At 37.8% G+C, this 265,914-nt stretch overlaps 1 protein-coding gene across 1 annotated transcript; it reads left to right on the top strand.

The window, feature by feature from the left end:
• Positions 1-49,168: 49,168 nt before the first annotated feature.
• LOC100596705 (coiled-coil domain-containing protein 7) lies at positions 49,169-253,942 on the top strand. Its single transcript, XM_030798646.1, has 18 exons — positions 49,169-49,203; positions 60,341-60,439; positions 92,339-92,446; positions 113,248-113,358; positions 116,335-116,445; positions 157,389-157,496; positions 183,657-183,740; positions 193,319-193,402; positions 204,102-204,188; positions 215,402-215,485; positions 215,906-215,989; positions 217,362-217,445; positions 218,126-218,248; positions 221,304-221,429; positions 225,015-225,104; positions 237,645-237,702; positions 247,106-247,339; positions 253,773-253,942. Exons 2-17 carry the CDS (start codon positions 60,355-60,357, stop codon positions 247,224-247,226), a joined length of 1,548 nt encoding a protein of 515 aa, XP_030654506.1. The 5' UTR covers positions 49,169-49,203; positions 60,341-60,354; the 3' UTR covers positions 247,227-247,339; positions 253,773-253,942.
• The last annotated feature ends 11,972 nt before the right edge of the window (positions 253,943-265,914 follow it).

Here is a 265,914-nt window from a genome sequence, read left to right as displayed (position 1 = left end):
AATGATTAATGGCCAGAAGTTTTAAAAATGTTCATTTTAAATGTTTGTAGTGAATGTTTATATTTATAAGTTTTAAATACTAACTAAACATATACTAAAAGCTGTATGTTTTAAATACAATGTCCAAGACAAAATTAGACATTGGTCCACTTGTTGCTTTGCAAACTTATTATGGTTGGTTTCTTATTATTGACTTCTTTATATTTTAAATATGTATAGTCAGTATTATAAACATTTGAGAATGCATAAGAAAAAGTATTAATAATTATCTTCAACAGTAATGGGAACTTATGTATCATGTAGAAATAGGAAGGAATAAAGCAAAAGCATGGTGCTTTTTTTTTTTTTTTTAGATGGAGTCTCGCTCTTAATTGCCCAGGCTGGAGGGCAGTGGCATGATCTCGGTTCACTGCAACCTCCGCCTCCCGGGTTCAAGTGATTCTCCTGCCTCAGCCTCCCCAATAGCTGGGATTACAGGCGCCCGCCACCATGCCTGGCTAATTTTTATATTTTTAGTAGAGACGGGGTTTCGCCATGTTGGCCAGGCTGGTCTCAAACTCCTGTCCTCAAGTGATCCACCCACCTCGGACTCCCAAAGTGCCGGGATTACAGGCGTGAGCCACTATGCCCAGCTGGTGCTCTTATATTCATACTCAGATTATGGTAGAGCATGGAATACTACTATAGTTTTCCATGCAATCATGGTGACATATAGCCTTTGAGAATCCTGCAGAGCCAGTAGTTTATCACCCTGAAGAACATGAGGTGGTTAACTTTTGATATAAGTTGTTTTAATATTGAACATTTAGTTGCTGCTGATAAATGTGATAGGCTCTTTGTACATTGGTAAATCTCAGAAAATAGAAACATTGGCTTACAAAAAGCATTTTAAAGAGAGTTTCTGGTCTCTATGAAGACATGGTAAGGCAGTCTCAATTACTTTCCATGGGTGTTTGGAAAAATCTTAAAGAGGGGTTATGATAATGTTACCTAGTGAGTTACTACCCCTGCCAGCCCTCATTCTACTTTTCTGATAAGTCACATTTTAGAATTTTAATGGGAAGTGATAGAATGGAAGAAGGGTTCAATGGAGAACAACAGAATGAGGATGATAGGGAATATAGGACATCAAGATTAAAAAAAATCATAGAATGAATATATCAAATAATTCCTCTTAAATGCCTTTTTCCCCCTAGAAATGTTGATTGATGTAATAACTTCAGGAGGAAGATTATTTTAATTCATTTCAATTCAGTTTAGCTCTAATGAGGAAACACTAACTGAGCATCCATGCTGTGCAAGGCACTGTGCTGGGTATTATGGGATATAAAGGGCTTCGAATATATGGTCATTGCTCTCAATGCATTAACAGTCTAGTAGGGCCGACTAGACATGTACAAAAATAAGTGAAGTATAATGCAAATGTTGCATTCTATAAAACATTACCAAGAAGCTACATCAAAGAAGAGGAAAAGCTATTTCTGACTGGATTAAGAATTACATACCATTTAATATAAGAAAGATGGTTGGGTTGGATTTTAACAGGGAAATGTGAGGAAAGGGTGTGCCAAGTAGACAGAACTTTGCTTTGAGGCAAAGACGAAGATGTTTAGAATCTATACAGTGTGCTCAGGAAGAGGCCAAAAATTCATTTTGTTTGGATCCTAGACTAAGGACAATAATGGGAAATATGAGATGAAATAGGTTGTTTCAGCTTGATAGGTTTTATAGAATTGCACTTAATAGCTTTAGGTTAATTATTATATATTATATAATAATATAATATAATATATTACATATTATATTATATTGCTAAATATAATAAAAATTCAAACTATTAAGCACATGGCACAATATTATTCATCAACCTTCATTTTGGGTTACTTCTTAGATCCTAATAGAGTTTCTGAAATACTTTGGAAAAGTCTCCCAAACCTTCAGAGAGTGGATGGGAGCGAAGTAAGGAGACCCCACCTGAGCAGATACATGGTATTGCTTACAATAAAGTACATTTTTGCTCTTTACAACATTTATCAGTTTATTTTGGCTTAGGGAATGAGTTAGCGGTAAATAGTTAATCAAACAATAGATTTTAATAATTTATTGTTTCACATCATGTGCGTTGTTAGCTTTTCTTAAATGTTTTGCAGCATTGAAATTCACACTTTTTAGAAATGAAAATGTGAACTAATTCATGGTGTTTTATTTTTAAGAGTTAGACAGTCAACCTATTTGTTTCTAAATACTTTCATTAGGACTTTCATTATTACTTGGGTTTGCTAGAAAACACAAAACTAGAGAAGCGTGTTGGAACATGTCCATTTTTTTCTCCATAGATTAGATGATTAGCTGTTAAATTTACTCATTCATTTATTCACCCAACTCATTCAACAGATACTTTTGTCACCTTCATATGTCCAATTGTCTTTTGGGTATTGTGTTTTACTGAAAAGTCAAACAGATAGGATGCCTTCTCTTGTGGTACTTACATTATAACAGGAGAGACAAAAAATAAACAAGTAAAAATAAATGAACAAGATAATTTTAGAGACTAATACATGAAGATAATGAAACTACATATCTGACAGTCACAGGGAAGGATAATTTAGATTGGGTGGTCAAGGAAGGCATTAACAATGAAGAAAAGGCATTATCTAATTGTGAAATAAAAGCTGTTAAAATATTTTGTTTCTTTTCCATTTTTATCAAAATAGATTTCTACAAATGAAAATTTATAACTAAAAGATCTAGACTAGAGGAGCTTTTAATATCCTCAGTTAACTGTTATACAAGGGGCATAGTACTAGTGACCCAAATAGTAGGCATAAGGTAGATTTTATAGAGGAAACCTTGCAATTCAGGAAGCAATAGAGGATACAATATCCCCTGAGCTGTCATTATTCCACAGAGAAATAGACTTAGATTAAGCAAAGCTGGATTCACCATAGAGGATGCTCCTGAGAGGAACCCCCTTCTCACATATCACTTCACAAAATTATAGGGGAATTGGGAGGGCATAGAGAGCACCTAATCAACCATGTATCACTGAGAGCTTCCTTACTGGGGCAATGGCCTTGTTGGAAAAAGGGAGAAGGGAGTACGTACTTTGTATACCAATGTAGCTGGTATCAGTGAGTCAAGCACTCCTGGTGAGCCAGCTCTGTGAAACCACAAAAAGAGGGAAGAAAGAGAATCACTGGGACCATCCGTAATAAAGATTTGTCTCACTGCTGTCTACCCTTTGATCTTGGAGACTCATTATTATAGATCTGTCCATTAGCCCTGGCTGACACCTGGTCCTGAGCATACCAATTTCCTTAGTATTGTCTGGGAGAAGAATATTAGTAAGGTCACCAGCTGGGTTAGATGAGGATGTAGAACCAACATCCTAATAAGTTCACATTATGAACTCTTTTTCCTGGCCAAGCACAGATACCTTTGTTTAGGAATGTCTGTTCCATATCTGCCATAGGAAAGAGAAAGTAGTTCATCATCTCCCTTGAACATCCACCGCCAACCATTTCCCAGGGTCAGATATGTTCACATCTGACAAACAGATCTGTTTTTCTCCATGGAGATGAGCCAGATTGTCCTTTGTCTGGAATGATAGTTCAGTGGGGACCCCAGAGTTACCATTTTGCCATCATAGGTCACCTGCAGGTTTCAAAGAGGATGTCTGCAGCACCATCTGATGCTTTTAAATGAGCAATATGTTGTATGTTCCCATGCACTGAGGTCAAAGCAAAGGGGGTAAAAAAAAAAAAAAAAAAAAAAGGAAGAGGAGTATGCTATTCCTCTTGAAATGATATTTTTCTCTACTCCCTAACTTCTAGGTGCTTTGGAGTTTAACCATGGTAAGAGGGGCCCTTGCTTTGTATGGTAGCCTATAGCTTGTAAACAGTTAGGGAAAAGTGGACTGACAAGCCTTGTGGAGGTTGTTTTCAAAGAGGCTGCCTTAAATGGCAAGTAGAATAAGCTTGATGGACAACAGTGGCCTGTGTGTCTTTTTTTTTTTTTTTTTTTTTTGAAATAGGATATCACTTTGTCCCCTAGGCTGGAGTGCAGTGGCACCATCATGGCTTACTTCATCTTCACCTCCCACACTGAAGCCATCCTCCCACCTTAGCCGTCTGATTGGTGGGGACCACAGACATGCACCACCATGCCCAGAAAATTGTTTTATTTTTTATAGAGACGCAGTCTCCCTATGTTGCCCAGCCTGGTCTAGAACTCCTGGACTCAGAGACTTTTTGCACCTCAGCTTCCTAAAGACTTCTATGTCTTTTGAATAAATTCCTTATTGGCCATTGTGTTCCTTCGTAGCGGGATGGATTTGAACAGGGACCCAAGACTATACTGGAGATGATGGTCACACATTCTTACTTGGCTTTTTCATGTCACATGTTTTCCTTTAGATTCAGTTCTTTCTCATGGACATATACACATAGAATATAAGAATTGAGCTTGTGACTAAGTTGTTGTAACTATTTCCTTGGGCAAAGGTTACCTCAGAAAAGCATGTGTAAAGAGTTCTGTTGGCCAGGCGTGGTGGCTCACACCTGTAATCCCAGCACTTTGGGGAGGCTGAGGCAGGCAGATCACGAGGTCAGGAGTTCAAGACCAGCCTGGCCAATATGGTGAAACCCCATCTCTACTAAAAATACAAAAATTAGCTGGGCATGGTCACGTGCGCCTGTAGTCCCAGCTACTTAGGAGGCTGAGGCAGAGGAATCACTTGAACCTGGGAGGCAGAGGTTACAGTGAGCTGAGATCATGCCACTGGGTGACAGAGTGACACTCCATCTCAAAAAAATTAAAATAAAATAAAATAAAATAAAGAGTTCTGTCCTAGGGAACCCAATAGCCTGACAGTGTAACTAGGCTCATTACTAATGGCTCATTAGTCTTTATAATATTTCAATTCAGTCAATCTGAGGAGATTGTGCTCTATGGCCATGAAGAATGCCTGAAGTTTACCCAGTTTTGAAGAATGTCCAATACCATGGGATCTCAACAACTCACCATCATTATGGTGAAGGAATGTATCACTCCATAAGATTTTTTGACCTTTGAGAGAGGCTTTTCTATTAGTGAATCATGCTTTCTTGTCAGGTGGCAAATCTTTCAGGCAAGTGCCTTAGTCAATGGCTTGTTTAAAACAGCAGAGGGATCTCTGTACCTGTGAGTGTAAGGCCATATTTTATGAATTTGTCTAAGGTCTAGTTGATTGGATGTGCTATATCCCCCTTTTAATAGAATTTTCCTGGGCGTGTACCACCTTATCAGATTTTGGATTAGAGAAGACCCATAATGGGATAGGAATGTCAGGTTGAAGAGTGATAAAAGTCTGCCCCATTAGGGCTCAGTAATAGGCTAGCAGTCACTGGCATGTGCCACTCAGCAGGAGAAGAAAATTATTTCGTCCAAAGATGTAGGAAATGACAAATAACTTGAAGTATTTTTGCCAAAAGCTTCCGTCAGAAAATGGTTTCTTACAGGTATGTGTAATCCCATGAGTTTGAAATATATGGCAAAATCTAAAGTAAGAACTTGTTTTTATGATGCCTAGACCTCTTCCAAGGCATGTTAATATGTGGGCTTCTATTTGAAATTGGTTGCATTGATATAGTGCTTTGAAGAATCACCAGGTGTAGAATGTGATGTCACCACTACCTAACAAGGAAAATCATTTGTGGTTGGGACTGGAGGCCCGATAAATTTTCCTTTACACCAGCAGTTTCCAGCCTTTTTAGCACCAGGGACCAGTTTCGTGGAAGACTCCACAGACCAGGATGGAGGGGGTGGTTTCAGGATGATTCAAGCACATTACCTTTATTGTACACTTTATTATTATTATTATTTCATTATAATATATAATGAAATAATTATACAACTCACCTTAATGTAGAGTCAGTGGGAGCCCTGAGCTTGTTTTCCTGCAACTAGATGGTCCCATCTGGGGGTGATGGGAGACAGTGACAGATCATCAGATATTAGGTTCTCAGAAGGAGCACGCAACCTAGATCCCTCACATGTGAGGTTAACAATAGGATTTGTGCTCCTGTGAGAATCTAATGCGGCTGCTGATCTGACAGGAGGTGGAGCTCAGGTGGTAATGCAAGCGATGGGAGAGTGGCTGTAAATACAGAGGAAGCTTTGCTTGCTCACTCGCCGCTCACCTCCTGTTGTGTTGCCCAGTTTCTAACAGGCCATGGACTGGTACAAGTTTGTGGTCCGGGGGTTGGGGATGCTTGCTTTACGTGATGTAGAATGTATCTTTTTGATGCTGTCCAGATGATGACTGCCTTCTCCAAATTTATCTGAATAACAGGGCCCTGGATCATTTAAAGTTATCTTTAATCAGGTATGCCTAGACAACATGTAATGTTTCTTCGGTGTTGATCACAGTCATCAGTGTGATATAATATCTGGAGATTGCTAGTAATGCACATTTTACTAGGTTTTGTCCCACATTGAAAATGTATAACAGGAATTAAAACATTCTCAAGAAGGATTATTAAAGGTATATATACTAATCTTGGCATATCTTGCCAAATCCTCATCTACGTATGTGTGTCAGTAGTGGCAGCAATTTATTCTATAGCTTGTGTAATGACAGAGACTGGAGTAAATAGAGCTGTTTCTTTCTTTGTTTAAGTTTCAGTAGTCCACTATGGAGTGTCTAGTACTAGTTTTTTTTTTTTTCCTAACCAAACAGACTAGCATTGCATAGTGCATCCATTACATTTTGTTTGAAAAATATCTTATTTTTATGCTTCCTGTATGAAATATTATGGGCTGATCTTGCCAGTTCAGAGAGGTTTTCACCATGTGCTTGGCCAGCCATTATGGAGGTTATCAATAGATAATTATCCAACTAATATGGCTGTGTACCTGTTCTAGGTTTAATAATTCAGAATGTCCTTATCAATTACATAATCTGAGAAAGAAACAGCAAACAGTATTAATATAGAGTACAAAAATAGTAGCCTTGTGTGTTAGGGTTCCCCAAGACTACTCCCCTCACTAGGACAGCTCACAGCACTCATCATATAGTCATTACAATGACCATGATTTATTACATAAAAAGGATGCAAAGCAAAATGAGCAAAGGGAAAATGTGCATGGTAAAAATCCAAAAGAAACATCCTACTTAATCTGAGATTATGGTGTCCCATAATTCCATAGCTACCTGATCTCTATAGCCATTCTCACTGAGAACAAGCAATTTGTTCTTTCTTGAGTTTTTAAGACTATATAAGACATGGACACTGAGATATTGGCCATTTCATCTTAGTAATTTGTCTGGTATAAGGCTTCCAATGGGGTTATTTCCCACTTCAGTGGTAGCCCAAACTCTCTGTTTTTCAAAAGCTATGACATACACGAGTCACATACCACTAGCTACACATAACAAGGTTTATTGAGAAAAACTTACAAGCAGAATAGCGAGCAGAGCACATTGCAATATTGCAGATATCAATGAAGGACCTTGAGAGTCTCTGCCAAGCTACCAAGTGGGGAAGGGAGATATTAACTGAGGCCATTCAGAAACATGTTTGTCATTCTCATTAACTGATAACTTTTTTTTCTAGTATGAGAATAGTTTTTCTTTTATCCTATGTAATTTCCCCATAGTTTGAATTCCATTTCTGATTATTTCAGTAATAGCATTGCTGGTGGAGCTAGATGTAGCTAGGCAACATTGTCAGCATAAGAATTATTTACACATTTACAAACCATTTCTAAGCAGTCCATCAACCTAATTTTCTTTAAGTTAATAATTTCAAGTATTTTAACCTTTTATCTTTTCGAGGCTCTTAGTCATCTTGGATTTTGACTGAATCTTTAAAATTTTTTGACTTTCTTTTCAGTTGAGCCTAAAACTAGTCACTATGAATATTTTGATCAACATTAATTGTACTTTTTAAAAACTATCAAAATATTTATAACTTTTGACTTTTATAACACCTATATTGAAATTTTTCTATAAAATTGATTTTTATTTATTTTTTATTTTATTTTATTATTATTATACTTTAAGTTTTAGGGTACATGTGCATAACGTGCAGGTTTGTTGCATATGTATACCTGTGCCATGTTGGTGTGCTGCACCCATTAACTTGTCATTTAGCATTAGGCATATCTCCTAATGCTATCCCTCCCCCCTCCCCCAACCCCACAACAGTCCCAGGTGTGTGATGTTCCCCTTCCTGTGTCCATGTGTTCTCATTGTTCAATTCCCACCTATGAGTGAGAACATGTGGTGTTTGTTTTTTTGTCCTTGTGATAGTTTGCTGAGAATGATGGTTTCCAAATTCATCCATGTCCCTACAAAGGACATGAACTCATCGTTTTTTATGGCTGCATGGTATTCCATAGTGTATATGTGCCACATTTTCTTAATCCACTCTATTGTTGTTGGACATTTGGGTTGGTTCCAAGTCTTTGCTATTGTGAATAGTGCCGCAATAAACATACGTGTGCATGTGCCTTTATAGCAGCATGATTTATAATGCTTTGGGTATATACCCAGTAATGGGATGGCTGGGTCAAATGGTATTTCTAGTTGTAGATCCCTGAGGAATCGCCACACTGACGTCCACAATGGTTGAACTAGTTTACAGTCCCACCAAGAGTGTAAAAATGTTCCTATTTCTCCACATCCTCTCCAGCACCTGTTGTTTCCTGACTTTTTAATGATGGCCATTCTAACTGGTGTGAGATGGTATCTCATTGTGGTTTTGATTTGCATTTCTCTGATGGCCAGTGATGATGGGCATTTTTTCATGTGTTTTTTGGCTGCATAAATGTCTTCTTTTGAGAAGTGTCTGTTCCTATCCTTCGCCCACTTTTTGATGGGGTTGTTGGTTTTTGTCTTGTAAATTTGTTTGAGTTCATTGTAGATTCTGGATATTAGCCCTTTGTCAGATGAGTAGGTTGCAAAAATTTTCTCCCATTCTGTAGGTTGCCTGTTCACTCTGATGGTGGTTTCTTTTGCTGTGCAGAAGCTCTTTAGTTTAACTAGATCCCATTTGTCAATTTTGGCTTTTGTTGCCACTGCTTTTGGTGTTTTAGACATGAAGTCCTTGCCCATGCCTATGTCCTGAATGGTATTACCTAGGTTTTCTTCTAGGGTTTTTATGGTTTTAGGTCTAACATGTAAGTCTTTAATACATCTTGAATTAATTTTTGTTTAAGGTGTAAGGAAGGGATCCAGTTTCAGCTTTCTACATATGGCTAGCCAGTTTTCCCTGCACCATTTATTAAATAGGGAATCCTTTCCCCATTGCTTGTTTTTGTCAGGTTTGTCAAAGATCAGATAGTTGTAGATATGTGGCATTATTTCTGAGGGCTCTGTTCTGTTCCATTGTTCTATATCTCTGTTTTGGTACCAATACCATGCTGTTTTGTTTACTGTAGTCTTGTAGTATAGTTTGAAGTCAGGTAGCGTGATGCCTCCAGCTTTGTTCTTTTAGCTTAGGATTGACTCGGCAATGTGGGCTCTTTTTTGGTTCCATATGAACTTTAAAGTAGTTTTTTCCAATTCTGTGAAGAAAGTCATTGGTAGCTTGATGGGGATGGCATTGAATCTATAAATTACCTGGGGCAGTATGGCCATTTTCACGATATTGATTCTTCCTACCCATGAACATGGAATGTTCTTCCATTTGTTTGTATCCTCTTTTATTTCATTGAGCAGTGGGTCGTAGTTCTCCTTGAAGAGATCCTTGACATCCCTTGTAAGTTGGATTCCTAGGTATTTTATTCTCTTTGTAGCAATTGTGAATGGGAATTCACTCATGATTTGGCTCTCTGTTTGTTTGTTATTGGTGTATAAGAAAGCTTGTGATTTTTGTACATTGATTTTGTATCCTGAGACTTTGCTGAAGTTGCTTATCAGCTTAAGGAAATTTTGGGCTGAGTTGATGGGGTTTTCTAGATATACAATCATGTCATCTGCAAACAGGGACAATTTGACTTCCTCTTTTCCTAATTGAATGCCCTTTATTTCCTTCTCCTGCCTGATTGCCCTGGCCAGAACTTCCAACACTATGTTGAATAGGAGTGGTGAGAGAGGGCATCCCTGTCTTGTGCCCGTTTTCAGAGGGAATGCTTCCAGTTTTTTTCCATTCAGTATGATATTGGCTGTGGGTTTGTCATAGATAGCTCTTATTATTTTGAGATACATCCCATCGATACCTATTTTATTGAGAGTTTTTATCATGAAGCATGGTTGAATTTTGTCAAAGGACTTTTCTGCATCTATTGAAATAATCATGTGCTTTTTGTCTTTGGTTCTGTTTATATGCTGGATTATGTTTATTGATTTTCGTATGTCGAACCAGCCTTGCATCCCAGGGATGAAGACCACTTGATCATGGTGGATAACATTTTTGATGTGTTGCTGGATTTGGTTTGCTAGTATTTTATTGAGGATTTTTGCATCAATGTTCATCAAGGATATTGGTCTAAAATTCTCTTTTTTTGTTGTGTCTCTACCAGGCTTTGGTATTAGGATGATGCTGGCCTCATAAAATGATTTAGGGAGGATTCCCTCTTTTTCTATTCATTGGAATAGTTTCAGAAGGAATGGTACCAGCTCCTCCTTGTACCTCTGGTAGAATTCAATTGTGAATCCATCTGGTCCTGGACTTTTTTTGGTTGGTAAGCTATTAATTATTGCCTGAATTTCAGAGCCTGTTATTGGTCTATTCAGAGATTCAACTTCTTCCTGGTTTACTCTTGGGAGGGTGTATGTGTCGAGGAATTTATCCATTTCTTCTAGATTTTCTAGTTTATTTGCATAGAGGTGTTCATAGTATTCTCTGATGGTAGTCTGTATTTCTGTGGATTCAGTGGTGATATCCCCTTTGTCATTTTTTATTGCATCTATTTCATTCTTCTCTCTTTTCTTTATTAGTCTTGCTAGCGGTCTATCAATTTTGTTGATCTTTTCAAAAACCAGCTCCTGGATTCATTGATTTTTTGAAGGTTTTTTTGTGTCTCTATTTCCTTCAGTTCTGCTCTGATCTTAGTTATTTCTTGCCTTCTGCTAGCTTTTGAATGTGTTTGCTCTTGCTTCTCTAGTTCTTTTAATTGTGATTTTAGAGTGTCAGTTTTAGATCTTTCTTGCTTTCTCTTGTGGGCATTTAGTGCTATAAATTTCCCTCTACACACTGCTTTGAATGTGTCCCAGAGATTCGGGTATGTTGTGTCTTTGTTCTTGTTGGTTTCAAAGAACATCTTTATTTCTGCCTTCATTTCGTTATATACCTAGTAGTCATTCAGGAGCAGGTTGTTCAGTTTCCATGTAGTTGAGCGGTTTTGCATGAGTGTCTTAATCCTGAGTTCCAGTTTGATTGCACTGTGGTCTGGGAGACAGTTTGTTATAATTTCTGTTCTTTTACATTTGCTGAGGAGTGCTCTACTTCCAACTATGTGGTCAGTTTTGGAGTAGGTGTGGTGTGGTGCTGAAAAGAATGCATATTCTGTTGATTTGGGGTGGAGATTTCTGTTGATGTTTATTTGGTCTGCTTGGTGCAGAGCTGAGTTCAATTCCTGGATATCCTTGTTAACTTTCTGTCTCGTTGATCCATCTAATGTTGACAGTGGGGTGTTAAAGTCTCCCATTATTATTGTGTGGGAGTCTAAGTCTCTTTGTAGGTCACCAAGGACTTGCTTTATGAATCTGGGTGCTCCTGTATTGGGTGCATATGTATTTAGGATAGTTAATTCTTCTTGTTGAATTGATCCCTTTACCATTATGTAATGGCCTTCTTTGTCTCTTTTGATCCTTGTTGGTTTAAAGTCTGTTTTATCCGAGACTAGGATTGCAACCCTTGCCTTTTTTTGTTTTCCATTTGCTTGGTAGATCTTCCTCCATCCCTTTATTTTGAGCCTATGTGTGTCTCTGCCTGTGAGATGGGTTTCATGAATACAGCACACTGATGGGTCTTGACTCTTTATCCAATTTGCCAGTCTGTGCCTTTTAATTGGAGCATTTAGCCCGTTTACATTTAAAGTTAGTATTGTTATGTGTGAATTTGATCCTGTCACTGTGATGTTAGCTGATTATTTTGCTCGTTAGTTGATGCAGTTTCTTCCTAGCCTTGATGGTCTTTACAATTTAGCATGTTTTTGCAGTGGCTGGTACTGGTTGTTCCTTTCCATGTTTAGTGCTTCCTTCAGGAGCTCTTTTAGGGCAGGCCTGGTGGTGACAAAATCTCTCAGCATTTGCTTGTCTGTAAAGGATTTTATTTCTTCTTCACTTATGAAGCTTAGTTTTGCTGGATATGAAATTCTGGGTTGAAAATTCTTTTCTTTAAGAATGTTGAATATTGGCCCCCACTCTCTTCTGGCTTGTAGAGTTTCTGCCAAGGGATCCACTGTTAGTCTGGTGGACTTCCCTTTGTGAGTAACCCGACCTTTCTCTCTGGCTTCCCTTAACATTTTTGCCTTCATTTCAATTTTGTGAATCTGACAATTATGTGTCTCGGAGTTGCTGTTCTTGAGGAGTATCTTTGTGGCATTCTCTGTATTTCCTGAATTTGAATGTTGGTTTGCCTTGCTGGATTGGGTAAGTTCTCCTGGATAATATCCTGCAGAGTGTTTTCCAACTTGGTTCCATTCTCCCCATCACTTTCAGGTACACCAATCAGATGTAAATTTGGTCTTTCCACATAGTCCCATATTTCTTGGAGGCTTTGTTCATTTCTTTTTATTCTTTCTTCTCTAAACTTCTCTTCTCACCTCATTTCTTTCATTTTGTCTTCCATCGCTGATACCCTTTCTTCCAGTTGATCACATCAGTTACTCAGGCTTGTGCATTCATCATGTAGTTCTCGTGCTTTGGTTTTCAGCTCCATCAGGTCCTTTAAGGACTTCTGTGCATTGGCTATTCTAGTTATCCATTTGTCTAATTTTTTTTCAAAGTTTTTAACTTCTTTGCAATGGGTTCGAACTTCCTCCTTTAGCTCGGAGTAGTTTGATCATCTGAAGGCCTTCTTCTCTCAACTCGTCAAAGTCATTCTCTGTCCAGCTTTGTTCCATTGCTGGTGAGGAGCTGTGTTCCTTTGGAGGAGATGCGGTGCTCTGATTTTTAGTTTCCAGTTTTTCTGCTCTGTTTTTTCCCCATCTTTGTGGTTTTATCTACCTTTGGTCTTTGATGATGGTGACTTACAGATGGGTTTTTGGTGTAGATGTCCTTTCTGTTTGTTAGTTTTCCTTCTAACAGACAGGACCCTCAGCTGCAGGTCTGTTGGAGTTTACTGGAGGTCCACTCCAGACCTTGTTTGCCTGGGTATCAGCAGCGGTGGATGCAGAACAGCGGATATTGGTGAACCGCAAATGCTGCTGCCTGATCGTTCCTCTGGAAGTTTTGTCTCAGAGGAGTACCCGGCCTTGTGAGGTGTCAGTCTGCCCCTACTGGGGGGTGCCTCCCAGTTAGGCTGTTCAGGGGTCAGGAACCCACTTGAGGAGGCAGTCTGCCAGTTCTCCAATCTCAAGCTGTGTGCTGGGAGAACCACTACTCTCTTCAAAGCTGTCAGAGAGGGACATTTAAGTCTGCAGAGGTTATTGCTGTCTTTTGTTTGTCTGTGCCCTACCCCCAGAGGTGGAGCCTACAGAGGCAGGCAGGCTTCCTTGAGCTGCGGTGGGCTCCACCAGGTTTGAGCTTCCCAGCCGCTTTGTTTACCTATTCAAGCCTGGGGAATGGCGTGCTCCCCTACCCCAGCCTCGCTGCCACCTTGCAGTTTGATCTCAGACTGCTGTGCTAGCAATGAGCGAGGCTCCGTGGGCATAGGACCCACCGAGCCAGGTGTGGGATATAATATCCTGGTGTGCTGTTCGTGAAGCCGGTTGGAAAAGCACAGTATTAGGGTGGGAGTGACCCAATTTTCCAGGTGCCATCTGTCACCCCTTTCTTTGACTAGGAAAGGGAATTCCCTGACCCCTTGCGCTTCCCGGGTGAGGCGATGCCTCGCCCTGTTTCAGCTCATGCACGGTGGGCTGCACCCACTGTCCTGCCCCCACTTTCTGACACTCCCCAGTCAGATGAACCTGGTACCTCAGTTGGAAATGTAGAAATCACCCATCTTCTGCATTGCTCACGCTGGGAGCTGTAAACTGGAGCTGTTCCTATTCGGCCATCTTGGCTCCACCCCACTAAAATTCATTTTTAGATTCATCTTAGTTTGTACTGTATTACACATTTTGGGTCCTAGATATTTTTGTTTTTCTTCTATATAGGAATACATTCCACATCTTGTATTATTGCAGATAAGAATATCAATATTTTATTAGTATTTTATTGGTAGTTTGTCTCATATTTGCATTGATAATTAAAAATCCAGTGTAACATCAATACCTGTGAGAGTTTTTTTCCCTAAGGGGCGAGGGTATGGGTTGGGGGTTGTGTTGACATTTTAGAAAATAGATGGAATTAAGGAAATTTCCAGAAAAAGAAAGTATTGGAAAGAAAAAAAAATAGGGCAGTTTGAAAAAGAAGGTATTAGAAAGAAAAAAAAAAATAAAGAGGTCAGTTTTGGCAGTTATCATTCAGTGACATTTTCCATTTTGCCTGATTTAAGAATTATGAAGTATCCTTGATTATATGCATAACAGATAGTGCTCTTGTACATCTATTTGCTTAGTAAGAAAAGGATGCAATGCTCAGATCTTCAGAGTTAACAAATGCTTTTGCAAGCGGGAAGAGATACACTCTTTATACCACTTCAGTGATGTTGAAGACTGTCACGTAGAGTGCTGTCAATATGCTTATATAAAAGCTGCTAAAATACATGCTCATAATTAGACTATTATATGGTAGTATTTAGACATGGAGTGATTATTAGAGAGTCTTAATCTAAAGCAGACAGTGAATAACACAAATTTAGTAAGATTTATAAACTATATTTTGGTTGTTTTTGGCAATTCACCAAATAATTGGGAGGGTGAAAATAACTTGCTTTATTATTATTTTCTTTGTGGCTATAGGCTGCCTTCTATAGTCATCATTGCTGTTGTCCTCCTCCTCCTCCTTCAACTCGTCCTCTTCCTTCTCCTCTTTCTCCTCTTTCTCTTCCTCCTCCTTCTCCTTCTCCTTCACCATCTAATCAGTAGGGCTTTGAAAGTATTTCCACATCTCTTTGACTGACACAAGCTTGAATACAGCATTGCTTGCACACCTTCCTAGTAGTTTTTATTCCTGACCCCCTCAGCGGAAGTATCATGGTTGTTATGCTGTGGTTCCTTATGGTTGCAAGAGACAATAGAAGTGGGGAATGCCTGAATGTGGGAATATGGTTATAAATGAACAGTATATTAGCACTTAAGGCATTGTTCTTTGTATTGCCACATATTTTCTCTATTGTTATAAGAAAATTGCCTGTGTAGAATCAAGTGATTAATGATGTCCCCTAATAACCATTTCAGAATCTTTAAAAACATTTTGCTTTCTATTTTTAGCTATGTGATAATATTAGTTTTGGGGTGGTGGTTTGTGAATAACTGTAACAAATAGTCTCCAGATGAGTGTTAGACTTTATTTTAGAACTAATCATCTTAAATTCAAATACCTAATAGAACTAATAAATCAGGTTGGAGAATGAGATGCCATCCTTAATTTAGGATAGGAAGCCAACTATTCTCTTTACTTTTAATATGGTAGTTTGCTTTATAATGCCACTACAAAAGTCTGTCATAAATTCTATGTTTTTTTAAACTGTCAGCACTATATATATATATATATATATATGCTTTTTTTTTCAGAGCTGTCCTCTCCACCCCACTCCCCTTTTTTATAACCCAAACTTTGCAGTTTAAAATTCATTCTAAACTAACAAACGTAGGATAGGTGGCAGTAGGTACACTGAAAAATTTTGCTTCTGTGAGACCAAACTTCAAATTATTTTAAACACTTTGCAACAAACCTTAGGCAAATTATGTCAACTAGGATAATAGCTGTTCAAAACAAAATGCATCAAATTCTGTTGCATTTCATAGGACTAGGAAAGCTTTGTTAAATTTTTATATAGTTTGATCAGTTAAATTATCATCTAAACTAGAATGTTGGGACAACAAGCAAACACGGGGATTGTGCATCCAAACTGTGACACCTGGTTACCCTAGTTCTAGAATCTGGAAAGCTGATCCTTTGGCAACTGGTGGAGAATAAATATCCCTTATCTTAAAGAAAACTAACTCAGAGCTTGGGAAGTTGACTTTGGTGAAAGATGGTGATCTTTTAATGTCAAAGCGACTGTGGAGATATTTTAATTTTCATTCTGAAATAAAATTGTGGAAAAATAATTTTGGAATAAATGTGACTAAAGGGTAAATCTCCAAACCATCCTATGTTCTACTTTGGCTGAGTAAATTTTTCTTGTTCTGTGGCTTATGACCTTGAATAATGATTATATTGGAGTATTTCAAATGATTTCCTTCATATTATGTATCCCTTTAAATCACAGGACATATGTTACTATCTCAACTTGTTACCTAGCATCAATTTCATATTGGAATTACCATAAATTAATGAGTAATTATAATTACTTAATATCCTTATATGTTATTAAAATGATTCTTCAGTTGCAAATAAAATGGTCTTCACATAATCTAATACCAGATGTTTTATAATTCTAAAGCTCAGAGAAGAAACGATCTAGCCCTGCTATTTCAGATCTTTCACAGATCCTTAAGTCTCAAGATGAATCAGCATTTTTAGAGAGTTCAAATGAAGTTTCAGTTGCTGAAAACCAATCCTATAAATCTCCATCAGAGACCCATGATAAATCACTTACAACACTATCATCCAGCAAAGAAGTTCAAGATTCACTGTCTGTTGGAACATTGGCTCAAAAAAACGAAACAGTGATATCACCATTCATTTTACCCCCTGTTCTTACAGAAAGTAAAAAGGTATGATATATATAGAAACTTGAAAGCTGTTTATTTCATTTTGCTCCTTCAATAAATAAATGCTAACCCATTTAAATGGGTTAAAAATTCAATATTTTCTTATTTCAAGAGAATTAAAGTTTGCCTTTTAACACAACCCACTTTATATTTAGAATGCTGAAAGTAATATTTGGGAATCTAAGTAATATTCTTAACATAAAAATTGTTTCATATTGATTAAAAAGTTGTGGGTTACATTTTAGTTTTAATGGTAATGTAAAAGATATGTCATTCTGAGATAAGGGAAATTTTCATAGTTTTCAGCTTCATCTACAAAAAAATATTTTTATACAATAAGATGATTGTAAAAGCAAACTAATTTTGAAATAATTTTATATAGGTCTCTAAACAAGACCTAGACAATTTTTAGAATTGCTTTTGTTAAAAAGCATTTAATTAGGAAATTCTGCGGGCAAAAATTCTGGGGAAAAGAGAAAAGATAAAAGGGCTGTACATATTTGTCATGTATCCATAATATATTTTTATCATACAATTTATTAAAGTATTCCTGTAATAATAATTTTATAAGCCATTTGAGTTCTTCTAAAGATTAAAACAGACTAAAATATAAATCTAAACAAGAATCTTAATAATTATTAACACTATTTGCTTAGAACTATTTGCGAGGGAAAAATCACGATATTGCTTGGGCACCCTCCTTGCTATTCAGTGTTCCCAATTGCCTCTCAGGTCCATTAATTGTTCTGACTTTTTAATTTGATACATTCAGGAAATAATGAAAAATAAAATGTTTCTGCAATGACATTGTAGATGAGAGCAAAAAGCTAGCTCTTTTTCTTAAAGCAGGTAATTAAATATCAGTCTTGATATATATATGTATATAATTTCTAATTACTTATTACAACTTTTGTTATTAAGGCTGATGTTTCAGAAGAACAATTACAAAAGATGACTGAAGAACAAACTTACCAAGCAGCAGAAAAATCTCAAGGTAAAAAGATTCTGTTTTGGAAGATGAAAATGTGATTGAATGATTATGTGTTCCCATGATATAATTATAAATAAATGAGGGGAAAACATTATTAAATATACAAACAACTTGTTAGGGAGTCACTGGATAGCATACAAATATAACAACAATTATATAAAAATTATCTTGTTGGGCCAGGCGTGGTGGCTCACGCCTGTAATCCCAGCACTTTGGGAGGCCGGGACGGGTGGATCACGAGGTCAGGAGTTCGAGCCTAGCCTAACCAACATGATGAAACCCTGTCTCTATTAAAAATACAAAAATTAGCTGGGTGTGGTGGTGCGTGCTTGTAATCCCAGCTACTCAGGAGGCGGAGGCAGGAGAATCGCTTGAACCCGGGAGGTGGAGGTTGCAGTGAGCCGAGATCACGCCACTGCACTCCAGCCTGGGCGACAGAGTGACACTTCATCTAAAAAAAAAAAAAAAAAAAAAAAAAAATTGGTGAGTTGTCATTATATTACTTAGAGAGTCTATTTTAACTAAGATCTGTGTAAAGGGGAAGCAGTAGCTTTATCTCAAGCAAATAATAGTATGTGGTGTTATGAATTCTTAATATGACACCCAAAATTAATCTGAGCATAGCAGAAAAAAAGATGATTTCTGTATACGTAATATTTTTGCTAGGTTATTTAGGTGTTTGATATATGGTTAAAAGCAAAGATAATTTTTTTCTTCCTTTCCAACATATATAATGTTAGTATTCAATCAATATTTTATTGCATTGACCTAAACTTAATTTTTTTTTTTTTTTTTTGAGACAGAGTCTAACTCTGTCACCCAGGCTGGAGTGTAGTGGCATCATCTCGGCTCACTGCAAGCTCCGCCTCCCGGGTTCATGCCATTCTCCTGCCTCAGCCTCCCGAGTAGCTGGGACTACAGGCGCATGCCGCCACACCCAGCTAATTTTTTATATTTTTAGTAGAGACGGGGTTTCACCATGGTAGGCAGGATGGTCTCGATCTCCTGACCTTATGATCCGCCCGCCTTGGCCTCCCAAAATGCTGGGATTATAGGCGTGAGCCACCGCGCCCGGCCAAATTTTTTTATTATTATTATATTTTAAGTTCTGGGATACATGTGCAGAATGTGCAGGTTTGTTACATAGGTATACATGTGCCATGGAGGTTTGCTGCACCCATCAACCCATCATCTACATTAGGTATTTCTCCTAATGCTACCCCTCCCCTAGGCTCCCACCTCCTGACAGGCCCCAGTGTGTGATGTTCCCCTCCCTGTGTCCACGTGTTCTCATTGTTCAACTCCCACTTATGAGTGAGAACATGTGGTGTTTGGTTTTCTGTTCTTGTGTTAGTTTGCAGAGAATGATGGTTTCCAGCTTCATCCACGTCCCTGCAAAGGACATGAACTCATCCTTTTTATGGCTGCATAGTATTCCACGGTGTATATGTGCCATATTTTCTTTATCCAGTCTATCATTGATGGGCATTTGGGTTGGTACCAAGCCTTCGCTATTGTGAACAGTGCCACAGTAAACATACGTGTGCATGTGTCTTTATAGTAAAGTGATTTAGAATCCTTTCGGTATATACACAGTAATGGGATTGCTGGGTCAAATGGTATTTCTAATTCTAGATCCTAGAGGAATTGCCACACTGTCTTCCAAAATGGTTGAACTAATTTACACTCCCACCAACAGTGTAAAAGCATTCCTATTTCTCCACATCCTCTACAGCATCTGCCGCTTCCTGACTTTTTAATGATCACCATTCTAATTGACGTGAGATGATATCTCATTGTGGTTTTGATTTGCATTTCTCTAATGACTAGTGATGATGAGCTTTTTTCATGTTTGTTGGCCGCACAAATGTCTTCTTTTGAAAAGTGTCTATTCATGTCCTTCACCCACTTTTTGATGGGGTTGTTTGTTTTTTTCTTGTAAATTTGTTTAAGTTCCTTGTAGGTTCTGGATATTAGCCCTTTGTCAGATGGATACTTTGCAAGATTGTTCTCCCATTCTTTAGGTTGCCTGTTCACTCTGATGATAGTTTCTTTTGCTGTGCAGAAACTCTTTAGTTTAATTAGATCTTATTTGTCAATTTTGGCTTTTGTTGCCATTGCTTTTGGTGTTTAAGTCATAAAGACTTTGGCCATGCCTATGTCCTGAGTGATATTGCCTAGGTTTTCTTATAGGGATTTTATGGTTTTAGGTCTTATGTTTAAGTCTTTAATCCATCTCGAGTTAATTTTTGTATAAGGTGTAAGGAAGGGATCCAGCTGCAGCTTTCTGCACATGGCTAGCCACATTTTCCAACACCATTTATTAAATAGGGAATCCTTTCCCTGTTGCTTGTTTTTGTCAGGTTTGTCAAAGATCAGATGGTTGTAGATGTGTAGTGTTATTTCTGAGGCCTCTGTTCTGTTCCATTGGTCTATATATCTGTTTTGGTACCAGTACCACGCTGTTTTGGCTACTGTAGCCTTGTAGTATAGTTTGAAGTCAGATAGTGTGATGCCTCCAGCTTCATTGTTTTTGCTTAGGATTGGCATTGACCTAAACTTTTAAGACAAAATTAAATGGCTGTAGTGGAGGATACAGGAGCAACACTCTTCTATTGTGTTTTGAAGTGGAAATGCCTCTGTTTGACCTGTGATGATCCATTGTCTGAGCTAAATATTTATTATTATCTAAAGACGTTTTCTTTTATCCCAGCAGTCAAGTTGAACTGAATTAATCTAGTTAAAATTTTCAAAATATGAAGTATGTGTAACATAAAATGTATCATTTTAACCATCTTTATGCAATTCAGTGGCATTAATTATGTTCACAATGTTGTGCGACCATTGCTAACATCTATTTCCACAACTTTTCATCACTCCAAAAGGAAACTCATTAAGCAATAACTCTCATTCCCCACGTTTTCCTCCATTTTGGGTTGCTGTAACACAATACCACAGACTGGCTAATATAAAGAAAAATCTATTTTTTACAGTTCTGAAGGCTGGGGAGTCCAAGGTCAAGGGACCTGCCTCTGGCTATAGCCTTCTTGCTGCATCATCCCATGGCAGAAGGTGGAAGGGTGAGACAGCATGAGAGAGCAACAGAGAGAGGAAGGGGGACAAACTCAGGAACCTACTTTGTGATAACTAACTCCCTCCTACAATAATGGCATTAATCTATTCATGAGGATGAAGCCCTCATGACCTGATTATGTCTTAAAGAGCCTAACTCTCAACATTGTTGCACCAGGGATTAAGTTTCTAGTATATGAACTTTAGGAGGCACGTTTAAATCAAAGCACACACTGATTTGTATTCTGTAACTGCTGAATTTATATGTTAACTCTAATGTTTTTATGGGGAACCTTTGAAATTATATATATATATATGAATCATCTGTGAATAAAGATAGTTTTACTTCTTCCTTTCCAATTTGTATGCCCTTTGTTTCTTTTTATTTTCTAATTTCTCTGGCTGAATCTTTTAGTACAATGTTGAATAACAGTGATGAAAGCAGACATCCTCATTTTTTCCTTAAGAGGAAAATTTTCAGTCTTTCACAATTGGATATTGTTATGGTTTGAATGTATACCCTAAAAGTTCATGTGCTGGAAACTTGGTCCCCATTGTAGCAGTGTTGACAGGTGGGACATTTGGGAGTTGATTGGGTCATGGAGGCCTTGCCACATGAATAAATTAATCCATTCATAGATTAATGGGTTATCAAGAGAATGGGTCTTCTATAAAAGTCGGTTTGTCTGTCTCTTGTGAGCTTCTTCGCCATGTGATGCCCAGAACAGCCTCAGCACTCTGCAGAGAGAGTTCCTACCAGCAAGGAGGCACTCCTCCGATGTGGCTCCTCAACTTTGAAATCTCCAGCCTTCAGAACTGTAAGCAATAAATGTCTTTTCTTTACAAATTACCCAGTCTCAGGTATTCAGTTATAGCAATAGAAAATGGACTAAGGCAGGTATATTAGGTGTGGGTTTTTATAAATGTGCTTTATCATGTTGTGGAAGTTTTCTTCTATTCATAGTTTTGTGAGAGTGTTTTTTAAACCATGAAATGGTAACAGATTTTGTCACATGCATTTTTTTGCATCAGTTGAGATGAGATGATCATGTGGCTTTTTCCATTGTTCTATTAATGTGGTGTATTATACTGAGTGATTTTCCTAGTTTGAACCACACTTTCATTCCTGGGATAAATCCTACTTGGTCTTGGTGTATGATTCTTTTAATATGCCATTAGTCTATTTTTCTAGTATTTTTTGAGAAGTTTTGCATCTGTATCATAAGGATATTGCTCTGTATGTTTTTAAAAATAATGTCTTTTTCTGGTTCTAGTATCATGGTAATGTTGGTCTTATTCTGTAAGTTTTCCCTATTCTTTTATTTTTTGGAAGAGTGTGAGGAGGATTGGTGTTAAATCTTCTTTAAATGTTTCATGGAATTCATCAGTGAGGCCATCTGGTCCTAGACATTTCTTTATTGAAAGGTTTATGATTACCGGTTCAATTTTCTTACTAGTTATAGGTCTATTCAGATTTTCTTTTTTAAATTTTTAGTTTATAATTTTTTTCTGGGTACATAGTTGGTGTATATATTTATAGGGAATATCAGATATTTTGATACTGGCATATAATGTGTAATAATCACAGTAGGGTGAATGGGGTATCCGTCAACTCAAGCATCTATCCTTTGTGTTACAAATAATCCAATTATACTTTCTTAGTTATTTTAAAATGTATAAATAAATAATTATTGACTATAGTCACCCTATTGTGCTATCAAATACTAGACCTTATTCATTCTTTCTGTTTTTGTGTACTTATCCTCATTTCCCCCACTATGCTTACCAGCCTCTGGTTAACCATCCTTCTACTCTCAGTGTCCATCCATGAGTTCAATTGTTTTAATTTTTAGCTCCCACAAATAAGTGAAAACATGCAGTTTGTCTTTCTGTGCCTGGCTTATTTCACTTAACATAATGTCCTCCAGTTCCATCTATGTTGTGCACATAAACAGGATCTCATTCTTTTTATGGCTGAATAGTCCTCCATTGTGTATATGTACCACATTTTCTTTATTCATTCATCTGTTGCTGGACACTTAGGCTGCTTCCAAATCTTGGCTATTTCATTATTTTGAATGTTCTAAGACTTGTTTTGTGGCCTAACAAATGGTCTATGCTTGAGAATAATGCATGTGCTGAGGAGAAAAATGTGTATTCTGGTGCCACTGAAAGAAATGTTCTGTAAATATCTATTTGGTTTATAGTATAGATTAAGTACGAGGTTTCTTTGTTGATTTTCTGTCTGGAGGATCTGTCTAATGCTGAAAGTGGGGTGTTGAAGTCTCCAACTGTTATTGTATTTGGGTCTATGTCTTTCTTTAGCTTTAATAATATTTGCTTTATAAACTGTGGTGCTCCAGTTTTGGGTGCATATATATTCACAATTGTTATATTATCTTGTTAAATTTACCCCTTTATCATTACATAATGCTCCTCTTTGTCTCTTCTTATAGTTTTTATCTTGAAATGTATTGTGTCTGATATAAGTGTTGCTACTCCTGCTGATTTTTTTGGTTTCCATTTGCATGAAATATGCTTTTTTTCATCCCTATGCTTTCAGTCTATGCATATCCTTATAGGTGAAGTGTGTTTATTGTACTCAACCAATCATTGGATATTGATTTTTTGCAAATCTATTCAGCTACTCTGTATCTTTTGATTGGACAGTTTAGTCTATTTACATTCAGTGTTGTTATTGATTCTAAGGACTTACTCTTGCCATTTTGTTATTGCTTTTCCGGTTGTTTTGTGGTCTTCTCTTCCTTCTTTCTTCCCTTTTTGTCTTCCTTTTAGTGAAGGTGATTGTCTCTGGTGGCATGTAGTCATTGTTTTTTATTTTTTGTGTGTCCATTGTATATATTTTTAGATTTGAGGTTACCATGAGGCTTGCAAATCATATAACCCATTATTTTAAACTGATGATAACTTAACACTGATTGCACAAATAACAACAACAGCAAAAACAATCAAAAAGGAAACTAGCAAAAACTCTACACTTTAACTTCATTCCCCTGCTTTTTAACTTTTTGATTTTTCTCTTTATGTCTTATTGTTAACTATGTCTTGAAAAGTTGTTGTAGTTCTATTTATTTTTAATTGGTTCATTATTTAGTCTTTCTACGTAAGAGTATTTTACACATCACAATTATAGTGTTATACTATTCTGTGTATTTCTCTCTGCTACTACCTGTGAGTTTTATACCTTCAAATGATTTCTTATTGTTCATGAATGTCCTTTTCTTTCAGATTGAAGAACTCTCTTTAGCATTTCTTATAGGACAGGTCTGGTGTTGATAAAATCCCTCAGCTTTTGTTTGTCTGGGAAGGTCTTTATTTTTCCTTTATGCTTAAAGCATATTTTGCCAGATATAATATTCTAGGGTGAAAGTCTTTTTCCTTCAGCTCTTTAAATATGTCATACTACTCTCTCCAGGCCTGTAAGATTTTCACTGAAAAGTCTGCTGCCAGATGTATTTGAGCTCCATTGTATGTTACTTGTTTTTTTCCCTCTTGCTGCTTTTAGGATTCTTTCTTTATCCTTGATCTTTGGGAGTTTGATTATTAAATGCCTTGAGGTAGTTTTCTTTGGGTTAAATCTGCTACTATAACATTCTCGTTCTTGAATATTGATCTCTTTCTCTAGGTTTGGGAAGTTCTCTGTTATTATCTCCTTGAATACACTTTTTACCCCTATCTCCCTCTTTCTACCTCCTCTTTGAGGCCAATAACTCTTAAATTTGCCATTTTGATGCCAATAATCCTTCAATTTGCCCTTTTTGGCCTTTGCAGCTAATAACACTTAAATTTTCCCTAATTTATAGATCTTGTAGGCATGCTTCATTGTTTTTTATTCTTTTTTCTCCTCTGTGTATTTTCAAATAGCCAATCTTGAAACTCTCTAATTTTTCTTCTGCCTGATCAGTTCTGCTATTAAGGACTCTGATGCATTATTCAGCATGTTCATTGCATTTTTCAGTTCTAGAATTAGGGAAAAATTTAATTCTAGAATTAGGAAAAATTAAGTGTTATTAGCTGCAAAGGCCAAAAAGGGCAAATTTAAGGATTATTGGCATCAAAATGGCAAATTTAAGAGTTTTTGTTAGTTTCCTTTTTGCTTGTTTTTTTGTTTGTGCAATCAGTGTTATCATCAGTTTAAAATAATGGGTTATATGATTTGCAAGCCTCACGGTAACCTCAAATCTAAAAATATATTAATGGATACACAAAAAATAAAAGCGAGTAATTACTACATGCCACCAGAGAATATCACCTTCACTAAAAGGCAGAGGAGTCTCACCAGCACCACCACAGACCCATGGGGAGCACTGCCAGGGTGTTACCTGTGTTTATTTAAGGACCAAGGGCTCTTCAGTTAGCTTTTGGTGAATGCTGCCAGGCCTTGGATTCACTCTTCAGGACAGCGGGCTCCCATCTGTCCCAGGGTAGGTCCAGAAATGCCATCTAAGAGCAAAGGTCTGGAATTGGAGACCTGAAGAAAGCACTTGGTGCTCTTTCTCACTGTGAGCGACATGGTACCTAAGCTGTTTTTTGGTTCTTATGAAGGTCTTTTTGTGTGTAGTTAGTTGTTAAATTTGGTGTTCATATGGAGAGGACTATTTGTGGAAGTGTCTATTTAGCCATCTTGCTCCACTTCCTCTATAGTTCAGATTTTCTATTTCTTCATGATTCAGTCTTAGTAGGTTGGTGTTTCTATGAATTTATTCATATCACCTCGGTAATCCAATTTTTGTTCTACAGTTGTGCATTGTATTTTCTTATAATCCTTTTTAGTTTATAAAATTATAATGTTTCTTTTTCATTTCTGATTTTAGTTGAGTCTTCTTTCTTTTATTCAATCTAGCTAAATGTCTCAATTTTGTCAGCCTTTTCAAAAAGCCAATTCTTGATTTCATGGATTTTACCTATTGTTTTTCTGTTTACTTCATTTATCTCTGATCTTACCTTTATTAATTTTTCTGCTAGCTTTGGGTTTAGGTTGTCCTTCTTTTTCTAGTTTTTTTTTTAAGGCATAAAGTTAGGTTGTTTATTTGAGATTTTCTTTTTGTGTGTCTACAGCTCTAAATTTCATTTTTTGTACAACTTTCACTGCATCTTGTAAGTTTTAGGTAAATTTTTATTTTTGTTTTCATTTGTTACAAGATTTTTTTTTTTTATTTTACTTTAAGTTCTAGGGTACATGTGCACCATGTGCTGGTTTGTTACATATGTATACATGTGCCATATTGGTGTGCTGCACCCGTTAACTCGTCATTTACATTAGGTATATCTCCTAATGCTATCCCTCCCCACTCCCCCGACCCCAGCCCCCAGCAGGCCCCAGTGTGTGATGTTCCCCACCCTGTGCCCATGTGTTCTCATTGTTCAATTCCCACCTATGAGTGAGAACATGTGGTGTTTGGTTTTCTGTCCTTGCAATAGTTTGCTCAGAATGATGGTTTTCAGCTTTATCCATGTCCCTGTAAAGGACATGAATTCATCCTTTTTTATGGCTGCATAGTATTCCATGGTGTACATGTGCCACATTTTGTTAATCCAGTCTGTCATTGATGGACATTTGGGTTGGTTCCAAGTCTTTGCTATTGTGAATAGTGCCGCATTAAACATACGTGTGCATGTGTCTTTATAGCAGCATGATTTATAATCCTTTGGGTATATGCCTAATAATGGGGCGGCTGGATCAAATGGTATTTCTAGTTCTAGATCCTTGAGGAATCACCACACTGTCTTTCACCATGGTTGAACTAGTTTACACTCCCACCAACAGTGTAAAAGCATTCCTATGTCTGTACATCCTCTCCAGCACCTGTTGTTTCCTGACTTTTTAATGATCACCATTCTAACTGGTGTGAGATGGTATCTCATTGTGGTTTTGATTTGCATTTCTCTGATGGCCAGTGATGATGAGCATTTTTTCATGCATCTGTTGGCTACATAAATGTCTTCTTTTGAGAAGTGTCTGTTCATATCCTTTGCCCACTTTTTGATGGGGTTGTTTGATTTTTTTTTTTGTAAATTTGTTTACATTCTTTGTAGATTCTGGATATTAGCCCTTTGTCAGATGGGTAGATTGTAAAAATTTTCTCTCATTGTGTAGGTTGCCTGTTCACTCTGATGGTAGTTTCTTTTGCTGTGCAGAAGCTCTTTAGTTTAATTAGATCCCATTTGTCAATTTTGGCTTTTGTTGCCATTGCTTTTGGTGTTTTAGACATGAAGTCCTTGCCCATGCCTATGTCCTGAATGGTATTGCCTGGGTTTTCTTCTAGGGTTTTTATGGTTTCAGGTCTAACATTTAAGTCTTTAATCCATCTTGAGTTAATTTTTGTATAAGGTGTAAGGAAGGGGTCCAGTTTCAGTTTTCTGCCTATGGCTAGCCAGTTTTCCCAACACCATGTATTAAATAGGGAATCCTTTCCCCATTGCTTGTTTTTGTCAGGTTTGTCAAAGATTGGATGGTTTACATATGTGGCATTATTTCTGAGGCTTGTGTTCTGTTCCATTGATCTATATATCTGTTTTGGCACCAGTCCATGCTGTTTTGGTTACTGTAGTCTTGTAGTATAGTTTGAAGTCAGGTAGCATGATGCCTCCAGCTTTGTTCTTTTGACTTAGGATTGTCTTGGCAATGCGGGCTCTTTTTTGGTTCCATATGAACTTTAAAGTAGTTTTTTCCAATTCTGTGAAGAAAGTCATTGGTAGCTTGAAGGGGATGGCATTGAATCTATAAATTACCTTGGGCAGTATGGCCATTTTCACAATATTGATTCTTCCTATCTATGAGCATGGAATGTTCTTCCATTTATTTGTGTCCTCTTTTATTTCGCTGAGCAGTGGTTTGTAGTTCTCTTTGAAGAGGTCTTTCACATGCCCTGTAAGTTGTATTCCTAGGTATTCTATTCTCTTTGAAGCAATTGTGAATGGGAGTTCACTCATGATTTGGCTCTCTGTTTGTCTGTTATTGGTATATAGGAATGCTTGTGATTTTTGCACATTGATTTTGTATTCTGAGACTTTGCTGAAGTTGCTCATCAGCTTAAGGAGATTTTGGGCTGAGAAGATGTGGTTTTCTAAATATACAATCATGTCATCTGCAAACAGGGACAATTTGACTTCCTCTTTTCCTAATTGAATACCCTTTATTTCTTTCTCTTGTCTGATTGCCCTGGCCAGAACTTCCAAAACTAAGTTGAATAGGAGTGGTGAGAGAGGGTATTGCTGTCTTGTGCCAGTTTTCAAAGGGAACGCTTCCAGTTTTTGCCCATTCAGTACGATATTGGCTGTGAGTTTGTCATAGATAGCTCTTATTATTTTGAGATATGTCCCATCAATACCTAGTTTATTGAGAGTTTTTAGCATGAAGCGCTGTTGAATTTTTTCAAAGGCCTTTTCTGCATCGATTGAGATAATCATGTGGTTTTTGTCTTTGGTTCTGTTTATATGATGGATTATGTTTATTGATTTGTGTATGTTGAACCAGCCTTGCATCCCAGGGATGAAGCCACCTTGATCGTGGTGGATAAGCTTTTTGATGTGCTGCTGAATTTGGTTTGCCAGTATTTTATTGATGATTTTTGCATCAATGTTCATCAGGGATAATGGTCTAAAATTCTCATTTTTTGTTGTGTCCCTGCCAGGCTTTGGTATCAGGATGATGTTGGCCTCATAAAATGAATTAGGGAGGATTCCCTCTTTTTCTATTGATTGGAATAGTTTCAGAAGGAATGGAACCAGCTCCTCTTTTTACCTCTGGTAGAATTCGGCTGTGAATTCATCTGGTCCTGGACTTTTTTTGGTTGGTAAGCTATTAATTATTGCGTCAAATTCAGAGCCTGTTATTGGTCTATTCAGGGATTCAGCTTCTTCTGGGTTTAGTCTTGGGAGGGTGTATGTGTCGAGGAATTTATCCATTTCTTCTAGATTTTCTTTTTTTTAATTTTTTTAGTTTTTTTTTTTATTATTGTACTTTAAGTTTTAGGGTACAGGTGCACAATGTGCTGGTTTGTTACATATGTATACATGTGCCATGTTGGTGTGCTGCACCCATTAACTCATCATTTAGCATTAGGTGTATCTCCCAATGCTATCCCTCTCCTCTACCCCCACCCCACAACAGTCCCCGGAGTGTGATGTTTCCCTTCCTGTGTCCATGTGTTCTCATTGTTCAATTCCCACCTATGAGGGAGAACATGCAGTGTTTGGTTTTTTGTCCTTGCGATAGTTTACTGAGAATGATGATTTCCAGTTTCATCCATGTCCCTACAAAGGACATGAACTCATCCTTTTTTATGGCTGCATAGTATTCCATGGTATATATGTGCCACATTTTCTTAATCCAGTCTTATCATTGTTGGACATTTGGGTTGGTTCCAAGTCTTTGCTATTGTGAATAATGCTGCAATAAACATACGTGTGCATGTGTCTTTATAGCAGCATGATTTACAGTCCTTTGGGTATATACTCAGTAATGAGATGGCTGGGTCAAATGGTATTTCTAGTTCTAGATCCCTGAGGAATTGCCACACTGACTTCCACAATGGTTGAACTAGTTTACAGTCCCACCAACAGTGTAAAAGTGTTCCTATTTCTCCACATCCTCTCCAGCACCTGTTGTTTCCTGACTTTTTAATGATGGCCATTCTAACTGGTGTGAGATGGTATCTCATTGTAGTTTTGATTTGCGTTTCTCTGATGGCCAGTGATGATGAGCATTTTTGCATGTGTTTTTTGGCTGCATAAATGTCTTCTTTTGAGAAGTGTCTGTTCCTATCCTTTGCCCACTTTTTGATGGGGTTGTTTTTTTCTTGTAAATTTGTTTGAGTTCATTGTAGATTCTGGATATTAGTTAGCCCTTTGTCAGATGAGTACATTGCAAAAATTTTCTCCCATTTTGTAGGTTGCCTGTTCACTCTAATGTTGGTTTCTTTTCCTGTGCAGAAACACTTTCGTTTAATTAGATCCCATTTGTCAATTTTGGCTTTTGTTGTCATTGCTTTTGGTGTTTTAGACATGAAGTCCTTGCCCATGCCTATGTCCTGAATGGTATTGCCTAGGTTTTCTTCTAGGGTTTTTATGGTTTTAGGTCTAACATGTAAGTCTTTAATCCATCTTGAATTAATTTTTGTTAAAGGTTTAAGGAAAGGATCCAGTTTCAGCTTTCTACATATGGCTAGCCAGTTTTCCCAGCACCATTTATTAAATAGGGAATCCTTTCTCTATTGCTTGTTTTTGTCAGGTTTGTCAAAGATCAGATAGTTGTAGATATGCAGCATTATTTCTGAGGGCTCTGTTCTGTTCCATTGATCTATATGTCTGTTTTGGTACCAGTACTATGCTGTTTTGGTTACTGTAGCCTTGTAGTATGGTTTGAAGTCAGGTAGTATGATGCCTCCAGCTTTGTTCTTTTGGGTTAGGATTGACTTGGCAATGCAGGCTCTTTTTTGGTTCCATATGAACTTTAAAGTAGTTTTTTCCAATTCTGTGAAGAAAGTCATTGGTAGCTTGAAGGGGATGGCATTGAATCTGTAAATTACCTTGGGCGGTATGGCCATTTTCACGATATTGATTCTTCCTACCCATGAGCATGGAATGTTCTTCCATTTGTTTGTATCCTCTTTTATTTCATTGAGCAGTGGTTTGTAGTTCTCCTTGAAGAGGTCCTTCACATTCCTTGTAAGTTGGATTCCTAGGTATTTCATTCTCTTTGAAGCAATTGTGAATGGTAGTTCACTCATGATTTGGCTCTTCTTCTTGATTTTCTAGTTTATTTGCGTAGAGGTGTTCATAGTATTCTCTGATGGTAGGTTGTATTTCTGTAGGATTGGTGGTGATATCCCCTTTATCATTTTTTATTGCGTCTATTTGATTCTTCTGTCTTTTCTTCTTTATTAGTCTTGCTAGTGGTCTATCAATTTTGTTGATCTTTTCAAAAAACCAGCACCTGGATTCATTGATTTTTTGAAGGGCTTTTTGTGTCTCTATCTCCTTCAGTTCTGCTCTGATCTTAGTTATTTCTTGCCTTCTGCTAGCTTTTGAATGTGTTTGCTCTTGCTTCTCTAGTTCTTTTAATTGTGATGTTAGGGTGTCAACTTTAGATCTCTGCTTTCTCTCGTGGACACTTAGTGCTATAAATTTTTCTCTACACACTGCTTTAAATGTGTCCCGGAAATTCTGGTATGTTGTGTCTTTGTTCTCGTTGGTTTTAAAGAACATCTTTATTTCTGCCTTCATTTGACTATATACCTAGTAGTCATTCAGGAGCAGGTTGTTCAGTTTCCATGTAGTTTAGTGGTTTTGAGTTATTTTCTTAATCCTGAGTTCTATTTTGATTGCTCTGTGGTCTGAGAGTCAGTTTGTTATAATTTCTGTTCTTTTACGTTTGCTGAGGAGTGCTTTACTTCCAACTATGTGGTCAATTTTGGACTACATGTGATGTGGTGCTGAAAGGAATGTATATTCTGTTGTTTTGGGGTGGAGAGTTCTGTAGATTTCTATTAGGTCCACTTGGTGCAGTGCTGAGTTCAATTCCTGGATATCTTTGTTAACTTTCTGTCTCGTTGATCTGGCTAATGTTGACAGTGTGGTGTTAAAGTCTCCCATTATTATTGCGTGGGAGTCTCAGTCTCTTTTTAGGTCTCTCAGGACTTGCTTTATGAATCTGGGTGCTCCTGTATTGGGTGCATATATATTTAGGATAGTTAGCTCTTCTTGTTGAATTGATCCCTTTACCATTATGTAATGGCCTTCTTTGTCTCTTTTGATCTTTGTTGGTTTAAAATGTGTTTTATCAGAGACTAGGAATGCAACCTCTGCCTTTTTCTGTTTTCCATCTGCTTGGTAGATCTTCCTCCATCCCTTTATTTTGAGCCTATGTGTGTCTCTGCACGTGAGAAGGGTCTCCTGAATACAGCACACTGAGGGTCTTGACTCTATCCAATTTGCCTGTCTGTGTCTTTTAACTGGAGCATTTAGCCCATTTACATTTAAGGTTAATATTGTTATGTGTGAATTTGATCCTGTCCTTATGATGTTAGCTGGTTATTTTGCTTGTTAGTTGATCCAGTTTCTTCCTAATATTCACGGTCTTTACAATTTGGCATGTTTTTGTCGTGGCTGTTACCAGTTGTTCCTTTCCATGTTTAGTGCTTCCTTCAGGAGATCTTGTAAGGCAGGCCTGGTGGTTACAGAATCTCTCAGGGTTTGCTTGTCTGTAAAGTATTTTATTTCTCCATCACTTATGAAGCTTATTTTGGGTGGATATGAAATTCTGAGTTGAAAATTAATTTCTTTAAGTATGTTGAATATTGGCCCCCACTCTCTTCTAGCTTGTAGAGTTTCTGCCAAGAGATCCGCTGTTAGTCTGGTGGGCTTCCCTGTGTGGGTAACCCGACCTTTCTGGCTGCCCTTAACATTTTTTTTTCTTTTTTTTTTTTGAGACGGAATCTCGCTCTGTTGCCCAGGCTGGAGTGCAGTGGTGCAATCTCGGCTTACCTCAAGCTCCACCTCCTGGGTTCATGCCATTCTCCTGGCTCAGCCTCTCCGAGTAGCTCAGACTACAGCTGCCCACCACCACGCCCGGCTAATTTTTTGTATTTTTAGTAGAGACAGGGTTTCACCTGGTCTCGATCTCCTGACCTCATGATCCACCCGCCTCGGCCTCACAAAGTGCTGGGATTACAAGCGTGAGCCACCGTGCCCGGCTAACATTTTTTTTTTCATTTCAACCTTGGTGAATCTGACAATTATGTGTCTTTGATCCCTTTACCATTATGTAATGGCCTTCTTTGTCTCTTTTGATCTTTGTTGGTTTAAAATGTGTTTTATCAGAGACTAGGAATGCAACCTCTGCCTTTTTCTGTTTTCCATCTGCTTGGTAGATCTTCCTCCATCCCTTTATTTTGAGCCTATGTGTGTCTCTGCACGTGAGAAGGGTCTCCTGAATACAGCACACTGAGGGTCTTGACTCTATCCAATTTGCCTGTCTGTGTCTTTTAACTGGAGCATTTAGCCCATTTACATTTAAGGTTAATATTGTTATGTGTGAATTTGATCCTGTCCTTATGATGTAGAGGATGTCCTTATGATATTGAGGAATATCTTTGTGGCATTCTCTGTATTTCCTGAATTTGAATGTTGGCCTGCCTCACTAGGTTGGGGAAGTTCTCCTGGATAATATCCTGCAGAGTGTTTTCCAACTTGGTTCCATTCTTCCCGTCACTTTCAGGTACACCAATGAGATGTAGATTTGGTCTTTTCACATAGTCCCATGTTTCTTCGAGGCTTTGTTCATTTCTTTTACTCTTTTTTTCTCTAAACTTCTCTTCTCGCTTCATTTCATTCATTTGATCTTCAATCACTGATAACGTTTCTTCCATTTGATCAAATCGGCTACTGAAGCTTGTGCATGTGTCACGTAGTTCTCGTGCCGTGGTTTTCAGCTCCATCAGGTAATTTAAGGACTTCTCTGTATTGATTATTCTAGTTAGCTATTCGTCTACTCTTTTCAAGGTTTTTAGCTTCTTTGTGATGGGTTCGAACATCCTCCTTTAGCTTGGAGAAGTACATTATTACTGATCATCTGAAGTCTTGTCTCGACTCATCAAAGTCATTCTCCATCCAGCTTTGTTCTGTTGCTGGTGAGGAGCTCTGTTTCTTTGGAGGAGAAGAGGTGTCTGATTTTTAGAATTTTCAGCTTTTCTGCTCTGGTTTCTCCCCATCTTTGTGATTTTATCTACCTTTGGTCTTTGATGATGGTGATGCCCGATGGGGTTTTGGTGTGGGTGTCCTTTCTGTTTGTTAGTTTTCCTTCTAACAGTCAGTACCCTCAGTTGCCGGTCTGTTGGAGTGTGCTGGTGGTCCACTCCAGACCCTGTTTGCCTGGGTATCCAGCGGAGGCTGCAGAACAGCAAATGTTGCTGTGTAATCCTTCCTCTGGAAGCTTCATCTCACACAGGCACCCGGCCTTTTGAGGTGTCAGTCGCCCCCCTACTGGGAGGTGCCTCCCAATTAGGCTCCTCAGGGGTCGGGGACCCACTTGAGGAGGCAGTCTTTCTGTTCTCAGATCTCAAACTCCGAGGTGGGAGAACCACTACTCTCTTCAAAGCTGTCAGACAGGGACGTTTAAGTCTGCAGAAGTTTCTGCTGCCTTTTGTTCAGCTATGCCCTGCCCCAAGAGGTGGAGTCTACAGAGGCAGGCTGGCTTCCTTGAGCTGTGGTGGGCTCCACCCAGTTGGAGCTTCCTGACTGCTTTGTTTACCTACTCAAGCCTCAGCAGTGGTGGATGCCCCACACCCAGCCTCACTGTTGCCTTGCAGTTCGATCTCAGACTGCCGTGCTAGCAGTGAGTGAGGCTCCACAGACGTGGGATCCTCCGAGCCAGGCACGGGATATAATCTCCTGGTATGCCATTTGCTAAGGCCATTGGAAAAGCACAGTATTAGGGTGGGAGTGTCCCGATTTTCTAGGTACCATCTGTCACGGCTTTCGTTTGCTAGGAAAGGGAATTCCCTGACCCCTTGAGCTTCCAGGGTGAGGCGATGCCCCACCCTGCTCCATGGGCTGCACCCACTTGTCTGGCACGCCCCATTGAGATGAACCCGGTACCTCAGTTGGAAATGCAGAAATCACCCGTGTTCTGTATCATGCACGCTGGGAGCTGCAGACTGGAGCTGTTCCTATTCGGCCATCTTGGTGCCACCACTGTCTCAAGATATTTTCTAATTTACCTTATGATTTACTGTGGGACCCCTTGGTAGTTTAAGAGCATGTTGTTTAAATTCAACATATTTGTGAATTTAAATTTTCCATCTCTAATTTCTAGTTTTTAAAAATTAGATTAGGAAATGTACTTCATATTCATTTTAATTTCTTTGTATTTATTAAGACTTGTTTTGTGTCCTAACATGTGGTCTTTCCTACAGAGTGTTCCATGTACACTGGAAAAAAATTGTGTATTTTGCTGATGTTGGGTGGAGGGTTCTGCATATATCTGTTAGGTCCAGTTGGGCTATCATGTTGTTCAAGTCAAATATTTACTAACTGCTCTTCTCTCTGCTTGTTGTGTCCATTATTAAAAGAAGAGTATCTATATCTCCAAGTATAATTGATCTGTCTATTTCTCCCTTCAGTTGTGTCAGTGTTTGGTTCAGATATTTTGGGACTCTGCTGTTTGTTATATATATATTTTTAATTGTTATATCTACTTGATTCATTGACCTTTTTATTAGTATGTACTGCTTGTCTTTGTTGTAACAGTTCTTGGCTTAAAGTCTGTTTTGTTTGATATTAGTGTAGCCATGCCAGTTTTTTTTGTTATTTTTTGTGTAGGATATCTTTCTCCATCCCTTCACTTTCAATCTTTTTGTGTCTTTGCATCTAAAATGAGTCTGTTATACATAGCATATCATTGGGTCATGTATGTATGTATGTGTTTAAAAGGTTTTGTCAATTTCTATCTTTAGATTGGAGGTTTAATCCACTTATATTTAATATAATACTGTTAAGGGGAACTTACTTTTGTCATTATTATATTTGTTTTCAGTATGTTTTAAGCCATTTCCCCTTCATTTCCTCCATTAGCATCTTCATTGTGTTTCATTGATTTTTTTCATAGTGTAACATTTTTTATTCTCCTCTCATTTTCTTTTGTATATGTTTTTAGTCTTTTGTGGTTAATATGGGGATTATAATTAACACTTTAAACTTACAACATCTTGAGTTGATGCTTTTAATTTTTATTTCAATAATATTAGGGATACAGTGGGTTTTGGTTACACGAATGAATTATACAATGGTGAAGTGTGAGATTTTAGTGCACCTGTCACCTGAGTAGCATATATTGTATCCAATATGTAGATTTTTAAATACTTCACCGATCCCCACCTTTCTTTTTGTATATGGTAAGCGATAGGGATAGAGTTTCATTCTTCTACACGTGGCTATTGAGGTTTCCCAGAACCATTTATTGAATAGGGTGTCCTTTAACCAATTTATGTTTTTGTATGATTTGTTGAAGATTAGTTTGTTTTAGGTATTTAGCTTTATTACTGAGCTCTCTATTCTGTTCCATTGGTCTATCTACTTTTATACCAGTACCATGCTGTTTTGATTATTATAACTTTGTATATTCTTTTTTAGTTCCATATTAATTTTAGGATTTTTTTCTGATTCTGTGAAAAATGATGTTGGTATTTTGATAGGAATTTCACTGATTCTGTAGAATAGGCAGTATGGTCATTTTTATGATATTGATTCTTCCAATCCATGAGCATGGGATGTGTTTTCATTTGTTTGTGTCATATGTGATTTCTTTCAGCAGTATTTTATAGTTCTCCATGTAGAGCTCTTTCACCTCATTTGTTGCGTATGTTTCTAGTTTTTTTTTTTTTTTTTTGCAGCTATTGTAAAAAAGATTGAGTTCTTGATTTGAGTCTCAGCTTGGTCATTGTTGGTGTATAGTAGTGCTACTGATTTGTGTACACTGATTTTGTAACCTGAGACTTTGCTGAATTCATTTATCAAATATAGGAGTCTTTTTGGAGGAATCTTTAGGCTTTTCTAGGTATATGATCATATCATTGGCAAACAAAAATAGTTTGACTTCCTCTTTTCCAATTCGGATGCCTTTTCTTTCTTTCCCTTGCTTGAATGCTCTGGCTAGGACTTCCCTAACTTAATTTTAATAGCCTGGAGAACCTCTGCTCGAGACTGCTCAATTCCCTGCACCCTGTATCTAATGACAAAATTACATCTTTATATGTTGCATACCCAATAATGGTGCAAAATTATTTCTTATTAATTTGTCTTTTAAATAATGCAGGAAGTAAAAAGTGAAGTAACAAATAAATGATGCAATAATATTGGCTTTTGTATTTGTCCGCATAATTATCTTTACCAGGAAACTTTATTTCTTCATATGGCTTTGAGTTACTACTTAGTGTGTTTTGATTTCAACCTGAAGGATCTCTTTTGTATTAACTGTCTCATGATCATGAACTCCCTATGTTTTTCTGGGAGCATCCTAATTTTCTCTTCATTTTTGAAGGACAGCTTTGCCAGGTATAGAATTCTTATTTGTTTTTTTTTTCTTTTAGTACCTTAAGTGGATCATCCACTGCCTCTGGCCTCCGTAGTTTCTGATGAGAAATTGGTAGTTAATCTTATTGAGGCTCACTTGTATGTGATGAGTCAAGACTTTCTGGAGTGTAGTAGCATGATCTCCGCTCACTGCAACCTCTGCCTCTGAGGTTCAAGTGATTCTCCTGCCTCAGCCCCCTGAGTAGCTGGGACTACAGGCACATGCCACCACACCAGGCTAATTTCGTATTTTCAGTAAGTCGAGGTTTCACCATGTTGACTAGGCTCGTCTCAAACTCCTGACCTCAAGTGAACCACCTGCCTCAGCCTCCCAAAGTGCTGGGATTATAGGCATGAGCTACCACGCCCGGCCCTAAGTTGTGTTTTTCTTAATTCAGCTTTCTTTTGGTTGCTGTAAACTTTTGACTGTTCGCCAGACTTCTGACAAAGTTGGTTCTGATAGTTTTTGCTTGTGTTTTATGTTTTTGTGGGGAGTTTGGAGCTTTCTATTCCACCATTTTTCTGACATTGAGAGGTGAAGCCAGCTGGACTTACTGGGTTGAGTGGGGACTTGGAGAACTTTTCTGTCTAGCTAAAGGATTGTAAATGCACCAATCAGCACTCTGTAAAAATGTACCAATCAGTGCTGTGTGTCTAGCTAAAGGATTGTAAGTGCACCAATCAGCACTCTGTGTCTAGCTAAAGGATTGTAAGTGCACCAATCAGCACTCTGTGTCTAGCTAAAGGATTGTAAACTCACCGATCAGCACTCTGTAAAAACACACCAATCAACACTCAGTGTCTAGCTAAAGGATTGTAAATGCACCAATCAGCACTCTGTAAAAATGTACCAATCAGTGCTCTGTGTCTAAAGGGTTGTAAATGCAGTCAGCACTCTGTAAAAATGTACCAATCAGTGCTCTGTGTCTAGCTAAAGGATTGTAAATGCACCAGTCAGCACTCTGTAAAATGGACCAATCAGCACTCTGTAAAATGGATCAATCAGCAGGATGTGGGTGGGGCCAAATAAGGGAATAAAAGCTGGCCACCCGAGCCAGCAGCGGCAACCCGATCGGGTCCCCTTCCACACTGTGGAAGCTTTGTTTTTTCGCTTTTCACAATAAATCTTGCTGCTGCTCACTCTTTGGGTCCGCACTACCTTTATAAGCTGTAACACTCACTGCGAGGGTTTGTGGCTTGATTCATGAAGTCAGCGAGACCACGAACCCACTGGAAGGAACAAACAACTCCAGATGCACCACCTGTAAGAGCTGTAACACTCACTGCGAAGGTCTGCAGCTTCACTCTTGAAGTTAGTGAGACCACGAACCCACCGGAAAGAAGAAACTCCAGACACGTCTGAACATCTGAAGGAACAAACTCCGGACATACCATCTTTAAGAGCTGTAACACTCACCGCAAGGGTCCGCGGCTTCATTCTTGAAGTCAGCGAGACCAAGAACCCACTGGAAGGAATAAATTCCGGACACAGACTTCTATCAAAGTTGGTTCTCATAGTTTTTGCTTGTGTTTTATGTTTTTGTGGGAGTTTGGGAGCTTGAGGCTTTCTATTCCACCATTTTTCTGACATCACTATGCTTATTAATATTTAATTGGATTCTACTTTGATATTAATTTTTCCACCTATGCTTAATTTCTTTTTTTTTTTTTTTTTTTGCCTTATATACTTTTTCTTTTCTTAGAATTCTGCTCTGCCACTCACTAATGATGTGAACTTGGGAAAGTTTCTTAAACTCTCTTTACCTCAGATTCCTTATCTAAAATGAAGATGAAGTAAGTTAAGTTGAGTAACTTAATGTAGTTAAAGTGTTCAGAACAGAGTCTGCCATATCATCATCATTCATATGTCTCTTTCTAGCTTGTAAGTGTTTTTGATACATAATATTTGTACATACTTATAAGGCACATGTGACATTTGGATATATGCATACAATGTGTGATGATAAAATCAGGGTCTTTAGGATATTCATCACCTCAAACATTTATCATTTCTTTGTGTGGGAACATTTTAAATCTTATTTTATGGGCTATTTTGAAATATAAAATATTTTGTTAATATAGTCATCCTACTGTGCTATCACACACTAGAGCTTATTCCTTTTACCTAATTGTGTATTTTAATGCATTAGCTAATGTCACTTCATTCTCCCACCCCTTTCCAGGCTCTTGTAGCTATCATTGTACTCTATATCCGCATGAAATTCACTTTTTTTTTTTTTTTTAGCTCATACGTAAGAATGAGAACATGGAATATTCATCTTTCTGTGCCTGGCTTATTTCACTTAACATAATGGCCTCCAGTTTCCTCTGTGTTACAAATCACAGGATTTTATTCTTTTTATGGCTGAATAGTATTCCATTGTGGATATATACCATATTTTCTTTATCCATTCATCCATTGATGGACACTTAGCTTGATTTCATTTCTTAGCTATTGTGAATAGTGCTGCAGTACACAGGATGGTGTAGGTATTCCTTTGATATACTGATTTCATTTCCTTTGGATAAACCCAGTAGTGGGATTGCTGGATCATATTGTAGATATATTTTTAGCTTTTTGAGAAACCTCTATAATTTTTTTATAATGATTATACTAATTTACATTTCCACCAGCAATGTGTGATAGTTCTTTTTTTTTGCATCTTTGACAGTGTTTGTTATTTTTTGTCTTTTTGAAAATAAGCATTTGATCTAGAATAAAATGATACCTCATTCTGGTCTTGATTTAGATTTCGTTATGATTAATGATGTTGAGCATTTTTTAAATGTTTGCTGCTTGCTTGTATGTTGTCTTTAAGAAATGTCTATTTAGATTTTTTGCCCAATTTTTAATAGGATTATTTGTTTCTTTGCTATTGAATTGTTTGGGTTTCTTGTATATTTTGGATATTAGTTTCTTGTTGAAGGAATAGTTTGCAAATATTTTCTCTCATTCAACAAGTTGCCTTTTTATTGATTGTTTCTTCTGCTGGGCAGAAGCTTTTTCATTTAATATAGTTCCATTTGTCTATTTTTGTTGTTGTTGCCTGTGCTTTTGTGATCATGGCCATAAAATCTTTGGCTAGACCAATGTCCTAGAGCATTTCTCCTGTGTTTTCTTCTAGTAGTTTTATAGTTTCAGGTCTTACATTTAAGTCTTTAATGCATTTTGCATTGATTTTTGAGAGATTGGGGCCTAGTTTCATTTCTTTGCACATGAAGATTTAGTTTTCCCAGCACCATTTTTAGAGTCTGTCCTATCCCCAATGTATGTTCATGGCACCTTTGTAAAAAGTGAGTTGACTGTAAGTGCATAGCTTTACTTCTGGGTTCTCTATTCTGTTCCATTGGTCTGTGTGTCTGTTTTTGTATCAATAATATGATATTTTAGTTACTATAGCTTTGTAGTATATTTTGAAGTCAGGTAGTGTGATGCCTTCAATTTGGCTCTTTTTGCCCAGAATAGCTTATTTGAGTTCTTTTGTGGTTCCATATAGATTTAAAAAATTTCTTTTAATAATGTTTATGGTATTTTGATAGTGATTGCATTGAAACTGTAGTTTGCTTTAGGTAGTATCTTTATTTTTACCATATTAATTCTTCCAGTCAGTGAGCATGAGATATTCTTTCATTTTTTTGTATTCTCTTCAATTTATTTTATCAATGTTTTACAGCTTTCTTTACAGAGGTCTTTCACCTTCATCATTACATTTATTTTTAGGTATATTACTTTTTCTTATAGCTATTTAAATGGGATTGCTTTTTCGTTTTTCTTTTTCAGCTAGTTCTTTAATGTTGTATAGAAATGCAACTGATTTTTTTATGTTGACTTTGTATGCCATAAATTTATTGAATTAATTGAGCAGTTCTAAGAGTTTTCTGGTGGAATCTTTAGGTATTTCTGTAAATAAGATCATGTCATCTGTGAAAAGTGACAATTTGTCATCTTCCTTTCCTGTCTGGATGCCCTTTATTTCTTTCTCTTGCCTGATTGTTCTGTTTATGTGATATGGTTTAGATATTTTTCCCACCCAAATGTCATGTTAAAATGTAATCCCCAGTTTTGGAGATGGGGTCTGGTAGGAGGTGTTAGAGTTGTGGGGGTAGATCCTTCATGGCTTGGTGCTATCCTCATGATAGTGAGTTCTCCTGAGGTTTGGTTAAAAGTATGTGACACCTCCCCCGCTCATTACTTCCACTCTCTCTATGTGAAAAGCTGTCTCTCTCTTTGCTTTTCATCATGATTGTAAGCAGCCCAAGGCTTCACCAGACACCAAGCAGATGGCCAGTGCCATGCTTCCTGGACACCTGAAGAACCATGTGCCAATTAAACCTCTTTTATTTATAAATTACCCAGTCTCAGATAATTCTTTATACTAAGCCTAACACAGGAAATTGGTGCTGAGGAATGGGGCATTGCTACAAAGATACCTCAAAATGTGGATGCAACTTTGGAGTCAGGTAACAGGCAGAGGTTGGAAAAATTTGGAGGGCTCCGAAGAAGAACAAGTGGATGAGGGAGTTTGGAACTTCATAGAGACTGGTTAAATGATTATTACCAAAATGCTGATGGTGATATGGACAGTGAAGTCCAGGCTGAGGAGGTCTCAAGATGCAAATGAGGAACTTATTGGGAACTAGAGCAAAGATCACCCTTATTATGTCTTAGCAAAGAATTTGGCTATATTTTGTCACATGCTAGGGATTTGTGGAAGTTTAGACTTAGGGTATCTGGCAGAAGAAATTTCTAAGCAGGAAAGCATTTAAGACATAGCCTGGCTGCTTCTAGTAACCTAAGTCAGATACAGGAGCAAAGAAATGACTTAAAATTCCAAGTTATATTTAAAAGGGAAGCAGAGAATAAAAATTTGGAAAATTTACAACCTGGCCATATACAAAAGAAAAGAAAAGCCTATTTTCAGGAGAAGAGTCCAAGCAGAGTAACCACTTGCTAGAGAGATTTGCATAGCAAAAAGGGAGCCAGGTTCTCATAGCCAAGACAATGGGGAAAAGGCCTCGAAGTCATTTCAGAGATATTCATAGCAGCCCATCCCATCACATGCCCAGAAGCTTAAGAGGAAAGAATGCCAGGGCCACGGCCCTGCTGCCCTGTGCAGCCTTTGGACACTGCTCTTTGTATCTAGGCTGCTTCAGCTCCAGCCTTGGTGCAAAGGGCCCCAGATACAGCTCAGGCCACTGCTTCAGAGGATACAAGCCATAAGCTTTGGTGGTTTCTACATGGTGTTAAGCCTGTAGCTGAACAAAGTACAAGAGTAAAGGAGGCTTGGCAGCCTCTGCCTAGGTTTCAGGGAAGGTATGAGAAATCTTGGGTGCCCAGGCAGAGTGCAAGGGCAGAGCCCTCGCAGAGAACCTCTACTAGGGCAGTGCCAAGGGGAAAAGAGGGACTGGAGGCCCCACACAGAGTCCCCAACAGGGCACTGCCTAGTGGTGTTATGGGAAGGGGCACTGTCCTCCAGACCCCCAGAATGGTAGATCCACTGGCAGCTTGCACCCTGTGCCTGGAAAAACTGCAGGCACTCAACTCCAACCTATAAGAGCAGCTGTGGGGCTTACCCTCCACAGCCACAGGGGCAGAGCTGCCCAGGGTTTTGGGAGCCCACCTCTTGTACCAGTATGCCCTGGATTTGGGACATGGAGTCAAAGGAGATTATTTTGGAGCTTTAAGATTTAATAACTGCCCTGATGGGTTTCAGATTTGTATGGGGCCTGTCGTCCCTCTCTTTTGGCCAACTTCTCCCTTTAGGAACAGAAATCTTTACCCAATGCCTGTACTGTATCTAGAAATAAATAAATGGCTTTGATTTTATGGGTTTATAGATAGAAGGAAATTGGCTTGAGTCTCAGATGAGAGTTTGGACTTGGGACTTTTGAGTTAATGCTGGAATGAGTTAAGACTTTGGGGGCTATTGAGAAGAGATAATTGTATTCTGAAATGTGAGAAGGATATGAGATTTTGGGAGCCAGATGCAGAATGATATGGTTTGGATATCTGTTCCACCCAAAGATCATGTTGAAACGTAAACCCCAACGTTGGAGATGGTGCCTGGTGGGAGGTGATTGGATTATGGGGGCAGATCCCCTGTGGCTTGGTGCCATTCTCACAATAGTGACTTCTCATGAGATCTGGTTGTTTAAAAGTATGTGGCATATCGCCTGACCCATCTTGCTCCTGCTTTCTCCATGGGAGACACTGGCTCCCCCTTTGCCCTCTGCCATGATTGTAAGCAGCCCAAGGCCTCATGAGAAGCTGGGCAGATACCTGGTACCATGCTTCCTGTTCAGCCTGCAGAACTGTGAGCCAATTAAACTTCTTTTCCTTATAAATTATCCAGTCTTAGGTATTTCTGTATAGCAATGCAGGAATGGCCTAACACATTATGACTTCTAATACCATGTTAATAAGAGTTGTGAAAGTGGCCATCCTTGTCCTATTTTAAATCTTAGAGGAAAAGGTTTCAACTTTTCCCCATTCAGTATAATGTTAGCTGTGGGTTTGTCATATGTAGCATTTATTGTGCCTGTCATGCCTACAATATGTTGAGAGTTTTTATGATGAAATGATTTTAAATTTTATCTAGATTTTCAGTATCTATTGAGATAATCAGTGGTTTCTGTCCTTGATTCTGTTTATGTGATGTATCACACTTACTGATTTGTGAACATCGAATCATCTTTATGTCCCTGAGGTGTATCCCACTTGATCATGGTGAATGAACTTTTTAAATGTTTTTTGAATTTGGTTTGCTACTATTTTGTTGAGGCTTTTTGCATCAATTTTCATCAGGGGTTTTGGCCTGTAGTTTTCTTTTTTGTTGTATCTTTTTCTGGTTTTGATATCAAGGACTTCATAAAGTGAATTAGGAAGAATTTTCTCTTCAATTTTATGGAATAGTTTGAGAATAATTGGTGTTAGTTTCTCTTTATGAGTTTGGTAGAATACAGCAGTAGAGCCATCTTGTCCTGGGCTTTTTTGTTGTTGTTGACTTTTTATTACTGATTTAATTTTATTACTCATTATTGATCTGTTAAGGCTTTTTAATAGACACTGTTCAATTTGGTAGGTTGTATGTGTCCAGGCATTTATTCATCTCTTCCACTTTTTCCAGTTTGTTAGCATATAGTTTTTCACAGTAGTCTCTGATGATCTTTTGTATTTCTCTGGGAACTATTGTAATGTGTCTTTTTTCATTTCTGATTTCATTTGGGTCTTCTCTCTTTTTTTCTTGCTAACAGTTCATCAATTTTGTTTAGCTTTAAAAAATCCAACTCTTTTTTGTCCTTTATATTGTTTTTAGTATCTGTGTTTTAGTTCTGCTCTGATCTTTATTTTTTTCTTCTACAAATTTTTGGCTTGGTTTGTTCCTCCTTTTCTAGTTCCTTGAGGTGTAGTATTTTATTTGAGCTGTTTATTTGAGATCTTTCTGCTTTTTTGATGTAGGCATTTATTGCTATGAACTTTCCTCTGAGTACTGCTTTTGTTACATTCCATAGTTTTAATGTGTTGTGTTTCAATTTCTATTGTTTTATGATTTTTTTTGACTTCCAACTTTTTTTATTTATTAATTTTTTATGTTTTTGAGACAGAGTCTTGCTCTGCTGCCCAGGCGGTGTGCAGTGGTGCGATCTAGGCTCACTGCAACCTCTCCCTCCCAGGCTCAAGCAATTCTTTTGCCTCAGCCATCTGAGTAGCTGGGACTACAGGCCTGCACCACCATGCCCAGCTAATTTTTGTATTTTTAAGAGAGACGGGGTTTTGCCATGTTTCCCAGGCTGGTCTTGAACTCCTGGCCTCAAGTGATCCTCCCACCTCAACCTTCCAAAGTGCTGGGATTACTGGCATGAGCCACCATGCCTGTCATGCCTTAATTCCCATCTTAATTTCTTCATTGATCCAATGGTTGTTCAGGAGCATGTTGTTTAATTTCTATGTATTTGTAGTTTCCAAAGATCCTCTTGCTATTAGTTTCTAGTTTTCCATTGTGGTTTTAGAAGATACTTGATATGATTTTGTATTTTAAAAATTTGGTGAGGCTGGTTTTGTAGCCTAAGATATGATCTGTCCTGGAAAGTGTTCCATGTCCTGATGAGAAGAATGCATATTCTGTAGCTGTTGGGTAAAATGGTCTTTAGAGGTCTGTTACATCCACTTAGTCTACATTGCAATTTAAGTCTGATGTTTCTTTGTTTATTTTCTGTCTAGATGACCTGTCCAATGCTGCTGTGTTGATGTTTCCCACTATTATGGCATTAGAGTTGATCTTTACCTTTATATCTAGTAATATTTAATATAAATATCTGGGTTCTTTGATGTTGTTTGCATATATATTTAGAATTGTTATATCCTCTGGCTGAGTTGATCCTGTTATTATTATGTAATGGTCTTCTTTGTCACATTTTACTGTTTTGACTTAGAGTCTTTTTTATCTGATATAGATATAGCTGTTCTTGCTTGCTTTTGGTTTTGGTTTGCATGGAATTTTTAAATTCTATCCTTTCACTTTCAATTTCCATAGGCTACATATACTTGGGTCATTTTTTAAAAAATCCATTCAGTTGGTCTATAGCTTTTAAGTGGAGAACTCATTTATATTCAAGGTTACTATTGATACACAAGGGCTAATATGGTTTGGATTTGTGTCCCCACCAAAATCTCGTGTTGAATTGTAATCCCCAGTGTTGGAGGTGGGGCATGGTGAGAGGTGACTCTATAATGGGGCAAATTTCCTATAAATGGTTTAGCACTATCCTCTTAGTACTGTCCTTGTGATAGTGAGTTCTCGCAAGATCTGGTTATTGAAAAGTGTGTGGCACCTCCCATCCCCTCTCTCTTACTCCTACTCTGGCATGTGATGGGCCTGCTCCCTCTTCAACTTCTGCCATGATTGTAAGTTTTCTGAGGCAGTTGACCTGGTAAATGAGATGGCTACTAAGTGAGCAATGGCTGAGTAGTGTCTATAGTGCAGATATGCTGAACAAAGAGATGTTTCATGTCCTGGGTGAGATGGAGTGAGATAGCATGATTTTTTTTGCATGTGTGTATATGTGTGTGTGAGTGTGTGTGTGTGTGTGTGTGTGTGATTTGTAAAATTTTTAAATATATTTAGGGGGTACATATGCAGATTTCTTTTTCATTTATTTATTTTTTTTTTTTTTGAGACAGAGTCTTGCTCTGTCACCCAGGCTGGAGTGCAGTGGCACGATCTCGGCTCACTGCAAGCTCCAGTTTCCGGATTCATGCCATTCTCCTGTTCAGTCTCCCGAGTAGCTGGACTACAGGTGCCTGCCACCACACCCGGCTAATTTTTTGTATTTTTAGTAGAGACGGGGTTTCACCGTGTTAGCCAGGATGGTCTCAATCTCCTGACCTCGTGATCTGCCTGCCTTGGCTTCCCAAAGTGCTGGGATTACAGGCGTGAGCCAACGTGCCCGGCCCCAGATTTCTTTATTATTATTACTATTATTATTATTTTTTATTATACTTAAAGTTCTGGGATACATGTGCAAAATATGCAGGTTTGTTACACAGGTATACATGTGCCATAGTGGCTTGCTGCACCCATCAACCCGTCATCTACATTAGGTTTTTCTCCTAATACTGTTCCTTCCCTTGCCCTCTACCCTCACAACAGGCCCCGGTTTGTGATGTTTCCCTCCCTGAGCCCATATATTCTCATTGTTCAACTCCCACTTATGAGTGAGAACATGTGGTGTTTGGTTTTCTGTTCCAGTGTTAGTTTGCTGAGAATAATGGTTTCCATCTTCATCCATGTAACTGCAAAGGACATGAACTCATCCTTTTTTATGGCTGCATAGTGTTCCATGGGGTATATGTGCCACATTTTCTTTATCCAGTCTATCATTGATGGGCATTTTGGTTGGTTCCAAGTCTTTGCTATTGTGAATAGTGCCACAATAAACATATGTGTGCATGTGTCTTTATTGTAAAATAACTTACAATCCTTTGAGTATATACCCAGTAATGGGATTGCTGGGTCAAATGGTATTTCTAGTTCTAGATCCTTGAGGAATCGCCACACTGTCTTCCACAATGGTTGAACTAATTGACACTCCCACCAACAGTGTAAAAGCCTTCCTATTTATCTACATCCTCTCCAGCATTTGTTGTTTCCCGACTTTTTAATGATTGCCATTCTAACTGGTTTGAGATGGTATCTCATAGTGGTTTTGATTTGCATTTCTCTAATGACCAGTGATGATGAGCTTTTTTTCACTTTTGTTGGCAGCATAAATATCTTCTTTTGAAAAGTGTCTGTTCATATCCTTTGCCCACTTTTTGATGGGGTTGTTTGTTTCTTTCTTGTAAATTTATTTAAGTTCCTTGTAGATTTTGGATGTTAGTCCTTTGTCAGATGGATAGATTGCAAAAATGTTCTCCCATTCTGTAGATTGCCCGTTTACTCTGATGATAGTTTCTTTTGCTGTGCGGAAGCTCTTTAGTTTAATTAGATCTTATTTGTCAATTTTGGCTTTTGTTGCCATTGCTTTTGGTGTTTTAGTCATAAAGTCTTTGCCCATGCCTGTGTCCTGAATGGTATTGCCTAGGTTTTCTTCTGGGCTTTTTATGGTTTTAGGTCTAACATGTAAGTCTTTAATCCATCTTAAGTTAATTTTTGTATAAGGTATAAGGAAGGGGTCCAGTTTCAGTTTTATGCCTATGGCTAGCCACTTTTCCCAACATCATTTATTAAATAGGGAATCCTTTCCCCATTGCTTGTTTTTGTCAGGTTTGTCAAAGATCAGATGGTTTACATGTGTGGCATTATTTCTGAGGCCTGTGTTCTGTTCCATTGATCTATACATCTGTTTTGGCACTGGTACCATGCTGTTTTGGCTACTGTAGCCTTGTAGTATAGTTTGAAGTCAGGTAGCATGATGCCTTCAACTTTGATCTTTTTGCTTAGGATTGTCTTGGCTATACAGGCTCTTTCTTGTTTCATGTGCAATTTGAAGTAGTTTTTTCTAATGCTCTGAAGAAAGTCAATGGTAGCTTGATGGGAATAGCATTGAATCTATAAATTACTTTGGACAATATGGCCATTTTCACAATATTGATTCTTCCTATCCGTGAGCATGGAATGTTTTTCCATTTGTTTGTGTCCACTCTTACTTCCTTGAGCAGTGGTTTGCAGTTCTCCTTGAAGAGGTCCTTCACATCCCTTGTAAGTTGTATTCCTAGGTATTTTATTCTCTTTGTAACATTTGTGAATGGGAGTTCACTCATGATTTGGCTCTCTGTTTGTCCATTCTTGGTGTATAGGAAAGCTTGTGATTTTTTGCACATTGATTTTGTATCCTGAGACTTTGCTGAAGTTGCTTATCACCTTAAGGAATTTTTGGGCTGAGACAATGGGATTTTCTAAATATACAATCATGTCATCTGCAAACAGAGACAGTTTGACTTCCTGTCATCCTATTCGAATACCTTTATTTTTTTCTCTCGCCTAACTGCCCTGGCCAGAGCTTCCAATATTATGTTGAATAGGAGTGGTGAGAGAGGGCATCCTTGTCTTCTGCTGGTTTTCAAAGGGAATGCTTTCAGTTTTTGCCCATTCAGTATGATATGGGCTATGGGTTTGTCATAAATAGCTCTTATTATTTTAAGATATATTCCATCCATACCTAGTTTATTGAGTGTTTTTAACTTGAAGGGGTGTTGAATTTTATTGAAGACCTTTTCTACATCTATTGAGATAATCGTGGTTTTTGTCACTGGTTCTGTTTACGTGATGGATTACATTTATTGATTTGCATATGTTGAACCAGCCTTGCATCCCAGGGGTGAAGCTAACTTGATCATGGTGGCTAAGCTTTTTAATGTGCTGCTGGATTCAGTTTGCCAGTATTTTATTGAGAATTTTCACATCAATGTTCATCAGGGATATTGGCCTGAAATTTTCTTTTTTTGTTGTTGTTGTGTCTCTCTGCCAGGTTTTGGTATCAGGATGATGCTGACCTCATGAAATGAGTTAGGTAGGAGTTCTTCTTTTTCTATTATTTGGAAAAGTTGCAGAAGTAATGGTGCTAGCTCCTCTTTGTACCTCTGGTAGAATTCGACTGTGAAACTGTGTGGTCCTGAACATTTTTGGTTGGTAGGCTATTAATTACTGCCTCAATTTCAGAACTTCTTATTGGTCTATTCAGGGATTCTATTTTTTCCTGGTTTAGTCTTGGGTGGGTGTATGTGTCCAGGAATTTATCCATTTATTCTAGATATTCTATTTTATTTGCCTAGAGGTATTTATAGTATTCTCTGAAGGTAGTTTGTATTTTTGTGGGATCGGTGGTGATATCCCCTTTATCAATTTTATTGCATCTATTTGATTCTTTTCTCTTTTCTTCTTTATTAGTCTGGCTAGCAGTCTATCTATTTTGTTATTCTTTTCAAAAAAATAGCTCCTGGATTCATTGATTTTTTGAAGGAGTTTTTTGTCTCTATCTCCTTCAGTTTTGCTCTGATCTTAGTAATTTCTTGTTTTCTGCCAGCTTTTGAATTTGTTTGCTCTTGCTTCTCTAGTTCTTTTAATTGTGATGTTAGCATATTGATTTTAGATCTTTCCTGCTTTCTCATGTGGGCATTTAGTGCTATAAATTTCCCTCTAAACACTGCTTTAGCTCTGTCCCAGAGATTCTGGTATGCTGTGCCTTTCTTCTCATTTGTTTCAAAGAACTTATTTATTTCTGCCTTAATTTTGTTATTTACACAGTAGTCGTACAGGAGCAGGTTGTTCAGTTTCCATGTATTTGTGCAGTTTTGAGTGAGTTTCTTAATCCTGAGTTCTAATTTGATTGCATTGTGGTGATTTCCGTTCTTTTGCATTTGCTGAGGAGTGTTTTACTTCTGATTATGTGGTCAGTTTTAGAATAAGTGCAATATGGTGCTGAGAATAATGTATATTCTGTTGATTTTGGGTGAAGAGTTCTGTAGATGTTTATTAGGTCTGCTTCTGTAGATGTTTATTAGGTCCAGAGGTGAGTTCAAGTCCTGAATATCCTTGTTAATTTTCTGTCTCATTGATCCAGTATTGACAGTAGGGTGATAAAGTCCCCCACTATTATTGTGTGGGAGTCTGAGTCTCTTTGTAGGTCTTTAAGAAGTTTCTTTATGAATCTGGGTTCTCCTGTATTGGGTGCATATATATTTAGGATAGTTAGCTCTTCTTGTTGCATTGATTTTTTTTACCATTATGTAATGTCCTTCTTTGTTTCTTTTGATCTTTGTTGGTTTAAAGACTGTTTTATCAGAGACTAGGATTGCAACCTCTGGTGTTTTTTCTTTCCTTTTCTTTTTTTGCTTTGCTTTCCATTTGCTTGGTAAATCTTCCTCCGTCCCTTTATTTTTAGCCTATGTGTGTCTTTGCATGTGAGATGAGTCTCCTGAATACAGCACAGCAATGGGTATTGACTCTTTATCCAACTGTGTCTTTTAATTGGGGCATTTAGCCTGTTTACGTTTAAGGTTAATATTGTTATATGTGAATTTGATCCTGTCGTTATGAAGCTAGCTGGTTATTTTGCCCATTAGTTGATTCTGTTTCTTCATAGTGTCAACGTGCATATTCTTACATGCATATATTTCATAGTGGTGCAATCTGGGCATTTAGTGTACCTCTCACCTAAATACTGAACATTGTACCAAATAGGTAATTTTTCAACCCTCCCACATTTTAGTCTCCATCAAAACCTGTGGATTGACTCACCCTGCTTTCCACAGCTGGTACTCACACACACCACTGGGGAAACAGGGTGGAACCACCCACCTTCTGCCATCAGCACCTGCACATGTCCTTTGGGGGCCAAGGAGTTTGATCTATCCCACCCACTGCTGCTTTCAGTTTTTCCACTCTGTGTGTCCGTTGTACCTATAGTTTAGCTCCACTTATAAGTGAGAACATGCAGTTTTTGATTTCCATTTCTGAGTTATTTCACTTAGTATAATGGCCTCCAATATCATCCATGTTGCTGCAAAAAACATGATTTCATTTTTTATGGCTAAATAGTATTCCATAGTATGTGTGTATATGCATACCTACACCCACCCACCACCACCTCCACATACACTACATTTTCTTTATCCATTCCTCTGTTGATGGACACAGGTTGTTGATTCCATATCTTTGCTATTATGAATAGTTCTAGGATAAACATACAAGTGCAGTTATCTTTTTGTATAATGATTTTTCCCTTTGGGTATATATCCAATAGTGGGATGGCTAGATCAAATGTTATTTCTATTTTTACTTCATTGAGAAATTGCTGTACTATTTTCTCCATAAAGGTTGTATTAATTTACATTACCACCAACAGTGTATAGTGTTCCCTTTTCTCTGCATCCTTGCCAACATCTGTTGTGTTTTGACTTTTTAATAACAGCCATTCTGACTGGTGTAAAATGATATCTCATTGTGCTTTTATTTGCATTTCTCTGATGATTTGTAAGATTTGACCTTCTTTCACAGTTTGTTGGCTGCTTCTGTGTCTTCTTTTGAAAAATGTTTGTTCAACATTTCCCTTCCTCACTTTTTAAGTGTTTTTTTTCTTTGTTAAGCTGTTTGAGTTCTTTGTGATTCTGGATATTGGCCCTTTGTTGGATGCCTAATTTACAAATATTTTTTCTCATTCTGTAGGTTGTCTGTTTACTCCATTGATTGTTTCCTTTGCTGTACAGAAGCTTTTTGGTTTAATTAAGTCCCATATGTCTGTTTTCATTTTTGTTGCATTTGCTTTGAGGACTTGTTCATAAATTCTCTGCTTAAGTCAATGTCCAGAAGAGTTTTTCCTAGGTTTCTTCTAGGACATTTATAATGTCAGGTCTTAGTTTAGGTCTTTAATCCATCTCGAGTTAATTTTTGTATATGGTGAGAATTATGGGTCCAATTTATTTCTTCTGTATATAGCAATCCAATTTTCCCAACACTGTTTATTGAATTAGGATATCTTTTCCTCAGTGTAAATTTTTGTTGAATTGGTCAAAAATCAGTTGATTGCAGGTATATTGTTCTTTATTCTGTTCCATTGATCTGTGTATCTATTTTTATACCAGCACCATGTTGTTTTGCTTACTCTAGCCTTGTAGTATAATTTGAAGTCAGGTAATGTGATGCCTCCGGCTTTGTTCTTTTTTGCCTAAGATTGCCTTGGCTATTTGGACTCCTTTTTTGATTCCATATGAATTTTAGGATTGTTTTATCGAATTCTATGAAAAATGATGATAATTTGATAGAGGTTCTGTTCAATCTGCTGATTATTTTAGGTAGTATGGTCATTTCAATAATATTGTTTCCTTCAATCCATGAGCATGGGATGTTTTTCCATCTGTTTGCATAGTCTGTGATTTCTTTCATTAGTATGTTACAGTTCTCCTTATAGAGATCTTTTTTCTCCTTGGTCAAATATTCCTAGATATTTTATTTCATTTTTATAGCTATTGTAAATGGGAATGCCTTCTTGATTTGGTCCTTGACTAAGTCATTATCAGTGTGTAGAAATACTTCTGATTTCTGTATATTAATTTTCCATCCTGAAACTTTTCCGAATTGATTTATCAAATCTAAGAGGTTTTTTTTTTTGGTGAAGTCTTTAGGGTTTTCTAGAATAAGATATTATCATCAGTGAACACGGATAATTTGATTTCCTCATTTCTAATTTCAGTGCCTTTTTGTTTTCTCTTGCCTGATTGCCCTGGTGAGGACTTCTAGAATTATGTTAAATAAGAGTGGTAAAAGTGGGCATTCTTGTCTTCTTTCAGTTCTTAGAGGGAATGCTTTCAACTTTTCCTAAGATGTTTGCTGTGGATTGGTCATATATTACCTTTATTATGTTGAAGTATGCTTTTTCTATGCCTAGTTTGTTGAGGATTTTTATCATGAAGGGATGCTGAATTTTATGGAATGCTCTTTCTCTGCCTATTGAAATGATTATGTGGTTTTTGTCCTTAATAATGTTTATGTGATGTATTTCATTTATTGATTTGATACTTATTATTGGTCTGTTTGAGAGTTTTAGTTTTTTCTGGTTCAATCTTGGGGGTTTGTATGTTTCCAGAAATTTATTTATTTCCTCTAGATTTTCTAGTTTGTGAGTGTAGAATTGTTCATAATAGTCACTGATGATATCTTGTATTTCTGTGGAATCAATTGTAATATCTCTTTTTTCATTTCTGATTGCATTTATTGAGATCTTGTCTCTTCTTTTCTTGATTAGTCTACTTAGTTTTTTGTCAATTTTCTTTACCCTTTCAAAGAACTAACTTTTTGTTTCATTGATTATTTGTATTTTATTTTGTTTTCTATTTCATTTGGTTCTTCTTTGATATTTGTTTTTTCCTGTTAACTTTGGGTTTGGTTTATTCTTTTATCTCCAGCTTTTGAAGTGTGATGTTAAGTTGTTAATTCGTGGTCTTTCTACTTTTTTGTTGTAGGCTTTAATGCTATAAACCCCTCTTAGCACTGCTTTTGCTGTATCTCACAGGTTTTGGTATGTTGTGTTTTCATTTTCATTGATTTAATAAAATTTTTTAATTTCTATCTTATTTTTTTCATTGACCCAGTGATCATTGAGAAGCATACTGTTTAAATTTCCATGTATTTGTATCATTTCTGAAGTTTCTCTTGGTATTGATTTCTAGCTTTATTCCACTGTAGTCTGAGAAGACACTTGATATGATTTCGATTTTTGAAAATTTGTTAAAACTTGTTTTATGGCTTTGCTTTAACATGGTCTACCTTGGAGAATGTTCTATCTGCTTATGAAACCAATGTATATTCTGTAATTGCTTGGTAGAGTGTTCTGTAAATGTCTATTAAGTCCATTTGGTCTAAAAGCCGGGTTAAGTTCAGTGTTTCTTTGTTAAATGATCTGTCTAGTGCTATGACTGTGATGTTGACCTACTCCTCTATTAATGTATTGCTGGGTGTTTTGATGTTGGGTGCCCATGTATTTAGGATTGTTATATCCTTTGCTGAATTGATCTCTTTATCATTATATAATGTCTTTCTTTGTCTTTTACTACTGTTTTTGATCTAAAGTCTGTGTTATCTGATTTAACCATAGCTACTTGTGTTCCCTTTTGGTTTCCATTTGCATGGAATATATTTTTTACCCCTTTACTTTTAGTCTATATGTGTCTTTATAGGTAAGGTGAATTTCTTATAGGAAGAATGTAATTTGATCACATTTTTAATGCATTCTGCCAATCTCTATCTTTGAAGTGGAGCATTTAACCTATTATATTAAAAGTTAATATTGATATATGAAGCTTTGTTCTTGTCATATTTTTAATTATTTTCAAGTTGTTTTAAATTTTTTAATTTTCTTCTCTTTTTGTCTTTGTGTTTTGATGAAATTCTGTTGTGATTCCATTTGATTCCTTTATTTTCCTCCTTTGTGTGATTATTTTATAAAAACTAAGTTTTATATTTCTATATGTTTTCATAATGGTGATTATCGACCTTTCATTCCCATGTCTAAGGACTCTCAGCATTTTCGGCAAGACCAGTCCAGTCACCAAAAATTTTCTAAGTATTTGCTTATCTGGGAAAGACTTTATTTTTTCTTGATTTATGAAGCTTCTTCTGGCAGCATATAACATTCTGGTCTGACAGATTTATTTTTTTTTTCTCTCAGCACTTTGAAAATGCCATCTTATTCTCTTCTGGCCCATAAGTCTTCTGTTAGTCAGATGTGGTTTCCTTTGTAGGTCACCAGCTGATTTTCTCTTTCTAACTTTAAAATTCTTTCTTTCACTGACTTTAGACATTCTGAATATATATGCTGTGGTGACTCCTTTTTGCAATGTATTTGCCTTGGGATAGGAAGTTCTCAGCAATTGTTTCCTTAATTTGTTTTCTAAATTTTTTGATTGCTCTTCCTTCCTCAGGAATACCAACAATGCATAAGTTCTATAGCTTTATGTAGTCCCAGGCATCTCAAAGCTTTGTTCATTCTGTTCTATTCTTTTATCTTTATTTTTATCTGACTGGATTATTTCAAAAGACCTTTCTTCAAGTTCTGAGATTTTTTTCTTTTGAATGTATTTAATATTTCCTTCAATTGTTTTTTTTTGTTCTAGAATTTCTGCTTGGTTTTATTTTATTTTATTTTATTTTTCAAGGCCAAAGCCTTTTAGTAAAGACAGTAATCTTATTTTGATAAAAAGTATATTTCAAAATAAAAATGTAATGTTAATAAATCCTAAAGCATCAAATAACATGAAAAACATAGTAAAACTTGTGAGCAATATAAGAGAAAATGACTTGTACATCTATAAAACCAAAGAGATTCCATTATAAAGCTACTTGAATTGATAAAAACAATTCAACAAAATGGTAGGATGAGATAAATATACAAAAATCAATAGCTAGCCTGTATAATAACAATAATGTATTAAAATTATGATGAAAAAGGAAATAGCATTGAAAATATAATAATGGTAGGGAGCACACTGGGGTCAATATTTGATCAAACTAGTATAAAATTTATTTAGAAGAATAAAACATATACAGTAACACACATATGCACACATACAGGCGTATATGTTAAAGGCAAGCATAATGAGGAGTAATTAGCCCTACCAGATCTTAGACGATCTTATACTTGAATAATTAAAGCAGCATGGTATTGATGCAAAAATAGACAGATAAATGAACAAAATAAATAACCTTGAAATTGATCCTGAGCTCAAGCAATCTTCTTCCTGCTTCAGCCTCCTGAGCAGCTAGGACTACAGGCTCGCACCACCATGCCAGGCTATTTAAAAAAAAAATTTTTTTTGTTGAGACAAGGTCTTGCTATGTTGCCCAGCCTGGTCTCAAACTCTTGGCCTCAAGTGATCCTCCCACCTCAATCTCCAAAAGTGCTGGTATTACAGGCATGAGCCACTGCTCCCAGCCCTTCAATGTATCTCTTTTTTTTTTGTTTGTTTGTTTGTTTTTTTGAGACAGGGTCTTGCCCTGTTGCCCAGGCTGGAATTCAGTGGCATGATCTTGGCTCACTGCAACCTCTGCTTCCCGGGTTCAAGCAATTTTCCTGTCTCAGCCTCCCAAATAGCTGGGACTACAGACATGCACCACCACACTCGGCTAATTTTTGTATTTTTAGTAGAGATGGGGTTTTGCCATGTTGACTAGGCTGGTCTCGATCTCCTGGCCTCAAATGATCCACCCGTCTTGGCTTCCCAAAGTGCTGGGATTATAGGCATGAGCCACTGTGCCCAGCCTCAATGAGTCTTTTAATTCTGTTATTGCACTTTAGGTTTTCTTGCATTGTTTTATTTTGGTGATCTTTATTTACATTCGTGATTTTATCTCAAATTGGTATTCTCATATAATTTCCTGCACCTGTTTTATAGCATGATAATATCATCTTCTACTGTACTGAAGTTGCCAGACAGTTTTGAAAATAATTTTTTTAGAGTTCTCATATTACATAATTTTAGAGGTATAATTTCCTTTTTCCTTTATCACATTTTTTTTCTGTTTTATGGTCACCCTCACATTGGATTTTTTTTTGTGTGTGAGTAATTCCTCTATAATTCTGGTACTTGATTGCCATTTATAATTTTGGTATTTTTGTGAATGTTCCTACATATTTTATCTTCCTACATATTTTCCTACATATATCTTCCTACATATTTTAGTGAAAAGTATGGAGAGACACTGCTAGACACTGTTGATTTCGTATTTATATTTAAGAACTTTTCCACTGTCCAGCCATGGCTGACTGAGCCAATCCATCCTGTTAGTTTAGCAGTGTCTGATTAAGGTTTAGATACTGTTAAGTGGTTGTCTCAGATGTTACAGACTAAAGGGAGAATTTTATCACCATATAATATAGCCGGAGAGGTCTACAGTCATTGTTACTACTTTCAGCAGTGCAACTTAAGGAGGATACTGTGTTCCTTCACGACTGTAAATATGGTATGCAGAGTTTTAGTGTCTTAATAGCCAAAATAATACCATTAAGCACAGAAACATTTGAGCTGAATTTAAGCTTGACATTGGAAGTTTTGATAAATTACTGAATATAATCCCATCTCCAACCTGCTCTGGACTATTCTTATTATTAAGAAATAATGTGTTTTAGTTTTCCAGGACAAAGCTGGTTTAGTCTGATTGTTTCAGTGTAATTACTAATAGCAACCCTGTTGTTTTCAAGATTATCAAGATTTAGATGATAAATTATATGGTCACTTTACTTTGAAGGATTTTATTTCTGATCTTCTTACAATCATATTACCCATGTGATATAGATGCTTTCATGAATGAAATACTTCCTTACCTTATGCTTCCATTACCATCTCTTGAAGATACTGCTGTCTCATCTTTATACCACAAAGAAAACTTCTGTTTTCAAAGATTTTTTTATTAGGATTCCCAATTCATGTCCCAGAGATTGAGGACAATTTCCAAAGCCTTACAGGTTTTCATTATCTGTCTACTGCCACCACTGTATTAGGCTTTCCCCCAGAAAGAGAACCAATAGAATCTGTCTGTCTATCTGTCTATATCTCTATCAATATATAGATACACATGAGGATATTTATTATGAGAATTGGCTCACATGATTATGGATGCTGAGAAGTCCCATGATATGCCATCTGGGAAAGGTAATAGTGTAATTCAGTCTGAATCTGAAGGCCTGAGAACCAGAGGTGCTGATGGTGTAACTCCCACTCCAAGGTCAAAAGCTTAAGATCTGGGAGGCCATTGGTTTAAGTCCTGGAATCTGAAGGCCCAACAACCAGGAGCTCCAATTCCAACGGCAGGAGAAGATGGATATCCCAGCCAAGAAGAAAGGGTGAACTTATTGTTGCTCAGCCTTTTTGTTCTATTTAGGCCGTAAGTGATTTGGATGACACCTGTCCACATTGGTAAGGGTGGATCTTCTTTAGCCCTTCTATTGATTCAGATGCTTATAATTTCTAGAAACACTCTTACAGACACACTGAGAAATAATGTTTTACTAGCTATCTGGGCATCTTTTAGCCCTATCAACTTGACACATAAAATTACCCATCACAAGCACCGTTGTACTTACAGAGCTTACCAATCTCAGATCTCACAAATTCAAATGTTCACTCAGTTTATGTGTGTTTTATCTCTCACCTTTCTCTATGGAATTCAGTTTGCGAATGTACTGTCTTCTGTGTATACTTCATCCTGTATTCTGAGATTCTTTTTGACTCTTGGCTAACTCTCGCTCTCATGATCTCAGTTTCACTTACAGCTTTAGATAAAAGGCAGTGTCCTTTTTCTAACATTGGACCCATGGAGTCCCATCTACTTGCTTTGGCTAGTTTTAGCTACCCAGTCTGGATTTTTTTCTCAAATAGGTAAATTCAGACAAAGGAAATATGAGATTTAATGAAGAATTATTGTATAAATAGATTTGTTTTTTTTCCCATCAGCTTCTATTTTATTCTATATTCTTGTCAAATACATACTCTTCTTTGTGTATGGAGAAAAGGAAACATTAATTATATACTAGATGCCCATGTTGCTAAAAAATTCTAAACTATAACTCAGCACAGATAATAAATTAAGTAACATATTTCAAAAAAATACAAGACTCAGAAACTATAGCTGTTATTTTAGCTTAATATCATTATGTGTGTTTGTCTCCATCGTGTTGGCAGCATAACCTACCCTCTGACTTTTGCTCTATGTCCGTTTCTTTATCTGTATTACGGAGATAATATGAGTACCTACCTCATAGAGCTGTTTTAAGGATTACAAGAGTTATATATAGAGCTTTTAAAACAGTGGCCACATATTGTAATCTCTCAATAAATGTTAGCTAACCTCCTGGAAATAATATTTTTCAATGGTTTAAAACTTAAAAATGTATTTGTGGATGATGCATTTGGTATTTTTAAACACACGATGGAGATTTGTGTTTTAATGAAACCAACCCCATCCCACCTAACTCAATCCAAGCCTTCTCTTACTTGGGCAGCAATTTACATAATAGACTGAAGAGGCAAATTTGTAGTTAAGAATAACTGCAGTGATAGTGAAGATGTACTATGGGGGTGGGAGTGGTTCAGAATTGAGAATTTTTTTTAGGATATAGAATTGATAAGTCTTGGTTAAACTGAGCTGTTTAATCAGTGTTTCTCAACCTCTGCACTGTTGACATTTTGGCCCAGATTATTCCTCTTGTAAGAGGCTTACCTATGTATTGCAGGATGTTTAACAGCATGCCTGTTCTCCATCCATTAGATGCTAGTAGCGACCCTCAGTTGTAAGAAAGAAAAATGTAACTGAGCACTGCCAAATGTCCCCTGGGGGAAAAACACCTCCAGTTGAGAACTACTGTGTTAAATAAATGGCATATGCTTTGCCTTGCAAACTGTTACAGGGTCAGCAATAATTATTTCTATGATAATAAGTTTAAAAAATAGATATTATTAATAATAAAATGTTTTTATGCCTGAGGATTGCAAGGTTGGCTTAACACTTGAAAATTAGTGTAATTCACTGCATTAACAGAAATTGGCATATTTTCAAATGGTTGATGACAATTCTCAATCTCTCTTCTGAATGTGTCATACAACATGTTGTTCTTCTGTTTTATTTTCTCATCAAGTTTTCAGCATCCCCTACAGATCAGGAATATTGATTTTGTTAACTTTTTCCTGCCATATAGATTGCAAGTGTCTTTCCTAGACTCTTACTACATTTTGTTTGTTACACAAAATATTGTGTTATTATATTTCTTTTGTAAATTCAGGAATTCCTTTTTTATTTAAGAGTCTTGTCCTTCCAAATGTTTTATAAAAATTATCCTATACATTCTGAAATTTTATTTTATTTCACATTTGGGTCTTTATTGCAGTTGGATTTTATTTTTGTATTTGATATATGATAGGGTATATAACCTGATTATGTGAGCTTCATTTATTAAAACATATTTTCTATAATGAATATAAATGCCACTTTTTAATATATTTTCATTTTTATGTATTTCTATTTTGGATTTCTATTCTGTTTTATTGATACAATTATCTATCATTGCACAAATACTTTGTTTTTAACACTTTAGTAAGTTTTAATGTCTTTATTTTCCCTCTTCTACAACCTGCTTCTCCCTTAGTTGCCTTACCTCGATAAATACTATTAATAACTCTGTCAGATACTGCTTTAGTCCCTGTGTGTTGACATAAGGAAATACTTGAGGCTGGGTTATTTATAAGGAAAAGAGGTCTTATTTTGTCTCATGGTTCTGTAGGCAGTACAAGAAACATGGTGCCGGCATCTGCTTCTGGCGAGGGCCTCAGAGAGCTTCTACTCGTGCAGGAAGGTGAAGTGGGAGCAGATATGTCACACGGTGAGTGTGGGAATGAGAGAGTAATGGAAGAGCTGCTACACACTTGAAGAACCAGATTTCGCCTGAACTGAGTGAGAACTCACTTCTCCCCAAGGGGATGGTGCTAAACTATTCATAAGGGATCCTCCTGTATAATCCAAACACCTCCCACTGGGCCCCACTTTCAACACTGAGGATTACATTTCAACATGAGATGTGGAGGGGACCAGTAACCAAACCATATCAGTTATTCAGTCTGAAAACCTTAAGAGTTTTTCTTGACTGCTAACTTTCTCTCACAATCCTTGTTCAATGCACTAGAACATTCTTTTCTTCCTTTTATCAGAATATATAAAAAAATCCACCACTTTTCACCACCTCCACCACTTTCACATTTATCACCTTAGTTTATTCCATTATCTTTTTTGTTGCCCTGGACTATTACAATAGTTGTTTGATTCCCCCATTTCTAATCTTGATCACATAGCAGCCAGAGTGATCTTCTTAAAATATAAATCACATTCTCATTCTCTCCAACCACTTTCCAAAGAGCTGCAGGCTTAGCATACACATTGTCTGCCTTCCAAGTTGTAGCAGTCAACAGTTCTACCAAATGGCATGCTGTTTCTATCTATTCCTTTGCCTTTTAACAATCAAATGCTAAACCAATGCCACTAATTTTAAATTTATTGATTTAGGTAAGGGTATTCTCAGTGCTTCAAAAGCAGTGTCAAAATCTCAATGCCTTAATATAACTGAAGTTTGTGTCTCTCTCATCTAATAGTTTAATGAGGGTCAGTGGATAAGTTTCTTATCCATAGAGTCATCTGGTTACCTAGACTCCTTTTATGTAGTGGCTACATTCCATAAGGCTTTGGAGTCCTCTATTGCATCTTCCCACCTACTTGGAATGAAATTTGTACAGCAGGTTTTAGAGGACAGCACTGGGTGTGTGTGTGTGTGTGTGTGTGTGTGTGTGTGTGTGTGTGTGTGTTGATGACTTTTTCATATACTTACTGGCCATTTGTATGTCTACTTTTATGAAAAAGTCTATTTTGGTCATTTGCCCATTTTTAATTGGGTTATTTGGGTTTTGGTGTTGAATTGCTTGAGTTCATTATATTTTGTTTTTATATTAATTCCTTATCAAATTTATGGTTTTTATGGTTTCTCCCAATCCATAGGTTGCCTTTTCATTTCGTTGACTTTTTTCTTTGCTTTGCACAAGTTTGTTTTTTTTTAGCTCTTCACTACTCTGCAGGGGTTCTACTTGTTTATTTTTGCTTTTGTTGCCTGTGATTTTGGTGTCATACCCAGAAAATCAAGAATTATGTCCAGGAGCTTTTCCCCTATGTTTCCTTCTGGGCGTTTTATGGTATTATGCTTAAAATTTTAATTCATTGAGTTGATTTTTGTGTGTGTGTCAAATAAGTGTCCAATTTTATTTTTTGCATGTGGATATCCAATTTTCTCAACCTCATTTATTTAAGGAATTATGTTTTCTTCATTGTGTATTGTTGGCACCCTTGTCAAAGACTAATTGACCATATATGCCTAGGATTGTTACTGGGCTCTCTAACCTATTTGTTTGACCTATGTGTCTGTTTTATTATTATTATTTTTATTTTATGTGTCTGTTTATATACCATTACAATACTGTTTAAATTTTTAAATTTTATTTATTATTTATTTTATTATACATTGAAATTTACAGCTGTATTTATTATGGGGTATGAAGCAATGTTAGGATTTACGAGTATAATGTAGAATACTTAAAGCTAATTAACACATCTGTCAGCTCAAATATCACTTTTTATAGTGAGAACATTTGAAATTTACTCTCATAGCAATTTTGAAATGGACAATATGCTATTATATTCACCATGCTGTGCAGTAGATATCAAAAAAACCTTTATTCCCCGTGAATAACTGAGATTTTGTAATTTTTGACATCATCTCCTTATTACCTCTGCCTGAAGCCTCTGCAGCCACCATTCTGCTCTCTGCTTCTATGAGTTCAGTTGTTTTATCTTCCACATATAAGTGAAACCATGTGGTATTCGTCTTTCTGTGCTTGGCTTATTTCACTTAGCATAGTGTTCTACAATTCTATCCATGTCATTGCAAGTGACAGAATTTCATTTTTAAAGGCTACATAGTATTCTACTCTCTCTATATACTACATTTTCTTTATCCATTCATCCATTGATAAACAGGTTGATTCCATTACTTGGCTATCATGAATACTGCTGCCTGCAGTGAACAAGGGAGTGCAGACATTTCTTTGACAAACAGGTTTTAAACTTTTGGTAAATACCCAGAAATGCAATTGCCAGATCATATGGTGATTCTATTTTTAGTATTTTGAGGAACCTCCATAGTGTTTTTAATAGTGGATGTACTAGTTTACATTCGCGCTAACAGTGTACAAGAGTTACCTTTTCTCCATATGCTGACCAACATTTATCTTTGGTATTTTTGATAATAGACATTCTGACCGATGTGAGATGACATCTCATTGTGGTTTTAATTTGCATTTCCTTAATGATTAATGATGTTGAGCTTTAAAAAAATATATGTCTGTTTTCCATTTTTGTGTCTTATTTTGAAAAATGTACATTCAGTCCCATTACTTGTTTTTTTTTTTCAAAGGGTAGTTAGTTTATAGAAGGCTTTTAACTATTTGGTTGATCCCTGGATCCAGATGACAACACATAGTATATTGTCATGGTCCCACATTTCTTTTGCAAATTTCAACATGGACCACATGAGTAGTAAACCCCTGGAAATAACTGGAAACCCAGTGCTCTTGCCTTCTGCAACATGGAATCATCTGCTCCTTGTTTCCATCCAAATCAGCATCAGGAGCCATAGAAAATGGGCCTCACATTTAAAGCAAAGAAAAAAGAGAAGTGGGAAATCACACAAATGGGAACACTCACAATTCTCTTCATTGTTTTTTAATCTATGATTGTGCCCAACACTGTTGTCGTGGATTTATATTCAACCAATGAAATCAGTAATGCTGGATGACTTACATTCTTGACAATTTATGGCAATTGAATTCAGCATTCTGCACTTCTAATAGCAGTAGCAGCAAATACTCAGAAATGTATAGCATGAATGTATTCACTAGTATCTTCTCATTCTGAATCCCCTGAATTGCTCTCCCAGTTTCAAAAAGTGTCCCTGAACCCTAAATAATAGGTGAACCATGCAATGCAAATCAATAGATTTTTCACGAGCAATAATTGTTTCTCTCTGGGAGATTCTCATTAGTCCCAGAAGGAAAAATATTTTGATTGACCTCAGGGAACACAGCAGATGTGGATAAGCTGTGTGTGCTTCTGACCTTATCAGAAGAAAACCAGGCCTTGAAAATCACAGGGGAACACCCTGGACATGTGCATATTGGCTGTGGGAAACCAAATGGCTGGTTAAGTGTGTGTTCTCCTTCAAAACCAACCAAACCAATACAGGCAGACTGTGCAAGGGAAAGGAGAAAAAATGGTGTATGAATTAAAATTTCTTTATGTTTAAAACAGTCTCATGAAATAATAATATCAAGGGAAAAAATGGTATGTTGTGAGCATCTGGGAATCTTTGACCCATTAGTAAAAAGATTTTCTACATAAACTTCTGGAAACTGTGTTGCTTAAGCCCCTGGGTACAGAGGAGAAGTTTACTCTGTTACCTTTGAATGCCACATTTCCTGCTCTGCTTGGGGGTTATATGGCCAAATAAGATCACAAGAAGAGGGTGGAAAATCAGCAAAATATATTTTTCATGGAGAGTTCCAACCCAGGGGAACAGGTTAAAATACTTGAGAGAGAGAAGGAAGAAAGGGAGGAAGAATTTAGGGGATACTCGGAGAAGTCTTTACTTTGAAATGGGAGGAGTTCTTAGTTCCACTAAAATCACTTTCATTTTATTTTATTTTATTTTATTTTATTTTATTTTATTTTACTTTAAGTTTTAGGGTACATGTGCACAATGTGCAGGTTTGTTACATATGTATACGTGTGCCATGTTGGTGTGCTGCACCCATTAACTTGTCATTTAACATTAGGTATATCTCCTAATGCTATCCCTCCCCACTCCCCCCACCCTACAACAGGCCCCGGAGTGTGATGTTCCCCTTCCTGTGTCCATGTGTTCTCATTGTTCAATTCCCACCTATAAGTGAGAACATGCCTCCAATGGACTACAACTTCCAAAGTAAAATGCGACAAATTACCCAGCACAAATGTTACTGCTTGGTCATTAGAGTGTTTAGTGCAGTCCCTGATGGCTTGAGTTAGATAATAATGGCAGAACATTATAAATGCCCACAAGAGAAAGCAGGAAAGATCCAAAATTGACACTCTAACATCACCATTAAAAGAACTAGAAAAGCAAGAGCAAACACATTCAAAAGCTAGCAGAAGGCAAGAAATAACTAAAATCAGAGCAGAACTGAAGGAAATAGAGACACAAAAAACCCTTCAAAAAATTAATGAATCCAGGAGCTGGTTTTTTTGAAAAGATCAAAAAACAGATCTGCAGCTCTGTTGGAGTTTGCTAGAGGTCCACTCCAGACCCTGTTTGCCTGGGTGTCAGCAGTGGTTGCTGCAGAACAGCAGATTTTCGTGAACCGCAAATTCAGCTGTCTGATCGTTCCTCTGGAAGTTTTGTCTCAGAGGAGTACCCGGCCGAATGAGGTGTCAGTCTGTCCGTACTGGGGGGTGTCTCCCAGTTAGGCTGCTCGCGGGTCAGGGACCCAGTTTAGGAGGCAGTCTGCCCGTTCTCAGATCTCCAGCTGTGTGCTGGGAGAACGGCTACTGTCTTCAAAGCTGTCTGACAGGGACATTTAAGTCTGCAGAGGTTACTGCTGACTTTTTGTCTGTCTGTGCCCTGCCCCCAGAGGCGGAGCCTACAGAGGCAGGCAGGCCTCCTTGAGCTGTGGTGGGCTCCACCCAGTTCAAGCTTTCTGGCTGCTTTGTTTACCTAAGCAAGCCTGGGCAATGGCGGGCACCCCTCCCCCAGCCTCGCTGCCACCTTGCAGTTTGATCTCAGACTGCTGTGCTAGCAGTCAGCAAGACTCCGAGGGCGTAGGACCCTCTGAGTCACGTGTGAGACACAATCTCCTGGTGTGCTGTATTCCAAGCCCATTGGAAAAGCCCAGTATTAGGGTGAGAGTGACCCGATTTTCCAGGTGCCATCTGTCACCCCTTTCCTTGACTAGGAAAGGGAACTCCCTGACCCCTTGCACTTCCCAAGTGAGACAGTGCCTCACCCTGCTTCTCCTCGGCTCGCGCATGGTGCGCTAAACTGACTGTCCTGCACCCACTGTTTGGCAACCCCTAGTGAGATGAACCTGGTACCTCAGATGGAAATGCAGAAATCACCCATCTTCTGCATCACTCACGCTGGGAGCTGTAGACCGGAGCTCTTCCTATTCTGCCATCTTGGCTCCATTACTCTTTATGGTCCTTTTTTTTGCCCCTTTTTTTTCCCTTTACCCCTGTCTTTTTTTTTAAATAATTAAATAATAATAAAATAGAGACAGGGTCTCACTATGTTGCCCAGGCTGGTCTCAAACTTCTAAGCTCAAATAACTCATCCTTTTTCATGGCTGCATAGTATTCCATGGTGTATATGTGCCACATTTTCTTAATCCAGTCTATCATTGTTGGACATTTGGGTTGGTTCCAAGTCTTTGCTGTTGTGAATAGTGCCGCAATAAACATACGTGTGCATGTGTCTTTAGAGCAGCATGTTTTATAATCTTTTGGGTGTATACCTAGTAATGGGATGGCTGGGTCAAATGGTATTTCTAGTTCCAAATCCCTGAGAAATCACCACACTGACTTCCACAATGGTTGAACTAGTTTACAGTCCCACCAACAGTGTAAAACTTTTCCTATTTCTCCACATCCTCTCCAGCACCTGTTGTTTCCTGACTTTTTAATGATGGCCATTCTAACTGGTGTGAGATGGTATCTCATTGTGGTTTTGATTTGCATTTCTCTGATGGCCAGTGATGATGAGCATTTTTTCATGTGTTTTTTGGCTGCATAAATGTCCTCTTTTGAGAAGTGTCTGTTCCTATCCTTCGCCCAATTTTTGATGGGGTTGTTTTTTTCTTATAAATTTGTTTGAGTTCATTGTAGATTCTGGATATTAGCCCTGTGTCAGATGAGTACATTGCAAAAATTTTCTCCCATTCTGTAGGTTTCCTGTTCACTCTGATGGTGGTTTCTTTTGCTGTGCAGAAGCTCTTTAGTTTAATTAGATCCCATTTGTCAATTTTGGCTTCTGTTGCCATTGCTTTTGGTGTTTTAGACATGAAGTCCTTGCCCATGCCTATGTCCTGAATGGTATTGCCTAGGTTTTCTTCTAGGGTTTTTATGGTTTTAGGTCTAACATTTAAGTCTTTAATCCATCTTGAATTAATTTTTGTATAAGGTGTAAGGAAGGGATCCAGTTTCAGCTTTCTACATATGGTTAGCCAGTTTTCCCAGCACCATTTATTAAATAGGGAATCCTTATCCCGTTGCTTGTTTTTGTCAGGTTTGTCAAATATCAGATGGTTGTAGATATATGGCATTATTTCTGAGTGCTCTGTTCTGTTCCATTGATCTATGTCTCTGTTGTGGCACCAGTACCATGCTGTTGTGGTTACTGTAGCCTTGTAGTATAGTTTGAAGTCAGGTAGCGTGATGCCTCTGACTTTGTTCTTTTGGCTTAGGATTGACTTGGCAATGCGGGCTCTTTTTTGGTTCCCTATGAACTTTAAAGTAGTTTTTTCCAATTCTGTGAAGAAAGTCATTGGTAGCTTGATGGGGATGGTATTGAATCTATAAATTACCTTGGGCAGTTTGGCCATTTTCATGGTATTGATTCTTCCAACCCATGAGCATGGAATGTTCTTCCATTTGTTTGTATCCTCTTTTATTTCATTGAGCAGTGGTTTGTAGTTCTCCTTGAAGAGGTCCTTCATGTCCCTTGTAAGTTGGATTCCTAGGTATTTTATTCTCTTTGAAGCAAATATGAATGGGAGTTCACTCATGATTTGGCTCTCTGTTTGTCTGCTATTAGTGTATAAGAATGCTTGTGATTTTTGTACATTGATTTTGTATCCTGAGACTTTGCTGAAGTTGCCTATCAGCTTAAGGAGATTTTGGGCTGAGACAATGGGGTTTTCTAGATATACAATCATGTCATCTGCAAACAGGGACAATTTGACTTCCTCTTTTTCTAATTGAATACCCTTTATATCCTTCTCCTGCCTGATTGCCCTGACTAGAACTTCCAACACTATGTTGAATAGGAGTGGTGAGAGAGGGCATCCCTGTCTTGTGCCAGTTTTCAAAGGGAATGCTTCCAGTTTTTGTCCATTCAGTATGATATTGGCTGTGGGTTTGTCATAGATAGCTCTTATTATTTTGAGATACATCCCATCAATACCTAATTTATTGAGAGTTTTTAGCATGAAGGTTGTTGAATTTTTTCAAAGGCCTTTTCTGCATCTATTGAGATAATCATGTGGTTTTTGTCATTGGTTCTGTTTATATGCTGGATTACGTTTATTGATTTGCGTATGTTGAACCAGCCTTGCATCCCAGGGATGAAGCCCACTTAATCATGGTGGATAAGCTTTTTGATGTGCTGCTGGATTCAGTTTGCCAGTATTTTATTGAGGATTTTTGCATCGATGTGCATCAGGGATATTGGTCTAAAATTCTCTTTTTTTGTTGTGTCTCTGCCAGGCTTTGGTATCAGGATGATGCTGGCCTCATAAAATGAGTTAGGGAGGATTCCCTCTTTTTGTATTTATTGGAATAGTTTCAGAAGGAATGGTACCAGGTCCTCCTTGTACCTCTGGTAGATTTGAATGTGAATCCATCTGGTCCTGGACTTTTTTTGGTTGGTAAGCTATTAATTATTGCCTGAATTTCAGAGCCTGTAATTGGTCTATTCAGAGATTCAACTTCTTCCTGGTTTAGTCTTGGGAGGGTGTTTGTGTCACGGAATTTATCCATTTCTTCTAGATTTTCTAGTTTATTTGCGTAGAGGTGTTCATAGTATTATCTGATGGTAGTCTGTATTTCTGTGGGATCAGTGGTGATATCCCCTTTATCATTTTTTGTTGCGTCTATTTCATTCTTCTCTCTTTTCTTCTTTGTTAGTCTTGCTAGTGGTCTATCAATTTTGTTGATCTTTTCAAGAAACCAGCTCCTGGATTCATTGATTTTTTTGAAGGGGTTTTTATGTCTCTATTTCCTTCAGTTCTGCTCTGATCTTAGTTATTTCTTGCCTTCTGCTAGCTTTTGAATGTGTTTGCTCTTGCTTCTCTAGTTCTTTTAATTGTGATGTTAGGGTGTCAATTTTAGATCTTTCCTGCTTTCTCTTGTGGGCATTTAGTGCTATAAATTTCCCTCTACACACTGCTTTGAATATGTCCCAGAGATTCTGGTATGTTGTGTCTTTGTTCTCGTTGGTTTCAAAGAACATCTTTATTTCTGCCTTCATTTCGTTATGTACCCAGTAGTCATTCAGGAGCAGGTTGTTCAGTTTCCATGTAGTTGAGTGGTTTTGAGTGAGTTTCTTAATCCTGTATTCTAGTTTGATTGCACTGTGGTCTGAGAGACAGTTTGTTATAATTTCTGTTTTTTTTTTTTTTTGAGATGGAGTCTAGGTTTGTCACCCAGGCTGGAGTGCAGTGGCCATCTTGGCTCACTACAAGCTCTGCCTCCTGGGTTCACGCCGTTCTCCTGCCTCAGCCTCTCTGAGTAGCTGGGACTACAGGCGCCCATCACCACTCCTGGCTAATTTTTTGTTATTTTTAGTAGAGACGGGGTTTCACCATGGTCTCAATCTCCTGACCTCGTGATCTGCCCACCTTGGCCTCCCAGAGTGCTGGGATTACAAGCTTGAGCCACCGTGCCTAACAATTTCTGTTCTACATTTGCTGAGGAGTGCTTTACTTCCAAGTATGTGGTCAGTTTTAGAATAAGTGTGATGTGGTGCTGAGAAGAAATGTATATTCTGTTGATTTGAGGTGGAGAGTTCTGTAGATGTCTATTAGGTCTGCTTGGTGCAGAGCTGAGTTCAATTCCTGGATATCCTTGTTAACTTTCTGTCTCGTTGATCTGTCTAATGTTGACAGTGGGGTGTTAAAGTCTCCCGTTATTATTTTGTGGGAGTGTAAGTCACTTTCCAGGTCTCTAAGGACTTGCTTTATGAATCTGGGTGCTCCTGTATTGGGTGCATACATATTTCGGATAGTTAGCTCTTCTTGTTGAATTGATCCCTTTACCATTATGTAATGGCCTTCTTTGTCTCTTTTGATATTTGTTGGTTTGAAGTCTGTTTTATCAGAGACTAGGATTGCAACCCCTGCCTTTTTTTGTTTTCCATTTGCTTGTTAGATCTTCCTCCATCCCTTTATTTTGAGCCTATGTGTGTCTCTCTGTATGTGAGACTGGTTTCCTGAATACAGCACACTGATGGGTCTTGACTCTCTATCCAATTTGCCAGTCTGTGTCTTTTAATTGGAGCATTTAGCCCATTTACATTTAAGGTTAGTATTGTTATGTGTGTATTCGATCCTGTCATTATGATGTTAGCTGGTTATTTTGCTCGTTAGTTGATGCAGTTTCTTCCTAGCCTCGATGGTCTTTACAATTTGGCATGTTTTTGCAGTGGCTAGTACTGGTTGTTCCTTTCCATGTTTAGTGCTTCCTTCAGGAGCTCTTTTAGGGCAGGCCTGGTGGTGACAAAATCTCTCAGCATTTGCTTGTCTGTAAAGGATTTTATTTCTCCTTCACTTATGAAGCTTAGTTTGGCTCGATATGAAATTCTGGATTGAAAATTAATTTCTTTAAGAATTAATTTTCTTAAAGAAATTAATTCTTGAATTAATTCTTGAATATTGGCCCCCACTGTCTTCTGGCTTGTAGAGTTTCTGCCGAGAGATCAGCTGTTAGTCTGATGGGCTTCCCTTTGTGGGTATCCCGACCTTTCTCTCTGGCTGCCCCTAACATATTTTCCTTCATTTCAACTTTGGTGAATCTTCCAATTATATGTCTTCGATTTGCTGTTCTCGAGGAGTATCTTTGTGGCATTCTCTGTATTTCCTGAATTTGAATGTTGGCCTTCCTGCCTTGCTAGATTGGGGAGGTTCTCCTGGATAATATCCTGCAGAGTGTTTTCCAACTTGGTTCCATTCTCTCCGTCACTTTCAGGTACACCAATCAGATGTAGATTTGGTCTTTTCACATAGTCCCATATTTCTTGGAGGCTTTGTTCATTTCTTCTTTTTCTTTTTTCTCTAAACTTCTCTTCTTGCTTCATTTCATTCATTTGATCTTCCATCACTGATACCCTTTCTTCCAGTTGATCAAATCGGCTACTGAAGCTTGTGCGGTCATCCTGTAGTTCTTGTGCCATGGTTTTCAGCTCCATCAGGTCCTTTAAGGACTTCTCTGCATTGATTATTCTAGTTAGCCATTCATCTAATTTTTTTCAAGGTTTTTAACTTCTTTGCCATGGGTTCAAACTTCCTCCTTTAGCTTGGAGTAGTTTGATCATCTGTAGCCTTCTTCTCTCAATTCGTCAAAGTCATTCTCTGTCCAGCTTTGTTCTGTTGCTGGTGAGGAGCTGCGTTCCTTTGGAGGAGGAGAGGCGCTCTGCTTTTTAGAGTTTCCAGTTTTTCTGCTGTGTTTTTTCCCCATCTTTGTGGTTTTATCTACCTTTGGTCTTTGATGATGGTGACTTACAGATGGGGTTTTGGTGTGGATGTCCTTTTTGTTTGTTAGTTTTCCTTCTAACAGTCAGGACCCTCAGCTGCAGGTCTGTTGGAGTTTGCTGGAGGTCCACTCCAGACCCTGTTTGCCTGGGTATCAGCAGTGGAGGCTGCAGAACAGCGGATATTGGTGAACAGCAAATGTTGTTGTGTGATCGTTCCTCTGGAAGTTTTGTCTCAGAGGAGTACTAGGTCATGTGAGGTGTCAGTCTGCCCCTACTGGGGCGTGCCTACCAGTTAGGCTACTTGGGGCTCAGGGACCCTCTTGAGGAAGCAGTCTGTCCGTTCTCAGATCTCCAGTTGCATACTGGGAGAACCACTACTCTCTTCAAAGCTGTCAGACAGGGACATTTAAGTCTGTAGAGGTTTCTGCTGCCTTTTGTTTGGCTATGCCCTGCCCCAAGAGGTGGAGTCTACAGAGGCAGGCAGGCCTCCTTGAGCTGCAGTGGGCTCCACCCAGTTTGAGCTTCCCAGCTGCTTTGTTTACCTACTCAAGCCTCGGCAGTGGCAGGCACTCATCCCCCAGCCTCGCTGCCGCCTTGCAGTTTGATCTCAGACTGCTGTACTAGCAGTGAGCAAGGCTCCATGGCTGTAGGACCCTCCGAGCCAGGTGCAGGATATCTCCTGGTGTGCCATTTGCTAAGATCGTTGGAAGGGTGGGAGTGACTCGATTTTCCAGGTGCCGTCTGTCACCCTTTCTTTGACTAGGAAAGGGAATTCCCTGACCCTTTGAGCTTCCCGGGTGAGGTGGTGCCTCGCCCTGCTTCGGCTTATGCTCGGTGCACTGCACCCACTGTCCTGCACCCACTTTCTGACACTCCCCAGTGAGATGAACCCAGTACCTCAGTCGGAAATGCAGAAATCATCCGTCTTCTGCGTTGCTCACACTGGGAGCTGTAGACTGGAGCTGTTCCTATTCGGCCATCTTGGTTCCAGCACCTCATTTAGTTCTTTTTTTTTTTTTTTTTTTTTTTTTTGAGACGGAGTCTTGCTCTGTCGCCCAGGCTGGAGTGCAGTGGCGCAATCTCGGCTCACTGCAAGCTCCGCCTCCCGGGTTCATGCCATTCTCCTGACTCAGCCTCTCCGAGTAGCTGGGACTACAGGCGCCCGCCACCACGCCCGGCTAATGTTTTTTGTATTTTTAGTAGAGACGGGGTTTCACCATGGTCTCGATCTCCTGACCTCGTGATCCACCCGCCTCGGCCTCCCAAAGTGCTGGGATTACAAGTGTGAGCCACCGCGCCAGGCCTCATTTAGTTCTTAGAAAGATTTTCTTATTGTATCCTAGAGTATGGATGAAGAATTGGATGAAAATATTTTGCCTGACACTTATAGCTGTTAGAAGAAAAAGACTCAGCGTAAATGTAATGATGAATATTGTTAAATTATTTTTAATTAAAGTTAACTTTGAATAAATTAAGCAGAATTTGGTTTATGGATGTGTATCACATTAGGACTGTAGAAGCATTCATTAAATTGTGCTATTTAAAGTAGTATTTATTTTTTGATTTCCTTTAATTTTTTGTTAGTTCTGACATTTACTAAGAGAGGCATGTTGAATTCTCCTCCTATTATTTTGGATTTGTCTATTTCTTCTTGTAGTTTTGTCTTCTTTTTAAATGCTGCTTATGTTATTGGTGCATATGTATAAAAATTCCATATTTCTGGCAAACTCAACTTTTTCATTTTATGAAAGGAACCATCTGAATCTCTGGTAAGGTCATTTGCCTTAAATCCTATTGTGTCTTACATTGACATACTATGGTGATTTTTTTTAGCGTATGTGTGGTGTATCTCTTTTCATCTACTTGTTTTCTATATTTCTGGATTTTTATAATTTACTGACATGGCTTATAAATCACCTATAGTTAGATTTTTTTTTTTTACAAATCCAGTGTGACTGTCTTTTTTTATTCCTAGAACATGTTTGAATGTTTTAATTTAAAATTATTATAATTATTGACACATTTGGATTTAAATATTTTGAGCTGCTTTTTGTTTCTTCTACCCAATCCATGTTTACTTCTCTTTAATTTATTTCTTTATGTTGGAATTTTTTTTATTCATTCTGATTTTTAAATCAATTATTTCTGTTTTAAAATGTTTAAACTTTTTTAAAAAGGTTAATACTCTTGGAAAAATAAAATTGACTTTCAACTTTTTAAGTGCATATAGTATATGAAGTAATAGAGTGTTTCCACATCCTTGCAGTAGAAACACTTTTACGATTTTTACATGTAACTTCATAGTTTATTTTGAAAATTAATTGGTCTTTTTTATCATTTAATTGAATTGTGGTCTTTTGCTTAAATTTTTATAAAAATGAATGGAAACTTTGATTTCTGGTATATTTTTAACAATTCAGAGGCTTCACAATTAAATGGTGTCACTATTATAGTCTAAGCCTCTCTTCCTTTTTATTTAAGATTTTAATTTATAATTGACATAATTGTACATATTCATGGGGTACAATATGGTGTTTTAGTCCATGTATACATAGTATAATGATTGAATCAGGGAAATTACCATATATATCGCTAGAAGAACTGGTCATTTTTATGGTAATAACATTCAAAATCTTCTTGTCTAGCTATCTTGAATTATACACTACAGTGTTATTTGCCGTAGTACCCTACTGTGTAACAGAACACTAAAACTTATTCTTCATGTCTAACTGTATCTGTGTACCCATTAACAAGCCACTTGCAGTTCCTCCTCCCCCAACCCCTCCACAGCCTCTGATAAGCACTATTCTACTCTCTATTTCCATAAAATCAACTTTTTTAGATTCCCCATACGAGTGAGATAATTCGGAGTTTGTCTTTCTTGCCTGGCTTGTTCTACTTGACATAATGTCCTCTAGGTTCATCCATGTTGTTGCAAATGACAGGGCACCATTTCTGTTTTATGGCTGGTGATATGGTTTGGCTATGTCCCCACCCAAATCTCTTCTTGAATTGTACTCCTATAATTTCCACATGTTGTGGGAGGGACCCAATGGGAGATAATGAATCATGAGGGCAATTTCCCCCGTACTGCTGCTAGTGAATAAGTCTCATGAGATCTGATGGTTTTATAAGGGGTTTTTGCTTTCACTTCTTCCTCATTCTCTTCTCTTGGGCTGCCACCATGTGAGACATGCCTTTCACCTTCTGACATGATTGTAAGGCCTCCCCAGTCACATGGAACTGTAAGTCCATTAAACCTCTTTCTTTTGTAAATTACCCATTTACATATCTGTCTTTATCAGCAGCATGAAAGTGTACTAATACAACTGGATAGTATTCATTGCAGAACCATGAGCCAATTAAACCTCTTTTCTTTGCAAATTACCCAGTCTCAGGTATTTCTTTATTAGCAATGTGGAAGCAGACTAATACAAATCTTATTTTAAAAATGGGCTAAAGATGTGAATAGATATTTCTCAAAAGAAGACATACAAATGGCCAACAAATATATGAAAAAATGTTCAACATCACTAATCATCAGAGAAATTCAAATCAAAACCATAATGAGATATCACTTTATCCATGTCAGAATGGCTATTATAAAAATGACAAAAATAACAAAATCTTTCAAGGATATGGAGAAAGGGGAACTCATACACTGTTTGTGGGTATATAAATTAGTGTAAACACTATGGAAATCAGTATGTTTTTTGTACTTTATTCTGTTAATGTGATGTGACATATTTATTTGTTTGTGGATATTGAACCATCTGTACTTCCCTGATATGAATCCCACTTGATCATGGTAAATGATCTTTTTAATGTGTTGTTAAATTTGGTTTGTTAGTCTTTTGTTGAAAAATTCTGCATAAATTTTCATCAGTGATACTGACCTGTAGTTTTATTTTCTGTTGAGTCCATGTCTTTTTTTTTTTTTTTTTTAATCAGAGTAATGCTGGCCTTGTAGAATGTGCTTGGAAGTATTCCTTCCTCTTCAAGTTTTTGGGATAGTTTGAATAGAGCTGGCATTAGTTCTTCTTTAAATTTTGGTAGCAGTCAGCAGTGAACCCATCAAGGTTCCTGGGCTTTTCTTTGATGGAAAGCTTCTAATTATTGCCTTTGATTTTGTTTCTCATTATTGATGTGTTGAGATTTTCTATTTCTTCACGATTCAATCTTGGTAACTTGCATGTGTCCGAGAATGTATCCATTTCCTCTAGGTTTTCCAGTTTGTTGGCATATAGTTGTTTGTAGTAGCCTCTTATGATCCTTTGTATTTCTGTGGCATCAGCTGCAATGTTACCCTTTTCTTCTCTTGTTTTAGTTATTTGAATTTCCTCACTTTTATTTTTAGTCTATCTAAAGGTTTGTCAAGTTTGTTTATCTTTTCAAAATACAGCTCTTTGTTTTGTTCATCTTTCATTTTTTTAATCTCTTTTTTGTTTATTTCTGCTCTGGTTTTATTAGTTTGTTCCTTCTACTTATTTTGGGATTGTTCTTTTTTTTTTTATTTCTTCGAGGAGTAATGTTAGGTTGTTTTTTGGGTTCTTTCTAGTTTTTTTCATGTAGGTGTTTATTGCTATAAACTTTATTTTAGGGGCGTTTTTCCTATATTACATAGGCTTTGGTATGTTGTATTTTCATTTTTCATTTGTCTCAAGGACTTTTAAAATTAAAAAACTTTCTTTTCTTTGATGCATTGTTTTTTTTCATGAACATGTTGTTTAATTTTCATGTATTTGAACAGTTTCCAAAGTTCCTTCTGTTATTGATTCATAGTTTTATTCCATTGTAATCATAAAAGATACTTCATATGATTTCAATTAAAAAAATTGTTAACACTTGTTTTGTTGCCTAACATATGGTCTATCCTGGAGAATCTTCCATGTGCTATGGTGAAGAATGTGTATTCTCTAGCTGTTGGGTGACATGTACTATAAATGTCTGTTAGGTTCATTTTGTCTAGAATGCAGTTTAAATTAAGTGTATATTTTCATTTTTTTATTTCAACTTTTCTTTCAGATACAGGTGTGGGGGTTACATGTGCAGAATTTTTACATGGGAATGTTACACAATACTCAGGTTTGGAGTATGGATCCCATCACTTTGGTAGTAAGCATAGTACTACATAGGTAGTTTTTAAACCCACCACTACCTTCCACTCTCTAGTAGGCCACAGTGCCTATTGTTCTCATATTTATATCCACATGTGCTCAGTACTTAGCTCCCACTTATAAATGAGAACATGCAGTATTCAGTTTTCCGTTCCTGTATTAATTTGCTTAGGATTATGCCCTCCAGCTCCATACATGTTGCTGCAAAGGACACAATCTCATTCTTTCTAATGGATGCATAGTATTGCATGGTATATATGTTCCATATTTCCTTTCTCCGATCTACCATAGTTGGGCAACTAGATTGATTCCATGTCTTGCTATTGTGAATAGTACAGTAATGAATATTTGCGTGCATGTGTTTTTTTGGTAGAATGACTTATATTCTTTTCCGTTTATACCCAGTAATGGGACCACGGGGCTGAATGGTAGTTCTGTTTTAAGTTCTTTGAGACATCTCCAAACTGCTTTCTATAGTGGCTGAGCTAATTTACATTCCTACCAACAGTGTTTAAATGTTCCCTTTTATAGGCTGGGAACAGTGGCTCACACCACTAATCCCAACACTTTGGGAGGCTGAGGTAGGTGGATTGTTTGAGGTCAGGAGTTTGAGACCAGCCTGGCCAACATGGTGAAGCCCCATCTCTACTGAAAATAGAAAAAAATCAGCCAGGTGTAGTAGCACATACCTGTAATCCCAGCTACCTGGGAGGCTCAGGCAGGAAAATCGCTTGAGCCCTGGGGGATGGAGGTTGCAGTGAGCTGAGATCGTGCCACTGTACTCCAGCTTGGGTGACAGAGTGAGACCCTGTCTCAAAAACAAAAAGTTCTCTTTTCTCCACAGCCTTACCAGCATCTGTAGTTTTTTGACTTTTTAATAATAGCCATTCTGACTGGTGTGAGATGTATCTCATTGTGCTTTTGACTTGCATTACTCTAATGATTAGTGATGCTGATCATTTTTTCATATGCTTGTTGGCAGCATATGTCTTTTTTTGATAAGTGTCTATTCATGTCTGTTGCCCATGTTTAATGGAGATTTTTTTTCTTGTTGATTTGTTTAATTTCCCTATAGGTTCTGGATATTAGGCCTTTGTTGGATACATAGTTCGTGAATACTTTCTCTGATTCTATAGATTGTCTGTTTGCTCTGTTGACAGTTTCTTTTACTGTGCAGAAGCTCTTTAGTTTAATTAAATCCTACTTGTTAATTTTTGTTTTTGTTGCATTTGCTTTTGGGGACTTAGCCAAAAATTATTTGCCAAGGCCTATGCCAAGAAAAATATTTCCTAGGTTGTCTTCTAGGATTTTTATAGTTTGAGGTCTTACATTTAAGTCTTTAATCCATTTTGAGTTAATACTCATATAAGGTGATAGATATGGGTTCAGCTTCAATATTCTGCATAAAGCTAGGCAGTTATTCTAGCATCATTTATTGAATTGGGAGCCCTTTCACCATTGCTTGTTTTTGTTGGTCTTGTCAAACATCAGATGGCTGTAGGTGTGGGGCTTTATTTCTTAGTTTTCTATTCTATTTTATTGGATTATGTGTCTGTTTTCGTACCAGTACCAAACTGTTTTGGTTATTGTGGCTTTATAGTATAGTTTGAAGTTGGCTACTGTGATGCTTCTGGCTTTGTTCTTTTTGCTTAGTATTGCTTTGGTTATTTGGGCTCTTTTTTCCTTCCATATAAGTTTTAGAATAGTTTTGCCTAATGCTAGGAAGAATGGTGTTGTTAGTTTGATAGGTATAGCGTTGAATCTGTAAATTACTTTGGGCAGTGTGGCCATTTTTACTATATTGATAGTAAATAGTGCTGCAACAAACATATGCATGCACGTATCTTTATAATAGAATGATTTATATTCCTTTGGCATATACCCAGTAATATATTTGGGATTGCTGGGTCAAATATTTCTGCCTCTAGGTCTTTGAAGAATCACCAGACTGTCTTCCACAGTGGCTGAACTAATATACACTCCCATCAACAGTGGAAAAGTGTTCCTTTTCCTCCACAACCTCGCCAGCATCTGTTATTCTTTGACGTTTTAATAATAGCCATTCTGAGAGACTTGAGATGGTATCTCATTTTGGTTTTGATTTGTATTTCTCTAACGATCAGAGATACTGCATTTTTTTTCATGTTTGTTGGCCACATGTATATATTCCTTTGAGAAGTGTCTGTTAATGTCCTTTGCCCACTTTTTTATGGTGTTTTATGTCATTGCAGCACTATTTACAATAGGAAAGTCATGGAATTAACCTAAATACCCATCAATGACAAGTTGGATAAAGAAAATGTGGTACAGATATACCATGGAATACTATGCAGTCATAAAAGGGAACCAGATCATGTCCTTTTGTAGGGATATGGTTGGAGTTGGAAACTATTATCCTCAGAAAACTAATGTAGGAACAGAAAACTAAATACCGCATGTTCTTACTTATAAGTGAGAGCTGATGGATGAGAATACATAGATACATGGGGGAATCAACACACACTGGGCACCTGTGGGAGGTGTGGTGGGAGGGGGAGTGTCAGGAAGAATAGCCACTGGATTCTGGGCTTAATACCTGGGTGATGGGATGATCTGTGCAGTAAACCACCATGGCACACATTTACCTATGTAACAAACCTGCACATCCTGCACATGTATCCCTGAACTTAAAATAAAAGATGAAGAAAAATAAAGAAAATTGGCCCCCAATCTTTTCTGTCTTGTAATGTTTCTGCTGAGAGGTCTGCTGCTAGGCTGATGGAATTCCTTCTCTAGGTGACTGGCACCTTCTCTCTAGCTGCTTCTAAGGATTTTTCTTTTGCAATCACATTGATGAATCTGATGATTAATTGCCATGGGAATGATTATCTTATATAGTATCTGGCTGAAGTTCTCTGTATTTCTTGGATTTGCATGTTGACTTCTCTAGCGAGAGTAGGAAAATATTTGTGGACTATATCCTCAAATATATTTTACAAGTTGCTTATTTCCCTCTCTCAGGAATGCCAATGAATTGTTAATTTTGCCTCCTTACATAATCCCATATTTCTGGGATGTTTTGTTCATTTTTCTTAATTGTTTTCTTTATTTCTGTCTGACTGAGTTGATTCATAGAACCAGTCTTCAAACTCTGAGATTCTTTCCTCAACTCGGTCTATTCTGCTGTTAATACTACTGATTGTATTATGAAATTTTTGTAGTGAGCTTTTCAGCTCAGGAAGTTCAGTTTGGTTCTTCTTAAAAAGGGAATTTTGTTATTCAGTTCTTTGTTTGAGTGGATTGCTTGGCTTTCTTGGATTGATTTTCAACTTTCTCCTTGATCTCAATGAGCTTCTTTGCCATCAAGATTCTGAATTCCATGTCTGTCATTTCAGACAATCCAGACCAGTTATGAACCATTACTAGGAAAGTAGTGGGCTCATTTGGAGGCAAGGCGACATTCTGGCTTTTTGAATTGCCAGGGTCCTTGTCCTGATTTGTTCTCATCTGGGAGGACTAGTATTCTTTTCATTGTGTTGTAAATTGAGCATAGTCCATTGGCTTTGCTTCTGGAAGTTTCAGAGGACTAAGGCTCTTTATAGGGTCTTTGTTGTAAAATTCTTGTTCTTGGTTTCACAGTGGGGAGAATTAGTAAAGTGATTTTTGGTGTTATAGTTTGGGTTGCCATACGGTAGATGGTGCTCGAGAGCAATGAGCAGTAGATAGGCTCTTAACCACACATTTCCTTTGTGCATCTTCACATTTGCAACTGTGTTCTGCCATGTGAGGAGAAGAGATGTAACTCTCTCACCAGGCTTGCCCATGAGACTTGGGAGAACCACTGCCAACCACTGGCACTGTGCCTGCAATTTTGTTGTGGTGGTGGTGGTTAGATCTTTTGGGCCACAGGGCTCCCTTGGGGAGAGGTCTGGTGGGGAAACAGGCAACACCCTTTATGGATCAACCTTGTGCAGGGAGGCATGGCTAGGTCTCACACCAGCTTGTGAGCCTGTACCACTCAGAACTCTCAGTTTTCTGAGAGTATGGGCTCCTGTCCTGTTCAAGTACCAAGGACAAATCTCAGCTCAACCCTCCTGAGCCACAGGCTACAGCCTGAGGGCCCTAGGGTCTGCTTGCAGCTCCCTCCTCTAGGCACTCAGGGATGGGTTCTGGGTGCAGTGTGGGATCTGAAGGGCTCCCAGGATGCCAGAATGCCCTCAGGTGGAGCAAAACACCCAGGCTGGGCAGTGGAGGCTGCATTAGGTACATTCTCTTACGGGACAGTCAGGGAGGTTTCCTGGGAGGGGCTGGCAGGCAGGTGGGCCTGCGGGTCAGATGTGCCTCAGTCCCACAGGGAAGCACAACCTGTTTTCTCCTTGGTGGGTTCAGAGCCTCTCAGAGGGAGACAGGTAGCCCTGGGAATGGATGCTTATGGCTGAGCTCTGCTGGGACTGACCTGCACTCAAGGGTCCTCAGCTTTGCACCTGCTGCAGCTCTGTCTCCATCTAATCTTCAGGGAGATGTCCCCTGCTAGCTCACACATACATGTGGGAGTGAGATCCCCTGCAATGAGGATCTCAGAGGTTTGCAGTAAGATTGAGCAGTCTCCCAGTCTCTTAACTCACCCCTTCCTCAGGCACCATTTGGTGCTGGGAAACAGCTGGGGTGCTCAGGTGCTCCAACTTGGGTTCCCAGCTTCCTCCCTATTCAGCCTCAGCATGTGAGTCTTTTTTCCATCCACATTTGGTGTTTCCTGTCCAGAGATTGGTTCAAATTATGTTGCTATAGTCGAAATTGTGAGCTCTATCTATGGGAGCAGCAGTTCCTGGTGACATCTAGTCAGTTGTCTTGGAAAATGTTAAGAGTTAAAGAAAAAGGAAAGAAACATGAAAAATGGCTCAACAGTCAAAGACAGGTTTATTTTGGAGAATAAACTGGAGAGCGGTTTCTGGACAATTTCGGACAGGAGCATTCTCTGTTACAGACCAAGAGTATTTAAGGGTTCAGGGTGAGAGAGCTTATCACAGGGTAGGAAGTTTCTGCTTGGAGGAGAAGTTTATTGCAGGGTTGGAATGTCCCTGGTCGGAGGGGAGGTTGTCTTGGGGCTGACACGTCTCTGGCGGGAAGGGAGGTTTTCTTGCGGCTGGCATGTCTCTGGTTGGGGAGGATTTTATCTTAGGGTTAGAATGTTTCTGGTCAGAGATGTCATCTGTGGTTTATGGTCATGCTGACATTAGCCATTAGGCTGATGCCCTTTGGGAAGATTTAGGGGGTTTTTTATTAAGGTGAACTTCAAAGTGGCAGTGCTTGTCCAAGATGGCAATGCTTCTGCTCTGTCAGAAAAATTTCCAGTGTTTCTTTGTTGATTTTTTTGTCTGGATGGTCTGAAAGTGTAGTGTTGAATTCCCCTCCTATTATTGTATCACACTCAATCTCTTTTAGTCTGTTAATATTTGCTTTATATATTTAGGTGCTCCAGTGTTGTGTGTACATATATTTATAATTGTTACATCCTCATGTTGTATGAGCCCTTTATCATAATATAATGGTTTGATTTATATTTTTAAAATAATTTTTAACTTAAAGTGTATTTTATCTCGTATAAATATAGCTACTTCTGCTCTTTTTTGGTTTCCCTTTGGTTGCAAGATCTTTTTCCAACCGTTTTTTTCAGCTTATGCATGTCTTTATAGGTGAAGTAGGTTTTCTATAGGACACATATAGTTGGATCTTATTTTTTTCATTCAGCCACTCTATGTCTTTAATTTGGAGAATTCTGTTCTTTAACATTCATGGTTGTTATGCATAATTAAGGTCTTACTATTGATATTTTGTTGCTAATTTTACTGTTGTTTTGTAATCTTCTCTTTCTTTCTTTCTGCCTTCTTTTGTGGTTGTTTTTCTCTGATGGTATGTTTTCATTCATTGCTTTTTGTTTTTAGTGTATCTATTATAGGTTTTCACTTTATAGTCACAGAAAACATCTTATGTAACTATTTTAACCTGATGACAAGGTAACATTGGTCACAAAGAAAAGAGAAACAAAACTAAAAAAAAACTTTACACTTTACTCCTCACATTTTGACTTTTAGATATCTCAATTTCTATATTTTTATATTGTTTAATGCATAATAAATTTTTCTAGTTATTATTTTTTAATAGTTTTGTCTGTCTTCAAACTAAACATATGAGTCCTTTATATACCACAGTTACAGTATTAGAGTATTCTGAATTTGTATGGTTTCTATTAGCAGAGATTTTTATAATTTCTGATGTTTCATTGTTAAATATTAGCATCCTTTGCCATCAGATTGAGTAACTTCCTTTAGTATTTCTTATAAAACAGGTTTGGGTGTGATAAGTTTTCTCACCTTTTGTTTGTCTAGGAAAGTCGTTATCTTCCCTTTATGTTAGAAGGAGAGCTTTGTTGAATACACTATTTTAGGTTGTCAATTCTTTCCTTCAGCACTTTGAATATGTCATCTCACTTCCCCCTAACCTGTAAAATTATTATTATTTTTTAAATTTGGGACCTGAAGTCACTTTAGTCAGCTGGTGGTGAAGGGGTATAGGACTCAGGTTCCTCTTGCTGGGGCAGCTGATTCCCTTGGGGCTGGGGTGAGTCTCAATGCTCCCTATGTGAGCACTGGCTAGAATCAAGGACCACAGAGTTCTAACCTGGTGCTGTGTTTTACTGTAGCAAAGCTGGTACTAAGTTCCAATACAGCCCCACCCGCTGACACTTTCCTCTCCTTCAAGAAGAAAGATTTTGCTACACACTGTGCCACTTGGGTTTGGGGGAGGGGTGTGAGACTGTACTTTCTGCTCTGTTCAATGAATATTTTCTTGTTATTATGCTAAAACCAGGTACCGTGACCTCTCACCTGATTCCTTTAGTTCTTGTGAAGGTGTATTCTTGCATGGATAGTCATTCAATTTGACGTTCCTGTGGATGGATAGGGTTCTTCCTCCATCTTGCTCTGGTGATTCTATCTCAAAGCCTTTCTTCTTATAGCTGAGAAAATGGGTGAGGTTTTTTTAGCCAAAGGAAAAATCTTACACCTGAATATGAATTTTAAACTCAAAAGCCCATCTCAAATTACAAATGTTGCAATTTCTAGAAAACAATTTCTATGACAATTTGACTATGATACATGTATGTGTGGATTTCTATGAGTTTATTTTTGAATTTATGGAACTTCTTGATGTGAAGATTAATGCTTTGACAAAATTTGGGAACTTTTCATTCACTATTTATTAAAAAATTTTTTTCTTCTCTTCCTCTTTTCTCCTTCTAGAATGCCCATTATGTATATGTTGGTATACTTGGATGGTGTTGTACCAATTTCTGAGGCTCTGTTAATTTTATTCATTCCTTTTCTTTATGTTTCTCTGACTAGGTAATTTCAACTTATTTGTCTTTAATGTCACTAATTTTTTTGCCTTTTAAAATATTCCTTTGATTCCATCTTTCCATTTCAGTTATTATGGTTTTTAACTCCAGAATTTCTATTTGGTTACTTTGGGTAATTTATATCATGCTATTGATATTCTTTCACAGTGAGATATTATTACACTTTAACTCTTTAGATATGATTCCCTTTAGTTATTTGAATAGTTTTATAACAGCTGATTTAGAATCTTTGTCTAGTAAGTCCAACATCTTGGCCTCTTCAGGGAGAGTTTTTATTAACTGATCTATTTTTCTTTTGTGTATTGGCTATTTTCTTGTTTCTGTGCATGTCTGATAATTTTTTGTTTAAATTTTAAATAATATGATGTGAAATTCTGAAAATTGGATTACTCTTCTTTCCCAGGGTTTGTTATTTTGCTGTTTTTGTTATTTGTTTGATTAATGCATTTCTTGGACTAATTTTGTAAAGTTTGTATATTTTGTTGTTTGTTAACTACTGAAGTCTGCTTTGTTAGCTTAGTGATCAGCTAATGACTAGACAGAGATTTCCTTAAATGTATTGAATTGATGTCTCCCACCCTTGTAGAGGGGCTCCCTGTGTGTCCCTGTGTGTCTTGAGGCATGCTTTCAATGCTGAGGTAAGAAGTTTGTAACTCTGCCTTAGCCTTCATTTCCTGCTTGCTCAGAACCTCAAGGTCAGTTAGAGGTGAGAGATCTGGGAATATTCATGTCTTTCCTAAACCTGTGCACAGCCCTACATATATGTTTTGTCTATTAGATTCCCTGATACATGTTAGAGCTTTGTAGAGCCACTCCTTATGGATATCTAATTTCTCAATTTTTCTTTTTGAGATTTTGATGGTCAGCCCCAACCTGGTAATGCTCATCACATGTCTACTATGTTAAGCAGTTACCACTGATCATTTTTTGACAAATGCCCTAGGGTGAGGGATATTCTGCACAAAGAAAGCTCTAAGTCAGGTCAAATAGATATATACCTTGACAGTGCATCTTTTCAGGAAGCTGGCAGATACATCATCAAATAGTGGTTATCCTCTAGGAATGGTGCTTTTGGGGATCTTCAAACTTATTTTGCCCTCTCTAGGGGCTGTTAGGCAGCTGGATTTCACAGCTATTATAGTTGTGAGGCTGTTGGTTGACTGGGCTATCAAGGACCTAGAGTGAGGGGAATGGAATTAGGGCATGTTAACATGCTAACTCTTACCAAGGTCAGCCATTAGAAAATGTATTTGTTCTATAATGACTGTACACATATTTTCAATTGCACCAACATTATACAAGGTTTTTCTTTCTCCAGATTCTCACCAACATTTGTTATCTTTTGTGTTTTTCATTATAGTTGTTCTAACAGGTGTGAGGTGATATCTCATTGTGGCTTTAATTTGCATTTCCCTGATGATTAAAAATGTTGAGGATTTTTTCATATACTTGTTGACTATTTATGTATCTTTTGTTTTTGTTTTTGTTTTTGAGAGACAGAATCTCACTCTGTTGCCCAGTGAGGCTGAAGTGCAGTGGTGTGATCTTGGCTCACTGCAACCTCCACATCCTGAGTTCAAGTGATTCTCCTACCTCAATTTCCCAAGTAGCTGGAACTACTTGGGATGCCACCCAAGTAGTGCATCCCACAATGTCCAGCTAATTTTTATATTTTTTAGTAGAGATGGGGTTTCACTATATGTTGGCCAGGCTGGTCTCAAACTCCTGATCTCAAGTGAGCCACCTACCTCAGCCTCCCAAAGTGCTGGGATTACAGGCATGAGCCACCATATCTGGCCTATATGTCTTCTTTTGAGAAATATGTATTAGGCTTTTTGTACATCTTTAAATTGGGCTGTTTCTTAATATTGAGTTGATTGCATTCCTTACGTATTTTGACTATTAACTCCTTATCAGACCTATAGTTTGCAAACATCTTCTCCCATTCTGTAGGTTGTCTCTTCGTACTGTTGATTGTTTTGTTTTCTGTGCAGGAACTGTTTAGTTTGATACAATCTTATTATTCTATTTTTGCTTTTGGGGTTGTATTAAAAAAATCATTGCTAAGACCAATGTCAGGGAGATTTTTCCCTATGTTTTCTTCTAGTAGTTTTATTGTTTTATATTTATTATGGCAGTTCCTCAAAAAATTAAAAATAGGGTTACCATCAGATCCAGCAGTTCCATTTCTGGGCATACAGTCAAAAGAAATTAAATTAGTATGTCAAAGAGATATCTGCAATCCTGTGTTTGTTGCAGCATTATTCATAGTAGACAAGATGTGGAATCAACTTAAGTGTCTGTGTTAGTCCATTCTCATGCTGCTATGAAGAAATATCTGAGACTGGGTAATTTACAAAGAAAAGAGATTTAATTGACTCACAGTTCTGCATGGCTGGGGAGGCCTCAGGAAACTTACAATCATGGCAGAAGGGGAAGCAAACACATCCTTCTTCACAAGGCAGCAGGAGAGAGAAGTGCCAATCAAAGGGGGAAAGCCCCTCATAAAACCATCAGATCTTGTGATAACTCACAATCATGAGAATAGCATGGGGTTAACTGCCCCCATGATTCAATCACCTCCCACTGGGTCCCTCCCATGTCATGTGGGGATTATGGGAGCTACAATTCAAGATGAGATTTGGGTGCAGAGAGCCAAACCATATTATTCCACCCAACCCCTACCAAATCTCATGTCCTTACATTTCAAAACACAATCATGCCCTTCCAACAGTCCCCCAAAGTCTTAACTCATTCCAGCATTAACTCAAAAGTCTAAGTACTTGTGAGACAAGGCAAGTCCCTTCTGCCTATCATCCTGTAAAATCAAAGGCTTACTTTCCAGATACAATGGGGGAACATGCACTGGGTAAATACACCCATTCCAAATAGGAGAAATTGGCCAAAACAAAGAGGCTACATGCCCCATGCAAGTTCAAAATCCAATAGGGCAGTCATTAAATTTTAAAGTTCCAAAATGATCTCCTTTGACTTCATGTCTCACATCCAGGGCACACTGGTGCAAGAGGTGGGCTTCCATGGCCTTAGGCACCTCCACCCTGTGGCTTTGTGGGGTACAACCCCATTCACAGCTGCCTTCACAGCTGGCCTTGAGTGTCTGCAGCTTTTCCAGGCACATGATGCAAGCTGTCAGTGGATCTTCCATTCTAGAGTCTGGAGGATGGTGGCCCTCTTCTCACAGCTGTACTAGGCAGTGCCCCAGTGGGGACTCTGTGTAGGGGCTCCAACCCCACATTTCCCTTTTGCACTGCCCTAGCAGAGGTTCTACATGAATGCTCCCCACCTGCAGCAAACTTCTGCCTGGACATCCAGACATTTCCGTACATCCTCTGAAATCTAGGCAGAGGTTCCCAAATCTCAATTCTTGACTTCTTTATACCTACAGGCTCAAACCATGTGGAAGCTGCCAAGGCTTGGGGCTTGCACCCTCTGAAGCAATGGTCTGAGCTGTACCTTGGTCCATTTTAGCCATGGCTGGAGCCGAAGCAGCTGGGATGTAGGGCACCGTGTCCTGAGGCTGCACGGAGCAGGGGGACCTGGGCCTGATCCAGGAAACCATTTTTTCCTCCTAGGCCTCTGGGCCTGTGATGGGAGGGGCTGCTGTGAAGGTCTCTGACATGACTTGGAGACATTTTCCCCATTGTCTTGGTGATTAACATTGGCTCCTTTTTACTTATGCAAATTTCTGCAGCAGGCTTGAATTTCTCCCCAGAAAATGGGTTTTTCTTTTGTATTGCATCATCAGGCTGCAGATTTTTCAAACTCTTATATTCTGCATCCTCTTGAACACTTTGCTGCTTAAAAATGTCTTCTGCCAGATACCATAAATCATCTCTCTCAAGTTCAAAATTCCACAGATCTGTAGGGCAGGGGCAAATGCTACCAGTCTCTTTGCTAAAGTATTGCAAGAGTCACTTTATTCCAGTTCCCAACAACTTCTTCATCTCCATCTGAGACCACCTCAGCCTGGACTTCATTGTCCATATCATTATCAGCATTTTGGCCAAAGCCATTTAACAAGTCTCCAGGAAGTTCCAAACTTTCCCACATCTTCTTGCCTTCTTCTAAGTCCTCCAAACTGCTCCAACCTCTGCCTGTTACTTAGTTCCAAAGTTGCTTCTACATTTTTGGTTATCTTTATGGCAGTGCCTCACTACTGTGGTACCAATTTACTGTATTAGTTCATTCTCAAACTGCTATGAAGAAATACCTGAGACTAGGTAATTTATAGAAAAGAAGTTAATTTACTCACAGTTCTGCATGGCTGGGATGGCCTCAGAAAACTTACAATTATGGTGGAAGGAGAAGCAAAGACATCCTCCTTCACAAGGTGGCAAGAGAGAGAAGTGCTGAGCAAAGGGGGAAAAACCTCTTATAAAACCATCATATCTTGTAAGAACTTATTTACTATCATGAGAATAGCATGGAGGTTGCCACCCTCATCATTCAATTACCTCCTGCTGGGTCCCTCCCATGACACATGGGGATTATAGGAACTACAATTCAAGATGAGATTTGGGTGGGGACACACACAAACCATATCAGTGTCCTTTGACAAATGAATAGATAAAAATGTGCTGTATATGTACACAATGAAATATTATGTGGCCTTAAATAAAGAAGTTCTGTCAGTTGCAACAACATTGATGAACCTGGAGGATATTATGCTAAGTGAAATAATCCAGGCCCATAAAGACATATATTGCAGTCTTGGTAAGTTACATACTTCTATGAATTTATCCATTTGTTCTAGATTATTCAATTTTTTGGTGTATAATTGTTCATAGTAGTCATAATTTTTTGTATTTCTGTGGTCAGTTGTAATGTCTCATCTCTCATTTATAATTGTATTTATTTGAATTTTCTTTTTTGTGTAGCTAAAATTTTGCCAATTTTGTTTATCCTCTCAAAGAATAAGCTCTTAGTTTTGTTGACCATTTCTAGAGTTTTTCTAGTCTCTATTGCATTTAGTTCTGCTCTGATCTTCATTATTTCCTTCCTCCTATTAACTGTGGACTTAGTTTGCTCTTTGTTTTTAGTGTTCCATGACATGTACTACTAGATTTTTGGATTTGAGGTCTTTCTTTTTTTCTTAATGTAGACATTCATTGCTATAAACCTCCCTGTTAGGACTGCTTTTGCATCATTTCATGTTTTGTTATGTTGTGTTTCCATTTTAGTTTATCTTTAGTTATTTTTGATTTTCCTTTTTATTTTCTCATTGACTCATTGGTTATCCAGGAGTGTGCCACTCAATTTTCCCACGTTTTGGATTTTCTGAAAAATTTCCTGTGATTGATTTCTAGTTTTATACCATTGTGGTAAGAAAAGATAATTGATATGATTTCAGCCTTCTAAAATTTGTTAAGACTTATTTTATGGCCTAAAATATGACCAAAGTCATACCTTGGAGATACTGCAGGTTTAGTTCTAGACCACCACAATAAAGCAAATATCACAGTAAAGCAAGTTACACATTTTTTGTTTCATGGTACATATGAAAGTTATGTTTAAGGTCTAATATCCAGCATGTATAAGGAACTGAAACACATTTACAAAACAACAACAACAACAACAACAAACAACCCCATTAAAAAGTGGGCAAAAGACATGAATGGACACTTCCAAAGAAGACATACATGTAGCCAACAATCATATAAAAAAAGCTTAACATCACTGATCATTAGAGAAATGCAAATCAAAACCATGAGATGCCGTCTCCCACCAATCAGAATGGCTATTACTAAAAAGCCCAAAAATAACTGATGCTGGCAAAGTTGCAAAGGAAAAGGAACACTTATACACAGTTGGTGGGAGTGTAAATTAGTTCAACCATTGTGGAAGACAGTATGGTGATTCATCAAAGACCTAAAAACAGAAATAGCATTTAGCCCGGCAATCCCATTACTGGGTATATACCCAAAGGAATAGATATCATTCTCCTATGAAGACGTGCACATGTACATGCCTGTTTGGTGCTCACTGCTCTGTGCCTGAGTGGGTACCTAAGGTACAAGACAAAGTCCCCTTTACTTTTTCCTCTGTTTTTCTCAAGCAGAGGGAGTTTCTTACTATAGGCACCACAGTTGGAAATGTGCTGGGTCTCACCTGAAGCCAGCATATCTCAGAGTCTCACCCGATGCCCATAGCATACTACCTAGATATTGCTGCTGATTATTCAGGGCCCAAGGGCTCTTTAGTCAGCAAGTAACAGATCTTGCCAGGACTGAATTCTTCCCTTGAAGGTGGCAAGTTCCCTTTTGGCCCAGGGTGTGTCTAGAAATGTCATCCAGGAACTAGGGCCTGGAACGGAGGCCTCAAAATTCTGCCCAGTGCCCTATCCTACTGTGGCTGAGCTGGTATCCAAGATACAAGATGAAATCCTCTTTATTCATCCCTCTCTTCTCCTTAAGAAGAAGGAGAAGAAGGTCTTTTTTGGAGCTGTGAGTTGCACTGCCTGGGTTTGGAGGAGGGGTGGCACAGCACTCCTTTAGCTGTCCTGGTTGGTGTCTCAGTAGATGCCCCCTAAGTTCACGGCTCTGAATCCAGCTCAGCACTAGACTTGCCTAGGAGTTGCAGTCCTTGTGGCCTGTATTGCCTTTGAAGTTAAGTTCCAGGGAACTTTAGCCTATGGTGGTGAGGCTTGCCAGAACTCAATTTCCAACAGCAGGGATATGCAGTTCCCTTTTGGCCTCTCTCCATAGGTGGGCATCAGCTGAGTTTAGCTTGATTTTTCTTTCTGCCATGACAGAGTAGCACTGAGTTCAATGCAAAGTCTCACAATCACTGCACTGTTTCTCTCAAAAAGCACAAATAATTTCTCTGCACCAAGCGGACAGTGCTGAGCAATGGGGGAGGGATGGCATTAGCAATTCAAGACTGTCTTTTCTACCCTCTTCAGTGCCTCTTTCAACAATATGAAGTTAAAACCAGATACTGTGAGTGTTCAGCAGATTTTTGGTTCCTATTAAGGTGCTTTTTCATGTATAGATAGTTTTAAATTTGTTGTTCCTGCAAGGGGGATAATTGGTGTAACCTTCTATTTGACCATCTTGCTCCACCACTCTGGGTATCCAGGATAGTGCTTTTATTAGCTACAGGAGTCCTCACTATTTGGACTGTAGGGGGGCTCTGTGTTGTGCCCCCATGACTATTAAAAGATCATAAGCATCTAATGGAGAGCCCCTCAATCTCTTCCTCGAGACCTTATTGTTGAGCAACTACAGCCATAGATGTCTTTGAGAAGGGACTTAAACAGCTGGTCCAGGAGTGAGTACCCAGTTACATTTTTACATCACTCTGACTGCTAATGAAATATTGTTATCTTGGCAGTAGGTTCTTTTGTCTTGCATGGAAATTTTTCAGTTAAGATCTGGATTGTGCTGCTAACTATTTCACATCATCAAGTTCAATTGAGCTAGATAACCAATGAGAGTAGCACAAATGAACCTAGGTCTGAGTTTGGTAAATGATCTTATTTGTCATCTGTTGTTCTTACTCCTTATTGCTGAAGTAAGAGACTATCAGGTAGCTTTCAGGGCACTTTGGAGGTGACTGGAAGAGTGATCAAAAAAGGTTTTTCAGTGGCAGGGAACTCACCACAATTGGACCAAATTAGTCAGAGGCCGAACAGCAGCCAGCTAAGAAAGGAGAGGGTCTCATATGTATATAAAACTTTCCCCCTACCCACTTCTTCATCCTTCTTGGGCAAAGTGGCCATGGAAGGACATTCTGAATAAGGAGGTCTGCAGTGACACACCTCATAAGTGCCACTGTCCCTAATTAAATGTAACAAGAGTATCTCATTTAAGGTAAAGGTGAACTATTCACATCTCTTCTATGGTCTCTTTTGATTGGTGTGCAATATGATCATGAGGGCTCTACATATTTTTTCATCACACATGGAAAAATGAATAAAACATGAAAACATGCATTGTAGACATTCAATGCTAGGAACATGCTTAGCTTTAACAATGGTCATTGGATGCAATTTTGCATATAGGGTCTATGCAAATTTTGGTCACCAACTACTTTGTGTTCTGGATTATCTTTCCTGTGTTTCAATTTCTAAAAGTATCTCTTTACATTTATTTCCTAATGGATAGCATACTTGATATCTTTCTTCTATTTCAATTTTTTCTCACTTAACATTACCTTCTATAAATCTCTCTAAATCAGGTTGTAACAATCTTTTTATTACTTTTAGAGCTTCCTGTACAACTCTTTGTATCATATTAAATATTGTAGTTGATAATACCACAAATTATAATATGTACCTTTTTATTAACCAATTTCATATGCTTGTACATTTAAGTGATTTTGAGTATTTTGTAATTAAAAGTATGCTGTAATGAATAAACTTGCACATGTGAATTTTCATTGCTTTGCCTATGAATATATATTAATCTAAACTATAAATAATCAAGAACAAGTAGAGACTAATATAAATATTTGATGCCAAGAAATATCTAAATAATGAGACTACTTCACCTCAGATTCAGTATTTTCATGTCAGATCTAGAATTATAGTAATTTACTTATATTTTACTTGTATAAAAATGAGACAGAATATGACTGTATACTTGTTGTAAATCTGAAATCTAGAAATTTCACTATAGTTTATGTTTAGTGCACTAAATTTATTAATTCGTGTAGCTCATATTGATGTACCAGAAGAAAATCTTATGCTTGAACAAGACACAAAGTCAAAAACGGAAGTAGAAGTAAAGAAACAAAAATCTTTCCAAGATAATCAACTCAATAGTAAGTGTAATAATTGTAGATAACCTTAAAATAATTTAAGATTTATTTTTAATTGCCAAGTAAAAATTATATAAATTCATTGTGTACTACATGGTGTTTTAATATATAAATTGTGGAATAATAAATTGTGGAATTTAAATATAAATTGTGGAATAATAAAATCAAGCTATTTAACATATATATTACCTTTTTTTGTGTGTTGAGAAGACTTAAAATTTCTCTTAGCAATTTTGCAATATGTTATTATTAACAGTACTCATTAAGTACAGTAGATCTCTTAAACGTTTCTCATTTCCAGCTGAAATGTGTGTCCTTTGACCAACATTGCTTCAGTCCTCCCACCATCAGCCTCTTGTAACCAACATTTTACTCTCTGTTCCTATGAGCTTGACTTTTTAAAACTCCACATATAGGTAAGATAATGCAGTATTTGTGTTTAGTGACTGGCTTACTTTATTTAACACTATGTTCTCCACGTTCATCCATATTATCACAAATGACAAAATTTGCTTCCTTTTTTTAATGCTGATTTTCGTTATCTATTGATCTGTGGCTGGTCACTAAGTTTGATTCCTTATCTTGGCTATTGTGAGTAATGTTACAGTGAACATGGGAGTACAAATATCTCTTTTATATACTGATTTCATACTGAAGTGAAATTGTGGATAATATTGTAGTTCTATTTTTAATTTTTTGAGGAATCCCTGTAGTGTTTTCCATTATGGCTTTACTAATTTACATTCCCACCAACAGTGTATAAGTGTTCCCTTCTCTTCACATCTTTGCCAGCACTTCTCTTCCATCTTTTTGATAATAGTTACTTTAGTGTGTGGGAAGTGATATTTCATTGTGGTTTTAATTTGCATGTCCCTGATGATTAGTGATGTTGAACATTTGTTCATATACCTGTTGGCTATTTGCATGTCTTCATTAGAGAAATGTCTATTCAGATCCCGTGCTCATCTTTTATTTGGGTTGTTTTCTAACTATTGAGTTGTTTGAGCTGCTTCTATACATTGGATCTTAACTGCTTATCAGATTTATGATTTGCAATTGCTTTCTCTCATGCGGTAGGCTATTTCTTCCTACTGTTGATTGTTTGCTTTGCTGTGCAGAGCTTTTTAGTTTGGTTTAATACCATTTACTTATTTTTGCTTTTATTACCTTGCTTTTGGGGTCATATCCAAAAAATCTTTGCCCAGATCAACATAATCGAGTGTTTCCTATATTTTCTTCTAGCAATTCTAGTTTCAGATCCTAAATTTATGTCCTTAATCCAATTTGAGTTGATTTTTGTATATAGTGTGAGATGAAGGTATAATTTTATTCTTATGCATGTGGATATCTAGTTTTTCAACACCATTGTATATTTTATTCCAGTGATCTACATGTCTGTTTTTATACCAGTACCATGCTGTTTTGTTTGCTGTAGCTAAATAATATGTTTTAAAATTAGGATGTACAATGCCTCCAGCTTTGTTTTTCTTGCTCAAGATTGCTTTGGCTATTAGGGTCTTTTATGGTTACATATGAATTTTTGGATTTTTTCTATTTCTGTCAAAAAATGTTATTGGGATTTTGATAGGGATTAAATTCATAACTGATTAAATTCATAAAATGATGGGCATTTTAACAATATTAATTCTTCCAATCCAGGAACATGGGATATCTTTTTATTTATTTGTGGTTTCTTAAACTTCTTTTACTAATATTTTATAGTTTTCATTGTAGAACTTTTTTTCCTCCTTGTTTAAATTTATTCCTAGGAATTTAATTTTTTGTAGATATTGTAAATGAGATTTTTTTGTATTTCTTTTTCAGACAGTTCGTTGTTAGAGTATAGGAACACTACAAATGTTTGTTTGTTGACTTTCTACCCTGAAAATTTTATAAATTTAATCATTTGGTCCAATAGTTTTTTGGTGGAGTCTTTAGAGTTTTCTTTTTTTTAATTTTATTTATTTTATTGTTATTATACTTAAAGTTTTAGGGTACATGTGCACAATGTGCAGGTTTGTTACATATGTATCCATGTGCCATGTTGCTTTGCTGCATCCATTGACTCGTCATTTAGCATTAGGTATATCTCCTAATGCTATCCCTCCCCCCTCCCTGCACTCCACAGCAGTCCCCGGAGTGTAATGTTCCCCTTCCTGTGTCCATATGTTTTCATTGTTCAGTTCCCACCTATGAGTGAGAACATGCAGTGTTTGGTTTTTTGTCCTTGCGATAATTAGCTGAGAATGATGGTTTCCAGTTTCATCCATGACCCTACAGAGGACATGAACTCATCCTTTCTTATGGCTGCATAGTATTCCATGGTGTAAATGTGCCACATTTTCTTAATCCAGTCTATCGTTGTTGGACATTTGGGTTGGTTCCAAGTCTTTGCTATTGTGAATAGTGCCGCAATAAACATATGTGTGCACATGTCTTTATAGCAGCATGATTTATAGTCCTTTGGGTATATACCCAGTAATGAGATGGCTGGGTCAAATGGTATTTCTAGTTCTAGATCCCTGAGGAATCGCCACACTGACTTCCACAATGGTTGAACTAGTTTACAGTCCCACCAACAGTATAAAAGTGTTCCTATTTCTCCACATCCTCTCCAGCACCTATTGTTTCCTGACTTTTTAATGATGGCCATTCTAACTTGTGTGAGATGGTATCTCGTTGTGGTTTTGATTTGCATTTCTCTGATGACCAGTGATGATGAGCGTTTTTTCATGTGTTTTTTGGCTGCATAAATGTCTTCTTTTGAGAAGGGTCTCTTCATATCCTTCGCTCACTTTTTGATGGGGTTGTTTGTTTTTTTCTTGTAAATTTGTTTGAGTTCATTGTAGATTCTGGATATCAGCCCTTTGTCAGATGAGTAGGTTGTGAAAATGTTCTCCCATTTTGTAGGTTGCCTGTTCACTCTGATGGTAGTTTCTTTTGCTGTGCAGAAGCTCTTTAGTTGAATTAGATCCCATTTGTCAATTTTGGCTTTTTTTGCCATTGCTTTTGGTGTCTTAGACATGAGGTCCTTGCCCATGCCTATGTCCTGAATGGTATTGCCTAGGTTTTCTTCTAGGGTTTTTATGGTTTTAGGTCTAAGATGTAAGTCTTTAATCCATCTTGAATTAATTTTTGTATAAGGTGTAAGGAAGGGATCCAGTTTCAGCTTTCTACATATGGCTAGCCAGTTTTCCCAGCACCATTTATTAAATAGGGAATCCTTTCCCCATTGCTTGTTTTTGTCAGGTTTGTCAAAGATCAGATAGTTGTAGATATGCGGCATTATTTCTGAGGGCTCTGTTCTGTTCCATTGATCTGTATTTCTGTTTTGGTACCAGTACCATGCTGTTTTGGTTACTATAGCCTTGTAGTATAGTTTGAAGTCAGGTAGTGTGATCCCTCCTGCTTTGTTCTTTTGGCTTAGGATTGACTTGGTGATGCGGGCTCTTTTTTGGTTCCATATGAACTTTAAAGTAGTTTTTTCCAATTCTGTGAAGAAAGTCATTGGTAGCTTGATGGGGATGGCATTGAATCTATAAATTACCTTGGGCAGTATGGCCATTTTCACGATATTGATTCTTCCTACCCATGAGCATGGAATGTTCTTCCGTTTGTTTGTATCCTCTTTTATTTCATTGAGCAGTGGTTTGTAGTTCTCCTTGAAGAGGTCCTTCACATCCCTTGTAAGTTGGATTCCTAGGTATTTTATTCTCTTTGAAGCAATTGTGAATGGGAGTTCACTCATGATTTGGCTCTCTGTTTGTCTGTGATTGGTGTATAAGAATGCTTGTGATTTTTGTACATAGATTTTGTATCCTGAGACTGCTGAAGTTGCTTATCAGCTTAAGGAGATTTTGGGCTGAGATGATGGGGTTTTCTAGATATACAATCATGTCATCTGCAAACAGCGACAATTTGACTTTCTCTTTTCCTAATTGAATACCCTTTATTTCCTTCTCCTGCCTAATTGCCCTGACCAGAACTTCCAACACTATGTTGAATAGGAGTGGTGAGAGAGGGCATCCCTGTCTTGTGCCTGTTTTCAAAGGGAATGCTTCCAGTTTTTGTCCATTCAGTATGATATTGGCTGTGGGTTTGTCATAGACAGCTGTTATTATTTTGAGATACATCCCATCAATACCTAATTTATTGAGAGTTTTTAGCACGAAGGGTTGTTGAATTTTGTCAAAAGCCTTTTCTGCATCTATTGAGATAATCATGTGGTTTTTGTCTTTGGTTCTGTTTATATGCTGGATTACATTTATTGATTTGCATATGTTGAACCAGCCTTGCATCCCGGGGATGAAGCCCACTTGATCATGGTGGATAAGCTTTTTGGTGTGCTGCTGGATTCAGTTTGCCAGTATTTTATTGAGGATTTTTGCATCAATGTTCATCAGAGTTTTCTATATATTGATTTATGTTATCTGACCAAGATAATTTTACTTCCCCCATCCAATTTGAATGCCTTCTGTTTCTTTTTCTTTTGTTATTTATTTGCCTGGGGCTGCCAGTGTTCTGTAGAATAGAAGTGGTGAGAATAAGCATCCTTGTCTTGTTTCTTATCTTAGAAGAAACGCTCTCAACTTACTACCATTGAGTGTAATGTTAGCCGTGGCTTGTTTGTTGTATATGGCTTTTACTGTAGTGAGGTACAATCCTCCTATACCTAACTGGTTTAAAATTTTTATTTTGAAATGATTTGGAATTTTAATGGATGTTTTTTCTGCATCTATTGAGATTTTCATGTGGTTTTTGTCCTTCATTCTATTAATGTGATATATAACATTTATTGCTTTATGTTGAACCATCCTTGCACCCAGGAGATAAACCACACTTGATCATGGTGAATTCTTCTTTAAATGTGCTGTTGAATTTAGTTAGTATTTTGTTGAGGTTTTGCATGATCATCAGAGATATTGGCCTTTAATTGTCTTTTCTTGTAGTGTTGTTGTCTGGCTTTTTTTTAATCAATAATGCTGGCCTCCTAAAATGAGTTTGGAAGTGATCTCTCCTGTTTTTTTGAAAAATTTGAGGGGCATTAGCATTAATTCTTCTTAAAACATTGGGTAGAATTTAGCAGTGTATCCATGAGGCCTTAGCTTTTCTTTAATAGAATATATTAGTGATTTAGTCACATTACTCATTATTAGTTTATTCATATTTCTCTTCTTCATGATTTAGTCATGGTAGGTTGCATGTGTCTAGGAATTATTCATTTCTTCAGGGTTATTGAAATTGGTGCCATATAATTATTCATAGTAGTCTCTCATGATCTTTTGTATCTCTGTGACATCAGTTGTGACAGTTCTTTTATTCCTGATTTTGAGTCTTTTGTCTTTGTTAGTTTCATTAAAGTTTCGTTGATTTTGTTTGTCTTTTCAAAATACCAACTCTTAGTTTTGTTGATCTTTTCTGTTGTTTTTTTTATCCCTTCTATTGTTTTTCTAGTATCTATTTTGTTTATTTCTTCCATGAGCTTTATTATTTTCTTCCTTCTATAAACTTTGGATTTAGTTTGTTCTATTTTCCTTAGTTCCTTGTGTTGTAACATTAGGTTGTTTATTTGGGATCTGTTATTTGATGTGGGCTTTTAGTTCTATAAATGGTACAGTTGTACAGTGTGTTTGTGTTTTAAGCTGTGTTATTACAAAAGAGTAAAAAAGTAAAAAACATTAAAAGTTTATTAAATAAAAAGTTACAGTAAACTCAGGTTAATTTATTATTGAATAAAGGAAATTCATTCAAAATTTAGTGTAACCCAAGTGTACAGTGTTTATTAAGTCTACAGTAGTGCGCAGTAATGTCCTAGGCCTTCACATTCACTTACCACTCACTTACTGACCCACTCAGAGTAACTCTTAGTTCTGCAAGCTACCTTGATGGTAAGTACTCTATACAGGTATATCAGTTTTAAAACCTTTTATACCATATTTGTGCTGTTTTTCTAATTTTTCTGTTTAGATATACAAATATTTACCATTGTATTCAAATTGAATACAGTATTTAGTATAGTAACATACTGTACAGCTTTATAGCATAGGAGCAGTAGACTATATCATATAACTTAGGTGTGTAGTAGGCTATATCATGTAGGTTTATGTAAGTAACTCTATGATGTTCATGCAGTGATAAAATTGCCTAAAGACACGTTTCAAGACATATCCCTGTTATTAAGTGACACACATAACTATTTTTTCTAACTTGTCTGATCCTCCTAAAAAATGTTTTGAATTTTTTGTGAGGCAATTCTTATATCTGCATTTCTTTGGGATCAGCTTCAGGAGATTATTGTGGTGTTTTGGTCATGTTATATCTTTGATTTTTCATGTTTCTTGTTGCTTTACATTGATGTCTGCAAATCTGGTGCAGTGGTCACCTCTTATAGCCTCTTCTGACTAGTTTAGCTGTTGAAAGACCTTCTCCTACAGGGGTGTGAGGGCACTTGCTGGGTGGGATGCTGCAGTTCTGGCACTCATGAGATTGAGAGTTTTTTTTTTTATTATTATACTTTAGGTTTTAGGGTACATGTGCACAATGTGCAGGTTCATTACGTATGTATCCATGTGCCATGTTGGTTTGCTGCACCAATTAACTCGTCATTTAGCATTAGGTATATCCCCTAATGCTGTCCTTCCCCCCTCCCCCCACCCCACAACAGTCCCCGGAGTGTGATGTTCCCCTTCCTGTGTCCATGAGTTCTCATTGTTCAATTCCCACCTATGAGTGAGAACATGCGGTGTTTGGTTTTTTGTCCTTGTGATAGTTTACTGAGAATGATGGTTTCCAATTTCATCCATGTCCCTACACAGGACATGAACTCATCATTTGATATGGCTGCATAGTATTCCATGGTGTATATGTGCCACATTTTCTTAATCCAGTCTATCGTTGTTGGACATTTGGGTTGGTTCCAAGTCTTTGCTATTGTGAATAGTGCCGCAATAAACATACGTGTGCATGTGTCTTTATAGCAGCATGATTTATAGTCCTTTGGGTACATACCCAGTAATGGGATGGCTGGGTCAAATGGTATTTCCAGTTCTAGATCCCTGAGGAATCACCACACTGACTTCCACAATGGTTGAACTAGTTTACAGTCCCACCAACAGTGTAAAAGTGTTCCTATTTCTCCACATCCTCTCCAGCACCTGTTGTTTCCTGACTTTTTAATGATGGCCATTCTAACTGGTGTGAGATGGTATCTCATTGTGGTTTTGATTTGCATTTCTCTGATGGCCAGTGATGATGATCATTTTTTCATGTGTTTTTTGGCTGCATAAATGTCTTCTTTTGAGAAGTGTCTGTTCATATCCTTCGCCCACTTTTTGATGGGGTTGTTTGTTTTTTTCTGGTAAATTTGTTTGAGTTCATTGTAGATTCTGGATATTAGCCCTTTGTCAGATGAGTAGGTTGTGAAAATTTTCTCCCATTTTGTAGGTTGCCTGTTCACTCTGATGGTAGTTTCTTTTGCTGTGCAGAAGCTCTTTAGTTGAATTAGATCCCATTTGTCAATTTTGGCTTTTGTTGCCATTGTTTTTGGTGTTTTGGACATGAAGTCCTTGCGCATGCCTATATGTCCTGAATGGTATTGCCTAGGTTTTCTTCTAGGGTTTTTATGGTTTTAGGTCTAACATGTAAGTCTTTAGTACATCTTGAATTAATTTTTGTATAAGGTGTAAGGAAGGGATCCAGTTTCAGCTTTCTACATATGGCTAGCCAGTTTTCCCAGCACCATTTATTAAATAGGGAATCCTTTCCCTATTGCTTGTTTTTGTCAGGTTTGTCAAAGATCAGATAGTTGTAGATATGCGGCATTATTTCTGAGGGCTCTGTTCTGTTCCATTGATCTATGTCTCTGTTGTGGTACCAGTACCATGATGTTTTGGTTACTGTAGCCTTGTAGTATAGTTTGAAGTCGGGTAGCGTGATGCCTCCGGCTTTGTTCTTTTGGCTTAGGATTGACTTGGTGATGCAGGCTCTTTTTTGGTTCCCTGTGAACTTTAAAGTAGTTTTTTCCAATTCTGTGAAGAAAGTCATTGGTAGCTTGATGGGGATGGCATTGAATCTATAAATTACCTTGGGCGGTATGGCCATTTTCACCATATTGATTCTTCCAACCCATGAGCATGGAATGTTCTTCCATTTGTTTGTATCCTCTTTTATTTCATTGAGCATTGGTTTGTAGTTCTCCTTGAAGAGGTCCTTCACATCCCTTGTAAGTTGGATTCCTAGGTATTTTATTCTCTTTGAAGCAATTGTGAATGGGAGTTCACTCATGATTTGGCTCTCTGTTTGTCTGTGATTGGTGTACAAGAATGCTTGTGATTTTTGTACATTGATTTTGTATCCTGAGACTTTGCTGAAGTTGAGAGTTGTGTCACCTTTGTGTAGCTCTGGGAACTGAGGTTGGTGATTACAAAGATTTCGAGGATCCTCAGCAGCCAATGCTGTGAATGTTTGCAATTGTGGCAAAGATTATTGTGGTCTTCAGTGGCAATGACTATTAAAGTTCTTCTGATTTCTTTTTCTCTCAGTGGGGAAGTTTTTGCTGATAAAATCCCTCTTGGTTCCAGGTGTGACTTGTCAGCTTGCTTGCATTGGTAGTGGCATGAGTATTTGATTAGTGGTGCCAATGGAGTGGCTGCAGAACTGAGATGTGAAGCACAGGAATGTGTGGAGGGAGCATGGTTCTGGGACCCAGGGCAGTAACAGCACTTATGCCCAGGGCACATGCACCTCTGCTGCCACCTTGGTAACAGAATCAAGGTGCAGATTCCTGTGAAATAGCTGGGCAGCTAAGAATGAGAATATTGATATCCACACAGTTTGAGCTGTTCTGGAGTTGGGGCACAGTCCAGCTCTCTGTGGTGGCTAAACCAGTGCCTGGAGCATGGGCACACACAGTGAATGTGTGGCTCTGGGATTTGGAGTGCAAACTACCTTGCTGTGACAGTGATTCCCAATGTCTGAGATGTGGGTGGGTTCAATGTAGACACAAAACCCAGGTCTGGAATGTGGTTACTTGCAGAGTGGCTATGTTTTGGGTCAGGGCACACATGGGGTTAGAGGAGGTGGTGACTGCTTTCCCAATAGTGGCTTAACAGTGCTGATTCTTGTTTCGAGGTGAAGTGTACAGACACATCACCCTTTCTGGGGTTTCCTGGTGGGGATGGCTCTTGGTTACCTCAGTAAAAAGAAATGGTAGTGTCCTGGATGGATCAGGCCATTGGGAACCATGGTGGTTCCAGCAGCATGGCTGATGCCCATAGCCTCCACCTTTCTTCTTTGCTCCTAGCTATCTCCTGGTGTCTAAGATATGCTGACTTCACCAGGGATCCTTTCTACTTGGACATTGTGCTCCACTGTGTTGCTACAGATTCATTAATGGGCCCATGACACCTCTCTGGGCTATTGTAGTTTGTGAAAGGTATCTATATTTGTTTCATAGCAGGAGGGAGGAAGGTTGCTATCTCCTCTGCCCTCTTGGTGCTGTCCTACCTTATTTATTTTTTAAACCACTTTACTAAGGTTGATTTTTTGTGTATAGTGTAAGATAAGGGTTTAATTTCATTCTCTTCCATGTGGATACTCTGTTTCCCCAATGCTATTGAGGAGACTATGCTTTCCCTTTTGTGTATTCTTACCACCCTTGCAGAAGATCAGTTCACAATATGTGCATAGGGATTAATTCTGGACTCCCTGTTACATTGGTGTATATGTCTTTTATGTCAGTACATATTTTTGACTTACTATAATATAAGCTTTGTAATGTGTTATAAAATCAGGAAGTATGATGCCTCCAGTTCTTTTTTCTTGCTCCAGATTGCTTTGACTATTTGGTTTTTTTTTGGTTCCATATGAATTTTAGAATTGTTATTTCAATTTCTGTAAAAGTGTGCCATTGGTATTTTGATAGGAATTGTACATCACTTTGGGTAGTATGGGCATTTTAACAATATTAATTTTTCCATTTTGAACAAAAGATGTCTTTCCATTTTAATTTCTTTCAGCAATATTTTATTGTTTTCAGTGTACAAGCCTTTTGCCTTTTGAATAAGTTTATTGCTAAGTGTTTTTTTCCTTTTTGATGTGATTGTAAGTAGGATTGATTTTGAATTCCTTTTTGGATAGCTCATTGTTAGTATATTAAAACAAAACCAATTTGTATATGTTAATTTTATATTCTGTACCTTTACTGAATTTGTTTATTAGTTCTAACTATTGTGCGCACGTGTGTGTGTGTGTGTGTGTGCGTGCGTGTAGTTTAGGGTTTTCTACATTAAAAAATCAATAACAAATAGACTGAACCAGTAACCAGAATCTCCCAACGTGAAAACCATGAATCAGTCTTATTATTTACTATTGACCTTTTCAAGTTTTCCATTTTTTCTTGATTCAGTCTTGGTAGGTTCTAGGAATTTAACAATTTCTTCTGTGTTGTCCAATCTGTTGGTCCATAAATTGTTCATAATAGTCATTTGTGATCTTTTCTCATTTCCATGGCATCAATTATAGTGTCTCCTCTTTCATCTAGTTTTATTTATTTGAGTCTTCTCTTTTTAAAAATTAATCTAGCTAATAGTTTGTCAATTTTCTTTATCTTTTCAAAAACCAAACTCACATTTTCATCAATTTTTTCTATTTTTTTGTTACCTATTTTATTTATTTCTGTTCCAATTTTATTTTGTTTTCTGTGAACTTTGGCTTTAGTTTCTTATTTTTCTTTTTTCTTGAAGTGTAAAGTTAGGTTGTTCATTTGAAATATTTTTTATAGTGATTATCAAGTTTCCTTATGGTACTGCTTTTGCTGCATCCTGCTGTAAGTTTTGGTATATTTTAGTTTTGTGGATTTTTAAAAATCTCAAGATAGTTTCTAATTTCCCTTTTGATTTCTTCCTTGATCCAATGGTTGTTCAAAATTTGTTGTTTAATTTTCATGTATTTGTGATTTTTTTCCATTTTTCTTTCATTACTGATTTCTAGTTTCATACCATTGTAACTGGAAAATAATCTTATAATGGTTTTAATTTTCTTAAATGTTTAAGACTTGTTTTGTGATATAGCATGTGTCTTATCCTGTAAATATCTCAGTGTGTAGGAGAATTGTGTGTATCCTGCTGCTTTTGGATGGAATGTTCTTTAAATGACTGTTAGGTCCATTTGGTCTATAATGTTGTTCGGATCTGTTGTTTATTGATTTTCTGTTTGGATGATCTATCCATTTTTGAAACTGGAGTATTGAAATCTCTCTCTTCATACCTGTTATTATTTTTCTTATGTATTTATGTGCTCTGATGTTGGACACAGGTATATTTATCATTGTTATATACATATATATATTTTTGAGATGGAGTCTCGCTCTGTCTCCCATTTTAATGGTGAATTGACCCTTTTATTTTTGTGTGGTGACCTTTTTTTGTCTCTTATAATCTTTTACTTGACATCTTAGTTATCTAAGTACAGCCACTTCTGCTCTCTTTTTGATACCATTTGCATGGGATATCTTTTCCTCTCCTTCCCTTTTAGCGTTTAAGCCCCTCACTTTTAGTTCAGTTTGTCCTTAACTCTAAAGCAAGTCTCTTGCAGATAGCATATAGTTGGATCTTGCTTTTCTCATCCTTTCAGCTTCTCTATAGCTTTTGAATGGTAAGTTTAACCTATTTATATTTAAAATTATTATTGCTAGGCAAAGACTTACTGTTGCAATTATATTGTTTTCTGCCTGTTTTATAGCTGTACCCTATCTTCCTCTTCATTTTCCCTTGTGATTTGATGACTTTTTATAATGATATACTTTATTTTCTTTTCATCTTTTTTGTGTCTGATATAGGTTTTACTTTATGATTACCATGAGGTTTGAGTAAAATACGGTTAAAATGGTCTATTTTAAATTGTTAACAACTTCAATTGTATACAAAAATTTTACATTTTTATTCCACCCCCATTTTTTGTTATTGATGTCAAAAATTACTTTATATTCTGTATCCATTAGCCAATTTTTGTGCTTATAGTTATCCTTAATACTTTTGCTTTTGACTTTTATACTAGAGTTAAAATGATTCATGTACCACTATTACAGTATTACATTATTTTCTGATTATCAATATATTTACTTGCTAGTGATATTTATACTTTCATACACTTTGGTGTTACTGTTGAGCATCCTTTCATTTCAACTTTAATAATTCCCTTTATCACTTCTTGTAAGGCTGGTCTAGTGTTGATTAACTCCCTGAATTTTTGTTTGTCTGGAAAAGTATCTATGCTTAACTTTTAAAGCACAATTTTTTTGGGCGTAGTATTCTTGGTTGACATTTATTTCATTCAGTACTTTGAATATATTATTTCATTCTCTTCTGGCCTGCAAGGTTTCTGCTGAAAAGCTTATTGATAGTTTTATGGGTTTATCTTGTATGTGATGTCATTTTTTTCTTTCCATTTTCAAAATTTTCTTTGAGTTTTGACAATTCAATGTGTCTCAGTGTAAACTTCTTAAGATTCAACCTATTTAGGATCCTTTGTGTTTCATGTATCTGGAAGTCCATTTTCCTCCTCAGATTTGAAAAAAACTGTATTCATTATTTCTTTAAATAAGCCTTCTGCCATTTTCCCTCTCTTTCTTCTTGGACTTCCATATGCATATATTGGTTCACATGATGGTATCCCACACATCTTATAGGATTTCTTCACTCTTTTTCATTATTTTTATTTTTGTTTCTCATAATGAGAAATTTCAAAGGACCTGTCTTAGAGTTTGTTGCTTTGTTATTTTCTTCTGCTTAATAAAGTCTGCCTTTGAGGCTATCTATGAAATTTTTCAGTTTATTCATTGTGTTCCTCTGTTCCAGACTTTCTGTTTGGTTTACATTTTTATGGTTGGTAAGTCTTTGTTGAACCTCTCATTTTTTGTTCATGTGCTGTTTCCCTAATTTTATTTGGTTGTCTATCTGTGTTCTATTTTAGTTCACTGAGCTTGTTTAAGGCCGTTATTTTTATGTCTTTGTCAGGAAGGTCATAGATCTCCATTTTTAAGAATCTCTTATTTGAGCTATATTTTGTTACTTTGGTGGGGTTGTATTGCCCTGATTCTTCATGATCCTTGTATTTTCATTGATGTATGTGCATTTAAAGAAGCATCTTTACATGCTAGCTTTGGCCCTTCACTAGACAGCCCAGCCAGAGTTTGTGTGGGTCCATTAGCAGGGTTCATGGGCAGGTCAGCTGTCAGGGTCCACAGGAGTGCTGGCTCTCAGGGTTCGTGGGCAAGCCTGCTGCTGTGATTTGTATGTCAGCTATTGGGTCCATACTATTTCTTGAGAGCTTCTGACCACCCCTCTTCCTGCCTTTTTTTTTTTTTTTTTTTCGTTTTTAGCTACCTTCAGGTGATCTAGCCATGCTGATTCCCTGAGTGTTTTGACTGTGGTGCAATATAAGCAGGCCTCTCAGTTTATACCATAACAGGCTGGGAAAAGTCCAATGCTCAGTTTATTCCCCACAGGAAAACTGAAAATCCCAGGAGATCTCTCTTGGCACTGTGCTGTGACAGCTTGGGGGAGGTGTGGCATGAGTAGAGTTGAAACTGTTCTTATTATCCTTTAATTGCACTTTTGCCTTGTTTCTGTGTTCCACTGCTGTGCTGTAGCCACTCATTTGAATTCCAGAGGTCTCATAAAGGTAATTTTATCCTAGTCTGGTTGTTAAGTCTTCATTTTTGTGGAAGAATGAGGGCTGGGCCTCCTATTCCACAATCTTACTTACATCAATCCCCCTATTTTAATTTATTTTAAGTTCAACTTAGCAGAAATTTTTTTTGATTCATGAATATGTATTTGGGCATATGTTTCATAGAAATTTTTAACTTTGACCTAAAGCATGTGTACTCTAAGATAATTAGAAAACAAAAATATTGATAACTTTTGGTTGGAATTTCTTGTCTTGAGACGATTTCACAAGCATGGGTTGTGTGCTCAGTATTCACCAAAGCCTGATAAAAGTCCAATAATTGTCTCTTAAAGGGTATATACTTTTCAGGTATTTCTGAAAATGACAGGGTCAAAAGCCCGATAGATTCCTCTGACCTGTGGCAGTGTCCTTCTGCCATAACCTCCAACTGGCAAACAGAAGACCTCTTACTCAAACAGTAAATGGATATCACAGTGGCCCGGGGTAGTGCTGTTTGGGTTGCTTGTTGGAGGACCTCCAGGCCATCCTCCTGATTGTGGCACATTTAAAGGAAACAACTTTCTTCTAACCCCGTAGTTGGATGGCATTAAGATTGCCACATGGGCAATACAAGAGTGTAAGTAGTCGAATAGTCTCATTAATCTTCTTTTTAATTGTTTGATCAGAGAAAGCCAGAGCCAGTATTATCACATGGAATAAGACAACATTCCCCTTACAGATAATGCTCAGGAATTACACTTGTGTACTAGGTACTTGTACTTTGTAATAATGATTTAGAGAGTTATCACCTGCGCATCAACAGAGCATCCAGTCCTATTTGGGGGGTTTCATGTTTGGGATGGTGTCATGAATGGATTAGAAGGCTAGTCCTTCCTCTGGTAGTGAGACCTTTTCTATGTTATGGTTTATGCATTGAAGACAGATAGGGAATTAAGTATATTAGTGGTCAATTTTATCCATTCCATACAAGGGTAAACTGATCCTAATCATCTCTATGTAAATAGATACTGAATGGGGCATGTGCAGTGTTAATTGTTACATAAGTTTTCACACTCTAGACAATAGCTTCTATTTTGTTTACAATGTCAGATACCATTGACAAAGGCCAAAGAGCTGTTGTATGGATTGAACAGCCAAAATCAATTGAAAATCTTTTATTGATCCAAGGCCCTACACTTATATGTACTGAGTTATTGAATGAGGATATAATCTCAAGGAGACTTTCTCTATATTAACTTCAGCAAAGAAGGCAGTTGTTTCTTTTTTATTCCTAGACAGATTTTGGGAGACAGAGGTGCTAAGTATAGGACATTGGGCAGGTTCACAGTCTTCCTGTGCCCTGCTGAAATGGTTCTAACTGCAGCAATAAGTTAAGGAATAATAAGGAAATAAGCCTTCCATGAGGACTTGGATAAGTCAGTGGGGTTGCACGTAGATAATATATCCATATTCATAAGATCTTCACTAGTTGGGGCCATACCAATGAAACTTTATGTTGGCCCATAGGGACACACATATGTTCTTTCTTTTCTTTTTAATTTATTATGCTTTAAGTTCTAGAGTACATGTGCACAACATGCAAGTTTGTTACATAGGTATACACGTGCCATGTTGGTTTGCTGCACCGATCAACTCATCATTTACATTAGCTATTTCTCCTAATGCTATCCCTCCCACTGACAGGCCCTGGTATATGATGTTCCCCGCCCTGGGGACACACATATTTTCTTACCCGGGTAAAGGTCCTCTTGATGTTGGCCTCAGACCAAAAACCAGACAGCATTATCTATTTGCCTGTCATCTTTGCGTCAAGGGTTGTCAAGATCACAGTCATCTTGACACCACTATTCAAAATGCTTAAAAAGTGTACTTTCCATCTCCCAATTCATTACTTTTCTTAGCAGAGGTCCTTGGGTAATGGGGACATAAGGACCTGATCTACTCCATATTTTCGTTCACTTTTGAAAAATGAGAGAATTTGGGGTAAGTTTCACCAGGCTCTCTGACTTATTTAAAGATTCACTGGAAGAAGCTGAGTGATAACACTTGTTTTAGTCATAGGAACTATTACGATGTGTACTCTAGTCAATGAGCACCCCTTGGTTACTACATGTCCCTGAGTGCTTTCATGGAGAGCCCCATCAGTCTCCTCCTTTGAGATTCCATTTTCAGTAACAAAAGATCTCTTCAAGAAAGCCTTTGCTCAGATTTTCCAGGAGTTAGTCCTCAGTTACTATTTTTTTTTTTTCATCACTCTCTCAGCTAGTAAGTAATTGCTGTGCTGGAAGTAGCTGCTATTTCAGCCTAGTAATTTGTCAGTTAACAGCTGAATTTTGTGGTGGGCCAATTGACTGGACCTGTGTCTGTGGGAGGTAGTGGTGGGGAAGGCTAGGATTGGTTAAGTCCACAATACTGAGTCAGAACTGAGAAAAGTTTCTTTAAGGATTTCCTCTACCTCACTACCTCACACCATAGGTGGTCTGGGCAGAGGCAGTGACTGAACAATACAGTCATTGTTTGTCACAATACAGCTACTGTCTGAACAATACAGTCAAGCCCCCACTCTCCCCTATAAAGAGGTTTTCAACTTAAGGCGACTAGACTAAAAATGTTATATGCCCAAGAGCCTGGTTGGCCAAGGGGAGAGGAGTTGATTCAAGACTGCAACTACCTCCTATGCCTGCAGTACACAAATCTTACCTCAGGTCCCTTTTGTGTTGGGAATCTCTATGATAATTGCCAGGTAATGCCTTTGTAACTGTCCATGATTGAACTTGAAAGATCACACAATAGCAGGGTTGGCCTGAAGTTGGATTCTTCAGTGTATTTATATTTATATTTATATTTATATTTATATTTATATACACACACACACACACACAGCTTCATACACACGTCTGCATACATATACAAGTGCATATAAACATGGATATATACCTGTAAAGTCATGTTTAGAATTCATGGCAAATCTCTTGGACACCTTAAATTCCAGTTCATTTTCTTAGAGGTTGTTCTTGTCTTTCTCCATTTCATATATGTATATTCTTTCTTCTTCTGTGTGAATCCTGACTAGTCCACAACACAATTACTCAATTGTATCAGCATCATTATTATTTTTCAACTTTTATTTTAGGTTCAAGTGGTACACTTGCAGGTTTATTACATGACTATATTGTGTATTGCTGGAGTTCGATGTACAAATGATTTTGTCACCAAGGTAGTGAGCATAGTACCTAACAGGTAGTTTTTTAGTCCTCACACTCTTCCTACCCTCCACCCTCAAGTAAGCCCTGGTGTCTATTTTTCCCCTCTTTGTGTCCATGTGTACTCAATGTTTAAGTGTACCCACTTACAAGAGAGAACATGTGGTATTTGGTTTTCTGTGCCTGTGTTAATTTCCTTAGGATAATTTCCTTCCAGCCTTATCCATGTTGCTGCAAAGGATACAATTTATGGTGTATATGTACCACATTTTCTTTATTCAGTCCACTGTTGATGAGCAGGTTGATTCTGTCTTTGCTACTGTGAATAGTGCTGTGATGAACATGCACATGCATGTGTCTTTATGGTAAAATGATTTATGTTCTTTTGGGGTTATTCACAGTAATGGGGTTGCTGGATCAAATGGTAGTTCTAAGTTCTTTGAGAAATTTCCAAATTGTTTTCCACAGTGGCTGAACTTATTTACATTCCCATCAGCAATATATAAGCCTTCCTTTTTCTCTACAACCTCATCAGCATCTCTTATTTCTGACTTTTTAGTAGTAGCCATTCTGACTGGTGTGAGATGGTATCTCATTGTGGTTTTGATTTGCATTTCTCTAATGATTAGTGATGTTAAGCGTTTTTCCTATGCTTGATGGCAGCATGTATATCTTCTTTTGATAAGTGTCTGTTCATATCCTTTGCCCATTTTTAATGGGGTTCTTTGGTTTTTGCTTGTTGATTAGTTTAAATTCCTTGTAGATTCTGGATATTACACCTTTGTTAGATCCATAGTTTGAGAATATTTTCTCCTATTCTGTAGGTTGTCTGTTTGCTCTATTGATAGTTTCTTTTGCTCTGCAGAAGCTCTTTAGTTTAATTAGATCCTACTTGTTAATTTTTAATTTTTAATTAGATCCTACTTGTTAATTTTGTTAAATTTTGTTTTTATTGCAGTGGCTTTTTTATCATCTTTCTCATGATATCTTTGCCAAGTCCTACTTCCAGAATGATATTCCCTAGGTTAATTTTCAGAGTTTTATATTTTTGAGTTTTACATTTAAGTCTTTAATTCATCTTGAGTTTATTTTTTTATGTGGTGAAAGGAAGGGGTCCAATTTCAATCTACTGCATGTGGCTAGCCTGTTATCCTAGCACAACTTACTGAATAGAAAGTCCTTTCCCTGTTGCTTGGTTTGCCAGCTTTGTCAAAGATCGGATGGTTGTAGGTGTGTGGCTTTATTCCTGAGTTCTCTAACCTGTTTCCTTGGTCTACGTGTATGTTTTTATACCACCACCATGCTGTTTTGGTTACTGTAACCTTGTAGAATAGTTTGAAATTCTGTAGTGTGCTATCTTGCACTTTGTTCTTTTTGCTGAAGATTGCTTTGGCTATTTGGGCTCTTTATTGCTCCATATGAATTTTAGAATAGGTTTTTCTTATTCTGTAAAAAAAAGTTGTTAGTAGTTTGATAGGAATAGCATAGAATATGTAAATTGCTCTGAGTAGTATGGCAATTTTAGCAATATTGATTCTTCCTGTCTATGAGCACAGAATGTTTTTCCACTTCTTTGTGTCATCTCTGATTTCTTTTAGCAGTGCTTTGTAATTCTCATTGTAGAGATCTTTCACCTTGCTGGTGAGTACTGCTGCAGCAGCAATGGCAGAGGGGCTGGTTGCCAGTTGCCAATGGGAATTCCACCCCATAGAAACACAGAGCTGCCACAGATGGAAGTGATCAGGCAGAGGTAGGGTGGCTGCGTTGAGGGCCAAGGTCGGAAGGCCCTGCTTAGTAAGGAGTAGCAAGGCCTGGGACCTGCATGGAAAACAGTCTGGCTGTTTTTCTTTATGGCACATGTCGCCTGTTGGAGGCACGTGATAGCTTTTGAGCTCTATACTCTCTCCCTAGCCTCAGGGCAACGGGGACTGGGGGGACTATGGCAGTGGCAAAAGCTGTGGGCCTATTGTGTTACCTCTGGAATCTCTGCCTCAGAGAAATGCAGAGCTGCAGCCAGCTCAAGTGATCAGGTTGGGGGGTGGGGGTGAGGTGGGTAGCTGTGCTGGGGACCTAGGCCGGTTGGCTTTGCTTGGCAAGGTGCCCCAGAGGTGAGGCCTACAGTCTGTCCACATTTCAGTATCCTAGATGGGGCCCTTATCCTGGGGCGCATGGGAGATCCCTGCCTCCCTTGTTGGCAGAGCTATGGCAGCTGGTCCCAGGGTGCTCAGGAATCCAAAGCCCTTGGAGCTCCACATGGGCCTGAACAGCGGCTCTGCCAAGACTCCATGCAGCTTTCTGTGTCAGTCTGGGGGCCCCAGGGAGTAGGGTTGGGCAGGATCTCTTGTGCCTAGGTTTGCAAAGGTTCCTGGCAGAGGTATGTGTCCCCAGGGACTCTCAAGCACTCTCTCTTTCCCCACGATGGGGAGCCTTCCTTGGCTCTGTGCCAATCCCAGGCAGGTAGCTGTCCTGTTTCACTCCTCTCTGCTCTCCATGGGTCACCACTACTTCCTTGATGAATCCCAAGATGGCCTCCTGGATGATCCAGTTGAAAAGCCCCTTGCCACTTACAAATTTGTAAGTTTACTTGCCACTCTGTCTTCTCTCCTGTGAAAGCAGTTCACACTAGCTGCTTCTAGTCAGCCATGTTGGTCTTAAAATCTAGATGTATTGCAGTTCCAAAATTATTTTAGAATTGCTTAGCACATGCTTCTAGAAAAACAAACCTACTGAAAATATTTTGTGATGTGTGTACCGTCTCTTCTCCACACACTTGCCCAAGTATTAGGGCATATGTTAAATATTGTATTGATGATTTACCTGTATGAGTTCTTTTTTCCCTTTAATAGGTTCACTAAGTTTGCTTTCAGTTTTAGTTTCTTCTTATCCTTTGTGATTTAATTTTATTTTTTTGAAATATATGAAAGCTGAAACTGATTCCAAAAGTAAAAAATATGCAAGATATACTTAGAGAAGTTCCATTCTTTCCCTAGTTCTCCCTCTTTCATCTTGTAGGTAATCAACTATATTGTATTCTTACATTTCACCTGTTTCATTTTGTAAAGCTAAGTATCTTTCTAATTTCCTTTCTTTCTTTTTTTAATCCTTCTTCCTTACCTAACGGTGGCTTACAAGTTTTCTCTTTTTTGGATTTTTTTTTTTTTTTCACTTAACATTGTCTCCTGGAAATCCCTACAGGTCAGTTTATAGAGATTTTTTTAAATTGCTTTTACAACTCTGTGTATAGCTATTGTACCACATTATTAACCATAACTTTCATTATACTATAGTTTATAGCAAGCTTGTCCAACCTGCCTTATTTTGTTGTTGTTGTCATTCTGGTCTGTTTTGTTTTAGGCTTTTAGCAGCCCAAAGCCATGGTTTTTAGTTTGTCTCTAGTGATAAGCGGAAAAGAGGAATGAGAAAGGGGCTTTACTGGCTCAACCAGAAGCAGAGACTAAGAATCCATGACTGTATTTTCTCTCTTGGACACCCCTAGAACTTTATGGTGTATACATTGGCTTATTCAACCAATATCCAATGCTTGAACATTTATGTGGTTTTGAGTATTTTGTAATTACAAATAATGCCATAATGATAATCTTGTACATATGTATTTTTATTGTTTGGTTTATGACATCTATATGATCTATACAATATAAATAATCTAGGAAAAATATAGACTAACTATATATGATTCCTAGAAATGTTTATAAAGAGAGAAAGCATCAACATACAGCCATTAAATTTCTTTTCAGCATTTTCTCATCAAATCTATTATTATTGTAATTTAGTTATAACTTTGTAGAAGTGACAGAGATTGCTCATGTAAATGTTTTATAAATTTGAAATACAGAAATTTCACAACAGATCCATTTTTCTATTTAGTGAAATAAATGTATTTTCTTTATGTAGCTCATAATGAAGTACCAAATGAAAGGCTTGTAGTTGAACATCAAGAATCATTGTCAAAAACCAAATTGCAAGTAAAGAAACAAGAAACTTCTACAGAGCAACCACTCACCAGTAAGTATAAAAATTACACATAACTTTACATTATTTTAAATTAGTCACAGCAAAGATATTTTTCTTCAGTTCATGAATATTGAATTTACAGAAATTTTACCTTGAACTTAAAGTATGAATACCATAAGATAACTAGAGAACAAAAGCTAGAGTATTTATTACTTTTAGTTAGTATTTCTGGTTGTAACAGTATTTTGTAGCCATGATCATGTGCTCAGTATTCACCAAGGACAATAACAGGCCAATAATTGTCTTTCAAAGAGTGTGTACCTTTTATACAACTCTAGGAAGTTACAGGTCCAAAAGCCCAATTTATTCCACTGACCTGTTCAGTAAGCTGTTTCCATTTGGCATCAATCAGTGAAAGTTTGCCAAGACCTGTAACTCAAATAAAGATCAGAGATGCTAAGGGGAACAGTGGCATAGGAGGCCTGTTGGACGGACTCCAGGGCATTCTGTTGGTTGAGGCCTGCTCCAAGGTAGAGGCCTTTTTGGTAACTTTAAAATGATTGCAATCAGGATTCCATCAAGGGAACTGCCAGTAGCAGAATAGGTTCACAAATTGCTTGGCCTCTTGTGTATTTGTTGCAATAGAGAGGGACTATAGTTTGACAGTTATCTCCTCAGGAGTGAGACGTGTTTCCTCTTTCTAGTTTACTCCCAGGAATTCCTCTTGGGTAACAAGGTCTTTGTACTTTTTATGTATTAATGGCCCAGCCATGTTGCTGCACGTGAGCCAATACAACATCCAGTCCTTGCTGGGTAGTGGATTTGCCTTGGCCTACTCCCTACCAGTAGTGAGTCATCAATGTCGTAGAAGATTAATAGGAACAGAACTGTTTCCAGATCATGGTTTTGTGGAGGGATTTTAAAGATGTATCGCAACCTGTTCCATATAAGACAAACTGTTCCTGATCATCTGTGTGGACAGGAATGCTGAAAAGGGCATTTGCTGTGTCAATTGCTTTATACCTACTTCCCTCAGCTTGGGTAATTACCTTTATGGACAGTCACAATGTCAGGTCATATCAGTGTTCTAAGAAGTACCATAGCATTAAGCTTCCCATAATCAATGGAGTTTATAGGCACCCAAGGTGATACACGGGCCAACTTAGTTATTGCATGGAGAAATAGTCTCATGAACATCTTTGGCTTCATGATCATGAAGAGCTGAGCAATAAGGGCAGTGATTTCTATTTCTCCCTCAGGTAATTTTTGGAGACCAATCTCTAGACACTTGTGGTTTAGAAGTTCACAGTCTTCCACATGCTTCACTAAAATGACCTTAACCGCAGTAGTTTGCCTTAGGGCTTGAGGCTGATGTGATTGGGGATTCACACAGAAGATACAGCTATATCAATAATATATTCAGTAGAGGGAATCATTAAAATGGAGGTTTGTAGTGGCCCAGTGGGACCCACCCATAGTTGTGTTTGGGTAAGGGTCATGTTTTTGGTGGCTTCAGACCTCATACCATATAGCATTATCTGTTTCACCCTCATCCTGGTGTCAGAGATTGTGGAGATAAATCATTGGTAAACTAGTATTCAAATGATGCGAGTTATGCAATTCTACACTATGACCTCTTTGAACTCTGACTTGGTATACATCCTCAGGTGCCACTGTGGAAATAGGGACGTTGGCCTAACCCCTAATTTTGTTTTGTTTTGAAAGCTGAGACTTCTGGGTAAACACAGACCATGTTCTCTGATTCATCTTAAGATCACTGTGATGGGTAGAGAAAATAGCACATGTGTTAGTTATAGGTATCATCACCATTTTGACTCTAGTGGGGCTGTATATTGGCCCTATGCCCTACTGCCTGGCCAGAAGATCCTTAGTGGGGAGTCCATCAAGCTCTTCTTTGAGACTTCATTGTTGAGTAACTAGACAATGCTTGCAGTGTCAGGGAACTCATCATGAGTGGGCCAAACTTTCAGAAAACAAATGATAGCCTGCAGAGAAAGGAGAGTGTCTCTAGTGCTCATATCTCTTTTTTTTCCCTGCCACCCTTCCTCATCTTCCTTGGACACTTTTAGGGCACTCAGAACAAGGGGCTGTGTTGTGACACACTATACATGGTGCCACTGTTGCACACTGTCTTAACACGATTACCTCCTTTATGGTAGAAGCAAACTACTCAAGTTCCTATAAACTCCTCAGGTCACTGGTGAGGTGAACCTGAGAGATCTTTATTCTTTCAAATTTAATATAAATCTCAAACAATTGTGTCATCATAGGCTCTCTGTTCATGCCAGGGACATATTTAGAGTTAACAATAGTCATTGGGTGCAACTCAGCAAGCAGTGTTTGCAGTGACTTGGTAACAAACTACTTTGTTTTCTGGTTTATCTTTCTGTGTTTATTTAATAAAGATAGATATCTCCTCATATTTTTCTTATTTCCTCTTCTTTCTTATTTAAAAGATAGTATACTAGATATTCTCTCTTTTGATTTTTTTCCACTAAACATTATTTCATAGAAATATCACCAAGTCAGTTTGTAGGGATCTTTTTCATTCCTTTTGTAACTGTATATACAGTTTTTTGGACCACATTATAGCCCATAGCTGATATTGTCATCATTTATATGCTTTACTCAACAGATCTATGCTTGTACATTTAGGTGGTTTTGAGTATTTGCAATTATGCTGTAATGAATAACCTGGTGCATATGCATTTTCATTGTTTGGTCTATGAATATGTATTAATTGAAAATATAAAAAACCTAAGAAAGCCAGAGACTAAGATTAAACATATTCAAAGTGCAAGAATATTGATATGATTAGATAGTTTCAACACACACCCACTGAAACTCTTCTCACCATTTTCATAGTAGATATAGCATTATGGTAATTTATTCATAACTTTACAAAAATGAGAGAAAATGCCCCTGCACACTTGTAAATTTGAAATCTATAGAATTTCAAATAGATTTATTTTTAATTTAGCGGACTAAACGCATCTTTTTCTGTAGCTCATGATAAAGAACCAGATGAAAATCTTATACTTAGGCATCAAGACTCGATGTCAAAATCAGAAATGCAGGTGAAGGAACAAAGAACTCTCAAAGGGCAAAGAATTACTAGTAAGTATAAAAAGTAAAGATAACTTTAAATTATTTAAAAGTAAGTTCATCCGAAGGTATTTTTGCTTTGGTTCACAAAAGTTTTAAACTTTGACTAAAATGTGAATACCCTACCATAATTAAAGAAAAAAGGGAAAAATATTGATACATTTTGCTTGAGATTTCTGGCCCTTAGATTATTTCATGACCACAGGACACACAGTATCCCCCAAAGTAGTGTGCCTTTCAGCCAACTGAAAGTAATTATGGGGCCAAAAACTTAATGGGCACCTCTCACCTGTGGCCTTCTTCCATAGGCACCAATCAGCAAAGATATTGCTAAGGTCCGCAACTCAAAACAGCAAATGGGGATCATAATAACCTAGGGAAAGGTAACCTAGGACACCTGTTTAAGGGACTCTAGGGCATCCTTTTGGTCATGGCCCCACTTAAACAGAATTTCTGGTAACCCCATAGATGAATGAACGTCATCAAGGATCCCACATAGGGAAAATGAGAGCGTATTTATCCAAACAGTTCCAGTAACTGCTGGGCTTTTTTTTTTTTTTTTTTTTTTTTTTTTTGAGACAGGGTCTCACTTTCTTGCCCAGACTAGACTGGAGTGCAGTGGCCCGATCTTGGCTCACCACAACCTCCACCTCCCAGGCTCAAGTGATTTTCCTGCCTCAGCCTCCCGAGTAGCTGAGATTATAGGCACGCACCACCACGTCTGCCTAATTTTTGTATTTTTAGTAGAGACAGGGTTTCACCATGTTGGCCAGGCTGGTCTCGAACTCCTGACCTCAAATGATCCACCCACCTTGGCCTCCCAAAGTGCTGGCATTGCAGGTGTGAGCCATTGCACCTAGCCTGGGCTTGTTTTTATTTGTTAGACCAGAAAGGATCAAAGCTTGGCAGTCTCCTCTGGAATGAGATGTCACCCTTTAGAAATCAATCCTAGGCATTTTATCCAGGTACTAGGTAACTGTATCTTGTCTGAACTAATGGCCCAGTTAAGAGCCGCTGGTGAGTCATTAGAGCATCCAGTCCTTTTGGGTGATGTCCTTGCTTGAGTCCACTGAAATGATATAATTAATATAATGAAAGGCTAGTCCTCCCCTTGGGACCAGGCCATTTAGAGGTCATTATGCGTTGATGACAGATATTAGAGCAGTTTGGTAGCCTTGTGGAAGGATATTAGTTATGTTTTCCAACTTATTCTATATAAGGTTAAACTGAACATCTAAGTGAAAAAAAGATATGGAAAGGCATTTGAGGTGTCAGTTGTTGCAAACAAGTTCCCTCAGTTTGGAAAATATCCTGTATGACAACTATAGTCTCATGTGTCTTTGGTGCCCAGGGCTGTAATATAGCATTGGACCAGCAAAATCAATTGAGTCATTATGCACCTGAGGGTATGTACAAGATCTACTTAGTTATTGAATGCAGAAATAGTCTCATGGAGAACTTTTGCTTCATTAAGCTCGACAAATGACAACAGCCATTTCTGTTTCTTCCTAGGAAGCTATTCTGGGAAACAAAGGTGCTAGGTGCTGTTAATCTGGATATTTACATTCTTCCATATGCCCCACTAAAATGACCTTAAATGCCTCAGTTTCCATCAGGGACTGGGATGAATGCAAGTGGGGGTTCACATAGAAAATACATCTATACCAACAATACATTTGGTGGGGGAGGGGAATAAAATGGAGTTTTGCAGTTGTCCGAAAGGATACTCTCATGGTAGTGTTTGATCAAGGGTCCTTTTGGTGGTGTCCTCAGATGCAAAACCAGAGAGCATTACTTCTTTTCCCCAGTTCCTGGTGTCAGAGGTTGTGGGGATCACAGGCACCTGTGCACCAGTATCCTAATGGCCCTAGAAATGCAATTTCTTCCCACCTTCCCTTTGAATTCTGACCTTACCATACATTCTCAGATTACCACTGGTAATATAGGGATCTTGGCCTAACTCTTAATTTTCTTTATTTTTGAGAGCATGAAGTTTGAGCAAAAGTAGTGGAGGGTTCTCTGATTGATTTCAATATCACTGGGAGGTGCAAAGGGAAGAGCACTTTTATTAGTCATAGGGGTCATCGCAGTCTGGATTTAGTGGGGCTGTGTGTTGGTACCCATGGCCCACTACCTGGCCAGGAGATTCTTGGTGAAAAGTCCATCAGTGTCCTACTTCAGATTCCATCGTTGATTAACTAGACTCATATATTTCTTGGGGAGAGCCCTTAACTAGATCATCCAGGAATGGGTGCCAAATTACCACTTTTAGGTCACACTGTTCACTGGTCACTCATTGCTATCTTGGTGGTAGATGCTTTTTCCATGCCCAGAAATTTGTCAGTTAAGATCTGAATTGTGCCACAAATTAATTGACATTATCTTATAAGGAGGTTTAATTGAGCTAGTAAAGGCTATGAAATGAAACTAGAGATCTGAGTCTGGTCAAATCTTGTCATTACTGTCCTCACTCCATCAGTGACCTTAGAGACAGTGGAGTGGCTCAAGGGCCATTATAGCCTCTGCAGATGAAGGCCCAAACATGTTTTCCAGTAGCAGGGAACACAACTGTCCTCACTCCATCAGTGACCTTAAAGACAGCGGAGTGCCTCAAGAGGCCATTGTAGCCTCTGCAGATGATGGCCCAAACATGTTTTCCAGTAGCAGGGAACATGTCATGGGTGGGCAATCCTGTCAGAGCCAAAAATAGTACCCAACTGAGGAAGGAGAGGGTTTCAGATGTTTACATCATTCGTCCCCCTTTCCTGCACTTCCTTAGGCAATATGGGCACTGTCAAGATCCTCTTAAGGAGGCATTCTGTAGTGATAAGCTCCACAATATGCCCCTCTCACTCCCTAAGTTAAACAAGATTATTGCTTTCTTGTGAAGGCACACTACCCACGTCTCTTAGTTCCTGGGCAAAATGATCATCAGGAATCTGCTTTTCATTAAAGCATGAGTCTCAATAACTGACTGCATTACAGGCTGTCCACCATTTTTAGGGGAGTGCCTAGGGCTAAGAATAGTCATTAGGTACAACTCAGTATGCAGAGTCTCCAACTTTTTTGAGTGCATTGACTTAGGGCCAGGAGCAGTAACCACAAAATTGCTTCCCTAGCTTTGTCAGAGCCCACCTGCTGGATTTTTCAATTGACTCATTGGATATCTTGGTATGTGAATCAGAGGATAAAGAGACTATTGTTCCATGTCAGAATTGAAAAGCTCATGTAAATAACACATTAGCGTTCTAGAAAACCGCATGGTGTCTGCTGGCACTTTCTAAGAGAGATGATTGATTGACATGACTGGCAGAGTGCCCTGTGGGATGCTGAGTCTCTTGCAATTGATCCAGTAGCCTCCCCATCCCCCTTCCACTGAGAGTGTCCTGCAGGCTCACTAGCACTTATCAAAGTGTTCCTTCCAGAAAGGCTTTGTGCTTCATTGACCACCCTGCTCTTTGTGGTAGTTTGTCAGAAACAGAAATGCCAGTTTTTGAGTTGGTCTATTAAGATAACATGCCAAACTCAAAGTAACAATTAACCTTATTCACTTACTAGCATATTAAAAGCCATAGCCTAGATAGAGGCAGGTCCCCAGCTCTACCAGTGTCCCATTTTACCCCACAGAAAAGCACTTAGCAAGGGTCAGATGCATCAGTGTAGACTGTGTGAGTGGGCATGGGATGGGGTTGTCTCACAGTGGAAGGAGTCCCAAACAAGAAACTATTTTCCATTTTATGGACCCTGAGGCTGAGTTAGCTGGAGCTCTGAACCACATGAATACCTTTAGTTATTTGCTCCCTATTCTAATTCCTCTCAAATTGATACTAGAACAACAACTAAAAAGATTTCATGATTTGTTTACACTCCACCTCCACCTCTCACGTCCAATAGTGAGGGTTTATGTCAAATACTATATTGATGAGTTATTGTTTTTATTTTTTCTTCAATGATTTCATTTCATCATTTCCTTTTAATTTTCATCCCACCTTCTTTTCCTTGATGATTTAATTTTGTTTTTGAAATCTGTAGGACATGAAACTACTTTCAAAAGTAAAACGATGTATATGCAAAAAGTTATACTTAGAGGAGTATATTTTCTTCCCCAGTCCTCTCCCCTCATTTTGTAGGTAACCAATAATATTGTTTCTTATATCTTTCCTGTGCTTCTTTTTGTAAAGATAACTGTCTCTCTATTTCCTTCTCTATTTTTTTTCTCATTTCTTCATCTTCCTTCCCCAAAGATGGCATTCAAGTTTTCCCCTTTGTAGGTATTTTTTTCCTCCACATTATTCTTTGAAATCCCTTCAGGTCAATTTATAGACATGTTTAATTTGTTTTACAGTTACACTTACAGTTGTTTGTACCACATTATTTACCATATGTACTATACCATAGTATGTGGTACGGCACATCCTTGAATAACATCATTTTGTTCAACATTGTTTGATTATAATGTTAATAAGAAAAAATTTGATTCCTAGCCAGGCACATGGTCTGGAGTTAGCACATTCTCCCTGTGTCTGCATGAATTTTCTCCGGGTGCTCCAATTTCCTCCCACATTCCAAAGATATGTATGTTAGGTAAATTGAAGTGTCTAAATGGTCCCTGTCTGAGTGAGTGTGGGTATGTGTCTGAGTGCACCCTGATATGGCATGGCATTCTGTCCAGGGCTGGTTCCCCCTTGTGCTGTGAGCTGCTAGGATATGTTCCAACCACCTGCAAACCTTAACTGGAATAAGTGGGCTGCAAAACAAGTGATGAATATGTAGTTGAGCATATAGTTTATGGAAATTTTACACTTTACAGTGTGAATACCTTAAAATAACTAGGGAACAAAAGCCATATAATATTTGGTTGGAATTTCTGGTCTTGAGACTATTTTATGGCATGCTCATGTGCTTGGTGTCCACCAAATCCAATAAAAGTCATTAGTCTATCAAAGGGTGTTTGCTTTCAGCCAACTGTAGGAGATTATGGGTCCAAGTGTTCAACAGGAACCTTGGGACATGTGGCAGTATCCTTCTGTCGTAGACTCTAATTGGCAAACAGAGAGATTGGTGAGATGTGTAACTCAAATGACAAAATGCATCAGAGAAGGCCAACGGGAAAAACAGCCTATGTGGTCACTGGAGGGTCTCCAGAACATCCTATCTTTAGGCTGCACCTAAGGGTAGAGGTCTTATTGGTAACCTGATAGATGGTGTCATGAAGATGCCAATTAAGGGAATGTGAGAGCTCTAGTCTGGGCTTTCCTTTCACTTGTTGGGGCTGAGAGTGACTAAAGCTGAGAGTGACCCAGCCCTTGCCGGGTAGTGTTTTTGTCTGGGCCCAGTGGAAGATGCGATGAATATAGTGGAAGGCCAGTGCTTCATCTGGGAGTGGTGCTGTTTTCACGTCACAGCCTTGAGGAGGACATTAAAGGTGTAATGCAGCCCATTTAATGTAAGGCAGACTGATCTTGATCATCTTTGTGGACAAGGATGCCAAAAAGGGCATTTACAATGTCAATTGCTTTATAACTGTTTCCCTCAGCTTGGGTAGTAGCCTCTGTGATAGTCATAGTGTCAGGTAACACCAGTGCCAAAGACAGAACTATAGCATGAGCCACCAATAGTCAGTTATTTTCCAGGCACACAATGCCTTAAGCAAAAGGCCAGTTGGTGAACTTTGGCTTCCTTAAGCACAGCAATGAAGACTTTTTTTTTTTTTTTAATCCCCAGGACAGTTGATAGTGTTTTTAAGAGACAAAGACAATAGGTGCTTGTAGTCTGGCGGGTTTAGTCTTCCATATACCCCACCAAAATGGTCCTAATTGCAACAATTCCCCTCAGGGACTGGGGGTGAATACAGTCAGGGGTAGACATAGACAATATGTCATAACAATAACCCATTCAGTAATGGGTTCCATAATGATGGAAGTATGTAGTGGCTTGAAGAGACCTACCTATAGTCAGATTAGGATCTTGGTCATGGTGGCCTCCAACTGAAAACCAGAAAACATTATCTATTTCCACCTCATTCTCATGCCAGGGATTTTGGGGATCACAGTCACCTGTGCATTATTATGCAAAAGGCCCAAGAAATGAAATTCTCCATGTCCACTTTGAACTTTAACTTTGATATAGGGCCTCCATTCCTCACTGGGGACATAGGGACATTGGCCATGTCATAGTCTTGTCTTCTGTTTTTTTTTTTTTAGCCAAAAGATTTGCATAAAAATTGGCAGGACTCTCTAATTCATTTCAAAATTCAATGGGAGAAGAGGAGAGCAGCATTTGTATTAGTTATAGGGGCCAGCACTAGGCAGAACCTAGGAGGCTGCCATTGAGCCCAAAATGGCACACTACCACCAGGCCATGAGTTCCCTGGTGAAGAGCCGATTAATCTCCTTTTTTGAGTCCTTATTGCTGGGTAACCAAACCTAGGGATCTCTGGTGAGGCCCTTACCTAGATCATTGAGAAGTGTGTGCCCAGTGACTAGTTTTATGTTGCTGTCTCTGATGATCTCTTTTTGCTTTTTTGTAGCAGTTGCTTCTTCCATGCTGAGGAATTTGACATGTATAGGCCATTGCTTACAGTATCACAATACATGAAAAAAATTATGATCTAGATCAGTGGTCCTCAACCTTTTTTGCACCAGAGAAAGTGAACAAAATTAACATTTTTTCCATGGACCAGGGCTGAGGTGGGGGATGGTTTTGGGATGATTCAAGTGCATTACATTTATTGTTCACTTTATTTATATTATTACATTGTAATATGTAATGAAATAATTATACACCATAATGTAGAATGAGTGGGAGCCCTGAGCTTGTTTTCCTGCAATTAGATGGTCCCATGTGCGGCATGGAAGATAGTGACAGATCATCAAGCGTTAGATTCTCATAAAGAACACACAACCTGGAACCACCCAAGGTGGCCTAATAGGAACAGCTCCCAGCTACAGCTCCTAACATGAGCGACCCAGAAGATGGGTGATTTCTGCATTTCCAACTGAGGTACTGAGTTCATCTCAATGGGACTGGTTGGACAGTGGGTGCAGCCCATGGAGTGTGAGCCGAAATGGCAGGACATCGCCTGACCCAGGAAGCATTAGGGGTCAGGGAATTCCCTTTCCTAGTCAATGGAAGCCATGACAGACGGTACCTGGAAAATCAGGACACTCCTGCCCTAATACAGCGCTTTTCCAATGGTCTTAGCAAACGGCACACCAGGAGATTATATCCTGCACCTGGCTTGGCAGGTCCCACACCCATGGAGCCTTGCTCACTGCTAGCACAGCAATCCGAGATCAAACTGAGAGGTGGCAGCGAGGATGAGGGAGGGGCATCTGCCATTGCTGAGGCTTGACTAGGTAAACAAAGCAGCTCAGAAGCTCGAACTGGGTGGAGCCCACTGCAGCTCAACAAGGCCTGCCTGCCTGTATAGACTTCACCTCTGGGGGCAGGGCATAGCTGAACAAAAGGCAGCAGAAACTTCTGCAGACTTAAATGTCCCTGTCTGACAGCTTTGAAGAGAGCAGTGGTTCTCCCCACATGGAGTTTGAGATCTGAGAATGGACAGACTGCTTCCTAAAGTGGGTCCCAGACCCCCCAGTAGCCTAACTGGGAGACACCTCCCAGTAGGGGCTGACTGACACCTCATACAGCCAGCGGCCCCTCTGAGACAAAGCTTCCAGAGGAAGGATCAGGCAGCAACCTTTGCTCTTCTGCAATATTTGCTGTTCTGAAGCCTCCGCTGGTGATACCCAGGCAAACAGGGTCTGGAGTGGACCTCCAGCAAGCTGCAACAGACCTACAGCTGAGGGTCCTGACTGTTAGAAGGAAAACTAACAAACAGAAAGGAATGGCATCAACATCAGCAAAAACAACATTCACACCAAAACCCCATTTATAGGTCACCATCATCAAAGACCAAAGGTAGATAAAACCACAAAGATGGGGAGAAACCAGAGCAGAATAGCTGAAAATTCTAAACACCAGAGCACTTCTTCTCCCCCAAAGGATCGCAGGTCCTTGCCAGCAACGGAACAAAGCTGGACGGAGAATGACTTTGACGAGTTGGGAGAAGTAGGCTTCAGAAGATCGGTAATAATAAACTTTTCTGAGCTAAAGGAGGATGCTCAAACCCATTGCAAGGAAGCTAAAAACCTTGAAAAAAAGGTTAGAAGAAAAGCTAACTAGAATAAACAGCATAGAGAAGACCTTAAATGACCTGATGGAGCTGAAAACCATGACACGAGAACTACGTGACGCATGCACAAGCTTCAGTAAACAATTCGATCAAGTGGAAGAAAGGGTATCAGTGATTGAAGATCAAATGAATGAAATGAAGTGAGAAGAGAAGTTTAGAGAAAAAAGAGTAAAAAGAAATGAACAAATCCTCCAAGAAATATGGGACTATGTGAAAAGAACAAATCTACGTTTGATTGGTGTGCCTGAAAGTGACAGGGAGAATGGAACAAAGTTGGAAAACACTCTTCAGGATATTATCCAGGAGAACTTCCCCAACCTAGCAAGGCAGGCCAACATTCAAATTCAGGAAATACAGAGAATGCCACAAAGATACTTCTCGAGAAGAGCAACCCCAAGACACATAATTGTCAGATTCACCAAGGTTGAAATGAAGGGAAAAATGTTAAGGGCAGCCAGAGAGAAAGGTTGAGTTACCCACAAAGGGAAGCCCATCAGACTAACAGCAGATCTCTCAGCAGAAACTGTACAAGCCAGAAGAGAGTGGGGGCCAATATTAAACATTCTTTTTTTTATTATTATACTTTAAGTTTTAGGGTACATGTGCACAACGTGCAGGTTTGTTACATATGTATACATGTGCCATGCTGATGTCCTGCACCCATTAACTCATCATTTAACATTAGGTATATCTTCTAATGCTATCCCTCTGCTCTCCCCCTACCCCACAACAGGCCCCAGTGTGTGATGTTCCCCTTCCTGTGTCCATGTGTTCTCATTGTTCCATTCCCACCTATGAGTGAAAACATGCAGTGTTTGGTTTTTTTGTCCTTGTGATAGTTTGCTGAGAATGATGGTTTCCAGCTTCATCCATGTCCCTACAAAGGACATGAACTCATCCTTTTTTATGGCTGTGTAGTATTCCATGGTGTATACGTGCCACATTTTCTTAATCCAGTCTATCGTTGTTGGACATTTGGGTTGGTTCCAAGTCTTTGCTATTGTGAATAGTGCCACAATAAACATACGTGTGCATGTGTCTTTATAGCAGCATGATTTATAGTCCTTTGGGTATATACCCAGTAATGGGATGGCTGGGTCAAATGGTATTTCTAGTTCTAGATCCCTGAGGAATTGCCACACTGACGTCCACAATGGTTGAACTAGTTTATAGCAGCAGTGTAAAAGTGTTCCTATTTCTATACATCCTCTCCAGCACTTGTTGTCTCCTGACTTTTTAATGATCGCCATTCTAACTGGTGAGAGATGGTATCTCAATGTGGTTTTGATTTGCATTTCTCTGATGGCCAGTGATGATGAGCATTTTTTCATCTGTCTGTTGACTGCATAGATGTCTTCTTTTGAGAAGTGTCTGTTCATATCCTTTGCCCCCTTGTTGATGGGTTTGTTTGTTTTTTTCTTGTAAATTTGTTTGAGTTCATTGTAGATTCTGGATATTAGCCGTTTGTCAGATGAGTAGATTGCAAAAATTATTTCCCATTCTGTAGGTTGCCTGTTCACTCTGACGGTGGTTGCTTTTGCTGTGCAGAAGCTCTTTAGTTTAATTAGATCCCATTTGTCAATTTTGGCTTTTGTTGCCATTGCTTTTGGTGTTTTAGACATGAAGTCCTTGCCCATGCCTATGTCTTGAATGGTATTGCCTAGGTTTTCTTCTAGGGTTTTTATGGTTTTACATCTAACTTTTAAGTTTTTAATCCATCTTTTTTTTATTTTTTATTTTTGGTTTAAGTTTACGGTTTTAGGTCTGACATTTAAGTCTTTAATCCATCTTTTTTTTATTATTATTATACTATAGGTTTTAGGGTACATGTGCACAATGTGCAGGTTTGTTACATATGTATCCATGTGCCATGTTGTTTTGCTGCACCCATTAACTCGTCATTTAGCATTAGGTATATCTCCTAATGCTGTCCCTCCCCACTCCCCCCACCCCACAACAGTCCCCAGAGTGTGATGTTCCCCTTCCTGTGTCCATAAGTTCTCACTGTTCAATTCCCACCTATGAGTGAGAACATGCGGTGTTTGGTTTTTTGTCCTTGCGATAGTTTACTGAGAATGATGTTTTCCAGTTTCATCCATGTCCCTACAAAGGACATGAACTCATCATTTTTTATGGCTGCATAGTATTCCATGGTGTATATGTGCCACATTTTCTTAATCCAGTCTATCGTTGTTGGACATTTGGGTTGGTTCCAAGTCTTTGCTATTGTGAATAGTGCCGCAATAAACATACGTGTGCATGTGTCTTTATAGCAGCATGATTTATAGTCCTTTGGGTATATACCCAGTAATGGGATGGCTGGGTCAAATGGTATTTCTAGTTCTAGATCCCTGAGGAATCGCCACACTGACTTCCACAATGGTTGAACTAGTTTACAGTCCCACCAACAGTGTAAAAGTGTTCCTATTTCTCCACATCCTCTCCAGCACCTGTTGTTTCCTGACTTTTTAATGATGGCCATTCTAACTGGTGTGAGATGGTATCTCACTGTGGTTTTGATTTGCATTTCTCTGATGGCCAGTGATGATGAGCATTTTTTCATGTGTTTTTTGGCTGCATAAATGTCTTCTTTTGAGAAGTGTCTGTTCATGTCCTTTGCCCACTTTTTGATGGGGTTGTTTGTTTTTTTCTTGTAAATTTGTTTGAGTTCATTGTAGATTCTGGATATTAGCCCTTTGTCAGATGAGTAGGTTGCAAAAATTTTCTCCCATTCTGTAGGTTGCCTGTTCACTCTGATGGTAGTTTCTTTTGCTGTGCAGAAGCTCTTTAGTTGAAGTAGATCCCATTTGTCAATTTTGGCTTTTGTTGCCACTGCTTTTGGTGTTTTAGACATGAAGTCCTTGCCCATGCCTATGTCCTGAATGGTATTGCCTAGGTTTTCTTGTAGGATTTTAATGGTTTTAGGTCTAACATTTAAGTCTTTAATCCATCTTGAATTAATTTTTGTATAAGGTGTAATGAAGGGATCCAGTTTCAGCTTTCTACATATGGCTAGCCAGTTTTCCCAGCACCATTTATTAAATAGGGAATTCTTATCCCATTGCTTGTTTTTGTCAGGTTTGTCAAAGATCAGATAGTTGTAGATATGCGGCATTATTTCTGAGGTCTCTGTTCTGCTCCATTGGTCTATATCTCTGTTTTGCTACCAGTGCCATGCTGTTTTGGTTACTGTAGCCTCGTAGTATAGTTGGAAGTCAGGTAGCATGATGCCTCCAGCTTTGTTCTTTTGGCTTAGGATTGACTTGGCGATGCAGGCTCTTTTTTGGTTCCATATGAGCTTTAAAGTAGTTTTTTCCAATTCTGTGAAGAAAGTCATTGGTAGCTTGTTGGGGATGGCATTGAATCTATAAATTACCTTGGGCAGTATGGCCATTTTCACGATATTGATTCTTCCTATCTATGAGCATGGAATGTTCTTCCATTTGTATGTGTCCTCTTTCATTGTGCAGTGGTCTGTAGTTCTCCTTGAAGAAGTCCTTCACATCCCTTGTAAAGTTGGATTCCTAGGTATTTTATTCTCTTTGAAGCAAATGTGAATGGGAGTTCACTCATGATTTGGCTCTCTGTTTGTCTGTTATTGGTGTATAAGAATGCTTGTGATTTTTGCACATTAATTTTATATCCTGAGACTTTGCTGAAGTTGCTTATCAGTTTAAGGAGATTTTGATCTGAGACAATGGGGTTTTCTAGATATACAATCATGTCATCTGCAAACAGGGACAATCTGACTTCCTCTTTTCCTAATTGAATACCCTTTATTTCCTTCTCCTGCCTGATTGCCCTGGTCAGAACTTCCAACACTATGTTGAATAGGAGTGGTGAGAGAGGGCATCCCTGTCTTGTGCCAGTTTTCAAAGGGAATGCTTCCAGTTTTTGCCCATTCAGTATGGTATTGGCTGTGGGTTTGTCATAGATAGCTCTTACTATTTTGAGATACATCCCATCAATACCTAGTTTATTGAGAGTTTTTAGCATGAAGGTTGTTGAATTTTGTCAAAGGCCTTTTCTGCGTCTATTGAGATAATCATGTGGTTTTTGTCTTAGGTTCTTTTTATATGATGAATTACGTTTATTGATTTGCATATGTTAAACCATCTTGCATCCCAGGGATGAAGTCCACTTGATCATGGTGGATAAGCTTTCTGATGTGCTGCTGGATTCAGTTTGCCAGTATTTTATTGAGGATTCTTGCATCCATGTTCATCATGGATATTGGTCTAAAATTCTCTTTTTTTTGTTGTGTCTCTGCCAGGCTTTGGTATCAGGATGATGCTGGCCTCATAAAATGAGTTACAGAGGATTCCCTCTTTTTCTATTGACTGGAATAGTTTTAGAAGGAATGGTACCAGCTCCTCCTTGTACCTCTGGTAGAATTCGGCTGTGAATCCAGCTGGTCCTGGACTTTTTTAAGTTGGTAAGCTATTAATTATTGCCTCAATTTCAGAGCCTGTTATTGGTCTATTCAGGGATTCAAATTCTTCCTTGTTTAGTTTTGGGAGGGTGTATGTGTTGAGGAATTTATCCATTTCTTCTACATTTTCTAGTTTATTTGCATAGAGATGTTTATAATATTCTCTGATGGTAGTTGGTATTTCTGTGGGATCAGTGGTGATATCCCCTTTATCACTTATTATTGCGTCTATTTGAGTCTTCTCTCTTTTCTTTTTCATTAATCTTGCTAGCAGTCTATCAATTTTTATGATCTTTTTAAAAAACCAGCTCCTGGATTCATTAATTTTTTTGAAAGGTTTTTTGTGTCTCTATCTCCTTCAGTTCTGCTCTGATCTTAGTTACTTCTTGCCTTCTGCTAGCTTTTGAATTTGTTTGCTCTTGCTTCTCTAGTTCTTTTAATTGTGATGCTAGAGTGTCAATTTTAGATCTTTCCTGCTTTCTCTTGTGGGCATTTAGTGCTATAAATTTCCCTCTACACACTGCTTTGAATGTGTCCCAGAGATTCTGGTGTTTTGTGTCTTTGTTCTCATTGGTTTCAAAGAACATCTTTATTTCTGCCTTCATTTCGTTATGTACCCAGTAGTCATTCAGGAGCAGGTTGTTCAGTTTCCATGTAGTTGAGCAGTTTTGAGTGAGTTTCTTAATCCTGAGTTCTATTTTGATTACACTGTGGTCTGAGAGACAGTTTGTTATAATTTCTGTTCTTTTACATTTGCTGAGGAGTGCTTTACTTCCAACTATGTGGTCAATTTTGGAATAAGTGTGGTGTGGTGCTGAAAAAAATGTATATTCTGTTGATTTGGGGTGGAGAGTTCTATAGATGTCTATTAGGTCCACTTGGTGCAGAGCTGAGTTCATTTCCTGGATATCCTTGTTAACTTTCTGTCTCGTTGATCTGTCTAATATTGACAGTGGGGTGTTAAAATCTCCCATTATTATTGTGTGGGAGTCTAAATCTCTTTCTAGGTCTCTAAGGACTTTCTTTATGAATCTGGGTGCTCCTGTATTGGGTGTATACATATTTAGGATAGTTAGCTCTTCTTGTTGAATTGATCTCTTTACCATTATGTAATGCCCTTCTCTATCTCGTTTCATCTTCGTTGCTTTGAAAGCTGCTTTATCAGAGACTAGTATTGCAACCCCTGCCTTTTTTTGTTTTCCATTTGCTTGGTAGATCTTCCTCCATCCCTTTATTTTGAGCCTATGTGTGTCTCTGCATGTGAGACGGGTTTCCTGAATACAGCACAGTGATGGGTCTTGACCCTTTATCCAATTTACCAGTCTGTGTCTTTTAATTGGAGCTTTTAGCCTATTTACATTTAAGGTTAATATTGTTTTGTGTGAATTTGATCCTGTCATTATGATGTTAGCTGGTTATTTTGCTCGTTAGTTGATGCAGTTTCCTCCTAGCCTCAATGGTCTTTACAATTTGGCATGTTTTTGCAGTGGCTGGTACCGGTTGTTCCTTTCCATGTTTAGTGCTTCCTTCAGGAGCTCTTTTAGGGCAGGCTTGGTGGTGACAAAATCTCTCAGCATTTGCTTGTCTGTAAAGGATTTTATTTCTCCTTCACTTATGAAGCTTAGTTTGGCTGGATATGAAATTGTGGGTTGAAAATTCTTTTCTTTAAGAATGTTGAATATTCGCCCCCACTGTCTTCTGGCTTGTAGGGTTTCTGCTGAGAGATCAGCTGTTAGTCTGATGGGCTTCCCTTTGTGGGTAACCCGACCTTTCTGTCTGGCTGCCCTTAACATTTTTTCCTTCATTTCAACTTTGTTGAATCTGACAATTATGTGTCTTGGAGTTGCTCTTCTCGAGGAGTATCTTTGTGGCATTCTCTGTATTTCCTGAATTTGAATGTTGGCCTGCCTTGCTAGGTTGGGGAAGTTCTCCTGGATAATATCCTGCAGAGTGTTTTCCAACTTGGTTCCATTCACCCTGTCACTTTCAGGTACACCAATCAGATGTAGATTTGGTCTTTTCACAGAGACCCATATTTCCTGGAGGCTTTGTTCATTTCTTTTTATTTTTTTCTCTAAACTTCTCTTCTCGCTTCATTTCATTCATTTGATCTTCTATCACTGATACCCTTTCTTCCGGATGATCGAATCGGCTACTGAGGCTTGTGCATTCGTCACATAGTTCTCGTACCTTGGTTTTCAGTTCCATCAAGTCCTTTAAGGACCTCTCTGCATTGGTTATTCTAGTTAGCCATTCGTCTAATTGTTTTTCAAAGTTTTTAACTTCTTTGCCATGGGTTCGAACTTCCTCCTTTAGCTCAGAGTTGTTTCATCATCTGAAGCCTTCTTCTTTCGACTCGTAAAAGTTATTCTCCACCCAGCTTTGTTCCATTGCTGGTGAGGAGCTGTGTTCCCTTGGAGGAGGAGCGGTGCTCTGATTTTTAGAATTTTCACTTTTTCTGCTCTGTTTTTTCTCCATCTTTGTTATCTACTTTGGTCTTGGATGATGGTGACGTACAGATTGGGTTTTGGTGTAGATGTCCTTTCTGTTTGTTAGTTTTCCTTCTAACAGTCAGGACCCTCAGCTGCAGGTCTGTTGGAGTTTGCTGGAGGTCCACTCCAGACCCTGTTTGCCTGGGTGTCAGCAGTGGAAGCTGCAGAACAGCGGATATTGGTGAACAGCAAATGTTGCTTCCTGATCGTTCCTCTGGAAGTTTTGTCTCAGAGGAGTACCCAGCTGTGTGAGGTGTCAGTCTTCCCCTACTGGGGGGTGCCTCCCAGTTAGGCTACTCGGGGGTCAGGGACCCACTTTAGGAGGCAGTCTGTCCATTCTCAGATCTCAAATTCCATGCTGGGAGAACCACTACTCTCTTCACAGCTGTCAGACAGGGACATTTAAGTCTGCAGAGGTTTCTGCTTTCTTTTGTTTGGGTATGCCCTGCCCCCAGAGGTGGATTCTACTGAGGCAGGCAGGCCTCCTTGAACTGTGGTGGGCTCCACCCAGTTCGAGCTTCCCAGCCACTTTGTTTACCTACTCAAGCCTCGGCAATGGCAGGCGCCCTTCCCCCAGCTTCGCTGCCGCCTTGCAGTTTGATCTCAGACTGCTGTGCTAGCAGTGAGTGAGGCTCCGTGGGCATAGCACCCTCCGAGCCAGGCGCGGGATATATTCTCCTGGTGTGCCATTTGCTAAGGCCGTTGGAAAAGCGCAGTATTAGGGTGGGAGTGACTTGATTTTCCAGGTGCCATCTGTCACCCCTTTCCTTGGCTAGGAAAGGGAATTCCCTGATGCCTTGCGCTTCCCGGGTGAGGCAATGCCTCACCCTGCTTCGGCGCACCCACTGTTCTGCACCCACTGTCCGACAATCCCCAGTGAGATGAACCCAGTTCATCCTCAGTGGGAAATGCAGAAATCATTCGTCTTCTGCGTCGCTCACGCAGGGAGCTGTAGACTGGAGCTGTTCCTATTCAGCCATCTTGGCTCCCAATATTAAACATTCTTACAGAAAAGAATTTTCAACCCACAATTTCATATCCAGCCAAACTAAGCTTCGTAAGTGAAGGAGAAATAAAATCCTTTACAGACAAGCAAGTGCTGAGATTTTGTCACCACCAGGCCTGCCTTACAAAAGCTCCTGAAGGAAGCACTAAACATGGAAAGGAACAACCGGTACCATCCACTGCAAAAACATGCCAAATTGTAAAGACCATCGATGCTAGGAAGAAACTGCATCAACTAATGGGCAAAAGAACCAGCTGACATAAAAATGACAGGATCAAATTCACACATTACAATATTAAACTTAAATGTAAATGGGCTAAATGCTCTAATTAAAAGACACAGACTGGCAAATTGGATAAAGAATCAAGACCCATCAGTGTGCTGTATTCAGGAAAACCATCTCACGTGCAGAGACACACATAGGCTCAAAATAAAGGGATGGAGGAAGATCTACCAAGCAACTGCAAAACGAAAAGGCAGGGGTTGCAATCCTAGTCTCTGTAAAAACAGGCTTTAAACCAACAAAGATCAATAGAGACAAAGAAGGCCATTACATAATGGTAAAGGGATCAATTCAACAAGAAGAGCTAACTTTCCTGAATATGTATGCACCCAATACAGTAGCACTGAGATTCATAAAGAAAGCCCTTAGAGACCTACAAAGATACTTAGACTCCCACACAATAATAATGGGAGACTTTAACACCCCACTGTCAACATTAGATGGACCAACGAGACAGAAAGTTAACAAGGATATCCAGGAATTGAACTCAGCTTGCACCAAGTGGACCTAATAGACATCTACAGAACTTTCTACCACAAATCAACAGAATATGCATTCTTCTCAGCACGTCATCGCATTTATTCCAAAATTGACTACATAATTGGAAGTAAAGCACTCCTCAGCAAATGTAAAAGCAAAGAAATTATAACAAACTGTCTCTCAGACCACAGTGCCATCAATTTAGAACTCAGGATTGAGAAACTCATTCAAAACTGCTTAACTACGTGGAAACTGAACAACCTGCTCCTGAATGACTACTGGGTAAATAATAAACGGAGGCAGAAATAAAGATGTTCTTTGAAACCAATGAGAACAAAGACACAACATACCGGAATCTCTGGGACACATTCAAAGCAGTGTGTAGAGGGAAATTTATAGCACTAAATGCCCACAAGAGAAAGCAGGAAAGATCTAAAATCAATACCTTAACATCACAATTAAAAGAACTAGAGAAGCAAGAGCAAACACATTCAAAAGGTAGCAGAAAGCAGGAAATAACTAAGATCAGAGCAGAACTGAAGGAGATAGAGACACAAAAAGCCCTTCAAAAAATCAATGAATCCAGGAGCTGGTTTTTTGAAAAGGTCGACAGAATAGATAGATGGCTAGCAAGACTAATGAAGAAGAAAAGAGAGAAGAATCAAATAGATGCAATAAAACATGATAAAGGGGATATCACCACTGATCCCACATAAATACAAACTACCATCAAAGAATACTATAAAAACCTCTACACAAATAAACTAGAAAATCTAGAAGAAATGGATAAATTCTTGGACACATATGCCTTCCCAAGACTAAAGCAGGAAGAAGTTGAATCCCTGAATAGACCAATAACAGGCTCTGAAATAGAGGCAGTAATTAATAGCCTACCAACCAAAAAAGGTCCAGGACCAGATGGATTCACAGCGGAATTCTACCAGAGGTACAAAGAGGAGCTGACACCATTCCTAATGAAACTATTCCAATCAGTAGAAAAAGAGGGCATCCTCCCCAACTCATTTTATGAGGCCAGCATAATCCTGATACCAAAGCCTGGCAGAGACACAACCAAAGAAGAGAATTTTAGACCAATATACCTGATGAACATCAATGCAAAAATCCTCAATAAAATACTGGCAAACTGAATTCAGCAGTATATCAAAACGCTTATCCACCACAATTAAGCTGGCTTCATCCCTGGAATGCAAGGCTGGTTCAACATATGCAAATCAATAAACCTAATCCATCATATAAACAGAACCAAAGTCAAGAACCACATGATTATGTCAATAGATGCAGAAAAGGTCTTTGAGAAAATTCAACAGTTGTTCATGCTAAAAACTCTCAATAAATGGGAGTACTGATGGGATGTATCTCAAAATAATAAGAGCTATCTATGACAAACCCACAGGCAATATCATACTGAATGGGCAAAAACTGGAAGCATTCCCTTTGAAAACTGGCACAAGACAAGGATGACCTCTCTCACCACTCCTATTCAACATAGTGTTGGAAGTTCTTGCCAGGGCAATAAGGCAGGAGAAAGAAATAAAGGGTATTCAATTACGAAAAGAGGAAGTCAAACTGTCCCTGTTTGAAGATGACATGATTGTATATCTAGAAAACCCCATAGTCTCAGCCCAAAATCTCCTTAAGCTGATAAGCAACTTCTGCAAAGTCTCAGGATACAAAATCAATGTGCAAAAATCACAAGAATTCCTACACCAGTAACAGACAAACAGGGAGCCAAATCATGAGTGAACTCCCATTCACAATTGCTTCAGAGAGAATAAAATACCTAAGAATTTAACTTACGAGGGATGTGAAGGACCTCTTTAAGGAGAACTGCAAACCACTGCTCAATGAAATAAAAGAGGACACAAACAAATGGAAGACCATTCCATGCTCATAGATAGGAAGAATCAATATCGTGAAAATGGCCATACTGCCCAAGGTAATTTATAGATTCAGTGCCATCTCCATCAAGCTACCAATAACTTTCTTCACAGAATTGGAAAAAACTAAAGTTCATATGGAACCAAAAAAGAGCCTGCATTGCCAAGACAATCCTAAGCCAAAAGAACAAAGCTGGAGGCATCACGCTACCTGACTTCCAACTATACTAGGAGGCTACATTAACCAAAACAGCATGGTACTGGTACCAAAACAGAGATATAGACCAACGGAAGAGAACAGAGCCCTCAGAAATAATACCACACGTCTACAACTATCTGATCTTTGACAAACCTGACAAACACAAGAAATGAGGAGAAGATTCCCTATTTAATAAATGGTGCTGGGAAAACTGGCTAGCCATATGTAGAAAGCTGAATCTGGAACCCTTCCTTACACCTTATACAAAAATTAATTCACGGTGGATTGAAGACTTAAATGTTAGACTTAAAACCATAAAAACCTAGAAGAATACCTAGGCAATACCAGTCAGAACACAGGCATGGGAAAAAACTTCATGACTAGAACACCAAAAGCAATGGCAACAAAAGCCAAAATTGACAAATGGGATCTAATTCAACTAAAGAGCTTCTGCACAGCAAAGGAAACTACCATCAGAGTGAACAGGCAACCTACAGAATGGGAGAAAATTTTTGCAACCTACTCATCTGACAAAGGGCTAATATCCAGAATCTACAATGAACTCAAACAAATTTACAAGAAAAAAACAAACAACCCCATCAAAAAGTGGGTGAAGGACATGAACAGACACTTCTCAAAAGAAGACATTTATGCAGCCAAAAAACACATGAAAAAATGCTCATCATCACTGGCCATCAGAGAAATGCAAATCAAAACCACAATGAAATACCATCTCACACCAGTTAGAATGGCCATCATTGAAAAGTCAGGAAACAACAGGTACTGGAGAGGATGTGGAGAAATAGGAACACTTTTACATTGTTGGTGGGACTGTAAACTAGTTCAACCATTGTGGAAGTCAGTGTGGCGATTCCTCAGGGAACTAGAAATACCATTTGACCCAGCCATCCCATTACTGGGTATATACCCAAAGGACTATAAGTCATGCTGCTATAAAGACACATGCATACGTATGTTTATTGCGGCACTATTCACAATAGCAAAGACTTGGAACCAACCCAAATGTCCAACAACGATAGACTGGATTAAGAAAATGTGGCACATATACACCATGGAATACTATGCAGCCATAAAAAATGATGATTTCATGTCCTTTGTAGGGACATGGATGAAACTGGAAAACATCATTCTCAGTAAACTATCGCAAGGACAAAAAAATCAAACACTGCATGTTCTCACTCATAGGTGCCAATTGAACAATGAGAACTCATGGACACAGGAAGGGGAACATCACACTCCGGGGACTCTTGTGTGTTGCGGGGAGCGGGGAGGGACAGCATTAGGAGATATACCTAATGCTAAATGACGAGGTAATGGGTGCAGCAAAGCAACATGGCACATGGATACATATGTAACAAACCTGCACATTGTGCACATGTACCCTAAAACCTAAAGTGTAATAATAAAAATAAAATTCTAAAATAAAAAAAAGAAATATTTTACTTCCATTTATATTTGTAAATTGCTTTCTCACTCCAAACTCATCAAAATAACAAAAATTTTAAAAGTGTTAATAAGTTTGAATATATATGTTCATCATTATTTGGTTTTTTTTCATGCTTTCTATACCAGTTAATAGTATGTTTAGTCATGGATGAAAATCATCTCTTTCTTTTTTTCTTGCATTTTCATGACTACTAGTCAGGCAGAACATCTTTTATTTCTTACGTCTTTTCATTTCCTTTTCTGTTATCATGTTGTACCCTTTGCCCATTTTTTATTAGGTTGTCTGCTTTTTAAAAACATTGTAGGTGCTTTTATATATTAACAAAATAAGTCAGATAGCACATACTTTTAAAATCATTTTATAGTTCTATCTTTTATATGCTGGCACTTTTTTTTCAATTTATTGTGGTCTTTTATGTTTCTACTTTATTTACAATTCTATGTTTCTGTTCTTACTTAGGAATGTCCCTTTAATCTCAAGCTTATATGAATATTTTTCTATGTTTTCTTTTAGTATTTGCTTATTTTTACATAGTTTTTAATCCATCAGGCACATATATTTCATAAGGTATATGATTGTTATAAATACTTTTGCTTTCTTTCATAGGGCTAGGAAATCGTATTTCCAATGTTTAACTCTTAATATTGACAGAGAAACAGATTCAAACATGCTCACAACTTATCTAATGCTAATTAACTCATAAAACTGAAATATGATATGTAAAGGCCCAACATTATATAAATGATCAAAGAAAATATAATAGTCTACAAAAACATGAGGTCAAAAAAACCAAGAAAGCATAATGAAAAACATACAGTAAGTATATGGACTAAAGATATGATTGATTAAAATAAATGTGAATTACTTAAATTCAAATTTTATACAAGCATTCTTAAATTCTATAAAAATGCATAAAGCAGTTATCATATTTAACTAATATGATGTTACTGATTATGAGACATGTCCTTTTTAAGTAACATAAGGAAGCAGAAATGTTAACAATCAAATTGTGAAACAGTGCTTTATTTTTCATTTATTGTAATGTACTTCAATTTTGGAGAAGCTAACGTAAAAATATTTGCATTATTAAAAGTATAGTAATAATGTTTTTAAGAAATGAACACCAACAATATTGTGAAAATGGCCATACTGCCCAATTTAATTTATAGATTCAATGCCATCCCCATCAAGCTACCGCTGACTTTCTTCACAGAATTGGAGAAAACTACTTTAAAGTTCATATGGAACCAAGAAAGAGCCCACATTGCTAAGTCAATCCTAAGCCAAAAGAACAAAGCTGGAGGCATCATGATACCTGACTTCAAACTATACTACAAGGCTACAGTAACGAAAACAGCATGGTACTGTTACCAAAACAGAGATATAGACCAATGGAACAGAACAGAGCCCTCAGAAATAATGCTGTATATCTACAACTATCTGATCTTTGACAGACCTGACAAAAACAAGCAATGGGGAAAGGATTCCCTATTTAATAAATGGTGCTGGAAAAACTGGCTAGCCATATGTAGAAAGCTGAAACTGGATCCCTTCCTTACACCTTATACAAAAATTAATTCAAGATGGATTAAAGACTTACATCTTAGACCTAAAACCATAAAAACCCTAGAAGAAAACCTAGGCAATACCATTCAGGACATAGGCGTGGGCAAGGACTTCATGTCTAAAACACCAAAAGCAATGGCAACAAAAGCCAAAATTGACAAATGGGATCTAATTCAACTAAAGAGCTTCTGCACAGCAAAAGAAACTACCATCAGAGTGAACAGGCAACCTACAGAGTGGGAGAACATTTTTGCAACCTACTCATCTGACAAAGGGCTAATATCCAGAATCTACAATGAACTCAAACAAATTTACAAGAAAAAAAAACCCCATCAAAAAGTGAGTGAAGGATATGAACAGATGCTTCTCAAAAGAAGACATTTATGCAGCCAAAAAAACACATGAAAAAATGCTCATCATCACTGGCCATCAGAGAAATGCAAATCAAAACCACAGTGAGATACCATCTCACACCAGTTAGAATGGCCATCATTAAAAAGTCAAGAAACAAAAGGTGCTGAAGAGGATGTGGAGAAATAGGAACACTTTTACACTGTTGGTGGGACTGTAAACTAGTTCAGCCATTGTGGAAGTCAGTGTGGCGATTCCTTAGGGATCTAGAACTAGAAATACCATTTGACCCAGCCATCCCATTATTGGGTATATACCCAAAGGATTATAAATCATGCTGCTATAAAGACACATGCACACGTATGTTTATTGTGGCACTATTCACAAAAGCAAAGACTTGGAACCAACCCAAATGTCCAACAATGTTAGACTGGATTAAGAAAATGTGGCACATATACACCATGGAATACTATGCAGCCATAAAAAAGGATGAGTTCATGTCCTTTGTAGGGACATGGGTGAAGCTGGAAACCATCATTCTCACCATACTATCACAAGGACAAAAAACCAAACACTGCATGTTCTCACTCATAGGTGGGAATTGAACAATGGGAACAGATAGACACAGGAAGGGGAGCATCACACACCGGGGACTGTTGTGGGGTGGAGGGAGGGGGGAAGGATAGCATTAGGAGATATACCTAATGCTAAATGATGAGTTAATGGGTGCAGCACACCAACATGGCACATGTATACATATGTAACAAACTTAAAGTATAATAATAATAAAATTTAAAAAAAGATGATGTTAAAAAAAAAGAAATGAACATCTAAAACAAGATAGCTCAGAAAGGTTCAAAATAAAGATTGTCACCCCACCCTGCACACACAAGACAAATTGAAATGGAAAGTATATAGGAGATAGAAGTATGCCTTCACCTTAATTCTGACTTCCTCAACATATATTTTCAGCTAAACTATGAGAGAAGACCCCAAATTGTGTGCTAGTCATGGTGATATTCAGTATATTTGACAACTGGTATGGCAATATATTAATAATATAACGTATGAATTCAGAAATGGAAGTAATTGTATTCTCTAAAAGTAACTATTATGGCACTCCCAGTCATTGTCAGTTTCAGGCTATAATAAATTCACTAGGCAAAACAGACTTTAAACTAATATTACATTTATTTGGCTTCTTAACATAATACAGAAGAGGGAATACAGAAAGCACAGTGTCTCTCTCACTGGGGCACCCAGCAGCTACCACATACCTTGTTTCTTTTGTTCTCTTCACCTATATTGACCATGTGCAGCTACTAATAAAGGAATAAAAGGGTATATGATACTTGATACAGAACAAAGAGAGCACTCATACCGTGGCATCATATGGTAATAGGACACAAAATATCACCACTGGATACTCCTAATCAAATACTTAAAAATGGCAGGTTTCTGAGTGACCATGTGTTTGATACCGTAACGTATTTTTGCCAAAGTAATGAGTATAATGAGATTAGCTGGTTACTCTTATTATGTTAGACGAAGTGGGGAAGGAAAAGTAGGAGCTTGGAATTCAGATTTCCAGCCCAAGAGCCACATAATGACCTAAAACTTTCTATGACTACCCTGAAAGAAACCCTGGTCTCCTATAGCTACAAATTGCTGAAAACTAGCTCAGATTGCTGAAAACCATATCCAGAGTCTCATCCTGTGAGTGGCTGAATTATAATGCAAGTTGAATTCCCAATTTTGTAGGATATCTTCTGTTAAAATGAGAGCATCGATTAGGATAGAACAAAATCCTAAAAATTGGATTGAGGAAATATGGGAAGATCCTCATGAAGCTAGGGATGTTTACCTCTAAACTCTGCTGAGTCCTCCTTGCCATTGGAAGCAGGATTTCTAGAGACTGATGTCAGTAACATGGTGGAATAGGAGGTTCCTTACTTTTCTCTCTCCCACAGATGCAGAGAATAAACATTTCCACATGGATCAATTCTCTCTGAGAGCCAGAGTGTGGTTGAGTGACTCCTGCACATTGGGAAACTGAAAAAATATCCACATATTGGGTAGGGAAAGCAAAGACTCATGCACAAACTGCATCCTAAGCACAGTGTGATACAGTTGGGAAATAATCCACAACTCATAACTTCTTCCTGAGGAATGAAGGGTTTGGACCACATATAGTGTTCCGCCACATTTTCAGTTTCTGTCAGAGGGTTTGGCTCTTAAATCACCTATTCAGGGAGTGGAGGGAACTTGGAAGTCATGAGTTTGCCTGGAGAAGAGAGAACAAAGAGATGGTTTTGAATGAGTGTGCGAGCACTTCTCATGGCTAGCTATAGGTCCCCAGAATCTAGTTTCTTCCTGGAAGTGGTTTGTTGGCACACTCTTCCAGAAGCTGCCTGATATATATATAATAAATATATATATATACTACCCAGAGTCACATAGATTCAACACAGTGCTTATCAATATTCCAATTACATTTTTAGAGAAACAGAAAACAAAAATTCTATAACTTCTGTGGAATCACAAAAGACATCAAGTAGCCAAAACAGTCTTTAAAAAGAAAAACAAAGTTGCAGGCATCACACTTTCTGGTTTCAAATGGTATTACAAAGCGATTTTAAAATATAAAAATATTTTTTAAATATTTTTAAAAAACAACTATGGTACTGGTATAAAAACAGATATACAGACTGATGGAAGAGAATAGATGGCCCAGAAATAAACCCAAGCATTTATGTCAACTAATTTTTCACAAGACCATCAACAAGACACAACGGGAGAATGGCCATCTCTTTAACAAATAGTGTTGGGAAATTTGAATACTCAAACGCAAAATAATGAAACTGGAACTTATTTTATAACATTCACAAAAATAAAATGTATTGAAGACCTAAACATAATACCTTAAACTATAAAACTCCTTGAAGAAAACATAAGGGAAAAACTTCTTGATATTGATCTTGGCAATAATTTTTAGATAGCTCACCAAGAGCACAGGACACAGAAGCAAAAGTATATAAGTGGAAGTATAACGAAACTAAAAATTTTCTGGACAAAGGAAACAATGCAGAAAATGAAAAGAGAGCCAACAGATTCAGAGAAAACATTCGTGAATCATATATTTTTAGATAAGCAGTTGATATTCAAAATATGTGAGGAACTCACAAACTCAACAACAAAATAACAATAGTAATAGTCTGATAAAAATGGGCAAAGAACCTAAATAGACATTTTTTGAAATAAAACATACAAATGGTCAACAGGCATATGAAAAGATGCTCAACATCACTAATCATCAGGGAAATGCAAATAAAAACCATGAGTTATCATCACACACGTATTAGAATGGCTATCATCAAAAAGATAACATATGTTGGTGAGGTTATGGAGAAACAGAATCCTTACATACTGTTCAGGTGGTGAAAAACAATAGAGAGTTTCTTTAAAAAATTAAAAATAGAATTAGCATATAACCCAGCAATTCCCCTTCTGGATACATACCCAAAGGAAATGAAATAAATACCTAGTAAAGATATCTGCATCCCTGTGTCCATGCAACAGTACTCACAATAACCAAGATATGGAAACAACGTGTCTGTCAGTGGATGTATCGATAAAGAAATTGTGGTGTTCTCACACAATGGAATAGTATTCTTCCTTTTAAAAAGGAGATACTACCATTCTCAACAACATGAATGAACCTGGAAGACATGCTAAGTGTAATAAGCCAGGCACATAAAGAAAAATGCTACATGATCTCACATATATGTTGAATCTAAAAAGTCATACTCATAGAAATGGAAGGTAAAATGGTGGTTACCTGAGGCTGGGGGAAGGGGGAGAAATGGGGAGATGTTACAAAAGGGCACAAAATTTCAGTTAGATAGGAGTATTAATTTCTGGACAGCTACTGTATAGCATAGTCTTTATAGTTAATAAAATATTCTGTATACTTGAAAATTGCTAAGAGAGTAGACTTTATTCTCACTACAAAAAATTATATGTGAGGTGATATATATATTAACTTGATTTAATCATTCTGTCATGTATACATATATCAAAACACCACTCATACCCCATAAATATATACAATAAAAAGACAGAAGCAGCCTTTTCATTCCTGTCAGAAGAAATTAATCTTGCTTTGTCCGAAGAAACGATAATTGCCTCCCTTGAGATAATTACCTTCAAAACACTTCTGATTCTCCCCAAGACTCACCCCCACCACCCTCTTTTGCCTGTAGACCTAGAATTAGACTCAAGTCCCACCAGCTCCCTAAAGATGAAGTACAAAGTATGACTCATGAGAAGATGCACTGAATTCCAAAAAAACTACATAATTTTTCTAATTTATTTAGACAGAAATCAGGGGAATATGTTTGGGAGTCAATATTGCATGTATAGGATGAAGATGAAAAGAACAAAGTTAGATCACACCAAATTTATTGATATGGTGTAATTTATTTATCACTAAGCAGAGATTCTTGGTTTAATGTTGCAGCATGGAGGTTAGAAAGGACTGTAACAGTCAGTTTGGTTGGCTGAAAATGGACCAAAAGGTGGCCTATACTAAGTGAAGTTGAAATGCAGAATTGCCTTGGTTTACTGAAAAGGAAGGGATTCGAAGGCCTAGGAAAATTGGAACGTTAATGTGGATTTATCATTTAAGATCTGCTTATCCGTCTTAGGAGGGTCCAGAGGACATACCTTTCACCACAACTGTGAGAAATGTGAAGACAGCCCCAGCATTCTCAAACAGCCCTGTGGTTGCTCTTCTCTATAGCTCAGAAATCACACTGGATGTTGCTGCTACTGAATTGGGAACCTTATGCAATAGGAATAATTGGGTCTCAGAGGCCAATTGGTGGCATTTAAACATCAGAAACAACAGTGTCATGGTTACCATAATGGAAATCAGAGTCAAAGTAGAAATCAGAATAGTCTGAGTTGAGATATCTATGGCATTGGCTAGTTGATAATTGTGTTTGTTGAAGTGACATAAATGGTCAGTCTACTAAATTCTTACTTAATCTGTATAAGCAGAAGAGTTCTCGATCAAGTGGACAAAGTCTAATTTAAATAATAAAAACACAGTCATGGCCTCTCAATCAATTCCTAGACTTGATCAAGTTTACAGACCCCGGACCCCTTGAAGGAAGGGTACCCTTGAGGAAGGACCTAGTATACTGCCAAAAATTTATACCTTTAAGTTTTCTCCCAGCCTTCCTCAAAGGGACCTGTGGCCCTTTTGCTGGGTTACTATGCAACATATAAAAGGAAATAATAAGATTTTTTAGGGATTAATGGACAGTGCCTCTGAACTGACACTATTTCTAAAAGGCCAAAAACGTCATGATGGTCCACTGGAAAGGAAACTATGGAGGGCAAGTGATCAATGGGACTTTAGCACGGATCTGTCTCACAGTGGATCCAGTGGGAGCTGAACTCATCCTCTTGTCATTTCCTCATTTCGTGAATGTATAATTTAATAAATGTACTCATCAACTGGCAGAATTCTCACATTGGTTTCCTGACCTGTGGAATAAGGACCATTATGGTAGAAGAGGCCAATTAGAAGCTACTAGAACTGCTTCTACCTAGGAAAATTGTAAACCAAAAGCACCATTACATTTGCAGAGAGATTTGGAAGATTAGTGACTTCATCAAGGACTTGAAAAATGTAGGGGTTGTGATTTCAACCACACCCTTCAACTCACCTATTTGGCCTGTTCAGAAAACAGGTGGATCTCAGAGAATAACAGTGGATTATCATAAATTTAAATAGGTGGTGATTCTAATTGTAGATACTGTACTAGATAATGATTTCATTGCTTGAGCAAATTAACATATCCCCTGGTAACTGGCATGCAAATATTGATCTGGAAGATTGCTTTATTTTCTGCTTTCCTATAGTGAAGAAGCAGTTTTCTTTTAGCTGGAAAGTCTAGCAATGCATCTTCATTGTCCTGCCTTGAGGGTATATCAGTTCTCCTGCTCTATATCATAATTTAGTTTGCGAGGAACTTGAAAGCCTTTCTACAAGATATCATACTTGCTTATTATATTGATGATATGCTGACTGGACCTCTTGAGTAAAAAGTACTCTAGATATATTAGTAAGACATTTGCATGTCAGAAGGTGGGACAAGAATCCAAAAAATTTATGGGCCTTCTACATCAAGAAATGTTTAGAAGTCTAGTGGAATGGGACATGTCAAAAGATTCCTTCTGAAATAAGGAAAAATTGTTGCATCTGGCCTCTCCTACTACCAAAAAACAGGTATAATGCCTATTTGACCTCTCTGTATGTTAAGGCAACGTATTCCTCATTTGGGCGTGCTACTGTGGCTCACTCACTTACTGAGTGATCTGACAATCTGTTAGTTTTGAGTGGAACCAAGAACAAGAGAAGGTTCTGCAGCAGGTACAGGGTGCTCTTCCACTTGGGAAACATGATCTTACAGATCCAATGGTGCTGGAAGTGACAGTAGCAGATAGGGATGCTCTTTAGAGCCTTCGGCAGTTCCTATAGGTGAATCACAGTGCAGGCCCCTTGGAGCAAAGCCATCTCATTCTCTGCAAATAATTATCCTTTTTGTAAAACAGTTCTTGGCCTGCTATTGGATGTTAGTAGAAACTGAACACTTAACCATGGACCGCCAAGTTGCCAAGCAATCTGAGCTGCCCATCATGAACTGGATGTTATCTGACCCTCCAAATAGTTTGGCATGCAGGTAGTACTCCATCATCAAATAGAAGTGGTGTACATGAGACAGTGCTCAGGCAGGCCCTGAAGGCACAAGTAAAATATGTGATGTGGCCAAATACCTATGGTCTCCACTTCTGCTACATTACCTTCTCTCTCCCAGCCTACTCTCTTCAGTACCCCTTTCAGCAATATGAGGTTAAAACCAGGTACTATGAGTACTCACTTGATTTTTGGTTCTTGTGATGGTGCTTTTTTTCCACGTTGTTAGTTGTTAAAATTTGATGTTTCTGTAAGGGGGATGAATAGTGTAGACTTCCATTCAGCCATCTTGCTCCAATCCTGCCAGGCTCTTTTCAACAACCAGATCTTGCATGAACTAATACTAATAGAGTAACAACTCACTCATTACTGTGGAGAGGGCACCAAGCCATTCATGAGAAATTTTATCCCATAGCCAAAACACCTCCCACTGGGCACATGTCCAACATTGGTGATCAAGTGTCAACATGAGATTTGGAGGGGACACATATGCAAACCATATTAGTTTTCCATTAAATTTTTGTTTGGCCACTGTTCTGGGGATTGTAAGAGATATGATATATTCATACCATGTTTTTCCTTTTACCTAATTTTTATACACTGGTCATGTTAAATGTGATTCTTTGTCCAAATGAGATATATTTCAGGGAGCCAACTGGTATAAAATGTGTTTTTCTAAACTATTGATTGTATTTTCTGCTTTGGCTTCTTTTAGAAGAAATTTAAAAAACCAAAATAGAACAAGTATCTATTCCTTTAAAAATTTATTTGTGAAGTGGAGGCAGAGCAAGATGGCTGAATAGAATGCTCCAGGAGTCATCCTCCTCTCCTCCCTGCAGGAACATCAAATTGAACAACTATCCGTACAAGAGAGCACTTTCATAGAACCAAAAAATCAGCTGTCTGAAGAAGGATGGGTACAAGCAAGTCCAGACTGCAAAGACTGGCATAAATACCTAAACTTTTCAATGCCCAGACATTAACAAATGTCCACAGGCATCAAGAATATATAGGAAAATATAACCTCATCAAACTGATTGAATAAGGTATCAGTAACCAGTTCTGGCAAAATGGAGATATGTGACCTCCTAGAGAATTTAAAATAGCTGTTTTGAGGAAGCTGAATGATATTCAAGATAACGTAGAGAAGGAATCCAGAAATTTGTCAGAGAAATTTAACAGAGATTGAAGTAATAACTTTAAAAACACCCAGAAATTCTGGAGTTGAGAAATTCAACGGACATATACAAAAATGCATCGGAGTATCTCAACAGCAGAAGTGATCAAGTAGAAGAAAGGATTACTGACTCAAAGACAGGCTTTTGAAAATACACAGAAGAAAAAAATGGAAAAGAATGCAGTATGCTTACAAGATTGTATGGCTATTTCAATAACATTATTTAAATATTACAAGTATGTATTTAATACTTGTATTTAACATTACAAGTATGGCTATTTAAATAATATTAATTCCTTTCTTTCATCAGTTTTCTGTATTTTTCCTTGTAGTGATCTTTCTCCTCCTTGGTTAAATATATTTAAGTATTTTATTTGTAGCTATTGTAAGTGGGATTGCCTTCTTTATTTAATTCTCAGCTTGTTAGGGTATACAGAAATGCCACTAATTTTTGTACATTGATTTTGTATCCTGAAACTTTACTGAATTTGTTTATGAAATCTAAGAGTTTTGGAGAAGTCTTTAGGTTTTTCTAGATATTAGATCATATTATCAGTGAACAAAGATCATTTGACTTCCTATTGTCCTATTTTGATGCCTTTTATTTTTTTCTGTTGCCTGACTGCTCTGGGTAGGACTTCCAGTATTATGTTGAATAGGAGTGGTGAAAGTGGGCATCCTTGTTCCACTTGTTAGAAGATTGCTTTTAACTTTTGTGTGTTTAGTATGATGTTGGCTGTGGGTTTGTCATATATGGCCTTTATTATTTTGAGGTATGTTTCTTCTATACCTAGTTGATTGAAGATTTTTATCCCGAAGAAATGCTGAACTTTATCAAATGCCATTTTTAAATATGTTGAGATTATCAAAAGGGTTTTGTTTTTAGTTCTCTTTTTGTGTTGAATCACATTTATTTATTTGCATATATTGAGCCATCCTTGAATCCCTGGAAGCATTTAATCATGGTATATTACATTTTTGATGTGCTATTGGATTTGGTTTGCTAGCATTTTGTTGAAGATTTTTTCAACTATAATCAGCAGGGATTTTGGTCTGTAGTTTTTTTTGTGTGTCTTTGTTCAGCTTTGGTATCAAGGTGGCTTCGTAGAATGAATTCTAGAGGATTCTCTCTTTTTATAATTTTTGGAACAGTTTCAACAGGATTGGTACCAGTTCCTCTTTGCACATTTGGTAGAATTTGGCTGTCAATCCATCTAGTTCTGAGCTTTTTTTTTTATTGGGAGATTTTTATTACTAGTTCAATCTTACTACTCCTTATTGGTCTGTTCAGGATTTCTGTTTCTTCCTGGTTCAATCATGGAAGGTTGTATATTTACAGAAATTTATCCATTTCCTTTAGGTTTTTCTCTTTGTGAGCATATAGTTATTCATGTACTCTGATAATCTATTTAAATTTCTGTGGTATCAGTTCTTATGTCTCCTTTTTCATATCTGATTATGTTTACTTGGATTTTTTTTTGGTTAATCTAGATAGTGATTTATCAATTTTTAAAAATCTTTTCAGGGAACTGAGTTTTCATTTTGTTGATCCATTGTATTATTATTATTATTTCTTTTTGAAATTATACTTTAAGTTCTGGGATACATGTGCAGAACGTGCAGGTTTGTTACATAGGTATACATGTGCCATGGTGGTTTACTGCACCCATCAACCCGTCATCTACATTAGGTATTTCTTCTAATGCTATCCCTCCCCGAGCCCCACCCCCCAACAGGCCCCAGTGTGTGATGTTCCCCTCCCTGTGTCCATGTTTTCTCATTGTTCAACTCCCACTTATGAGTGAAAACATGCAGTGTTTGGTTTTCTGCCCCTGGGTTAGTTTGCTGAGAATGATGGTTTCCAGCTTCATCCATGTCCCTGCAAAAGACATGAACTCATCCTTTTTATGGCTGCATAGTATTCCATGGTGTATATGTGCCACATTTTCTTTATCTAGTCTATCATTGATGGGCATTTGGGTTTGTTCCTAGTCTTTGCTATTGTGAATAGTGCTGCAATAAGCATACATGTGCATGTGTCTTTACAGTAGAAGGATTTATAATCCTTTGGGTATATACCCAGTAATGGGATGGCTGGATCAAATGGTATTTCTAGTTCTAGATCCTTGAGGAGTCACCACACTGTCTTCCACAATGGTTGAACTAATTTCCATTGTATTATTTTTAAGTCTCAATTTCATTTAGTTCTGCTCTTATCTTTGTTATTTCTTTTCTTCTGCTGGTTTTGGGTTTGGTTTGTTCTTGTGTTTCTAGATCCTTCAGGAGCAATGTTGGGTTGTTAACTTGTGATATTTATATTATTCGATGTAGGCATTTAATGTTAACTTCTCTCTTAGCACTGCTTTTGCTGTATTCAAGAGGTTTTGGTATATTGTATCTCCATTTTCACTTGCTTCAGAAAATTTTTAAATTTCCATCTTAATTTCGTTATTGACCCAAATATCATTCAGGGGCATGATGTTTAATTTCCATGTATTTGTATACTTTCAAGAATCCCTCTTGGAATTGATTTCTAGTTTTATTCTTTGTGGTATGAGAAGACACTTGATAAGATTTTGATTTTATAAAATTTATCAAGATTTGTTTTATGGCCTATTATATGGTCTGTCTTGGAGAATGTTCCATGCGCTGATGAGAAGAATGTGTATTCTGAAGATCTTGGGTAGAATTTATTATAGATACCCATTAAGTTTATTTGTTCTAGCATGTCATTTAAGTCCATTGTTTCTCTGTTGACTTTTTGTCTCAAAGATCTTTTGAGTGTTATCAGTGGTCTATTGAAGTCCCACTGTTATTGTTTTGCCATCTTATTTCTTATGTCTAGTAGTAATAGTTTTATGACTCTAGGAGCTCCAGTGTTTGGTACATATAAATTTAGGATTGTAATATCTGCTTGTTGAATTGATCTTTTTATCATTATATAGTGACCCCCATTGTCTTTTTTTTCTTTTTACAGTTGTTGCTTTGAAGTATTTTGTCTGATACAAGAATAGCTACTTTTGCTCACTTTTGGTTTCCATTTGTGTACAATACCTTTTTAATCCCTTTTCCTTGAGTTTATATGAATCCTTCTGTGTTAAGTGAGTCTATTGAAGACAGCAGAGATTTGGGTTGTGATTTTTTATCCATTCTGAATATTTTAAGTGGATCATTTAGGCCATTTACATTCAATGTTAATGTTAAGATGTGAGGTACTGTTTTCTTCATCCTGTTAATTGTTACCTGATTTTTTTTATTGTGTTTTTATTTTATAGGCCCTGTGAGTTTTAAGCTTTCAAGAAATTATATTTCGGTGCATATTGTGCTTTTGTTTCAAGGTTTAGAATTCCTTTTAGTATTTCTTGTAGGGCTGATTTGGTAGTGACAAATTTCCTCAGCATTTGTCTGACAATGACTTTATTTCTTCTTCATTTATAAAACTTAGTTTTGCAGGATACAAAATTCTTGGCTGACAGTTATTCTGTTTAAGGAGCTTGAAACTTAGTTTTGCAGGATACAATATTCTTGGCTGACAGGTATTCTGTTTAAGGAGGTTGAAGATAGTTCTCCAATCCCTTCTGGCTAATATGGTTTCTGCTGAGAAATCTGCTGTTAGTCTGATAGTTTTTTTCTTTTTAGGTTACCTCATGCTTTTGTCTTACTGCTTTTAGGTTTCTTTCTAACTTCCCAGTGAAGTTGCCACATTCCAGGCTGCTGATGGGGCATGTCTGCAAGGTGATGTGACCTGTCCTCAAGTTTTCCAGTAGTGGGTACCAGCACCAGCTTTAATGGGGGTGGCAGGAGAGTCACAGAGACTCTGTGAAAGTACTTGGTTATTGATAGCCTCAGTGTGTTGGCTTTTTTGAACACCAGTTAAGAGTAGTAATGAACTGGTCCCATGGACAGACTAAGGACCTCCTGGTTAGCAGAGTGGTGCAGGCAGTAGTGATAGCTGAGATCATGCAGCTATTTTCTTCTTCTTGGGTGCAGTGCTATTCTACCAGGAGATACTGTAGTGGATTATGTTGGTTGGCCTCCAGTCAGATGGCAGTGCTTCCAACTGTGGAAGTAGTAGTGGGATTTTTGCTTGCCTTAGGTTGTCCAGGGTGGGGTACTCTGATTTCATGGGCAATAGGCAGGGCCATGTAGCTTTCAAGAGATCCTATCCTTTGTGTTAAGCCAGGATGTGTGGCAGGGCAAAGCCAGGTGGGAACTGGGTCTGGTGGGTTTGTACTCTGAGTCTCCCTGTGCAGGGCAAACAGCAACCCCTGTGGGTGTTGGGGAATGGGAGTGGGTCTCAGACCACTAGGTTCATGTTCCACAGGGGAGCATTGCTGCCTCTGCTATGCAGAAGAGTTTGTGCAGGGAGTGGGGAGTAGCAGGCAGTGGTAAACCCCACATAGTTCCCACTCATTTGGTGAGGCAGATCCACTCCCACAGTGTTCCACTGGCAGCAGAAAGCTGAGTTCCAGTCAGTCTATAATCAGAACTCACAGCTACTGGGAGTCATAACCTTTCCCCAGGGAAATAGCAACCATAGCTTTTAGGCCACACTCCTCCCTGTTCACTGCAAAGCCAGGCACCCAGCTCCTGCATCCACAGCTACAACACTCAGGACTCCTGTACTCAAAGTCTGCTTTTCACTCTCCCCAACCATGGCCCTAGCCAAGAGGGTTTGTGTTATATTGTGAAACCCTGTTGGGAGCTTCTTTCAACCTGTGACCAACACCTTAACTTTTTGGCTGTCCTCTGCAGGGTCCCCTGTTAAGATCAGTAAGGAATGGCTGCCCTTGGTCCACACTGGAATCTGGGAGTGCATTCAAAGATCATGCTGCTCCTACTTTTATATTCCATTATCCTCCCCAAGTCAGTTCCTTCACTGGGTGAGATCAGGGCCTTCCCTGGTCATATGGACTTTCAGGATCCCTGGTGGGGGTGTGTATGCCAGAGGCAAACTTCCCACCTCTCACATTCTGGGGACTGGGAGCCCTTCACCTGACTCACAGTGTAGGCTGCAGCCTTTTGCTTCTTTCAAAGGGTCCGTAGATTCCTTTGGTTTTCTTGTTCTGGTTTGGCATCACTTCTTGAAAAAAAGTTCACAGTGTCAATCTCATTATCCCGTCATCTCCTGATCTCCAGGGTTTCTGCTGAGAAATCAACTGAAAGTTGTATTAAGACTTCATTAATTTTGATATGTTTCTTTTCTCTTGCTACTTTTAATATTCTGTCCTTAACTTGTTAATTTGATTATGATATGCCTTGATTATTACATTTTGGCTTGAATTTGACTGATGACCTGAGCTTCCTATACCTGGATGCTGTTTTCTGTCTCCATGTTTGGGATAATTTCAATCATTATTTCCTTAAATATGCTTACTAGGCCTTTTCTCTCTTCTATCATTTAGCAACTCCTATTATGCTGAGGTTAGCTTATTTGATGTCTCGTAATTCTGATAGGCCTTCTTCATTGTTTTTTATTCACTTTTCTTTTTGCTCCTCTAATTGTATAATTTCATATGTTCTGTCTTTGAGTTCACTGATTTTTTTTCCTGTTTAAGTCTGCTGTTCAGCTTTCTTTGAATTTTTTAGTTCAATTTACATATTCTTTATTTTGAGAGTTTCTCTTTGGTCTTAAAAAATTGTTTCTATTTCTTGGTTAAATTTATAATTTTGTTCCTGAATTGTTTTCCAAATTTCATTTAGTTTTCTATCTGTATTTTTTTGTAATTCCTTTAACTTTTAAAAGAAGATTATTCTGAATTACCAGTCATTTTATAGATCTTCAATTTTTCTGAGTCCATTACTGAAGGTTTTTTTGCTCTTTTTTGGTGGTGTCATATTGTCCTGAGTTTTTACAAGTCTTGCATTTTTATGTTGATGCCTGCACATTGAGTTTTGCAGGTGTTTTTGATAGTGTTAGGTCTTTACTGCTTAATATTAGAACTTAATCACTGGTCTGCTCTTGCTTCTGAGTCTGGGGAAGACTTATAGTGAGGACTGGAAATTAAGTGGTGCACTGGAAATAAATCACTGCCCTGTTGTTTTCAAGTCTGTGGAAGACTTATAGTGAGCCCTGTAACTTAAACACTGTTCTAGAACTATGTTGCTACCCTGCCATTGTTCTTCAATCCATTACAAAAACTATTAATATAAATAGTTTTTATGTTTAAGTGAGCACCAGAACTTAATTGCCAAACCTGTAGATGTTTCCAGATCAAGAGGAGGCTTCACATGAATATGTGGATTTTGTGGGAAATCCAGCTAGGAATTTGGTCCTTCCTGTGGATTGTGTCTTCTTCAGCACTATGGGCCATCCGCTTTACTCAATGTGGTATCTTCACTGATTGGAGCACAGAACACCTACAAAAATTCACATGCCAGTCAATGCAATTAGAACCTTCCCTTTTTTTTTTTTTTTTTTTTTAACCACAGTTCATCCCAGGTGGTTCAGTCCTCTCTGCACTTTAAATGTTCCATGGGACAGGACTGGAGTGAGCTTCCTGTGAAGATTCTATAACCAGCTGGGAGATTGAACATTCAACCCCAATTTCCTCCTCCCACCCTGGGAACCATGTGTCTAGGGAAATTCTGTGAATAGTGTTAACCATGCTTGCAGGAGGGGGTGACACCCTTTAAAGTGATTATTCCTCTTACCAGCATCAGATTTTCTTGATTTCTGTGTGTCCAGGAAGTTTCTCCACTACTCCCTTGAGTTTTGGTGAATTCAGGATGGTATTCTTGTCTTTGAATAATTTCTGGTTGTACTTTTTTTCTAGGGGAAGTGATGCTGGAAGATCTTCTAGTCTGCCGTCTTGCTTACATCACTCCGTGATTTTCCTGGTTATTTATCTTTTAGGTTTGTGATTGTTGCAGTTTCTGTGCTGGCTTCTCATGCTGGTTGGATTATTATTAATTTTTGAATGGGAACTTCTAAATAATAAAGTGGTTAGTGGAATGTATATGTGTGGTAGATTGATGGAGGATGAGATTTTGTGGGAAATGGATAGATTCTGTCCAGGTTTGGTGTCATATTATTAAATCTTTTTTTGTTGTTGTTAAAGAAGCTATTGCAACTCACATATGTGTCTTTTGTCTGTTGCAGTTTTGCACTATCTTCCTCCCTCTATTTTTAGCCATTTTTACTGTCAGCATTCCTAACTTCTATTAGGAATCTCTGTCTCAAGCAATAGAAATGGTCCATCAGTGTGGTTTCTTCTTCAACTCTTCTTTCTTAGGACCCTAAAGATTACCACCATAAAGGCATATTAGGCATGCCTTTCAGTGATGACACTTTGGAGGAAAACCTGTGTACTGTTATAGGTTCAAGACAGCATGACTATTATCTCTTAGTATTCTCCAAAGCCTTGTGCCAGATTTCATGACAGTACTTTTAGTATCGGGGGCTATGGAAATTTTCTTACTTTTTTTCTTTTGTTTCTGGGGGTTTTATAGGAAAAGTGAGGGCAAAGGGGAGCTTTATTCTGCCATCTTCTGAAGGATATAAAAATAGTAAATAACCAGAGACTTTGCAAGATTACTGTATGACTTTATGACGTTGAGTACTTTGGAGATTACTAAGAACACAAATTTAAATACCTATAGTAACTATCTGTTTTTAGAAAAAAACCGTAATGCTTTAGATCTCCAAAGTGATTTGGTGAGGAATAAACATATCTACTATATAATCCAAAATTGCTTTTCCGTGGTCCTAGATCATAGAGAGATATATTGGTGGGTAAATGATCATATTTTCGAAGGAAATATACCAGTGATTGGCCCTTAAATTGCACCCATATATTAGAATTAATCCCTTTCTAAAGACGGATAATTTTCTTGTAGTACTAGCTGAAGATTTGTCCTTCAAACATGAATATATGTCTTAAACTATCTGCAAATATTTTGAAATTTTGAAAATTATTGTAAATATCTAGATTTCTAGCTTCTTTGGGGAATTTAGAACACCTGAGAATATCTGTCATGCATTTGTAGTGGTAAGAATAGTCGTTTTTTTTTTTAATAAAACAGGTACTCTCCATTTCACCTTGCTCTTTATGCCATCCCTATCATCACCAGGCTCATTACACTCATATTACATACTCAGTCTCATTACACTCATATTACATACTCAGTCTCAGTAGACATTTGAGTTTATTAGTTGGAGAACAGATTTTGGAAACTAAAAGAATCAATTCATTCCAGGTTTTTATACTTAATAACTATGTGGCCTTCCACAATATGCATAATATCAATAAGTTCTATTTCCCTCATCTGTTAAATGGAGATAAAATACTTATTTTCTTCAATTATTATAATGATTAAATGAGATAATACTTCAAAAGTACTTAGTATAATCGATGGCATATAATAGCTATTTTGTATGAATTTGAAATTATTTAACATATTTGTATTCAATTGAATAATTAGTATGTTAAATTGCAAAGTAAATAAGGTTAGATGATTAGATGATTGGGAGGTAAAATATCTCTAATTAGTACTATGTACTATACTTCTGCCTCAAACAAAATGTTAGGGTTTTTTGTTGTTTTTTACTATGTGTACTTTTTTTACTTTTTCAGCTTCTATCTTAGAAGCAGCTGGTACACATGCAGATTTGTTACAAAAGTATATTGTGTGATGCTGAGGTCTGTGGTATGACTGAACGCATCACCCAGATAGCATAATACCCAAGAGGTCATTTTACCCCTTCTTCCTCCCCCTTTTAGTATTCCACAGTCTCTATGTCTGTGTTTACCCAGTGTTTATCTCCCACATATAAGGGAAGAGATGCAGTATTTGGTTTTCTGTGTCTGCATTAGCTCCCTTAGGATAATGGCCTCCAGCTGCATCCATGTTACTGCAAAAGACATGATTTTGTTCATTTTTATTGCTGTTTATTATTCCATGGTATATATGTACCACATTTTCTATATCCAGTTCACCATTGATGAGCACCTATGTTGATTCTGTGTCTTTGCTATTATGAATGGCACTGTGGTGAATGTATGGATGCATGTGTCCATTTGGTAGAACAATTTATTTTCCTTTGGGTATATAGCCAGGTATGGGATTGCTGAGTCAAATGGTATTTCAACTCTTGGTTCTTTGAGAAATCTCCAAACTGCTCTCCAAGTGTTTAGACTAATTTACATTCCCACTAACAGTGTGTACATGTCCCCTTTTCTCCACAGACTTGCCATCTGTTTTTATTTTTTATTTTTTAATAATAGCTATTCTGGGCTGGGTGTGGTGGCTCATGCCTGTCATCCCAGCACTTTGGGAGGTCAAGGTGGGTGGATCACTTGAGATCAGGAGTTCGAAACCAACCAGGCCAACATAGTGAAACCCCATCTCTACTAAAAATACAAAAAAAAAAAAAAATTAGCCAAGTATGGTGGCATGCGCCTGTAATCCCAGCTACTCTGGAGGCTGAAACAGGAGAATCGCTTGAACCTGGGAGGCGGCGGAGGTTGCAGTGAGCCAAGATTGTGCCACTGCACTCCAGCCTGGGTGACAGAGTGAGACTCCATCTCAATAATAATAGCCATTCTGACTGGTGTGAGATAGTATCTCATTGTGCTTTTAAATTGCATTTCTCTGATGATTAGTGATGTGGAGCATTTTTTTCATGTTTCTTGGCCACTCGTATGTCTTCTTTTGAAATGTTTCTGTTTATGTCCTTTGCCCCACTTTATAATGGAGTTATTTGTTTTTTTGCTTGTTGGTTTAAGTTCCTTATAGATTCTAGACCTTTGTTAGATGCATAGTCCATGGATATTTTTGTCTTATTCTATAGGTTGTCTGTCTACTCTGTTGATAGTTCCTTTTGCTGTGCAAAATATTTTTAGTTTAACTAGATCCCATTTGTCAATTTCTGTTTTTATTGCAATTGCTTTTGAAGACATAGCCATACATTCTTTGCCAAGGCTGATATTGAGAAGGGTATTTACTAGGCTTTCTTCTAGGATTGTTATAGTTTGAAGTCTTACATTTAAATCTTTAATCCTTCTTGACTAAATTTTTGTATATGATAAAAAGCAGGGATCCAATTTCATTCTTCTGCATATGGCTTGCCAGCTATCCCAGCATCATTTATTGAGTAAGCAGTCCCTATTGCTTATTTTTTTCTGGGATTCTCAAAGATCAGATGATTGTAGGTATATGGCTTTATTTCTGGGTTCTCTACTCTGTTCAGTTGGTCTATGTGTCTGTTTTTGTACCAGTACAATGCTGTTTTGGTTACTGTAGCCCTGTAATATAGTTTCAAGTCAGGTAGTATGATGCCTTCAACTTTGTTCTTTTTGCTTAGGGTTGCTTTGGCTATTAGACTTCTTTTTTGATTCATATGAATTTTAGAATAGCTTCTCCTAATTCTGTTAAAAATGACATTGGTAGTTTGATAGGACTCCACTGAACCTGTAAATTGCTTTGGGCAGTATGGCCGTTTAATGACATAGATTCTCTCAATCCATTCGCGTGGACGGTTTTTTCATTTATTTGTGCCATTTCTGATTTCTTTCAGCAGTGTTTTTGCAGTTCTTGTTGTAGAGATCTTTCACCTTCTTGGTTACATGCATTCCTAGGTGTTTCACAAAATGTTAGTTTTTTAAATCAACTACTTTGACAATCTGTTATTCTTACAGTTAAAAATGAAGCAGCCTCAGAACTTCCAGATACAGCAGAAAATCTTCCAGCAGTGTACCCATCAATTAGTGACCTAATAATTCGATTTGATTTAAACAAAGTGATCGGTAAGTACAGATTTATGTTTGGATACAGTAGAACACAATCTAAGAATTAAAATATTTCAACTGTATAGTTCTGTTAAAAAACAGGAAATTCAAAGAAGGAGTAGTCTTTCTCAACTTAAGTTCGTTCTGCTCAATCAATCTACATGTCAATTAAGTGTATCTTTAAATTACGTGTTTTTACTCCATCAGACAACATTAATTTTGTAATGTTTCATATATTTCCCTTTACCTACTCATGAAACAAAATACATATAGGCTTTCCACTACTGTGAATTTTCATAACATAAACTAGATGCTATATGAACAGTTCCTTGAGGACATAGTTGTCATTTCTTATACCATCTTTTGTATAACAAGATGGAAAGACAAATGGAACTAGTACCATATAGGCCATATGGCTGCCTTGTGATGTGCTTATTATTAAGTTTGCAATGTCAAATGGTGAAAAAGATCGTCAGAATGTGGAAGAAGCTAGAATATATGTGAAAGGTAGTGGTAGTGTGGTTAAGTGACTATTTTCTAATAAGATAAAACCAAAGTGTTCTGTGGTAGCTTTCAAATCACTCAAAGGCAACAGGCAAGCATGAGCCAAATGGCAAGCTGAAAACATCCAAACTCTCATTCCCTGACAGAAACATTGAAAAAAATTAGAATAATCTATCAGAACCAACTTTGTCAGAGCTCCAGAAAATAGTCACAGATTTATAGCAACCAAGAGAATACCTAATTAGGAAATGTCTCTCTTCAAATGGTAAGAAAGTTTTGTGGAACTGTCAAAGGAGTGCTCCAGCAAAAGCCAGTATGAAAAGAATATGAAAAACTCCTGGCAATCACGGCATTACTAGTAGACCTGCCCTATTAAAACTTCTAGGCTGGGTGCAGTGGCTCATGCATGTAATCCAAGCACTTTGGGAGGCCGAGGCAGGTGGATCATGAGGTCAGGAAATCAAGACCATCCTGGCCAACATGGTGAAACCCCATCTCTACAAAAATACAAAAAATTAGACGGGCGTGGTGGTACACGCCTATAGTCCCAGCTACTCGGGAGGCTGAGGCAGGGGAATCGCTTGAACCTAGGAGGAGGAGGTTTCAGTGAGCTGAGATCATGCCACTGCACTCCAGCCTGGCGACAGAGCAAGACACCGTCAAACAAACAAACAAAAAAACCCGGAATTGTTCAAGTTAAAATGAAAGAATGCTAGACAGTAACTTCAACCATATGAGGAAATAAAGATCTCTGGCAAAGATAGGTCCATTGGCAAATATAAAAGCCATTATTATTATAATTTTGGCTTGTAACTCTACTCTTTGTATCGATAATACTCAAAAGACAAATACATAAAAATAATTACAAATTTATGTTATGGACATACAATATATAAAGACATGATTTGTGATGTTAACAACAAGGATAAGTTAGACGGTGCTGCATAAGAGTATACTTTTTGGATGGATTGAAGTTGAGTTGGTGTCAATTCAAATTAAATTGTTATAACTTTAAGATGTTATATATTATTTGCTTGGTAATCACAAAGAAAATATCTATGGTGCATGCATGAAGAAAAGAGAAAGGAATCAAAACATGTCCCTACAAAAAGTCAACTAAACACAAAAAGATGGAATTAGAGGAAATGAAGAGCAAAAAAGTATAACATACAAAAAACAGGTATCAAAATGGCAGAAATGTCTTTCCTTATCAGTAATTATTTTAAATGTAAATTGATAAAACTCTTCACACAAAAGGCAGAAATTTGCAGAATGAATTTTTTTTTAAATGATCAACTACATGCTGCTTAAAAAAGATACACTTTAGATGAACAAAAATGACAAAACTTTAGCTAGATTGACTAGGGAAAAATAATACTCAAGTTGCTAAAAATCAAAACAGAAAGTGGGAACATTACAACCGATTTTAAAAGAATAAAAAGCATTGTAAGAGAACACTGTGAACAATTGTACGCCGAAAAACTGGATAACCTAGAGGAAATGAACAAATTGCTAGAAATACACAATCTACCAGAACTGACTTATGAAGAAATATCTAAATAGACCCCTAATTAAGATGAATACTGAATCCTAATTAAAATTTTCCAACAAAGAAAAATCCAGGACCAGACAACTTTATGGGTGAATATTACCAAATATTTAAAGAAGAATTAAAACTAATCCTTCTCAAATTCTTTCAAAAAACTGAAGAGGAGGGAATACTTCCTAATTCATTCTATGAGGACAGCATTATCCTGATACTAAAGTCAGAAATGCTATAAGAAAGCAAATGACAGACCAATATCCCTTATGAATAATGATGCAAAATCCTCAACAAAATATTAGTAAATAAAATTTAGTAGCATATAAAAAAAATACATCATGAATTTATGAGTTTTATTTCTCAAATGCAAGGATAGTTCAATAGACAAAAGTCAATCAGTGTGATATACCATGTTAGCATAATTAACAACAACAAAAAACCCCACTGGATCTTCTCAGTTGATGCAGAGAAAGCATTTGACCAAATTCAATACCCTTTCATGTAAAAACAGTAAACAAGCTAGGAATAGAGCACTTCCACATCATGATAAAAAGCCAAATACAAAAAATCCACAACTAACATCATATTCAATGGTGAAAGATTAAAAATGTTTTCCTTAAGATCAGGAGCAATATAAGGACACCTGTTTAGATAACTTCTAGTCAAAATAGTATTCAAAATCTATCTGGACCAGTTAGAATAGAAGATAGGTAGATGATAGATAGTTAACATCCAAACTGGAAAGGAAGAAATAAAATTATCTGCCAAGAGGTGACATTATCTTATATGAAGAAAGCCCTAATGATTCCACAAAACAACTGTTAGATCTAATAAACAAATTTAGCAAAGTTGGAGGACACAAAATGAACACACAAAAATTGGTTACATATCTATGCACTGGTAGTGAGCTATCTGAAAAGAATTAAGAAAACAGTTCCATTTACAATGGCATCAAAAGAACAAAATATTTAGGAATAAATTTAACCAAGAAGGCAAAAGGCAAAAGACTTGCATACTGAAAACTACCATATAATGCTGAAAACAATTAAGAAGGCATAAATAAATGGAAAGACATCTCATGTTCATGGATTAGAACTTGTTTTTTTGTTTTTGTTTTTGTTTTTGTTTTTTTTGAGATTGAGTCTTGCTCTGTCACCCAGGCTGTGCAGTGGCGCAATCTTGGCTCACTGCAACCTCCGCCTCCCAGGTTCAAGCAATTCTTCTGACTCAGTCTCCCTAGTAGCTGGAATTACGGGCACATGCCACCACGCTCAGCTAATTTTTGTATGTTTAGAAGAAACGTGGTTTCACTGTGTTGTCCAGACTGGTCTCAAACTCCTGACCTCAAGTGATTCGCCTGCCTTGGCCTCCCAAAGTGCTGGGATTACAGGCATGAGCCACCGTGCCCGGCCAGAAGACAGTATTACTAAGGTGACAATAATACCCAAAGTGATCTACACCTTCAATGCAATCTGCAGTTCTTATCAAATTCCCATAATACTTATGAGGTTATTGTTGCAAAATAGAAAACTCTATCTTAAAAATCATAGGAATACAAGGGACCACACATATCCAAAACAATTTTGAAAAAGGAGAATAAACTTGGAAGTCTCACACTTCCTGATTTCAAAACTTACTATAAAGCTATGGTAATCAAAAGAGTGATATACTGGCATAAAGCAGACATACAGACCAATGGAGATAGAATTGAGAAACTGGAATTAAATCCTTGCTATGTGGTCAAATAACTTTCAGCAAAGTTGCCAATACCATTTACTGGGAAAAAGGCAGTCTTTCCACAAACAGTGCTTCCACAAAAAGACAGCCTCTTCCACAAACCAGATATTCACGTCAAAAGAATGAAGTTGAATCCTTACCTTACCTTATATACAAAAATTAAAATGGACCAAATACCTACATATAAGACCTAAAACCATTAAAACTCTGAGAGAAAAACAGGGAAAAGGCATCATGACACTGAAGTTAGCAATTATTTTTTGGGTATGACTCCCAAAGCACAGACAACAAAAGAAAAAAATAGGTAAGTTGGACTTCATCAAAATTAAAAACTTTTCTCATCAAAAGACAGTATCAGAGAATAAAAGCACAACCCAGAGAGTGGGAGAAAATATTTGCAAATTACATATCTGATAAGGGCTTAATGTCTAGAATATACAAGGAAGTTTTATAAATTAACAAAAAACTCAATTCCATTTAAAAATGGGCAAGTGATTTGAATAGACATTTTTCCAGGGGAGATATACAAATTGCTAATTTGCCCTACAAAAGATACTTAGTATCATTGGCCATTAGAGAAATGCAAACCAAAATCACAATAAGATATCACTTCATAGCCATTAGGATGACTCTCATTATAAAAACAGAAAATAAGGAATGTTGGCAAGGATGTAGACAAATTAGAACTTTTGTAAATTGTTCATGGGAATGTAAAACTGTCATTGCTGTGAAAAACAGTTTGGCTGTTTATCAACAAGTTAAACATGGAGTTCTCATATGATCTATTTACTTCAAGGTGTAGGTGTAGACCCAAAAGAATTGAAAACAGGTACTTGTGCACCAGTGTTTATAACAGCATTATTCACATTAGCCAAAAGTTGTAAACAACCCAATCTCCATCAGCAAATGAATGCAGAAACAAAATATGGTATATACATACAATGAAATATTATTTCACTTTAAAAATGAATCATGTTTTGAAACATGCTACAAAGTGAATGAATCTTGAAATATTATGGTAAGTGAAATAAGGCAAATACAAAAGATAAATATTGTATCTTATTGTACCACTTATATGAGGTACCTAGAATAAGTAGACAGAAAGTAAAGGTTCCGAAGGCCTGGCAATAGAGGCTAACAGGGAGTTATTGCTTAATGGGCAGAGTTCGAATTTAGAAAGGTGAAGACTTTCTGAAGATAGATGGTGGTGATGGTTGCACAACAAAGTGATTGTGGTTAATATAATTAATCATACATTTAAAATGGTTAAAATAATAAATTTTCTATTATGTATATTTTACCACAATAAAAATGAAGGTATTCTGATAAAAATACAAAAACTACAAAAGAAATTTTATTTTATTTTATTTTTTAAGTTCCGGGGTACATGTGCAGGATGTGCAGGTTTGTTACATGGGTAAATGTGTGTTAAGGTGGTTTGCTGAACCTATCAACCCATCACCCAGGTATTAAGCCTGGCATGCATTAGCTCTTATTCCTAATGCTGTACCCCGCACCCCACAGCCCTCTGACAGACCCCAGTGTGTGTTGTTCCCCTCCCTGTGTCCATGTGTTCTCACTGGTCAGCTCCCACTTACAAGTGGGAATATGCGGTATTTGGTTTTCTGTTCCTGCATTAGTTTGGTGAGGATAATGGCTTCCAGCTTCATCCATGTCACTACAAAGGACATGACCTCATTTCTTTTTATAAGCCAAGGTTCTTTTTTTTTGAGACGAAGTCTCGCTCTGTCGCCAGGCTGGAGTGCAGTGGCGCAATCTCGCCTCCCGGATTCAAGCGATTCTCCTGCCTCAGCCTCCCGAGTAGCTGGGACTACAGACACGTGCTGGGCGCTGTGATTAGTGCCTGTAATCCCAGCACTTTGGGAGGCTGAGGCGAGTGGATCACCCGAGGTCAGGAGTTCGAGACCAGCCTGGCCCACATGGTGAAGCCACATCTCTACCAAAAGTACAAAATTTAGCTGGGCTTGGTGGCACGCGCGTGTAGTCCCAGTTACTCAGGAGGCTGAAGCAAGAGGCTTGCTTGAACCTGGGAGGCAGAGGTTGCAGTGAGCTGAGATTGCGCCACTGCACTCCAGCCTGGGAGAGAGAGCAAGACTGTGTCTCAAAAAATAAAACAAAACAAAAAAAAAAAAGAAAATTTCAAAACGTATGAAGAACTGTGCAGAATTTATGGATCTACAAAAGTTGAACATCTCTACACTATTTTCATCTCTATCAAATATTGCAGAAAAAAACTGGTTTATTAAGGATGTAAATCCTTCTGTGCTAGACATATTAAACAGATACTTATAGAACGCTTCACTCAATGAATGGAGTACACATGCAAAAATTGAATACATATTAGGCCATACATTAAGTTTCAATGAATACCAAAAAATGATTTCCACAAATCACATTTTCTATGATGCAATAAAACAGACCTAAATGATAAAAAAGATAAAAATTCTTCTGCAAAATTTAAAATCCTATTTATAAGCTGAAGAAAACATAATGGACACTAGGATATATTTGAGACCAAATTAAAATTAAAACACTACACAGAAGCACTTACAAGAGGTCCTTAAATAGGTTTTTATAAGGAAATTTAAAGGTTGCATATGATAGAAAATAAGGAAAACTAAAAAGTTAGGATTATAAGTTCATAGCAAGAAGGTAGAAAAAGAAGATGATAAAATCTGAAAACTAAAAGTAGAAAAAAGACTAAAATAAGAGAATTATTTTTTTAAAAGAAAAGGACATAGAAATAATATCAGTGGAATAAAAAGCTGATAGTTTACAAAGACTTATGCATGGAAGTATAATATATTTAGCAAATAAACTAGAAGGCATTAATTGAGAGGATTTAGGAAAGGTGGCATTTGTAGTGGCATAGTTCTAAATTTTCTTCATCTCTCTTTATGAGTTATAGTTTGGTCTCTTACCATAATCCCATATTTCCCCAAGTTTTTGTTCATTCTGTTTTATTCTTGTTTCTTTATTTTTGTCTGAGTTGTTTCAGGGAGCTAGTCTTCGAGCTCTGAGATTCCTTCCTCAGCTTGGTATATAGTGCTGTTAATACTTGTGATTAACAAGACATTAAACTTTCAACTCAGCCTTATTTCTGGGCTCAATGCAAGCCTAGCTAAGTGCTGAAGGAAGACTCTTAGGATAGAATTAACTGCAAATACTGTGAAAGGTGTTTGGTGTGTGGGGGGGCAGTTCTTTTAATTTAAAAAGAAATGCTGACATTGGAAGAAATCTCTATAAAAACAGTAACTGAACATGAGCTTTAAGTAACAGATTTCAGTGGTAACACACAGAATAAAGTAAAGTTTTTGTAAAAATGATTTGCGAATACCTAAACAAATGTCTGAATATAGCTTTCAGCAATCAAAATGAGCAATACTTGGGGAAGGGAGAAAAGATAATCTCTAGCATCACCCCTTTTAATATCCAAATGAACAACTTTCGATAGAAAAAAATTACAGGGCATAATAAAAAGAAGTAAGTATGGACAAATCAAAGGAGCAAAATAAATTGAGAGAAAGCATTCCTGAGGAAGCTTGTACAATGTACTTACTAGACAGACTTTAAAATGACTATATTAGGCCAGGTATGGTGGCTCAAGCCTGTGATCCTAGCACTTTGGGAGGCCAAGGCGGGTGGATCAGTTGAGGCCAGGAGTCTGAGACCAGTCTGGCCAACATGGCGAAACTTCATCTCTACTAGAAATACAAAAATTAGCCGGGCATGGTAATGCACACCTGTAATCCCAGCTATTAGGGAGGCTGAAGCAGGAGAATTGCTTGAACCCAGTGGGTAGAGATTACAGTGAGCCAAGATCATGCTACTGAATTCCAGCCTGGGCAACAGAGTGAGACTCCATCAAAACAAACAAACAAACAAAAAAAAACCACCCACTATCTTAAATATCCTCAAAGAGCTAAAGGAAAACATGGACGAAGAACAAAAGGAAATCAGAAAAACTTTGTAAAAAAAGTGGAATAAAGATGATAAAAAATAAACAATATCCTTAGTTCAAAAGTATAATAGTTGAAATAAATAATTCATAGAGAGATTCAACAGCAGATCTAAGCAGACAAAAGGAAGAATCAGTGAATCTGAACATAGGACAATTGTGATTATTAAGTCTGAGAAGCAGGAATAAAAACGAAGGAAAGGGAAGGGACCTGTGGGACACCACATCAAGTGGATCAGCAACACATTATGTGGGTATCAGAAGGAGAAAAGAGAAAAAAGCAGAAGGAATTTGTGAAGAAATGATGGGTAAAAAATATCCCGAATTTGATGAAAGACATGCACCTACACATTTAAAACTAACCAAACTCCAAGTAGAATAAACTCAGAGATCCACACCGAGACACACTGTAATTCTGTCAAAATGCAAAGACAGCCCTGTGGAATGACATCAGCAAGATGGTGGAATAAGATTTCCTAGTGCTTTTGCCCTTATAGAAACGTCAGTTTGAACAGCTGTCTACACATGAAAATACCTTTACAACAGCTAAAGAAACCAGATGAGAGATTACAGCACTTGAGTGTAACGCAGATATAAGAAAGATGCATTGAAGAGGGGAAGAAGGACAGTTTTACATAATCTGCCTCACTCCCTCCTTAACTTTGGGCAGCACAGTATGGAGAGAGATATCCTTAATGTGAGGAAAGGAAGGTTAAATGAGCACTGGACTTTTCCTTGGATCCCAGTATTCAGCCCACTGGAGTAAAATCCAATGCCAGCCAGGCCCCTACAGCCACAAACTCTAGGCCAGTATCTGCAGACCCAGCTTCCAGGCCCGCCCCAATGCCAGGCCAGCTCCCGTGGCTCCAGGCTTCTTCAGGCCAGCTCTGCAAATGCAGTCTCCAGTTTTGTCCACCATCAGACCAACCCTAGCAGCCCCAGCTCCAGGCTGGCCCCAGAGGCCCCAGGCTTCAGGCCCGCCCCTATTCCAGGACAGCTCCACAGACTCAAGCTTCAGGCCTGCCCCTGAAGGCCTCCTCTCCAGGCTTGCCCTACAGATGGAGCCTTCAGGCCCATTCTGGCACCAGTCCAGCTCCCACAGATTCAGCCTCTAGTCTTGCTCCACTTCCAGGCAAGCTCCAGTGATCCCAGCCTTCGGGCCAACCTCACCACTAGGCTGGAATTTGCAGCCCTAGAGTCCAGGCCACCACCTGCAAACCAACACTGCCTCAACACTGAGCTTGCCCCATAGACTGTCTTCTGGGCTGCCCCAGCACCAAGCTGGCCCCAGAGCTTCACACCCCAGACCGATCCCAGAGCCAGGTCAGCCCCAGTAGCTCCAGGCCCTAAGCTTGCCCCTGAAAACTCAGGCTTCAGATGTACCTGAGGCTCCAAGTCTGCCCCATTGTCAGGTCAGCCGTAGTAGCTCCAGGCTTCAGACTGCCACCAGCACTATACCAGCCTCTGTGAACCTATCCTCCAGATCAGTAGCAATCAACTAAGCTTTATTCCTGAGTTTAGGCCCCAGGCCATCAAATCCAGCCTCAGATTCCAGGCCTATTTATGTGTATCCAACCTCTAGGCCTGCCTCAGTACCAGGCCAGTCTGCAGATACTGGTACAGGCCTGCTCAGTGTCTGGTAATTTTCTGTGGCCCCAGACTTGCCTCTGCAAACTCAGGTTCAAGGTCCAAGTTTGCTTCAGATTTACCCACTGTCAGGCTGGCTCTCACAACTCCAGGCTTTAGGCCAGCACCCATGGACCCAGCCTCTAGCTCCACCCCAGTGCCAGGTCAGCACCAACAAACCCCAGAACCAATCCATCTCCATGGAGCAAAGTTCCAGGTTCATCCAAGCACCTAGCTGTCCCTACAGACTCAGGCTAAAGGTCCACCCCTGTACCAAGTCATTCTCCAAGGACCCAGACATCAGACCAGTTCCCACAAATACAAGATTCAGGCCTGCGCCTGTGGGCCCAGTCAATGGGTTCACTCCAGTGGACCCTACCTACAGACCTGATTTTGTGGACATGACTTATAGAATCATAGTGGATCCCAGTGCGAAGCCAGCCAATGTGGACCCAGGCTCTAGGCCCAACCTGGCAGACTCAGGCACCAGACCCACCCGCCTTCTCATCCAGACACTACGCCAGCCTGCCTGAGAACTCCAGCAGCAAGACTACTCATGAACCAAGCCAGATGACCAACCCATAGTCTCTGGTTGAGCTGAATGGTAAAGGGCTTTTTTTTTTTTTTGCCAAGGCCAGTTTGTAAAGACTGAAATAAGTGCTTACTTCTTCAAATGTGAAAATACCAATGCATGGGCACAAGAATTGTGAACAATCAGGAAACATAACATCACCAAAGGAACAAAAAGAGCACTAGTAATTGATCCTACATAAATGGAGATTTATAAACTGTCTGACAGAAAGTTCAAAATAATCTTAAGGAAATTCAGTGAACTACAAAGGAAAACAGACAACTAAGAAAAATCAGGAAAATAAGCAAAATGAATTCAATAAAGAGATAGAAATCATACAAAAGAACCAGACAGAAATTCTAGAGCTAAAGAACTCAGTGAATGAACTGAAAAATTCCATATTGCATTTCAGTAGCAGAATAGATCAGGCAAAAGAAACAATCAGTAAGCTGGAACACAGATCATTTGAAATTACCCAGAGAAAAAAAGAAAATAAAAAAGTAAAAAAAAAAAAAAAAAAAACCCTGCAAGAATTATGGGACACTGCTATAGTTTGAATATGTCCACCCAAAAGCATGCATTGGAAACTTAATTCCCAATGCAGCAGTGTTCAGAGGTGCAGCCTTAATGTGTGGTGATTAGGCCATGAAGGCAGAGTGAATAGATTAATGCTATTATCACAGAGGAGTAGGTTGTTATCTTAGGGGTGGGTTTATTGTAAAAGGGGAAATTTGATTCCATCTGTCTTTCTTTTGCCCCCTTTGTGCTTCCAAAATACACTGGTGGGACAAGAATAGAATAGGCATTGCCATCCCAAAGTGACAAAATAGGCAAGATAAAAGGAGATAACTGGCTCCAAGTAAGTCCAAAATACAACAAGGAAAGCAACGCTAAATCTTAAAAAATCTTACATTTTTTTGACTTCATGTTCCACCCTCTGAGCACACTTGGGTGGGGGTTGGGCCCTCAAAGTCTCAGGCAGCCCCACCTCTATGCTTTGCTGGCCTCAGCCCAGACAGCAACCCTCATGGGTTGGAGTCTTGTGCCTGCAGCTTTCCCAGACTGGCATTACATCTTAGTGGTCTACAGTTTTGAAATCTCATGGCCAGCCCCACTCCCAAGGCTCCACTGTGCCTAGTGGTAACTCTGACTCCACGGTCCACTCAGCATTGTTCTAATGGGGGCTGTCTGTGGTGGCTCAGCCCCTGTGACATGTTTCTGTCTGGGACCCCAGACTGTCCATGACATTCTCTGACATCTAGATGGAGGAAGACATGTCCCCACACTCTTGCATTCTGCATGCCTGCAGAACTAACACCACATAAACACCACCAAGGCCGACTGCTTGTGTCCTTTGGAGTGCTAGCCCAGACTGCACCTGGGGACATTGGCACCACAGCTGGAGCAGCCAAGGAGCACCTTGCCATTCCTGGGTCCGGGCTGCTGCACTCAGCCTTGCAGAACATGGGCTCTTTTGTGTTCTACCCTTCCAGGGTCCAGAGTGACTATTCTGGGGTACCTCCTCTCCCAGTGCCCAAGTTGCCAGTGTGGTCTGTTGGCTCTAGAACTCAAATTGCAGCTGTGCCCTTCTCCCAAGGGCCTGAGCCTTTGGAATGCATTTTTTCTCCAGAGCTGTGTCAGTGCTTCATTCTGATTCACAGGGTCAGGTTACAGCCATATTCCTGTCCCTGAGCCAAGCTACTGAAGAGTGCCTCAGAGTCAGAGTCCTCAGTTTTGTGGAAGATTTGCATCCACCTGTGCCTCAGAGAGTAAACCTGATCCCACATACTGGATACTACAGTAGTTTTGCAAGACACTAAGCACAGGACCCCAATTTTACAGCCACTTCAATCCTGTGCCCTGGAACATAGTGCTGCTGAGGCTGCCTGCAGGTCATATCAGACCCAACACCAAGAGGGATTTCTCAGCTAAGTTTCATTACTATGGGAAAAATGAGAGCAGGAGGTACTCCTTGAAGCCCTTGTCACTGAGAACCCTAACAGCTACACAGCTACGATCACTGCCACAAATTTCTGCCACCTAGGCCACTGAGGCACCCACAGTCATCACTGACGTGGATCCCAGGTAAGGAAGCTGCACAGAGATAACATCACTGTGCCTACCTGGAACCAGAGTCACCACGCCCTACCCAAAACACTACCCTCTGGTCCATCCGCAGGTGGGTCTTTTTCAAAAGAAAAGCCACTCTGTAAGTTTGGAAAGGAGACTGCTCTAACAGTGTGCAGACCTCAACACAGGTACATAAGAATCATAAAAAAGCAAGAAAAGACACCACCACTAAAGGAACACAGTAACCGACACCAAAGAAACAGAAATTTCCTGAAAAGGAATTCAAAATAATGATTTTAAGGTAACTCACTAAGATATAAGAAAATACAAATAGACAATTCACTGAAATCAAGAAAATAATTCATCATCTGAATGATAAAGTCAATAAAGACATAGATATTATTTTAAAAGGGAAATAAACAGAAATCTTGGAGTTGAACTCAGTGAATGAAATAAAAACTGCAGTTGAGAGCTTTGACAGCAGACTAGATCAAGCAGAAGAAAAAAGTCTGCGACCTTTCAGATAGGTCTTTTGAAACGACTCTATCAGAGACGAAAAAAAATGAAGAACACTAAAGGACTTATGAGACATCATTAGGTTAGCAAACATTGACACTACAGGTATTAAAGAAGGAAACAAAGTGGAGAAAGGGATGGAAAGCTTATTTAGTGAATTAAATGATGAAAATTATTTCAAGTCTTAAGGAAGACATGGATGTCTAGATCCGTGAAGCTCAAAGTTTTCAAACAGATTCAGTCCAAAAAAGTCATTTTCAAGGCACATTATAATCAAACTGTCAAAGTCAAAAGAATTTTTAAAACAGCAGGAGAAAAGCATCAAGTGACATCGAGGACATTTCCATCAGATTTCTTTGTAGAAATCTTGCAGGCCAGCAGAGAATTAAATGATATGTTCAAAGTTCTAAAAGAAAAAAAAAACATTAGTCAAGAATACTATACCCATGAAATATGTTCTGAGTAATAAAGGAAAAATAATATTTTTACAAAAAAAACTTGAGGGAATTTATTACCACTATATTTATTTTACAAAAAATGCTCAAGGGATTTCTTCAAGCGGAAATAAAAGGACAGTAAATACTATCATGAATACATGTGGAAGTATAAACATCATGGGTAGAGATAAACAAAAAAATCCAGAATACTGTAATGGTGGTATGTAGATCATATATATCTCTAGAATAAAGGTTAAAAGTCAAAATTGTCAGAAATAACTAAAGCTACAATAAGTTACATAATTCAAAAAGATGTAAATTGTGACATCAAAATCATAAATGGGGGAAGATATAAATCTACAGTTTAGATATGCAACAAAAATAAAGTTGTTATCAGCTTAAATTACTTGCTTAAAACCTAGATGTTGACTGGGCATGGTGGCTCATGCCTGTAATCCTAGCACTTTGGGAGGCTGAGGTGGGCAGATCACCTGAGGTCAGGAGTTCAAGACCACCCTGGCCAACATGGTGAAACCCCAACTAAAAATACAAAAATTCGCTGTGTGTGGTGGCATATGCTTGTAATCACAGCCGCTCAGAAGGCTGAGGCAGGAGAATCACTTGAACCCAGGAGGCAGAGGTTGCCGTGAGCCGAGATCACACCATTGCCCTCCAGCCTGGGTGACGGAGCAAGACTCTGTCTCACCTACATGTTTTATGTAATCCATAGTGTATTTATAGCAGATTTACAAACAATAAAGAGAAAAGAATCAAAGCTTAGAACTACACAAAATATTAAATCATAAAGGTAGGCAGCAAAAGAGAAGGAAAAGGGCAAAAGATCTGCAAAACAACCAGGAAACAAATAACAAAATGATAATAGTAAGTTCTTACCTATAAATAACCTTGAATGTAAATGGAATAAATTCTTAATCAAGGACATAGATTGGCCAAGTAGATTTTTAAAAATACACCTTCTTCTTATTAGGGTGTATTAATCTTGAACACTTTCACTTAGGTGAAATTGGGTGTGAGTCATGCAATTCAGGGAAGACTTTAGAATACAAAGGATTTACTGACATGATTCTTTACTACTTTTATGTCTGGTAGTAGATTACACATGTCCATTGGAAGATTACATAATCAAGGCTGAACAACTAAAAGGTTATTCCCTTCAAGAATAAAATTTTGAGCCATCTTAACTAGGAAAGAGCCTTAGGTAGCCAAGCAGTTGGCTGTGGGAAAGGGAGGACATGGAATTATTGGTGGAAGGAAGTGGAAAATATAAATTGAAGCCTTGTAATGGATTATAAATCCATTACTATAGTACCTGTACATATTTTAATGTATATATTAGTCATGTTTTTTTCTCCCTTTCTGTCTCTTAGTCTTATGTTTTTGATATTAGCTTTACAATTTACTTATAAATCAAAAAACATCTGAATGAGATCAGAAGGACAGAATAACCTTTATTAGTACCACTTTTTTTTTTTTTTTTTTTTTTTTTTTTTCAGAAGGAGTCTCGCTCTTTCACCCAGGCTGGAGTGCAGTGGCACGATCTTGGCTCACTGCAGGCTCCGTCCCCCAGGGTTCACGCCATTCTCCTGCCTCAGCCTCTCCGAGTAGCTGGGACTACAGGCGCCCGCCAACACGCCCGGCTAATTTTTTTTTTTTTTTTTGTATTTTTTAGTAGAGATGGGGTTTCACCGTGGTCTCGATCTCCTGACCTCGTGATCCGCCCGCCTCGGCCTCCCACAGTGCTGGGATTACAAGCGTGAGCCACCGCGCCCGGCCTTTGCTGTATCCCATACATTTGGTGTGTTGTATTCTCATTTTCATTTGTTTCAAGAAATTTTAAATTTCCTTAATTTCTATATTCATGCATTTGTTATTCAAGAAAATGTTGTTTAATTTCCATATGTTAATACAATTTCCAAGGTTTGTCATATTATTGATTGTAGTGCATTTATTACATTGTGCTTCAAAAAATACTTGATAGAATTTCTTTATTTTTTAATTTATCGAGACTGTTTTGTGGTATAACTATGATCTATTCTGGAGAATATTCCATGTGCTGACAAAAACGGTGAGTATTCTACAGCAGTTATGTGAAATAGTTTCTAAATGTCAGTTAGGCCTGTTTGGTCTAGTATGTAGTTTAACTTCAAAGTTTCCTTTTTTTCTACTTTTATATTAGGTTCGGGGTATATGTGGAGGTTTGTTACATGGGTAAATTGCATACTGCTAAGGCTTGGTGTATGAAAGATCTCATCACCAAGGTGGTGAGCATAGTACTCCATAGGTAGCCTTCCCACCCATGTCCCTCTCCCACTCTCCTCCACATCAGGCAGTCCCCAGTATCCATTGTTCCCATCTTTGTGTCCACATTGCAGTATTTGGTTTTCTGTCCCTGCATTGTATTAGGATAGTGGCCGCTAGTTGCATCTATGTTGCTGCAAAGGACATGATTTTATTCTTTTTTATAGTTGCATCATTTCCATGGTGTATTGTACCATATTTTCTTTATCCAGTCCACAGTTGATGACAATCATGGTTGATTCCATGTCTTTGCTATTGTGAATAGTGGGGTAATGAACTTTTGAGTGCATGTGTCTTTTTGGTAGAATGATTTATTTTCCTTTGTGCATATAACAAACAGTGGCATTGTTAGGACAAATGGTAGTTCTATTTTGAGTTCTCTGGGAAATTTCCACACTGCTTTCCACAGTGGCTGAACTCAGTTACATTCCCACCAGCATTATTATATAAGTGTTTCCTTTTTTTTTCAACATTGCCAGCATCTGTTGTTTTTTTGACTTCTTAAAAGTAGCTGTTCTAACTAGTGTGATATGTTATCTCATGGCTTTGATTTGTATCTCTCTAATATTAGTGATAATGCGCAATTTTTCATATATATTTTCATATATTTGTTGGTGCATGTATGTCTTCTTTTGAAACATGTCCTTTGCCCATATTTTAATGGGGTTATTTGCTTTTGCTTGCTGATTTATATTCCTTATAGATTATGGATATTAGACTTTTGTCAAATGTATAGTGAGGGTGAACAGATCAGACTTTCCCCAGTCCCATAGGAAAGACAGCCCTGTTCTCTCTAGGTATGGCAGCTTACTCAGGCTAGAGACATCCCTTCCTTAGGAGCTGTTCAGGGTCTGGAAAGTATCCTAGTGCTTGGCAACCCCATGTAGGGTTCCCAGATTTCTCCCCATTTAGTCTTGGCATCTGGATCAATCAATATTGAATAGATTCAATATTTCAGTTGAATCTATTTGGTTTTCTCTGACTTTCCTATACCTGAATATTTATATCTTTCTCAGGGTTTGGAAAGTTTTCTGTTATTCTTAAAAATAAACTTTGTACTCCTTTTTCTTGCTCAATTTCCTCTTGAACAGTAATAATTCTTAGATTTGGTCTTTCGAGGTTTTTAAATATTTTGTAGGCAATCTTTGTTCCATGTCATTCTTTGTTCTTCCCCCCTTCACTCTGTATTTTCAAATAGGCTGGCTTCAGGCTCACCCGTTTTTCCTCTGCTTGATCTATTCTGCTGTTGAGAGCCTCTAAAAATTTTTCAGTTCAGCAAATGTATTTCTCAGCTCCAAGATTTTTTGATTTTTAAAATTATTTCAATCTGTTAAATTTCTGTGATTTCTGAATTGCTTTTATTTGTAATCTTGTAGACTACTGAGTTTCCTTAAAACTTCTATTTTGAATTTTTGGTCAGAGAACTCATCATCTCATTAGCATCAGTCATTGTTTTTTTGCTTTTCCAACTGAAGAAGTCATGGTTCCTTGTTTGCTGTTATTTATTGGGGATGTATTCATGTATCTTTGCATTTAAGGATTAATTATTTATTTGTCTTCTTTGTCTGGCTTGTTTTGGGTTTTATTAGATACATTTGCTTAGAGATTCTTTGCAATTTCCATATTAAATTTTTTTCACTGCCTTATTTTTGGCACTAGGTGGAGCCTTAAACCCAGGTTTCCCTTGGCCATAGTAAACAAAGCAATGCCCTTCTCAAAGTGGGGGTTTCCAAAGGTGTGGGAAGGGTAGCTGGAAGTTTGTGCCCAGAGGACCTGTGGAATATACCTCCTACACAACAGTGCTTCTTATATGTTATTAAATTTTCCCTTGCTGCTTTTAGATCCTATATTTGTTTTGGGCCTTTGAGAGCCACTCTTAGTAGCCACTGATTTGACATCCTCTTTGGCCAAGTTACAGAGCAGTTTCCAGGGCTAAGGATGATAGGCTCACTTCTCCCTCTGTCTCCTCTGTTCTCAGGGATATTTCTCACTTCAGGCTCTCTTATTCTTCCCAGGGATTGAAGCAGGGACAAGTCGCTGTCTGCTTTGAGTTTTTGTTGCTTCTCTGTGGTCCTAAGAATTGTCTCATTCTCATAATGGGTTCTTGGATATTGCTGGTCATAATATTGGTGCTGTATATTTCTTTATGGCTTTCTGTGGGGGAAAGGGAGTAAAGCCAGATTGCTTCTATGCCAATATTTTAAAACCAGAAGCTTTCAATACTCAATTATTTGTTAGTAATCTCCCACCAACTGTCTTAAGTCTGTGGGTTCTCATTTGCTCATAAATAATTCTGCTACAAACCTCACATCTGCCTGCATTTCTGGCTGCAACTATGTGCAAAGGATAATGGTATATCTTCTGTCTCCCAAATATAGTATGGATATCTTTTTTTGGTAAATTCTATCTTAGAAAAATACAGAGAAATGGATTTAGCAATGTAGTTTCCTGAACTTTCTGTGCAGAGAATAGGAGATCTTAGAAACATGGAGCAATGATAGCAATGATAGTTATTTGCCATGCCCAAAATGCTTCTTTCAGTTTCTCAAATGTTTTATATTTCACCCCATCAGAGGGCCTTTGCACTTGCTTTTCACACTTTCTGAGATATCTATTTCCCAGAATACAATATTTGGAATTCCTGAAGAAGAATAAATAAAATGTACAATATATTATAAGGCATAATTGAAGAATTAATTTTAAAATAATGGATGACCCAAATCTATAAGTTGAAAAGACATCCCAGGACAAATTGGGAATTAATAACTTATAAAAATAACCTGGTGAAATTTACTGGCCTTTTAAAATTATTTTAAATATACAGAATTCTAGGGACATCAGACTTTACCCTCTCCTCCAAAAATTCCACACAAAATTTAAAAGACAATCTACTTAAGAGGGGGGAAGAAACAAGGTGACCTCAGAATTGTTCTAAGAAGTCATTATATGAAAAGATACTTGCACACGCATGTTTATAAGCAGCATAATTCGCAATTGCAAAAATGCAGAACCAACCTAAATGCCCATCAATCAACGAGTAGATAAACTGTGGTATGTGTATATATATATATATATATATATATATATATATATATGCGTATATATTTGTGTGTGTAAATATATGCGTATATATATACATGTGTGTATATATATACATATATAATATATATGATGGAATACTACTCAGCCACAAAAAGAATGAATTGATGGCATTCTCAGTGACATGGGTGACATTGGAGACTATTATTCTAAGTGAAGTAACTCAGGAATGGAAAACCAAACATTGTATGTTCTCACTTATAAGTGGGAGCTAAGCTATGAGGATGCAAAGGCATAAGAATGACACAATGGACTTTGGGGACTCAAAAGCAAAGGGTGGGGAGGGAGTGAGGGATAAAAGGCTACAAATTGGGTGCAGTGTATATTGCTCATATGATGGAAGCACCAAAATCTCACAAATCACCACTAAAGAACTTATATAACCAACACCACCTGTTCCCCAATAATTATGGAAATAAAAACATAATTTAAAAAATAAATAAAAGATAAAACCAAAGGGAAAAAATTTGTTAGTGGGTCAGTAGGGGTGATGGTGAGTGGTGCTACTTCCACTTCCACCCCTTGATTACTGGACCCATGAATCCTGGCTATGGGAGAAAGAGTACCACAAATTGAGTGTTGATTCAGAGCATACACAGCCTTCTGGAGAACTTTGCCCCAGCCCTGCAAAGTACTGCCACCTAATTGGCATTGTAATTGTGACTTCAAAAGGCCATTCCACCTTTCTATCAATCCAGCTGCTTCAGGATGATAGGGAACATGGTAACACCAGTGAATTCCATGAGCATTAGCCCACTGCTGCACTTCTTTATCTATAAAGTGAATACCTTGGTCAGAGGCAATACCACATGGAGTACCATGATGGTGGATAAGGCATTCCATGAGTCCGTGGATAGTAGTTTTGGCAGAATCATTGTATGCATCATAGGCAAATGCATAACTGGAGTACGTGTCTATTCTGGTGAGGAGAAACCTCTGCCCTTTCCCTGATGACAGAGGTCCAGTATAATCAACCTGCCACCAAGTAGCTGGCTGATCACCCCGAGGAATGGTGCCATATAGAGGGCTCAGTGTTGGTCTCTGCTGCTGGCAAATTGGACACACAGCAGTGGCCGTAGCCAGATCAGCCTTGGTGAATGGAAGTCCATGTTGCTAAGCCCATGTGTAACCTCCATCCCTGCCACCATGACCACTTTGTTCATGGGCCCATTAGGCAATGACAGGCATGGCTGGGGAAAGAGGTTGAGTGGTGTCCACAGAACGGGTCATCCTATCCACTTGATTATTAAAGTCCTCCTCTGCTGAAGTCACCCATTGGTGAGCACTCACATGGGATACAAATATCTTCACAGTTTTTGACCATTCAGAGAGGTCCATCCACATACCTCTTCCCCAAATGTCTTTGTCACCAATTTTTCACTCATGCTTCTTCGAAGACCCTGACCATCCAGACAAACTATTGGCTACAGCCCATGAATCAGCATATAATTGCACATCTGGCCATTTCTCCTTCCATGCAGAGTGCACAACCAGGTGCACTGCTCGAAGTTCTGCCGACTGGGAACATTTCCCTTCACTGCTGTCCTTCAGAGATGTCCTAGAAAGGGGCTGTAGTGCTACAGCTGTCCACTTTTGGGTGGTGCCTGTGTATCATGCAGAACCATTTGTGAACCAGACCCTAGTATTCTCTTCCTCTGTCCACTGATCATAGGGAACTCCCCATGAGGCCATTGGTGCAGGCTAGGGGAGAGAAGGCAGGGTGGCAGGAGTGGGGACCATGGGCATTTGAGCCACTTCCTCATGTAACTTACTTGTGCCTTTAGGAGCTGCTCAAGCCCGATCATGTATATACCACTTCCATTTGATGATGGAATGCTGCTGTGTATGACCTACTTTATGGCTAGATGGGTCAGAAAGCACCCAGTTCATGATAAGCAGTTCAGGTTGCATTGTGACTTGATGACCCATAGTCAAACGTTTAGTTTCTACCAAAGCCCAGTAACAGGCCAAGAGCTGACTCTCAAAAGGAGAATGATTATCTGCAGAAGATGGCAGGGCCTTGCTCCAAAATCCTAGAGGGCTCCACTGTGATTCACCTATGGGAGCCTGCCAATGTCTCCAAACAGCATCCCTATCTGCCACTGACACCTCACGCACCATTGGGTATGCTGGGTCATATGACCCAAATGGCAGAGCAGCTTGCATAGCACCCTGGACCTGTTGCAGAGCCTTCTCCTGTTCTGGACTCCACTCAAAACTGGCAGCCTTTTGGGTCCCTGGATAAATGGGCCAAAATAACACACCAAAATGAGGAATGTGTTGCCTCCAAAATCCAAATAGGCCCACTAGGTGTTGTGACTCCTTCTTGGTTGTAGGAGGGCCCAAATGCAGCAACTTATCCTTCGCTTTAGAAGGAATATCTTGACAGGCCCCACACCACTGGACCCCTAGAAATTTTACTAAGGTAAAAGCTCCCTGAATTTTAGTTGGATTTATTGCCCATCCTCTGGCATGCAAATGTCTCACCAATAAGTCCAGTGTGTTTGCTACTTCTCACTCACTGGATCCAGTGAGTATAATGTCATCAATATAATGGACCAGTTGATACCTTATGGAAGGGAAAAGCAAACAAGATCTCCCCAAACAAGATTATGACACAAAGCTGGAGAATTGATATATCCCTGAGGTAGTACAGTAAAGGTATATTGCTGGCCTTGCCCACTGAAGGCAAATTGCTTCTGGTGGGCCTTATGGACAGGAATGGAGCAAAAGGCATTTGCCAAATCAATGGCCACATACCAGGTATCAGGAGATGTGTTAATTTGCTCAAGCAATGAAACTACATCTGATACAGCAGCTGCAGTTGGAGTAAACACTTTGTTAAGCTTACGATAATCCACCGTCATTCTGCAAGATCCACCTGTCTTCTACACAGGCCAAATGAGAGGGTTGAATGGGGATGTGGTGGGAATCACCACCCCTGCATCTTTCAAGACCTTGATGGTGACACTAATCTCTGCAGTTTTTCTAAGGATGCGATATTATTTTGATTTATGATTTTTCTAGGTAGAGGCAGTTCTAATGGCTTCCATTTGGCCCTTCCCACCATAACAGCCCTCACTTTACCAGTCAGGGAGCCAATGTGGAGGTTCTGCCAGCTGCTAAGTATGTCTGTCCCAATTATGCATTCTGGCACTGGGGAAATGACCGCAGGGTGAGTCCAAGGACCCACTGGAGCCACTCTATGTTGGATCTGAGCTAAAACTCCATTAATTACCTGACCTCCATAAGCCCCTATCTTAACTGGAGGATCACAATAACATTTTGAGTCCCCCGCAATCAATGTCAGCTCAAAGCCAGTGACCAGTAGTCCCTGAAAGGTCTGATTATTTCCCTTTCCCCTATGCACAGTTACCCTAGTAAAAGGCTGGAGGTCTCCTTGGGGAAAGACGGAAGAAAGATTAACAGCACAAACTGTTGGTAGTGTAGTGGGATCCTTCGTCAAGGGGACCCAGCCTTTCCTTCAAGTAAACTGTTTCAAGTTTACAAACTGTAAACTGGTTCAAGTCTGGAAATTGGTTGAGGGTCCATGATTCTGTTTTTATAATTCAAATCAGTCTTTTGTCCACTTGTCATAGAATTTTTCTGCTTATATAAGTTAAGTAAAAATGCAGTGGGCTTCCTAGCAATTTCACTTCTAGAAACACCGTGATTAATTAGCCAATGCCAGAGCTCTACATGAGTCAGACTATTCTGATTGCTACTTTGCTTCTGCTGTCCATTGCAGTAACTATGCCCACCTTGCCTTTGATGGTTGAGTGCCATCGCTTGGCCCCTGCCATCTTGGGATCCAATTATTCCCATTGCATTTAAATTTTATAGCTGAGTGACTGTGGTTCCCACTGTAAGATCTGGCATATAGAGAAGAGCAATCACAGAGCTCTTCAAGGATGCAGGTGCTGCCCACACAAATCTATTTCATGAAGTATTAGTCAAGATTATGTCTTCTGGACCCTCCCAGCTGGGATGAGTAGGTCTAAAGTAACTAATCCACTCTAGTCTCCTGATCTCCTAAGCCTTTGGATCTTTTCCTCTACATTAAACCAAGAGAGATCAGGCATTTCCAGTTTGCTCACAGTGGGCCATTTTTTAATCCATATTTCAGCTAACAAAGCAAATAAACTATTAGAATCTTTTTTAACTCCCCAAGCTGCAACATTAAATGCAGAATCCCTGCTTAGTGGGCCTAAATCAATAAATTAAGCCTGTTCCAACTTTATGTTCCTTCCACCATTATCCTACACCCTTAATATTCATTCTTATGCATGTGCTGCAGATTTCTGCTTAAATAAATTAGAAAACTCAAGCAGTTCTTTTGGAGTGTAGTGCCCTCCATGTGGGTTACACTTTGAACCTCAACTCTAGGGGTCTGCCAGGACTTTAGCCTAATTATAGGTTTAGAAGCAAACAGAGGTGTTGGGAGTGGGTCCTGAGGAAAATCAGCATTGTCTTGCCTGGCACCTGCCCCAAGGGAGGCCATCACTGTTACCTCAGGCAGTGCAGGGTTAATTTTCTCAGCAAATGTGGAAGGGCTGATGGCAGCGTGGGTCATAGATTGGGGAAGGGATGTTGCTACCACTTGGAGTGGGGAGGCTGTTTCCTCAGCCCAAAAAGTCTCATCAGAATTTAGGAGCTCAGTGCCTCCAGCCTCATCAGGGTCCTCCCACATGTCCCCATTTTAAGTTGCATGGTCCCATTATTTTCCAATCAATGTCCTCACTTTAATAGTAGACACCTGGTGAGGCTGTGCATGCATCATTTGTTACAGGTCAGCCACTCACAGGATAAGAGCTTGTGTCTGATTTTCCACAATTTCAGCTTTTTTTCTACAGGAGATAAGACTCTCACTTAGGGCAATCTTAGAAGATTTGAGGCTTAGTATGTGCTTCTAGAGCTGGGAGATAGAATCCCTGAGTTCATTTTCTTTTATCACATTGTCTAGTGAACTTAGGAGCAACCAACCAACTTCATTACATTCTGTAGTTCTTCACATATGGTCAAAGGTATTATGTATAGAGTTACTAAACTCCTTGCGTCTCTTGAGCAGTGAATCAGGAGTACAAATGCATTTATTTTGCATAACTCTCTAAACAGTTCACACCAAGAATTATCAGTGTTCTCCATACTATTAGAAGTAGAGTCCTTAGCATTTTTGGGTCTAATCATATTAAGCAGGCAACTCCAGAAACCCCAAAGACAACTAAATACTCCATCCTTAAAATTCTGTTCCTCTAGAACCACTCCCAGTACCAAAATCTGTATTAGGGTTCTCTTGAGGGCCGGACTAAGAGGATAGATGTATAGACAAAAGGGAGTTTATTAAGGAGTATTGACTCACACGATCAAAAGGTGAGGTTCCTCAGTAGGCCATCTGCAAGCTGAGGAGCAAGGAAGCCAGTCCTATTTCCAAAACCTCGAAAGTAGGGAAGCTGACAGTGCAGCAGAAGGCCTGAGAGCCCCTGGAAAACCACTGGTGTAGGTCCAAGAGTCCAAAAGCTGAAGAACTTTGAGTCTGATGTTCAAGGGCAGGAAGCATCCAGCACAGGAGAAAGATGTAGGCTGGGAGACTAAGCCAGTTTAGACTTTCACATTCTTCTGCCTGCTTTTATTCTGGCTGTACTGGCAGCTGATTTGGTGGTGCCCACCCAGATTGAGAGTGGATCTGCCTCTCCTAGTCCACTGACTCAAATGTTAATTTCCTTTGGCAACACCCTCAAAGACATACCCAGGAACAATACTTTGCATCCTTCAATCCAATCACATTGATACCTTGTTTTATTTCATCATAATTTGAGAAGATAACTCATATGATTTTGACTTTTTAATATTTGTTTAGACTTGTTTGTGGCCTGATATGTGATCTTCCATGTGCCATTGAGAAAAATGTGTATTCTGCACTTGATCTTAGCCAAAAGGTGAAGTGATGAGAATGTGTATTCAGTAGTTGTTGGAGGAAATGTTCTGTAAATGTTTGTTAGGTCCATTTGATATATAGTGAAGTTAAAGTTTAATGTTGCTTTGTTGATTTTCTGTCTAGATGATATCCAGTGCTGATAGTGGGATGTTGAAGTTTCCAACTATTTTTGTACTGGGGACTCTTTCTCTCCTTAGCTCTGATAATTATTCCTGTTTAGAACTGGATTCTCTAGGGTTAGCTTTTTATATATTTATAATTGTTATATCCTCTCTCTGGATTGATTCCTATATCATTATATACTAATCTTTTTGTCTCCTTTTTAAAATTTAAAGTCTATTTGTCTATTGTAAGTATAGCTATTTCTGAACTCTTAGTTTCCATTCATGTGCATAATCTTTTTCGATTCATTCACTGTCAGTCTATGTGTGTCTTTACAGGTAAAATGAATTTCTTGTAGGCATCATATAGTTGCTTCTTGATTTTTTGTTATCAATTCAGTCTGTCTATATCTTTTAATTCAGGAATTTAAACCACTTACATTCAAGATTGTTATTGATAGATAAGAACTTGTTCTTGTCATTTTGTTGTCTTCTAATTGTTTTGTATATTTTTAATGTTATTTCTTAGCTTTGTAATTGGTGGCTTTTTATATTCTTTTTTTCATTTGTGTGTCCCTCTTCCAGTATGTTTTTGATATGGTTTGGATGTTTGTCCCCTCCTACCATTGAAACTACCATTTAATTGAACACTTTAAATGGGTAAATTATATAGTATGATATACACTCCTAATCACTACTTTCTAATATAAATTTCCCACTAATAACTTTCAGATATTTTAACATTTATTCATGAATTTAACTATTTCTCAAAAACTAAAAAGACATCTGTCTACTATGTCTAGGTAACAACTGGTTTTAGTTTCCAGTGTTTAGAGGTTTCTAGTAGGCACATGTGCTGCTGGAACTAGATTTCACCGACGAAACTTTAGTCCCAGTAGTTGACTTTAGTTCATCAATCCTGATTACCCCTTTCTAACATAAATTCCTCCTTAATAAATTTCAGGTATTTTTCCTGTTATTAAATATGGTTGGACTACTAAATCCAACAAAAAAGTCAAATTATGTAAAAACTCCAATGGAAAAGTACTCAATGTTACTTCTTGTATTTCTGCAAATTTAATCATATCCTAAGCTACGAGGTCCACATGGTAAAGGGACCTAAGAGGGCATGTTTTCCTCAATCTGCAAGATATCTTATTATTTTCCATCACTGGTGCTTACTTGATTTAAAGTTAACCTAAAAATCACATTAAAATATTTCTGGATGAGTCAAAGTTTTTCTGCACTATAATAATTTCCTATGATTATGAAGATCATTGTTTTCAAGTTGCTAGGTGAAAAAAAAGTTATGTTTCATCTTACCAGGTATATCCATATGGTATGAATGTGATTCAATGTAAACTTTAAAGTCATGTTATTATCATAAATTCTGTAGGATATTTTAATTTTGCATTAGAGATAAGCACTGTTAAAAGTATTGTGAGGCATCAGGTTGTGCAACAACTTTGTTATCACCTCGGTATGTGGTCTTGGTCGAATCACTAAACATCTCTATGCCTCAATACACTAAGGCTTATATGATTGCTAACAGACCTTCCACTCCTAATGTTTAGTGATTTGGCAATTCAGACATTTCGCTGTAACTTTTATTCATTAATAACAAAGGCTGATTAATTTAATACACACATGCACACGCACACACACACACACACACACACCCCTCACATTCGTATGTAAGGATTACCTTGCAAAGTATTTTTAAATCTATATATTTCTATAGAGACTGATATAGAAAGCTTGAGAGGTGCTTTGGGAAGATGCTTATTAAATGATGAATTCAAGACACAGTCAAAGAGTTTCCCTGGTAAGAAAATATTTTTAAGTCTAATATTTCTCATTTATTTTTCTCCTTCAAAGTTTAAGTGTGTATCCTTAATAGCAGTAGTACCCATGTGTTATTATGACATGGGCACAGGTTCTCATGAATACCCTCCCATTTTTGGTTTTACTCTAGAACATATTTACTAGAAATGTAAAGCTAGCTAGATATTATTACTTTTAGGACTCATCCATTTAGAAAGTAATCCATAAAATAATATAGTATAGTGAGCTTAGAATATACTTGGGACAAGTATGTTCAAAATTATTTTAGTCCCTTTCTATTTACAGTTTAGATAGAAAGTTACTTTAAATCTGCAAAAGCAGAAAGGCTATCTGATGAGTGCAATAAATAAAGGAAAAAGACATTTTATTCTTACAAATTCCCTCTATACTTTAAAATGTCAGGCATAGTAATCTCTCAACTATGGCAGAATCCTTCAGTTGTGTAATATAGTTCAGATATTATACTACTGCCTTTGGTACAAGAGTAGCAGTGTTAGGCAAAACACCCTTTGATCTCTGGTGTGATAGAAAGGAAGGCAGACAGGTTAGTAGAGAAATAAGTAAAAGACATACTCAAAGAGGGACCCTCTAAAACCACTGTCATCCAGAGGTGGTTGTTGCATGCCCAAAGCTGTTTTATTGTAGGAACAGCATTAGAGGCTTCACATTGCAGGATGTATTGAGCCATTCTTGCGTTGCTATAAAGGAATACCTGAGACTGGATAATTTATAAAGAAAAGAGGCTGTACAAGCATAGTGCCAGCATCTACTTGGCTTCTGGGGAGGCCTCAGGGTGCTTTTACTCATGGCAGAAAGTAAAGCAGAACAGCCACATTACATGACAAGAGCAGGAGCAAGAGAAAAAAGGGGGAAGGTGCTACATACTTTTGAACAACTGGATCTCACAAGAACTCATATACTATTGTGAGAACAGCACGATTCCATGGAGAAGGATCTGCCCTTGTGACACAAACACATCCCACCTCCAACAATGAGGATTACATTTCAACATGAGATTTGGACAGGAAAAACATACAAACCATATCACAGGGGAAAGAGGCTTCGGTAAAATAATCAAACCAAATCACTGAACAAATAAATAAGCAAACAATAATAACATACCCAGGAAGACGAGGAGAAGAATCAAAATTAAGAGTTGCTACATTATATGTCTAAAATGTCCAGTTTTCAGCATAAAAGTATGAGTTATTCTAATAAGGAAGAAAGTATGACCCATACACAGAAGAAAAGCAGAAAAAAAAACAGTTTATGAGAATCCTAGCTGTTAGACTTAGCAGACAATGACTACAAAGCAGTTAGTATAAATATATTGAAAGAACTAAAGAAAACCATTCTTTAACAAGAAAAGGAAGGTATTATGACAATGTTTCATCAAATAGAAAATATCTACAAAGAGATAAAAAATATTTTGCAAAGGGCCACGTGGAAATTACAGTGTTAAAAAGTACAAAAATTAGAATTTACTAGAGGGGTTCAAGTACATTTGAACTGTCCAAAGAAAGAATTAAAAAACTTAAAGTATTAGCAACACTAAAAAGAAAACAGAGAAAGGAGCAGAAAAAATATGGATGAAAACTTTTTGAAAAATATTTAATGATAAATGAGTCTACACATCCAAGCTCAATTAATTCTAAGTAGAATAAACACAAGGGAATCTATAATCACACTCATAGTAACAATGTTGAAAGATAAAGAGAAAAAGCTTAAAAGCAGCAAGAAAAAAACAATGCATGATGTAAAAGAGAACCACACTAAGATTAAAAGCTGACTACTTATCATTAGGAACTATTAGGGCCAGAAGGCATTGGGACAGCACATTCAAAGAGCTAAATGAAGGACTGTTAACCAAAAATCTTATATCCAGCAAAACTATTTATTAAACATGAAGGTGAAATGAAGATATTTCTAAATAGACTTTTTTAAATTAGAAAATTTATTCCTATCAGAACTGCATTCCAAGAAATGTAGAGTTCTTCAGGTTGAAAACCATTGACCTCTGACACTAACTTGAACCCATAAAATGAACATAGGTTAAAGGAATTCTATAACTCTGAAAGACCATATAAATGCATACTTCACTTCTTTCTACTCTTAATTTTAACTCTTAATTGATATAAAATGCAATTGTATAAAAAATATTTACAGAATTTTATTGCTGGGACTTTAAAATATAGACATGTAGTATATTCCAGAATGTTAGCACACAGGCGATGGTTGAAAGAAATGATGTATTGAAGTTAAAAAAAAATGACAAGAGAGGGGGCTCCAAGATGGCTGTCTTAAATATATCTGGCACTCTTCTCAACACACACAAAAAAACAAATTTGGGCATTGATAATCATATTTCAAATAGATCATCTAATCAGGAACACTAGAATTCAGCAGAGAATTAACAGGAAACACCTGAGGCATAGAAGGAAAGGGAAAGGAGGCAGCTGACATAACTAGGATCGATAAAGTCCAGAGAGGCTCCCCAGTGTGGGAAAAGGGTGAGAGGTCCCTAGAAGTCAACATTCCCACCATAGATTCCTGCAATCCTAGCCATGGGAGAGCCACCCTTACAGGCCCTGACCAGTGGCATTGCTCTAGAGAGGGAGCTCATGCTGAGACACACACACACCGTGAGAACCAAGCAGATGCAGCATAGTGCCTTTTTTCCTCCGCCTCCTGGGTTCAAGTGATTGTTCTGCCTTAGCCTCCCAAGTAGCTGGGATTACAGGCATGCACCACCACGCCCAGCTAATTTTTGTATTTTTAGTAGTGATGGGGTTTTTCCATGTTGGCCAGGCTGGTGTGGCCCAACATCCCTACATCCTAGAGCCCCACTGACATCCCCCTGCATCTATGCAATGGGCTGCAGAAGTGAAATCCTAGTTGGGCCCAACAGTGTGGCATGATCCCTAGCATTCAAGTGTTCAACATGCTGGAGAATGGGTGGTACAGCACACTGGAGAGGCTGCCCCTGGGACAAACAGAGCTGAAGCATGCAGTACCCAAACCCCAGAATGCCTGAGTCCATTGCCATTGCTGCAACCCTGCCCCCAGAAGCAGGAGGGCTACTGTGCACTTGTGCATGCCCTGAGAACAAGCTCTCATCATTTGTCACCACCACCAGAGGCTGAATCATGTGCTCACCAGAGCCTGAGAGCCACTTCCCTGGGGCCACTGCCACTGAGAGCAACTCAATCCTACCCAGTGGCAGGACCACCACACAGTTGGATGCACCCTGAGGACAGGCTCTCCCTGCCAACTGCCATTGCTGTTAATGCCACCCAGGCACACCATTTGGGGTCCCGGGGATTTCCCCACCCTGCCTGCCAAAGCATGTGCCCATGCATACCATTGGGGGATCTGAGAACCAGCCCTCTCAGCCTAGAACCATGTTTCAGTGCCCAAAAATGCCACCCAGGGGCCGGGGGATTACCTTGCCCCATCGGTTGCCCTGATCACCAGGGGACCTCACAATAGGCCCAGAAACTTGCCAACAGCACCAAATCATGACACCCAAAGGCTAGGGGCTCATCCTGCCCTATTTACCACCACAGGCATCTGTGCAATCTTCCTGGGTCCTGGAGGATGAACTCAGCTAGCCAGTTGTAGCCACTACTAACACCAGTGCATGCTACTTGGGAGGCTGTGGGTTGTTTCACCACTGCGACTTTTATTGCCCACATCATGTACACTGTCTAGGGGCTCAAAGACCAACCTACCTGCTGGCACCATGGCCAGCACTCAGGCAAGCCACCTAGAGGCCCAAGGATTAGCCTGCCTGGACTCACTAATCCTGATGCTCACATATATCACCTAGGGGCCCAAGGATAGGCATGCTCAGCCATTGCTGTCACTAATAAGGTCAAGGACTGACTCACCTGGGGTCCCTGTCCCCAGCAAAGCCTCACAGCAGCATCCACTAGCAACTACAGCCTAAGTCATTGAGGAAATGACAGACATCACTGACACTGTTTATGGCTGAAAAAAAATTATACAGAGGCTATATACCACTGCATACACCCAGAATCAAAGCTAAAATGCCCAACCTAGGGTAGGCATGGTGACTCATGCCTATACCCCAGCACTTTGGGAGGTGAAGGTGGCAGGATCACTTGAGATCAGACATTTGAGGCCAGCCTTGTTTCAAGACCAGTGAGACACTCTCTCTACAAAAAAATTTTTTTAATTTGAAAAGTGCTCTATCCAACCAACATCATAGATAGCATCTTCAGGTAAAAGTTTTGCTCTGTGAAAGCCAATGCACAAAACTGAGAGAAGTGGCTGTTACATGAGATGACAGACACATAAGTACGCAAGAGAAACATGAAAAAGCGAGGAAATGTGACACCTCAAAAAGAACACAATAATTCTTCAGCAACAGATTTCAGTGAAAAAGAAATTAATGAAACGCCTGAAACGGAATTGAAAATAATGATATTAAAGAAGCTCAATGAGGTAGAAGAGAACACAGATAAACAATACAAAGAAATCAGGAAAATAATTTTGAGACGAATGAGAAATTTATTAAAGAGGTAAATATCATTAAGAAAAGAACCAAACAGAAATCCCATAATTCAATTCAATTAATAAAAAATACATTCAATGGGAGAAAATTTTTGCAATCTACCCATCTGACAAAGGGCTAATATCCAGAATCTACAAAGAACTTAAACAAATTTACAAGAAAAATATCAACCCCATCAAAAAGTGGGCAAAGGATATGAACAGACACTTTTTAAAAGAAGACATTTATGCAGCCAACAGACACGTGAAAAAATGCTCATCATCACTGGTCATCAGAGAAATGCAAATCAAAACCACAATGAGATACCATCTCACACCAGTTAGAATGGCAATCATTAAAAAGTCAGAAAACAACAGATGCTGGAGAGGATGTGGAGAAATAGGAACACTTTTACACTGTTGGTGGGACTGTAAACTAGTTCAACCATTGTGGAAGAGAGTGTGGCGATTCCTCAGGGATCTAGAACTAGAAATACCACTTGACCCAGCCATCCCATTACTGGGTATATACCCAAAGGATTATAAATCATGCTACTATAAAGACACATGCACATGTATGTTTATTGCGCACTATTCACAATAGCAAAAACTGGGAATGAACCCAAATGTCTTACCAGTGATAGACTGGATTAAGAAAATGTGGCACGTATACACCATGGATGTGCAAACACACAAATGAGGAAGAAAAAGAACTCAAATGTTACTATGACAGAAAATCACCAAACCACAATGATCAACAACACCAAAGAAAGAAAGGAACAAAGAATAAAGAAAACAACCAGAAAATAAGAAAACAATAGGAATAAGTCCTCACATATCAATATTATTCTTGAATGTAAACAGAAAATGGCTGAATGGATTTCAAAAACATGACCAGACTATATACTGCCTGTAAGAAACTCACTTCACCTGTAAAGAAACATATAGACTGGGAGTGAAGGAACGGAAAAAATATTCCATGCAAACAGAAACCAAAAGTGAGCAGGAGTAGCTGTACCTATTTCAGATAAAACAGACTTTAAGTCAAAAACAATAAAAAGAGGCAAAGATAATTATTATATAATGATAAAAGGATCAATTCAGAAAGAGGATATACCAATTTTAAACTTACACTCACCCAACATTGAAGCATCCAGATACATAAAGCAAATATTAAATCTAAAGGGACAGAGAGAGTCCAATAAAATAATAGCTAGAGACTTCAACGCCTCATTCTCAGCATTAGACAGATCATCTAGACAGAAAATCAACGAAGAAACACTGAGTTTAAACATCAGTTTAAACCAAATGGCCCTAACAGATAATTACAAAGTATTTTCTTCAGTAACTGCAGAACACACATTTTTCTTGTCAGCACATGGAACATTCTCCAGGTTAGACCATATGTTAGGCCACAAAAGATGTCTTAACACATTTTTAAAAATCAAAATCATATCAATTATCTTTTCAGACCATGACAGATTAAAACTAGAAATCAAAAACTAGAGGAACTTTGGGAACTGTGCAAACATGGAAATTAAGCAAAGTGCTCATGAATGATCACTGAATCAATGAAGAGATTAAAAAGGAAATCAAAAAGTGCTTGAAACAAATGAAAATGAGAATACAACATACCAAAACCTATGGGATATAACAAAAGCAATGCTAAAAATGGAAGTTTATAGCAATAAACACCTCCATCAAAGAGTAAAAAGATTTCAAATGAATTAACAATGCACCTCAAGAGACTAGAAAAGCAAAAACAAACCAATCACAACAAAAATTAATAGAAGAAAAGCAATAAGGATCAGAGCAGAACTAAGTGAAATAGATACTTAAGCAAAGGATCAACCAAATCAAAACTTGGTGTTTTAAAAAGATGAAATTAATAAACCACTAGTTAGACTAACTTAAAAAAAGATAGAAGATACAAATTAACAAAATCAGAAATGAAAAACGAGATAGAACTGATATCACAGAATTACAAAAGATCATCAGAAAATATTATGAACAACTATATGCTGATAAACTGGAAAATCTAGAGGAAATTGATAGATTCCTGGACACATATAGCCTACCAAGATTGAATTAAGAAGAAATAGAAAATCTGGTTAATAGGTACTACAAACATGCTGTTAGATAAAAAGAATAAGTTATAAAGTTCAGTAGCAGAGGAGATTGATTATAGTTAATAACAATGTATTTTGTATTTCAGAATAGCTAGAGAGAGGTCTAGAAATGTTCCCAACACATAACTAGATGGCCTCACTGCCAATTTTTCCAAACCTTTAAAGAACTAACACCAATTCCCCTCAAACTATTCCAAAAAATTGAAGAGGATGGAATTCTCTGTAACCCAATCTACAAGGCCAGCATTTACTCTGATACCAAAACCAGACAAGGACATAAAAAAAATAAAAGTGCAAGTCAATATCTCTGATGAATATAAACATAAAAATCCCCAACAAAATGCTAGCAAACCAAATTCAACAACATATCAGGAAGATAATGCACTGTGATCAAGTTGGATCTATCCCACAGATGTAAGGGTGGTTTAACATATGCAAATCAATAAACAAGGTACATCAACAGAAAGAAGGACAAAACCATATAATCATCTCAGTAGATGCAGAAAAAACATTTGACAAAATTCAACATTCCTTCATGATAAAACTCTCAACAACTTAGGCATAAAAGGAATGTACCTCAAACTAATAAAGTCCATATATGACAGACCCACAGCTAACATCATACTGAATGATGATAAATCGCTGAGGTGATAGATATTCTAAATAATCTGACTTGATTTTTATGCACACTATACATATAACCAAATATCATATGTACCCCATAAATAGGCACAAGTATTATGTATTAACAAAAAAAGAAAATGACAAGATATGATAATCTGAAACCACAGGAACAAATTAATAGAACCAGAAATTACAAATAAGAAGGTTAATATAATAAACATTGGAAATATATATTTCTTTCTTGCCTCAGCTTTTTAAAAAAGCATAAAATTATATAAAGAAATAACTATAACAACAACTATAACCATGTCTTTATTATTTACAAATGTACTATATATAACAATAGCACAAAAATGGGGAACGGAATACAGCTATGTAAAAGTAACTTTTCTATATTTCACTGGAATTTAGTATAAATTTAAAGTACTTTTTAAACTGGACTGTGATGATGGTGACAGACATTACTGAATGTATTAAAATCCATAGAATTTAAGATTTTAGATAGCTTATTTAAAATACTCAGTGAACTTCAAGCAGAAAAACATTTTTAAAAGATTTAAAGCAAAGGGAGGATATTGCGAAGGAGAAAAAATGTAACTCTTACTAAATTATAAGTGTCTCTAGCACATACCTTTTAATTTCTAGCATTTAACCCAATATTTCCTCAGATGGTCTCATTTTTTCCCTGATTGTGTGAGGATCACTTGCTTGCTCATTTCAAATGAACCGGTCCTTCTTTGGTATATCAGTTGAAAGAACAAAGGAAGCTAAAATACATCTGCTGATGTTTCCAGTTTTGAGTTGCTATATCTCTTATATTGTTACTTAATTACTGAAAACTTGTTCTGCTCAATCTTATGGATCACTTTTTACTTTGGTAATGAGGCAGCGCTCAGTATAGGATACAGTTGTGGCATATTTGAGCAGCTGGTGTCATAATGCAACCATTTACATTGTTCATGTATTCACCAATTTTCCCAAAACAGCAACAAAAACAACAACAAACCACTCTACAATACAATGGAAGGATTATGACAGGTGTCCAACCATAGTTATATACTCTGCTGGAGCCAATTCTACCCACAGAATCTTAAGCCCAATGTTGACCTTATGTCACCAATCCTCATTATCCCCTTTTCAATATGAATTTCTTTTTAATAATTTTTATACATTTTTATCTCATTGAACTTAGTAGTTTCTAATTTCAGGAAAATATCAAACCACATAAAAACTTAAATGGAAATGGATCCAATAACAATTCTGGTAGTGCTGCAAATCTGACCATTACCTCCTTGATTCATGTTCAAGGGACCTCAGAGGGCAGTTTTTCTCAGTTTGACAAATATCTTGTAATTTTTTTCATAACTAATATCTAAAGAATTTACAATTGCATAATGTAAAAAGGGGAAAGAAATATTCCTCAATGAGACAAATAATTTCTGCCTCATGATAAGTTTCTGTGACTAATGAAGCCGTGGTTTGCAGCTTGACCTATGGAAAAAAATGTTCCACCTCACATAGTACATACCTACATGTTGAGTATGTTTTTAGTGTAAACTTGAAAGATACATTATCATCATAATGTCCCTAGGATGATTTCAATTTGCATAAGAAATAGCATTGTATAGAACAATTACTGGTTAAGAAATTATGCAGCATCAGGTTGTGCATCAGTTTTGCCTTTCCCTGGCTATATGATATTTCAATTCATTAAACATATCTAAGCCTGAATATAGTCTGGTTTATATAATTGTTAACATCCTTTCCTTTTTAAGGTTTTTGTTATTTTCCAATCCAGACATTTCATTTTAATTCTTCTATAAATACAATTTTTATCTTTATTTTATTTTATGTGTATATATATATATATATATATATATTTTTTTTTTTTTTTTTTGCCACAGAGTCTCGCTGTGTCACCCGGCTGGAGTGCAGTGGCACGATCTCAGCTCACTGCAACCTCTGACTCCTGGGTTTGAGTGGTTCTCCTGCCTCAGCCTCCCGAGTAGCTGGAACTACAGGCACGCACCACCACACCCAGCTAATTTTTGTATTTTTAGTAGAGACGGGGTTTCACCATGTTGGCCAGGATGGTCTCAATCTGTTGACCTCATGATCCACCTGCACTTTGGCCTCCCAAAGTGCTGGGATTACAGGCGTGAGCCACCGTGCCCAGCCACAAATATTTTAAGTTAGTAATACACACATACGTATGCACATGCACTCACACTGTCACATTTTTATATAAATGATTACCTTACAGTGTTTTGATACCTGTTTATTTCTATAGGGCCTGATATAGAACAATTGACAGATGCATTTGGAAGAGATATACTAAAGGATGAATTCAAGACACAATCAAAGAGTCTCCCTGGTAAGAATAAAAACTTTACACATTTAGTATTTCTGGTTAGTTTATATTCTTTGGAGTGTAACTAAGTGTGCATCTTTAAGGAGAACAGTGCCTATAAATTATTATGTAGGCAAAAGTCTTTATGAATACCGCTCTATAATATTTCAACTCTAGTTTCAACTAGCAATGTAATATTAGCTTTTCAAAAGCAGAAAGGCTAGATGATGGATGTGATAAGAAGATGAATATAACAGATAGTAATTTTATTGGTTACCAGTTCACTCTATATGGTAAAAATATCAGTCAAGTTTGTAACATCTCAGCTGCAATAAAGTTATTTAGTTATATTTTTCAGAGATTACACAACTGAATTTAGTCCTGGGGTTACAGTGTTAGACACACTTCTCTATGACCATTGGTGTGATACCAAAAGAAGACATTTTAACAAATAAATAATGGAAAGAGACATTCAAAGAGTGCCCTGCTAAAACCACTGTCATCCAAGGGAGACTGCATTGCCAAGGAGATGCCCTGAAAGAGCAACATAAGAGACTTTACACGGTAGAGGAAAGAGACTTTAGGAAAATACTTCTATCAAATCACACACATACACAAACACACACACACCCCACCACCACCAACAACAGCAACAAGCAACAAGCAAACAAAAACAACAAGCCCCACAAAAAGGAAGAGTCAATCAACATACAGATTTGCTATAATACGTTATCTAAAATGTCCAGATTTTAGCAAAAAAATTTAGGACATGCACAGAAACAGTACTCTGTAACCCAAACACAAGGAAAAAGGCAAGGAAAACTGCTTGTGAGAGTCCTACATGTTAGATTTAGCAGACAATGACTACAAAGTAGTCAAATAATAATAATAATATCATCAAATAATTAAAACATTTCTTAAAGAAGAAAAAGAAGTTACAATGACAATCTTTTATCAAATAGATGTCAACATTGTGATGTAAATTAAACTTTTTAAATAACCAAATTAATATTTGGAATTGAAAGGTAAAATAACTGCAAGGGAAAATTCATTACAGGATCAAGGAAAGATTTGAACTGTCAGAAGAAGGAGTAAGCAAACTTAATATAATGGGAATACCAGAAGGAGAGTCTTCCAAGTAGAGAGAGAATAAGAAAAAATATTTGAAGAAAATTGGCTGAATACTTTGAAAAATATTTACTGGGTAATATTAATCTATACATCCAAGTTCTATTAAATCTAAGTAGAATAAATACAAATCAATCCAGGACCAGACTAATCATTGTAAAAATGTTGAAAGACAAAGAGAAAATGTACAATGCATCAAAAGAAAAACAATTCATCCCATAGAAGGGAACCCCAGTGAGATTAACATCTAACTTAGCATTAGAAACTTATGAAGTCCAGAAGGCCATGGTGTTGTATATTAAAAGTGCTCAAAGAGCAGTGGAGCCAAGATGACCGAATAGGAACAGCTCCAGTCTACATCTCCCAGTATGAGCAACACAGAAGATGGGTGATTTCTGCATTTCCAACTGAGGTACCGGGTTCATCTCACTGGGGAGTGTTGGAAAGGGGTGCAAGACAGTGGGTGCAGCGCACTGAGTGTGAGCCGAACCAGGGCAAGGCATCGCCTCACCCGGGAAGTGCAAGGGGTCAGGGAATTCCCTTTCCTAGTCAAAGAAAGGGGTGACAGATGGCACCTGGAAAACTGGGTCACTCCCACCCTAATACTGCACTTTTCTGAGAGTCTTAGCAAATGGCACACCAGGAGATTATATCCCGTGCCTGGCTCAGAGGGTCCTACACCCACGGAGCCTTGCTCATTGCTAGCACAGCAGTCTGATATCAAACTGCAAGGCAGCAGTGAGGCTGGGGGAGGGGCGCCCACCATTGCCGAGCCTTGAGTAGGTAAACAAAGCGGCTGGGAAGCTCGAACTGGGTGGAGCCCACCACAGCTCAAGGAGGCCTGCCTGACTCTGTAGACTCCACCTCTGGGGGCAGGGCATAGCCAAACAAAAGGCAGCAGAAACCTCTACAGACTTAAATGTCCCTGTCTGACAGCTTTGAAGAGAGTAGTGGTTCTCCCAGCACACAGCTTGAGATCTGAAAACTGGCAGACTGCCTCCTCAAGTGGGTCCCTGACCCCCGAGTAGCCTAACTGGGAGGCACCCCCCAGTAGGGGCAGACTGACACCACACACGGCCAGGTACTCCTCTGAGACAAAACTTCCAGAGGAACGATCAGGCAGTAACATTTGCTGTTCACCAATATCCGCTATTCTGCACCCTCCGGTGCTGATACCCAGGCAAACAGGGTCTGGAGTGGATCTCCAGCAAACTCCAACAGACCTGCAGCTGAGGGTCCTGACTGTTAGAAGGAAAACTAACAAACAGAAAGGACATCCACACCAAAACCCCATCTGTACGTCACCATCATCAAAGACCAAAGGTAGATAAAACCACGAGGATGGGGAAAAAACAGAGCAGAAAAACTGGAAACTCTAAAAATCAGAGCACCTCTCCTCCTCCAAAGGAACGCAGCTCCTCACCAGCAACGGAACAAAGATGGATGGAGTATGACTTTCACGAGTTGAGAGAAGGCTTCAGATGATCAAACTACTATGATCTAAAGGCAGAAAGTTCAAACCCGTGGCAAAGAAGTTAAAAACCTTGAAAAACACTTAGACGAATGGATAACTAGAATAACCAATGCAGAGAAGTCCTTAAAGGACCTGATGGAGCTGAAAACCATGGCACGAGAACTACGCAATGTATGCACAAGTCCCAGTAGCAGATTTGATCAACTGGAAGAAAGGGTATCAGTGATGGAAGATCAAATGAATGAAATGAAGTGAGAAGAGAAGTTTAGAGAAAAAAGAAGAAAAAGAAATGAACAAAGACTCCAAGTAATATGGGACTACGTGAAAAGACCAAATCTACATCTGATTGGTATACCTAAAAGTGACGAGGAGAATGGAACCAAGTTGGAAAACACTCTGCAGGATATTCTCCAGGAGAACTTCCCTAATCTAGCAAGGCAGGCCAACATTCAAATTCAGGAAATACAGAGAACGCCACAAAGATACTCCTCAAGAAGAGCAACTCCAAGACGCATAATTGACAGATTCACCAAAGTTGAAATGAAGGAAAAAACGTGAAGGACAGCCAGAGAGAAAGGTCAGGTTACCCACAAAGGGCAGCCCATCAGACTGACAGCCAGAAGAGAGTGGGGGCCAATATTCAACATTCTTAAAGAAAAGAATTTTCAACCCACAATTTCATATCCAGCCAAACTAAGCTTCATAAGTGAAGGAGAAATAAAATCCTTTAAGAACAAGCAAATGCTGAGAGATTTTGTCACCACCAGGCCTGCCCTAAATGAGCTCCTGAAGGAAGCGCTAAACATGGAAAGGAACAACCGGTACCAGCCACTGCAAAAACATGCCAAATTGTAAAGACCATCGAGGCTAGGAAGAAACTGCATCAACTAACGAGCAAAATAACCAGCTAACATCATAATGACAGGATCAAATTCACACATAACAATATTAACCTTAAATGTAAATGGGCTAAAAGCTCCAATTAAAACACATGGACTGGCAAATTGGATAAAGACTCAAGACCCGTCAGTGTTCTGTATTCAGGAAACCCATCTCACGTGCAGAGACACACATAGGCTGAAAATGAAGGGATGGAAGAAGATCTACAAAGCAAATGGAAAACAAAAAAAGGCAGGGGTTGCAATCCTAGTCTCTGATAAAACAGACTTTAAACCAACAAAGATCAAAAGAGAAAAAGAAGGCCATTACATAATGGTAAAGGGATCAATTCAACAAGAGCTAACTATCCTAAATATATATGCACCCAATACAGGAGCACCCAGATTCATAAAGCAAGTCCTTAGAGACCTACAAAGAGACTTAGACTCCCACACAATAATAATGGGAGGCTTTAACACCCCGCTGTCAACAATAGACAGATCAGCGAGACAGAAAGTTAACAAGGATATCCAGGAACGGAACTCACCTCTGCACCAAGCAGACCTAATAGACATCTACAGAACTCTTCACCCCAAATCAACATAATATACATTCTTTTCAGCACCACATCACACCTATTCCAAAATTGACCACATACTTGGAAGTAAAGCACTCCTCAGCAAATGTAAAAGAACAGAAATTATAACAAACTGTCTCTCAGACCACAGTGTAATCAAACTAGAACTCAGGATTAAGACACTCACTCAAAACCGCTCAACTACATGGAAACTGAACAACCTGCTCCTGAATGACTACTAGGTACATAACGAAATAAAGGCAGAAACAAAGATGTTCTTTGAAACCAATGAGAACAAAGACACAACATACCAGAATCTCTGGGACACATTCAAAGCAGTGTGTAGAAGGAAATTTATAGCACTAAATGCCCACAAGAGAAAGCAGGAAAGATCTAAAATTGACACTCTAGCATCACAATTAAAAGAACTGAGAAGCAACAGCAAACACATTCAAAAGCTAGCAGAAGGCAAGAAATAACTAAGATCAGAGCAGAACTGAAGGAGACAGAGACCCAAAATACCCTTCAAAAAAATTAATGAATCCAGGAGCTGGTTTTTTGAAAAGATCAACAAAATGGACAGACCGCTAGCAAGACTAATAAAGAATGAAAGAGAGAAGAATCAAATAGATACAATAAAAAATGATAAAGAGGATATCACCACCGATCCCACAGAAATAGAAACTACCATCAGAGAATACTATAAACACCTCTACACAAATAAACTAGAAAATCTAGAAGAAATGGATAAATTCCTCGACACATACACCCTCCCAAGACTAAACCAGGAAGAAGTTGAATCTCTGAATAGACCAATACCAGGCTCTGAAATTGAGGCAATAATTAATAGTTTACCAACCAAAAAAAGTCCAGGACCAGATGGATTCACAGCTGAATTCTACCAGAGGTACAAGGAGGAGCTGGTACCATACCTTCTGAAACTATTCCAATCAACAGAAAAAGAGGGAATCCTCCATAACTCATTTTATGAGGCCAGCATCATCCTCATACCAAAGCCTGGCAGAGACACAACAAGAAAAAGAGAATTTTAGCCAGGCGCGGTGGCTCATGCCTATAATCCCAGCACTTTGGGAGGCCGAGGCGGGCGGATCACGAGGTCAGCAGATCGAGACCATCCTGGCTAACATGGTGAAACCCCGTCTCTACTAAAAATACAAAAAATTAGCCGGGTGCGGTGGTGGGCGTCTGTACTCCAAGCTACTCGGGAGGCTGAGGCAAGAGAATGGTGTGAACCCAGGAGGCGGAGCTTGCAGTGAGCCGAGATCACACCACTGCACTCCAGCCTGGACGACAGAGCGAGACTCGGTCTCAAAAAAAAAAGAAAAAAAACCAGAATTTTAGACCAATATCCTTGATGAACATTGATGCAAAAATCCTCAATAAAATACTGGCAAACCGAATCCAGCAGCACATCAAAAAGCTTATCCACCATGATTAAGCTGGCTTCATCCCTGGGATTCAAGGCTGGTTCAGCATACACAAATCAATAAACGCAATCCATCACACAAACAGAACCAATGACAAAAACCATATGATTATCTCAATAGATGCAGAAAAGGCCTTTGACAAAATTCAACAGCCCTTCATGTTAAAAACTCTCAATAAACTAGGCATTGATGGAATGTATCTCAAAATAATAAGAGCTATTTATGACAAACCTATAGCCAGTATCACACTGAATGGGCAAAAACTGGAAGCACTGCCTTTGAAAACTGGCACAAGACAGGGATGCCCTCTCTCACCACTCCTATTCAACATAGTGTTGGAAGTTCTGGTCAGCGCAATGAGGCAGGAGAAGGAAATAAAGGGTATTCAATTAGGAAAAGAGGAAGTCAAATTGTCCCTGTATGCAGATGACATGACTGTGTATCTAGAAAACCCCATTGTCTCAGCCCAAAATCTCCTTAGGGTGATAGGGAATTTCAGCAAAGTCTCATGATACAAAATCAATGTGCAAAAATCACAAGCATTCTTATATACCAATAACAGACAAACAGAGAGCCAAATCATGAGTGAACTCCCATTCACAATTGCTTCAAAGAGAATAAAATACCTAGGAATTCAACTTACAAGGGACATGAAGGACCTCTTCAAGGAGAACTACAAACCACTGCTCAATGAAATAAAAGAGGATACAAACAAATGGAAGAACATTCCATGCTCATGGGTTGGAAGAATCAATACCATGAAAATGGCCATACTGCCCAAGGTAATTTATAGATTCAATGCCATCCCCATTAAGCTACCAATGACTTTCTTCACAGAATTGGAAAAAGCTACTTTGAAGTTCATATGGAACCAAAAAAGAGCCCACATTACCAAGTCAGTCCTAAGCCAAAAGAACAAAGCTGGAGGGATCACGCTACCTGACTTCCAACTGTACTACAAGGCTACAGTAACCAAAACAGCATGGTACTGGTACCAAAACAGAGATATAGACCAATGGAAGAGAACAGAGCCCTCAGAAATAATGCCGCATATCTACAACTATCTGATCTTTGACAAACCTGACAAAAACAAGAAATGGGGAAAGGATTCCCTATTTAATAAATGGTGCTGGGAAAACTGGCTAGCCATATGTAGAAAGCTGAAACTGGATCCCTTCCTTACACCTTGTACAAAAATTAATTCAAGATGGATTAAAGACTTAAATGTTAGACCCAAAACCATAAAAACCCTAGAAGAAAACCTAGGCAATACCATTCAGGACATAGGCATGGGCAAGGACTTCATGTCTGAAACACCAAAAGCAATGGCAACAAAAGCCAAAATTGACAAATGGGATCTAATTAAACTAAAGAGCTTCTGCACAGCAAAGGAAACTACCATCAGAGTGAACAGGCAACTTACAGAATGGGAGAAAATTTTTACAATCTACCCCTCTGACAAAGGGCTAATATCCAGAATCTACAATGAACTCAAACAAATTTACAAGAAAAAAAACAACCCCATCAAAAAGTGGGTGATTGATATGAACAGACACTTCTCAAAAGAAGACATTTATGCAGCCAAGAAATACATGAAAAAATGCTCATCATCACTGGCCATCAGAGAAATGCAAATCGAAACCACAACGAGATACAATCTCACACCAGTTAGAATGGCCATCATTAAAAAGTCAGGAAACAACAGGTGCTGGAGAGGATGTGGAGAAATAGGAACACTTTTACACTGTTGGTGGGATTGTAAACTAGTTCAACCATTGTGGAAGTCAGTGTGGCGATTCCTCAGGGATCTAGAACTAGAAATACCATTTGACCCAGCCATCCCATTACTGGGTACATACCCAAAATATTATAAAACATGCTGCTATAAAGACACACGCACACATATGTTTATTGCAGCACTATTCACAATAGCAAAGACTTGGAACCAACCCAAATGTCCAACAACGATAGACTGGATTAAGAAAATGTGGCACATATACACCGTGAAATACTATGCAGCCATAAAAAAGGATGAGTTCATGTCCTTTGTAGGGACATGGATGAAGCTGGAAACCATCATTCTCAGCACAGTATCGCAAGGAAGAAAACCAAGCACCGCATGTTCTCACTCATAGGTGGGAATTGAACAACGTGAATACATTGACACAGGAAGGGGAACATCACACACTCGGGCCTGTTGTGGGGTGGGGGGCAGGGGGAGGTATAGCATTAGGAGATATACCTAATGCTAAATGATGAGTTAATGGGTGCAGCACACCAACATGGCACATGTATACATATGTAACAAACCTGCACGTTGTGCACATGTACCCTAAAAAAGTATAATTAAAGAAAAACAAAAAAAAAAAACAAAAAAAAATAAAAGTTCTGAAAGAAAAAAACAATCTACCAACCAATAATTTTATTGCTAGAAAAACTACTTTTCCGAAAAGGTGAAATATGAAATTACTAAATAAAAATTGAGAGATTTCATTTCTAGCAGAACTGTTTTCCAAAAAATTCTGAAGAAATTTCTTTAGGCTAAAATTGACCTCTGACAGTACTTTGAATCCCCCTAAAAAAGGTTTGAGTTAAATGTTACAATTGCAAAAGACAGTACATACAAATATATATTCCATCTCCTTTCTTTTCTTAATTTATCTAAAAGACAACTGTATAAAAAGATTTATATAATTGTATCATTGGGCATAAAACATATCAATATGTAATGTATTCACAATAGCATCACAAAGGTGATGGGAGGGAGAAGTGATTTAACACTGTAAGAAAATAATACTGGATGATAAGTACAGAGCAACAATAAAAAGAGTCAAAAAATGTAAATAAGTGTGTTCATATAACAAATACTATAAACATGTACTTGATCTTCTTTCTTTTCTCAGTTTATTTAAAAGGCATAAAGTTATACAAAGAAATAATTATAACAATAATTATTACATTGTCCTTAATGTTTACAGGTATAATATGTATAACAATAGCACAAAAACTGGGGAAAGAGAATAAAGCTATATATAAAGGAGTAATGTTTCTGTATCTCAGTAGAATGTAATTAGTGTAAATGTGAAAAAGATTATAAAGTTGGCTGAGGTAATGATTACACATTTCTGTAATAAGCATTGAATTGGACACTTTAAATGGAAAAATAGTATGGTTTAAAAATATACACATTTTTAAAAGCTCAGGAACTCTAAGCAGGATAAGATTTTGTAAAATTTAAAGCAAGAGGATAATAATGTAAGGGAGGAAAATTGTGACTTTTACTAGTTGATACATTTCTCCAGCACATAACTTTGTATTCCTAGTGTTTAACTCTAAAGTACTCTCCTCATTGACTCTCTGCTTATCTAAAAATCCTCTGATTTCTTAATTCAGATGAATCAGCCTTTCTTACTTATATCTGTAGGAGAAAGACAAAAGAGATGAAATACATCTGTTAATGTTCCTCAGTTTTCTGTTGCATATAGCTATTACTTTTACAAAATGTTGTTATTGAATTATTGAAAACTTGTTTTGTCCAATATGATGCTTTTTTTTTTTTTTGAGATAGTGTCTCACTCTGTTGCCCAGGCTGGAGTACAGTGATGTAATCTCGGCTCACCACAACCTCCGCCTCCCAGGTTCAAGCAATTATCCTGCCTTAGCCTCCTAAGTAGCTGGGACTAAGGCGCACGCCACTACACCCTGCTAATTTTTGTATTTTTAGTAGAGACAAGGTTTCACTATGTTGGCCAGGCTGGTCTCAAACTCGTGACCTTGAGATCTGCCCACCTCAGTCTCCCAAAGTGCTGGGATTACAGGCATGAGCCACTGCACCTGGCCAATATAATGCATTTTTACAATGATGTGTAACCTGGTTTCTGCCTCTATTTGAATTATATTGGTGGTATATTTGGGCTGCCATGATAATAGTGCAAATTTTAACATTACTAATGGGCTCAGCCAATTTTCCAAAGCAAGACTTCCGCTCTGTCGTTCAGGATCATTACAGGTGTCCAACTACCATTACATGCTCTGCTAGAACCAACTTTGACACAAAAAACTTTAGATTTAATAAACCAGGTTTACCAATTCTAATATCCGTTTTTCAATATGAAATTCTTTTTAGTAGATTTTTTAGTTTTTCCATCATTATATCTAGATACTAGTTTCTAAATCCAACAAAATGTATAAATCACATAAAACTCAAATGAAAAGGAATACAATCCTAATGCTGGTACCACTACAAATATTCCCGTTTTCTTCTTCCAAGCTACAAAGTCTACCTGCTAAGAGAACCAAAGAGAAGAGACTTTTTTTTTTTTTTTTTTTTTTGAGATGGAGTCTCGATCTATCGCCCAGGCTGGAGTGCAGTGGCGCAGTCTCGGCTCACTGCAAGCTCCGCCTCCCGGGTTCACGCCATTCTCCTGCCTCAGCCTCTCCGAGTAGCTGGGACTACAGGCGCCCGCCACCACGCCCGGCTAAGTTTTTTTTTGTATTTTTTTTAGTAGAGACGGGGTTTCACCGTGGTCTCCATCTCCTGACCTCGTGATCCGCCCACCTTGGCCTCCCAAAGTGCTGGGATTACAAGCGTGAGCCACTGCGCCCGGCCGAGAAGAGACTTTTTCACATTACATGCGTTATTTGTTATTCTTTTTTATCACTGATGCCTATTTGAATTATAGTTACACCACCTAAAATAGACTATTAAAATATTTCTGGATGAGTCAAGGAACTTCTGTTTTATTATATTTTGTGAGTTGTGATGACCATTGTGTGCAGACAGGTCAACTATGAAAAAAAATTTATGTTCCGTCTCACCAGATATACCCCTACAACATGAATATGTTCTTAATATATACTTGAAAGTTATGTTATTACCACAAACTATCTAGTGTGATTTAAATTTGCATATGAGATGGCATTATATGGAAAAAATAGTTAAGAAATAAGGTAGCATAAGTCTGTGCCTCAATTTTGTTATTACTTGCTATATGGTCTTGGTCAAATCACTAAATACAACTAAGCCTCAATATAATGAGGCTTATATGATTGTTAATTGCCCTTTCAATTTAAGTTCCTATGTTGCTGCAGTCTGGACACTTTATTATAATTCTTCTACTCTAATGAAGAATATTAATTACAATAGTATTAGACACATGCACACACACACGTTAATATTTACGTCAGAAAAGTGTTTTGAAATGTTTACTTTTATAGAGACTGATGAACGATTGCGTAGTGCAACTGAGAGAGGTACAATAAATGATGCAATTAAGACACAGTTAAAGAGAAAGAGTTACCCAGGTAAGAATAAGAATTTTTTAAATCTACTTATGGTTTACTATCTTCTCTGGAGTTTAAGTCTGTATCTCTAATGACAACAGTACCTATATGTAATTTTCACATGAGAAAAAGTCTTCATGAATTTCCTCCTATAATTAGTTGAACTCTAGTATTTATTCTCAATAGAAAATTAGCTTTAGGGCCCATTTATTTAAAAAGTTATCCATAAAAGTCTAATGCTATAGTGACCTTAGAATATGCTTGCAGATGTATTTCAAATGCTGTTCAATTTGCTATTTATGGCTAATTAGAAAAGTTGCTTTGTATTTGCAAAAGCAGAATTGCTAGCTTATGAACATGATAATAAGATGAATATAACTGATAATTATTTCATTGGTTACCCATTTCCTCTTATATTGTTATGTTATCAGGCAAATTGACAATGTTTCAGCTGCTTTAGTTCTATTATATAGTTCAAAAATTATACTACTGCACTTTTAGTGGTGAAACAGTGACACACTTCTCCTTAATTTTTGGTATGATACCCATAGAGGCAGAGAGCTTAACAGAGACTTAAGGGAAAGAGACAGACAAAGACAGCCCTGTTAAAACAACTCTCATCCAAAAGTGATTGTGTGTTATGATGGTTAATGCTGTCAATTTGATTGAATTGAAGGATTCCAAGTATTGATCCTGGTGTGTCTGTGAGAGTGTTGCCAAAGGAGATTAACATTTGAGTCAGGGGGCTGGGAAAGGCAGACACATCCTTAATCTGGGTGGGCACCATCTAATCAGCTGCCAGCGTGGCTAGAATATAAAGCAGGCAGAAAAATGTGAAAAGACTAGACTGGCCTAGCCTCCCAGCCTACATCTTTCTCCTGTGCTGGATGCTTCCTGCCCTCGTGTGAGTTATCTAATAAACTCCCATCTATATCATCTATATCTATCTATATATCTATATCTATATCTTCTATTACTTCTTTCCCTCTAGAGAACCCTAACTAATACAGATTTTGGTACCAGGAGTGGTTCTAGAGAAACAGAATATTAAGGATGGAGTTCTTTTGTTGGTTTTGGGGTTTCTGGAGTTGGCTGCTTAATATGATTAAACACAAAAATGTTAATGACTCTACTTCTAATAGTGTGGAGAACACTGATAAAGAGCTGATATTGTGGAAAAACAGACACAAGCTCTTATCATGCAAGTGGCTGACCTGCAATGAAAGGTGCATGCACAGCCTCACCAGGTGTCTACTGTTAAAGTGAGGGCAATGATTGAGAAAGAATGGGACCCTGCAACTTGGAATGGGGACGTGTGGGATGACCTGATGAAGCTGGGGACACTGAATTTGTAAACTTTGATGAATCTTTTTTACCAGAAGAAACAGCTTCCCCATCCCCAGTAGTGACAACATCCCCTCCCCAATCCATGCTGCCACAAGCTTTTGCATCTTTGTCTGAGGAGATAACCTCTGTGCTGCCTGAGGCAACAGTGATGGCCTCCCCTGAGGCAGTTGCCAGGCAAGATAATGTTTATTCTCCTCAGGAACCACCTCCAACATCCCTGTTTGCTTCTAGACCTATAACTAGACTAAAGTCCCAGCAGTCCCCTAGAAGTGAGGTTCAAAGTGTAACCCACATGGAAGTGCACTATACTCCAAAAAAACTGAGTTTCTGAAGAACTTGGAGTCCAATATGCGAGGGCAGGAAGCATCCAGCACGGGAAAAGATGCCCTCCTTTTGAGAGACAGCTCTTGTCCTGTTACTGGGCTTTGGTAGAAACTGAACATTTGAGTATGGGTCATCAAGTCACCATGTGACCTAAACTGCCTATCATGAACTGGGTGCTTTCTGACCCATCTAGCCATAGAGTGGGGCATGCACAGCAGCATTCCATCATCAAATAGAAGTTGTATGTACATGATCAGGCTTGAGCAGGTCCTGAAGGCACAAGTAAGTTACATGAGGAAGTGGCTCAAATGCCCACGGTCCCCACTCCTGCCACCCTGCCTTCTCTCCCCAAGCCTGCACCAATGGCCTCATGGGGAGTTCCCTATGATCAGTGGACAGAGGAAGAGAAGAATAAGTCCTGGTTCCCAGATGGTTCTGCATGTTATGCAGGCACCACTCGAAAGTGGACAGCTGCAGCACTACAGCCCATTTCTAGGACATCCCTGAAACACAGCAGTGAAGGGAAATCTTCTCAGTGGACATAACTTCGAGCAGTGCACCTGGTTGTGCACTCTGCATGGAAGGAGAAATGGCCAGATGTGTGATTATATATTTGATTTGTGGGTTGGAGCCAATAGTTTGTCTGGATGGTCAGGGACTTGAAAGAAGCATGATTGAAAAATTGGTGACAAAGACATTTGGGGAAGAGGTATGTGGATGGACCTCTCTGAATGGTCAAAAACTGTGAAGATATTTGTATCCCATGTGAGTGCTCACCAATGGGTGACCTCAGCAGAGGAGGATTTTAATAATCAAGTGGATAGGATGACCCATTCTGTGGACACCACTCAGCCTCTTTTCCCCAGCCATGCCTGTCATTGCCCAATGGGCCCATGAGCAAAGTGGCCATGGTGGCAGGGATGGAGGTTATACATGGACTCAGCAATGTGGACTTCCACTCACCAAGGCTGATCTGGCTACGGCCACTGCTGAGTGCCCAATTTGCCAGCAGCAGAGACTAACAGTGAGCCCTCTATATGGCATCATTCTTCGGTACCTGGTGGCAGGTGGCAAGTGGCAGGTTGATTATATGGGACCTTTTCCATCATGGGAAGGGCAGAGGTTTGTCCTCACTGGAATAGACACTTACTCCGGATATGGGTTTGCCTATTTTACATGCAATGCTTCTGCCAAGACTACCATCCGTGGACTCACAGAATGCCTTATACACCATCATGGCATTGCCTCTGACCAAGGCACTCACTTTATGGCTAAAGAAGTGCGGCAGTAGCATGTTCTCACTCATAGATGGGAGTTGAGCAATGAGAACACATGGACACAGGGTGGGGAACATCACACACCAGGGCCTGTCAGGGGGTGGGGGGCTGGGGGAGGTATAGCGTTGGGAGAAATACCTAAGGTAAATGATGAGTTAATGGGTGCAGCAAACCAACATGGCACATGTAAACCTATGTAACAAACCTGAACATTGTGCACATGTACCTTGGAACTTAAAGTATAATAAAAATAAATAAATAAATAAATAAATATCATGTTTTAAAATGGCCCTGCAAAGCCATATTTTTTGTGGAAGAAATTTCTATCTATAGAGAATCTCCATTAGTGCAGCCACGAAATCCCTTTCCAGGCATTTCCAAGATATAGGATAGATTAACTAAGTGCCTGCCATCTTTTAAGTCCTGAAAAGAGACATTTATCAGCTATTCTCTCTAAAGGCTGCTACCTGTGAGGCTTCATCTACGTAACAAAGACCTTGGCATCCACAATTCCCCTTATCTTGACTAAAGCATTTCTTTCCACTGACTTCAAGTCTTTAGACAAAGCTTAACTCTTTCAACCAATTGCCAAAATCAGAAAATCTTTGAATCTGCCTCCAACCTGGAAGTCTATGCCCCTTTAAGATGCCCTGCCTTTTTTTAGCTGAACCAAAGTATACCTTCCATGTATTGATTTATGTCTTTGCTTATAACTCCTGTCTCCCTAAAATGTGTAAAACCAAACTGTAATTCAATTACTTTGTGCATACTTTCTCAAGAACTCTTGAGACTGTTCCCTGGGCCATGGTTATTCATATTGGGTCAGAATAAACTTGTTTAAATTGTTAAAAAAAAAAAAAAAAAAAAAAACAAGAAGAAGAAGAAAGAAGAAAAAAGAAGAGAAGAAGAAGGAGAAGGAGAAGGAGAAGAAAGAAGAAGAAGAAGAAGAAGAGGAGGAGGAAGAAGAAGAAGAAGAAGAAGAAGAAGAGGAGGAGGAAGAAGGAAGAAGGAAGAAGAAGAAGAAGAAGAAGAAGAAGAAGAAGAAGAAGAAGAAGAAGAAGAAGAAGAAGAAGAAGAAGAAGAAGAAGGAAGAAGAAGAAGAATAAGAAGAAAAGAGCAGTGGACTCATGCTCTTGGAATTCACTGGTCTTACCATGTTCCCCATCATCCTGAAGCAGCTGGAAGGGCCTTTCGAAGTCACAATTACAATGCCAACTAGGTGACAATACTTTGCAGGGCTGGGACAAAATTCTCCAGAAGGCCATGTATTCTCTGAATCAGCATCCAATATGTGTTACTGTTTCTCCCATAGCCAGGATTCACAGGTCCAGGAATCATGGGGTGGAAGTGGGAAGTGGCACCACTCACCATCACCCCTAGTGATCCACTAGCACAACTTTTGCTTCTTATTCCTGTGATATTACTTTCTACTCACCTAGAGGTCTTAGTTCCAGAGGGAGGAATGCTGCCACCAGGAGACACAACAACAATTCAATTAAACTGGAAATTAAGAGTGCCACATGGACACTTTGGGCTACTCCTACCTTTAAATCAACAGGCTAAGAAGGGGGCTACGGTGTTGGCTTGGGTGATTGACCCGGACTATCAAGATGAATTCAGTCTACTACTCCACAGTGGAGATCAGGAAGAGTATGCATGGAATACAGGAGATTCATTAGGGCATCTCTTAGTATCACCATGCCCTGTGATTAAGGTCAATGGGAAACTATAACAGCCCAATCCAGGCAGGACTACAAATAGCACAGACCCTTCAGGAATGAAGGTTTGGGTCACTCCACTGGGAAAAAAATTCATAGCCTGCTGAGGTGCTTGCTGAAGGCAAAGGGAATACAGAATGCGTAAGTAGAAGAAGGCAGTCACCAATGCCAGCTACAACAACGTGACCAGCTGCAGAAATGCGGACTGTAATTGTCATGAGTATTTCCTCCTCCTTTTGTTAAAAAACACATTTGAGCATGTATACACTTGTACTAAGAACATATCTTCATTTTATTTCCTTTTTCCTTTATCATGTGACATAAGATTTATTGACTTCATATCAGCATTTAAGTATTGTTAACTTTAGGTAACAGTATTTGGGTTGGGGATTTGTGCGTTTCTGGTTGTATGAAGGATAGTTGTATTATGTTAGGCATAATCATGACTTTATTATTGCCTTTATTTGAAGATTATGTATGATCTCAGGAGATGTGTATGGGTTCAAATTGACAAGGAGTGGACTTATGATGTTTAATACTGAGTGTTAACTTGATTGGATTGAAGGATGCACCATATTGATTATGGGTGTCTCTGTGAGGGTGTTGCCAAAGGGGATTAACATTTGAGTCAGTGGACTGGAAAGGCAGACCCACCCTTAATCTGGGTGGGCACAATCTAATCAGCTGCCAGTGTGGCTAGAATATAAAGCAGGCAGAAAAACGTGAAAAGACTAGACTGGCCTAGCCTGCCAGCCTACATCTTTCTCCTGTGCTGGATGCTTCCTGCCCTCAAACACTGGACTCCTGGTTCTTCAGTTTTGGGACTTGACTGGCTCTCCTTGCTCCTCAGCTTGCAGGAGCTGACCTATTGTGGGACCTTGTGATCATGTGAGTTAATACTTAATAAATATATATATCCTATTAGTTATTATATATATATGTAAGGATATATATATATATATATCGTATTAGTTCTTTCCCTCTAGAGAACCCTAATACATGTGTATATACATCTGTGCCCACAGAGGAATAACATTAGAAGCTTCATATTGCAGGAGAAGACTTCAGTAAAATAGAAAATAGTCCACCCAAATAGCTAAATAAAGAAACGTGTACACAACAAGATTCCAAATGGTAAACAAGAAATCTGTATGTAGATTTGCTATCTAAAAAGCCCAATTTTAGCAAAATATGATAGACATGTAAAAAAGAAAAAAAAACAGGAAGATGTGTCCCATACATAGGAAGAAAGCAACAGAAACGTTTTATGAGGATGCCAAATGTTTGGTATAGCAGGGAGAGACTACAAAACAATTCCTATAAATATTTTTAAAAATTCATAAAATCTATGCTTAAGCATGAAAGGAAGATATGATGAGAATGTCTCACCAAATAGGGAATATTAACAAAAAGATTAAAAGTATTTTGATTTATGATTGAACATATTTATGGGACACAATGTGATGTTTTAGTGCATGTAAAAAGGAAATTCTAGCGTTGATAGTACAATAACTGAAGAAAAATTCACTAGAGGGGCTCACGAGTAGTTTTAACAGAAGAAATAATCTGTAAATTTAAAATAATAGGATTACTAGGAGAGAAAGAACAAAATAATTTAAAGAAATTATGGCTGAAATTTTGAAAAATATTTGATGTAAAATACTAGTCCACCAATCTGAGCTCAATTAAATCCAATTATATAAACACAATAGAATTCACAGCCAGATCCAACATAGTAAAAACGTTGAGAGACAAAGTGAAAACCTTGAAGTGGCAAGAGAACAACTACAGTCATGTGTTGCCTAATGATGGAAATGTGTCCTGACAAATGCATCGCTGGGTGACTTCATCATCATGCAAACATCATAGATAAGTTACAGTAAAAGATACAGTAAAAATACCAGATAAAAGATAAAAAGTGGTACACCTGTATAGAGCACTTACCATGAATAGAGCTTGCAAGACTGAATGTTGCTCTGGGTGTGTCAGTGAGTGAGTAGTGAGTGAATGCAAAGGTCTAGGACATTACTGTACACTACAGTAGACTTTATCAATCACTGTATGTATACTTAGGCATTCCCCCTGAAAACTGGAACAAGACAAGGATGCCTACTCTCACCACTTCTATTCAACATAGTACTGAAAGTCGTAGCCAGAGCAATCAGACAAGGAAAAGAAATAAAGGGCATCCAAATTGGTAAAGAGGAAATCAAACTGTCACTCTTTGCTGATGATATGATCATATACCTAGAAAGCACTAAAGACTCATCCAAAAAGCTCCTAGAACTCATAAATGAATTCAGCAAAGTTTCAGGGTACAAACTTAATATACACAAATCAGTAGTGCTGCTGTACACCAACAGTGACCAAGCTGAGAATCAAATCAAGAACTCCACTCCTTTCACAATAGCTGCCAAAACAAACAAACAAACAAAAAACAAAAAAAGGTAGGAATATACTTAACCAAGGACGTGAAAGACCTCTACAAGGAAAACTACAAAACACTGCTGAAAGAAATCCTAGACGACACAAACAAATGATCATATTGCCAAAAGCAATCTACAAATTCAATGCAATTCCCATCAAAATGCCAACATCATTCTTCACAGAACTAGAAAAAACAATCCTAAAATTCATATGGAACCAAAAAAAAGCCCACATAGCCAAAGCAAGACTAAGCAAAAAGAATAAATCTGAAGGGATCACATTACCCGACTTCAAACTATAAGGCCATAGTCACCAAAACAGCATGGTACTGGTATAAAAATACACACGTAGACCAATGGAACAGAATAGAGAACCCAGAAATAAAGCCAAATACTTACAGCCAATAGATCTTCGACAAAACAAACAAAAACTTGAAGTGGGGAAAGGACACCATATTCAACAAATGGTGCTGGGATAATTGTCAAGCCACATGTAGAAGAATGAAACTGGATCCTCATCTCTCACCTTATATAAAAATCAACTCAAGATGGATCAAAGATAAATCTAAGACTTGAAATCATAAGCTTCTAGAAGATAACATTGGAAAAATCCTTCTAGACATTAGCTTAAGCAAAGACTTCATGACCAAGAACCCAAAAGCAAATGCGACAAAAACAAAGATAAATAGATGGGACTTAATTAAATTAAAAAGCTTCTGCACAGCAAAAGAAATTATCGGCAGAGTTAACAGACAACCCTCAGAGTGGTAGAAAATCTTCACAATCTATATATCCGACAAAGGACTAATATCCAGAATCTACAAAGAACTCAAATCAGCAAGAAAAAAAAAATCCCATCAAAAAGTGGGCTAAGGACATGAATAGACAATTCTCAAAAGAAGCTATACAAATGGCCAACAAGCATATGGAAAAATGCTCAACATCACTCATTATCAGGGATATGCAAATAAAAACCATAATGTGATACCACCTCATTCCTGCAAGAATGGCCATCATCAAAAAATAAAAAAATAACAGATGTTTGCATGGATGCAGTGAAAAGGAAACATTTTTACACTGTTGGTGGGAATGTAAACTAGTACAACCACTGTGGAAAACAGTGTTCAGAGTCCTTAAAGAACTAAAAGTAGATCTACCCTTTGATCCAGCAATCCCACTTCTAGGTATCTACCCAGAGGAAAGGAAATCATTATACAAAAAGATAATTGCACACATATGTTTATAGCAGTACAATTTGCCACTGCAAAAATATGGAATCAGCCCAAATGCCCATCAATCAACGAATGGATAAAGAAAATGTGGTGTGTATATACCGTGGAATACTACTCAGCCATAAAAAGGAAGGAAATAATGGCATTTGCAGCAACCTGAATGGAATTGGAGCCTATTATTATAACTGAAGTAACTCAGGAATGGAAAACCAAACATTGTATGTTCTCACTCATGTGGGAGCTAAGCTATGAGGATGCAACGGCATAAGAATGGTATGTTGGACTTTGAGGACTTGGGGAAAGAGTAGGGGGTGGCAAGGGACAAAAGACTATGCATTGGGTACAGTGTACACTGCTCAGGTTGATGGGTGCCCCAAAATCTCACAAATCACCACTAAAGAACTTATTCATGAAACCAAACACGACCTGTTCCCCAAAAACCTATTGAAATAAAAAAATAAATTTTTTTTTAAAATTTAAAAAATAAAATAACACTGGATAGTAACTCAAATCCACAGGAACAAATGCAAAAAAATATATAAACAAGAAGGTTAGTATAGTAAACACTAAAAATATGTACTTGCTCTTCTTTCTTAGCTTAATTAAAAGGCACAGTATTATATAAATAATTGTAACAACAATTATAACAATGTCTTTAATATATATAGTAGTAATACACATAATAGTAGTGCAAAAATGTTGAACAGGACTAATGCTGTATGGGAGTAATATTTCTTTACTTCACTGGAATTTGATTAGTATATACTCAAGTAGAATCTAAAATTGACTGTGGTCAGAGCTACACAAATATGTGAACATCTTAAAAAACATTGTATTGAACATTTTACATAGGCATATAGCATGGTAGGTTATTTATTTTGTAAAAATATCTCAGTGAACTTCAGGCAGGATCGTATTTAAAAAGAAAGCAATGAGAGGATACTATGAAGGAGGAAACATGAATGTTACTAGATTGTAAATTACTTTAGCACAGATTCTCTTAACCTTATCTCCCCTAAAATGCTCTTTTCATTGCCTCCCTGCTTATCTAAGAATCTTTGCATACTCACTTGAAATGAACCATTCCTTCTTATGTGTGCTAGTTGGAGTAATAATCGGAGAGGCTATATGACTGCTCATATTCCCTTTTTTAATGTTTCTATAGATCTGCTTATGTTCACAAAATATAGCTGTGTACTTATGGAAAATACGTTCTTATGTGTCTCGGTTCATTTTGGTAATGATGCCTCAGCTGGTCCATACTTTGGTTTAGATTTCACTGGTGGTATATTTGGGCTTCAAATGTTACACTGTAATACTTAACATTTATTCAAGAGCTGAGACATTTCTTCAGAGCAAAACTTCCACTCTATGGTATCTGGGTCATTATAGGTTTCCAACTTTAGTCATATAGTCTGCTATAAACAACTTTCTTTCACAAAATATTAGGTTCACCAGTTGACCCAAGTCTCCCATTCTAATTGTCCCTGTTCAGTATGAACTCTCCTTTCATAACTTTCATGTATTTTTCCTGTTATATGACCTAGTCAGTAGTTTTCAAATCTAGCAAAAAATTCAAATCACATAAAAACTCCAGTGGAAAGGAATGCAATCTCAATGCTTATGCTACTACAAGTTTACTTACTTCGTCCTCCCCAGCTACAAAGTCTACAAACTCAAGAAGATATGAAAGTCACATTTTCATATTCCACAAAATATCTAATTATTTTTCTACATTATTGATACATACTTGATTTATAGTTACAAATCTTAGAAATGATATGAAGTCCTTATGAACAAATCAAAGTACTTTGCCCCACAATAACTCTCTGTGACTGTGGAGACCATAGTTTGCAAATTGACCTATTTTTAAAAATGTTATATTTTATCTCACCAGGTACATCCCACAGTAGATAGTGCTCTTGGTGTAAAATTTAAAGTTATATTATCATCATAAACTTTCTAGGATAATTGTAGTTTGCATAAGAGATGCATTATATGGTAAAGTCACTGGTTAAGGAATTATGAAGTGTCGGTTTGTGCATCAATTTTGTCATTATCTTGATGTGGTCTTGTTCAAATCATGAAGCATCTCTGAACTTCAATATGATAGGCTTATATGATTTCTAATAGCCCTTCAAATTCTGTTTTGTGATGCTTACTGCGATAAGACATATTGTGACTCTTCTACTATAATAATAAAAACTCACATGTGCACTACACATGCACACACACACATAAAATGTTTACCTTATAAAATATATTGAAATCTGCTTTATTTCTATAGAGACTAATAAGGAACTCTTAGCAGATGCTATTGGGAGAGGTATAATAAAGGGGTCAATTAAAACACAATTTAAATGTCACCCAGGTAAAAAAAAATTTTTCAAGACTAATATTTATGGTTTATTCATATTCCTGGAGTTAAATTAGTATGGACCTTTAATGACAATAGTACCAATACGTTAGTATTATATAGGTGAAATTCTAAATGAATATCTTCCTATAATTAAACACACACACACACAAGTATGGTAATGATAATCTTACAAAAGATGCTGGCCCTCTCTGTTTTATTTCTGTAGAGACTGATAAGAACTTCTTTGCCTATGCTATTGGAAGAGGTCTAATGAAAGAGTCAACCAAGACACGATTAAAAAGTCACCCAGGTAAGAAAAAACAATTTCAAGACTAATATTTACGGTTTATTTATATTCCTGGAGTTAAATTAAGTGTGGACATTTAATGGCAATAGTACCTATATGTTGGTATTACACAGGTAAAATTCTTCATGAATATCCTTCCATAATTAAACACACCTACACACACACACACACACACACAGACACACACAGAGGTATGGTAATGTTTACCTTGTAAAATATATTGAAATCTGTTTTATTTCAATAGAGACTGATAAGGAATTCTTGGCAGATGCTATTGGAAGAGGTATAATAATAGGGCCAATCATTACACAACTGAAGAGTCACCGAGGTAAGAGAAAGAATTGTTTAAGTCTAATATTTAGGCTTATTTATATTCCCTGAGTTAAATTAAGTATAGACCTTTAATGACAACAGTACCTGTATCATAGTACTTTCCATAGGAAAAGATGCTATTGGAAGACATATAATAAAGGGACCATCAATGCACAATTAAAGAGTCACCAGGGTAAGAAAAAGAATTTTTGAGTCTAATATTTGTGACCTATTTATGTTCCCTGAGTTAAATTAAGTATAGACCTTTAATGACAACAGTGTCTACATGTTATTATTATATAGGTACCTATATCATAGTGTTACATTGATAAAATTCTTCATGAATAGCCTTCTATAATTAGTTAAACACACATGCATACACATGTATGGTAATGTTTACCTTATAAAGTATTTTGAAATCTGTTTAATTCTATAGAGACTGATAAAGAACTCTTAAAAGATGCTATTGGAAGAGATATAATAAAGGGACCAATGAATGCACAATTAAAGAGTCACCAGGGTAAGAAAAAGAATTTTTGAGTCTAATATTTGTGACCTATTTATGTTCCCTGAGTTAAATTAAGTATAGACATTTAATGACAATAGTGCCTACATGTTAGTGTTACATAGGTAAAATTCATCATGAATATCCTTTAATTAAGCTCTAGCATTTACTATCAGTGGAACATTAGCATATTATTGGTTTTAAAACTCATCCATTTGAAAAGTAATGCATAAAAATTCAGTGTTATAATTACCTTAGAGTCGTCTCAGTGTAGGCATTTCCAAAGCTATTCTACTAACTTTTGTTTCTGAAAAGTGGTGTTTAATTAGCAAAAGCAGAAAGGCAAAAACAGAAAGGCTAGCTGAAGACTGCGATGACAAGAGGAGTATAACACATAATTATTTCACTGGTTATCCATTCCCTCTGTTTGATAAAAATGTCAGGCAAATTTATAAAATCTCACCTGCAATACAGTACTTTATTTGTGTTACATAATTCAGAGATTACATTACTGGCTTTTGTCTTGGTATAAGGGTGTTATGTAGTTATACAATTTTCTTTGATCTCTGGTGTGATACAAAAAGAGGCAGACAGCTTAACAGAGAAATAAGGTAAAGAGACACATTCGAAGCCGGCCCTCTGAAACCAATGTTATCCAAGGTACTGGATGCATGTTCAAGGCTCTGCCCCTTGGAGAGCAGCAGTAGCACTTCACACCACAGGCAAGAGACTTTAGTACAATAGCCCAGTCAGATCGCTATGCAAATAAATAAGGAGAGAACAATGACAAGCCCCAGATAGAGGAGGAGGAAATCAGTATCTGGAGATGCTACAATATACTATGGAAACTGTCAAATCTTGAGCAAAAATTATTAACATGCAAAGAAACAGTGAAGTGTGACCTGCACCAGGGAAAAGGGCATGCCACAGTAATTGTTCGTGAAGTCCCAGGTGTTGGACCTAGCCAAAGAAACCTCAAAGCACTTATTATAAGTGTGTTCTTAGAGTTAAAGGAAATTATTCTTAAGGAAGAAAAGGAAGGTAACAGAGATATCAGCAAATAATATAGAAATTTCAAAAGATAACACGGCAAAACCCTGTCTCTACAAAAAATACAAAAATTAGCCAGGCATGGTGTTGCACACCTGTAGTCCCAGCTACTTGGAGAGGCCAAGGCAGGGGGACCACTTGAGCCCAGGAGGTTGAAGCTGCAGTGAGCCATGTTCACACCTCTGCACTCCAGCCTGAGTGACAGAACAAGATCCTGTCTCTAAAAAAAAAGGAAAAGAAAAGAAAAAGAAATTTCAAAAGAAAAAAGAACTAAAATACATATGTAACATAAATGGATACCTTACAAAGTGTTTTGAAATGTGTTTTATGTCTATAGAGACTGATGTAGAACCCTTGACAAATGCCATTGGTTCAAGTAAAACAATTGGTGAGATAAAGACACAACTAAGGACTCACTATGGTAAGAATAATAATTTTAAGTCTAATATTTACAGTTTAGTTATCTTCTCTGGGGTTTAAGTATGAATCTTTAATGATAACAGTACCTATATGTTAATATTTCATGGGCAAATGTCTTCATGAATTTTCTCATATAATTAAACTCTCGTATTATCAATGGGAAATTAGCTAGAAAGTTTTAAAACCTCTAGACAATGATTTTAAAAAATATGAGGTTTATAATTCTCTGTTTAAATAAATGTTTTCTACAATAATCCATGTTACTTTTATAGCAATAGGATTTATGAAAAATAAATCTAATAAACATTGGTTCAATTGGGGCAGGGGGGATCCAGTAGCTTATACATAGACCTCTGACCTCCAAAACTATCTTTCTAAATGTATCCTTTTAAATGTAGACTACGGATCAATTATAGAAATGAACATTTGCTCAAAGTAAAATGAAGTTGGGATAAAGGTTGAAATTAAGGAAGATACTGTCACAGAATGCAGAACAAAGACAAGAAAGAGAAAATGATAAGAGACTACACAGAAATTTAAGTAATAGACAAGTGGCCATTTAATCAAATGTGGGAAGAAAAATTACCAAGGCAGAAATAAAGACAAATACATGGACTTGGGGGTTAGTGTGTGAATAGTCAAGAGTATTCATGCACTTTTTCTTTTAAAATTTTATTTTAGATGTGAACTTATTTAAAAACAAAGATATGTCCATACAACGTCAAGAAGGTGTCTTTACTAGGAGCATTACACCAAGTAAATTCCCAACAAAAGTGATCAATTTATCACTCTTTGAAAATAAAGGTAAAGAATTATATGAAGATATGAATTCAGTATCTGATTACCTAGAATAGTTTTAAAGTATGCTTTTTCATTTACTCTTTTTGCATCTTACTTTTTTTTCAGAAATATCTTAGGAAAATTCTTACAAGCGTAAAAATAAAATGGTTTTAATTCATCCTTTTTATTGGCAGCATGATACTTCATAGTAAGAACACTTTATTCAATCATTCTACTAAAGAGCATTGACTTTTTAGGGTTGAGATTTCTTATGAAAGTATACATGGATTTTTATTGTTAAATGATATTTCCAGATTGCTTTCCTAAAGGGCAATTAAAATTAACATTTTCATCAGCAATCTTTGGGGAAAATTCTCTTCTGTGTGTAACTGTCTGCAATATGGATTGCTGGGTTTTTTTTTTTTTTCATTTATACCCATCTGAAAGTTACTAAATTATATCTCACTCTTATTTTAATTTTTATTTTCATATTTGTTAGTGTTTTACTACTCCATATCTACCCTAAAACTTAAAAAAGCATAAAACAGTAACCACTTAGGTAACTGATGATTGTCTTGGCTGGGCTAACTTATGCATTTTTGGTCAAATTATCAATTAACCCACATGTATAGCAGTTGGCTGGCTGTTGTTTGAGACAATGGTGTATAGAGTGGGCCCATTCAGTAAATAGAAACTTCACTGATTGTTCAAAAAGAAAGCAAGAGGGACCGGCGCGGTGGCTCACGCCTGTAATCCCAGCACTTTGGGAGGCTGAGGCAGGCAGATCACGAGGTCAAGAGATAGAGACCATCCTGGCCAACATGGTGAAACCCTGTCTCTACTAAAAATACAAAAATTACCTGGGCATGGTGGCACACGCCTGTAGTCCCAGCTACTTGGGAGGCTGAGGCAGGAGAATCGCTTGAATCCAGGAGGTGGAGGTTGCAGTGAGCCGAGATCACGCCACTGCACTCCAGCATGGCGAAAGAGCAAGACTCCATCTCAAAAAAATAAATAAATAAATAAATAAAAGAGAAAGCAAGAATGTAAAAAGTAGATGACTAAAAGTATAAAGTTGTTAACTTGGTAACTGAAAGTATTAAAAGAATTCTAAGGTTACATGGAGGAAGCAATTACAGAAAGAAATTGCCATACCCAGAACTGAAGGAGACCTCTGCATAGGGTATAGATTGGATGATGCTAGTGTCCCTGATTCTGCAGGCAGGACCTTGGATCCATACTTCTGAAGGGGTGGGCACTGGCCATCTACTGCTAGTTTGTAAGTGGGGAGGAATAATAAAACTGGTTCTGCAAATGGTGGAAAAAAATGCAAACTCTTTGTTGCCATGGGAGGAATTGCTACTTTTGGGATAAGGAAACAATACCAGGATGTTCTTCACAGAAACTGAAAAGAGACAGGAAGCTCTCAAAGCCCACCAGGAACAAAATGAGAAGAACAAGTCTGTCCTGTTTCCTCCAAATTTGCAGGTTTCCTCTATCTATCCTATCTTGCACGGCCTACCTTGGAGCCACTTTGCAAAGCAAAAATGTGGTCTGCAGAATCCCAGATCCAGTATCATAAAGCAGAATGTAGAAGGGTGGTTTGGCGGCTAAACTTAAAAACTGGCCCAGGAGGTGACTTGGCTGCACGTTTCTCATCATCCAACCAACTAACTAGGAGTCTTCAAGTTCTAAGAGCAGCATGAGGGCAAGCCTCAATGTATGAGCAGTTTTGAAGACTCTGCTCACATTCGTTTACTGTTGTCATATTCACCAAAGTCGTATAACTAGGACCAGAGTTAGTATGGAAGAACATCAATACAAGTAGGCAAGAACACAGAGACCATCACTGAAATCAATCCACCACAGTGTTCCTGCTGATTGAGAATATTCATGGCCCTCCCACACGCAAAATAGAATCAGCTCTTCCCAGGACCCCACAAATTCTTATCCGATTTTGGCATCAGTGCCACAGACCACGATATTGTGATATATAATCATTTTCAGAGGCAGCTTCTATGATATGGCTTCTTTTGATACAGAGATTTTTTTTTGAAATGTCACTTGTCTCTCACAACACACATACACACACACACACACGCAATGTAACAGTGGTGAGACAGGGACAGAGCACAGAAGACACTCCCATTAACAAAAAGCAGGGAGAAATGAAGGCAAATATGGCAGTCAGTAATCCATACAATAAGGTCACCTATTTCACCCTTCAATAGCATTATAATTTTCTCAGTAAAAACATACATGAAAAAATAAATGAACCAGGATATTGGAGGATACCAGAATGGAATGCAGACTGGGGCAAATGGAATTGATCATTTCTAGTCTCTGTTTTCTTTATTTCTGCTTTGATCTTTATTTTTTTTTCTTCTGGTAGATTTATGCTTAGTTCTGCTTTTACTACTTCTGTGAAGTGTAATTTTAGGTTGTTTATTTGATTCTTCTTTTATGATGTAGACATTTAATGCTATAAACTTTCCTCTTAGGACTACTTTTGCCGCATCTCAGAAGTTTTTGTATGTTACGTTTTTATTTTCTTTTGTCTGTAGATATATTTAAATTTCCCTTTTTAATTTCCTTCTTGACACAATAGTTCTTCAGGAGCATATTGTTTAATGTTTCAAAGATTTATTAATTTTCTTTTTATTCTCCTGTTACTGATATCTAGTTGATATTTGATGTAATTTTGATCTTACATTGTTAAGACCTCTTTTGTGGCCTAACATATGATCTATTCTGGAGAATGTTCTTTGTGCACTTGAGAAGAATGTGTATCCTGTTACTGTAGGATAGAACATTGTGTAATCGTCTGATAAATATGCTTTATCTTATGTGTAGTTCAAGTCCAGTGTTTATTTATTTTCTATCTGGATGACCTGTCTCTTGTTCAATAGTAGGGGATATTGAAATTTTGTTGCAGTCTATGTATCCTTTCAGTTTTTTTAAATGATTGCTTTATATACTTAGATGCTTTGATGTTGTGTGCATATATACTATGTGAGTATTAAAAATAATTACAAATGTCATCTATTGTATGGCTAACATATTTTCCAAATTTTTCTAGAGGAAACTTATGAGTACTCTTCACCCTATGTGATTGCACCTTCAAAAGCAATTTATAGAACATATAGGGCTGGTTCAAGCTTTTCTAAAGACATCCACCTTCCTTTACTGAATCAACTCCCTTCAGGTAATTTTTAATATTTTTAGTGTACAGTGTGATTTTTAAAATAAAGCTATAACTAAATGTAAATAACCAAGTTGTAATAGCTTTAGTCATATAACAGTTTGGCAAAACATAAATGAAAGTAAATTGTGAGTTAAGTTTGTCTAACATTTGTTCATTCTTAGCAATGAGTAGTGTCCCTGGCATTTCTCTTCCTCTTCTCTATTATGACTAAATTGGAGCTCCATTTCTGTTCTCCACCTTGCTGTCTTGTTCACTACTGTAGATTTTGTGGATGACTGAGATAAACTCATTTTATAATCTCTTTCTTATATTTATATATCCCTCTTTTATTGAACCCCAGGGAGAGCATACAATAGAAAGACAACATAAGGATAGATGAGAAGAAAAATAAATCATATGTTTAGTTTTTCCCTTCCCTTCATTATCATCTACCTAGGCTTTTAACTCCATTAATATCTAAGAACTAAGATTCGATTCTTATCTATCACTCCAGAGGCATCATTATATAATTATCACCCTAGTACATTTTCTACAGTTAATTGAGTTTGAATTTTTTTACTTTTTATTTTTTTATAAACAGAGTCTTGCTCTGTCGCCCAGGCTGGAGTGCAGTGGCATGATCTTGGCTCACTGCAACCTCTGCCTTCTGGGTTCAAGTAATTCTCCCACCTCAGCCTCCTGAGAGTTTGAACCTTTTAAAGAATGTAAATGATTTTTCTTTGATTTATTCTGTGCTCTAAAATAAATATCCGTGGCACTTTCTTTTTTTTTTATTATTATTATTATACTTTAGGTTTTAGGGTACATGTGCACAATGTGCAGGTTTGTTACATATGTATCCATGTGCCATGTTGATTTCCTGCACCCATTAACTCGTCATTTAGCATTAGGTATATCTCCTAATGCTGTCCCTCTCCCCTCCCCCAACCCCACAACAGTCCCCGGAGTGTGATGTTCCCCTTCCTGTGTCCATGAGTTCTCATTGTTCAATTCCCACCTATGAGTGAGAACATGCGGTGTTTGCGTTTTTGTACTTGCGATAGTTTACTGAGAATGATGTTTTCCAGTTTCATCCATGTCCCTACAAAGGACATGAACTCATCATTTTTTGTGGCTGCATAGTATTCCATGGTGTATATGTGCCACATTTTCTTAATCCAGTCTATCGTTGTTGGACATTTGGGTTGGTTCCAAGTCTTTGCTATTGTAAATAGTGCTGCAATAAACATACGTGTGCATGTGTCTTTATAGCAGCATGATTTATAGTCCTTTGGGTATATACCCAGTAATGGGATGACTGGGTCAAATGGTATTTCTAGTTCTAGATCCCTGAGGAATCGCCACACTGACTTCCACAATGGTTGAACTAGTTTACAGTCCCACCAACAGTGTAAAAGTGTTCCTATTTCTCCACATCCTCTCCAGCACCTGTTGTTTCCTGATTTTTTAAAGATGGCCATTCTAACTGGTGTGAGATGGTATCTCACTGTGGTTTTGATTTGCATTTCTCTGATGGCCAGTGATGATGAGCAGTTCTTCATGTGTTTTTTGGCTGCATAAATGTCTTCTTTTGAGAAGTGTCTGTTCATGTCCTTTGCCCACTTTTTGATGGGGTTGTTGGTTTTTTTCTTGTAAATTTGTTTGAGTTCATTGTAGATTCTGGATATTAGCCCTTTGTCAGATGAGTAGGTTGCAAAAATTTTCTCCCATTCTGTAGGTTGCCTGTTCATTCTGATGGTAGTTTCTTTTGCTGGGCAAGGACTTCATGTCTAAAACACCAAAAGCAATGGCAACGAAAGCCAAAATTGACAAATGGGATCTAATTAAACTAAAGAGCTTCTGCACATCCGTGGCACTTTCTATCCATAAAGGTTCTAAGTAAAAAATCAATAGGAAATGCAGAAAGTTGACTATTACTTTTATTTTTTTTTTTTTTACTACATGCAATATAAAAGGAAAAAGAAAACAGTAAAAAGATATTTGGACTTGCTTCTGGAAAAGCAAATGAATGTAAGCAAAGAAAGTGAAATCCATTTTCTTTCCCAGTGAGCTAGAAGAAAAAATGGTCAGAAATTATATATGACAAAAGAGGAAAGTTTAAAATAATAAGCAAAATCCTGGGCTTCAGTGGATACAAAATAAAGTTGACAAGATAGGCTAGGACTCAAAAGGAGAGTTTTGTTGGTTGGAACTCGTAGCTTTTTATAGCTTCTCAAGCTGGGTTAGTCATTGTTCATTATATTTTAGATAAATGTAATTGATCTGGGGTTCACTTGTTAATTCATATCACCTACAACACTGCTTTTCATTAATGTAGCTCCTGGTTTTTCCTATAATTTGGGGTTTTTTTCTAAGCCCAAGTCTTTTATTTGATGAATATACTAATTATAAGCAGTAATAATAATGCTTAAAGAAAACAAAGAGGAGAATAAAATTAATAAATGGTCTAAATAGTCTATTATCTATACTTTTGCTTTATGATTAGAGAGCAATAATAATGGTCTTCTGTTATGGATTGAATGAAAACTATAATAGCATAAAATATTTTAAAATTTTTCATGAAAGCATTTGGCCTTTGAATCTAAAAATAATGGCAGATATACATTTTTCAAGCAAACACTTGCCTTAAGGAATGGAAGAACTGCATGTTTCATTTCTGTGCAAAAAATATACTGAGGAAAGTCAACATATTAATGTAAAATTTTACTCACTAACTTTGAGAAAGTACCATTCAAATGTTTCACCTTCTGCTTTTAATGTCAGCATTTTTCCTCCAAATAAGCAGGTGTTGAAACTAGTTTTAATTATATAGTTTTGTTTTTAGCAGTGTTCAAAACATGTATCTTTACAATTGCATTTCTAGTATCTCCTCCTTAATTATAGCACTAGATTTCTCATTGTGGGACTATAAACTTCTTTTTAAATAAAATGATATAATGTTTCATATCGAGATAAAAACTTTATCTAAAAATTTGCATTTTAATTATTCACATTTTTTACTGTCCTGCAAAAAAGCTCGTTCTCTGACATTTTTATCTATGACCTTTCTAGTCTTTATTTGTTTTCATATTTTTCACTTTTATTTCAGATTCATGGGGTACGTGAGCAGGTTCGTTACACGGGTATATTGCATGACATTGAGGTTTGGGATATGACTGGTCCCATCACCCAGGCAGTGAGCACAGTGCCCAATAGGCAGTTTTTCAGCCCGTGACCCTCTCTCTCTCCCCACTAGAGATCTCCAGTTTATTGTTCCCGTATTTATGTCCATGCTTTCCCAAGGTTTAACACCTTCTTGTAAGTGAAAACATGTGGTATTTGGTTTTCTGATCTTATGTTAATTTGCTTTAGTCTTTCTTTTTCTTGATTTGTACTCTTATAATGCACTCTTATAAATATCAAACACCAGGCAAGAAAAAAATCAGAGAGAAAATATTTGTGTCAGGTAAGCTGCTTTATCTAAATTACTGAAAAAAAGTGGTAAGGAAACTGTGTTTTAGAAGACTAAGATTTATTTTAACATTTTAAAAATTGAAATTACTTAATTTACCACATAATTTAATAACACTGTTCTCCTTTTTTTAGGGCATTCGAAAGTTGTTACCTTACACCAAAAAACTATTGAATTTACTCTGCCTACTGTGACCAATACAATTGGAAAACCTGCCTATAAAGGTAAAAGAATCACTACAATACAGACATATGAAATAAAACTTTATGCTATATTCTCATTGTCTCTATTTACCAACCTCAAACCTCTGGGCTTCCTCCTTCAAACAACCAATCTTATGAGTGAGGCATAGTTTCCCAAACCTTTCTTCAAACAAGTAAAAATATATATGTAAACAGTGGTTTGTGGTTCTGAATAACCACAGGCTTATATGCTTATATCCTCCTCACTTTTGACCCAGGTAAATTGATAGAAATTTCTTTCATCTGTCACATTTTTAAGCTGCTGCATGATAGTCTATGATGTGAATGCGTCCTAATTTATTCAACGATTCCTCTACAGAATAACATTTTATCATCGTTTTTTGCCACTACAAGCAATGGTGCAATAAATACCATTTTTCATATATATTTATATCACAGTGATTGCATTTCTATAAAAAAGAACATGTAAGTGAGGTTGGTGCAATAAAGGTATATATCATTTTAATTTTAATAGATATTAGCAAACGTTTCAAATTACTATAGCTAATAGTTCTGCTAGTAAATGCATAAAATGCCTATTTCCAAGCACCTAAGCCAGAACTAGACTTTTCATGCATTGGAAATATTAAGAATATTAAATAATATTGTTAAGATGTCAGTACCATTCAAAGTGATCTAAGGATTCAGTGCAATCTCTATTGAAATCCCAAATACTTTTTTTACAGAAAAATGTTAGTTTTTTTTTTTTAATTCATACAGAATCTTAAGGCAGCAGTCCCCAACCCTTTTGACAGCAGGGACCAGTTTCGTGGAAGACAATTTTTCCATGGAATGGTGGTGGGGGAATGATTTTAGGATGATTCAGGAGCATTACATTTATTGTGCACTTTATTTCTATTATTATTACACTGTAATATATAATGAAATAATTATACAATTCACCATAATGTAGGATCAGTGGTAGCCCTAAGCTTGTTTTCCTGAAACTAGGTGGTCCCATCTGGGGGTGATGGGAGACAGTGATGATTATCAGGTATTAGATTCTCATAAGGAGCACACAACCTAGATCCCTCTCATACGCAGTTCACAATAGGGTTTGTGCTCCTTTGAGAATCTAATGCTGCCACTGATCTGACAGGAGGCAGAGATCAAGTGGTAATGCCAGCAATGAGGAACAGCTGTAAATACAGATGAAGCTTCCCTTGCTCACCCACTGCTCACCTCCTGCTGTGTGGCCCAGTTCCTAACAGGCCACGGACCAGGAGTTGGAGACCCTGTCCCTATAAGGGACCTGATAGTCAAAATAATCTTGACAAAGAACAAAATTGAAAGACTTACACTTCATAATTTCAAAACTTACTGCAAAACTACAATAACCAAAACAGTATGGTACTGGCCTAAAGACAAACACATAGTTTGATGGAATAGGATAGAGAGCTGAGAAATAAACCCTCACATATATAGTCAAATGATTTTTTACAAGAGTGCTAAGACTAATCGGTATGGAAAAAAATAGTCTTTACAACATATGATGCTGAGAAAACTAGATATCCACATGCAAAATAATGACGTTGTGCCCTTATCTTACACATACAAAAATTAACTCAAAGTAAACTGAAAACCTAAAACTAAGAGCTATGCTTTAAAACTGTTAGAAGAAAACATAGGAGAAAACCATATATTGGATTTGGCAATGACTTCTTGGATGATACCAAACACACTGTCCAAAAAAAATAGACATGTTAGAATTTATCAAAATTAAAAACTTTCAGTCATCAATGGAAAATATCAAGAGTAAAAAGGCAAACCACGGAATGGGAGAAAATATTTTTAAATCACATATCTGATAAGGTATTAATAATCCAGAATATGTAGAGACCTCCTACAACTCAATCACAACAACAGAACTCAATTTTAAAATAGGCATAGGCCAGCCTCGTAGAGAAACACTAATCTGATCTGATCACCCTACCCTCTGGACTGAACATGCGCAGCACCCTGCCTCCCTGGATTGGGAAAGCCCTCTAGAGCCTGAGTTGCTGAGGTGCCCCACCTCCCTAGGAGTGAAGCCAACATTGCACTGCTGCACACCCCCCAGGGCCAAAGCCACAGATGTGCCCCCATCATTCTTGGACCTTGCTGTCACTGCACCTGACCTCACAGAGCCTGCACCACTGCTGTGTCCCATTACTCCAGGGCTTAGAGTTCTTGGTGCATGAATTGCCACTGTGTCCTATTGGTTCTGTAGCCTGAATTGCAACTGTACCCTGCTCACTGGGGCCTAAACCTCTGGAAAACCTCTTCCTTCCCAGAGCCATGCCATTGCTGAACCCTAACGCCCAGGATGAGTCACCAACATGCCTGATCCTGGGCCTGAGATACTGGGAAGTGCCTCAGAGTCACAGTACTTGGCCTTGTGGGAGAGCTGCCTCACCCATACCTAAAAGAATAAACCTGGACCTACACCACAGGTGCCCTGGCAGTTCAACAAGACACTGACCCCAGACCCCAGCTCCACAGCCACTCTGAGCACCTGTTCCCTGTAACACAGCACTGCTTGGCTGCCTCTGGCCTGTGTCAGGCTCAACACCAAGAGAGATGCCTTCAGGTAAATCTACTACTATGGGGAAACTAGAACAGAAGGATCTTTAAAGCCCTTTACACTGAGAAATGGACTCCACTACTGTGCCTACCCAGAACGAGAGCCACTGCACTTTGCCCAACTAATACCTGCAGACAATATCTGCAGGTGACAGTCTCCCCAAGGAAGCCACTATAAAAACAAAAATTAGCAAATAGAACTTAATTAAACTAAAGACCTTCGGCACTTTCCATCCAACAGCAGCAGAACATACATTTTTTTCTAGTGCACATGGAACATTCTTAAGGATAGACCATATATTAGGGCCATAAAACAAGTCTTAACAAATTCGAGAAGATCAAGAATATACCTAATACTATTTCTGAAAACAATGGCATGAAATTAGAAATTAAAAACAAAAGGAATCTTGAAAATTTACAAATATGTAGAAATTTTAAAACATGCTCCTGAACAACCAACCAGTAGGTCAAAGAAGAAATCAAAAGCAATACTTAAAAATATATTGAGACAAATGACAATAGAATTACAATGTATCAAAATCTATGGGAAGCAACAAAAGTAATTCTAAGAGGGAAGATTATAGCAATAAATGACCACATTATTAAAGAAGAAAGATTCCAAATAAATAGCCTAATGTTATGCCTCAAGGAGTTGGAAAAAGAAAAACAAGCCAAAGTTTGCAGAAGGAAAGAAATAATAAAGATTAGACCAGAATTAAATCTAATAGAGAATAGAAAAACTATAGAAAAAAATCAATAAAACCAAGAGTTGCTTTTTTTGAAAAAAATAAAATAGACAAAATTCTTGCTAGGCAAACTAAGAAAAGAAGAGAAAAACTCAAATAAAACCAGAAATGAAAATGAAGACATTATAGTAGATACCAAAGAAATTAAAAGGATCATAAGAGACTAATATGAAAAACTATATGCCAACAAATTGGATAGCCTAAAGGAAATGAATAAATTCCTCAAAAAATATAAGCTACCAAGATCAAATCAGGAAGAAATAAAAAGCTTAGACAAACAAATACCAAATAAAAAGGTTGAATAAGTAATTAAAAGCGTCACAACCTTTTGAGGTGGCTTCACAACTTCACACCTTCACATTTGAATCCTACGAAACATTCACAGAAGAATTATCAGTGCTTCTTAAACTCTTCCAAAAAAAATAGCACTAGAAGGAGTATTTTCAAACACGTTTTATGAGGCCAGCATCACCTCGAGACGTAAGCCAGAGAAAGACACCATAGGAGAAGAAAACTACAGAGCAATATCTCTGATGAACATTGATGCAAAAATGCTCAATTAAACATTATCAAACTGAATTCAACAACAACAATTAGACATTATCAAACTTAATTGAAAACAACAACAAAATTGAACATCATGAGCAAGTGGAATCTATTGCTGACATGTAGGGCTGGTTGATCATGGGTAAATTAGTCAATGTGATACATCACATTCATAGGATAATCTCAGATGATCCCCCATGATGATCCCAGTTGACACAGAAAAAGCATTTGACAAAGTTCAGCATTCTTTCTTTATTGAAACTTTTAATAGTATAGGTATAGAAGGAAAGTTCCTCAACATAACAAAGGCCATCTATGAAAAATCCACAGCTGATGGAGGAATATTTTCCAAGCAAATGGAAAGCAAAAAAAAAACAGGGATTGCAATCTTAGTCTCTGATAAAACAGACTTTAAACCAACAAAGATCAAAAGAGACAAGGGCATTACATAATGGTAAAAGGATCAATGCAACAAAAAGAGCTAACTATCCTAAATATATGTGCATCCAATACAGGAGCACCCAGATTCATAAAGAAAGTTCTTAGAGACCTACAAAGAGACTTAGACTCCCACACAATAATAGTGGGAGACTTTAACACCCCCGTGTCAATATTAGACAGATCAATGAGAGACAGAAAATTAACAAGGATATCCAGGACTTGAACTCAGCTCTGGACCAAGCAGACCTAATAGACATCTACAGAACTCTCCACCCCAAATCAACAGAACATACACTTTTCTCAGCACCACATTGCACTTATTCTAAAATTGACCAATTAATTGGAAGTAAAGCACTCCTTAGCAAATGCAGAATAAGGGAAATCATAACAAATAGTCTCTCAGACCACAGTGCAATCAAATTAGAACTCAGGATTAAGAAACTCACTCAAAACCACACAACTACATGGAAACCGAACAACCTGCTCCTGAATGACTACTGGATAAATAACGAAATGAAGGCAGAAATAAAGATGTTCTTTGAAACCAATGAGAACAAAGACAGAGCACACCAGAACCTCTGGGACACATTTAAAGCAGTGTGTAGAAGGAAATTTATAGCACTAAATGCCCACAAGAGAAGGCAGAGAAGATCTAAAATTGACACCCTAACATCACAATTAAAAGAACTAGAGAAGCAAGAGCGAACAAATCCAAAAGCTAGCAGAAGACAAGAAATAACTAAGATCAGAGCAGAACTGAAGGAGAGACATGAAAAACCCCTCAAATAATCAGTGAATCCAGGAGTTGGTTTTCTTGAAAAGATCAACAAAATAAATAGACCACTAGCCAGACTAATAAAAAAGAAAAGAGAGAAGAATCAAATAGATGCAATAAAAAATGATAAAGGGGATATCACTACCGATCCCACAGAAATGCAAACTACCATCAGAGAATACTATAAACACCACTATGCAAATTAACTAGAAAATCTAGAAGAAATGGATAAATTCCTGTACACATACACCCTCCCAAGACTAAACCAGGAAGAGGTCGAATCCCTGAACAGACCAATAACAAGTTCTGAAATTGAGGCAGCAATTAATAGCCTACCAACCAAAAAAAGTCCAGGACCAGATGGGTTCACAGCCAAATTCTACCAGAGGTACGAAGAGGAGCTGGTACCATTCCTTCTGAAACTATTCCAAACAATAGAAAAAGAGAGTATCCTCCCTAACTTATTTTATGAGGCCAGCATCATCCTGATACCAAAACCTGGCAGAGACAATAGAAAAAAAGAAAATTTCAGTCCAATATCCCTGATGAACATCGATGCAAAAATCCTCAATAAAATACTAGCAAACCGAATCCAGCAGCACATCAAAAAGCTTATCCACCACGATTAAGCCGGCTTCATCCCTGGGATGCAAGGCTGGTTCAGCATACACAAATCAATAAACGCAATCCATCACACAAACAGAACCAATGACAAAAACCATATGATTATCTCAATAGATGCAGAAAAGGCCTTTGACAAAATTCAACAGCGCTTCATGTTAAAAACTCTCAATAAACTAGGCATTGATGGAATGTATCTCAAAATAATAAGAGCTATTTATGACAAACCTACAGCCAGTATCACACTGAATGAGCAAAAACTGGAAGCATTCCCTTTGAAAACCGGCACAAGACAAGGATGCCCTCTCTCACCACTCCTATTCAACATAGTGTTGGAAGTTCTGGCCAGGGCAATCAGGCAAGAGAAAGAAATAAAGGGTATTCACTTAGGAAAAGAGGAAGTCAAATTGTCTCTGTTTGCAGATGACATGATTGTATATTTAGAAAACCCCATCATCTTGGCCCCAAATCTCCTTACGCTGATAAGCAACTTCAGCAAAGTCTCAGGATAAAAAAGCAATGTGCAAAAATCACAAGCATTCCTATATACCAATAACAGACAAACAGAGAGCCAAACCATGAGTGAACTCCCATTCACAATTGCTACAAAGAGAATAAAATACCTAGGAATCCAACTTACAAGGGATGTGAAGGACCTCTTCAAGGAGAACTACAAACCACTGCTCAAGGAAATAAGAGAGGACATAAATAAATGGAAAAACATTCCATGCTCATGGATAGGAAGAATCAATATCGTGAAAATGGCCATACTGCCCAAAGGAATTTATAGATTCAATGCTGTCCCGATCAAGCTACCATTGACTTTCTTCACAGAATTGTAAAAAACTACTTTAAATTTCATATGGAACCAAAAGAGCCTGCATAGCCAAGACAATCATAAGCAAAAAAAAAAAAAAAAAAAAAAAAAAAAAAAAAAAAAAAAAGCTGAAGGCATCATGCTACCTGACTTCAAACTATACTACAAGGCCACAGTAACCCAAACAGCATGGTACTGGTGCCAAAACAGATATATAGACCAATGGAACAGAACAGAGGCCTCAGAAATAATGCCACACGTGTAGAACCATCTGATCTTTGACAAACCTGGCAAAAACAAGCAATGGGGAAAGGATTCCCTATTTAATAAATGGTTTTGGGAAAACTGGCTAGCCATATGCAGAAAACTGAAACTGGACCCCTTCCTTACACCTTATATAAAAATTAACTCAAGATGGATTAAAGACTTAAACATAAGACCTAAAACCATAAAAACCCTAGAAGAAAACCTAGGCAGTACTATTCAGGACATAGGCATGGGTAAAGACTTCATGACTAAAACACCGAAAGCAATTGCAATAAAAGCCAAAATTGACAAATGAGATCTAATTAAGCTAGAGCTTCTGCACAGCAAAAGAAACTATCATCAGAGTGAACAGGCAACCTACAGAATGGGAGAAAATTTTTGCAATCTATCCATCTGACAAAGGGCTAATATCCAGAATCTACAATGAACTGAAACAAATTTACAAGAAAAAAACAACCCCATCAAAAAGTGGGCAAAGGATATGAACAGACACTTCTCAAAAGAAGACGTTTATGCAGCCAACAAACATATGAAAAAAAGCTCATCATCACTGGTCATTAGAGAAATGCAAATCAAAACCACAATGAGATACCATCTCATGCCAGTTAGAATGGCGATCATTAAAAAGTCAGGAAACAGCAGATGCTGGAGGGGATGTGGAGAAATAGGAACACTTTTACACTGCTGGTGGGACTGTAAATTAGTTCAAACATTGTGGAAGACACTGTGGTGATTCCTCAAGAATCTAGAACTATAAATACCATTTGACCCAGCAATCCCATTACTGGGTATATACCCCAAGGATTATAAATCATTCTGCTATAAAGACACATGCACATATATGTTTATTGCAGCACTATTTACAATAGCAAAGACTTGGAACCAACCCAAATGCCCATCAGTGATAGACTGGATAAAGAAAATGTGGCACATATACACCATGGAATACTATGCAGCCATAAAAAAGAATGAGTTCACGTCCTTTGCAGGGACATGGATGATGCTGGAAACCATCATTCACAGCAAACTTACACAAGAACAGAAAACCAAACACTGCATGTTCTCACTCATAAGTGGGAGCTGAACAGTGAGAACACATGGACACAGGGAGGGGCACATCACACACTGGGGCTTTTCGGGGGTTGGGGGGCTAGGGGAGGGATAGCATTAGGAGAAATACCTAATGTAGATGATGGGTTGATGGGTGCAGCAAACCACGTGTATACCTATGTAACAAACCTGCACGTTCTGCACATGTACCCCAGAACTTAAGATATAATAATAAAAAAAAACCCCACAGCTAACATCATAATCAACAGAGAACACCTTAAAACTTTTTCACTAAGATCAGCTACAAGGCAGGAATGTCCACTCTCACCAGTTCTATTTGTTCAACACAGTACTAGAAGTACTATCAAGGACAATCAAACAAATTTGGATTGCAACCAAATCAGAAAGAAAAATACTCTGTTTGAAGACAACATGATCGTATATATAGGAAACCCTAAAGATTCCATTACGTAAGTGCTAACTTTGCAGGATACAAAATCAACATACAAAAATCAGATACATTTCTATAAACAAATAATGACCTCACTGAAAAAGAAACTTTAAAAGAAATAATTTCATTTATGATAGCATAAAAAAGCTAAGCATTAATTTAACCAAGGAGGTGAAAGATTTGCACACTGACAACTAGAAAACATTGATGGAAGAAATTGAAGAAGTCACAAATAAATGGCAAAATATTCTGTGTTCATGGATGGGAATAATTAACATTGTTGTGTTCATACTACTCAAAGCAATAATACAGACTTAACAAAATACCAATCAAAATTCCAATGGTATTATTCACATAAATAGAAAACAATCCTAAAATTTGTATGAAACCACGAAGAAAAACCCTGAATAGACAAAGCAGTTACAGATAAAAAGTAAAAACAATTGGAGGCATTACATGTCCTGATTTAAAATTATATTTCAAAGCTATAGTAATCAAAGTCGTATGGTAATGGCACAAAAACAGAAACACAGACCAATGGAACAGAGAAACCAGAAATAAATCCAAATGTTTATGGTAAACTATTTTTTTGTTGTTGAGACAGAGACCTACTTTGTCACTTGGGCTAGAATGCAGTGGCATGATCATAGCTCACTGTCACCTTTAACTCCTGGATTCAAGCAATCGTCCTGCCCCAGCCTTTCAAATTGCTAAGACTACAGGTGCACACCACCACATTCAGCTATTTTTAAAATTTTTTGTAGAGACAGGATCTTGCTACATTGCCAAGGCTGTTCTTGAACTCCCACCACACCAGACCCAATGATCAATTAATTTTTGACAAGGACTCCAGAACTCCAGGTATATGCAATGGGGAAAGAATAGTCTCTTCAATAAATGGTGCTAGGAAAACTGGATTTCCATATGCAAAAAATATAATTGAATTTTTATCTTACACCATACACAAAAATCAACTCAAAATGGATGGGAGACCTAAATGTAAGACCTGAAACTATAAAACTCCTAGAAGAGAACATAGGAGAAAAGATCCTTGATGCCGACTTTGGCAGTGATTTTTTTGTATATTATACCAAAAGCTCAGGCTAAAAAATAAAATAAATAAATAAATAAATAAGACTGTGTCAAGTGAAAAACCTTCCACACTGCAAAGAAAACAATTAACAAAATGAAAAGGCAACCTACTGACTGGTAAAAAAAAAAAAATTTGCAAACCATATAATTGATAAGGAGCTAATATCCTAATTTTATAAGGAACACTTACAACTCAACAGCACAAAAACAAATAACTTGATTATAAAATGGGCAAAAAAATCTAAACAGACGTTTCTCTGAAGAAGACATAAAAATGGCATCACTAATCCTTAAGGAAATGCAAATCAAAACTACAATGAGATACCACTTCATACTCATTTGGATGGCCATTATTAGAAGAAAAAAGGAGAGGGTTGGGGAGAGGAGAGAAAGAAAGAGAATAACAACTGTTGGTAAGGATATGGAGAAATTCAAATCCTTATATACTGCTGGTAGAAGTGGAAAATGACACAGCCTCTATGGTGAACAGTATGGTGATTTCTCAAAAAATTAACAATAGAATTACCACATGATCCAGTAATTCCACTTTCATTTATATACCCAAAAGAGTAGAGCAGGAACAAATATTTGTACACCTGTGTTTATAGCAGCATTTGTCAAAATAGCCAAAAGGTAGAGGAAGCCCAAGTGTCAGCTGATGGATGAATAATTAAGAAAAATGTGGTATATACATACAATGTAATATGATTCAGTTGAATAAAGGAAGGAAATTCCAACACATACTACAACGTGGATGAATCTTGAAGACATTATGCTAAGTGAAATAAGCCAGCCACAAAGAAATAAATATGTATGATCACACTCACATAAGGTACTTATAGTAGCTAAATTTATAGAGACAAAAAGTAGAATGATGGTTGCCAGGAACTGGGGGTAGGAGATAAGGAATTAATGTTTAATGGGGAGAGTTTCAGTTTTGCAAGATAAAAAACGTTCTGGAGGTAGATGGTAATGATAGTTGCATAGCAGTGTGAATGTATTTAACGCGACTAAACTGTACACTTAAAAATGGTTAAAATGGTAAACTTTATGTAATGTATGCTTTACTAAAATTTTTAAAATAATTTTAAAAATAATATAAACACACAGTTTTATCTTTAATGAGAATTATTTCTATTTAGTAACAATAGACTATTATTTCTATTTTAATTTCTTCTGTGAATTGCCTACTTATATTCTTTGCCCATTTTCCTGTTAGTTGCCTTTTTTTGTTTCATAGAAGCTTTTTGTATAATAGGGTTTTAAAAATCTTTTGATTTTTCCATCAATTCAAGTTTACAGAGAAACTGAAAGAATTCTAGAAGGGATTCCAATCCCTTCTAGAATTTATTCAGTTTTATTCTGTGCTTTTTGCTTTATAATGTTTTTTATGTTCATATGTATATGTATGTATTATAAACATTATGTACATATATTTATAAACATGATAAATATTTAATACATAAAACATTTTTTCTGAACTGTAGAGGGGTAACTTAGAGACATAATGTCTCTTTACCCATAAAACTTTAGTATTTCTTAAGAAATGATAATATATCATCACAACACAATTACCAAAAATAGGAAATTTAACATTGACTCAACTTACCATCTAATCCATAATCCATTTTCAAGTTGCATTTGTCATAATAATGTCCTTTATAGATTTTTTTTGGACTCGGATTGAATCTAGGACCATGCACTAAATTTGTGGTGTTTTTTTAGTCTCTCTTAATCTGGAATAGTTAATTTATATTTCTTTTTGTGTCTTGACCTTCATATTTTTAACACCAGTTAGTCTGTAGAATATTTTTCAATTTGGTTTTATCTGAAGTTTTCTCATGGTTACTTTCAGGTTATACATCTTTGGGAGGAGTATCCCAGCTGTAATGTTGTGTCCTTCTCAATGGGTTATATTTTTTCAAAATATTGTGATGGCAATTTTGATCATTAGATTGTAATGGTGTCTATTATGTTTCTCTACTGTAAAGTACTTTTTTTACTTTTATAAGTAATAGGTAATTTGGGAAAGATACTTAAAGACTATGTGAATAGTCTTTAAGAGTGAGACTATTCTAAAGGTGAGACTGTCTATGGGTAAGTTTATCTATGGGTGAGTTTCCTATAAACTCACCCATTAATTTTTTAAAAAATCTATTGCAATTTTCTAACATGATCATTCTTTTTACCTTTATCAGCTGCCATTCTATTGAAAGAAATAGCTTTTCCTTTTTCTTCCCTCTGCTTCCTTCTCCCTTTTTCTCTCCTTTCCTCACCACCACCTCCTTTTCTTCCTTCTTTTAATTTCATATGAGCAGAGCTCATGGATTTTATTTTGTTCAACAATAATGGATTGTAACAATCCATTGGTACCATTAATTACTTCGATGGCTAATCTCTTTAATCTCTTTTTACCTACATTTTCACAGCTTGTTTTGTCTTTTTTAATAAATTGTTGGCATTAAAAAAACACAGAGTACCCTCAACTATTTTTAAATTGATTTGTTCATTTTCTCAAATAATTAAGTTTTAAGAACACTTTGTATATATTGAATAACAGTTATCAGATATGTCTTTTGTAAATATTTTCTCTGTGGCTTATTCTCTTTTAATGTTTTTACAGAGCAGACATTTTTCATTTTAATGAAGTCTAGCTTATCAATTATTTCTTTCATGGATTGTGCCTTTGGTGTTATATCTAAAAAGTCATTGACACACCCAAGGACACCTAGATTTGTCATCTAGAAGTTTTATGATTTTGCATTTTCCATTTATGTCAGCCATTGAATAATTCTCATTTTAAAGAATTCCTGATTTATTTTAATGAAGAATAATATTTAGAAATGAAGATTTGGGTGCTAGATGTGCTCATTCCTATCGATGTGTCATTGCTTTTAGGTTCTCTGAGCAGAAACAGCTAAAGGATGTGTGCGTTTGTATAAACCTGTAGTTTCATGCAGATATTTTCAACTCTAATTCAATATACTACAGGGTTAATCTTCTCATTCCCCTTTCCATATTTAAACTTACCTTTTCCAATAATGGGAAAACATGGTGGCTGTTACCATTAATGTGTTTGCTTGTTTGCTTAAACTTAAAATGCACAAAAAGGATTACCAAGCCATACAGTGATGAAAACCAAACATATAACTAGAGCTCAATATTCTGGAGTTGAATTTACATGGAGGAATGAATCTTAGTTATTATAACAGGTGAGTTTGGACAATGCCTGCAGCTGTGTAACCCACAATTTGATTATGTAACAGAACATTGCCATCACTCTAAGAACGTTTCCTCATACTCCTTTCTAATCAAGTTCTATTAGTACACACTTCTTATAGGAAAAAACTGCTAAACTGTTTTTCAAAGTAGTTGTGCCATTTTACACTCTTACCAGCAATAAGAGTTACTGCACATTCTCATCAACATTTGGTATTGTCACTTTATAACTTTAGCCATTCTCGTGTGTGTGTGTCTGTGTGTGTGTGTGTGTATAATAGGAGTATCTCACTGTGGCTTTAACTTGCTATTCACTGATGACTAATGGTGAATACTGTTTACATGCATTTTCATCATTTGTGTATCCTTTGTATACCTTCTTTTTGTGTATCTGCTTTTAGAAAAAATATACTCAACTTTTATTTGATTGTCATTTTAATATTAACGTAAAAGTTCTTTACATATTCTGCAGGGAAATCTATTATAAGCTATATGTATTAAAACACTTTTTCTCCATTCATAGCATGCTTGTTTGCTTAATGCTGTCTTTTTATGTGCGAAGTTTTTAATTTTGATCAAGTCTAATTATCGAGCTTACTTTAATGGTTACTAATTTATTTGCCATCACTGAGGTCACAAACTTATTCTCCTATGTGTGCTTTAAGGTGCTTTACACTTTGGGATTTAAGATTTAGGTATGTGATTCATCTTGATTTCTGTGCATGATTTGAGATAGAATTCAAGGTTTATTTGGTGGTTACACACAAAGCTGTGGAAGTTGTGCTGTATGTGAACTACTCTGCCACTACTGCAAGTGCATTCCCTTCTTTACTTCTCTTTTGATATCATTTTTTACCTCTTTTCCCATTGACATCTGTAAGAATGAGTAATCTGACATGTTTTTCTTTTAAGTTTTAAGCTTCAGGACTTCCTATGATTCTTACTATCATTATGGTTAAACATATTTTCCTAATTATTCTTCTAATTTAAATTGTATTTTTTTGCCTTAACTCTTTAATCCAGAGTTTTGTATATATTCTACAACAGGAGTTCAGTTTCTTTTCATTTTAGTTCTTGAACACTTCATCTTCAATCTTTAGAATTTATTTATGAAATATAAATGTATTTCTTTAGCTCTTAAAATTTCTGATTTTAATAGCATTATATAATATATATGCATGTATATATAAATATGCTTTGGAATTTGATATTTTAATATAGTAAATGATATTGCTACGTCTCAATACTTTTTTCAGGTCTCGTTATAAGTAGCCAACAATTATAATTACAATTTTTTTTGAAAAAGGCATTGTCCCTTCTTGTTATATTTCCTTCTAAATATTTTATAATTTTTACAGTTTCTGTGCTAGTAAATTTTGATTCTCTGTACCTACTCATCTGTTTCTTTAGTGTTGGGGGCAGTGGTTTGCTCTGTGACCTCAATTCTCCTATGGATCTAAGTTTGGTCAGCTTTTTTCTTACTATGTGAATGGAACAGATGACTTCTAAGCTCTTTACATGCCAGACAAGAGGTCGTAGTGTAGTGTTTTCAAGATTCATCTATGTTTTATCATGTATCAGCAAATTATTCTTTTTTTTTAATACTTTAAGTTTTAGGGTACATGTACACAACATGCAGGTTAGTTACATATGTATACATGTGCCATGTTGGTGTGCTGCACCCATTAACTCGTCGTTTAACATTAGGTATATCTCCTAATGCTATCCCTCTCCTCTCCCCCCACCCCACAACAGGCCCTGTTGTGTGATGTTCCCCTTCCTGTGTCCATGTGTTCTCATTGTTCAATTCCCACCTGTGGGTGAGAACATGCGGTGTTTGGTTTTTTGTCCTTGGGATAGTTTGCTGAGAATGATAGTTTCCAGCTTCATCCATGTCCCTACGAAGGACATGAATTCATCCTTTTTTATGGCTGCATAGTATTCCATGGTGTATATGTGCCACATTTTCTTAATCCAGTCTATCATTGTTGGACATTTGGGTTGATTCCAAGTCTTTGCTATTGTGAATAGTGCTGCAATAAACATATGTGTGCATGTGTCTTTATAGCAGCATGATTTATAATCCTTTGGGTATATACCAAGTAATGGGATTGCTGGGTCAAATGGTATTTCTAGTTCTAGATCCCTGAGGAATCGCCACACTGACTTCCACAGTGGTTGAACTAGTTTACAGTCCCACCAGCAGTGTAAAAGTGTTCCTATTTCTCCACATCCTCTCCAGCACCTGTTGTTTCCTGACTTTTCAATGATCACCATTCTAACTGGTGTGAGATGGTATCTCATTGTGGTTTTGATTTGCATTTCTCTGATGGCCAGTGATGATGAGCATTTTCTCATGTGTCTTTTGACTGCATAAATGTCTTCTTTTGAGAAGTGTCTGTTCATATCCGTCACCCACTTTTCGATGGGGTTGTTTGTTTTTTTCTTGTAAATTTGTTTGAGTTCTTGTAGATTCTGGATATTAGCCCTTTGTCAGATGAGTAGATTGCAAAAATTTTCTCCCATTTTGTAGGTTGCCTGTTCACTCTGATGGTAGTTTCTTTTGCTGTGCAGAACCTCTTTAATTTAATTAGATCCCATTTGTCAATTTTGGCTTTTGTTGCCATTGCTTTTGGTGTTTTAGACATGAAGTCCTTGCCCATGCCTATGTCCTGAATGGTATTGCCTAGGTTTTCTTCTAGGGTTTTTATGGTTTTAGGTCTAACATTTAGGTCTTTAATCCATCTCGAATTAATTTTTGTATAAGGTGTAAGGAAGGGATACAGTTTCAGCTTTCTACATATGGCTAGCCAGCACCATTTATTAAATAAGGAATCATTTCCCCATTTCCGAGCACCATTTATTAAATAGAGAATCGTTTCCCCATTTCTTGTTTTTGTCAGGTTTGTCAAAGATTAGGTGGTTGTAGATACGCAGCATTATTTCTGAGGGCTCTGTTCTGTTCCATTGATCTATATCTCTGTTTTGGTACCAGTACCATGCTCTTTTGGTTACTGTGGCCTTGTAGTATAGTTGGAAGTCAGGTAGCCTGATGCCTCCAGCTTTGTTCTTTTGGCTTAGGATTGACTTGGCAATGTGGGTTCTTTTTTGGTTCCATATGAACTTTAAAGTAGTTTTTTCCAATTCTGTGAAGAAAGTCATTGGTAGCTTAATGGGGATGGCATTGAATCTATAAATTACATTGGGCAGTATGGCCATTTTCACGATATTGATTCTTCCTATCCATGAGCATGGAATGTTCTTCCATTTGTTTGTATCCTCTTTTATTTCATTGAGCAGTGGTTTGTAGTTCTCCTTGAAGAGGTCCTTCACATCCCTTGTACGCTGGATTCCTAGGTATTTTATTCTCTTTGAAGCAAATGTGAATGGGAGTTCACTCATGATTTGGCTCTCTGTTTGTCTGTTATTGGTGTACAAGAACGCTTGTGATTTTTGCACATTGATTTTGTATCCTGAGACTTTGCTGAAGTTGCTTATCAGCTTAAGGAGATTTTGGGCTGAGACGATGGGATTTTCTAGATATACAATCATGTCATCTGCAAACAGGGACAATTTGACTTCCTCTTTTCCTAATTGAATACCCTTTATTTCCTTCTCCTGCCTAATTGCCCTGGCCAGAACTTCCAACACTATGTTGAATAGGAGTGGTGAGAGAGGGCATCCCTGTCTTGTGCCAGTTTTCAAAGGGAATGCTTCCAGTTTTTGCAATTTCAGTATGATATTGGCTGTGGGTTTGTCATAGATACCTCTTATTATTTTGAGATACGTCCCATCAATACCTAATTTATTGAGAGTTTTTAGCATGAAGCGTTGTTGAATTTTGTCAAAGGCCTTTTCTGCATCTATTGAGATAATCATATGGTTTTTGTCATTGGTTCTGTTTATGTGCTGGATTACGTTTATTGATTTGAACCAGCCTTGCATCCCAGGGATGAAGCCCAATTGATCATGGTGGATAAGCTTTTTGATGTGCTGCTGGATTCGGTTTACCAGTATTTTATTGAGGATTTTTGCATCGATGTTCATCAAGGATATTGGTCTAAAATTCTCTTTTTTTGTTGTGTCTCTGCCAGGCTTTGGTATCAGGATGATGCTGGCCTCATAAAATGAGTTAGGGAGGATTCCCTCTTTTTCTATTGATTGGAATAGTTTCAGAAGGAATGGTACCAGCTCCTCCTTGTACCTCTGGTAGAATTCGGCTGTGAATCCATCTGGTCCTGGACTTTTGTTGGTTGGTAAGCTACTAATTATTGCCTCAATTTCAGAGTCTGTTATTGGTCTATTCAGAGATTCAACTTCTTCCTGGTTTAATCTTGGGAGGAGTATATGTGTTGAGGAATTTATCCATTTCTTCTACATTTTCTAGTTTGTTTGTGTAGAGGTGTTTATGGTATTATCTGACGGTAGTTTCTATTTTTGTGGGATCAATGGTGATATCCCCTTTATCATTTTTTATTGCATCTGTTTGATTCTTCTCTCTTTTCTTCTTTATTAGTCTTGCTAGTGGTCTGTCCATTTTGTTGATCTTTTTGAAAAAACAGCTCCTGGATTCATTGATTTTTTGAAGATTTTTTTGTGTCTCTATCTCCTTCAGTTCTGCTCTGATCTTAGTTATTTCTTGCCCTCTGCTAGCTTTTGAATGTGTTTGCTCTTGCTTCTCTAGTTCTTTTAATTGTGATGTTAGGGCGTCAATTTTAGATCTTTCCTGCTTTCTCCTGTGGGCATTTAGTGCTATAAATTTCCCTCTACACACTGCTTTGAACATGTCCCAGAGATTCTGGTATGTTGTGTCTTTGTTCTCGTTGGTTTCAAAGAACATCATTAATTCTGCCTTCATTTCCTTATGTACCCAGTAGTCATTCAGGAGCAGGTTGTTCAGTTTCCATGTAGTTGAACGATTTTGAGTGAGTTTCTTAATCCTGAGTTCTAGTTTGATTGCACTGTGGTCTGAGAGACAGTTTGTTATAATTTCTGTGCTTACATTTGCTGAGGAGTGCTTTACTTCCAATTAAGTGGTCAATTTTGGAATAGGTGTGGTGTGGTGCTGAAAAGAATGTATATTCTGTTGATTTGGGGTGGAGAGTTCTGTAGATGTCTATTAGGTCCACTTGGTGCAGGGCTGAGTTCAATTCCTGGGTATCCTGGTTAACTTTCTGTCTCGTTGATCTGTCTAATGTTGACAGTGGGGTGTTAAAGTCTCCCACTATTATTGTGTGGGAGTCTAAGTCTCTTTCTAGGTCTCTAAGGACTTGCTTTATGAATCTGGGTCCTCCTCTATTGGGTGCATATATATTTAGGATAGTTGGCTCTTCTTGTTGAATTGATCCCTTTACCATTACGTAATGGCCTTCTTTTTCTCTTTTGATCTTTGTTGGTTTAAAGTCTGTTTTATCTGAGACTAGGATTGCAACCCTTGCCTTCTTTTGTTTTCCATTTGCTTGTTAGATCTTCCTCCATCCCTTTATTTTCAGCCTATGTGTGTCTTTGCACACGAGATGGGTCTCCTGAATACAGCACTCTGATGGGTCTTGACTCTTTATCCAATTTGCCAGTCTGTGTCTTTTAATTGGAGCTTTTAGCCCATTTACATTTAAGGTTAATATTGTTATGTGTGAATTTGATCCTGTCATTATGATGTTAGCTGGTTATTTTGCTCGTTAGTTGATGCAGTTTCTTCCTAGCCTCGATGGTCTTTACAATTTGGCATGTTTTTGCAGTGGCTGGTACCGGTTGTTCCTTTCCATGTTTAGTTCTTCTTTCAGGAGCTCTTTTAGGGAAGGCCTGGTGGTGACAAAATCTCTCAGCATTTGCTTTTCTGTAAAGGATTTTATTTCTCCTTCACTTATGAAGCTTAGTTTGGCTGGATATGAAATTCTGGGTTGAAAATTCATTTCTTTAAGAATGTTGAATATTGGCCCCCACTCTCTTCTGCCTTGTAGAGTTTCTGCCGAGAGATCTGCTGTTAGTCTGATGGGCTTCCCTTTGTGGGTAACCTGACCTTTCTCTCTGGCTGCCCTTAACATTTTTTCCTTCATTTCAACTTTGGTTAATCTGGCAATTATGTGTCTTGGAGTTGCTCTTCTCGAGGAGTATCTTTGTGGCATTCTCTGTATTTCCTGAATTTGAATGTTGGTTTGCCTTGCTAGATTAAGGAGGTTCTCCTGGATAATATCCTGCAGAGTGTTTTCCAACTTGGTTCCATTCTTCCCGTCACTTTCAGGTACACCAATCAGATGTAGATTTGGTCTTTTCACATAGTCCCATATTTCTTGGAGGCTTTGTTCGTTTCTTTTTATTCTTTTTTCTCTAAACTTCTCTTCTCACTTCATTTCATTCATTTGATCTTCCATCACTGATACCCTGTCTTCCAGTTGATTGAATCAGCTACTGAGGCTTGTGCATTTGTCATGTAGTTCTCATGCCGTGGTTTTCAGCTCCATCAGGTGCTTTAAGGACTTCTCTGCATTGGTTATTCTAGTTAGCCATTCATCTATATTTTTCTCAAGGTTTTTAACTTCTTTGCCATGGGTTTGAACTTCCTCCTTTAGCTTGGAGTAGTTTGATTGTCTGAAGGCTTCTTCTCTCAACTCATCAAAGTCATTCTCCATGCAGCTTTGTTCCGTTCATTATTCTTTTCTACTAATGGAATAGTCTGTACCACATTTTGTTTATCCATTCACCAATTGGTGGGCCTTTGGATTGTTTTCACTTTTAGACTATTTTGAATGACGCTGCTATGAACATTCATGTGCCATTCTTTTTGTGGATATATATTTTCATATATCTTGGATATATACCTATTAGTGGAATTGCTGGGTTGTGTAGGAAATTTATGTTTAATTTTTAGGAAGCTGCCACACTACTTTTTGAAGTGGCTGTACCATTTTACCATCCCAGCAGCACTGTGTGAGTGTTCTCATTTATCTATGTCCTTGCCATCATTTGTTATTGTCTGTCTTTCTTATGATAGTCATTGTAGCAGGTATGAATTTTTGATATTTTTAAATGAGAAATAATGCATATATACATGGTTAAAATGCAAATGATATAGAAAAGTATACAATTAATAATTAAAATCACTTTTCCTTCACCAAATCCTGTCTCAAAGGGTAACTAGTCTCAAGCTTTTTGTATAATATAAAGAGAAAACCTGTTTAGAGTAATATGCATCCTATGCTGAAAGTCATATATATATTTTTTATACATACATATATAATTATATTCAATTATAAAGATATATAAATTTGTTAACATAAATGTGTATATAATTTAATATAAAATGTATATTTATTATTATTTATTAAAAGAAATCACACATCTTTTCTTCAACTTAACTCTCTTTTTACTTCAATAGCTTTGTGGGGGTACAAGTGGTCTTTTGTCCCCTGGCTGAATTGTATGGTGGTGAAATCTAGGATTTTGTGCACCCATCACCTGAGTTGTGTGCATTATACCCAATAGGTAGTTTTTCATCCCTCACCCACCTGTCATCCTCTCCCCTTCTGAGCCTCCAGTGTCCATTATACCACTCTGTATGCCTTTGTGTGCCCATAGCTTAGCTGCCACTTATAAGTGAGAACATGTGGTATTTGGTTTCCGATTCGAGTTACTTCACTTAGAATAATGGCCTCCAGTTCCATCCAAGTTGCTGCAAAAGACATTATTTCGTTACTTTTTATGGCTGAGTAGTATTCCATGGTGTGTGTGTATGTGTGTGTGTATACACACACATATGTATGCGCATATATAAATAAAATATATATATACACACACCAACATATCTACACACACACACACACACACACACACACATATATACACACATATATATCCTCACCACATTTTCTTTATCCACTCATCATTGCTTTTGGGGTCTTAGTCATAAATTCTTTGCCTAGGCCAATGCCCAGAAGAATTTTATGTTGGTTTTCTTGTAGAATTTTTATGGTTTCAGGTCTTAGATTTAAGTCTTTAATTCATCTTGAGTCAATTTTTGTACATGGTGAGAGATAGGGATCCAGTTTCATTCTCTACATGTGGCTATCAAATTTTCCCAGCATCATTTATTGAATTGGATGTTGTTTTCCCAATTTATGTTTTTGTATGCTTCATCAAAGATCATTTGGCTGAAGTATTTGGCTTTATTTTTGGATTCTCTATTCTGTTCCATTAGTCTATGTATTTACTTTTATACCAGTACTATCCTTTTGGCATCTTTGTCATGAAATCTTTGCCTGATTCTATGTCCAGAATGGCATTGCCTAGGTTGTCTTCCAGGGTTTTTATAGTTTGGGATTTTACATTTAAGTCTTTAATCCATCTTGAGTTAATTTTTGTATAAGGTTTAAGGAAGTGGTCCAGTTTCAATCTTCTGCATATGGCTAGCCAGTTATCCTAGCACCATTTATTGAACAGGGAGTCCTTTCCCTATTGCTTGTTTTTGTCAGGTTTGTCAAAGATCAGATGGCTGTAGATGTGCGGCCTTATTTCTGGGTCCTCTATTCTGTTTCATTGGTCGGTGTGTCTGTTTTTGTACCAATACCATGCTGTTTTGGTTACTGTAGCCTTGTATCATATCTTGAAAGTCTTTCCATATCAGCACATCCAAATCAGTCAAATTATTTTTAAGTCCTTTATATTTGGATCTATCATAGCTTATGAGCCTCTGTTAAATAGGCACTTTGGTTGTTTCCAGTTTTTTCTATGTAACAAACAATGTTGCAACAAAGATTATTGAAATCAAGAGATATTTTATGACTCCATCTTAGTTTCCATTAGCTTAAAGATGAGTCTTCTGCCTAAAATGGACTTCCTGTTATTTTCTCCCTGATACGAAGTTAATTTTCTTGCGGTTTACAAATTGGCCTCTCATTTAAAACTGACTGATTTTTTGAAGAATCATAGGCATATTAAGTATATACATTTTTTTGTATACCAAAATACAAAATTCCAGTGAATTGGAACTTTTTGAATGTCTCCATTAAGACTTCTTAAAGTGTGGTCTCTGGGCTAGCAGCGTGGGCATGGCCTGGGAACTTCTAAGAAATGCAGTTTCTTGGGCACCAACCCCAGAACTACTGAATCAGAAGCTCTGGGTTCAGGTCCAGAAATCTGTTTTAGTTAAGTTGTCTGAGTGATTTGGTTGCTAGCTAAAGTTGGAGAACCATTATCTATATTTATAATGCTCTAAGTTGAGAATGTCACAGCATCATTTCTATAAAAACAATAGGTAGGTAGATTTATATACTACTTTCCATTTTCATTGTTTATATTATTCATATATTCTGTTTTCCATGATATCATATACAATAAAAATTGTATCAACTATAGTAAAATTAAACTTTTTTTCAATTAACACATAACTTTTCTTTAAAGTGTTACATGCTGCTACCCGAAAATCTGTACCACACCCATACTTTTGAGAATGAAGGAAATTCTGAGCAAGATAAGCAACATGACAAATTCAGAAATGCAGGGAAGGAAATTGCAAGTATAGAAGCCTTTTGAAAATAACACTGACTCGTGTGGACGGTGCTTATTGAAAAACAGCCGGAAATACAGTGGATCAACAGGGTAGGCCCAGATCACAGAAGGCCTGACCAGGCAGTGGTGAGTTTGAAAGTTTCAAATTACTTTATTACTTTTCTTTTCAATTTTAAAAAAGTTATGCAATTATCTTTTAAATCACAAATAATAAAAATATTCACCCTATTCAAAATATTAATTTTTTGAACAATGCATAACCAACTTAGAAAAAGGAAAAGATGTAAAAAATATATGACAATAACCTGATATGTGTTAAGCATATTTTTTAGAATTGGTAATGGCACAAAATACAACTGCTAATAATTTTAAAGATGTGATTCTTACCAATCAAATGTTTTATAACACTGAAATATTATTTGTAACTGCATTTTTACTATCCCCTGAAGAGCATAAATATTATTGGCTATAAAATTGTCCTAAACCCAATCTGGGTTATCACTGACATAAATGTTTAGACTTGCAGAATATTCTTTTATGCCTTAAATTTTCCTATTTTTCCCCAGCAAGAATCAGAGGAATGATCAGTAATATTAATCTAAATATTCTGGAGTTATGTTTCTGCCAAAAAATAATAAAGAAAATTGGATTTCTACTCAAATAAAATAAAGTGAAATAAAATGACTGAAATAGTTTCCATCCTTTATAGTCTCCCATTGTAAAGATATTATTTACATTTTATATAGTAACGAAAAATGAACAATTTATATGGTTAGAAAAACTCATGAATTCAACATAATGAAACTGTCAAGAGAAAATAAATGGAGAAATTATTCCCTAATGATCAATTTTTCTCTAAAACTGTGAAAGATCCCAGAGGTAACATAAATGTGAACTATATTAATAACTCTGGTGAGGGTTTTGGAGAGAATATATGCAGAAATGAATAGCAGAATTGTTATTGCAAGTTGCCGATAATTGGGTTGTGAATAAAGTGGATTTTATGTTTCTTTCTATAATTATTTTTATAGTTTTAGTTTAGTATAGAAGACTACCTGCAATGGATGGTGATTGTTAGGGTTATCTAAACTAGATCCAATCCAGCTTCTCACTTTGCCCCTATGAACTACCCGGATAACAATGCCAGCTGTATCTTAATTCCCATTAGTTAAGTCTGGGATTCAGCAGGCTTTTCTATAAAACATGGAGGAAGTTTTATTTTGACTGAAGCTCTGCCTTTATAGATACTTGTTTGATTAAATGAGGTAATGCATTTTCTAAATCAGTACTTTTCAATCCTAAATACAAAATAGAACTCACCTGGGGCTTTTAAAACCTACCAATTTTCTGCCTCGCATCCCCAGACCAATTAAACCAGATTCTCTGTGTGATTCTAATACTCAGCCAGAGTTGAGAACCATGGAGCTTATTGTTTAAAGAGGATACAAGGGAAATAAACTAATGCCCAAGCCCATATGCAAATGGTTGCAGTTGATTTTTTTTTTAATCCAGGTCCTGTAGCTACTGGCAGAGGAGACCCAGTTTATAGATTCAAGCTATCTTGGCTTCATTTAAATGGTCCTCCTCCTAGACCATCTTTTTCATGGCAATTATGACTCCTCTTCTCAGCACTTTTCAGTAGAATGTTTTGTGATATAAAAATATTCCACACCTGTGCCCTACAGTATGGGAGGTATGAGTCATATGTGGCTCTTGGGCTCTTTATATGTGGGTAGTGTGACCGGGAATCTAGATTTTTAATTTTACATACATTTGATTAAACATAAATAATCCATGTGGCTTGTGGCTCCCATATTGAACTGTGCAACTCCAGAATTACCAATGATCCAATAGCCACCAGGACCTGGGAAGGCAGTGAGCTATTCAGAGGGATATACAGGAAATATTTCTGCTATTATTAGTTGAATCAGTCATTAGACTGGTTCAACTAAAAATAGCTCCCTGGAGAAGTAGGAGCAGGAATAGTCTTTCAACTGAGCTTTGGAGTAAAATGTAATAATTTTTCAGGATAGCAGGATAACCCTTAATATTGAGCAGGGAATGCCAGTTTCAACCAATGACTCTAATTAGCTCAAATTAGGCCAGAATCAGGGCAAATGTGAATAGGGTCTAGGGTCTTTGAAAGACTGGCTGCCATCAAAGATAAGGCTAGTCCCAGATTATGAGGTAGTCAGATCTAAGAATGAATACTTAGTGAACCCTGGAAATTCAAAAATTCCTTTGGTTCTATTCTGAGAAACCCAATAGCTGACAACTTGCTGGAGATCATATGGAATGCTTTAAATAAACTGAATGACAACAGGGAGTATTTCTCTAGTCTTTTGAATGTGTTTTTCTTTTGATTGATCTAATGATGGTGCTGCTAAAGACAAATCTGAACTGCTGAAGCCAAAAATTAATGGGAAGTCTGTTTTGGTATATAAATTAGGATATTATCTTCATCAACAAATGCTGTCCAGAAAGAAAGCAGTGGAAGAATAATATTTTATTCATAAAATGTATGGGGCCATTCATGCTATTAAGGCCATTCAAATTGGCAAGGGCCCCTCTAGTACACCATTCTTTACTTGTCACTATCTCTAATTTTTTTTTATTTAATTTAAGTTCTGGGATACATGTGTAGGACGTGCAGGTTTGTTACATAGGTAAACATGTGCCATGGTTGTTTGCTGCACCCATCAAACTTATCCTCATCCTTATCCTTTTTTTCTTAAATTTTGATTATCATCTAAGTTTAATATAAATATATATGTTTGAAATAGTAATAAAAAAGGAAGAACTGAATTGCATCCATAGCAGGACAAGCTTCCTCATACGTTAAAGAGGTGTTCAGAAAATTCCATACAGTATCTGCTAAATAAACATGTTTCGCAGCTTCGCAAATATTATATGATTGCAGCATCCATGATTTGAAGTAAAACAGCATTTGCTTTCTTCTGCTGGAGGTCATTGCTCGGGGCGATGTGCATGTTCTTAGACCTACAGCCTTAAGGAAGGGCTTGGGGGTGGCTCAGTGCATGGCCCCAGTGCAGACACTTCCAAACCCCAAACAATGAATCAACCAACCAAATACACAAACTTCAAACAATTGTCTCCTTTGAGTTCCTCTTGACCGAATGGAGGCTCAGCAAGGACTGCTGTAGAAGGTACATTAACAGACTTTGGAATGAGGATAATACCTTAATACCTAGGTATTAAGCCTCGCATGCATTAGCTATTTTTCCTGATGCTCTCCCTCCCCCCACCCACAATAGGCCCCAGTGTGTTTTGTTCCCCTCCTTGTGTCCATGCATTCTCATTGTTCAGCTCTCACTTTTAAGTGAGAACTTGTGGTGATTGGTTTTCTGTTCCTGCATTAGTTTGCTGAGTACCATGGCTTCCAGCTCCGTCCATGTCCCTGCAAACGACATGATCTCATTCCTTTTTATGGCTACATAGTATTCCATGGTGTATGTGTACATTTTCTTTATCCAGTCTACCATTGATGGGCATTTGGGTTGATTCTATGTCTTTGCTATTATACATAGTGCTGAAATGAACATATGTGCATATATATTTATAATAAAATGGTTTACATTCCTTTGGGTATATACCCAGTAATGGGATTACTGGGTCAAATGGTATTTCTGGTTCTAGATCTTTGAGGAATGGCCACACTGTCTTCCACAATGGTTGAACTAGTTTACACTCCCACCAACAGTGTAAAAGCATTCCTATTTCTCCATAGCATCGCCAGCATCTGCTGTTTCTTGACTTTTTAATAATCGCCATTCTGACTGGTGTGAGACGGTATCTCATTGTGGCTTTGATTTGCATTTCTCTAATGATTAGTTATGTGGAGCTTTTCTTCATGTTTGTTGGCCACATAAATGTCTTCTTTCGAGAAGTGTCTGTTCATGTCTTTTGCCTGCTTTTTAATGGGGTTGTTTTTTTCTTCAAATTTGTTTAAGTTCCTTGTAGATTCTGTATGTTAGACCTTTGTCAGGTGGATAGACAGCAAAAATTTTCTCCCATTCTGTAGGTTGTCTGTTCACTCTGATAATAGTTTCTTTTGCTGTGCAGCAGCTCTTTAGTTTAATTAGATCCCATTTGTCAATTTTTGCTTTTGTTGCAATTGCTTTTGACATTTTCATCATGAAATCTTTGCCCATGCCTATATTGGTATTGCCTAGATTTTCTTCAAGGATTTGTATAGTTTTGGGTCATCTAAGTCTTTAATCCATCTTGAGTTAATTTTTGTATAAGGTGCAAGGAAGGAGTCCAGCTTCAATCTTCTGCATATGGCTAGCCAGTTATCACAGAACCATTTATTAGACAGGGCATCCTTTCCCTATTGCTTGTTTGTGTCAGGTTTGTTGAAGATCAGATGGCTGTAGATGTGCGGTCTTAGTTCTGGGCTCTCTATTCTGTTCCACTGGTCTATGTGTCTGTTTTTGTACCAATACCAGTTGTTTTGGTTAAGGCTACACTATCTCTAATTTAAATCAAATTGTTAGTGTTCTAAACATTCAGGAGATCAGATATCAACAGAAGTGACTAGTAAGATAATGTTACCATTTGATGCCACAGTACTTTTTTAGAGGCAAAAATCCCATTTTTCTTTTTCAAGAAAAACATGTGATTACTTTTGGGGAGGGTTTGAGGAACTTCTTTTCTCCCTTCATAAGTTGGTGGCTCACATTTGCACAGGGGCCATGATTCCAGGTGCAGAGACAAAAGGTATGTTCACTGGGGAGTTCCTAGGTACCAGTTGATTATAGAGTTATCATTATGATGCAGGGGCAACTGCCTACTTCTGATTTTAAAAATGGTTCTCAGTGTGTTGTGTGCTTATCTATGTCAATGAGCACTGGGGTGGCAAATAAAATTAAATTTTTAATAGGTTGTAGGCATTAATTATAACTTATAAGATATGAATTTTCAACAAAATTATTGAGCCATTGGGCCAAGGAATAAGTGGTGTTGATCACTAAAATTCAGGGAACTCATAACTTTTAACTGAATGAGATCTTGGTGCATGAAGCCTGAAACTTTCATTTATTATTATTATTATTATTATTATTTTTTTTTTTTTTTTTTGAGACGGAGCCTCGCTCTTTCACCCAGGCTGGAGTGCAGTGGCACGATCTCGGCTCACTGCAGGCTCCACCCCCCGGGGTTCACGCCATTCTCTTGCCTCAGCCTCCCGTGTAGCTGGGACTACAGGCGCCTGACACCTCACCCGGCTAATTTTTTGTATTTTTAGTAGAGACAGGGTTTCACCGTGTTAGCCAGGATGGTCTCGATCTCCTGACCTTGTGATCCGCCCACCTCGGCCTCCCAAAGTGCTGGGATTACAGGCGTGAGCCACCGCGCCCGGCCCATTTATCATTGTTTAAATCTAAAGGCAGGAACTCCCACTCAGAGTTTCACTGAGACAAAGACTGCAGTCTCTGAATTCACAGATTGAAACTTAGAAAAGGCCTTTTGATTGCTGTCTTTTCCTAACCCTTTTATCACCTTCCTAGCCAGCCAGTCATGTACCCAAATTGCAGATGGTAAGCTTACAGGCTGGGTGCTCATGGTCAACATGTCTTTACCTGCCCCCCACACCCCACAATTATAGGCATAATTTGTTTGCAAAGAGCACAGAATTCTCAAACCCTTCAGTTTGGGCAGAGGTCACAGTAGCAAAATGTGTGTGTGGATACAATCTCGCCTGTGAGATATCATCTTCTCATAGTTAAGTCTGTCAGTTCAGAGCACACATTCATCATCGAGGATCACGACACAAGTTCATCTAACTTGCTTAAGGACATAAAGCTCATAAGCAACAGATAAAGGGTGGGTAACTAGATGATTGGACTCTATAGACAATGAGTTTAACCTCTAGTATATACTCCATCACAAGGACAAAGTCCATAAGAGCCAGTCTCATAATGTTAAAGAAAAATTTTTGACACTTGATAAACATGGTAAGGAAGACTTTATTAAAGACCATTGCAATAGAAGAGGGAGATTCAACTCCAAGTACAGCAAGGAAAGCTAAGAATTTATAGACAAAGAGCAGAGTGAAGGGGTCAGCAGGTGGAAAGTTATTAAGAGGAGATATCAAGTGTACAGGGATTCTTAACTGGCCTAACAGGATTCTTCTTAGAGGCAGATTAAGGACTTAGACATTAAGGGCAAGGGGTGAGAAACTTGGTTAGATATCAAGCATGGGAGATTCTCGCTAAACTGACTTAGCAGGATTTTTGCTTAAGGCAGGCCAAGGATGAGGCCTAGTTGAGAAGAGGGCTTAGAGAAGCCTGACTAAAGTTTGAACAAGGAGAGAGTCATTGTCGATGTTCAGCTAAAAAGAATATTTTAGCATTGAAAGATCATTGATTTTTGAAAAGAGCTCGAGAGAGTATTTTGAAAAATGCCTTTCAATTAGTGGAAAATATGCCTCAACATCAAGACATGCACAAGACTGAACATTTCAGAAAGGTTTGTATGTGCGTATATTAGAAGTTGAATTAAATAAAATAATTATAATTACTTGTTGATTTATTTTCAGAATGTGTCTTTACCATATGGAACAATTTTGAACTTCTAAGATCAAGGCTTTTTGTTGCTGAGGGTAAGAAAGGAGCTCTGTGTTGAGGTTCCAGCTTGCTTCTATTCACCAGTGTCCCTGTAGTACTTTCTGGTGTGATGTAAAATCAATTAAACAAAACTTGTGCTCTTCATGTTTTGAAAATGTATGGTTCTTTAAGTGTCGTATTATTTGCAAGTCTATTCTGTATGATCCTCTAATAGAGAAAAGTCACCTCCATACATTTCTTACACTTCCAGTTAAAGGAATTTAATTTAAAAAAGAGAGTATCTTGCTTTACTTTCTCTCACATTAAAACTAGAAATGTATGGAAGAGATCAGAACAAAGTATTTATTTATATAACATTTATTAAACCTAGTGAGGCTACAAAGCAATTTACCGGATTTAGGTGAACTATGAAAGATATTGTTTATAAACTCAAAGAACTTATGCTGTGTGGGAATGTTTTCATGAAAATTAAGTTTGATACTAGTTAAAATGATAATTACTTCACTGACACTAGTTAAGAGGAACATTGAAAAGTATTATGTGAAAAATTTCTTGTAAACATTAAATGTTAGGAATCCAGTGTCTTCATATTGTCTTATTTTCTCTTTTGGCCCTGAGACTGATGAATTTTCATTATAGTCACCATCATCTCTAATCATATGCCTCTTTTTATGTGACAATTTGTCTTACTTTTTAGAATTTGTATCAGCTTCTAATATTTCTAAATAGCATTAATATTTTGGTTTCTTATTTACTTGATAACCCAAATGAAAACGACAAAATGAAAGAATAGTATTATATATTTAATTAGATCTTATTCAGAATCCAAAAATTATCACACCATTTCAAAGCCTGCTTATATTGGTAGGCTACTGCTTCAGTGAAAAAAAATCAGTAAGTATTTCAACTTCTGTGTTTAATAGTTTAACTCTTTCACATGTTACTAGAGGAGCTCGGTATATAATAGACAGTAGTTGTGAATCCCAGAGATAGATTCGAATTGGGTTCTTTGTCATATCCGTGGTGCCTCTCAGTAGTACACAGACACATTTTAATGAAAAACAGATATATTCTCCATCAGGATAGTAAGTTAGTCTTGAAAAATGACAGGCTTTAATTTGAGACTTAAGTAAAGGATAACAGTTTATCCCATTTCACCTACCTCTGTTCTGTAACTTTAAGCAACTGTTCTGTTTTTTTAAGCAACTCTAGAGCTCAGAGTTTGCATTATAACAAATCATATATGATGTTTTTCTACTTCCTGTAGGATTCTTTTCACAACTTAATATTTGAAAGACGATCATTCAGCCTCTACTTAATTATATATCTGGTTACAGAGATCTTAATCTCTCAATTGTAGGAAGTCTCTCACTGTTAGAAATGGTTCATAACATTGGGGTTAATTCTGCCATCGTATAAGTTATACCCATTGATGAAGCTAGAATGAAACTTTAAACATATTTCAAAGGAGATTAAATGAGATAATAAAAGTGTAGCCTGGTACCAAAAACACTATCTGTTTATTTTCAACGGATCCATTGAAAATGCTTTATGAGAATGATCTCTATGGCTGTGAAGATTAAATAGTATATTTGAAAGTGGTGTTGCTGAGTGGGATCATTAAGGAAAGTTCTACTTAGACTCAAAGACAGAATAGGGATATATTATATCCTATTCCATTATAGAATGTATTCCTAATATAGCAATACTCTGCTTAATTAAGAATAATCCTCAAATGTTTTAACAACATAATATTGACTGCAAAACTGAAATCACATGAGAAACTATAATATTAAGACAAAAACCCTCTATGTAAACACTGAACTCTAGTCATTAAATTTGTTTCTTGTAGGAGTACAGGTTAACAATTCTGAAAACACTTTATGTATATACTGAGGTCGAATTAATAAGTAAAGGTATGATGAAGAGTGGGAGCTCGGTTTTACATGTTTGGAGTGTGAAATAGGTATAGATAAGCAAGATGGAAAGCCTGGATTGAGCCCCAAGGTAATAGGCATATGGAAAGGCTTTGAACTATTTTAGCAACTTGTCTGTAAATTTAAACTAATCAACCACAGAGCATTTGCAGAACAAAATGAGAAGATGAATAAGAAGCCCTAAATTTTAGATGTGGACAGAAGAACAGCTTCTGTTTTGAGGCTATATGTTGGATTTTATAATTTAACCATTGTACTGCCAGGTTAGGTTTTCTATTTCCAAAGTGGGTAGAACATACTGTATTTGTCTCCTAGGGGAAGGATAATTAAGCTTAAAGGTCTTGGAAAAAGCATTATTATGACCACCAGTTAGAAGATCAATTGGGGAGTAATTGTAAAAGTGCTATGAAGATATGAGGCATGTAAGAAGCAACATAAAAAGGGTGGCCACAGAGCAGTTTTAAAACAAAACTGAATTTACTGCTTACTGGCAAAGGAAGAATGCATCACACAGGTGTAAGTTCAGAGAGTTGTTCAAAGCAGAAATTAAAGGGTTAAAAGATATATAGAGGAAAAACACCAAATAGGGCACGGTCCTGATTAATGGATGTGGATTATGAGCTGGGTTGTAAACTCTTATTTGTATCTGGTTCCCTGTAGAGTTAGCATCACTAGTATGGAGAAACAAGGTTTCAAATAGGTCTGGAAAGAAGAGAGTAAATTTTCAGAGAGCCTAGGGTCATGCTTGTATACCCTTGCTCAAAGATTTCCAAGATTTTAATTTAACAGGTGTCATTATCATGTACAGTCTTAATTAGAAGCAAGAAATAAAGCTAAAGAATTTATAGAGGTACCTTCCATTGATAAGATTTAAGGGAAAACTGGTAGTATTTGATAATAAACACTTTATACACAGTTACAAGATTTACATTAGTTTTGAGGAATGACATAAAAAAGATGGACGACTAGGAAGCTTCAGCCCTTGTTCCCTAATGGAAATATTAAATATATACATAGGAAATTTTATGGCATTTTCACTTGCTCTTGCCCCACCAGTGAGGCATGAGGCAGTTAGGAGTAGGCAGCCCAATTCCCAGTTTTCTCCCTCAAACCAGAAGAAGCAGAATAGAGAATATTTGCCACATTCAAACCTATTTGTGGGCACCCAGAGGGACTGGTTTCTGTCTTGCTGGACTCAAGGCTCAGTGTGGATCTTAAGCTGTAGAAACAGTGGAAGGCAGTGGTAGGCACCATGCTACATGGAAACTGCAGGGGGAAAGCAGATATACGTATGTCTAGGCACAGAAATTATGGGCAGAAGGATATAATAGAACATGTGAGGCCCAAAAAGAAGCTGGGGTGAGACTCTTTGGAAAATTAAGACATCTAAGCAGCCATCTATATGATAGAAATTGGGGAGGAAAAGGCACACTAAGGCCCTGGAAGGACACATTCCCAGAAAATACCCATGAAGACAAGCTGATCCCAAAACTCAAGGGCCTGCTAATTAGTGAAGATCTTTTACACCGATCTGCAAAGACTGGGAGAGGTGTTTGTTTTCTCACATGCCCAGTTTTCAAATGAATACCACAAAGCATTAAAAAAACAAAAACAAAAACAAAAAAGACTCTGATCCCTTCAAAGGAATGAAGTAAATCCCTACTGGCTTTCAGCATTTGGCTCACTAAATGAAGACATTAAAGCAACTATCTGACATATGCTCAAAGACCTAAAGTAAAACACAAAGAACTGACAAAAACTGGGAAAATGACATATGAACAAAATGCATCATCAACGAGACAGAAATTATTTAAAAGAATGAAATAAAGATTCTGTGAAGATGGAGAAGTAGGAAATACCAGAAATCCATCTCTCCACCTACACAGCAATTGTACTGGAAGAAGTTATCTGATGTTACTGTTTTTAACTTTGGAGTTGATTAGAAGGCTTTCAATTTCTAGGGGTCTACTTGATGGGGGAGGGTGGGAGGAGGCAGAGGGGCAGAAAAAATAACTATCGGGTACTAAGCTTAATACCTCGGTGATGAAACAAACCCACGTTACCTGTTTACCTATGTCACAAAACCACCTGTACTCCCAAACCTAAAATAAAAATTTAAAAAAAAAATCTCTTGGCTGGGTGCGGTGGCTCATGGCTGTAATCCTAGCACTTTGGGAAGCCAAGGCAGGTGGATTGCCTGAGCTCAGGAGTTCGAGGCCAGCCTGGCCAACATGGTGAAACCCTGCCTCTACTAAAATACAAAAAATTAGCTGGATGTGGCGGCGTGTGCCTGTAATCCCAGCTACTTGGGAGGTTGAGGCAGGAGAATTGCTTGAACCCAGGAGGCAGAGGTTGCAGTGAGCCGAGATCACGCCACTGCACTCCAGCCTAGGAGACAGAGCGAGATTCCATCTCCAAAAAAAAATCTTCTCTCTAAACATTCCTTTCACTTTATCCCCCAAATAAATCTCCCTTTGCATAACATTTTTCAACAAATCTCTGGCCAAAAACTGGCACTTTAACTTACGACTTAGAACTGTTGGGAATAAAACTCCAGAAAAAAATTGCTATTGAGTACTGAATGTCTTTATTGATAAACTAAATATATTTTTAAAGCATAATACGATAATTATGTAGAGGATAAAATATAAATTGTTAGGCCGGGCACGGTGGCTCACGCTTGTAATCCCAGCACTTTGGGAGGCCGAGGCGGGCAGATCACAAGGTCAGGAGATCGAGACCACGATGAAACCCCGTCTCTACTAAAAATACAAAAAATTAGCCGGGCGTGGTGGCGGGCGCCTGTAGTCCCAGCTACTCGGAGAGGCTGAGGCAGGAGAATGGCGTGAACCCGGGAGGCGGAGCTTGCAGTGAGCCGAGATTGCGCCACTGCACTCCAGCTCGAAGTACGACACAGCGAGACTCCGTCTCAAAAAAAAAAAAAAAAAAAAAAATATATATATATATATATATATATATATATAACTTGTTCACTTAGGAGATTAATACATAAATCATATTTACAGACCATTGACTTGAGAAATACAGTTCGATGACATTTCAATTTGCGCAAAAGATGAGGCGCTCAAGTATGGCATTCTGTCTCATTAAGACAGAATTCAAACTTTCTGCGAAGAAAAAGTCCCTCATTTCTTGGTGTGCTTTAGATTTGGAGGTGTGCTTTAGATTCCATAATCTTTAAATTTGGAGGCACCGCCCATTGAGGAGCTGGCTGCAGTGTCAGTGTGAGAAGGAGGAGGAACTCCAGGCCAGGGGTAGGGTACTCCGGATCCACTGGCCTCAAGGACCCCTCAGATGGAGTCAGTGTAGGAGCACAGAGCCTGGCAGCTCGGGAGGCCTGAGTAGAGGGGAAAGAACAGGGCTGCTCTAAGACCCAGCCCCCTCGTGGGGGAGAGAGCAGCAGGGCTTGGCTCTCAGCTGCCTGGCAGGTGTGGAAAAGCTCCTTGTGACGGGGTGGCTCTCATGGGCTCTCCCAGGGCCTCCAGCGTTGTTAGCATCTCTACCAGCTCCTCTTGTTGCCTGAAGAGTCTGGATCTCTCTTCTTTCAGTTCTTGAACCAGGGTGGTGAATTTCTCCATCAGCATCACGTTGGTGCTATTCACCTTCTTGTAAGCATCTACAAAGCCGGGGGTGTTGAAAGACTTTTTCTGTACCCTGACATCTTTTAAAGATGCCTCAGTCTCTACAATTTGCTTTCTTGCCCATGAGCTGGCATTTCTCCTTCACCTGTGAATGCAGTGTTTCTGCAAGCTGCCTTTCACCTCTTACACAGAGTCGGTTCCTAACAGACAGACAAAGTCAATACAAGTAAGAGACCCAGCAGTAAGCCCATGAGGTGTGGACACACCACTGTCTTCCCATTGAGGCTGTGGAAAGTGACTTGGGGACTCAGGTCATGGGGTGGCAGCCCCACCATCTCCTCATCCAGCTTCGCAGGAGTCAGCTCAAGGTCCAGCTCCACAGAAGATCGCAGCCCCTCCATGGCACCACAGCCACCACAGGGCTCCACCCAGTAATGGTGGATCCCACAGCCGCGACACGAGAGAACACCCCGACATTCCGCCTGGCATCCAACCAGCAGCGCGCACCCTGAACTGGTCAACTGTATGATCGGCTAGAGGGAGAAATTTGTAAATAAAGTATACTTTTCTCTATTATTGTTTAACAGTAATACTTTTCTGTTTTCTTATTCTTTTATATTAACAAAAACTTAAAATATAGTGAAGTGTGCAGATATTAACTGCATGATTTCACAAATTTTAAAATTTTCTATTCCTTTCAGTAGCCAGCAGCCCTCTCAATATATGGCTCATGTCCATTAACACAGAAAATCTCTTCTGCAACTTTTCAAATAACATCGTCCACCCCTCCACACGCAGCCCGTTTTGATTCCTATTAACATACATCAGTTTGGCCAGTTGTTCAACTTCATAACAGAGAGAGCACAATGTACACTTTCATGTCTGCCTTCTTTGCTGGAAGGTGCCTCCTTATTCCACAGACTTTGGATCAGTGGGTGTGGGGGAATCCAAGGCAGACCATGAAATGAGGCAAACTGATCTATGAGTGAGTTCTTCTAATGGCCTCAGATTAGACATCCAGGTATAAAAGTCCATAGCTCAGAACATGGTTTTCTCTGTAATATAATGGGGAAACTTTTATCTTAGTATATTTATTTTTTAATTTGGTGATTCATAAAGCTGATGGTTTTTTATAGAAAAGGCTTAAATGATTTTAGTTTCCCATTCAATTCTCTGCATAAATTGACTTTCATTTAGTTGCTATTATCAGTTCTCAAGCTATATATCATTATATCATCTAGTCATTTTAGACTAAAACTTTAGTAATTCATATTCATCAGGAATGGGATGTTTTAATTGTAAATTTTCATTCCACATACTCAGTTTTTGCTAGTTTTATGTTCATAAAATAGTGCATAACTACTAGTTTAAAGGTACTTTTTCATAGTGTAGGTAATTTTAAAATATATATGTAAATACATAAACTAGTTTTAAATTCTTCAGTAAGAAATGACGATTTTTTTAACTCAAAACCTGTGTTAGAGAATTTAATCTCACATTCCTACAAAATATCTAACATTCTTACAGTATTTTCTAAAGACCTCCTCGTCCCAGTTATAATTTTACAAATTTCAAATGAAAGATATCAGCACTTAAGCATATGCTCATGCTGAACAAATTTCAAATTAGAGGACAGTTAACAAATTTCAAATTAAAGGACAGTGACGAGGCTGTCATCATGCTTAAGATAATTAAAAGTGATGAAGATGGTGATTTGATGATCCTGATTCTTTGTATATAAAAATATTATTTCCAAGAACTAGGCAAGCATAAGTGCATTTGTGTCCATTCATTCTTTCTCCATATTTTATTCATTTAAAATACTCCTTCCCCTTTCATTGATAATGGAAATATATACCCAACTCATTTAGTTAGAATGAAAATTTTGGAGTTTTTGAACCTCACCAAGCCCTGATTTCTGTGCTTGGGTTTTCATTTCCTCCCCACCACACTACGTCATAGACACTTGTTGTGAAGAGATAAATGTGAACACATTAAGTTTTCTTGTTACCAAGCCACAGAGACTAGGATGATAAAAAGAAAGTGAAACCTGTTTAGCACGAAAGCCAGCCTTTGCCCTATCTTATTATTGGGTTAATCAGGAAAACAGGTTCTGATGTAGGACTGTTTGGATTTCCCAGTAACTGTAGCTCAGTATTTGTGATGAAGCTACTCTGAGGTTTTCTTACTACCATACTTTGAAATAATAAGAAGTGCATGTTTATCTTGTAATAAAAACGTATATGGACAGCAAGGGAACTAGGACAGCTAATGCAATTTTGAAAAACAAGAATGCCAACTCTAACACTTACTGCATACCTAATAAATTCCATATGGTATTGGCAAAGGGATAGACATTAATCAATGGGACAGAACAGTCTCAAACAAATATGCTCAACTGATTTTTGAAAACATGCAAAAGCAATTCATGAGAGGAAAGCCAGCCTCTCTATCAAATGGTGATTGGGCAACTGGACATCCACAGGCAAAATAAACAAAAGCTGAAAAATCAAACCCTTGACCTAAACACCTGTCTTGGGCCATTCAGGCTGCTATAACAAAATGCCATGAAGTGGGTGGCCTGTAAACTACAGAAATGTATTTCTCACAGTTCTGGAGGCTGAGAAGTCCAAGATCAAGGCACTGGCACATTGGGTGCCTGCCGAGGACCCATTTCCAGGTTCATAGATGCTGTGACCCTCTGTTTCCTTGCTGTGTCCTCAGATGGTGGAAGGGACAAACAAGCTCCCTCAGTCCTCTTTAATAAGAGCATTAATCCCATTCCTGAGGGCTCTGCCATCACCCAAAATGTGTTCCATATCCAATGGGCAGCTGCCTGGCCTGCAGGACAATCTGTGGTTAACGAGCCCCAGGACAGGACATGTCCTCAACCTGGCTTCCAGCCCTTACCGGATGGGGACAAGATTAAAAAAAAAAAAAAAAGCATAGTAATAGATAAAGCCCGGGACAAATTAGAAAACTTCAGGAGTATTATCTGAGGTACTGGAATTTCAAAGAGTTGAGGACATCATTACATCTTTCAATTAAACTAGTTACTTGGGACCTATCAGGGACATGAAAGTTCTATTCAATGTCTTTTTCAAGAGCCAAGGGTGGTGTATTCTAAAAAGTAAAACACATGCCTTGGGTGTTATTAGTAACATCTGTTAACTCTGAAGGGAACAAGGAATGTCCTAGCAAGGCCTTACATTTTGACCTTAGTCTGTGTGGAGATACGTGATTTTGATTTAATACTTTGGGTGTCTGTGATGCAAGAGGTTCCTGGAGGGTTTGTTTGATGTGAAGGGGACAGTTTTCAGATTTACAATAAATATGAAGATGAAGCCAGTTGTTGACCAGGACATCCCGTGCTAAGATGACTGCCTGAAGTTTTGGCCAGCGGTGGTTTTGGGATCCTGTCCTTTTTTAGGGATATCCTGGCTAAGGGATGGAAAGCAACAGCTTTCCGTAAGCTTCACCAGGGATGATTAGCAGTGACGTTTGCATGGTCTACGACTCCCATTACTGTTCACTCCATTAACCCCAAGGGGCTTCCCAGGCAGCCAAGGGAGTGTGGGGGAGGAATGAGCTCCTGGTATTTGGCAAGGGACTTGGGCCAGAGGAAGCTGCCCACTCCGACAGGTGGAAGTTATCAGGGGCCCAGGTTTTGCTCCATCCTGCCTTAAGGAGGCCTAGGTAGCTGTGCCAATCTTTAAGCTGCAGTTTCCATGACCCAAAGCATAAGGGGCAGCTGGGTCTAGAGGGTGACAAGCTCAAGGACTCTCAGTGTCTCCCATTTCCAAGACAGCCCAGTAGGCAGCGGTCCTTTGTTGTTTTAATGGTGGATACCAGGAGACCAAGGGGGTAATATATCAGAAGCTCTGGGCAACTAATGGCCATCCTAAATGGTCCAAAGCCTCCAGGAGGCATTGCAAAAGGCTGCCAAAGCTTCTCCAGTGGAGTTTTTTGAGGCCATTCACAGGAGTGTCTAATGATTTTAAAGTAAAATTTGTGAATGAGGAATACATTTCCACCAGAACTCGAAAGTACTAAAGTACTTTAAAGTATTACATGAATCTCCTGGAGGAGGACATCCTCCCAGCGCTCCTGGAGAAGGGGGATGTTGCTAAGATCTTGTCTGCAAAGGTCATGTGCAGTAACAGAGCCAGGGAGACCTCCTAGGCGGTCTGGAAAGCTGCACTGGGTCCCTGCAGAAGGGGAGGTAAACTGAAGCTGAGAGGCAATGGAAATAGGCACTAAACAGAACCCTCAGCCAAACCCTTAAGAGCAAACGATTTACCAGGTAACTGAATAAAATTAGCAATTTAAATGAATTAGGTATTGACTATGGCAGCCCTAATGGATGGGACCACAGCATTAAGGTTGTAGTAATCCATCATCACGAGGTGCCCTTTCTCTACGTGTGTGTGTGTGTGTGTGTGTGTGTGTGTGTGTGTGTATGTATGTATAAATATATTTTTTTTCAGATTTGGGAACACGGAAAAATTGGGCTGTTGAAAACAGCAGTGAGGATAATCACCTCTTTATTAGGTTTTATATAATTAGTTTTAATCATTGAATGCCTTGTTTCAACTTATATTGGGTCACATAAATTACCTTAACTGGAGGTTCACAGGGTTGCATTTTACCAAGTTTTTAAGTGCCAAAGACTTACTTTAATTATTTATTGTGTCAGAGCTTCCATCTATGCCCAATCTAGTATATTTTACAGCAACAGATATATGACTATGAGAAACTTGGGCAAGGCTACAGTTAAAGTGAGGCATACTCATTTTAAAAAATTTCATATGTAGTTATCTTCTCAAGCTTATGGGAGCAGTGGAATTTAGTGGACTCCCCAGGCTTATAATTTGAGCGCCAGCTCATTAAGTTCATGAATTTTTTTCAATTAGTGCATATTAACCAATGTTAAAGTTAGAACCTATGTTGTAGAAGCATAAAAGCCTTTGTTACATAAATTCTTCAGTATATAAATATATGAAGTTTTAATTTCTAACTGGATTTGATTACGGAAAATACCTAATATTTAGTTTATTATATATTTACATCAAATATTATCTATAAACATATTATCTTTTACTTTCTCCTGTATCCAGAGGTTTGTTCATAAATCAACAGGTGATCTGAGGCTAGCATTATGTTTGCTACACTGGCATTAGCTTAGTCCTTGAAGTTCCTCTTTTTCCCACTTTTGACTTGCGGCTAGCTGCCTAACGCGACAGACTCTTTTTTTTTCTTTCCTATTTTTCTTTCATTTGTTTTAGGTTTCTAGCCTCCTGAAGTTTCCTTAGTGTCTGGTTGGTAAGAGCAACAGAGGGAAGCAGGAAGGGAGCACTCTCTGGTATGGCTGCTCCGTCCCAAGATAATCAGTCCCTTTTTTTCCTTTTAAATAAAATCTTAAGAATAAATTGTAATTCTAGGTGACTAAAGAAAAAAACTTTTGTTACCTTTGCTCTCTTTGGATGTTTTACCTGACAAACCCCTGCTGGACCAACTAGCGCACTGTTGCTTTGTCCTTTCAGATTGTTACCTAAAAAAACTGGGGAGGGTACTGGCCTTGGGGGCAGCTGCTTCCTTTTCCAGGGTGTCCCACTTGACCTCTGAGGGTCAGAGGGAAGAGGAGCAGAAGGAATGTGGCAGCGAGGGAAGTGCCTACCTCAGCAGCATTGCCTCCTCCGGGGCACCATGAGGATTCACGTGTGGAGTCAGCGCTGGGCAGTTTGATCCTTTCATTGCTCCCAAGTCACCCCTACAGTGAAGCCCAGTAACACCCTCTCCAACCATAACTAAGAGGAAATCTTGACTCCCCTGGAGTCTGTTGCATGTATCCAGTTTATTGGTTTTTGGTGTTTCGTCGTATTAAATTGTTTGAATATACAACAATTTGTGCATTCCCTTGTCCATGGACATTGGGTTGTTTCCAATTATTGGCTATTATAAACAGACTTGCTAGGAACATTTGTGTAACAATTCTTTGTGTGGACACTTCTTTTCACTTCACTTGGGTAAATGCCCAAAAGTAGAATGGCTGACTCAAATGTTAAGTCATATGTTTAACTTTTTAAGAACTGCCAACTTGTTTTCCAAAGTGGTTGCACTAGTTCACATTCTCACTAACACTAAATCACACTGCCAGTTGTTCCACATCCTTGGCAACCATTTAAATTACAGCCATTCTAGTGGGTGTCTAATGGCATCTCATGATTTTGTCTTTCCATTTGCTTGTTTTTTTTGCCATTCATCTTCTCTGGTGGAACATCTGTTCAAATATTTTGTCCAGTTTAAATCTTCTAGGGGGGTCTTCTTATTCTTATTTTAGACTTTAAGTCATCTTTATGTGTTCTAGATAAAAGTCCTTTATCAGACAATACGCTTTGCTAATATTTTCCCCACTATGTCTTGCCTTTTCATTTTCTTTTTTGCAATTAAAGCCACTTCGTTTCAGTGGCATTAATTACATTCACAATGTTATGTGACTATCTCCAGTATTTCCAAAATTTTTCACCATCCCAAACAGAACTCTTTGGCCATTAGCAATAACTTCCCACTTCCAC

This window comes from Nomascus leucogenys, chromosome 18 (assembly GCF_006542625.1).
Source record: "Nomascus leucogenys isolate Asia chromosome 18, Asia_NLE_v1, whole genome shotgun sequence".
NCBI lineage: Eukaryota > Metazoa > Chordata > Mammalia > Primates > Hylobatidae > Nomascus > Nomascus leucogenys.
This window is presented reverse-complemented; position numbering and strand designations above follow the sequence as displayed.

Excerpts from the sequence above, each read along its gene's own strand:
- LOC100596705 (XM_030798646.1), top strand. The coding sequence starts at position 60,355 with ATGGTGCCGGCATCTGCTTCTGGCGAGGGCCTCAGAGAGCTTCTACTC. Across the intron at positions 217,446-218,125 it reads ACAACTAAGGACTCACTATG|ATGTGAACTTATTTAAAAAC; the intron begins GTAAGAATAATA and ends ATTTTATTTTAG. Across the intron at positions 218,249-221,303 it reads ATCACTCTTTGAAAATAAAG|AGGAAACTTATGAGTACTCT; the intron begins GTAAAGAATTAT and ends AAATTTTTCTAG.